The sequence below is a fragment of the Amblyomma americanum genome, chromosome 6 (assembly GCF_052857255.1).
Source record: "Amblyomma americanum isolate KBUSLIRL-KWMA chromosome 6, ASM5285725v1, whole genome shotgun sequence".
In the NCBI taxonomy this organism is placed as follows: Eukaryota; Metazoa; Arthropoda; class Arachnida; order Ixodida; family Ixodidae; genus Amblyomma; species Amblyomma americanum.
The window spans coordinates 185,393,661-185,682,018 of record NC_135502.1 but is presented as its reverse complement, the minus strand read 5'-3'; positions in this window follow the sequence as shown (position 1 = coordinate 185,682,018).

Here is a 288,358-nt window from a genome sequence, read left to right as displayed (position 1 = left end):
CACAGAGGCTGATGCCGTGTTGCTCGATGTTCCTTGTAGCATTGTAACTCTCGGTATTACATCTGTGCAGCGTTTTCAGTTCGCTGTCTGTAATCTAGGCGTTCTCGTGATCAATGCAGCCAGGTAGAACAAAATCAACAATTTGAACCAAAAAAACGAAACAGTTCCTCAACGTCATCTCGTTCACGGGGCCACCACGCCTCGTTCCGATGAACGGAGCGTGACTCTGTTCAACGCAGCTTGACGTCGATGTCGCAGCTGCTCCCGTGTTACTCCGAGGGCCGGGGACAGCGGTGGACTGTTCCCACAGGGGCTGATGCCGTGTTGCTCGATGTTCCTTGTAGCATCGTTACTCTCGGAGTTACGTCTGTTTAGTGCTTTCAGGTCGTGGTCGGGAATCCAGGCGGTCTCATGAGCAATGCAGCAAGGTAGAACAAAACCAACAATCTCAACCAAAAAGACGAAATAGTTCCTGAAAGTCATCTCGCTCACGGCGCCAATATTCCCCGTTTCGATGAACGCAGCGTGATTCTTTTTAAAGCAGTTTGACATCGATGTCGCAGCGGCTCCCATGTTACTCCGATGGCAGTTCAGAACGGTGGACTGTTCCCGACGGGGCTGATGCCGTGTTGCTCGATGTTGCTTGTAGCATCGTAACTCTCGGAGTTACATCTGTTCAGCGTTTTCAGGTAGCTGTGGGTAATCCAGGCGTTCTCGTGAGCAATGCAGCCAGGTGGAACAAAACCAACAATCTGAACGAAAAAGACGAAATAGTTCCTCAACGTCATCTCGCTCAAGTCACCACCATGCCCCGTTCCGATGAACGGAGCGTGACTCTGTTTAAAGCAGTTTGACGTCGATGTCGCAGCGGCTCCCATGTTACTCCGATGGCAGTTCAGAACAGTGGACTGTTCCCACAGGGGCTGATGCCGTGTTGCTCGATGTTCCTTGTAGCATCGTAACTCTCGGAGATACATCTGTTCAGCATTTTCAGGTAGCTGTCGGAAATCCAGGCGGTCTCGTGAGCAACGCTGCAAGGTGGAACAAAACCAACAATCTGAGCCAAAAAGACGAAATAGTTCCTCAAAGTCATCTTGCTCACGGCGCCAATATTCCCCGTTTCGATGAACGCAGCGTGATTCTTTTTAAAGCAGTTTGACCGCGATGTCGCAGCGGCTCCCATGTTGCTCCGATTGCCGTGCAGAGCGGTGGACTGTTCACACAGGGGCTGATGCCGTGTTGCTCGATGTTCCTTGTAGCATCGTAACTCACGGAGTTACATCTGTGCAGGGTTTTCAGGTCGCTGTCGGTAATCCAGGCGTTCTCATGAGCACTGCAGCAAGGTAGAAAAAAACCAACAATCAGAACCAAAAAGACGAAATAGTTCCTCAAAGTCATCTCGCTCACGGCGCCAATATTCCCCGTTTCGATGAACGCAGCGTGATTCTTTTTAAAGCAGTTTGACGTCGACGTCGCAGCGGCTCCCATGTTACTCCGATGGCCGTGCAGAGCGGGGGACTGTTCTCACAGGGGCTGATGCCGTGTTGTTCGATGTACCTTGTAGCATCGTAACTCTCGGAGTTACATCTTTGCAGCGTTTTCAGGTCGCTGTCGGTAATCCAGGCGTTCTCATGAGCAATGCAGCCTGGTATAACAAAACCAACACTCTCAACTAAAAATATGATATATTTCCTCAACGTCATCTCGCTCACGGTGCCACCATGCACTGTTGCGATGAACGGAGCTTAACTCTGTTTAAAGAAGTTTGACTTTGATGTCGCAGCGGCTCCCAGTTACTCCGAGGGCCGGGGACAGCGGTGGACTGTTCCCACTGGGGCTGATGCCGTGTTGCTCGATGTTCCTTGTAGCGTCGTAACTCTCGGAGTTACGTCTGTTTAGTGTTTTCAGGTCGTGGTCGGGAATCCAGGCGTTCTCATGAGCAATGCAGCCTGGTATAACAAAGCCAACAATCTCAACTAAAAATATGATATATTTCCTCAACGTCATCTCGCTCACGGTGCCACCATGCCCCGTTCCGATGAACGGAGCGTGACTGTTCAAAGCAGCTTTACGTCGATGTCGCAGCGGCTCCCATGTTACTCCGAGGTCTGTGGAGGGCGGTGGACTGTTCCCACAGGGGCTGATGCCGTGTTGCTCGATGTTCCTTGTAGCATCGTAACTCTCGGAGTTACATCTGTTCAACGTTTTCAGGTAGCTCTCGGTAATCCAGGCGGTCTCATGAGCAATGCAGCAAGGTAGAACAAAACCAACAATCTGAACCAAAAAGACGAAATAGTTCCTCAAAGTCATCTCGCTCACGGCGAAAATATTCTCCGTTTCGATGAACGCAGCGTGATTCTTTTTAAAGCAGTTTGACGTCGATGTCGCAGCGCCTCCCATGTTACTCCGATGGCCGTGCAGAGCGGTGGACTGTTCCCACAGGGGCTGATGCCGTGTTGCTCGATGTTCCTTGTAGAATTGTAACTCTCGGAGTTACATCTGTGCAGCGTTTTCAGGTTGCTGTCGGTAATCCAGGCGTGCTCACGAGCAATGCAGCCAGGTAGAACAAAACCAACAATCTGAACCAAGAAGACGAAATAGTTCCTCAACGTCATCTCGCTTACGGTGCCACCATTCGCCGTTCCGATGGAGGGAGTGTGACTCTGTTTAAAGCTGTTTGACATCGATGTCGCAGCGGCTCCCGGGTTACTCCGAGGGCCGGGGACAGCGGTGGGCTTTTCCCACAGGGGCTGATGGTGTGTTGCTCGATGTTCCTTGTAGCATCGTATCTCTCGGAGTTGTCTGTTTAGTGTTTTCAGGTCGTGGCCGGGAATCCAGGCGTTCTCATGAGCAATGCAGCCAGGTATTACAAAACCAAGAATCTGAATTAAAAATACAAAATATTTAATCAACGTCATCTCGCTCACGGTGCCACCATGCCCCTTTCCGATGAACGGAGCTGACTCCGTTTAAAGCAGTTTGACGTCGATGTCGCAGCTGCTCCCGTGTTACTCCGAGGGGCTGATGCCGTGTTGCTCGATGTTCCTTGTAGCATCGTAACTCTCGGAGTTACATCTGTTCAGCGTTTTCAGGTAGCTGTCGGTAATCCAGGCGGTCTCATGAGCAATGCAGCAAGGTAGAACAAAACCAACAATCTGAACCAAAAAGACGAAATAGTTCCTGAATGTCATCTCGCTCACGGCGCCAATATTTCCCGTTTCGATGAACGCAGCGTGATTCTTTTTAAAGCAGTTTGACATCGATGTCGCAGCGGCTCCCATGTTACTCCGATGGCAGTGCAGAGCGGTGGACTGTTCCCACATGGGCTGATGCCATGTTGCTCGATGTTCCTTGTAGCATCGTAACACTCGGAGTTACATCTGTTCAGCGTTTTCAGGTCGCTGTCGGTAGTCCAGGCGTTCTCATGAGCACTGCAGCAAGGTAGAACAAAACCAACAATCTGAACCAAAAAGACGAAATAGTTCCTCAAAGTCATCTCGCTCACGGCGCCAATATTCCCCGTTTCGATGAACGCAGCGTGATTCTTTTTAAAGCAGTTTGACGTCGATGTCGCAGCGGCTCCCATGTTACTCCGATGGCCGTGCAGAGCGGTGGACTGTTCCCACAGGGGCTGATGCCGTGTTGTTCGATGTACCTTGTAGCATCGTAACTCTCGGAGTTACATATTTGCAGCGTTTTCAGGTCGCTGTCGGTAATCCAGGCGTTCTCATGAGCAATGCAGCCTGGTATAACAAAACCAACAATTTAAACTGAAATATGATATATTTCCTCAACGTCATCTCGCTCACGGTGCCACCATGCGCTATTGCGATGAACGGAGCTTAACTCTGTTTAAAGAAGTTTGACTTCGATGTCGCAGCGGCTCCCAGTTACTCCGAGGGCCGGGGACAGCGGTGGACTGTTCCCACAGGGGCTGATGCCGTGTTGCTCGATGTTCCTTGTAGCGTCGTAACTCTCGGAGTTACGTCTGTTTAGTGCTTTCACGTCGTGGTCGGGAATCCAGGCGTTCTCATGAGCAAAGCAGCCTGGTATAACAAAACCAACAATCTCAACTAAAAATATGATATATTTCCTGAACGTCATCTCTGTGATAGCGTCAAGTGCATGACGCGTCACTTTGCCATGACGCGCACTGATAGCAGCAGCGGATAAGCAACCGCTGCATATAAAAGAAGCGTCAGACAAATAAACGCTGATTCCTTGTTCTGCACCGGTCTTTGCTGGTTCTTTGGTGCGGCCGCTCGGCTGCCGCACGCTACAACATTACACTGGCGTCGAGGATGGGATCGAGGCGGCTGGCTGCTTTCTTCGGTTGCTGCTGAAGACTACGGCCTGGCGGATGCTGCAATGGCGAAGGTGGGAAAAATTGATACTTTCGACGAAAGAAGCGACAGCTTCGAGTCCTACTTGGAAAGATTTGAGCTTTACGTCTTGGCAAATGATGTGGCTGAAGGCAAGAAGCTAGCCGTATTCCTGACTGTAGTAGGACCTCGAGTGTATGAAGTATTGAAGAACCTGCTAGTTCCGAATTCCCCTGCCAGCAAAACGTATGACGAGGTCACGGCGCTACTGAAAACACACTACAGTCCCCGAAGGGCCGTGATTGCGGAAAGGTGCCGATTTAACCGAAGATTGCAACTTGAGCAAGAGACTGTAGCCGAATTCATTGTGCAGCTGAAGCACCTGGCCAGAACTTGCGAGTTTGGCGACTTTCTCGACGAAGCGCTTAGAGACAGGCTAGTCGCCGGGCTACGCTGCGTCGACACTCAGCGTGAGCTGGTTGCCGCTGAAAAGCTGACGTTCGAAGAGGCGTGCAAAATTGCGTTAAATCGTGAACTAGCCACCACCCAGACTCAACAAGTAAAGCTAGAAGAGCGGAAAAGTATACCACAAAGGCGCTCAGGACTAGAAGTTGATGTTCTGAGTCAAGGCTACCGCGCTAAGGACAATTATCGAAGCAAGACTGAGCCCGTAGAGTGCTTCCGTTGCGGTAAACGCCATGCGGCCAATAATTGCCGATATCGCAAGTACAAGTGTCATAACTGCGGAGAGCAAGGTCACTTGAAATCAAAGTGCAGGCAGCGCACAGGCAACCCGAACGCGCTGAATGCGATCGATAACTCGGCCGATGAGTCTGACGAAGAGCAAGAAATATACAGTATGACAACAAATAAGTCTGCATACTATGTCACAGTTCTGGTGGAAGGACAGGCCTTAAGGATGCAAATCGACACAGGGGCGTCCGTCACCGTCATGCCGAAGTCAGTTTTTCTTCGTAAGTTTCCCCATCTGACAGTAACGACGGCTACGGTTCCTTTACGAACGTACACAGGAGAACTAGTGCCGGTCGTAGGGTCGGCTGATGTGCGTGTTGAGCACGCTAATCAAACTGACGTTCTACCTGTTCTGATAGTAGATGACGGTGGGAAAGTGTTGCCGTGTCTGCTCGGCCGCAACTGGCTGAGGAAGCTGAAATTAAACTGGCAGGAAGTCCATGCTATACAGCAAGACGACGCCGTGGAGGAACTTAAGAAGAAGTTTCAGGCTTTGTTTTCACCGCAGATGGGGCTGATAACGGGCTACAAAGCACAGGTCCTCTTGAAGCCAGACAGCAAGCCAGTATTTTGCAAGGCCCGTCCCGTGCCTTTTGCATTGAAGCAAGCTGTGTCCGAAGAGCTAGACGCCTTGGAACGGGCGGGGGTACTGAAAAGGGTCACCAGAAGCGATTGGGCGACTCCGCTGGTAGTGGTACCGAAAGACGGAGGAGCAAAAGTGCGGTTGTGCGGTGACTACAAGGTCACGGTGAACCCTGTGCTGCTGACTGAGCACTACCCTCTTCCCTTGCCAGAAGATTTGTTCACAACATTGGCAGGCTCAAAAGTATTCTGCGTCCTAGACCTTGCTGCCGCTTACCAGCAAGTAGAACTTGCCGACGATGCAAAGGCGATTTTAACTATAAACACCCACCAAGGCCTTTACCAGTACCAGCGGCTCCCTTACGGCATTGCCAGTGCTCCTGCCATATTCCAGTCGTTCATGGACGGGCTTCTCAAGGGTATCCCTCAAGTAGGGTGTTATATTGATGATGTCATCATTGGAGGTTCAAGTGAGAATGAATGTCGGAAAAGGCTGGAAGAAGTTTTGACACGATTGCAGGAGCACAATGTGACGCTGCGCATGGAAAAATGCAAGCTCTTTTGCAGTGAAGTCCGCTATCTGGGCCACATAATTTCAGCGGATGGAATAAAGCCACTGGAATCGAAAACAAGGGCAATAGAGCGTGCACCGGAGCCTACAAATGGTACTGAACTGAAGTCTTTCCTGGGAATGGTAACATTCTACTCCAAGTTCCTGTCGAACTTGGCGACTGTGGCTGCGCCGCTCTACGAGCTCCTGAAGAAGGGCACGCGTTGGAAATGGACAAGCGAGTGTTCTCGCGCGTTTCGAAAAACAAAGCACTTGCTCACGACCAGTCCGGTACTTGCTTACTACAATCCGAAGCAACCCTTGGCTCTAAGCTGTGATGCGTCGCAGTATGGGCTCGGCGCGGTTCTTTTTCACATACTTCCCAGTGGGCAAGAAAAGCCTGTCGCTTTTGCTTCCAGGACGTTATCGCAAGCTGAGCGCGGCTATGCCCAGATCGAGCGAGAAGCGCTGGCAATAATCTTTGCTCTCAAGAAGTTTCATCGTTACCTATATGGAAGGGCATTCACGTTGTTCACGGATCATTAACCATTACTAGGCATCTTAGGGCCACGGAAGCAGGTCCCATCTTTGGCGGCTGCTCGAATGCAACGGTGGGCGTTAATCCTGGCTTCTTATCGCTACGACTTGAGATATCGGAAAGGATCTCAAATGGAAGTGGCGGACGCGCTGTCCAGACTGCCTGTTGCAACCGAAAACAGCGTTGATGAGACACATACGCTCGCTGTTTTTGAAACTACGCCACTGACGGCTAAAGACGTTGCCAAAGCTAGCAAGTATGACGGCATTCTCAGCAAAGTCTACAGATATACGCTTGAAGGATGGCCAGCACAAATCAAAGATGCTCAACTTGTACCGTACTATAACAGACGTGCGGAGCTGTCGCTGGAAGCGGGATGCGTCACATGGGGCAGTCGTGTTGTTGTGCCAACAAAGATGAGAAATGCAGTGTTGAGTCTGCTGCACACGGAACACCCCGGTGCTTCACGCATGAAAATGCTCGCACGTAGCTTGCTCTGGTGGCCAGGGCTAGACGCAGAGATAGAAAACACGGTAAAAACGTGTAGCATTTGCCAACAAATGCAAAATAGCGCTCCCCGTTCTCCACTCGAGCCATGGCCGGTTCCCGCCCGCTGCTGGCAGCGAGTGCATGTGGACTTTTTTGACTTTGAAAAAACGACATTTCTTTTGTGCGTGGACTCATTTTCAAAGTGGATCGAAGTGTTTCCTATGCGCTCTACTACAGCCGCGAAAACTATCGAGCGCTTGCGAAGTCTGTTTGCTGCTTACGGATACCCTGAACAACTGGTTTCTGATAACGGCCCCCAGTTTTCAGCGCAGGAGTTCCAGGACTTCCTCGATGCCTGTGGCATCCGACGCACGTACAGCCCGCCATACCATCCGCAGTCCAACGGGGCTGCCGAAAGGTCGGTGCAAACTGTAAAAAGGAGTCTTCGTAAGCAGCTTCTGCACGAGAACAAGGGAGGTAACAACAGATCGATGCGGGAGAGACTGGACGACTTCTTGCTGGCGTATAGGACAACCCCTAACACGGCAACTGGCAAGTGTCCGGCTGAACTGTTTCTGAAACGAACTCCACGCACTAAACTGTCATTACTAAGACCATCATTTCGGGATGACATGCAGAGTAGGCAAGAAAGGCTAAAGCAGCAGCATGACCAACGGAGATCAACTTTCCGTTCATTTAAGGAAGGAGACTGGGTGTACGTGAAGACTGTCCGGCAAGAGAAGGTGTCATGGACGGAAGGGCGTATAGTGCGGCTAGTCAGCCCTGTGACCTATCTCGTAGAGACTCAGAACACAGTTCGGTACGTTCATGTTGATCATTTGCGATCGCGCAGCTCTTTCCAGTATGCAGGACTGGACACCGGGGCGGAAGCCCCGAGACGACCCGACACCGACGACCTTGAGCGTCATCAGGAGACGCTCCCCTCCCCACCACAAGAGGCGCAGCATGACGCGGACGCGGCAGTACCCCCTCTTCGCGATGATGCACCAACCTCGACCCCGCCACCACAAGACGGGCAAGAATTGCAGCTCCCAGCTGCTCACAACGCACATCCTGAGGCGCAAGCTGAAGCGCCTTCCGACTCTCCACCAACAACACTGCGCAGAAGCCAGCGCGCCCGGAAACCACCAGACCGATATACCTCCCACGATTTCCGCCACTGCAGCTAATGAGTGGAGGCGAAGATCTTGGAGGGAAGGAATGTGATAGCGTCAAGTGCATGACGCGTCACTTTGCCATGACGCGCACTGATAGCAGCAGCGGATAAGCAACCGCTGCGTATAAAAGAAGCGTCAGACAAATAAACGCTGATTCCTTGTTTTGCACCGGTCTTCGCTGGTTCTTTGGTGCGCCCGCTCGCCTGCCGCACGCTACAACATTACAATCTCGCTCACGGTGCCACCATTCCCCGTTCCGATGAAGGGAGTGTGACTCTGTTTAAAGCTGTTTGACGTCGATGTCGCAGCGGCTCCCGGGTTACTCCGAGCGCCGGGGACAGCGGAGGGCTGTTTCCACAGGGGCTGATGGCGTGTTGCTCGATGTTCCTTGTAGCATCGTATCTCTCGGAGTTACGTCTGTTTAGTTTTTTCAGGTCGTGGTCGGGAATCCAGGCGTTCTCATGAGCAATGCCGCAAGGTAGAACAAAACCAACAATCTGAACCAAAAAGACGAAATAGTTCCTGAAAGTCATCTCGCTCACGGCCCCAATATTCCCCGTTTCGATGAACGCAGCGTGATTCTTTTTAAAGCTGTTTGACATCGATGTCTCAGCGGCTCCCATGTTACTCCGATGGCAGTGCAGAGCGGTGGACTGTTCCCACATGGGCTGATGCCATGTTGCTCGATGTTCCTTGTAGCATCGTAACACTCGGAGTTACTTCTGTTCAGCGTTTTCAGGTCGCTGTCGGTAGTCCAGGCGTTCTCGTGAGTAATGCAGCCAGGTAGAACAAAACCAACAATGTGAACCAAAAAGACGAAATAGTTGCTCAACGTCATTTCACTCACGGCGCCACCATGCCCCGTTCTGATGAACGGAGCGTGACTCTGTTTAAAGCAGTTCGACGTCGATGTCGCAGCGGCTCCCATGTTACTCCTAGAACTGTTCCCACAGAGGCTGATGCCGTGTTGCTCGATGTTCCTTGTAGCATTGTAACTCTCGGTATTACATCTGTTCAGCGTTTTCAGTTCGCTGTCGCTAATCTAGGCGTTCTCATGAGCACTGCAGCAAGGTAGAACAAAACCAACAATCAGAACCAAAAAGACGAAATAGTTCCTCAAAGTCATCTCGCTCACGGCGCCAATATTCCCCGTTTCGATGAACGCAGCGTGATTCTTTTTAAAGCAGTTTGACGTCGATGTCGCAGCGGCTCCCATGTTACTCCGATGGCCGTGCAGAGCGGGGGACTGTTCCCACAGGGGCTGATGCCGTGTTGTTCGATGTACCTTGTAGCATCGTAACTCTCGGAGTTACATCTTTGCAGCGTTTTCAGGTCGCTGTCGGTAATCCAGGCGTTCTCATGGGCAATGCAGCCTGGTATAACAAAACCAACACTCTCAACTAAAAATATGATATATTTCCTCAACGTCATCTCGCTCACGGTGCCACCATGCGCTGTTGCGATGAACAGAGCTTAACTCTGTTTAAAGAAGTTTGACTTTGATGTCGCAGCGGCTCCCAGTTACTCCGAGGGCCGGGGACAGTGGTGGACTGTTCCCACTGGGGCTGATGCCGTGTTGCTCGATGTTCCTTGTAGCGTCGTAACTCTCGGAGTTAAGTCTGTTTAGTGTTTTCAGGTCGTGGTCGGGAATCCAGGCGTATTCATGAGCAATGCAGCCTGGTATAACACGCCACCGGGCACGCCAACGCATCGGAACTCGTCATGCAATCGCCCTTTCTTCACCTACTGCAGGCTAACCTGATATGGCTTCCCGCCACTTCAAGTATCAGCGCCGAAAGCTCAGGCTTTTTCGCGACGCATGACGCTACCGAGTCCTCCTGGCTGCCTGCCGACAACGACTTCTTTGACAACGACCACCCTGACCTGCATCCGCTGCTTGCAGCGCTGGACCAACCCGTCATCTGGCAACCGGGCACGAACACCGGAACCCGCCACCTACATAAGCCGCTGTATTGCTGGGGCCATTTGGGGCACGCCACCGCATCGGAACTCGTCATGCAATCGCCCTTTCTTCACCTACTGCAGGCTATCCTGATATGGCTTCCCGCCACTTCAAGTATCAGCGCCGAAAGCTCAGGCTTTTTCGCGACGCATGACGCTACCGAGTCCTCCTGGCTGCCTGCCGACAACGACTTCGACAACGACCACCCTGACCTGCATCCGCTGCTTGCAGCGGTGGACCAGCCCGTCATCTGGCAACCGGGCACGAACACCGGAACCCGCCACCTACATAAGCCGCTGTATTGCTGGGGCCATTTGGGGCACGCCACCGCATCGGAACTCGTCATGCAATCGCCCTTTCTTCACCTACTGCAGGTTAGTTATCTACCCTGTGCCGCTTCCTGCCGCTCTAGTGACCCGTTCTTGCTAGCGGTGTCGTGCCCCATTGACGCCATTGACTGTTGCAAAAGGTTGCTGTATATTGCTTGCCCCTTCTGCCTAAACGTCCACCTGACTTGTCTTCTGCTCATGTTATCTGGGGAAGTCGAATTGAACCCAGGCCCGACCGAAAGCATAGCTCCGCCGTCTCTAGAATCAATTTCCGAAGCCATATCACGCATTGAATCCTCTCAGAGCACTGTAATTGCAGAGCTTGCCTTGATCCGTTCTGCTCAAACAAACATTGAAGACTCGGTCCACCGTCTTTCAGCGCGGGTCGAAACACTGGAAAAAACAGTCGAATCTAATCCGAAAAATGTTGCTGCATCTGTAAATAACACCGACTTGGCCAGACTTACTTCAAATGTAAAAGCATTAACAAACAAGTGCGACGACGCTGAAAACCGCTTGCGCCGCTCGAACTTATTGTTTCTCGGTCTTCAGGATGAGCCCCGCGAAAGTTGGGCACAGTCTGAAGCACATATTATTTCTTTCTGCTCCGAACACCTAGACATTACTATTGATAGCCAAGACATCGAACGCGCGCATCGACTGGGCCGTTTCCAAACAGACAAAAACCGCCCAATAATTGTTAAACTGGCACACTTTAAAGATAAATCAAGAATTCTTGTTGCAGGGCATAAACTTAAAGATACCTCATTCTCAGTTCGTGAGGACTATTCCGCGAAAGTTCGACAAGCGAGGAAAAAACTTTTTTCTTACGGCCAACAAACCAACGCCTCATTTAAGATCCGCTTCGACAAGTTACTTATCGGCAAAAGGCAGTTCACTTTCAACGCTGAAACGGATTCCATTGTAGAACTTAAACCATAGCGATTAGCCAAGGCGCCATGTGTCCCGTTTTTACAGCAGGTTCAACCATCCAAACGCTTGCGTCCTACCACAACTTATCAGAAAGCTTCTGTCCTGATGACCAACATACGCAGTTACCTGCCAAAAAAAGAAATAGCCGAAACCGTCCTTGAAGATCATAACACTGACATTGCGGTATTTACCGAATCTTGGCTAACACCTGATATTCAAGACGCAGAACTGCTGCAAGACAACCGGTCCTTTCATTTCTACAGGCGAGATAGAATAGGTAGCAGGGGAGGGGGCATTCTTGCTCTTGTCAAATCTAACATTCCATCCGCTCTAGTCGAGATTAATTGCCGCAGCGAAATAATATGTCTTAAAATCTGTCTTCCGTCTCGTACCAACCTAGTAATTGCATGCTATCGAGCACCTGACACAGATCAATCTTTCATTACGGACCTTCACTGTGTGCTTCAAGACCTGCATTCTCGACTTCCCCACGCCAATTTTATACTCTGTGGCGATTTCAACTACCCGGATATCGACTGGGAAGCTTTAACAGCATCGTCTCGCCAATCTAAAGACTTCCTTGAACTCGTCCTTACATTCAACCTCTTCCAAGCAGTTCATGAGCCAACACGGGGCTCAAACATCCTTGACCTCATTCTTGTCTCCAGTCCAGAATTAATCCAATCACTTTCGCAATCTAGTGGACTCAGTGATCACAGTCTCTTGTTTTTCGACCTAACCATTGAAATTTCCGCCCACCAACCATCCGTCAAATACATCCGCGATTATCGTAATGCCGACTTAGCGAGTGTGAACTCCAACCTCGATCAATTTTTCGCTGCTTTCCTCCTATCCATGTCTACGAAATCCGTTAATGAAAACTGGTGCCTTTTTAAGCACAAACTTTTGTCGCTCATTGACGCTTACGTACCACTCATATGCATCCGCGGCGACGCCACAAAGCCTTGGTTTTCGAATGCCTTGCGCAAATTATCGCGGAAGGAAAAACGCCTCTTCCGTAATGCCAAAAATTCTACATCATCTGTCAAATGGAACAAATACTTCGCCAGTCTTCGCGAATACACCCAGTTATTACGGTCGTCTAAAAGAAAATTCTACAATCATGATCTCCTAGACATAATGCGCTCCAACCCAAAGAAATTCTGGAATCTGATAACGCCCAACAAAAACAGCTCATACAACATTTCTTTGAGAAGACAAGATGGCACACACGTTCCGCTTTCAGAACGCTCTGATACTACGAATTCCTACTTCACCTCAGTCTTCACCCACGAACCAGCGGACAACAGGACTACTTTACCGCAACTTAATTTTGATTCAATGCCACCTGTTATTATCACATCTGAGGGAATTTCTAAGCTCATCGAAAATCTCAAGCCGTCTACTTCCCCAGGACCCGACAACATACCTGCCAAAATCCTCAAAGGAACCAAAGAATTGTCTAGCCAAATCCTACAGCTCATTTTCGACCAATCTCGAAAGACCGGCCAAATTCCGGACGATTGGAAAACAAGCAAAGTTGTGCCCGTTTTTAAGACCGGTGACCGCTCTGACCCCTCGAATTATCGTCCTATGTCATTAACATGCATCTCGTGTAAACTCTTTGAGCATATACTGTACTCCAACATTGCAGATCACCTCGATAAAAACTCTTTTTTCTTTCCCAAACAGCTTGGTTTCAGGGCAGGCTTCTCATGTGAAACACAACTCTTCGAATTCACAACTGATCTTCATCTAAGTCTAGATTCTTTATTTCAAACAGACGCCATTTACCTAGATTTCTCTAAAGCATTTGATCGCGTTCCTCACCAACGTCTCATCTTTAAACTCGCATGCCTGTCACTCGACCCTCTAGTCTTTTCCTGGATTCGCTGCTTCTTGACTAATCGCTCGCAGTTCACCGTCATCGCTAATCACGTATCTGCAACTACCGTAGTTATCTCCGGTGTACCCCAGGGTTCCGTCCTTGCTCCGCTGCTCTTCCTAATCTTCATCAACGACCTGCCATCTGGAATCTCGTCATCTGTCCGTCTTTTTGCGGATGATTGCGTCATTTATCGCCGCATATCTCATAACACTGACCAGGAATTATTACAGGACGACCTAAATAAAATACAGAAATGGTGCTCCAACTGGCTCATGCAGCTTAATATTTCGAAATGTAAATGCATGCACATATCACGCAAACGTTCCATTACTAATTTCCAGTACTCCCTGAACTCTGTTCGCTGTCAGTAACAAATTCTTACAGGTACCTTGGCGTCGAAATAACTAACAAATTAACATGGTCAGATCACATTATCAAACTTTGCGCAAGTACTTCCAGAGCTCTTGGCTTTATCCGAAGATCACTATCAATGTCCCCTGCACCAATCAGACAACAAGCATACGAAACATTCATTCGCGCTAAAATGGAATATGCCTCAGCAATATGAAACCCTCACCAGGTCTACTTAATACAACTGCTAGAAGCTATCCAGAATCGGGCAGCGCGCTTCATAACATCGCAGTATTCGTCTCGACACAGCGTTACCAACCTAAAATCGTCTCTCGGCCTTGAACCATTAGCATTCCGCAGAAAAGTATCAATTCTTTGTCTTTTCCACAAACTATACTTTATCTTCCCCGCACTACGCCAGACTTTGTTATCCACTCCCTTACGCTCATCTCGCCGATTATTCAACTCCCTCAGCATTCAGCGGTTGCATGGTTCATCCAACGCTTTCAACAAATCTTTCCTTCCCATCGCCATAGAGGAATGGAACAATCTTCCTGAAACCGTTGTCATCGAAACTAATCCCACCAGATTTAGGCAGCTAATAACAGACCACTTGATCCAACTATAGCTACTTCCCTCGCGATGCTCTGCGTGCAATTTGAACTGCTTGTGTTATTGTGACACCCCCCCCCCCACAAGTGTTTTCCCACTTATTTATTTTCGTACTTTTTTTTACTGCTTTGCCATGTATATTCTGTTCTATTTGAATCACCTGACGCTAATTTCACGTCAAACTTGTTATTCCTGTTTTTTTGCTTTTTTATGCTTACATGCCTTTGTGTGACCGTTTCACATCACTGTCTCCCCCCCCCCTTATGTAATGTCCCAGACGGGATCTTTAAGGGTTCAATAAATGATGATGATGATGATGAACCAACAATCTCAACTAAAAATATGATATATTTCCTCAACGTCATCTCGCTCACGGTGCCACCAGGCTCCGTTCCGATGAACGGAGCGTGACTCTGTTCAAAGCAGCTTTACGTCGATGTCGCAGCGGCTCCCATGTTACTCCGAGGGCTATGGAGGGCGGTGGACTGTTCCCACACGGGCTGATGCCGTGTTGCTCGATGTTCCTTGTAGCATCGTAACTCTCGGAGTTACATCTGTTCAACGTTTTGAGGTAGCTCTCGGTAATCCAGGCGGTCTCATGAGCAATGCAGCAAGGTAAAACAAAACCAACAATCTGAACCAAAAAGACGAAATAGTTCCTCAAAGTCATCGCGCTCACGGCGAAAATATTCTCCGTTTCGATGAACGCAGCGTGATTCTTTTTAAAGCAGTTTGAGGTCGATGTCGCAGCGCCTCCCATGTAACTCCGATGGCCGTGCAGAGCGGTGGACTGTTCCCACAGGGGCTGATGCCGTGTTGCTCGATGTTCCTTGTAGAATCGTAACTCTCGGAGTTACATCTGTGCAGCGTTTTCAGGTTGCTGTCGGTAATCCAGGCGTGCTCACGAGCAATGCAGCCAGGTAGAACAAAACCAACAATCTGAACCAAGAAGACGAAATAGTTCCTCAACGTCATCTCGCTTACGGTGCCACCATTCCCCGTTCCGATGGAGGGAGTGTGACTCTGTTTAAAGCTGTTTGACGTCGATGTCGCAGCGGCTCCCGGGTTACTCCGAGGGCCGGGGACAGCGGTGGGCTGTTCCCACAGGGGCTGATGGCGTGTTGCTCGATGTTCCTTGTAGCATCGTATCTCTCGGAGTTACGTCTGTTTAGTGTTTTCAGGTCGTGGTCGGGAATCCAGGCGTTCTCATGAGCAATGCAGCCAGGTATTACAAAACCAAGAATCTGAATTAAAAATACAAAATATTTAATCAACGTCATCTCGCTCACGGTGCCACCATGCCCCGTTCCAATGAACGGAGCTGACTCCGTTTAAAGCAGTTTGATGTCGATGTCGCAGCTGCTCCCGTGTTACTCCGAGGGCCGTGCACAGCGGTTGACTGTTCCCACAGGGGCTGATGCCGTGTTGCTCGATGTTCCTTGTAGCATCGTAACTCTCGGAGTTACATCTGTTCAGCGTTTTCAGGTAGCTGTCGGTAATCCAGGCGGTCTCATGAGCAATGCAGCAAGGTAGAACAAAACCAACAATCTGAACCAAAAAGACGAAATAGTTCCTGAAAGTCATCTCGCTCACGGCGCCAATATTTCCCGTTTCGATGAACGCAGCGTGATTCTTTCTAAAGCAGTTTGACATCGATGTCGCAGCGGCTCCCATGTTACTCCGATGGCAGTGCAGAGCGGTGGACTGTTCCCACATGGGCTGATGCCGGGTTGCTCGATGTTCCTTGTAGCATCGTAACACTCGTAGTTACATCTGTTCAGCGTTTTCAGGTCGCTGTCGGTAGTCCAGGCGTTCTCGTGAGTAATGCAGCCAGGTAGAACAAAACCAGCAATGTGAACCAAAAAGACGAAATTGTTGCTCAACGTCATTTCGCTCACGGCGCCACCATGCCCCGTTCCGATGAACGGAGCGTGACTCTGTTTAAAGCAGTTCGACGTCGATGTCGCAGCGGCTCCCATGTTACTCCGAGAACTGTTCCCACAGAGGCTGATGCCGTGTTGCTCGATGTTCCTTGTAGCATTGTAACTCTCGGTATTACATCTGTTCAACGTTTTCAGTTCGCTGTCGGTAATCTAGGCGTTCTCGTGATCAATGCAGCCAGGTAGAACAAAATCAACAATTTGAACCAAAAAAACGAAACAGTTCCTCAACGTCATCTCGTTCATGGGGCCACCACGCCTCGTTCCGATGAACGGAGCGTGCCTCTGTTCAAAGCAGCTTGACGTCGATGTCGCAGCTGCTCCCGTGTTACTCCGAGGGCCGTGCACAGCGGTTGACTGTTCCCACAGGGGCTGATGCCGTGTTGCTCGATGTTCCTTGTAGCATCGTAACTCTCGGAGTTACATCTGTTCAGCATTTTCAGGTAGCTGTCGGTAATCCAGGCGGTCTCATGAGCAATGCAGCAAGGTAGAACAAAACCAACAATCTCAACTGAAAATATGATATATTTCCTCAACGTCATCTCGCTCACGGTGCCACCATGCGCTGTTGCGATGAACGGAGCTTAACTCTGTTTAAAAAAGTTTGACTTCGATGTCGCAGCGGCTCCCAGTTTCTCCGAGGGCCGGGGACAGCGGTGGACTGTTCCCACAGGGGCTGATGCCGTGTTGCTCGATGTTCCTTGTAGCATCGTAACTCTCGGAGTTACGTCTGTTTAGTGCTTTCAGGTCGTGGTCAGGAATCCAGGCGTTCTCATGAACAATGCAGCCTGGTATAACAAAACCAAAAATCTCAACTAAAAATGTGATACAGTTCCTCAACGTCATCTCGCTCACGGTGCCACAATGCCCCGTTCCGATGAACGAAGCGTGACTCCGTTTAAAGCAGTTTGACGTCGATGTCGCAGCTGCTCCCGTGTTACTCCGAATGCCGTGCACAGCGGTTGACTGTTCCCACAGGGGCTTATGCCGTGTTGCTCGATGTTCCTAGTAGCATCGTAACTCTCGGAGTTACATCTGTTCAGCGTTTTCAGGTAGCTGTCGGTAATCCAGGCTGTCTCATGAGCAATGCAGTAAGGTAGAACAAAACCAACAATCTGAACCAAAAAGACGAAATAGTTCCTCAAATTCATCCCGCTCACGGCGCCAATATTCACCGTTTCGATGAACGGAGCGTGACTACGTTTAAAGCAGTTTGACGTCGATGTCGCAGCTGCTCCCTTGTTACTCCGAGGGCCTGGGACAGCGGTGGACTGTTCCCACAGGGGCTGATGCCGTGTTGCTCGATGTTCCTTGTAGTATCGTAACTCTCGGAGTTACGTCTGTTTAGTGCTTTCAGGTCGTGGTCGGGAATCCAGGCGTTCTCATGAACAATGCAGCCTGGTATAACAAAACCAAAAATCTCAACTAAAAATATGATACAGTTCCTCAACGTCATCTCGCTCACGGTGCCACCATGCCCCGTTCCGATGAACGGAGCGTGACTCCTTTTAAAGCAGTTTGACGTCGATGTCGCAGCTGCTCCCGTGTTACTCCGAGTGCTGTGCACAGCGGTTGACTGTTCCCACAGGGGCTTATGCCGTGTTGCTCGATGTTCCTTGTAGCATCGTAACTCTCGGAGTTACATCTGTTCAGCGTTTTCAGGTAGCTGTCGGTTATCCAGGCTGTCTCATGAGCAATGCAGCAAGGTAGAACAAAACCAACAATCTGAACCAAAAAGACGAAATAGTTCCTGATAGTCATCTCGCTCACGGCGCCAATATTCCCCGTTTCGATGAACGCAGCGTGATTCTTTTTAAAGCAGTTTGACATCGATCTCGCAGCGGCTCCCATGTTACTCCGATGGCAGTTCAGAACGGTGGACTGTTCCCACAGGGGCTGATGCCGTGTTGCTTGATGTTCCTTGTAGCATCGTAACTCTCGGAGTTACGTCTGTTTAGTGTTTTCAGGTCGTGGTCGGGAATCCAGGCGTTCTCATGAGCAATGCATCAAGGTAGAACAAAACCAACAATCTGAATCAAAAAGACGAAATAGTTCATGAAAGTCATCTCGCTCACGGCGCCGATATTCCCCGTTTCGATGAACGCAGCGTGATTCTTTTTAAAGCAGTTTGACATCGATGTCGCAGCGGCTCCCATGTTACTCCGATGGCAGTGCAGAGCGGTGGACTGTTCCCACATGGGCTGATGCCGTGTTGCTCGATGTTCCTTGTAGCATCGTAACACTCGGAGTTACATCTGTTCAGCGTTTTCAGGTCGCTGTCGGTAGTCCAGGCGTTCTCGTGAGTAATGCAGCCAGGTAGAACAAAACCAACAATGTGAACCAAAAAGACGAAATAGTTGCTCAACGTCATTTCGCTCAGGGCGCCACCATGCCCCGTTCCGAAGAACGGAGCGTGACTCTGTTTAAAGCAGTTCGACGTCGATGTCGCAGCTGCTCCCATGTTACTCCGAGAACTGTTCCCACAGAGGCTGATGCAGTGTTGCTCGATGTTCCTTGTAGCATTGTAACTCTCGGTATTACATCTGTTCAGCGTTTTCAGTTCCCTGTCGGTAATCTAGGCGTTCTCGTGAATAATGCAGCAAGGTAGAACAAAACCAACAATCTGAACCAAAAAGACGAAATAGTTCCTCAAAGTCATCCCGCTCACGGCGCCAATATTCACCGTTTCGATGAACGGAGCGTGACTACGTTTAAAGCAGTTTGACGTCGATGTCGCAGCTGCTCCCGTGTTACTCCGAGGGCCGGGGACAGCGGTGGACTGTTCCCACAGGGGCTGATGCCGTGTTGCTCGATGTTCCTTGTAGCATCGTAACTCTCGGAGTTACATCTGTTCAGCGTTTTCAGGTAGCTGTCGGTAATCCAGGCGGTCTCATGAGCAATGCAGGCAGGTAGAACAAAACCAACAATCTGAACCAAAAAGACGAAATAGTTCCTGAAAGTCATCTCGCTCACGGCGTCAATATTCCCCGTTTCGATGAACGCAGCGTGATTCTTTTTAAAGCAGTTTGACGTTGATGTCGCAACGGCTCCCATGTTACTCCGAGGGCTGTGGAGAGCGGTGGACTGTTCCTGCCGGGGCTGATGCCGTGTTGCTCGATGTTCCTTGTAGCATCGTAACTCTCGGAGTTACATCTGTTCAGCGTTTTCAGGTCGCTGTCGGTAATCCAGGCGTTCTCGTGAGCAATGCAGGCAGGTAGAACAAAACCAACAATCTGAACCAAAAAGACGAAATAGTTCCTGAAAGTCATCTCGCTCACGGCGCCAATATTCCCCGTTTCGATGAACGCAGCGTGATTCTTTTTAAAGCAGTTTGACGTCGATGTCGCAACGGCTCCCATGTTACTCCGAGGGCTGTGGAGAGCGGTGGACTGTTCCTGCCGGGGCTGATGCCGTGTTGCTCGATGTTCCTTGTAGCATCGTAACTCTCGGAGTTACATCTTTGCAGCGTTTTCAGGTCGCTGTCGGTAATCCAGGGGTTCTCATTAGCAATGCAGCCAGGTAGAACAAAACCAAAAATCTGAACCAAAAAGACGAATTAGTTCCTCAACGTCATCTCGCTCAAGTCGCCACCATGCGCCGTTCCGATTAACGGAGCTTAACTCTGTTTAAAGCAGTTTGACTTCGATGTCGCAGCGGCTCCCAGTTACTCCGAGGGCCGGGGACAGCGGTGGACTGTTCCCACAGGGGCTGATGCCGTGTTGCTCGATGTTCCTTGTAGCGTCGTATCTCTCGGAGTTACGTCTGTTTAGTGTTTTCAGTTCGTGGTTGGGAATCCAGGCGTTCTCATGAGCAATGCAGCCTGGTATAACAAAACCAACAATCTCAACTAAAAATATGATATATTTCCTCAACGTCATCTCGCTCACGGTGCCACCATGCCCCGTTCCGATGAACGGAGCGTGACTCTGTTCAAAGCAGCTTTACGTCGATGTCGCAGCGGCTCCCATGTTACTCCGAGGGCTGTGGAGGGTGGTGGACTGTTCCCACAGGGGCTGATGCCGTGCTGCTCGATGTTCCTTGTAGCATCGTAACTCTCGGAGTTACATCTGTTCAGCGTTTTCAGGTAGCTGTCGGTAATCCAGGCGGTCTCATGAGCAATGCAGCAAGGTAGAACAAAACCAACAATCTGAACCGAAAAAAACGAAATAGTTCCTGAAAGTCATCTCGCTCACGGCGCCAATATTCCCCGTTTCGATGAACGCAGCGTGATTGTTTTTAAAGCAGTTCGACATCGATGTCGCAGCGGCTCCCATGTTACTCCGATGGCAGTGCAGAGCGGTGGACTGTTCCCGCATGGGCTGGTGCCGTGTTGCTCGATGTTCCTTGTAGCATCGTAACACTGGGAGTTACATCTGTTCAGCGTTTTCAGGTCGCTGTCGGTAGTCCAGGCGTTCTCAAAGTAATGCAGCCAGGTAGAACAAAACCAACAATGTGAACCAAAAAGACGAAATAGTTGCTCAACGTCATTTCGCCACGGGGCCACCACGCCTCGTTCCGATGAACGGAGCGTGACTCTGTTCAAAGCAGCTTGACGTCGATGTCGCAGCTGCTCCCGTGTTACTCCGAGGGCCGTGCACAGCGGTTGACTGTTCCCACAGGGCTGATGCCGTGTTGCTCGATGTTCCTTGTAGAATCGTAACTCTCGGAGTTACATCTGTTCAGCGTTTTCAGGTAGCAGTGGGTAATCCAGGCGTTCTCGAGAGCAATGCAGCCAGGTAGAACAAAACCAACAATCAGAACGAAAAAGACGAAATAGTTCAACGTCATCTCGCTCAAGTCGCCACCATGCCCCGTTCCGTTGAACGGAGCTTGACTCTGTTTAAAGCAGTTTGACGTCGATGTCGCAGCGGCTCCCATGTTACTCCGATGGCCGTGCAGAGCGGTGGACTGTTCCCACAGGGGCTGATGCCGTGTTGCTCGATGTTCCTTGTAGCATCGTAACTCTCGGAGATACATCTGTTCAGTTTTTCAGGTAGCTGTCGGTAATCCAGGCGGTCTCGTGAGCAACGCAGCAAGGTGGAAGAAAACCAACAATCTGAACCAAAAAGACGAAATAGTTCCTCAAAGTCATCTTGCTCACGGCGCCAATATTCCCTGTTTCGATGAACGCAGCGTGATTCTTTTTAAAGCAGTTTGACCTCGATGTCGCAGCGGCTCCCATGTTGCTCCGATGGCCGTGCAGAGCGGTTGACTGTTCCCACAGGGGCTGATGCCGTGTTGCTCGATGTTCCTTGTAGCATCGTAACTCTCGGAGTTACATCTGTGCAGGGTTTTCAGGTCGCTGTCGGTAATCCAGGCGTTCTCATGAGCAATGCAGCCTGGTATAACAAAACCAACAATCTCAACTAAAAATACGATATATTTCCTCAACGTAATCTCGCTCACGGCGCCAATATTCCCCGTTTCGATGAACTCAGCGTGATTCTTTTTAAAGCAGTTTGACCTCGATGTCGCAGCGGCTGCAATGTTACTCCGATGGCAGTGCAGAGCGGTGGACTGTTCCCACAGGGGCTGAGGCCGTGTTGCTCGATGTTCCTTGTAGCATCGTAACTCTCGGAGTTACATCTGTTCAGCGTTTTCAGGTAGCTGTCGGTAATCCACGCGGTCTCGTGAGCAATGCAGCAAGGTAGAACAAAACCAACAATCTGAACCAAAAAGACGAAATAGTTCCTGAAAGTCATCTCGCTCACGGCGCCAAAATTCCCCGTTTCGATGAACGCAGCGTGATTCTTTTTAAAGCAGTTTGACATCGGTGTCGCAGCGGCTCCCATGTTACTCCGATGACAGTGCAGAGCGGTGGACTGTTCCCACATGGGCTGATGCCGTGTTGCTCGATGTTCCTTGTAGCATCGTAACACTCGGAGTTACATCTGTTCAGCGTTTTCAGGTCGCTGTCGGTAGTCCAGGCGTTCTCGTGAGTAATGCAGCCAGGTAGAACAAAACCAACAATGTGAACCAAAAAGACGAAATAGTTGCTCAACGTCATTTCGCTCACGGCGCCACCATGCCCCGTTCCGATGAACGGAGCGTGACTTTGTTTAAAGCAGTTCGACGTCGATGTCGCAGCGGCTCCCATGTTACTCCGAGAACTGTTCCCACAGAGGCTGATGCCGTGTTGCTCGATGTTCCTTGCAGCATTGTACATCTCGGTATTACATCTGTTCAGCGTTTTCAGTTCGCTGTCGGTAATCTAGGCGTTCTCGTGATCAATGCAGCCAGGTAGAACCAAATCAACAATCTGAACCAAAAAAACGAAACAGTTCCTCAACGTCATCTCGTTCACGGGGCCACCACGCCCCGTTCCGATGAACGGAGCGGTACTCTGTTCAAAGCAGCTTGACGTCGATGTCGCAGCGGCTCCCATGTTACTCCGAGGGCTGTGGAGAGCGGTGGACTGTTCCCGCCGGGGCTGATGCCGTGTTGCTCGATGTTCCTTGTAGCATCGTAACTCTCGGAGTTATATCTGTTCAGCATTTTCAGGTAGCTGTCGGTAATCCAGGCGGTCTCATGAGCAAGGCAGCAAGGTAGAACAAAACCAATAATCTGAACCAAAAAGACGAAATAGTTCCTCAAAGTCATCTCGCTCACGGCGCCAATATTCCCCGTTTCGATGAACGCAGCGTGATTCTTTTTAAAGCAGTTTGACGTCGATGTCTCAGCGGCTCCCATGTTACTCCGACGGCCGTGAAGAGCGGTGGACTGTTCCCACAGGGGCTGATGCCGTGTTGCTCGATGTACCTTGTAGCATCGTAACTCTCGGAGTTACATCTGTGCAGCGTTTTCAGGTCGCTGTCAGTAATCCAGGCGTTCTCATGAGCAATGCAGCCAGGTAGAACAAAACCAACAATCTGAACCAAAAAGACGAAATAGTTAGTAAACGTCATATCGCTCAAGTCGCCACCATGCCCCGTTCCGATGAACGGAGCTTATTTCTGTTTAAAGCAGTTTGACTTCGATGTCGCAGTGGCTCCCATGTTACTCCGAGGGCCGTGGACTGCGGTGGAGTGTTCCCACAGGGGCTGTTGCCGTGTTGCTCGATGTTCCTTGTAGCATCGTAACTTTCGGAGTTACGTCTGTTCAGTGTTTTCAGCTCGCAGTCGGTATTCCAGACGTTCTCATGAGCAATGCAGCCTGGTATAACAAAACCAACTATCTCAACTAAAAATATGATATAGTTCCTCAATGTCATCTCGCTCACGGTGCCACCATGCCCCGTTCCGATGAACGGAGCGTGACTATGTTTAAAGCAGTTTGACGTCGATGTCGCAGCTGCTCCCGTGTTACTCCGAGGGCCGTGCACAGCGGTTGACTGTTCCCACAGGGGCTGATGCCGTGTTGCTCGATGTTATTTGTAGCATCGTAACTCTCGGAGTTACATCTGTTCAGCGTTTTCCGGTAGCTGTCAGTGATCCAGGCGTTCTCGTGAGCAATGCAGCAAGGTGGAACAAAACAAACAATCTGAACCAAAAGGACGAAATATTTCCTCGAAGTCATCTCGCTCACGGCGCCAATATTCCCCGTTTCGATGAACGCAGCGTGATTCTTTTTAAAGCAGTTTGACGTCAATATCTCAGCGGCTCCCATGTTTTTCCGATGGCCGTGCAGAACGGTGGACTGTTCCCACAGTGGCTGAAGCCGTGTTGCTCGATTTACCTTGCAGCATCGTAACTCTCGGAGTTACATCTGTGCAACGTTTCCAGCTCGCTGTCGGTAATCCAGGCGTTCTCATGAGCAATGCAGCCAGGTAGAACAAAACCAACAATCTGAACCAAAAAGACGAAATAGTTCCTCAACGGCATCTCGCTCAAGTTGCCACCATGCCCCGTTCCGATGAACGGAGCTTAACTCTGTTTAAAGCAGTTTGATTTCGATGTCGCAGCGGCTCCCATGTTTCTCCGAGGGCCGGGGACAGCGGTGGACTGTTCCCACAGGGGCTGATGCCGTGTTGCTCGATGTTCCTTGTAGCATCATAACTCTCGGAGTTGCGTCTGTTTAGTTTTTTCAGGTCGTGGTCGGGAATCCAGGCGTTCTCATGAGCAATGCAGCCTGGTATAACAAAACCAACAATCTTAACCAAAAAAACGAAATAGTTGCTCAACGTCATTTCGCCCACGGGGCCACCACGCCTCGTTCCGATGAACGGAGCGTGACTCTGTTCAAAGCAGCTTGACGTCGACGTCGCAGCTGCTCCCGTGTTACTCCGAGGGCCGTGCACAGCGGTTGACTGTTCCCACAGGGGCTGATGCTGTGTTGCTCGATGTTCCTTGTAGCATCGTAACTCTCGGAGTTACATCTGTTCAGCATTTTCAGGTAGCTGTCGGTAATCCAGGCGGTCTCATGAGCAATGCAGCAAGGTAGAACAAAACCAACAATCTGAACCAAAAAGACGAAATAGTTCATCGAAGTCATCCCGCTCACGGCGCCAATATTCACCGTTTCGATGAACGGAGCGTGACTATGTTTAATGCAGCTTGACGTTGATGTCGCAGCTGCTCCCGTGTTACTCCGTGGCCCGGGGACAGCGGTGGACTGTTCCCACAGGGGCTGATGCCGTGTTGCTCGATGTTCCTTGTAGCATCGTAACTCTCGGGGTTACGTCTGTTTAGTGCTTTCAGGTCGTGGTCGTGAATCCAGGCGTTCTCATGAACAATGCAGCCTGGTATAACAAAACCAAAAAACTCAACTAAAAATATGATACAGTCCACTTCACTTCACTTCAATTTATTACCTTAAAGACCCCACTTTGGGGGTGTTACATAAGGGGTGGGAGTACAAATATGGGTTGAATATGATTGCTTACATGATATTTATAAAATGCATATTTAAATTGTTCACAAAACTTGATTGGCAGGTGATGGCATCAACATCGTGGGGAAGGCCATTCCAGTCTTTAGCAGTGCGAAGAAAAAAGGATGCGGAAAAAGTGACGGTGCGGGTGCGTTGGCATGACACTTGCAGTGGATGGCCGGTGCGATGAGATATGCGAGCGGGCGGTGTGATGTAGGGTGGTTGTCCGAGGGAACTGTAAAAAAACTTATGAAACAGACTAAGAGAAGCAATGCGACGACGATGGGCAAGAGTTGATAAACCTGATTGTCGTTTAAGTGACGATACACTGATGTCGTATGAATAGGCAGAATGAATGAACCTCGTGGCGCGATTTTGGACAGATTCTAGTGAACTGATGAGATATGCTTGTTGCAGGCTCCAGATAGCAGATGCGTATTCTAGTTTTGGTCGAATAAGTGATTGGTAGGTGAGAAGTTTAATACTTTGTGGGGCGTGCCGTAGATGACGTTTCAAAAAACCCAATGACCGGTTAGCTGTTGCGACGATGTTCGTTACATGAGAGCGCCAGGAGAGATCCTGGCACAAGGTGACACCTAGGTACTTGTATGAGTATACAGATTCTAGTGGAACGTTAGCAACGGAGTAAGAGAAAATATGGGGGATACGCCGGCGGTGAAAAGATACGAGTTTACATTTATTAGGATTAAGCGACATTAGCCAGTCATCGCACCAGGCATGCACTGTGTCAATGTCGTTTTGCAGCTGTGATTGGTCAAAGGTGTTTTAAATCGTGCGTTAAATAACGCAGTCGTCTGCAAAGAGACGAACATTGCAAACCAGGTTTGAGGGTAAGTCGTTTATGTAGATTAAGAATAGTAGGGGAGCAAGTACAGAACCTTGGGGTACGCCTGATGTTACTGAAAGAGAGTTGGAACTCTGGCTGTTAACGAGAACAAACTGGGAGCGCTTAGAAAGGAATTCTTCGATCCACAATAAGACGTTAGGATGCAGTTTTAGCATGGTTAGTTTTAGCAGTAAACGCCTGTGGGGAACTTTATCAAATGCTTTAGCAAAGTCTAGAAAAATAGCGTCAGTTTGCAAATTTAGGTCGAGGTTAGAGTGAACGTCATGAAGAAAGACGGCCAGTTCAGTTTCACATGACAAACCCTTGCGAAACCCGTGTTGTGAGGGATGAAAGAAGTTGATAGCGTCAAGAAAGTCCATGATTTGAGAATAGATGACGTGTTCCATGATTTTGCAAGGTATGCTGGTTAATGATATCGGACGGTAATTTAAAGAAGAACCTTTGTTACCGGACTTAAAGACGGGAATGACCTTTCCCACTTTCCAGTCATCCGGAATGGAACCTGGAACGTCATCTCGCTCACGGTGCGACCATGCCCCGTTCCGATGAACGGAGCGCGACTCCGTTTAAAGCAGTTTGACGTCGATGTCGCAGCTGCTCCTGTGTTACTCCGAGTGCCGTGCACAGCGGTTGACTGTTCCCACAGGGGATTATGCCGTGTTGCTCGATGTTCATTGTATCATCGTAACTCTCGGAGTTACATCTGTTCAGCGTTTTCAGGTAGCTGTCGGTAATCCAGGCGGTCTCATGAGCAAAGCAGCAAGGTAGAACAAAACCAACAATCTGAACCAAAAAGACGAAATAGTTCTTGAAAGTCATCTCGCTCACGGCGCCAATATTCCCCGTTTCGATGAACGCAGCGTGATTCTTTTTAAAGCAGTTTGACATCGATGTCGGAGCGGCTCCCATGTTACTCCGATAGCAGTTCAGAACGGTGGACTGTTCCCACAGGGGCTGATGCCGTGTTGCTCGATGTTCCTTGTAGCATTGTAACTCTCGGAGTTACATCTGTTCAGCGTTTTCAGGTAGCTGTAGGTAATCCAGGCGTTCTCGAGAGCAATGCAGCCAGGTAGAACAAAACCAACAATCTGAACGAAAAAGACGAAATAGTTCAACGTCATCTTGCTCACGGCGCCAATATTCCTTGTTTCGATGAACGCAGCGTGATTCTTTTTAAAGCAGTTTGACCTCGATGTCGCAGCGGCTCCCATGTTACTCCGACGGCCGTGCAGAGCGGTGGACTGTTCCCACAGGAGCTGATGCCGTGTTGTTCGATATACCTTGAAGCATCGTAACTCTCGGAGTTACATCTTTGCAGCGTTTTCAGGTCGCTGTCGGTAATCCAGGCGTTCTCATGAGCAATGCAGCCTGGTATAACAAAACCAACAATCTCAACTAAAAATACGATATATTTCCTCAACGTAATCTCGCTCACGGCGCCAATATTCCCCGTTTCGATGAACGCAGCGTGATTCTTTTTAAAGCAGTTTGACATCGGTGTCGCAGCGGCTCCCATGTTACTCCGATGGCAGTGCAGAGCAGTGGACTGTTCCCACAGGGGCTGAGGCCGTGTTGCTCGATGTTCCTTGTAGCATCGTAACTCTCGGAGTTATATCTGTTCAGCGTTTTCAGGTAGCTGTCGGTAATCCACGCGGTCTCGTGAGGAATGCAGCAAGGTAGAACAAAACCAACAATCTGAACCAAAAAGACGAAATAGTTCCTGAAAGTCATCTCGCTCACGGCGCCAATATTCCCCGTTTCGACGAACGCAGCGTGATTCTTTTTAAAGCAGTTTGACATCGGTGTCGCAGCGGCTCCCATGTTACTCCGATGACAGTGCAGAGCGGTGGACTGTTCCCACATGGGCTGATGCCGTGTTGCTCGATGTTCCTTGTAGCATCGTAACACTCGGAGTTACATCTGTTCAGCGTTTTCAGGTCGCTGTCGGTAGTCCAGGCGTTCTCGTGAGTAATGCAGCCAGGTAGAACAAAACCAACAATGTGAACCAAAAAGACGAAATAGTTGCTCAACGTCATTTCGCTCACGGCGCCACCATGCCCCGTTCCGATGAACGGAGCGTGACTTTGTTTAAAGCAGTTCGACGTCGATGTCGCAGCGGCTCCCATGTTACTCCGAGAACTGTTCCCACAGAGGCTGATGCCGTGTTGCTCGATGTTCCTTGTAGCATTGTACATCTCGGTATTACATCTGTTCAGCGTTTTCAGTTCGCTGTCGGTAATCTAGGCGTTCTCGTGATCAATGCAGCCAGGTAGAACAAAATCAACAATTTGAACCAAAAAAACGAAACAGTTCCTCAACGTCATCTCGTTCACGGGGACACCACGCATCGTTCCGATGAACGGAGCGTGACTGTGTTCAAAGTAGCTTGACGTCGATGTCGCAGCTGCTCCCGTGTTACTCCGAGGGCCGTGCACAGCGGTTGACTGTTCCCACAGGGGCTGATGCCGTGTTTCTCGATGTTCCTTGTAGCATCGTAACTCTCGAAGTTACGTCTGTTCAGCATTTTCAGGTAGCTGTCGGTAATCCAGGCGGTCTCATGAGCAATGCAGCAAGGTAGAACAAAACCAACAATCTGAACCAAAAAGACGAAATAGTTCCTCAAAGTCATCCCGCTCACGGCGCCAATATTCCCCGTTTCGATGAACGCAGCGTGATTCTTTTTAAAGCAGTTTGACATCGATGTCGCAGCGGCTCCCATGTTACTCCGATGGCAGTTCAGAACGGTGGACTGTTCCCACAGGGGCTGATGCCGTGTTGCCCGATGTTCCTTGTAGCATTGTAACTCTCGGTATTACATTTGTTCAGCGTTTTCAGTTCGCTGTCGGTAATCTAGGCGTTCTAGTGATCAATGCAGCCAGGTAGAACAAAATCAACAATCTGAACCAAAAAAACGAAACAGTTCCTCAACGTCATCTCGTTCACGGGGCCACCACGCCCCGTTCCGATGAACGGAGCGTTACTCTGTTCAAAGCAGCTTGACGTCGATGTCGCAGCGGCTCCCATGTTACTCCGAGGGCCGTCGAGAGCGGTGGACTGTTCCCGCAGGGGCTGATGCCGTGTTGCTCGATGTTCCTTGTAGCATCGTAACTTTCGGAGTTATATCTGTTCAGCATTTTCAGGTAGCTGTCTGTAATCCAGGCATTCTCATGAGCAATGCAGCGAGGTAGAACAAAACCAACAATCTGAACCAAAAAGACGAAATAGTTAGTCAACGTCATATCGCTCAAGTCGCCACCATGCCCCGTTCCGATGAACGGAGCTTATTTCTGTTTAAAGCAGTTTGACTTCGATGTCGCAGTGGCTCCCATGTTACTCCGAGGGCCGGGGACAGCGGTGGAGTGTTCCCACAGGGGCTGATGCTGTGTTGCTCGATGTTCCTTGTAGCATCGTAACTCTCGGAGTTACGTCTGTTCAGTGTTTTCAGCTCGTGGTCGGTAATCCAGGCGTTCTCATGAGCAATGCAGCCTGGTATAACAAAACCCACAATCTCAACTAAAAATATGATATATTTCCTCAACGTCATCTCGCTCACGGTGCCACCATGTCCGGTTCCGATGAACAGAGCGTGACTCCGTTTAAAGCTTTTTGACGTCGATGTCGCAGCGGCTCCCGTGTTACTCCGAGGGCCGTGGACTGCGGTGGAGTGTTCCCACAGGGGCTGTTGCCGTGTTGCTCGATGTTCCTTGTAGCATCGTAACTCTCGGAGTTACGTCTGTTCAGTGTTTTCAGCTCGCAGTCGGTAATCCAGACGTTCTCATGAGCAATGCAGCCTGGTATAACAAAACCAACTATCTCAACTAAAAATATGATATAGTTCCTCAATGTCATATCGCTCACGGTGCCACCATGCCCCGTTCCGATGAACGGAGCGTGACTATGTTTAAAGCAGTTTGACGTCGATGTCGCAGCTGCTCCCGTGTTACTCCGAGGGCCCTGCACAGCGGTTGACTGTTCCCACAGGGGCTGATGCCGTGTTGCTCGATGTTATTTGTAGCATCGTAACTCTCGGAGTTACATCTGTTCAGCGTTTTCCGGTAGCTGTCGGTGATCCAGGCGTTCTCGTGAGCAATGCAGCAAGGTGGAACAAAACCAACAATCTGAACCAAAAGGACGAAATATTTCCTCGAAGTCATCTCGCTCACGGCGCCAATATTCCCCGTTTCGATGAACGCAGCGTGATTCTTTTTAAAGCAGTTTGACGTCAATGTCTCAGCGGCTCCCATGTTTTTCCGATGGCCGTGCAGAACGGTGGACTGTTCCCACAGTGGCTGAAGCCGTGTTGCTCGATTTACCTTGCAGCATCGTAACTCTCGGAGTTACATCTGTGCAGCGTTTCCAGCTCGCTGTCGGTAATCCAGGCGTTCTCATGAGCAATGCAGCCAGGTAGAACAAAACCAACAATCTGAACCAAAAAGACGAAATAGTTTCTCAACGGCATCTCGCTCAAGTTGCCACCATGCCCCGTTCCGATGAACGGAGCTTAACTCTGTTTAAAGCAGTTTGATTTCGATGTCGCAGCGGCTCCCATGTTTCTCCGAGGGCCGGGGACAGCGGTGGACTGTTCCCACAGGGGCTGATGCCGTGTTGCTCGATGTTCCTTGTAGCATCGTAACTCTCGGAGTTGCGTCTGTTTAGTTTTTTTCAGGTCGTGGTCGGGAATCCAGGCGTTCTCATGAGCAATGCAGCCTGGTATAACAAAACCAACAATTCAACTAAAAATATGATATATTTCCTCAACGTCATCTCGCTCACGGTGCCACCATGCCCCGTTCCGATGAACGGAGCGTGACACCGTTTAAAGCTTTATGACGTCGATGTCGCAGCGGCTCCCGTGTTACTCCGAGGGCCGTGGACTGCGGTGGAGTGTTCCCACAGGGGCTGATGCCGTGTCGCTCGATGTTCCTTGTAGCATCGTAACTCTCGGAGTTACGTCTGTTCAGTGTTTTCAGCTCGTGGTCGGTAATCCAGGCGTTCTTATGAGCAATGCAGCCTGGTATAACAAAACCAACAATATCAACTAAAAGTATGATATAGTTCCTCAACGTCATCTCGCTCACGGTGCCACCATGCCCCGTTCCGATGAACGGAGCGTGACTCCGTTTAAAGCAGTTTGACGTCGATGTCGCAGCTGCTCTCGTGTTACTCCGAGGGCCGTGCACAGCGGTTGACTGTTCCCACAGGGGCTGTTGCCGTGTTGCTCGATGTTCCTTGTAGCATCGTAACTCTCGGATTTACATCTGTTCAGCGTTTTTAGTTCGCTGTCGGTAATCTAGGCGTTCTCGTGATCAATGCAGCCAGGTAGAACAAAACTAACAATTTAAACCAAAAAAACGAAACAGTTCCTCAACGTCATCTCGTTCACGGGGCCACCACGCCTCGTTCCGATGAACGGAGCGTGACTGTGTTCAAAGCAGCTTGACGTCGATGTCGCAGCTGCTCCCGTGTTACTCCGAGGGCCGTGCACAGCGGTTGACTGTTCCCACAGGGGCTGATGCCGTGTTGCTTGATGTTCCTTGTAGCATCGTAACTCTCGGAGTTACATCTGTTCAGCATTTTCAGGTAGCTGTCGGTAATCCAGGCGGTCTCATGAGCAATGCAGCAAGGTAGAACAAAACCAACAATCTGAACCAAAAAGACGAAATAGTTCATCGAAGTCATCCCGCTCACGGCGCCAATATTCACCGTTTCGATGAACGGAGCGTGACTATGTTTAAAGCAGCTTGACGTTGATGTCGCAGCTGCTCCCGTGTTACTCCGTGGTCCGGGGACAGCGGTGGACTGTTCCCACAGGGGCTGATGCCGTGTTGCTCGATGTTCCTTGTAGCATCGTAACTCTCGGGGTTACGTCTGTTTAGTGCTTTCAGGTCGTGGTCGTGAATCCAGGCGTTCTCATGAACAATGCAGCCTGGTATAACAAAACCAAAAAACTCAACTAAAAATATGATACAGTCCACTTCACTTCACTTCAATTTATTACCTTAAAGACCCCACTTTGGGGGTGTTACATAAGGGGTGGGAGTACAAATATGGGTTGAATATGATTGCTTACATGATATTTATGAAATGCATATTTAAATTGTTCACAAAACTTGATTGGCAGGTGATGGCATCAACATCGTGGGGAAGGCCATTCCAGTCTTTAGCAGTGCGAAGAAAAAAGGATGCGGAAAAAGTGACGGTGCGGGTGCGTTGGCATGACACTTGCAGTGGATGGCCGGTGCGATGAGATATGCGAGCGGGCGGTGTGATGTAGGGTGGTTGTCCGAGGGAACTGTAAAAAAACTTATGAAACAGACTAAGAGAAGCAATGCGACGACGATGGGCAAGAGTTGATAAACCTGATTGTCGTTTAAGTGACGATACACTGATGTCGTATGAATAGGCAGAATGAATGAACCTCGTGGCGCGATTTTGGACAGATTCTAGTGAACTGATGAGATATGCTTGTTGCGGGCTCCAGATAGCAGATGCGTATTCTAGTTTTGGTCGAATGAGTGATTGGTAGGTGAGAAGTTTAATACTTTGTGGGGCGTGCCGTAGATGACGTTTCAAAAAACCCAATGACCGGTTAGCTGTTGCGACGATGTTCGTTACATGAGAGCGCCAGGAGAGATCCTGGCACAAGGTGACACCTAGGTACTTGTATGAGTATACAGATTCTAGTGGAACGTTAGCAACGGAGTAAGAGAAAATATGGGGGTTACGCCGGCGGTGAAAAGATACGAGTTTACATTTATTAGGATTAAGCGACATTAGCCAGTCATCGCACCAGGCATGCACTGTGTCAATGTCGTTTTGCAGCTGTGATTGGTCAAAGGTGTTGGAAATCGTGTGGTAAATAACGCAGTCGTCTGCAAAGAGACGAACATTGCAAACCAGGTTTGAGGGTAAGTCGTTTATGTAGATTAAGAATAGTAGGGGAGCAAGTACAGAACCTTGGGGTACGCCTGATGTTACTGGAAGAGGGTTGGAACTCTGGCTGTTAACGAGAACAAACTGTGAGCGCTTAGAAAAGAATTCTTCGATCCACAATAAGACGTTAGGATGCAGTTTTAGCATGGTTAGTTTTAGCAGTAAACGCCTGTGGGGAACTTTATCAAATGCTTTAGCAAAGTCTATAAAAATAGCGTCAGTTTGCAAATTTAGGTCGAGGTTAGAGTGAACGTCATGAAGAAAGACGGCCAGTTGAGTTTCACATGACAAACCCTTGCGAAACCCGTGTTGTGAGGGATGAAAGAAGTTGATAGCGTCAAGAAAGTCCATGATTTGAGAATAGATGACGTGTTCCATGATTTTGCAAGGTATGCTGGTTAATGATATCGGACGGTAATTTAAAGGAGAATCTTTGTTACCGGACTTAAAGACGGGAATGACCTTTCCCACTTTCCAGTCATCCGGAATGGAACCTGGAAAGTCATCTCGCTCACGGTGCGACCATGCCCCGTTCCGATGAACGGAGCGCGACTCCGTTTAAAGCAGTTTGACGTCGATGTCGCAGCTGCTCCCGTGTTACTCCGAGGGCCGTGCACAGCGGTTGACTGTTCCCACAGGGGCTGATGCCGTGTTGCTCGATGTTCCTTGTAGCATCGTAAGTCTCGGAGTGACATCTGTTCAGCGTTTTCCGGTAGCTGTCGGTGATCCAGGCGTTCTCGTGAGCAATGCAGCAAGGTGGAACAAAACCAACAATCTGAACCAAAAGGACGAAATATTTCCTCGAAGTCATCTCGCTCACGGCGCCAATATTCCCCGTTTCGATGAACGCAGCGTGATTCTTTTTAAAGCAGTTTGACGTCGATGCCTCAGCGGCTCCCATGTTTTTCCGATGGCCGTGCAGAACGGTGGACTGTTCCCACAGTGGCTGAAGCCGTGTTGCTCGATTTACCTTGCAGCATCGTAACTCTCGGAGTTACATCTGTGCAGCGTTTTCAGGTCGCTGTCGGTAATCCAGGCGTTCTCATGAGCAACGCAGCCAGGTAGAACAAAACCAACAATCTGAACCAAAAAGACGAAATAGTTCCTCAAGGGCATCTCGCTCAAGTTGCCACCATGCCCCGTTCCGATGAACGGAGCTTAACTCTGTTTAAAGCAGTTTGATTTCGATGTCGCAGCGGCTCCCATGTTTCTCCGAGGGCCGGGGAGAACGGTGGACTGTTCCCACAGGGGCTGATGCCGTGTTGCTCGATGTTCCTTGTAGCATCGTAACTCTCGGAGTTGCGTCTGTTTAGTTTTTTCAGGTCGTGGTCGGGAATCCAGGCGTTCTCATGAGCAATGCAGCCTGGTATAACAAAACCAACAATCTCAACTAAAAATATGATATATTTCCTCAACGTCATCTCGCTCACGGTGCCACTATGCCCCGTTCCGATGAACGGAGCGGGACTCCGTTTAAAGCTTTTTGACGTCAATGTCGCAGCGGCTCCCGTGTTACTCCGAGGGCCGTGGACTGCGGTGGAGCGTTCCCACAGGGGCTGATGCCGTGTTGCTCGATGTTCCTTGTAGCATCGTAACTCTCGGAGTTACATCTGTTCAGCGTTTTCCAGTAGCTGTCGGTAATCCAGGAGTTCTCGTGAGCAATGCAGCAAGGTGGAACAAACCCAACAATCAAAACCAAAAAGACGAAATAGTTCCTGAAAGTCATTTCGCTCACGGCGCCAATATTCCCCGTTTCGATGAACGCAGCGTGATTCTTTTTAAAGCAGTTTGACGTGGATGTCGCAGCGGCTCCCATGTTACTCCGATGGCCGTGCGGAGTGGTGGACTGTTCCCACATTGGCTGATGCCGTGTTGCTCGATTTACCTTGTAGCATCGTAACTCTCGGAGTTACATCTGTGCAGCGTTTTCAGGTCGCTGTCGGTAATCCAGGCGTTCTCATGAGCAATGCAGCCAGGTAGAACAAAACCAACAATCTGAACCAAAAAGACGAAATAGTTCCTCAACGGCTTCTCGCTCAAATTGCCACCATGCCCCGTTCCGATGAACGGAGCTTAACTCTGTTTAAAACAGTTTGACTTCGATGTCGCAGCGGCTCCCATGTTACTCCGAGGACCGGAACAGCGGTGGACTGTTCCCACAGGGGCTGATGCCGTGTTGCTCGATGTTCCTTGTAGCATCGTAACTCTCGGTATTACCTCTGTTAAGCGTTTTCAGGTCGCTGTCTGTAGTCCTGGCGTTCTCGTGAGTAATGAAGCCAGGTAGAACAAAACCAACAATCTGAACCAAAAAAACGAAATAGTTCCTCAAAGTCATCTCGTCCACGGGGCCACCTCGCCCCGTTCCGATGAACGGAGCGAGACTCTGTTCAAAGCAGCTTGACGTCGATGTCGCAGCGGCTCCCATGTTACTCCGAGGGCTGTGGAGAGCGGTGGACTGTTCCCGCCGGGGCTGATGCCGTGTTGCTCGATGTTCCTTGTAGCATCGTAACTCTCGGAGTTACATCTGTTCAGCGTTTTCAGGGTGCTATCGGTAATCCAGTAGTCTCATGAGCAATGTAGCCAGGTAGAATAATACCAACAATCTTAACCAAAAAGACGGAGTAGTTCCTCAACGTCTCCTCGTTCACGGGGCCACCACGCCCCGTTCCGATGAACGGTGCGTGACTCTGTTCAAAGCAGCTTGACGTCGATGTCGCAGCGGCTCCCATGTTACTCCGAGGGCTGTGGAGAGCGGTGGACTGTTCCCGCCGGGGCTGATGCCGTGTTTGTCGATGTTCCTTGTAGCATCGTAACTCTCGGAGTTACATCTGTTCAGCGTTTTCAGGTAGCTGTCGGTAATCCAGGCGGTCTCATGAGCAATGCAGCAAGGTAGAACAAAACCAACAATCTGAACGAAAAAGATGAAATAGTGCCTCAACGTCATCTCGCTCAAGTCGCCACCATGCCCCGTTCCGATGAACGCAGCTTGACTCTGTTTAAAGCAGTTTGACCTTGATGTCGCAGCGGCTCCCATTCCCATGTTACTCCGAGGGCTGTGGAGAGTGGTGGACTGTTCCCGCCGGGGCTGATGCCGTGTTGCTCGATGTTCCTTGTAGCATCGTAACTCTCGGATTTACATCTGTTCAGCGTTTTCAGGACGCTATCGGGATTCCAGTAGTTCTCATGAGCAATGTAGCCAGGTAGAACAATACCAACAATCTTAACCAAAAAGACGGAGTAGTTCCTCAACGTCATCTCGTTCACAGTGCAACCATGCCCCGTTCCGATGAACGGAGCGTGACTCCGTTTAAAGCAATTTGACGTCGATGTCGCAGCTGCTCCCGTGTTACTCCGAGGGCCTGGGACAGCGGTGGACTGTTCCCACAGGGGCTGATGCCGTGTTGCTCGATGTTCCTTGTAGCATCGTAACTCTAGGAGTTACATCTGTTCAGCGTTTTCCGGTAGCTGTCGGTAATCCAGGCGTTCTCGTGAGCAATGCAGCAAGGTGGAACAAAACCAACAATCTGAACCAAAAAGACGAAATATTTCCTCCAAGTCATCTCGCTCACGGCGCCAATATTCCCCGTTTCGATGAACGCAGCGCGATTCTTTTTAAAGCAGTTTGACGTCTATGTCTCAGCGGCTCCCATGTTACTCCGATGGCCGTGCAGAGCGGTGGACTGTTCCCACAGTGGCTGATGCCGTGTTGCTCGATTTACCTAGTAGCATCGTAACTCTCGGAGTTTCATCTGTGCAGCGTTTTCAGGTCGCTGTCGGTAATCCAGGCGTTCTCACGAGCAATGCAGCCATGTAGAGCAAATCCAACAATCTGAACCAAAAAGACGAAATATTTCCTCCAAGTCATCTCGCTCACGGCGCCAATATTCCCCGTTTCGATGAACGCAGCGCGATTCTTTTTAAAGCAGTTTGACGTCGATGTCTTAGCGGCTCCCATGTTACTCCGATGGCCGTGCAGAGCGGTGGACTGTTCCCACAGTGGCTGATGCCGTGTTGCTCGATGTTCCTTGTAGCATCGTAACACTCGGAGTTACATCTATGCAGCGTTTTCAGGTCGCTGTCGGTAATCCAGGCGTTCTCACGAGCAATGCAGCCAGGTAGAACAAAACCAACAATCTGAACCAAAAAGACGAAATAGTTCCTCAACGGCATCTCGCTCATGTTGCCACCATGCCCCGTTCCGATGAACGGAGCTTACCTCTGTTTAAAGCAGTTTGACTTCGATGTCGCAGCGGCTCCCATGTTACTCCAAGAACCGGAACAGCGGTGGACTGTTCCCACAGGGGCTGATGCCGTGTTGCTCGATGTTCCTTGTAGCATCGTAACTCTCGGAGTTACGTCTCTTTAGTGTTTTCAGGTCGTGGTCGGGAATCCAGGCGTTCTCATGAACAATGCAGCCTGGTATAACAAAACCAACAATCTCAACTAAAATATGATACAGTTCATCAACGTCATCTCGCTCACGGTGCCACCATGCCCCGTTCCGATGAACGGAGCGTGACTCCGTTTAAAGCAATTTGACGTCGATGTCGCAGCTGCTCCCGTGTTACTCCGAGGGCCTAGGACAGCGGTGGACTGTTCCCACAGGGGCTGATGCCGTGTTGCTCGATGTTCCTTGTAGCATCGTAACTCTAGGAGTTACATCTGTTCAGCGTTTTCCGGTAGCTGTCGGTAATCCAGGCGTTCTCGTGAGCAATGCAGCAAGGTGGAACAAAACCAACAATCTGAACCAAAAAGACGAAATATTTCCTCCAAGTCATCTCGCTCACGGCGCCAATATTCCCCGTTTCGATGAACGCAGCGCGATTCTTTTTAAAGCAGTTTGACGTCGATGTCTCAGCGGCTCCCATGTTACTCCGATGGCCGTGCAGAGCGGTGGACTGTTCCCACAGTGGCTGGTGCCGTGTTGCTCGATTTACCTTGTAGCATCGTAACTCTCGGAGTTTCATCTGTGCAGCGTTTTCAGGTCGCTGTCGGTAATCCAGGCGTTCTCACGAGCAATTATCCAGGTAGAGCAAAACCAACAATCTGAACCAAAAAGACGAAATATTTCCTCCAAGTCATCTCGCTCACGGCGCCAATATTCCCCGTTTCGATGAACGCAGCGCGATTCTTTTTAAAGCAGTTTGACGTCGATGTCTCAGCGGCTCCCATGTTACTCCGAAGGCCGTGCAGAGCGGTGGACTGTTCCCACAGTGGCTGATGCCGTGTTGCTCGATGTTCCTTGTAGCATCGTAACACTCGGAGTTACATCTGTGCAGCGTTTTTAGGTCGCTGTCGGTAATCCAGGCGTTCTCACGAGCAATGCAGCCAGGTAGAACAAAACCAACAATCTGAACCAAAAAGACGAAATAGTTCCTCAACGGCATCTCGCTCATGTTGCCACCATGCCCCGTTCCGATGAACGGAGCTTACCTCTGTTTAAAGCAGTTTGACTTCGATGTCGCAGGGGCTCCCATGTTACTCCGAGGACCGGAACAGCGGTGGACTGTTCCCACAGGGGCTGATGCCGTGTTGCTCGATGTTCCTAGTAGCATCGTACTATCGGTATTACATCTGTTAAGCGTTTTCAGGTCGCTGTCGGTAGTCCAGGCGTTCTCGTGAGTAATACAGCCAGGTAGAACAAAACCAACAATGTGAACCAAAAAGACGAAATAGTTGATCAACGTCATTTCGCTCACGGTGCCACCATGCCCCATTCCGATGAAGGGAGTGTGACTCCGTGTAAAGCAGTTTGACGTCGATGTCGCAGCGGCTCCCATGTTACTCCGAGGGCCGTGGACAGCAGTGTACCGTTCCCACAGGGGCTGATGCCGTGTTGCTAGATGTTCCTTGTAGCATCGCAACTCTCGGAGTTACATCTGTTCAGCGTTTTCAGGTAGCTGTCGGTAATCTAGGCGGTCTCATGACCAATGCAGCAAGGTGGAACAAAACCAACAATCTGAACCAAAAAGACGAAATAGTTCCTCAACGTCACCTCGCTCACGGTGCCACCATGCCCCGTTCCTATGAACGGAGCGTGACTCCGTTTAAAGCAGTTTGACGTTGATGTCGTGCGGCTCCCATGTTACTCCGAGGGCTGTGGAGAGCGCTGGACTGTTCCCGCCGGGGCTGATGCCGTGTTGCTCGATGTTCCTTGTAGCATCGTAACTCTCGGATTTACATCTGTTCAGCGTTTTCAGGACGTTATCGGGAATCCAGTAGTTCTCATGAGCAATGTAGCCAGATAGAACAATACCAACAATCTTAACCAAAAAGACGGGGTAGTTCCACAACGTCATCTCGTTCACACTGCAACCATGCCCCGTTCCGATGAACGGAGCGTGACTACGTTTAAAGCAACTTGACGTCGATGTCGCAGCTGCTCCCGTGTTACTCCGAGGGCCGTGCACAGTGGTTGACTGTTCCCACAGGGGCTGATGCCGTGTTGCTCGATGTTCCTTGTAGCATCGTAACTCTCGGAGTTACATCTGTTCAGCGTTTTCCGGTAGCTGTCGGTGATCCAGGCGTTCTCGTGAGCAATGCAGCATGGTGGAACAAAACACAAACAATCTGAACCAAAAGGACGAAATATTTCCTCCAAGTCATCTCGCTCACGGCGCCAATATTCCCCGTTTCGATGAACGCAGCGTGATTCTTTTTAAAGCAGTTTGACGTCGATGTCTCAGCGGCTCCCATGTTACTCCGATGGCCGTGCAGAACGGTGGACTGTTCCCACAGTGGCTGATGCCGTGTTGCTCGATTTACCTTCCAGCATCGTAACTCTCGGAGTTACATATGTGCAGCGTTTTCAGGTCGCTTTCGGTAATCCAGGCATTCTCATGAGCAATGCCGCCAGGTAGAACAAAACCAACAATCTGAACCAAAAAGACGAAATAGTTCCTCACCGGCATCTCGCTCAAGTAGCCACCATGCCCCGTTCCGATGAACGGAGCTTAACTCTGTTTAAAGCAGTTTGACTTCGATGTCGCAGCGGCTCCCACGTTACTCCGAGGGCCGGGGACAGCGGTGGACTGTTCCCACAGGGGCTGATGCCGTGTTGCTCGATGTTTCTTGTAGCATCGCAACTCTCGGAGTTGCGTCTGTTTAGTGTTTTCAGGTCGTGGTTTGGAATCCAGGCGTTCTCATGAGCAATGCAGCCTGGTATAACAAAACCAACAATCTCAACTAAAAATATGATATATTTCCTCAACGTCATCTCGCTCACGGTGCCACCATGCCCCGTTCCGATGAACGGAGCGTGACTCCGTTTAAAGCTTTTTGACGTCGATGTCGCAGCGGCTCCCGTGTTACTCCGAGGGCCGTGGACTGCGGTGGAGTGTTCCCACAGGGGCTGATGCCGTGTTGCTCGATCTTCCTTGTAGCATCGTAACTCCCGGAGTTACGTCTGTTCAGTGTTTTCAACTCGCGGTCGGTATTCCAGGCGTTCTCATAAGCAATGCAGCCTGGTATAACAAAACCAACAATCTCAAATAAAAATATGATATAGTTCCTCAACGTCATCTCGCTAACGGTGCCACCATGCCCGTTCCGATGAACGGAGCGTGACTCCGTTTAAAGCAGTTTGACGTCGATGTCGCAGCTGCTCCCGTGTTACACCGAGGGCCGTGAACAGTGGTTGACTGTTCCCACAGGACTGATGCCGTGTTGCTCGATGTTCCTTGTAGCATCGTAACTCTCGGAGTTACATCTTTCAGCGTTTTCAGGTAGCTGTCGGTAATCCAGGCGTTCTCGTGAGCAATGCAGCCAGGTAGAACAAAACCAACAATCTGAACCAAAAAAACGAAATAGTTCCTCAACGTCATCTCGTTCACGGGGCCACCATGCCCCGTTCCGATGAACGGAGCGTGACTCTGTTCAAAGTAGCTTGACGACGATGTAGCAGCGGCTCCCATGTTACTCCGAGGGCTGTGGAGAGCGGTGGACTGTTCCCGTCGGGGCTGATGCCGTGTTGCTCGATGTTCCTTGTAGCATCGTAACTCTCGGAGTTACATCTGTTCAGCGGTTTCAGGTAGCTGTCGGTAATCCAGGCGGTCTCAAGAGCAATGCAGCAAGGTAGAACAAAACCAACAATCTGAACCAAAAAGACGAAATAGTTCCTCAAAGTCATCTCGCTCACGGCGCCAATATTCGCCGTTTCGATGAACGCAGCGTGATTCTTTTTAAAACAGTTTGACGTCGATGTCGCAGCGGCTCCGATGTTGCTCCGATGGCCGTGCAGAGCGGTGGACTGTTCCCACCGGGGCTGATGCCGTGTTGCTCGATGTTCCTTGTAGCATCGTAACTCTCGGAGTTACGTCTGTTTAGTGTTTTCAGGTCGTGGTCGGGAATCCATGCGTTCTCATGAACAATGCAGCCTGGTATAACAAAACCAACAATCTCAACCAAAAATATGATACAGTTCCTCAACGTCATCTCGCTCACGGTGCCACCATGCCCCGTTCCGATGAACGGAGCGTGATTCTTTTTAAAACAGTTTGACGTCGATGTCGCAGCTGCTCCCGTGTTACTCCGAGGGCCATGGACTGCGGTGGACTCTTCCCACAGGGGCTGATGCCGTGTTGCTCGATGTTCCTTATAGCATCGTAACTCTTGGAGTTACATCTGTTCAGCGTTTTCAGTAGCTGTCGGTAATCCAGGCGATCTCGTGAGCATTGCAGCAAGGTGGAACAAAACCAACAATCTGAACCAAAAAGACCAAATATTTCCTCCAAGTCATCTCGCTCACAGCGCCAATATTGCCCGTTTCGATGAACGCAGCGTGATACTTTTTAAAGCAGTTTGACGTCGATGTCTCAGCGGCTCCCATGTTACTCCGATGGCCGTGCAGAGCGGTGGACGGTTCCCACATTGGCTGATGCCGTGTTGCTCGATTTACCTTGTAGCATCGTAACTCTCGGAGTTACATCTGTGCAGCGTTTTCAGGTCGCTGTCGGTAATCCAGGCGTTCTCATGAGCAATGCATCAGGAAGAACAAAACCAACAATCTGAACCAAAAAGACGAAATAGTTCCTCAACGGCTTCTCGCTCAAGTTGCCACCATGCCCCGTTCCGATGAACGGCGCTTAACTCTGTTTAAAGCAGTTTGACTTCGATGTCGCAGCGGCTCCCATGTTACTCCGAGGACCGGAACAGCGGTGGACTGTTCCCACAGGGGCTGATGCCGTGTTGCTCGATGTTCCTTGTAGCATCGTAACTCTCGGTATTACATCTGTTAAGCGTTTTCAGGTCGCTGTCGGTAGTCCTGGCGTTCTCGTGAGTACTGCAGCCAGGTAGAACAAAACCAACAATGTGAACCAAAATACTTAATAGTTGATCAACGTCATTTCGCTCACGGCGCCACCATGCTCCGTTCCGTAGAACGGAGCGTGACTCTGTTTAAAGCAGGTTGGCGTCGATGTCGCAGCGTCTCCCATGTTACTCTGAGGGCCGTGGACAGCGGTGGACTCTTCCCACAGGGCTTGATGCCGTGTTGCTCGATGTTCCTTGTAACATCGTAACTATCGGAGTTACATCTGTTCAGCGTTTTCAGGTCGTTGTCGGTAATCCAGGCGTTCACATGAGCAATGCAGCCAGATAGAACAAAACCAACACTCTGAACTAAAAAGACGAAATAGTTCCTCAACGTCATCTGGCTCACGGTGAAAAAGTTTCCCTTTTCCGATGAACGCAGCGTGATTCTTTTAAAGCAGTTCGACGTTAATGTCGCAGCGGCTCCTATGTTTACTTTTTTTAATTGGTTTTGGGCCGAAAGGAAATGGCACAGTATCTGTCTCATATATCGTTGGACACCTGAACCGTGCCGTAAGGGAAGGGATAAAGGAGGGAGTGAAAGACGAAAGGAAGAGAGAGGTGCCGTAGTGGAGGGCTCCGGAATAATTTCGACCACATGGGGATCTTTAACGTGCACTGACATCGCACAGCACACGGGCGCCTTAGCGTTTTGCCTCCATAAAAACGCAGCCGCCGCTGTCGGGTTCGAACCCGGGAACTCCGGATCAGTAGTCGAGCGCCCTAACCACTGAGCCACCGCGGCGGGGCTCCTATGTTACTCCGAGAACTGTTCCCACAGGGGCTGATGCCGTGTTGCTCGATGTTCCTTGTAGCATTGTAACTCTCGGTATTACATCTGTTCAGCGTTTTCAGGTCACTGTCGGTAATCTAGGCGTTCTCGTGAGCAATGCAGCCAGGTAGAACAAAATCAACAATCTTAACCAAAAAGACGGAGTAGTTCCTCAACGTCTTCTCGTTCACGGGGCCACCACGCCCCGTTCCGATGAACGGTGCGTGACTCTGTTCAAAGCAGCTTGACGTCGATGTCGCAACGGCTCCCATGTTACTCCGAGGGCTGTGGAGAGCGGTGGACTGTTCCCGCCGGGGCTGATGCCGTGTTGCTCAATGTTCCTTGTAGCATCGTAACTCTCGGAGTTACATCTGTTCAGCGTTTTCAGGTAGCTGTCGGTAATCCAGGCGGTCTCATGAGCAATGCAGCAAGGTAGAACAAAACCAACAATCTCAACTAAAAATATGATCCAGTTCCTCAACGTCATCTCGCTCACGGTGCCACCATGCCCTGTTCCGATGAACGGAGCGTGACTCCGTTTAAAGCAATTTGACGTCGATGTCGCAGCTGCTCCCGTGTTACTCCGAGGGCCGGGGACAGCGGTGGACTGTTCCCACAGGGGCTGATGCCGTGTTGCTCGATGTTCCTTGTAGCATCGTAACTCTCGGAGTTACATCTGTTCAGCGTTTTCCGGTAGCTGTCGGTAATCCAGGCGTTCTCGTGAGCAATGCAGCAAGGTGGAACAAAACCAACAATCTGAACCAAAAAGACGAAATATTTCCTCCAAGTCATCTCGCTCACGGCGCCAATATTCCCCGTTTCGATGAACACAGCGCGATTCTTTTTAAAGCAATTTGACGTCGATGTCTCAGCGGCTCCCATGTTACTCCGATGGCCGTGCAGAGCGGTGGACTGTTCCCACAGTGGCTGATGCCGTGTTGCTCGATTTACCTTGTAGCATCGTAACTCTCGGAGTTTCATCTGTGCAGCGTTTTCAGGTCGCTGTCGGTAATCCAGGCGTTCTCACGAGCAATGCAGCCAGGTAGAACAAAACCAACAATCTGAACCAAAAAGACGAAATAGTTCCTCATCGGAATCTCGCTCATGTTGCCACCATGCCCCGTTCCGATGAACGGAGCTTACCTCTGTTTAAAGCAGTTTGACTTCGATGTCGCAGCGGCTCCCATGTTACTCCGAGGACCGGAACAGCGGTGGACTGTTCCCACAGGGGCTGATGCCGTGTTGCTCGATGTTCCTTGTAGCATCGTAACTCTCGGTATTACATCTGTTAAGCGTTTTCAGGTCGCTGTCGGTAGTCCAGGCGTTCTCGTGAGTAATGCAGCCAGGTAGAACAAAACCAACAATGTGAACCAAAAAGACGAAATAGTTGATCAACGTCATCTCGTTCACGGTGCCACCATGCCCCGTTCCGATGAACGGAGCGTGACTCTGTTTAAAGCAGGTTGGCGTCGATGTCGCAGCGTCTCCCATATTACTCTGAGGGCCGTGGGCAGCGGTGGACTCTTCCCACAGGGGCTGCTGCCGTGTTGCTCGATGTTACTTGTAGCATTGTAACTCTCGGTATTACATCTGTTCAGCGTTTTCAGGTCACTGTCGGTAATCTAGGCGTTCTCGTGAGCAATGCAGCCAGGTACAACAAAATCAACAATCTGAACCAAAAAAACGAAATAGTTCCTCAACGTCATCTCGTTCACGGGGCCACCTCGCCCCGTTCCGATGAACGGAGCGTGACTCTGTTCAAAACAGATTGACGTCGATGTCGCTGCGGCTCCCATGTTACTCCGAGGGCTGTGGAGACCGGTGGACTGTTCCCGCCGGGGCTGATCCCGTGTTGCTCGATGTTCCTTGTAGCATCGTAACTCTCGGAGTTACATCTGTTCAGCGTTTTCAGGGTGCTATTGGTAATCCAGTAGTTCTCATGAGCAATGTAGCCAGGTAGAATAATACCAACAATCTTAACCAAAAAGACGGAGTAGTTTCTCAACGTCTTCTCGTTCACGGGGCCACCACGCTCCGTTCCGATGAACGGTGCGTGACTCTGTTCAAAGCAGCTTGACGTCGATGTCGCAACGGCTCCCATGTTACTCCGAGGGCTGTGGAGATCGGTGGACTGTTCCCGCCGGGGCTGATGCCGTGTTGCTTGTTGTTCCTTGTAGCATCGTAACTCTCGGAGTTACATCTGTTCAGCGTTTTCAGGTAGCTGTCGGTAATCCAGGCGGTCTCATGAGCAATGTTGAAAGGTAGAACAAAACCAACAATCTGAAACAAAAAGACGAAATAGTTCCTTAACGTCATCTCGGTCAAGTCGCCACCATGCCCCGTTCCGATGAACGGAGCTTGACTCTGTTTAAAGCAGTTTGACGTTGATGTCGCAGCGGCTCCCGTGTTACCCCAAGGGCCGGGGACAGCGGTGGACTGTTCCCACACGGGCTGATGGTGTGTTGCTCGATGTTCCTTGTAGCATCGTAACTCTCGGAGTTACGTCTGTTTAGCGTTTTCAGGTCGTGTTTGCGAATCCAGGCGTTCTCATGAGCAATGCAGCCAGGTATAACAAAACCAACAATCTGAACTAAAAATACAAAATATTTCCTCAACGTCATCTCGATCACGGTGCCACCATGCCCCGTTCCGATGAACGGAGCGTGACTACGTTTAAAGCAGTTTGACGTCGATGTCGCAGCTGCTCCTGTGTTACTCCGAGGGCCGTGCACAGCGGTTGACTGTTCCCACAGGGGCTGATGCCGTGTTGCTCGATGTTCCTTGTAGCATCTTAACTCTCGGAGTTACATCTGTGCAGCGTTTTCAGGTCGCTGCCGGTAATCCAGGCGTTCTCATGAGCAATGCAGCCAGGTAGAACGAAACCAACAATCTGAACCAGAAAGACGAAATAGTTCCTCAACTGCATCTCGCTCAAGTCGCCACCATGCCCCGTTCCGATGAACGGAGCTTAACTCTGTTAAAAGCAGTTTGACTTCGATGTCGCAGCGGCTCCCATGTTACTCCGAGGGCCGGGGACAGCGGTGGACTGTTCCCACTGGGACTGATGCCGTGTTGCTCGATGTTCCTTGTAGCATCGTAACTCTCGGAGTTGCATCTGTTTAGTGTTTTCAGGACGTTTTCGGGAATCCAGGCGTTCTCATGAGCAATGCAGCCTGGTATAACAAAACCAAAAATCTCAACTAAAAATATGATATATTTCCTCAACGTCATCTCGCTCACGGTGCCACCATGCCCAGTTCCGAATAACGGAGCGTGACTCCGTTTAAAGCTTTCTGACGTCGATGTCGCAGCGGCTCAAGTGTTACTCCCAGGGCCGTGGACTGCGGTGGAGTGTTTCCAGAGTTACGTCTCATCAGTGTTTTCTGCTCGTGGTCGGTAATCCAGGCGTTCTCATGAGCAGTGCAGCCTGGTATAACAAAACCAACAATCTCAACTAAAAATATGATATAGTTCCTCAACGTCATCTCGCTCACGGTGCCACCATGCCCCGTTCGATGAACGGAGCGTGACTCCGTTTAAAGCAGTTTGGCGTCGATGTCGCAGCTGCTCCCGTGTTACTCCGAGGGCCGTGCACAGCGGTGGACTCTTCCCGTCAGGGCTGATGCCGTGTTGCTTGATGTTCCTTGTAGCATCGTAACTCTCGGAGTTACATCTGTTCAGTGTTTTCCGGTCGCGGTCGGTAATCCAGGTGGTCTCATGAGCAATGCAGCAAGGTAGAACAAAACCAACAATCTGAACCAAAAAGACGAAATAGTTCCTCAAAGTCATGTCGCTCACGGCGCAAATATTCCCCATTTCGATGAACACTGCGTGCTTCTTTTTAAAGCAGTTTGACGTCGATGTCGCAGCGGCTCCCATGTTACTCCGATGGCTGTGCGGAGCGGTGGACTGTTCCCACAGGGGCTGATGCCGTGTTGCTCGATGTACCTTGTAGCATCGTAACTCTCGGAGTTACATCTGTGCGGCGTTTTCAGGTCGCTGTCGGTAATCCAGCCGTTCTCATGAGCAATGCAGCCAGGTAGAACAAAACCAACAATCTGAACCAAAAAGACGAAATAGTTCCTCAACGTCATCTCGCTCAAGTCGCCACCATGCCCCATTCCGATGAACGGAGCTTGACTCTGTTTAAAGCAGTTTGACTTTGATGTCGCAGCGGCTCCCATGTTACTCGGAGGACCGGAACAGCGATGCACTGTTCCCACAGGGGCTGATGCCGTGTTGCTCGATGTTCCTTGTAGCATCGCAACTCTCGGTATTACATATGTTAAGCGTTTTCAGGTCGCTGTCGGTAGTCCAGGCGTTCTCGTGAGTAATGCAGCAAGGTAGAACAAAACCAACAATGTGAACCAAAAAGACGAAATAGTTGATAAATGTCATTTCGCTCACGGTGCCACCATGCCTCGTTCCGATGAAGGGAGTGTGACTCTATTTAAAGCTGTTTGACGTCGATGTCTGAGCGGCTCCCGTGTTACTTCGATGGCCGTGGACTCTTTTCACAGGGGCTGATGCCGTGTTGCTCGATGTTCCTTGTAGCATCGTAACTCTCGGAGTTACATCTGTGCAGCGTTTTCAGGTCGCTGTCGGTAATCCAGGCGTTCTCATGAGCAATGCAGCCAGGTAGAACTAAACCAACAATCTGAACCAAAAAGACGAAATAGTTCCTCAACGTCATCTCGCTCAAGGCGCCACCATGCCCCGTTCCGATGAACGGAGTGTGACTCTGTTTAAAACTGTTTGACGTCGATGTCGCAGCGGCTCCCATGTTACTCCGATGGCCGTGCAGAGCGGTGGACTGTTCCCACAGGGGCGGATGCCGTGTTGCTCGATGTTCCTTGTAGCATCGTATCTCTCGGAGTTACATCTGTGCAGCGTTTTCTGGTCGCTGTCGGTAATCCAGGCGTTCTCATGAGCAATGCAGCAAGGTAGAAGAAATTCATCAGTTTGAACCAAAAAGACGAAATATTTCCTCAAAGTCATCTCGCTCACGGCGCCAATATTCCCCGTTTCGATGAACGCCGCGTGATTCTTTTTAAAGCAGTTTGACGTCGATGTCGCAGCTGCTCCCGTGTTACTCCTAGGGCCGTGCACAGCGGTTGACTGTTCCCACAGGGGCTGATGTCGTGTTGCTCGATGTTCCTTGTAGCATCGTAACTCTCGGAGTTACATCTGTTCAGCGTTTTCAGGTAGCTGTCGGTAATCCAGGCGGTCTCATGAGCAATGCAGCAAGGTAGAGCAAAACCAACAATCTGAACCAGAAAGACGAAACAGTTCCTCAAAGTCATCTCGCTCACGGCGCCAATATTCCCCGCTTCGATGAACGCAGCGTGATTCTTTTTAAAGCAGTTTGATGTCGATTTCGCAGCGGCTCTCATGTTACTCCGAGGGCCGTGGACAGCAGACTACCGTTCCCACAGGGGCTGATGCCGTGTTGCTAGAGGTTCCTTGTAGCATCGTAACTCTCGGAGTTACATCTGTTCAGCGTTTTCAGGTAGCTGTCGGTAATCCAGGCGGTCTCATGAGCAATGCAGCAAGGTGGAACAAAACCAGCAATCTGAACCAAAAAGACGAAGTAGTTCCTGAAAGTCATGTCGCTCACGGCGCCAATATTCCCCGTTCCTATGAACGGAGCGTGACTCCGTTTAAAGCAGTTTGACGTCGATGTCACAGCGGCTCCCATGTTACTCAGATGGCCGTGCAGAGCGGTGGACTGTTCCCACAGGGGATGATGCCGTGTTGCTCGATGTTCCTTGTAGCATCGTAACTCTCGGAGTTACATCTGTGCAGCGTTTTCAGGTCGCTGTCGGTAATCCAGGCGTTCTCATGAGCAATGCAGCCTGGTATAACAAAACCAACAATCTCAACTAAAAATATGATATAGTTCCTCAACGTCATCTCGCTCACGGTGCCACCATGCCCCGTTCGATGAACGGAGCGTGACTCCGTTTAAAGCAGTTTGACGTCGATGTCGCAGCGGCTCCCATGTTACTCCGATGGCTGTGCGGAGCGGTGGACTGTTCCCACAGGGGCTGATGCCGTGTTGCTCGATGTTCCTTGTAGCATCGTAACTCTCGGAGTTACATCTGTTCAGCGTTTTCAGGTAGCTGTCGGTAATCCAGGCGGTCTCATGAGCAATGCAGCAAGGTAGAACAAAACCAACAATCTCAACTGAAAATATGATATATTTCCTCAACGTCATCTCGCTCACGGTGCCACCATGCGCTGTTGCGATGAACGGAGCTTAACTCCGTTTAAAGCAGTTTGACGTGGATGTCGCAGCGGCTCCCATGTTACTCCGATGGCTGTGCGGAGCGGTGGACTGTTCCCACAGGGGCTGATGCCGTGTTGCTCGATGTACCTTGTAGCATCGTAACACTCGGAGTTACATCTGTGCGGCGTTTTCAGGTCGCTGTCGGTAATCCAGCCGTTCTCATGAGCAATGCAGCCAGGTAGAACAAAACCAACAATCTTAACCAAAAAGACGAAATAGTTCCTCAACGTCATCTTGTTCACGCTGCCACCATGCCCCGTTCCGATGAATGGAGCGTGACTCCGTTTAAAGCAGTTTGACGTCGATGTCGCAGCGGCTCCCATGTTACTGCGATGGCCGTGCAGAGCGGTGGACTGTTCCCAAAGGGGCTGATGCCGTGTTGCTCGATGTTACTTGTAGCATCGTAACTCTCGGAGTTACATCTGTTCAGCGTATTCAGGTCGCTGTCGGTAATCCAGGCGTTCTCATGAGCAATGCAGCCAGGATGAACAAAACAAACAATCTTAAACAAAAATACGAAATAGTTCCTCAACGTCATCTCGCTCAAGGCGCCATCATGCCCCGTTCCGATGAACGGAGCGTGACTCTGTTCAAAGCAGTTTGGCGTCGATGTTGCAGCGGCTCCCATGTTACTCCGAGGGCTGTAGAGAGCGGTGGACTGTTCTCGCTGGGGCTGATGCCGTGTTGCTCGATGTTCCTTGTAGCATCGTAACTCTCGGAGTTACATCTGTTCTGCGTTTTCAGGTCGCTATCGGTAATTCAGTAGTTCTCATGAGCAATGCAGCCATGTAGAACAAAACCAACAATCTTAACCAAAAAGACGAAATAGTTTCTCAACGTCATTTCGTTCACGCTGCCACCATGCCCCGTTCCGATGAACGGAGCGTGACTGCATTTAAACCAGTTTGACGTCGATGTCGCAGCTGCTGCAGTGTTACTCCGAGGGCCGTGCACAGCGGTTGACGGGTCCTACAGGGGCTGATGCCGTGCTGCTCGATGTTCCTTGTAGCATCGTAACTCTCAGAGTTACATCTGTTAAGCGTTTTCAGGTCGCTGTCGGTAATCAAGGCATTCTCATGAGCAATGCAGCCAGGTAGAACAAAACCAACAATCTTAACCAAAAACACGAAATAGTTTCTCAACGTCATCTCGCTCACGGCGCCGATATTCCCCGTTTCGATGAACGCAGCGTGGTTCTTTTTAAAGCAGTTTGACGTCGATGTCGCAGCGGCTCCCATATTACTCCGAGGGCTGTGGAGACCGGTGGACTGTTCCCGCCGGGGCTCATGCCGTGTTGCTCGATGTTCCTTGTAGCATCGTAACTCTCAGAGTTACATCTGTTAAGCGTTTTCAGGTCGCTGTCGGTAATCAAGGCATTCTCATGAGCAATGCAGCCAGGTAGAACAAAACCAACAATCTTAACCAAAAACACGAAATAGTTTCTCAACGTCATCTCGCTCACGGCGCCGATATTCCCCGTTTCGATGAACGCAGCGTGGTTCTTTTTAAAGCAGTTTGACGTCGATGCCGCAGCGGCTCCCGTTTTACTCCGAGGGCCATGGACAGCGGTAGACTGTTCCCACAGAGGCTGATCCCGTGTTGCTCGATGTTACTTGTAGCATCGTAACTCTCGGAGTTACGTCGGTTCAGTGTTTTCAGGTCGTGGTCGATAACCCAGGCGTTCTCATGACCAATGCAGCCTGGTGTAACAAAACCAACAATCTGAACTAAAAATATGAAATAGTTCCTCAATGTCATCTCGCTCACGGTGCCACCATGCCCCGTTCCGATGAACGGAGCGTGACTCTGTTCAAAGCAGTTTGACGTCGATGTCGCAGCGGCTCCCATGTTACTCCGAGGGTCGTGGACAGCAGTGTACCGTTCCCGCAGGGGCTGATGCCTGTTGCTCGATGTTCCTTGTAGCATCGTAACTCTCGGTGTAACATCTGTTCAGCGTTTTCATGTCGCTGTTAGTAATCCAGGCGTTCTCGTGACCGATGCAGCCAGGTAGAACAAAGCCAACAATCTGAACCAAAAAGAAGAAATAGTTCCTCAATGTCATCTCGCTCACGGTGCCACCATGCCCTGTTCAGATGTAGAGAGCCTGACTCGGTTTCAGGCAGCTTGACGTCGACGTCGCAACGGCTCCAATGTTTCTCCGAGAACTCTTCCCACAGGGTCTGATGCCGCGTTGCTCGATGTTCCTTGTAGCATCGTAACTCTCGGAGTTCCATCTGTTCAGCGTTTTCAGGTCGCTGTCGGTAATCCAGGCCTTCTCATGAGCAATGCAGCCAGGTGGAACAAAACCAACAATCTGAACTGAAAAGACGAAATAGTTCCTCAACGTCATCTCGCTCATGGTGCCACCATGCCCCGTTACAATGAACGGAGTGTGACTCTGTTTAAAGCTGTTAGACATCGATGTCGCAGCGGCTCCCGTGTTACTCCGAGGGCCATTGACAGCGGTAGACTGTTCCCACAGAGGCTGATCCCGTGTTGCTCGATGTTACTTGTAGCATCGTAACTCTCGGAGTTACATCTGTTCAGCGTATTCAGGTCGCTGTCGGTAATCCAGGCGTTCTCATGAGCAATGCAGCCAGGATGAACAAAACAAACAATCTTAAACAAAAATACGAAATAGTTCCTCAACGTCATCTCGCTCAAGGCGCCATCATGCCCCGTTCCGATGAACGGAGCGTGACTCTGTTTAAAGCAGTTTGACGTCGATGTCGCAGCGCCTCCTATGTTACTCCGAGGGCCGGGGGCAGCGGTAGACAGTTCGTACAGAGGCTGATCCCGTGTTGCTCGATGTTACTTGTAGCATCGTAACTCTCGGAGTTACGTCGGTTCAGTGTTTTCAGGTCGTGGTCGATAACCCAGGCGTTCTCATGACCAATGCAGCCTGGTATAACAAAACCAACAATCTGAACTAAAAATATGAAATAGTTCCTCAATGTCATCTCGCTCACGGTGCCACCATGCCCTGTTCCGATGTACGCAACGTGACTCTGTTTAATGCAGTTTGACGTCGATGTCGTAGCGGCTCCCATGTTACTCCGAGGGTCGTGGACAGCAGTGTGCCGATCCCGCAGGGGCTGATGCCTGTTGCTCGATGTTCCTTGTAGCATCGTAACTCTCGGAGTTACATCTGCTCAGCGTTTTCAGGTCGCTGTCGGTAATCCAGGCGTTCTCATGAGCAATGCAGCCAGGTAGAACAAAGCCAACAATCTGAACCAAAAAGGCGAAATAGTTCCTCAATGTCATCTCGCTCACGGTCCTACCATGCCCTGTTCAGATGTACAGAGCCTGACTCTTTTTTAAGCAGTTTGACGTAGATGTCGCAGCGGCTGCAATGTTTCTCCGAGAACTGTTCCCGCAGGGGCTCATGACGTGTTGCTCGATGATCCTCGTAGCGTCGTAACTCTCGGTATTACATCTGTTCAGTGTTTTCAGCTCGTGGTCGGTAATCCAGGCGTTCTGATGAGCAATGCAGCCTGGTGTAACAAAACCAACAATCTCAACTGAAAATATGATATAGTTCTTCAACGTCATCTGGCTCACGGTGCCACCATGCCCCGTTCCGATGAACGGAGCGTGAATCCGTTTAGAGCAGTTTGACGTCGATGTCGCAGCTGCTCCCGTGTTACTCCGAGGGCCGTGCACAGCGGTAGACTGTTCCCAAAGGGGCTGATGCCGTGTTGCTCGATGTTCCTTGTAGCATCGTAACTCTCGGAGTTACATCTGTTCAGCGTTTTCAGGTAGCTGTCGGTAATCCAGGCGCTCTCGTGAGAAATGCCGCCAGGTAGAACAAAAGCAACAATCTTAACCAAAAAGACGAAATAGTTCCTCAACGTCATCTCGGTCACGCTGCCACCATGCCCCGTTCCGATGAACGGAGCGTGACTCCGTTTAAAACAGTTTGACGTGGATGTCGCAGCTGCTCCAGTGTTACTCCGAGGGCCGTGCACAGCGGTTGACTGTCCCCACAGGGGCTGATGCCGTGTTGCTCGATGTTCCTTGTAGCATCGTAACTCTCGGAGTTACATCTCCTCAGCGTTTTCAAGTAGCTGTCGGTAATCCAGGCGGTCTCATGAGCATTGCAGCAAGGTAGAACAAAACCAACAACCTGAACCAAAAAGACGAAACAGTTCCTCAAATTCATCTCGCTCACGGCGCCAATATTCCCCGCTTCGACGAACGCAGCTCGATTCTTTTTGAAGCAGTTTGACGTCGATGTCGCTGCGGCTCCCGTGTTACTCCGATGGCTGTGCAGAGCGGTGGACAGTTCCCACAGAGGCTGATGCCGTGTGGCTCGATGTTCCTTTTAGCATCGTAACTCTCGGAGTTATCTGCGCAGCGTTTTCAGGTCGCTGTCGGTAATCCAGGCGTTCTCATCAGCAATGCAGCCAGGTAGAACAAAACCAGCGATCTGAACCAAAAAGACGAAATAGTTCCTCAACGTCATCTCGCTCAAGGCGCCACCATGCCCCGTTCCGATGAACGGAGCGTGACTCTGTTCAAAGCAGTTTGGCGTCGATGTTGCAGCGGCTCCCATGTTACTCCGAGGGCTGTAGAGAGCGGTGGACTGTTCCCGCTGAGGCTGATGCCGTGTTGCTCGATGTTCCATGTAGCATCATAACTCTCGGAGTTACATCTGTTCAGCGTTTTCAGGTCGCTGTCGGTAATCCTGGCGTTCTCACGAGCAATGCAGCCAGGTGGAACAAAACCAACAATCTGAACTGAAAAGACGAAATAGTTCCTCAACATCCTCTCGTTCACGGTTCCACCATGTCCCGTTCCGATGTACGAAGTGTGACTCTGTTTAAAGCTGTTAGACGTCGATGTCGCAGCGGCTCCCGTGTTACTCCGAGGGCCATGGACAGCGGTGGACTGTTCTCGCTGGGGCTGATGCCGTGTTGCTCGATGTTCCTTGTAGCATCGTAACTCTCGGAGTTACATCTGTTCTGCGTTTTCAGGTCGCTATCGGTAATCCAGTAGTTCTCATGAGCAATGCAGCCATGTAGAACAAAACCAACAATCTTAACCAAAAAGACGAAATAGTTTCTCAACGTCATTCCGTTCACGCTGCCACCATGCCCCGTTCCGATGAACGGAGCGTGACTGCATTTAAACCAGTTTGACGTCGATGTCGCAGCTGCTGCAGTGTTACTCCGAGGGCCGTGCACAGCGGTTGACTGGTCATACAGGGGCTGATGCCGTGCTGCTCGATGTTCCTTGTAGCATCGTAACTCTCAGAGTTACATCTGTTAAGCGTTTTCAGGTCACTGTCGGTAATCAAGGCATTCTCATGAGCAATGCAGCCAGGTAGAACAAAACCAACAATCTTAACCAAAAACACGAAATAGTTTCTCAACATCATCTCGCTCACGGCGCCAATATTCCCCGTTTCGATGAACGCAGCGTGGTTCTTTTTAAAGCAGTTTGACGTCGATGTCGCAGCAGCTCCCGTATTACTCCGAGGGCTGTGGAGAGCGGTGGACTGTTCCCGCCGGGGCTCATGCCGTGTTGCTCGATGTTCCTTGTAGCATCGTAACTCTCGGAGTTACATCTGTTCAGCGTTTTCAGGTCGCTGTCGGTAATCCTGGCGTTCTCATGAGCAATGCAGCAAGGTAGAACAAAACCAACTATCTGAACAAAAAGTCGAAATAGTTCATCAACGTCATCTCGCTCACGGCGCCACCATGTCCCGCTCCTATGTACGGAGTGTGACTCTGTTTAAAGCTGTTAGACGTCGATGTCGCAGCGGCTCCCGTGTTACTCCGAGGGCCATGGACAGCGGTAGACTGTTCCCACAGAGGCTGATCCCGTGTTGCTCGATGTTACTTGTAGCATCGTATCTCTCGGAGTTACGTCGGTTCAGTGTTTTCAGGTCGTGGTCGATAACCCAGGCGTTATCATGACCAATGCAGCCTGGTGTAACAAAACCAACAATCTGAACTAAAAATATGAAATAGTTCCTCAATGTCATCTCGCTCACGGTGCCACCATGCCCCGTTCCGATGAACGGAGCGTGACTCTGTTCAAAGCAGTTTGACGTCGATGTCGCAGCGGCTCCCATGTTACTCCGAGGGTCGTGGACAGCAGTGTACCGTTCCCGCAGGGGCTGATGCCTGTTGCTCGATGTTCCTTGTAGCATCGTAACTCTCGGTGTAACATCTGTTCAGCGTTTTCATGTCGCTGTTAGTAATCCAGGCGTTCTCGTGACCGATGCAGCCAGGTAGAACAAAGCCAACAATCTGAACCAAAAAGAAGAAATAGTTCCTCAATGTCATCTCGCTCACGGTGCCACCATGCCCTGTTCAGATGTACAGAGCCTGACTCGGTTTCAGGCAGCTTGACGTCGACGTCGCAACGGCTCCAATGTTTCTCCGAGAACTCTTCCCACAGGGTCTGATGCCGCGTTGCTCGATGTTCCTTGTAGCATCGTAACTCTCGGAGTTCCATCTGTTCAGCGTTTTCAGGTCGCTGTCGGTAATCCAGGCCTTCTCATGAGCAATGCAGCCAGGTGGAACAAAACCAACAATCTGAACTGAAAAGACGAAATAGTTCCTCAACGTCATCTCGCTCATGGTGCCACCATGCCCCGTTACAATGAACGGAGTGTGACTCTGTTTAAAGCTGTTAGACATCGATGTCGCAGCGGCTCCCGTGTAACTCCGAGGGCCATTGACAGCGGTAGACTGTTCCCACAGAGGCTGATCCCGTGTTGCTCGATGTTACTTGTAGCATCGTAACTCTCGGAGTTACATCTGTTCAGCGTATTCAGGTCGCTGTCGGTAATCCAGGCGTTCTCATGAGCAATGCAGCCAGGATGAACAAAACAAACAATCTTAAACAAAAATACGAAATAGTTCCTCAACGTCATCTCGCTCAAGGCGCCATCATGCCCCGTTCCGATGAACGGAGCGTGACTCTGTTCAAAGCAGTTTGGCGTCGATGTTGCAGCGGCTCCCATGTTACTCCGAGGGCTGTAGAGAGCGGTGGACTGTTCTCGCTGGGGCTGATGCCGTGTTGCTCGATGTTCCTTGTAGCATCGTAACTCTCGGAGTTACATCTGTTCTGCGTTTTCAGGTCGCTATCGGTAATTCAGTAGTTCTCATGAGCAATGCAGCCATGTAGAACAAAACCAACAATCTTAACCAAAAAGACGAAATAGTTTCTCAACGTCATTTCGTTCACGCTGCCACCATGCCCCGTTCCGATGAACGGAGCGTGACTGCATTTAAACCAGTTTGACGTCGATGTCGCAGCTGCTGCAGTGTTACTCCGAGGGCCGTGCACAGCGGTTGACGGGCCCTACAGGGGCTGATGCCGTGCTGCTCGATGTTCCTTGTAGCATCGTAACTCTCAGAGTTACATCTGTTAAGCGTTTTCAGGTCGCTGTCGGTAATCAAGGCATTCTCATGAGCAATGCAGCCAGGTAGAACAAAACCAACAATCTTAACCAAAAACACGAAATAGTTTCTCAACGTCATCTCGCTCACGGCGCCGATATTCCCCGTTTCGATGAACGCAGCGTGGTTCTTTTTAAAGCAGTTTGACGTCGATGTCGCAGCGACTCCCATATTACTCCGAGGGCTGTGGAGAGCGGTGGACTGTTCCCGCCGGGGCTCATGCCGTGTTGCTCGATGTTCCTTGTAGCATCGTAACTCTCAGAGTTACATCTGTTAAGCGTTTTCAGGTCGCTGTCGGTAATCAAGGCATTCTCATGAGCAATGCAGCCAGGTAGAACAAAACCAACAATCTTAACCAAAAACACGAAATAGTTTCTCAACGTCATCTCGCTCACGGCGCCGATATTCCCCGTTTCGATGAACGCAGCGTGGTTCTTTTTACAGCAGTTTGACGTCGATGCCGCAGCGGCTCCCGTTTTACTCCGAGGGCCATGGACAGCGGTAGACTGTTCCCACAGAGGCTGATCCCGTGTTGCTCGATGTTACTTGTAGCATCGTAACTCTCGGAGTTACGTCGGTTCAGTGTTTTCAGGTCGTGGTCGATAACCCAGGCGTTCTCATGACCAATGCAGCCCGGTGTAACAAAACCAACAATCTGAACTAAAAATATGAAATAGTTCCTCAATGTCATCTCGCTCACGGTGCCACCATGCCCCGTTCCGATGAACGGAGCGTGACTCTGTTCAAAGCAGTTTGACGTCGATGTCGCAGCGGCTCCCATGTTACTCCGAGGGTCGTGGACAGCAGTGTACCGTTCCCGCAGGGGCTGATGCCTGTTGCTCGATGTTCCTTGTAGCATCGTAACTCTCGGTGTAACATCTGTTCAGCGTTTTCATGTCGCTGTTAGTAATCCAGGCGTTCTCGTGACCGATGCAGCCAGGTAGAACAAAGCCAACAATCTGAACCAAAAAGAAGAAATAGTTCCTCAATGTCATCTCGCTCACGGTGCCACCATGCCCTGTTCAGATGTACAGAGCCTGACTCGGTTTCAGGCAGCTTGACGTCGACGTCGCAACGGCTCCAATGTTTCTCCGAGAACTCTTCCCACAGGGTCTGATGCCGCGTTGCTCGATGTTCCTTGTAGCATCGTAACTCTCGGAGTTCCATCTGTTCAGCGTTTTCAGGTCGCTGTCGGTAATCCAGGCCTTCTCATGAGCAATGCAGCCAGGTGGAACAAAACCAACAATCTGAACTGAAAAGACGAAATAGTTCCTCAACGTCATCTCGCTCATGGTGCCACCATGCCCCGTTACAATGAACGGAGTGTGACTCTGTTTAAAGCTGTTAGACATCGATGTCGCAGCGGCTCCCGTGTTACTCCGAGGGCCATTGACAGCGGTAGACTGTTCCCACAGAGGCTGATCCCGTGTTGCTCGATGTTACTTGTAGCATCGTAACTCTCGGAGTTACATCTGTTCAGCGTATTCAGGTCGCTGTCGGTAATCCAGGCGTTCTCATGAGCAATGCAGCCAGGATGAACAAAACAAACAATCTTAAACAAAAATACGAAATAGTTCCTCAACGTCATCTCGCTCAAGGCGCCATCATGCCCCGTTCCGATGAACGGAGCGTGACTCTGTTTAAAGCAGTTTGACGTCGATGTCGCAGCGCCTCCTATGTTACTCCGAGGGCCGGGGGCAGCGGTAGACAGTTCGTACAGAGGCTGATCCCGTGTTGCTCGATGTTACTTGTAGCATCGTAACTCTCGGAGTTACGTCGGTTCAGTGTTTTCAGGTCGTGGTCGATAACCCAGGCGTTCTCATGACCAATGCAGCCTGGTATAACAAAACCAACAATCTGAACTAAAAATATGAAATAGTTCCTCAATGTCATCTCGCTCACGGTGCCACCATGCCCTGTTCCGATGTACGCAACGTGACTCTGTTTAATGCAGTTTGACGTCGATGTCGTAGCGGCTCCCATGTTACTCCGAGGGTCGTGGACAGCAGTGTGCCGATCCCGCAGGGGCTGATGCCTGTTGCTCGATGTTCCTTGTAGCATCGTAACTCTCGGAGTTACATCTGCTCAGCGTTTTCAGGTCGCTGTCGGTAATCCAGGCGTTCTCATGAGCAATGCAGCCAGGTAGAACAAAGCCAACAATCTGAACCAAAAAGGCGAAATAGTTCCTCAATGTCATCTCGCTCACGGTCCTACCATGCCCTGTTCAGATGTACAGAGCCTGACTCTTTTTTAAGCAGTTTGACGTAGATGTCGCAGCGGCTGCAATGTTTCTCCGAGAACTGTTCCCGCAGGGGCTCATGACGTGTTGCTCGATGATCCTCGTAGCGTCGTAACTCTCGGTATTACATCTGTTCAGTGTTTTCAGCTCGTGGTCGGTAATCCAGGCGTTCTGATGAGCAATGCAGCCTGGTGTAACAAAACCAACAATCTCAACTGAAAATATGATATAGTTCTTCAACGTCATCTGGCTCAAGGTGCCACCATGCCCCGTTCCGATGAACGGAGCGTGAATCCGTTTAGAGCAGTTTGACGTCGATGTCGCAGCTGCTCCCGTGTTACTCCGAGGGCCGTGCACAGCGGTAGACTGTTCCCAAAGGGGCTGATGCCGTGTTGCTCGATGTTCCTTGTAGCATCGTAACTCTCGGAGTTACATCTGTTCAGCGTTTTCAGGTAGCTGTCGGTAATCCAGGCGCTCTCGTGAGAAATGCCGCCAGGTAGAACAAAAGCAACAATCTTAACCAAAAAGACGAAATAGTTCCTCAACGTCATCTCGGTCACGCTGCCACCATGCCCCGTTCCGATGAACGGAGCGTGACTCCGTTTAAAACAGTTTGACGTGGATGTCGCAGCTGCTTCAGTGTTACTCCGAGGGCCGTGCACAGCGGTTGACTGTTCCCACAGGGGCTGATGCCGTGTTGCTCGATGTTCCTTGTAGCATCGTAACTCTCGGAGTTACATCTCCTCAGCGTTTTCAAGTAGCTGTCGGTAATCCAGGCGGTCTCATGAGCATTGCAGCAAGGTAGAACAAAACCAACAACCTGAACCAAAAAGACGAAACAGTTCCTCAAATTCATCTCGCTCACGGCGCCAATATTCCCCGCTTCGACGAACGCAGCTCGATTCTTTTTGAAGCAGTTTGACGTCGATGTCGCTGCGGCTCCCGTGTTACTCCGATGGCTGTGCAGAGCGGTGGACAGTTCCCACAGAGGCTGATGCCGTGTGGCTCGATGTTCCTTTTAGCATCGTAACTCTCGGAGTTATCTGCGCAGCGTTTTCAGGTCGCTGTCGGTAATCCAGGCGTTCTCATCAGCAATGCAGCCAGGTAGAACAAAACCAGCGATCTGAACCAAAAAGACGAAATAGTTCCTCAACGTCATCTCGCTCAAGGCGCCACCATGCCCCGTTCCGATGAACGGAGCGTGACTCTGTTCAAAGCAGTTTGGCGTCGATGTTGCAGCGGCTCCCATGTTACTCCGAGGGCTGTAGAGAGCGGTGGACTGTTCCCGCTGAGGCTGATGCCGTGTTGCTCGATGTTCCATGTAGCATCATAACTCTCGGAGTTACATCTGTTCAGCGTTTTCAGGTCGCTGTCGGTAATCCTGGCGTTCTCACGAGCAATGCAGCCAGGTGGAACAAAACCAACACTCTGAACTGAAAAGACGAAATAGTTCCTCAACATCCTCTCGTTCACGGTTCCACCATGTCCCGTTCCGATGTACGAAGTGTGACTCTGTTTAAAGCTGTTAGACGTCGATGTCGCAGCGGCTCCCGTGTTACTCCGAGGGCCATGGACAGCGGTGGACTGTTCTCGCTGGGGCTGATGCCGTGTTGCTCGATGTTCCTTGTAGCATCGTAACTCTCGGAGTTACATCTGTTCTGCGTTTTCAGGTCGCTATCGGTAATCCAGTAGTTCTCATGAGCAATGCAGCCATGTAGAACAAAACCAACAATCTTAACCAAAAAGACGAAATAGTTTCTCAACGTCATTCCGTTCACGCTGCCACCATGCCCCGTTCCGATGAACGGAGCGTGACTGCATTTAAACCAGTTTGACGTCGATGTCGCAGCTGCTGCAGTGTTACTCCGAGGGCCGTGCACAGCGGTTGACTGGTCATACAGGGGCTGATGCCGTGCTGCTCGATGTTCCTTGTAGCATCGTAACTCTCAGAGTTACATCTGTTAAGCGTTTTCAGGTCGCTGTCGGTAATCAAGGCATTCTCATGAGCAATGCAGCCAGGTAGAACAAAACCAACAATCTTAACCAAAAACACGAAATAGTTTCTCAACATCATCTCGCTCACGGCGCCAATATTCCCCGTTTCGATGAACGCAGCGTGGTTCTTTTTAAAGCAGTTTGACGTCGATGTCGCAGCAGCTCCCGTATTACTCCGAGGGCTGTGGAGAGCGGTGGACTGTTCCCGCCGGGGCTCATGCCGTGTTGCTCGATGTTCCTTGTAGCATCGTAACTCTCGGAGTTACATCTGTTCAGCGTTTTCAGGTCGCTGTCGGTAATCCTGGCGTTCTCATGAGCAATGCAGCAAGGTAGAACAAAACCAACTATCTGAACAAAAAGTCGAAATAGTTCATCAACGTCATCTCGCTCACGGCGCCACCATGTCCCGCTCCTATGTACGGAGTGTGACTCTGTTTAAAGCTGTTAGACGTCGATGTCGCAGCGGCTCCCGTGTTACTCCGAGGGCCATGGACAGCGGTAGACTGTTCCCACAGAGGCTGATCCCGTGTTGCTCGATGTTACTTGTAGCATCGTATCTCTCGGAGTTACGTCGGTTCAGTGTTTTCAGGTCGTGGTCGATAACCCAGGCGTTCTCATGACCAATGCAGCCTGGTATAACAAAACCAACAATCTGAACTAAAAATATGAAATAGTTCCTCAATGTCATCTCGCTCACGGTGCCACCATGCCCTGTTCCGATGTACGCAGCGTGACTCTGTTTAAAGCAGTTTGACGTCGATGTCGCAGCGGCTCCCATGTTACTCCGAGGGTCGTGGACAGCAGTGTACCGTTCCCGCAGGGGCTGATGCCTGTTGCTCGATGTTCCTTGTAGCATCGTAACTCTCGGTGTAACATCTGTTCAGCGTGTTCATGTCGCTGTTAGTAATCCAGGCGTTCTCGTGACCGATGCAGCCAGGTAGAACAAAGCCAACAATCTGAACCAAAAAGAAGAAATAGTTCCTCAATGTCATCTCGCTCACGGTGCCACCATGCCCTGTTCAGATGTACAGAGCCTGACTCGGTTTTAAGCAGCTTGACATCGATGTCGCAACGGCTCCAATGTTTCTCCGAGAACTCTTCCCACAGGGTCTGATGCCGCGTTGCTCGATGTTCCTTGTAGCATCGTAACTCTCGGAGTTACATCTGTCAGCGTTTTCAGGTCACTGTCGGTAATCCTGGCGTTCTCATGAGCAATGCAGAAAGGTAGAACAAAACCAACTATCTGAACCAAAAAGACGAAATAGTTCATCAACGTCATCTCGCTCACGGCGCCACCATGCCCCGTTTCGAGGAACGGAGTGTGACTCTGTTTAAAGCAGTTTGACGTCGATGTCGCAGGGGCTCCCATGTTACTCCGAGGCCCGAGTACAGCGGTGGACCGTTCCCTCAGGGGTTGATGCCGTGTTGCCCGATGTTCCATGTAGCATCGTAACTCTCGGAATTGCATCTGTTCAGCGTATCAGGTCGCTGTCGGTAATCCAGGCCTTCTCATGAGCAATGCAGCCAGGTGGAACAAAACAAACAATCTCAACTGAAAAGACGAAATAGTTCCTCAACGTCATCTCGCTCATGGTGCCACCATGCCCCGTTACAATGAACGGAGTGTGACTCTGTTTAAAGCTGTTAGACATCGATGTCGCAGCGGCTCCCGTGTTACTCCGAGGGCCAAGGACAGCGGTAGACTGTTCCCACAGAGGCTGATCCCGTGTTGCTCGATGTTACTTGTAGCATCGTAACTCTCGGAGTTACATCTGTTCAGCGTATTCAGGTCGCTGTTGGTAATCCAGGCGTTCTCATGAGCAATGCAGCCAGGGTGAACAAAACAAACAATCTTAACCAAAAAGACGAAATAGTTCCTCAACGTCATCTCGCTCAAGGCGCCACCATGCCCACTCCGTTCCGATGAACGGAGCGTGACTGTTTAAAGCAGTTTGACGTCGATGTCGCAGCGCCTCCTATGTTACTCCGAGGGCCGGGGGCAGCGGTAGACAGTTCGCACAGAGGCTGATCCCGTGTTGCTCGATGTTACTTGTAGCATCGTAACTCTCGGAGTTACGTCGGTTCAGTGTTTTCAGGTCGTGGTCGATAACCCAGGCGTTCTCATGACCAATGCAGCCTGGTATAACAAAACCAACAATCTGAACTAAAAACATGAAATAGTTCCTCAATGTCATCTCGCTCACGGAGCCACCATGCCCTGTTCCGATGTACGCAACGTGATTCTGTTTAAAGCAGTTTGACGTCGATGTCGCAGCGGCTCCCATGTTACTCCGAGGGTCGTGGACAGCAGTGTGCCGATCCCGCAGGGGCTGATGCCTGTTGCTCGAAGTTCCTTGTAGCATCGTTACTCTAGGTGTAACATCTGTTCAGCGTTTTCAGGTCGCTGTTAGTAATCCAGCCGTTCTCGTGACCGATGCAGCCAAGTAGAACAAAGCCAACAATCTGAACCAAAAAGACGAAATAGTTCCTCAACGTCATCTCGCTCACGGTGCCTCCATGCCCTGTTCAGATGAACTGAGCGTGAATCTGTTTAAAGCAGTTTGACTTCGATGTCGCAGCGGCTCCCATGTTACTCCGAGAACTTATCCCACAGGGGCTGATGCCGTATTGCTCGATGTTCCTTGTAGCATCGTACCTCTTGCTATTACATCTGTACAGCATTTTCAGGTCGCTGTCAGTAATCCAGGCGTTCTCAAGAGCAATGCAGCCAGGTAGAACAAAACCAACAATCTGAACCAAAAAGACGAAATAGTTCCTATACGTCATCTCGCTCACCATGCCACCATGGCCCGTTCCGATGAACGGAGCGTGATTCTGTTTAAAGCAGTTTGACGTCGATGTCGCAGCGGCTCCCATGTTACTCCGAGGGCTGTGGAGAGCGGTGGACTGTTCCCGCCGGGGCTGATGCCGTGTTGCTCGATGTTCCTAGTAACAACGTAACTCTCGGAGATACATCTGTTCAGCGTTTTCAGGTCGCTATCGGTAATACAGGAGTTCTCATGAGCAATGCAGCCAGGTGGAACAAAACCAAAAATCTGAACCAAAAACACGAAATAGTTCCTCAACGTCTTCTCGCTCACGGTACCACCATGCCCCGTTCCGATGAACAGTGAGTGACTCGGTTTCAAGCAGTTTGACGTCGATGTCGCAGCAGCTCCCATGTTACTCCGAGGCCCGTGCACAGCGGTGGACTGTTCCCTCAGGGGTTGATGCCATGTTTCTCGATGTTCCTTGTAACAACATAACTCTCGGAGATACATCTGTTCAGCGTTTTCAGGTCGCTATCGGTAATCCAGGAGTTCTCATGAGCAATGCAGCCAGGTGGAACAAAACCAACAATCAGAACCAAAAAGACCAAATAGTTCCTAAACGTCATCTCGCTCACGGTGCCACCATGCCCCGTTACAATGAAGCGAGCGTGACTATGTTTAAAGCATTTTGACGTCAATGTCGCAGCGGCTCCTATGTTACTCCGAGGGCTTAGGAGAGCGGTGGACTGTTCCCACAGGGGCTGATGACGCGTTGCTCGATGTTCCTTGTAGTATCGTAACTCTCGGAGTTATGTCTCTTTAGTGTTTTCAGGTCGTGGTCGGGAATCCAGGCGTTCTCATGAGCAATGCAGCCAGGTATAACAAAACCATCAATCGGAACTAAAAATACGAAATTGTTCCTCAACCTCATCTCGTTCACGGGGCCACCATGCCCTGTTCAGATGAACGGGGCGTGAACCTGTTTAAAGCAGTTTGACTTCGATGTCGCAGCGCCTCCCATCTAACTCCGAGGGCCGTGGACAGCACTGTACCGTTCCCAGAGGGGCTGATGCCGTGTTGCTCGATGTTCCTTGTAGCATTGTAACTCTCGGTATTACATCTGTTCAGCGATTTCACGTCGCTGTCAGTAATCCAGGCGTTCTCGTGACCGATGCAGCCAGGTAGCACAAAGTCAACAATCTGAACCAAAAAGGCGAAATAGTTCCTCAACGTGATCTCGCTCACTGTGCCACCATGCCCTGTTCAGATGTACAGAGCGTGACTCTGGTTTAGGCAGTTTGACGTCGATGTCGCAGCGGCTCCCATGTTACTCCGAGAATTGTTCCCATTGGCGCTGATGCCGTGTTGCTCGATGTTCCTTGTAGCATCGTAACTCTCGGAGTTACATCTGTTCAGCGTTTATAGGTCGTTGTCGGTAATTCATGCGTTCACACGAGCAATGCAGCCAGATAGAACAAAACCAACAATGTGAACTAAAAAGAAGAAATTGTTCCTCAACCTCATCTCGTTCACGGGGCCACCATGCTCCGTTCCGATGTACGGAGCGTGACTCTGTTTAGAGCAGTTTGATGTCGCTGTCGCAGCGGCTCCCATGTTACTCCGAGAGCCGAGGACAGCGGTGGACTGATGCCACAGGGGCTGATGCCGCGTTGCTCGAAGTTCCTTGTAGCATCGTAACTCTCGGAGTTACGTCTGTTTAGTGTTTTCAGGTCGCGGTTGATAATCCGGGCGTTTTCATGAGCAATGTAGCCTGGTATAACAAAACCAACAATCTGAACTAAAAATATGAAATAGTTCCTCAACGTGATCTCGCTCACGGTGCCACCATGCCCCGTTACGATGTACGCAGCGTGACTCTGTTTAAAGCAGTTTGACGTCGATGTCGCAGCGGCTCACATGTTACTCCGAGGGCCGTGGACAGCAGTGTACCGTTCCCGCAAGGGCTGACGCCTGTTGTTCGATGTTCCTTGTAGCATCGTAACTCTCGGTGTTACATCTGTTCAGCGTTTTCAGGTCGCTGTTAGTAATCCTAGCGTTCTCGTACCGATGCAGCCAGGTAGAACAAAGCCAACAATCTGAACCAAAAAGACGAAATAGTTCCTCAACGTCATCTCGCTCACGGTGCCACCATGCCCCGTTCCGATGTACAGAGCCTGACTCTGTTTTAAGCAGTTTGACGTCGATGTCGCAGAGGCTCCAATGTTACTACGAGAACTCTTCCTGCAGGGGCTCATGCCGTGTTGGTCGATGTTCCTTGTAGCGTAGTAACTCTCGGTATTACATCTGTTCAGCGTTTACAGGTCGCTGTCGGTGATCCAGGCGTTCTCGTGAGCAATGCAACCAGGTGAAACAAAACCAACAATCTGATCCAAAAAGACGAAATTGTTGCTAGACGTCAACTTGCTCACGGTGAAAAATTTTCCCCGTTCCGATGAACGGAGCGTGACTCTGTTTAAAGAAGTTTGGCGTCGATTTAGAAGTGGCTCCCATGTCACTCCGAGGGCCGTGGACAGCGGTGGACTGTTCTCACAGGGCTTGATGCCGTGTTGCTCGATGTTCCTTGTAGCATCGTAACTCTCGGAGTTACATCTGTTCAGCGTTTTCAGGTCAATCAATCAATCAATCTTTATTTTCATTCTGTCAGTGATACAGAAAGAAGGACTGTGACAAAAAGCTGTTTTTCAGAACAGCTTGACTAGGCCACAACCCCATGAAAAAATTTCGGAGCGGTAACAACCCTACCGTAAAATAAATCAAAGATTGAAACTTAACAGACTATAGGGCACACACTAAGTAAAGGAAATGCTAAGGTAATACAGAAGGCAGTTTTTACAGTCGTCAAAAATGAATACAAAACAGTTTCTTAGAAAAATGAATATCTGAAATGCTATTAAAATACAAAATGTGTAGAATAAATACACTGAATGTACAGGAAAATACAATATAGAAATCAATTTGTTACAGATAATTACATACAACCAGATGAAACAATTCAATACGGTTATGGATTTGATAAACGAGACAAAGTTTGTAGTATAACCAGTGTTAAGTAGTGGAAATATCAGAGTTATACATCACTGTGTATAACTTGCGGATATCCTGATATGAACAATCAAATAAGTCAAAATTGTTAAGGTCATAGTGATTGAGGAGGGACGGAAGAGTGTAAGACAAGCGCTCTTTTCCGAAGTTTAATCGTACTGTGTCTACTTCCCACTTTTCTCCATGACGCGTGGGATAATTTAAATGCCTACTTCTTAAATTGGCCAGAACACTCAAATTTTTTATGTTCTTACAAGTTTCAAATTTGAATTTTCTGCTTAACGTGTAATTTTATGTCTGGTGTATTTTAACTATTCCTGAAATGCAGAATAAAACATTAGTAGATGCTGCAAAAGGTGCATTGAAAATATGCCTAATACATTTTTTCTGAAACAAGTATATTTGATTTAGATTTGTGGCCGTCTTTGTACCCCATACTAGGTGGCAATAATTTAAATGAGAGCTAAAGAGCGAATGATAGAGTAGAAGCTTGATTCCTTTTGGAAGTAAGTATCGAAGGCGACCAATTACACCTGTCACCTGAGCTAATTTTTGCAGAACATGTCTTACGTGGTAATCCCAACTCATATTCGCGGAAAAAAATATGCCCAGGCATTTAAAATGATCAACTGTTTCAATAGTGTTAGTACTCAGTACTATGTTTTCATGAGGTGGAATAATTTTATTTTTTGGTCGGAATATAACAGCTTTTGTTTTATTTTCCTTAATACGCAGAGCATTTGCCGCTGACCATCACTCTAGTGTTTTCATTGTGTGATTACAAGTTCTGATAAGCTCATGAATGTCATGCCCCGGAAAAAGTATGCTGGGATCAACAGCATATATTAAGTATTTCGCCTCGCAATTTATATTTACAATTTCTTTAAGATAGATATTAAATAATAGTGGGCGTAGAATACCGCACTGTGGTACTCCACACAGCAAAGGTTTCACTCCGGAAATAGAGTCGCTTATCTGAACGACCTGCTGTCTGTTCGATAAATAAGAGTCGATAAGCGTTAGGGCTTGTCCACGAATACCATAGCAATGCAATTTCTTCAAGAATATTTTATGGTTTACTAAATCAAAGGTTTTTGAAAAATCAATAATAATACCGAGAACGAGTGTCTTATTTTCAAATTGTTTAAGAATATACTCTTTTTGCTCCACGAGCGCCAGTTCAACTGATTTATTTTTCCGAAAACCAAATTGGTTAGGTGTAAATAAATTATATTTATCAATGAGACTTGAAAATCGAGTGTGCAGAATTTTTTCGAAGGCCTTTGAGAACACAGGCAAGATAGACACGGGTCTGTAATTGCCAAAGTTATTTCTGTCAACTTTTTTGTAAAGTACGGTCACTTTTGCTATTTGCATATTTAAAGAAAAAACAGAGTTAGTTAAACAAATGTTAAAGATAACGGCTAAAATCGGCGCGATAACACCAGACACCTCTTTGACAGGACGTATTTGAATTCCGTCGATATCACAACTGGCGCTATTTTTTATACTTTTTATTGTTGATAAGACTTCGTGGGCGGTGACAGGACACAAGTACAATGACCGAGCGTTGTGAGCACTTACGTATTCGCACGCATCAACCGGGGTTCCGGTCGTTTTCATAACAGTGAAAAAATTATTAAATGCGTCAGCCAAATCTGATCCACCCATATCTATACCGTCTACTTCTAGTTTGGAAACAGGGGCAGTACAATGGCCGCGATGAAGGAGTGTGTTTAATCTAGACCACAGTACACAGAACGATTGCCAGGAACTTCGAGATATGTGGATTGATACTGAGTTCTCGCGGATCGCAGGCGTTTTGTAAGTTTGTTACGATAAGACTTGAAGGCCAGCCAGTCCTCCAGTAAATGAGAATGTAGAAATGTTTGGTAAAGTTTATCTCTTGTTTTCATTTGATGACGCATCTCCGGCGTTATCCATGGTTTTCGTGTTTTGCAATTTAATCTGCGCTCTTTTAACGAAACATTCAAGTGATATAATCGCTTGAAAATTGTAATAAATTTATCGTAAGCATTGTTTGCGTCAAGAAATTTTCTTAGATCGCTCCAATCTGCCTGCAATAGACTGTTACGAAATGCACTGAGCGCCACAGGTGTAATTAACTGAAACTTTATTATTCGAGGCTTTGCTCTACTTTGTGTCAATAGCTCCGCACATAAAAATATTGGAAGATGGTCACTGATTCAACATGACAAAACACCTGACCTAATATCATTCTCAGACAAATTTGTAATAAAAAGATCTAGGACTGACCCGTATTCAAGTGCCACTCTCGTGGGTATGTTAATTGTAATTATGAAACCATTAGACAGTATGATAGTATTAAAGTCACGGCTAACAGAGCCTGTAGAACTGACGTCAATATTAAAGTCTCCCCCAGCAATTAATGTATATTTATTTTCGGCCATATATGAAAGGAATTGATCATAAAAATCAAAAAACTTTGCAATATCGCCATTTGGTGGACAATAACAAACTGAAAACACGTTATTGTTTGCACGTACACAAAGCATTTCATAATGAGGATTTGTCTGGGTAAAATAATCGAACAGCTGACATTCAACGCTTTCGTAAACTAACAAAGCAATACCCCCACCACGGCCGTGCATGCGATTTAAATAAAATTTCCTCTAATTGGACAGTCTAAAGACGTCGCATTTGTTAGTGCTCCATGTTTCAGTCAGCATTATGGCGGAGTATTGGAATGAAAATTCAGTGAAAAACTCTTCTAAGCACGAGACTTTATTTCTAATCGACCTCGCATTTAGGTGCACGCATCTGCATGAATTAGGAGGTAGCCGACATACAATGTCGTCTAGGTCATTTGGCAGATAATAATAGCGATTTGTCATTGAAGTTACTTTCACAAAAGAACATAACGGTGATTAGCTTGTCTAGAGTCGGTTAAGGTCAGCATAGCTCCCAATGTGAACAGCACGTGCTCCTTTCGTCTTCCGCACCAGAACCTTACCGTGGCTATACCAGACGTATTCGTAGCCTTCATCCTTAGCCATTTTCTTTTATTCATGGAGCAGTTCCCGGCAGTGCCGCGTCAGATTCTCTTGAATGAAAACCATCGGGTCAGACTGTTTCAGGTTACTTTTGTTCGTTAACCACGCATCCCTTATTTGTTGCTGAACAAAGCGAACAATTTTTCCTGGTTTTGTCTCTGGTCTTTCTGGTAGCCTATAAACAGATACCACGTCCTGTTCGACTACATGAGGAACTTTAAGTTTGTCAGCGACTGTGTTTAATGATGCAATCAGGTTTTCATGCGGCACTACACGGACCCCATGAATTTCCAAGTTCAGCCTTCTGCTTCTGTATTCCAGCTCATTTGTCTGTCGCTCAAGATCACTTTGTGCGGTTGCGCGAGTAGCATCTTTTGGCTCCAGTTCTGCTACCTTCTTTCTTAGCTCTTTAATTTCATTGTCCTGGCGACTGATTGTTTTTCAAGATCGTCAAATTTGTTTGACATGAACTGTAGACTATGCTCCATCTTTTGAACCTTTTCTGTCAAAATCGGAAGACTTTCAAGCTTCTTGTTAATGGAAGACAGAATTGCTTTCATATCTGAACTATCATGGTTATTACTTTCTACGGAAGCTGGTCCCGGACTACGGCAGGGCGGACACCGCCAAGTTTCCTTCTGTGCAGGATTTTTACCTTCGAAAGATTTTTCTGTGATTCCTGCACACTTTCCTAAATGATACATGCGACGACATTCGCTACACTCTACAACACAGTCGTCAGATATAGACAGATGACATGTTGGACACAATATTGACATTGCAAGGAGCAAAATTTTTCGGCAGCAGAAGCAGCAACAGCACTATGCGAAAAGTGCTTGACTTAATTACTAACCTGTGACAACGTGAAGACAGTGCCGAAAACTAGCGGTGATTGCAGGGTGCTGCCGCCGCTGCCGAAATGACCGCCGCCGCAGGAAGGCACGCTATTTATCTTGATGTGGTCCGCTGAAAATGGCGCCTGCGCAGTAGTCCCGCAGTACGAGGCAGCCCGGTCAGGTTGGTCAAAGCTTCCGAAAATGTCGGCAGATGATCCTTCTTGCAGCTCACCACGATGGCGAAACTCGTCACGGGCCGAAGCGGCAGGCACTACTATGTCCTAAACCAGCGTCTATTCCTGCGACAACGTGGAGACAGTGCCGAAAATTAGCGGTGATTGCAGGGTGCTGCCGCCGCTGCCGAAAATGCAGCGTCGGTCATTGTCGGTAAAAAAAAATAAAAGGTCGTTGTCGGTAATCCAGGCGTTCACACGAGCAATGCAGCCAGATAGAACAAAACCAACAATCTGAACCAAAAAGACGAAATAGTTCCTCAACGTCATCTCGCTCAAAGCGCCACCATGCCCCGTTCCGAGGAACGTAGCTTGATTCTGTTTAAAGCAGTTTGACGTCGATGTCGCAGCGGCTCCCATGTTACTCCTAGGGCCGGGGAAAGCGGTGGACTGTTCCCACAGGGGCTCCTGCCGTGTTGCGCGATGTCCCATCTAGCATCGTAACTTTCGGCATTACATCTGTTCAGCATTTTCAGGTCGCTGTCAGTAATCCAGGCGTTCTCGTGAGCAATACAGCCAGGTAGAACAAAACCAACAATCTGAACCAAAAAGACGAAATAGTTCCTCAACGTCATCTCCCTCACGGTTCCACCATAACCCATTCCGATGAACGGAGCGTGATTCTGTTGAAAGCAATTTGACATCGATGTCGCAGCGGCTACCATTTACTCCGAGGGCTGTGAAGAGAGGTGGACCGTTCCCACAGGGGCTGATGCCGTGTTGCTCGATGTTCCTTGCAGCATCGTAACTTTCGGTATTAAAGCTGTATAGCGTTTTGAGGTCGCTGTCGGTAATCTAGGCGTTCACATGAGCAATTCATCCAGGGGGACAAAAAGCAAGAATCTGATTTAAAAGACGAAATAGTTCCTTAACGTCATCTCGCTCACGTTGCCACCATGTCCCGTTCCGATGTACGGAGCGTGACTCTGTTTAAAGCAGTTTGACGTCGATGTCGCACCGGCTCCCATTTTACTCCGAGGGCCGTGGACAGCAGTGTACCGTTGCCACAGCGGCTGATGCCGTGTTGCTCGATGTTACTTGTAGCATCGTAATTCTCGGTATTACATCTGTTCAGCGTTTTCAGGTCGCTGTCGGTAATCCAGGCGTTCTCGTGAGCAATGCAGCCAGGTAGAACAAAACCAACAATCTGAACCAAAAAGACGAAAGAGTTGGTCATCGTCATGTCGCTCACGCTGCCACAATGTCCCGTTCCGATGAACGGAGCGTGACTCTGTTTTAATCAGTTTGACATCGATGTCGCAGCGGCTCCTATGTTACTCCGAGAACTGTTCCCACAACGGCTGATGCCGTGTTTCTCGATGTCCCTTCTAGCATCGTAACTTTCGGCATTACATCTGTTCAGCATTTTCAGGTCGCTGTCAGTAATCCAGGCGTTCTCGTGAGCAATACAGCCAGGTAGAACAAAACCAACAATCTGAACCAAAAAGACGAAATAGTTCCTCAACGTCATCTCGCTCACGGTTCCACCATGACCCATTCCGAAGAACGGAGCGTGATTCTGTTGAAAGCAGTTTGACGTCGATGTCGCAGCGGCTCCCATGTTACTCCGAGGGCCGGGGACAGCGGTGACCTGTTCCCACAGGGGCTGATGCCGTGTTGCTCGATGATCCTTGTAGCATCGTAACTCTCGGAGTTACGTCTATGTATTGTTTCGAGGCCGTGGTCGGTAATCCAGGCGTTCTCAAGAGCAATGCAGCCAGGTAGAACAAAACCAACAATCTGAACCAAAAAGACGAAATAGTTCCTATACGTCATCTCGCTCACCATGCCACCATGGCCCGTTCCGATGAACGGAGCGTGATTCTGTTTAAAGCAGTTTGACGTCGATGTCGCAGCGGCTCCCATGTTACTCCGAGGGCTGTGGAGAGCGGTGGACTGTTCCCGCCGGGGCTGATGCCGTGTTGCTCGATGTTCCTAGTAACAACGTAACTCTCGGAGATACATCTGTTCAGCGTTTTCAGGTCGCTATCGGTAATACAGGAGTTCTCATGAGCAATGCAGCCAGGTGGAACAAAACCAAAAATCTGAACCAAAAACACGAAATAGTTCCTCAACGTCTTCTCGCTCACGGTACCACCATGCCCCGTTCCGATGAACAGTGAGTGACTCGGTTTCAAGCAGTTTGACGTCGATGTCGCAGCAGCTCCCATGTTACTCCGAGGCCCGTGCACAGCGGTGGACTGTTCCCTCAGGGGTTGATGCCATGTTTCTCGATGTTCCTTGTAACAACATAACTCTCGGAGATACATCTGTTCAGCGTTTTCAGGTCGCTATCGGTAATCCAGGAGTTCTCATGAGCAATGCAGCCAGGTGGAACAAAACCAACAATCAGAACCAAAAAGACCAAATAGTTCCTAAACGTCATCTCGCTCACGGTGCCACCATGCCCCGTTACAATGAAGCGAGCGTGACTATGTTTAAAGCATTTTGACGTCAATGTCGCAGCGGCTCCTATGTTACTCCGAGGGCTTAGGAGAGCGGTGGACTGTTCCCACAGGGGCTGATGACGCGTTGCTCGATGTTCCTTGTAGTATCGTAACTCTCGGAGTTATGTCTCTTTAGTGTTTTCAGGTCGTGGTCGGGAATCCAGGCGTTCTCATGAGCAATGCAGCCAGGTATAACAAAACCATCAATCGGAACTAAAAATACGAAATTGTTCCTCAACCTCATCTCGTTCACGGGGCCACCATGCCCTGTTCAGATGAACGGGGCGTGAACCTGTTTAAAGCAGTTTGACTTCGATGTCGCAGCGCCTCCCATCTAACTCCGAGGGCCGTGGACAGCACTGTACCGTTCCCAGAGGGGCTGATGCCGTGTTGCTCGATGTTCCTTGTAGCATTGTAACTCTCGGTATTACATCTGTTCAGCGATTTCACGTCGCTGTCAGTAATCCAGGCGTTCTCGTGACCGATGCAGCCAGGTAGCACAAAGTCAACAATCTGAACCAAAAAGGCGAAATAGTTCCTCAACGTGATCTCGCTCACTGTGCCACCATGCCCTGTTCAGATGTACAGAGCGTGACTCTGGTTTAGGCAGTTTGACGTCGATGTCGCAGCGGCTCCCATGTTACTCCGAGAATTGTTCCCATTGGCGCTGATGCCGTGTTGCTCGATGTTCCTTGTAGCATCGTAACTCTCGGAGTTACATCTGTTCAGCGTTTATAGGTCGTTGTCGGTAATTCATGCGTTCACACGAGCAATGCAGCCAGATAGAACAAAACCAACAATGTGAACTAAAAAGAAGAAATTGTTCCTCAACCTCATCTCGTTCACGGGGCCACCATGCTCCGTTCCGATGTACGGAGCGTGACTCTGTTTAGAGCAGTTTGATGTCGCTGTCGCAGCGGCTCCCATGTTACTCCGAGAGCCGAGGACAGCGGTGGACTGATGCCACAGGGGCTGATGCCGCGTTGCTCGAAGTTCCTTGTAGCATCGTAACTCTCGGAGTTACGTCTGTTTAGTGTTTTCAGGTCGCGGTTGATAATCCGGGCGTTTTCATGAGCAATGTAGCCTGGTATAACAAAACCAACAATCTGAACTAAAAATATGAAATAGTTCCTCAACGTGATCTCGCTCACAGTGCCACCATGCCCCGTTACGATGTACGCAGCGTGACTCTGTTTAAAGCAGTTTGACGTCGATGTCGCAGCGGCTCACATGTTACTCCGAGGGCCGTGGACAGCAGTGTACCGTTCCCGCAAGGGCTGACGCCTGTTGTTCGATGTTCCTTGTAGCATCGTAACTCTCGGTGTTACATCTGTTCAGCGTTTTCAGGTCGCTGTTAGTAATCCTAGCGTTCTCGTACCGATGCAGCCAGGTAGAACAAAGCCAACAATCTGAACCAAAAAGACGAAATAGTTCCTCAACGTCATCTCGCTCACGGTGCCACCATGCCCCGTTCCGATGTACAGAGCCTGACTCTGTTTTAAGCAGTTTGACGTCGATGTCGCAGAGGCTCCAATGTTACTACGAGAACTCTTCCTGCAGGGGCTCATGCCGTGTTGGTCGATGTTCCTTGTAGCGTAGTAACTCTCGGTATTACATCTGTTCAGCGTTTACAGGTCGCTGTCGGTGATCCAGGCGTTCTCGTGAGCAATGCAACCAGGTGAAACAAAACCAACAATCTGATCCAAAAAGACGAAATTGTTGCTAGACGTCAACTTGCTCACGGTGAAAAATTTTCCCCGTTCCGATGAACGGAGCGTGACTCTGTTTAAAGAAGTTTGGCGTCGATTTAGAAGTGGCTCCCATGTCACTCCGAGGGCCGTGGACAGCGGTGGACTGTTCTCACAGGGCTTGATGCCGTGTTGCTCGATGTTCCTTGTAGCATCGTAACTCTCGGAGTTACATCTGTTCAGCGTTTTCAGGTCAATCAATCAATCAATCTTTATTTTCATTCTGTCAGTGATACAGAAAGAAGGACTGTGACAAAAAGCTGTTTTTCAGAACAGCTTGACTAGGCCACAACCCCATGAAAAAATTTCGGAGCGGTAACAACCCTACCGTAAAATAAATCAAAGATTGAAACTTAACAGACTATAGGGCACACACTAAGTAAAGGAAATGCTAAGGTAATACAGAAGGCAGTTTTTACAGTCGTCAAAAATGAATACAAAACAGTTTCTTAGAAAAATGAATATCTGAAATGCTATTAAAATACAAAATGTGTAGAATAAATACACTGAATGTACAGGAAAATACAATATAGAAATCAATTTGTTACAGATAATTACATACAACCAGATGAAACAATTCAATACGGTTATGGATTTGATAAACGAGACAAAGTTTGTAGTATAACCAGTGTTAAGTAGTGGAAATATCAGAGTTATACATCACTGTGTATAACTTGCGGATATCCTGATATGAACAATCAAATAAGTCAAAATTGTTAAGGTCATAGTGATTGAGGAGGGACGGAAGAGTGTAAGACAAGCGCTCTTTTCCGAAGTTTAATCGTACTGTGTCTACTTCCCACTTTTCTCCATGACGCGTGGGATAATTTAAATGCCTACTTCTTAAATTGGCCAGAACACTCAAATTTTTTATGTTCTTACAAGTTTCAAATTTGAATTTTCTGCTTAACGTGTAATTTTATGTCTGGTGTATTTTAACTATTCCTGAAATGCAGAATAAAACATTAGTAGATGCTGCAAAAGGTGCATTGAAAATATGCCTAATACATTTTTTCTGAAACAAGTATATTTGATTTAGATTTGTGGCCGTCTTTGTACCCCATACTAGGTGGCAATAATTTAAATGAGAGCTAAAGAGCGAATGATAGAGTAGAAGCTTGATTCCTTTTGGAAGTAAGTATCGAAGGCGACCAATTACACCTGTCACCTGAGCTAATTTTTGCAGAACATGTCTTACGTGGTAATCCCAACTCATATTCGCGGAAAAAAATATGCCCAGGCATTTAAAATGGTCAACTGTTTCAATAGTGTTAGTACTCAGTACTATGTTTTCATGAGGTGGAATAATTTTATTTTTTGGTCGGAATATAACAGCTTTTGTTTTATTTTCCTTAATACGCAGAGCATTTGCCGCTGACCATCACTCTAGTGTTTTCATTGTGTGATTACAAGTTCTGATAAGCTCATGAATGTCATGCCCCGGAAAAAGTATGCTGGGATCAACAGCATATATTAAGTATTTCGCCTCGCAATTTATATTTACAATTTCTTTAAGATAGATATTAAATAATAGTGGGCGTAGAATACCGCACTGTGGTACTCCACACAGCAAAGGTTTCACTCCGGAAATAGAGTCGCTTATCTGAACGACCTGCTGTCTGTTCGATAAATAAGAGTCGATAAGCGTTAGGGCTTGTCCACGAATACCATAGCAATGCAATTTCTTCAAGAATATTTTATGGTTTACTAAATCAAAGGTTTTTGAAAAATCAATAATAATACCGAGAACGAGTGTCTTATTTTCAAATTGTTTAAGAATATACTCTTTTTGCTCCACGAGCGCCAGTTCAACTGATTTATTTTTCCGAAAACCAAATTGGTTAGGTGTAAATAAATTATATTTATCAATGAGACTTGAAAATCGAGTGTGCAGAATTTTTTCGAAGGCCTTTGAGAACACAGGCAAGATAGACACGGGTCTGTAATTGCCAAAGTTATTTCTGTCAACTTTTTGTAAAGTACGGTCACTTTTGCTATTTGCATATTTAAAGAAAAAACAGAGTTAGTTAAACAAATGTTAAAGATAACGGCTAAAATCGGCGCGATAACACCAGACACCTCTTTGACAGGACGTATTTGAATTCCGTCGATATCACAACTGGCGCTATTTTTTATACTTTTTATTGTTGATAAGACTTCGTGGGCGGTGACAGGACACAAGTACAATGACCGAGCGTTGTGAGCACTTACGTATTCGCACGCATCAACCGGGGTTCCGGTCGTTTTCATAACAGTGAAAAAATTATTAAATGCGTCAGCCAAATCTGATCCACCCATATCTATACCGTCTACTTCTAGTTTGGAAACAGGGGCAGTACAATGGCCGCGATGAAGGAGTGTGTTTAATCTAGACCACAGTACATCAGAACGATTGCCAGGAACTTCGAGATATGTGGATTGATACTGAGTTCTCGCGGATCGCAGGCGTTTTGTAAGTTTGTTACGATAAGACTTGAAGGCCAGCCAGTCCTCCAGTAAATGAGAATGTAGAAATGTTTGGTAAAGTTTATCTCTTGTTTTCATTTGATGACGCATCTCCGGCGTTATCCATGGTTTTCGTGTTTTGCAATTTAATCTGCGCTCTTTTAACGAAACATTCAAGTGATATAATCGCTTGAAAATTGTAATAAATTTATCGTAAGCATTGTTTGCGTCAAGAAATTTTCTTAGATCGCTCCAATCTGCCTGCAATAGACTGTTACGAAATGCACTGAGCGCCACAGGTGTAATTAACTGAAACTTTATTATTCGAGGCTTTGCTCTACTTTGTGTCAATAGCTCCGCACATAAAAATATTGGAAGATGGTCACTGATTCAACATGACAAAACACCTGACCTAATATCATTCTCAGACAAATTTGTAATAAAAAGATCTAGGACTGACCCGTATTCAAGTGCCACTCTCGTGGGTATGTTAATTGTAATTATGAAACCATTAGACAGTATGATAGTATTAAAGTCACGGCTAACAGAGCCTGTAGAACTGACGTCAATATTAAAGTCTCCCCCAGCAATTAATGTATATTTATTTTCGGCCATATATGAAAGGAATTGATCATAAAAATCAAAAAACTTTGCAATATCGCCATTTGGTGGACAATAACAAACTGAAAACACGTTATTGTTTGCACGTACACAAAGCATTTCATAATGAGGATTTGTCTGGGTAAAATAATCGAACAGCTGACATTCAACGCTTTCGTAAACTAACAAAGCAATACCCCCACCACGGCCGTGCATGCGATTTAAATAAAATTTCCTCTAATTGGACAGTCTAAAGACGTCGCATTTGTTAGTGCTCCATGTTTCAGTCAGCATTATGGCGGAGTATTGGAATGAAAATTCAGTGAAAAACTCTTCTAAGCACGAGACTTTATTTCTAATCGACCTCGCATTTAGGTGCACGCATCTGCATGAATTAGGAGGTAGCCGACATACAATGTCGTCTAGGTCATTTGGCAGATAATAATAGCGATTTGTCATTGAAGTTACTTTCACAAAAGAACATAACGGTGATTAGCTTGTCTAGAGTCGGTTAAGGTCAGCATAGCTCCCAATGTGAACAGCACGTGCTCCTTTCGTCTTCCGCACCAGAACCTTACCGTGGCTATACCAGACGTATTCGTAGCCTTCATCCTTAGCCATTTTCTTTTATTCATGGAGCAGTTCCCGGCAGTGCCGCGTCAGATTCTCTTGAATGAAAACCATCGGGTCAGACTGTTTCAGGTTACTTTTGTTCGTTAACCACGCATCCCTTATTTGTTGCTGAACAAAGCGAACAATTTTTCCTGGTTTTGTCTCTGGTCTTTCTGGTAGCCTATAAACAGATACCACGTCCTGTTCGACTACATGAGGAACTTTAAGTTTGTCAGCGACTGTGTTTAATGATGCAATCAGGTTTTCATGCGGCACTACACGGACCCCATGAATTTCCAAGTTCAGCCTTCTGCTTCTGTATTCCAGCTCATTTGTCTGTCGCTCAAGATCACTTTGTGCGGTTGCGCGAGTAGCATCTTTTGGCTCCAGTTCTGCTACCTTCTTTCTTAGCTCTTTAATTTCATTGTCCTGGCGACTGATTGTTTTTCAAGATCGTCAAATTTGTTTGACATGAACTGTAGACTATGCTCCATCTTTTGAACCTTTTCTGTCAAAATCGGAAGACTTTCAAGCTTCTTGTTAATGGAAGACAGAATTGCTTTCATATCTGAACTATCATGGTTATTACTTTCTACGGAAGCTGGTCCCGGACTACGGCAGGGCGGACACCGCCAAGTTTCCTTCTGTGCAGGATTTTTACCTTCGAAAGATTTTTCTGTGATTCCTGCACACTTTCCTAAATGATACATGCGACGACATTCGCTACACTCTACAACACAGTCGTCAGATATAGACAGATGACATGTTGGACACAATATTGACATTGCAAGGAGCAAAATTTTTCGGCAGCAGAAGCAGCAACAGCACTATGCGAAAAGTGCTTGACTTAATTACTAACCTGTGACAACGTGAAGACAGTGCCGAAAACTAGCGGTGATTGCAGGGTGCTGCCGCCGCTGCCGAAATGACCGCCGCCGCAGGAAGGCACGCTATTTATCTTGATGTGGTCCGCTGAAAATGGCGCCTGCGCAGTAGTCCCGCAGTACGAGGCAGCCCGGTCAGGTTGGTCAAAGCTTCCGAAAATGTCGGCAGATGATCCTTCTTGCAGCTCACCACGATGGCGAAACTCGTCACGGGCCGAAGCGGCAGGCACTACTATGTCCTAAACCAGCGTCTATTCCTGCGACAACGTGGAGACAGTGCCGAAAATTAGCGGTGATTGCAGGGTGCTGCCGCCGCTGCCGAAAATGCAGCGTCGGTCATTGTCGGTAAAAAAAAATAAAAGGTCGTTGTCGGTAATCCAGGCGTTCACACGAGCAATGCAGCCAGATAGAACAAAACCAACAATCTGAACCAAAAAGACGAAATAGTTCCTCAACGTCATCTCGCTCAAAGCGCCACCATGCCCCGTTCCGAGGAACGTAGCTTGATTCTGTTTAAAGCAGTTTGACGTCGATGTCGCAGCGGCTCCCATGTTACTCCTAGGGCCGGGGAAAGCGGTGGACTGTTCCCACAGGGGCTCCTGCCGTGTTGCGCGATGTCCCATCTAGCATCGTAACTTTCGGCATTACATCTGTTCAGCATTTTCAGGTCGCTGTCAGTAATCCAGGCGTTCTCGTGAGCAATACAGCCAGGTAGAACAAAACCAACAATCTGAACCAAAAAGACGAAATAGTTCCTCAACGTCATCTCCCTCACGGTTCCACCATAACCCATTCCGATGAACGGAGCGTGATTCTGTTGAAAGCAATTTGACATCGATGTCGCAGCGGCTACCATTTACTCCGAGGGCTGTGAAGAGAGGTGGACCGTTCCCACAGGGGCTGATGCCGTGTTGCTCGATGTTCCTTGCAGCATCGTAACTTTCGGTATTAAAGCTGTATAGCGTTTTGAGGTCGCTGTCGGTAATCTAGGCGTTCACATGAGCAATTCATCCAGGGGGACAAAAAGCAAGAATCTGATTTAAAAGACGAAATAGTTCCTTAACGTCATCTCGCTCACGTTGCCACCATGTCCCGTTCCGATGTACGGAGCGTGACTCTGTTTAAAGCAGTTTGACGTCGATGTCGCACCGGCTCCCATTTTACTCCGAGGGCCGTGGACAGCAGTGTACCGTTGCCACAGCGGCTGATGCCGTGTTGCTCGATGTTACTTGTAGCATCGTAATTCTCGGTATTACATCTGTTCAGCGTTTTCAGGCCGCTGTCGGTAATCCAGGCGTTCTCGTGAGCAATGCAGCCAGGTAGAACAAAACCAACAATCTGAACCAAAAAGACGAAAGAGTTGGTCATCGTCATGTCGCTCACGCTGCCACAATGTCCCGTTCCGATGAACGGAGCGTGACTCTGTTTTAATCAGTTTGACATCGATGTCGCAGCGGCTCCTATGTTACTCCGAGAACTGTTCCCACAACGGCTGATGCCGTGTTTCTCGATGTCCCTTCTAGCATCGTAACTTTCGGCATTACATCTGTTCAGCATTTTCAGGTCGCTGTCAGTAATCCAGGCGTTCTCGTGAGCAATACAGCCAGGTAGAACAAAACCAACAATCTGAACCAAAAAGACGAAATAGTTCCTCAACGTCATCTCGCTCACGGTTCCACCATGACCCATTCCGAAGAACGGAGCGTGATTCTGTTGAAAGCAGTTTGACGTCGATGTCGCAGCGGCTCCCATGTTACTCCGAGGGCCGGGGACAGCGGTGACCTGTTCCCACAGGGGCTGATGCCGTGTTGCTCGATGATCCTTGTAGCATCGTAACTCTCGGAGTTACGTCTATGTATTGTTTCGAGGCCGTGGTCGGTAATCCAGGCGTTCTCATGAGCAGTGCAGCCAGGTATAACAAAACAAACAATCTGAACTAAAAATACGAAATAGTTAATCAACGTCATCTCTCTCATGGTGCCACCATGCCCCGTTCCGATGAACGGAGCGTCTCTGTTTCAAGCCGTTTGACGTCGCTGTCGCAACGGCTCACGTGTTCTCCGATGGCCGTGGACAACGGTGGACGGTTCGCAGAGGGGCTGATGCCGTGTTGCTCGATGTTCCTTGTAGCATCGTAACTCTCGGAGTTACATCTGTTCAGCGTTTTCAGGTCGCTGTCGGTAATCCAGGGCTTCTTATGAGCAATGCAGCCTGGTGGAACAAAACCAACAATCTGAACTAAAAAGACGAAATACTTCCTTAACGTCATCTCGCTCACGGTGCCACCATGCCCCGCTCCGTTGAACGGAGTGTGACTCTGTTTAAAGCAGTTTGACATCGCTGTCGCAGTGGCTCCCGTGTTACTCCGAGGGCCGTGGACAGCAGTGTACCGTTCTCACAGGGGCTGATGGCGTGTTGGTCGATGTCTCTTGTAGCATCGTAAATCTCGGAGTTACATCTGTTCAGTTTTATAGGTGGCTGTCGGTAATCGAGACGTTTCATGAGCAATGCAGCAAGGTAGAACAAAACCAACAATCGAACCAAAAAGACGAAATAGTTCCTCAACGTCATCTCGCTCACGGTGCCACCATGCCCTATTCCGACGAACGGAGCGTGAGTCTGTTTAAAGCAGTTTGACGTCGCTGTCGCAGAGGCTCCCGTGTTACTCCGATAGCCGTGAACAGCGGTGGACTGTTCCCAGAGGGGATGATGCCGGGTTGCTCGATGTTCCTTGTAGCATCGTAACTCTCAGAGTTACATCTGTTCAGCGTTTTCAGGTCGCTGTTGGTAATCCAGGCCTTCTCATGAGCAATGCAGCCATGCGGAAAAAAAAACAATAATCTGAACTAAAAAGACGAAATAGTTTCTCAACGTCACCTCGCTCACGGTGCCACCATGCCTTGTTCAGATGTACAGAGCGTGACTCTGTTTTAAGCACTTTGACGTCGATGTCGCAGCGGCTTCCATGTTACTCCGAGAACTCTTCCCACAGCGGGTGATGCCGTGTTGCTCGATGTCCCTTGTAGCATCGTAACTCTCGGTATTACATCTGTTCAGCATTTTCAGGTCGGTTTCAGTAATCCAGGCGTTCTCATGAGCAATACAGCCAGGTAGATCAAAACATACAATCTGAATCAAAAAGACGAAATAGTTCCTCAACATCATCTCGCTCACGGTGCCACCATGACCCATTCCGATGAACGGAGCGCGATTCTGTTGAAAGCAGTTTGACGTCGATGTTGCAGCGGCTCCCATTTACTCCGAGGGCAGTGGAGAGCAGTGGACCGTTCCCACAGGGGCTGATGCCGTGATCCTCGATGTTCCTTACAGCATCGTAACTCTCGGTATTAAAGCTGTATAGCGTTTTGAGGTCGCTGTCGGTAATCCAGGCGTTCACATGAGCAATGCATCCAAGGGGATAAAAAGCAACAATCTGAATTAAAAGACTTAATAATTCATTAACGTCATCTCGCCCACGTTGCCACCATGTCCCGTTCCGATGTACGGAGCGTGACTCTTTTTAAGCAGTTTGACGTCGATGTCGCACCGGCTCCCATGTTACTCCGAGGGCCGGGAACAGCTGTGTACCGTTCCCACAGCGGCTGATGCCGTGTTGCTCGATGTCCCTTGTAGCATCGTAACTCTCGGAATAACATCTGTTCAGCGTACCAGGTCGCTGTCGGTAATCCAGGCCTTCTCATGAGCAATGCAGCCAGGTGGAACAAAACCAACAATCTCAACTGAAAAGACGAAATAGTTCCTCAACGTCATTTCGCTCATGGTGCCACCATGCCCCGTTACAATGAACAGAGCGTGACTATGTTTAAAGCATTTTGACGTCAATGTCGCAGCGGCTCCTATGTTGCTCCGAGGGCTTAGGAGAGCGGTGGTCTGTTCCCACCGGGGCTGATGCCGTGTTGCTCGATGTTCCATGTAGCATCATAACTCTCGGAGTTACATCTCTTCAGCCTTTTCAGGTCGCTGTCGGTAATCCTGGCGTTCTCATGAGCAATGCAGCAAGGTAGAACAAAACCAACTATCTGAACCAAAAAGACGAAATAGTTCATCAACGTCATCTCGCTCACGGCGCCACCATGCTCCGTTCCGATGAACGGAGTGTGACTCTGTTTAAAGCAGTTTGACGTCGATGTCGCAGGGGCTCTCATGTTACTCCGAGGCACGTGTACAGCGGTGGACCGTTCCCTCAGGGGTTGATGCCGTGCTGCTCGATGTTCCTTGTAGCATCGTAACTCTCGGAATTGCATCTGTTCAGCGTATCAGGTCGCTGTCGGTAATCCAGGCCTTCTCATGAGCAATGCAGCCAGGTGGAACAAAACCAACAATCTCAACTGAAAAGACGAAATAGTTCCTCAACGTCATCTCGCTCATGGTGCCACCATGCCCCGTTACAATGAACGGAGTGTGACTCTGTTTAAAGCTTTTAGACGTCGATGTCGCAGCGGCTCCCGTGTTACTCCGAGGGCCATGGACAGCGGTAGACTGTTCCCATAGAGGCTGATCCCGTGTTGCTCGATGTTACTTGTAGCATCGTAACTCTCGGAGTTACATCTGTTCAGCGTATTCAGGTCGCTGTCGGTAATCCAGGCGTTCTCATGAGCAATGCAGCCAGGATGACCAAAACAAACAATCTTAACTAAAAAGACGAAATAGTTCCTTAACGTCATCTCGCTCACGGTGCCACCATGTCCCGTTCCAATGTACGGGGCGTGACTCTGTTTAAAGCAGTTTGACGTCGATGTCGCAGCGGCTCCCATGTTACTCCGAGGGCCGTGGACAGCAGTGTATCGATCCTACAAGGGCTGATGCCGTGTTTCTCGATGCTCCTTGTAGCATCTCAACTCTCGGTATTTCTTCTGTTCAGCGTTTTCAGGTCGCTGTTAGTAATCCAGGCGTTTTTGTGACCAATGCAGCCAGGTAGAACAAAGCCAACAATATGAACCAAGAAGACGATATAGTTTCTCAACGTCACCTCGCTCACGGTGCCACCATGCCCTGTTCAGATGTACAGAGCATGACTCTGTGTTAAGCAGTTTACGTCGATGTCGCAGCGGCTCCCATGTTACTCCGAGGGCCGGGGACAGCGGTGACCTGTTCCCACAGGGGCTGATGCCGTGTTGCTCTATGATCCTTGTAGCATCGTAACTCTCGGAGTTACGTCTATGTATTATTTAGAGGCCGTGGTCGGTAATCCAGGCGTTATCATGAGCAATGCAGCCAGGTATAGCAAAACAAACAATCTGAACTAAAAATACGAAATAGTTAATCAACGTCATCTCTCTCACGGTGCCACCATGCCCCGTTCCGATGAACGGAGCGTCTCTGTTTCAAGCCGTTTGACGTCGCTGTCGCAACGGCTCACGTGTTACTCCGATGGCCGTGGACAACGGTGGACGGTTCGCAGAGGGGCTGATGCCGTGTTGCTCGATGTTCCTTGTAGCATCGTAACTCTCGGAGTTACATCTGTTCAGCGTTTTCAGGTCGCTGTCGGTAATCCAGGGCTTCTTATGAGCAATGCAGCCTGGTGGAACAAAACCAACAATCTGAACTAAAAAGACGAAATAGTTCCTTAACGTCATCTCGCTCACGGTGCCACCATGCCCCGCTCCGTTGAACGGAGTGTGACTCTGTTTAAAGCAGTTTGACGTCGCTGTCGCAGTGGCTCCCGTGTTACTCCGAGGGCCGTGGACAGCAGTGTACCGTTCTCACAGGGGCTGATGGCGTGTTGGTCGATGTCTCTTGTAGCATCGTAAATCTCGGAGTTACATCTGTTCAGTTTTATAGGTGGCTGTCGGTAATCCAGACGTTTCATGAGCAATGCAGCAAGGTAGAACAAAACCAACAATCGAACCAAAAAGACGAAATAGTTCCTCAACGTCATCTCGCTCACGGTGCCACCATGCCCTATTCCGACGAACGGAGCGTGACTCTGTTTAAATCAGTTTGACGTCGCTGTCGCAGAGGCTCCCGTGTTACTCCGATAGCCGTGAACAGCGGTGGACTGTTCCCAGAGGGGATGATGCCGGGTTGCTCGATGTTCCTTGTAGCATCGTAACTCTCAGAGTTACATCTGTTCAGCGTTTTCAGGTCGCTGTTGGTCATCCAGGCTTTCTCATGAGCAATGCAGCCATGCGGAAAAAAAACAATAATCTGAACTAAAAAGACGAAATAGTTTCTCAACGTCACCTCGCCCACGGTGCCACCATGCCTTGTTCAGATGTACAGAGCGTGACTCTGTTTTAAGCACTTTGACGTCGATGTCGCAGCGGCTCCCATGTTACTCCGAGGGCCGGGAACAGCTGTGTACCTTTCCCACAGCGGCTGATGCCGTGTTGCTCGATGTCCCTTGTAGCATCTCAACTCTCGGTATTACTTCTGTTTTAGCGTTTTCAGGTCGCTGTTAGTAATCCAGGCGTTCTTGTGACCAATGCAGCCAGGTAGAACAAAGCCAACAATATGAACCAAGAAGACGATATAGTTTCTCAACGTCACCTCGCTCACGGTGCCACCATGCCCTGTTCAGATGTGCAGAGCGTGACTCTGTGTTAAGCAGTTTGACGTCGATGTCGCAGCGGCTTCCATGTTACTCCGAGAACTCTTCCCACAGCGGGTGATGCCGTGTTGCTCATGAGAACGCCTGGATTACTGAAACCGACCTGAAAATGCTGAACAGATGTAATATCGAGAGTTACGATGCTGCAAGGGACATCGAGCAACACGGCATCACCCGCTGTGGGAAGAGTTCTCGGAGTAACATGGAAGCCGCTGCGACATCGACGTCAAACTAAAAAGACGAAATAGTTTCTCAACGTCACCTCGCTCACGGTGCCACCATGCCTTGTTCAGAAGTACAGAGCGTGACTCTGTTTTAAGCACTTTGACGTCGATGTCGCAGCGGCTCCCATGTTACTCCGAGGGCCGGGAACAGCTGTGTACCGTTCCCACAGCGGCTGATGCCGTGTTGCTCGATTTCCCTTGTAGCATCTCAACTCTCGGTATTACTTCTGTTTTAGCGTTTTCAGGTCGCTGTTAGTAATCCAGGCGTTCTTGTGACCAATGCAGCCAGGTAGAACAAAGCCAACAATATGAACCAAGAAGACTATATAGTTTCTCAACGTCACCTCGCTCACGGTGCCACCATGCCCTGTTCAGATGTGCAGAGCGTGACTCTGTGTTAAGCAGTTTGACGTCGATGTCGCAGCGGCTTCCATGTTACTCCGAGAACTCTTCCCACAGCGGGTGATGCCGTGTTGCTCGATGTCCCTTGTAGCATCGTAACTCTCGGTATTACATCTGTTCAGCATTTTCAGGTCGGTTTCAGTAATCCAGGCGTTCTCATGAGCAATACAGCCAGGTAGATCAAAACATACAATCTGAATCAAAAAGACGAAATAATTCCTTAACGTCATCTCGCCCACGTTGCCACCATGTCCCGTTCCGATGTACGGAGCGTGACTCTTTTTAAGCAGTTTGACGTCGATGTCGCACCGGCTCCCATGTTACTCCGAGGGCCGGGAACAGCTGTGTACCGTTCCCACAGCGGCTGATGCCGTGTTGCTCGATGTCCCTTGTAGCATCGTAACTTTCGGTATTACAGCTGTACACCGTTTTCAGATCGCTGTCGGTAATCGAGGCGTTCTCGATAGCAATGCAGCCAGATAGAAACACAAATAACAATCTGAACCAAAAAGACGAAATAGTTCCTCAACGTCATCTCGTTCACGGTGCCACCAAGCCCTATTCCGACGAACGGAGCGTCACTCTGTTTAAAGCAGTTTGACGTCGCTGTCGCAGCGGCTCCCGTGTTACTCCGATAGCCGTGAACAGCGGTGGACTGTTCCCAGAGGGGCTGATGCCGTGTTGCTCGATGTTCCTTGTAGCATCGTAACTCTCGGAGTTACATCTGTTCAGCGTTTTCAAGTCGCTGTTGGTAATCCAGGCCTTCTCATGAGCAATGCAGCCATGTGGAAAAAACCAACAATCTGAACTAAAAAGACGAAATAGTTCCTTAACGTCATCTCGCTCACGGTGCCACCATGTCCCGTTCCAATGTACGGGGCGTGACTCTGTTTAAAGCAGTTTGACGTCGATGTTGCAGCGGCTCCCATGTTACTCCGAGGCCCCTGTACAGCGGTGGACTGTTCCCTCAGGGGTTGATGCCGTGTTGCTCGATGTTCCTTGTAGCATCGTAACTCTCGGAATAACATCTGTTCAGCGTATCAGGTCGCTGTCGGTAATCCAGGCCTTCTCATGAGCAATGCAGCCAGGTGGAACAAAACCAACAATCTCAACTGAAAAGACTAAATAGTTCCTCAACGTCATCTCGCTCATGGTGCCACCATGCCCCGTTACAATGAACGGAGCGTGACTATGTTTAAAGCATTTTGACGTCAATGTCGCAGCGGCTCCTATGTTGCTCCGAGGGCTTAGGAGAGCGGTGGTCTGTTCCCAACGGGGCTGATGCCGTATTGCTCGATGTTCCATGTAGCATCATAACTCTCGGAGTTACATCTCTTCAGCGTTTTCAGGTCGCTGTCGGTAATCCTGGCGTTCTCATGAGCAATGCAGCAAGGTAGAACAAAACCAACTATCTGAACCAAAAAGACGAAATAGTTCATCAACGTCATCTCGCTCACGGCGCCACCATGCTCCGTTCCGATGAACGGAGTGTGACTCTGTTTAAAGCAGTTTGACGTCGATGTCGCAGGGGCTCTCATGTTACTCCGAGGCACGTGTACAGCGGTGGACCGTTCCCTCAGGGGTTGATGCCGTGCTGCTCGATGTTCCTTGTAGCATCGTAACTCTCGGAATTGCATCTGTTCAGCGTATCAGGTCGCTGTCGGTAACCCAGGCCTTCTCATGAGCAATGCAGCCAGGTGGAACAAAACCAACAATCTCAACTGAAAGGACGAAATAGTTCCTCAACGTCATCTCGCTCATGGTGCCACCATGCCCCGTTACAATGAACGGAGTGTGACTCTGTTTAAAGCTGTTAGACGTCGATGTCGCAGCGGCTCCCGTGTTACTCCGAGGGCCATGGACAGCGGTAGACTGTTCCCATAGAGGCTGATCCCGTGTTGCTCGATGTTACTTGTAGCATCGTAACTCTCGGAGTTACATCTGTTCAGCGTATTCAGGTCGCTGTCGGTAATCCAGGCGTTCTCATGAGCAATGCACCCAGGATGACCAAAACAAACAATCTTAACTAAAAAGACGAAATAGTTCCTTAACGTCATCTGGCTCACGGTGCCACCATGTCCCGTTCCAATGTACGGGGCGTGACTCTGTTTAAAGCAGTTTGACGTCGATGTCGCAGCGGCTCCCATGTTACTCCGAGGGCCGTGTGACAGCAGTGTATCGATCCTACAAGGGCTGATGCCGTGTTTCTCGATGCTCCTTGTAGCATCTCAACTCTCGGTATTACTTCTGTTCAGCGTTTTCAGGTCGCTGTTAGTAATCCAGGCGTTCTTGTGACCAATGCAGCCATGTAGAACAAAGCCAACAATATGAACCAAGAAGACGATATAGTTTCACAACGTCACCTCGCTCACGGTGCCACCATGCCCTGTTCAGATGTACAGAGCATGACTCTGTGTTAAGCAGTTTGACGTCGATGTTGAAGCGGCTCCCATGTTACTCCGAGGCCCCTGTACAGCGGTGGACTGTTCCCTCAGGGGCTGATGCCGTGTTGCTCGATGTTCCTTGTAGCATCGTAACTCTCGGAATTACATCTGTTCAGCGTATCAGGTCGCTGTCGGTAATCCAGGCCTTCTCATGAGCAATGCAGCCAGGTGGAACAAAACCAACAATCTCAACTGAAAAGACGAAATAGTTCCTCAACGTCATCTCGCTCATGGTGCCACCATGCCCCGTTACAATGAACGGAGCGTGACTATGTTTAAAGCATTTTGACGTCAATGTCGCAGCGGCTCCTATGTTGCTCCGAGGGCTTAGGAGAGCGGTGGACTGTTCCCACCGGGGCTGATGCCGTGTTGCTAGATGTTCCATGTAGCATCATAACTGTCGGAGTTACATCTCTTCAGCGTTTTCAGGTCTCTGTCGGTAATCCAGGCGTTCTCATGAGCAATGCAGCCAGGATGAACAAAACAAACAATCTTAACCAAAAAGACGAAATAGTTCATCAACGTCATCTCGCTCACGGTGCCACCATGCTCCGTTCCGATGAACGGAGTGTGACTCTGTTTAAAGCAATTTGGCGTCGATGTCGCAGCGGCTCCCATGTTACTCCGAGGGTCGTGGACAGCAGTGTACCGTTCCCGCAGGGGCTGATGCCTGTTGCTCGATGTTCCCTGTAGCATCGTAACTTTCGGTATTGCATCTGTTCAGCATTTTTCAGGTCGCTGTCAGTAATCCTGGCGTTCTCGCGACCGATGCAGCCAGGTAGAAAAAAGGCAACAATCTGAACCAAAAAGACGAAATAGTTCCTCAACGTCATCTCGCTCACGGTGCCTGCATGCCCTGTTCAGATGAACTGAGCGTGAATCTGTTTAAAGCAGTTTGACTTCGATGTCGCAGCGGCTCCCATGTTACTCCGAGAACTTATCCCACAGGGGCTGATGCCGTGTTGCTCGATGTTCCTTGTAGCATCGTAACTCTTGCTATTACATCTGTACAGCATTTTCAGGTCGCTGTCAGTAATCCAGGCGTTCTCAAGAGCAATGCAGCCAGGTAGAACAAAACCAACAATCTGAACCAAAAAGATGAAATAGTTCCTATATGTCATCTCGCTCACCATGCCACCATGGCCCGTTACGATGTACGCAGCGTGACTCTGTTTAAAGCAGTTTGACGTCGATGTCGCAGCGGCTCACATGTTACTCCGAGGGCCGTGGACAGCAGTGTACCGTTCCCGCAGGGGCTGACGCCTGTTGTTCGATGTTCCTTGTAGCATCGTAACTCTCGGTGTTACGTCTGTTCAGCGTTTTCAGGTCGCTGTTAGTAATCCTAGCGTTCTCGTACCGATGCAGCCAGGTAGAACAAAGCCAACAATCTGAACCAAAAAGAAGAAATAGTTCCTCAACGTCATCTCGCTCACGGTGCCACCATGCCCTGTTCAGGTGTACAGAGCCTGACTCTGTTTTAAGCAGTTTGACGTCGATGTCGCAGAGGCTCCAATGTTACTACGAGAACTGTTCCTGCAGGGGCTCATGCCGTGTTGCTCGATGTTCCTTGTAGCGTAGTAACTCTCGTTATCACATCTGTTCAGCGTTTACAGGTCGCTGTCGGTGATCCAGGCGTTCTTGTGAGCAATGCAACCAGGTGAAACAAAACCAACAATCTGAACCAAAAAGACGAAATTGTTGCTAAACGTCAATTTGCTCACGGTGAAAAAGTTTCCCCGTTCCGATGAACGGAGCGTGACTCTGTTTAAAGAAGTTTGGCGTCAATGTAGAAGTGGCTCCCATGTTACTCCGAGGGCCGTGGACAGCGGTGGACTGTTCTCACAGGGCTTGATGCCGTGTTGCTCGATGTTCCTTGTAGCATCGTAACTCTCGGAGTTACATCTGTTCAGCGTTTTCGGGGCAATCAATCAATCAATCTTTATTTTCATTCTGTCAGTGATACAGAAAGAAGGACTGTGACAAAAAGTTGTTTTTCAGAACAGCTTGACTAGGCCACAGCCCCATGAAAAAATTTCGGAGCGGTAACAGCCCTACCGTAAAATAAATCAAAAATTGAAACTTAACAGACTATAGGGCGCACACTAAGTAAAGGAAATGCTAAGGTAATACAGAAGGCAGTTTTTACAGTCGTCAAAAATGAATACAAAACAGTTTCTTAGAAAAATGAATATCTGAAATGCTATCAAATTACAAAATGTGTAGAATAAATACACTGAATGTACAGGAAAATACAATATAGAAATCAATTTGTTACAGATAATTACATACAACCAGATGAAACAATTCAATACGGTTATGGATTTGATAAACGAGACAAAGTTTGTAGTATAACCAGTGTTAAGTAGTGGAAATATCAGAGTTATGCATCACTGTGTATAACTTGCGGATATCATGATATGAACAATCAAATAAGTCAAAATTGTTAAGGTCATAGTGATTGAGGAGGGACGGAAGAGTGTAAGACAAGAGCTCTTTTCCGAAGTTTAATCGTACTGTGTCTACTTCCCACTTTTCTCCATGACGAGTGCAATAATTTAAATGCCTACTTCTTACATTGGCCAGAACACGCAAATTTGTTATGTTCTTACAAGTTTCTAATTTGAATTTTCTGCTTAACGTGTAATTTTATGTCTGGTGTATTTTAACTATTCTTGAAATGCAGAATAAAACATTAGTAGATGCTGCAAAAGGTGCATTGAAAATATGCCTAATACATTTTTTCTGAAACAAGTATATTTGATTTAGATTTGTGGCCGTCGTTGTACCCCATACTAGGTGGCAATAATTTAAATGAGAGCTAAAGAGCGAATGATAGAGTAGAAGCTTGATTCCTTTTGGAAGTAAGTATCGAAGGCGACCAATTACACCTGTCACCTGAGCTAATTTTTGCAGAACATGTCTTACGTGGTAATCCCAACTCATATTCGCGGAAAAAAATATGCCCAGACATTTAAAATGGTCAACTGTTTCAATAGTGTTAGTACTCAGTACTATGTTTTCATGAGGTGGAATAATTTTATTTTTTGGTCGGAATATAACAGCTTCTGTTTTATTTTCCTTAATACGCAGATCATTTGCCGCTGACCATCTCTCTAGTGTTTTCATTGTGTGATTACAATTTCTGATATGCTCATGAATGTCATGCCCTGAAAAGTATGCTGGTATCATCAGCATATATTATGTATTTCGCCTCGCCATTTATATTTACAATTTCTTTAAGATAGATATTAAATAATAGTGGGCCTAGAATACCGCACTGTGGAACTCCACACAGCAAAGGTTTCACTCCGGAAATAGAGTCGCTTATCTGAACGACCTGCTGTCTGTTCGATAAATAAGAGTCGATAAGCGTTAGGGCTTGTCCACGAATACCATAGCAATGCAATTTCTTCAAGAATATTTTATGGTTTACTAAATCAAAGGCCTTTGAAAAATTAATAATAATACCGAGAACGAGTGTCTTATTTTCAAATTGTTTAAGAATATACTCTTTTTGCTCCACGAGCGCCAGTTCAACTGATTTATTTTTCCGAAAACCAAATTGGTTAGGTGTAAATAAATTATATTTATCAATGAGACTTGAAAATCGAGTGTGCAGAATTTTTTCGAAGGCCTTTGAGAACACAGGCAAGATAGACACGGGTCTGTAATTGCCAAAGTTATTTCTGTCAACTTTTTTGTAAAGTACGGTCACTTTTGCTGTTTGCATATTTAAAGGAAAAACAGAGTTAGTTAAACAAATGTTAAAGATAACGGCTAAAATCGGCGCGATAACACCAGACACCTCTTTGACAGGACGTATTTGAATTCCGTCAATATCACAACTGGCGCTATTTTTTATACTTTTTATTGTTGATAAGACTTCGTGGGCGGTGACAGGACACAAGTACAATGACCGAGCGTTGTGAGCACTTACGTATTCGCACGCATCATCCGGGGTTCCGGTCGTTTTCATACCAGTGAAAAAATTATTAAATGCGTCAGCCAAATCTGATCCACCCATATCTATACCGTCTACTTCTAGTTTGGAAACAGGGGCGGTACAATGGCCGCGATGAAGGAGTGTGTTTAATCCTGACCACAGTACATCAGAACGATTGCCAGGAACTTCAAGATATGTGGATTGATACTGAGTTCTCGCGGATCGCAGGCGTTTTGTAAGTTTGTTACGATAAGACTTGAAGGCCAGCCAGTCCTCGAGTAAAAGAGTATGTAGAAATGTTTGGTAAAGTTTATCGCTTGTTTTCATTTGATGACGCATCTCCGGCGTTATCCATGGTTTTCGTGTTTTGCAATTTAATCTGCGCTCTTTTAACGAAAAATTCAAGTGATATAATCGCTTGAAAATTGTAATAAATTTATCGTAAGCATTGTTTGCGTCAAGAGATTTTCTTACATCGCTCCAATCTGCCTGCAATAGACTGTTACGAACTGCACTGAGCGCCACAGGTGTAATTAACTGAAACTTTATTATTCGAGGCTTTGCTCTACTTTGTGTCAATAGCTCCGCACATAAAAATATTGGAAGATGGTCACTGATACAACATGACAAAACACCTGACCTAATATTATTCTCAGAAAAATTTGTAATAAAAAGATCTAGGACTGACCCGTATTCAAGTGCCACTCTCGTGGGTATGTTAATTGTAATTATAAAATCATTAGACAGTATGATAGTATTAAAGTCACGGCTAACAGAGCCTGTAGAACTGACGTCAATATTAAAGTCTCCCCCAGCAATTAATGTATACTTATTTTCGGCCATATATGAAAGGAATTTATCATAAAAATCAAAAAACTTTGCAATATCGCCATTTGGTGGACGATAACAAACTGAAAACACGTTATTGTTTGCACGTACACAAAGCATTTCATAATCAGGATTTGTCTGGGTAAAATAATCGAATAGCTGACATTCAACGCTTTCGTAAACTAACAAAGCAATAACCCCACCACGGCCGTGCATGCGATTTAAATAAAATTTCCTCTAATTGGACAGTCAAAAGACGTCGCATTTGTTAGTGCTCCATGTTTCAGTCAGCATTATGGCGGAGTATTGGAATGAAAATTCAGTGAAAAACACTTCTAGGCACGAGACTTTATTTCTAATCGACCTCGCATTTAGGTGCACGCATCTGCATGAATTAGGAGGTAGCCGACATACAATGTCGTCTAGGTCATTTGGCAGATAATAATAGTGATTTGTCATTGAAGTTACTTTCACAAAAGAACATAACGGTGATTAGCTTGTCTAGAGTCGGTTAAGGTCAGCATAGCACCCAATGTGAACAGCACGTGCTCCTTTCGTCTTCCGCACCAGAACCTTACCGTGGCTATACCAGACGTATTCGTAGCCTTCATCCTTAGCCATTTTCTTTTATTCACGGAGCAGTTCCCGGCAGTGCCGCGTCAGATTCTCTTGAATGAAAACCATCGGGTCAGACTGTTTCAGGTTACTTTTGTTCGTTAACCACGCATCCCTTATTTGTTGCTGAACAAAGCGAACAATTTTTCCTGGTTTTGTCTCTGGTCTTTCTGGTAGCTTATAAACAGATACCACGTCCTGTTCGACTACATGAGGAACTTTAAGTTTGTCAGCGACTGTGTTTAATGATGCAATCAGGTTTTCATGCGGCACTACACGGACCCCATGAATTTCCAAGTTCAGCCTTCTGCTTCTGTATTCCAGCTCATTTGTCTGTCGCTCAAGATCACTTTGTGCGGTTGCGCGAGTAGCATCTTTTGGCTCCAGTTCTGCTACCTTCTTTCTTAGCTCTTTAATTTCATTGTCCTGGCGACTGATTGTTTTTCAAGATCGTCAAATTTGTTTGACATGAACTGTAGACTATGCTCCATCTTTTGAACCTTTTCTGTCAAAATCGGAAGACTTTCAAGCTTCTTGTTAATGGAAGACAGAATTGCTTTCATATCTGAACTATCATGGTTATTACTTTCTACGGAAGCTGGTCCCGGACTACGGCAGGGGGACACCGCCAAGTTTCCTTCTGTGCAGCATTTTTACCTTCGAAATATTTTTCTGTGATTCCTGCACACTTTCCTAAATGATACATGCGACGACATTCGCTACACTCTACAACACAGTCGTCAGATATAGACAGATGGCATGTTGGACACAATATTGACATTGCAAGGAGCAAAATATTTCGGCAGCAGAAGCAGCAACAGCACTATGCGAAAAGTGTTTGACTTAATTACTAACCTGCGACCACGTGAAGACAGTGCCGAAAATTAGCGGTGATTGCAGGGTGCTGCCGCCGCAGCCGAAATGACCGCCGCCGCAGGAAGGCACGCTATTTATCTTGATGCGGTCCGCTGAAAATGGCGCCTGCGCAGTAGTCCCGCACTACGAGGCAGCCCCGTCAGGTTGGTCAAAGCTTCCGAAAATGTCGGCAGATGATCCTTCTTGCAGCTCACCACGATGGCGAAACTCGTCACGGGCCCAAGCGGCAGGCACTACTATGTCCGAAACCAGCGTCTATTCCTGCGACAACGTGGAGACAGTGCCGAAAATTAGCGGTGATTGCAGGGTGCTGCCGCCGCTGCCGAAAATGCAGCGTCGGTCATTGTCGGTAAAAAAAATAAAAGGTCGTTGTCGGTAATCCAGGCGTTCACACGAGCAATGCAGCCAGATAGAACAAAACCAACAATCTGAACCAAAAAGACGAAATAGTTCCTCAACGTCATCTCGCTCAAAGCGCCACCATGCCCCGTTCCGATGAACGTAGCTTGATTCTGTTTAAAGCAGTTTGGCGTCGATGTCGCAGCGGCTCCCATGTTACTCCGAGGCCCGTGTACAGCGGTGGATATTTCCCTCAGGGGCTGATGCCGTGTTGCTCGATGTTCCATGTAGCATCGAAACTCTCGGAGTTACATCTGCTCAGCGTTTTCAGGTCGCTTTCGGTAATCCAGGCGTTCTCATGAGCAATGCAGCAAGGTAGAACAAAACCAACAATCTGAACGAAAAAGACGAAATATTTCCTCAACGTCATCTCGCTCACGGCGCCACCATGTCCCGTTTCGATGTACGGAGCGTGACTCCGTTTAAAGCAGTTTGACGTCGATGTCGCAGCGGCTCCCATGTTACTCCGAGGGCCAAGGACAGCAGTGTACCGTTGCCACAGCGGCTGATGCCGTGTTGCTCGATGTTCCTTGTAGCATCGTAACTCTCGGTATTACATCTGTTCAGCGTTTTCAGGTCGCTGTCGGTAATCCAGGCGTTCTCGTGAGCAATGCAGCCAGGTTGAACAAAACAAACAATCTGAACTAAAAATACGAAATAGTTAATCAACGTCATCTCTCTCACGGTGCCACCATGCCCTATTCCGACGAACGGAGCGTGACTCTGTTTAAAGCAGTTTGACGTCGCTGTCGCAGCGGCTCCCGTGTTACTCCGATAGCCGTGAACAGCGGTGGACTGTTCCCAGAGGGGCTGATGCCGTGTTGCTCGATGTTCCTTGTAGCATCGTAACTCTCGGAGTTACATCTGTTCAGCGTTTTCAAGTCGCTGATGGTAATCCAGGCCTTCTCATGAGCAATGCAGCCATGTGGAAAAAACCAACAATCTGAACTAAAAAGACGAAATAGTTCCTTAACGTCATCTCGCTCACGGTGCAACCATGCCGCGTTCCGATGAACGGAGCGTGACTCCGTTTAAAGCAGTTTGACGTGGATGTCGCAGCTGCTCCCGTGTTACTCCGATGGCCGTGCACAGCGGTTGACTGTTCGCACAGGGGCTGATGCCGTGTTGCTCGATGTTCCTTGTAGCATCGTAACTCTCGGAGTTACGTCTGTTTAGTGTTGTCAGGTCGTGGTCGGGAATCTAGGCGTTCTCATGAGCAATGCAACCTGGTATAACTAAACCAAGAATCTCAACTATAAATATGATATAGTTCCTCAACGTCACCTTGCTCACGGTGACACCATGCCCTGTTCAGATGTACAGAGCGTGACTCTGTTTTAAGCATTTTGACGTCGATGTCGCAGCGGCTCCTATGTTACTCCGAGAACTGTTCCCACAGTGGCTAATGCCGTGTTGCTCGATGTCCCTTGTAGCATCGTAACTCTCGGTATTACATCTGTTCAGCATTTTCAGGTCGCTGTCAGTAATCCAGGCGTTCTCATGAGCAATACAGCCAGGTAGATCAAAACATACAATCTGAATCAAAAAGACGACATAGTTCCTCAACATCATCTCGCTCACGGTGCCACCATGACCCATTCCGATGAACGGAGCGCGATTCTGTTGAAAGCAGTTTGACGTCGATGTTGCAGCGGCTCCCATGTTACTCCGAGGGCCGTGGACAGCAGTGTACCGTTCCCACAGTGGCTGATGCCGTGTTGCTCGATATTCCTTGTAGCATCGTAACTCTCGGTAATAAACCTGTTCAGCGTTTTCAGGTTGCTGTCGGTAATCCAGGCGTTCTCGTGAGCAATGCAGCCAGGTAGAACAAAACCAACAATCTGAACCAAAAAGAAGAAATAGTTGCTCATCGTCATGTCGCTCACGCTGCCACCATGTCCTGTTCCGATGAACGGAGCGTGACTCTGTTTAAAGCAGTTTGACGTCGATGTCCCAGCGGCTCCCAAGTTACTCCTACGGCCTTCGACAGCAGTGTACCGTTCCTACATGGGCTGATGCCGTTTTGCTCGATGTCCCTTGTAGCAACGTTACTCTCGGTATTACATCTGTTCAGCATTTTCAGGTCGCTGTCAGTAATCCAGGCGTTCTCATGAGCAATACAGCCAGGTAGAACAAAACCAACAATCTGAACCAAAAAGACGAAATGGTTCCTCAACGTCATCTCGCTCACGGTGCCACCATGACCCATTTCGATGAACGGAGCGCGATTCTGTTGAAAGCAGTTTGACGTCGATGTTGCAGTGGCTCCCATTTACTCCGAGGGCTGTGGAGAGCAGTGGACCGTTCCCACAGGGGCTGATGCCGTGTTCCTCGATGTTCCTTACAGCATCGTAACTCTCGGTATTAAAGATGTATAGCGTTTTGAGGTCGCTGTCGGTAGTCCAGGCGTTCACATGAGCAATGCATCCAAGGGGATAAAAAGCAAGAATCTGAATTAAAAGACGAAATAGTTCCTTAACGTCATCTCGCTCACGTGGCCATCATGTCCAGTTCCGATGTACGGAGCGTGACTCTGTGTAAAGCAGTTTGACGTCGATGTCGCACCGGCTCCCATGTTACTCCGAGGGCCGTGGACAGCAGTGTACCGTTCCCACAGGCGCTGATGCCGTTTTGCTCGATGTTCCTTGTAGCATCGTAACTCTCGGTATTACATTTGTTCAGCATTTTCAGGGCGCTGAAAGTAATCCAGGCGTTCTCGCGACCGATACAGTCAGGTAGAACAAAGCCAACAATCTGAACCAAAAAGACGAAATAGTTCCTCAACATCATCTTGCTCACGGTGCCACCATGCCCTGTTCAGATGAAAGGAGCGTGAATCTGTTTAAAGCAGTTTGATGTCGATGTCGCAGCGGCTTTCATGTTTCTCCGAGAACTGTTCCCACAGGGGCTGATGCCGTGTTGCTCGATGTTCCATGTAGCATCGAAACTCTCGGTAATAAACCTGTTCAGCGTTTTCAGGTTGCTGTCGGTAATCCAGGCGTTCTCGTGAGCAATGCAGCCAGGTAGAACAAAACCAACAATCTGAACCAAAAAGAAGAAATAGTTGCTCATCGTCATGTCGCTCACGCTGCCACCATGTCCCGTTCCGATGAACGGAGCGTGAGTTTTTTTAAAGCAGTTTGACGTCGATGTCGCATCGGCTCCCAAGTTACTCCTACGGCCTTCGACAGCAGTGTACCGTTCCTACAGGGGCTGATGCCGTGTTGCTCGATGTTGATTGTAGCATCGTAACTCTCGGTAATAAAGCTGTACAGTGTTTTGATGTCGCTGTCGGTAATCGAGGCGTTATCATGATCAATCCAGCCAGGTAGAACAAAACAAAAAAGACGAAATAGTTTAACGTCATGTCGCTCACGGTGCCACCATGCCCCGTTCCGATGAACGGAGTGTGACTCCGTTTAAAGCAGTTTGACGTCGATGTCGCAGCGGCTCCCATGTTACTCCGAGGGCCGTGGACAGCAGTGTACCGTTCCCACAGGCGCTGATGCCGTTTTGCTCGATGTTCCTTGTAGCATCGTAACTCTCGGTATTACATTTGTTCAGCATTTTCAGGGCGCTTAAAGTAATCCAGGCGTTCTCGCGACCGATACAGCCAGGTAGAACAAAGCCAACAATCTGAACCAAAAAACGAAATAGTTCCTCAACGTCATCTTGCTCACGGTGCCACCATGCCCTGTTCAGATGAAAGGAGCGTGAATCTGTTTAAAGCAGTTTGATGTCGATGTCGCAGCGGCTTTCATGTTTCTCCGAGAACTGTTCCCACAGGGGCTGATGCCGTGTTGCTCGATGTTCCATGTAGCATCGAAACTCTCGGAGTTACATCTGCTCAGCGTTTTCAGGTCGCTTTCGGTAATCCAGGCGTTCTCATGAGCAATGCAGCAAGGTAGAACAAAACCAACAATCTGAACGAAAAAGACGAAATATTTCCTCAACGTCATCTCGCTCACGGCGCCACCATGTCCCGTTTCGATGTACGGAGCGTGACTCCGTTTAAAGCAGTTTGACGTCGATGTCGCAGCGGCTCCCATGTTACTCCGAGGGCCAAGGACAGCAGTGTACCGTTGCCACAGCGGCTGATGCCGTGTTGCTCGATGTTCCTTGTAGCATCGTAACTCTCGGTATTACATCTGTTCAGCGTTTTCAGGTCGCTGTCGGTAATCCAGGCGTTCTCCTGAGCAATGCAGCCAGGTTGAACAAAACAAACAATCTGAACTAAAAATACGAAATAGTTAATCAACGTCATCTCTTTCACGGTGCCACCATGCCCTATTCCGACGAACGGAGCGTGACTCTGTTTAAAGCAGTTTGACGTCGCTGTCGCAGCGGCTCCCGTGTTACTCCGATAGCCGTGAACAGCGGTGGACTGTTCCCAGAGGGTCTGATGCCGTGTTGCTCGATGTTCCTTGTAGCATCGTAACTCTCGGAGTTACATCTGTTCAGCGTTTTCAAGTCGCTGATGGTAATCCAGGCCTTCTCATGAGCAATGCAGCCATGTGGAAAAAACCAACAATCTGAACTAAAAAGACGAAATAGTTCCTTAACGTCATCTCGCTCACGGTGCAACCATGCCGCGTTCCGATGAACGGAGCGTGACTCCGTTTAAAGCAGTTTGACGTGGATGTCGCAGCTGCTCCCGTGTTACTCCGATGGCCGTGCACAGCGGTTGACTGTTCGCACAGGGGCTGATGCCGTGTTGCTCGATGTTCCTTGTAGCATCGTAACTCTCGGAGTTACGTCTGTTTAGTGTTGTCAGGTCGTGGTCGGGAATCTAGGCGTTCTCATGAGCAATGCAACCTGGTATAACTAAACCAAGAATCTCAACTATAAATATGATATAGTTCCTCAACGTCACCTTGCTCACGGTGACACCATGCCCTGTTCAGATGTACAGAGCGTGACTCTGTTTTAAGCATTTTGACGTCGATGTCGCAGCGGCTCCTATGTTACTCCGAGAACTGTTCCCACAGTGGCTAATGCCGTGTTGCTCGATGTCCCTTGTAGCATCGTAACTCTCGGTATTACATCTGTTCAGCATTTTCAGGTCGCTGTCAGTAATCCAGGCGTTCTCATGAGCAATACAGCCAGGTAGATCAAAACATACAATCTGAATCAAAAAGACGACATAGTTCCTCAACATCATCTCGCTCACGGTGCCACCATGACCCATTCCGATGAACGGAGCGCGATTCTGTTGAAAGCAGTTTGACGTCGATGTTGCAGCGGCTCCCATGTTACTCCGAGGGCCGTGGACAGCAGTGTACCGTTCCCACAGTGGCTGATGCCGTGTTGCTCGATATTCCTTGTAGCATCGTAACTCTCGGTAATAAACCTGTTCAGCGTTTTCAGGTTGCTGTCGGTAATCCAGGCGTTCTCGTGAGCAATGCAGCCAGGTAGAACAAAACCAACAATCTGAACCAAAAAGAAGAAATAGTTGCTCATCGTCATGTCGCTCACGCTGCCACCATGTCCTGTTCCGATGAACGGAGCGTGACTCTGTTTAAAGCAGTTTGACGTCGATGTCCCAGCGGCTCCCAAGTTACTCCTACGGCCTTCGACAGCAGTGTACCGTTCCTACATGGGCTGATGCCGTTTTGCTCGATGTCCCTTGTAGCAACGTTACTCTCGGTATTACATCTGTTCAGCATTTTCAGGTCGCTGTCAGTAATCCAGGCGTTCTCATGAGCAATACAGCCAGGTAGAACAAAACCAACAATCTGAACCAAAAAGACGAAATGGTTCCTCAACGTCATCTCGCTCACGGTGCCACCATGACCCATTTCGATGAACGGAGCGCGATTCTGTTGAAAGCAGTTTGACGTCGATGTTGCAGTGGCTCCCATTTACTCCGAGGGCTGTGGAGAGCAGTGGACCGTTCCCACAGGGGCTGATGCCGTGTTCCTCGATGTTCCTTACAGCATCGTAACTCTCGGTATTAAAGATGTATAGCGTTTTGAGGTCGCTGTCGGTAGTCCAGGCGTTCACATGAGCAATGCATCCAAGGGGATAAAAAGCAAGAATCTGAATTAAAAGACGAAATAGTTCCTTAACGTCATCTCGCTCACGTGGCCATCATGTCCAGTTCCGATGTACGGAGCGTGACTCTGTGTAAAGCAGTTTGACGTCGATGTCGCACCGGCTCCCATGTTACTCCGAGGGCCGTGGACAGCAGTGTACCGTTCCCACAGGCGCTGATGCCGTTTTGCTCGATGTTCCTTGTAGCATCGTAACTCTCGGTATTACATTTGTTCAGCATTTTCAGGGCGCTGAAAGTAATCCAGGCGTTCTCGCGACCGATACAGTCAGGTAGAACAAAGCCAACAATCTGAACCAAAAAGACGAAATAGTTCCTCAACATCATCTTGCTCACGGTGCCACCATGCCCTGTTCAGATGAAAGGAGCGTGAATCTGTTTAAAGCAGTTTGATGTCGATGTCGCAGCGGCTTTCATGTTTCTCCGAGAACTGTTCCCACAGGGGCTGATGCCGTGTTGCTCGATGTTCCATGTAGCATCGAAACTCTCGGTAATAAACCTGTTCAGCGTTTTCAGGTTGCTGTCGGTAATCCAGGCGTTCTCGTGAGCAATGCAGCCAGGTAGAACAAAACCAACAATCTGAACCAAAAAGAAGAAATAGTTGCTCATCGTCATGTCGCTCACGCTGCCACCATGTCCCGTTCCGATGAACGGAGCGTGAGTTTTTTTAAAGCAGTTTGACGTCGATGTCGCATCGGCTCCCAAGTTACTCCTACGGCCTTCGACAGCAGTGTACCGTTCCTACAGGGGCTGATGCCGTGTTGCTCGATGTTGATTGTAGCATCGTAACTCTCGGTAATAAAGCTGTACAGTGTTTTGATGTCGCTGTCGGTAATCGAGGCGTTATCATGATCAATCCAGCCAGGTAGAACAAAACAAAAAAGACGAAATAGTTTAACGTCATGTCGCTCACGGTGCCACCATGCCCCGTTCCGATGAACGGAGTGTGACTCCGTTTAAAGCAGTTTGACGTCGATGTCGCAGCGGCTCCCATGTTACTCCGAGGGCCGTGGACAGCAGTGTACCGTTCCCACAGGCGCTGATGCCGTTTTGCTCGATGTTCCTTGTAGCATCGTAACTCTCGGTATTACATTTGTTCAGCATTTTCAGGGCGCTTAAAGTAATCCAGGCGTTCTCGCGACCGATACAGCCAGGTAGAACAAAGCCAACAATCTGAACCAAAAAACGAAATAGTTCCTCAACGTCATCTTGCTCACGGTGCCACCATGCCCTGTTCAGATGAAAGGAGCGGGAATCTGTTTAAAGCAGTTTGATGTCGATGTCGCAGCGGCTTTCATGTTTCTCCGAGAACTGTTCCCACAGGGGCTGATGCCGTGTTGCTCGATGTTCCATGTAGCATCGAAACTCTCGGAGTTACATCTGCTCAGCGTTTTCAGGTCGCTTTCGGTAATCCAGGCGTTCTCATGAGCAATGCAGCAAGGTAGAACAAAACCAACAATCTGAACGAAAAAGACGAAATATTTCCTCAACGTCATCTCGCTCACGGCGCCACCATGTCCCGTTTCGATGTACGGAGCGTGACTCCGTTTAAAGCAGTTTGACGTCGATGTCGCAGCGGCTCCCATGTTACTCCGAGGGCCAAGGACAGCAGTGTACCGTTGCCACAGCGGCTGATGCCGTGTTGCTCGATGTTCCTTGTAGCATCGTAACTCTCGGTATTACATCTGTTCAGCGTTTTCAGGTCGCTGTCGGTAATCCAGGCGTTCTCGTGAGCAATGCAGCCAGGTTGAACAAAACAAACAATCTGAACTAAAAATACGAAATAGTTAATCAACGTCATCTCTCTCACGGTGCCACCATGCCCTATTCCGACGAACGGAGCGTGACTCTGTTTAAAGCAGTTTGACGTCGCTGTCGCAGCGGCTCCCGTGTTACTCCGATAGCCGTGAACAGCGGTGGACTGTTCCCAGAGGGTCTGATGCCGTGTTGCTCGATGTTCCTTGTAGCATCGTAACTCTCGGAGTTACATCTGTTCAGCGTTTTCAAGTCGCTGATGGTAATCCAGGCCTTCTCATGAGCAATGCAGCCATGTGGAAAAAACCAACAATCTGAACTAAAAAGACGAAATAGTTCCTTAACGTCATCTCGCTCACGGTGCAACCATGCCGCGTTCCGATGAACGGAGCGTGACTCCGTTTAAAGCAGTTTGACGTGGATGTCGCAGCTGCTCCCGTGTTACTCCGATGGCCGTGCACAGCGGTTGACTGTTCGCACAGGGGCTGATGCCGTGTTGCTCGATGTTCCTTGTAGCATCGTAACTCTCGGAGTTACGTCTGTTTAGTGTTGTCAGGTCGTGGTCGGGAATCTAGGCGTTCTCATGAGCAATGCAACCTGGTATAACTAAACCAAGAATCTCAACTATAAATATGATATAGTTCCTCAACGTCACCTTGCTCACGGTGACACCATGCCCTGTTCAGATGTACAGAGCGTGACTCTGTTTTAAGCATTTTGACGTCGATGTCGCAGCGGCTCCTATGTTACTCCGAGAACTGTTCCCACAGTGGCTAATGCCGTGTTGCTCGATGTCCCTTGTAGCATCGTAACTCTCGGTATTACATCTGTTCAGCATTTTCAGGTCGCTGTCAGTAATCCAGGCGTTCTCATGAGCAATACAGCCAGGTAGATCAAAACATACAATCTGAATCAAAAAGACGACATAGTTCCTCAACATCATCTCGCTCACGGTGCCACCATGACCCATTCCGATGAACGGAGCGCGATTCTGTTGAAAGCAGTTTGACGTCGATGTTGCAGCGGCTCCCATGTTACTCCGAGGGCCGTGGACAGCAGTGTACCGTTCCCACAGTGGCTGATGCCGTGTTGCTCGATATTCCTTGTAGCATCGTAACTCTCGGTAATAAACCTGTTCAGCGTTTTCAGGTTGCTGTCGGTAATCCAGGCGTTCTCGTGAGCAATGCAGCCAGGTAGAACAAAACCAACAATCTGAACCAAAAAGAAGAAATAGTTGCTCATCGTCATGTCGCTCACGCTGCCACCATGTCCTGTTCCGATGAACGGAGCGTGACTCTGTTTAAAGCAGTTTGACGTCGATGTCCCAGCGGCTCCCAAGTTACTCCTACGGCCTTCGACAGCAGTGTACCGTTCCTACATGGGCTGATGCCGTTTTGCTCGATGTCCCTTGTAGCAACGTTACTCTCGGTATTACATCTGTTCAGCATTTTCAGGTCGCTGTCAGTAATCCAGGCGTTCTCATGAGCAATACAGCCAGGTAGAACAAAACCAACAATCTGAACCAAAAAGACGAAATGGTTCCTCAACGTCATCTCGCTCACGGTGCCACCATGACCCATTTCGATGAACGGAGCGCGATTCTGTTGAAAGCAGTTTGACGTCGATGTTGCAGTGGCTCCCATTTACTCCGAGGGCTGTGGAGAGCAGTGGACCGTTCCCACAGGGGCTGATGCCGTGTTCCTCGATGTTCCTTACAGCATCGTAACTCTCGGTATTAAAGATGTATAGCGTTTTGAGGTCGCTGTCGGTAGTCCAGGCGTTCACATGAGCAATGCATCCAAGGGGATAAAAAGCAAGAATCTGAATTAAAAGACGAAATAGTTCCTTAACGTCATCTCGCTCACGTGGCCATCATGTCCAGTTCCGATGTACGGAGCGTGACTCTGTGTAAAGCAGTTTGACGTCGATGTCGCACCGGCTCCCATGTTACTCCGAGGGCCGTGGACAGCAGTGTACCGTTCCCACAGGCGCTGATGCCGTTTTGCTCGATGTTCCTTGTAGCATCGTAACTCTCGGTATTACATTTGTTCAGCATTTTCAGGGCGCTGAAAGTAATCCAGGCGTTCTCGCGACCGATACAGTCAGGTAGAACAAAGCCAACAATCTGAACCAAAAAGACGAAATAGTTCCTCAACATCATCTTGCTCACGGTGCCACCATGCCCTGTTCAGATGAAAGGAGCGTGAATCTGTTTAAAGCAGTTTGATGTCGATGTCGCAGCGGCTTTCATGTTTCTCCGAGAACTGTTCCCACAGGGGCTGATGCCGTGTTGCTCGATGTTCCATGTAGCATCGAAACTCTCGGTAATAAACCTGTTCAGCGTTTTCAGGTTGCTGTCGGTAATCCAGGCGTTCTCGTGAGCAATGCAGCCAGGTAGAACAAAACCAACAATCTGAACCAAAAAGAAGAAATAGTTGCTCATCGTCATGTCGCTCACGCTGCCACCATGTCCCGTTCCGATGAACGGAGCGTGAGTTTTTTTAAAGCAGTTTGACGTCGATGTCGCATCGGCTCCCAAGTTACTCCTACGGCCTTCGACAGCAGTGTACCGTTCCTACAGGGGCTGATGCCGTGTTGCTCGATGTTGATTGTAGCATCGTAACTCTCGGTAATAAAGCTGTACAGTGTTTTGATGTCGCTGTCGGTAATCGAGGCGTTATCATGATCAATCCAGCCAGGTAGAACAAAACAAAAAAGACGAAATAGTTTACCGTCATGTCGCTCACGGTGCCACCATGCCCCGTTCCGATGAACGGAGTGTGACTCCGTTTAAAGCAGTTTGACGTCGATGTCGCAGCGGCTCCCATGTTACTCCGAGGGCCGTGGACAGCAGTGTACCGTTCCCACAGGCGCTGATGCCGTTTTGCTCGATGTTCCTTGTAGCATCGTAACTCTCGGTATTACATTTGTTCAGCATTTTCAGGGCGCTTAAAGTAATCCAGGCGTTCTCGCGACCGATACAGCCAGGTAGAACAAAGCCAACAATCTGAACCAAAAAACGAAATAGTTCCTCAACGTCATCTTGCTCACGGTGCCACCATGCCCTGTTCAGATGAAAGGAGCGTGAATCTGTTTAAAGCAGTTTGATGTCGATGTCGCAGCGGCTTTCATGTTTCTCCGAGAACTGTTCCCACAGGGGCTGATGCCGTGTTGCTCGATGTTCCATGTAGCATCGAAACTCTCGGAGTTACATCTGCTCAGCGTTTTCAGGTCGCTTTCGGTAATCCAGGCGTTCTCATGAGCAATGCAGCAAGGTAGAACAAAACCAACAATCTGAACGAAAAAGACGAAATATTTCCTCAACGTCATCTCGCTCACGGCGCCACCATGTCCCGTTTCGATGTACGGAGCGTGACTCCGTTTAAAGCAGTTTGACGTCGATGTCGCAGCGGCTCCCATGTTACTCCGAGGGCCAAGGACAGCAGTGTACCGTTGCCACAGCGGCTGATGCCGTGTTGCTCGATGTTCCTTGTAGCATCGTAACTCTCGGTATTACATCTGTTCAGCGTTTTCAGGTCGCTGTCGGTAATCCAGGCGTTCTCGTGAGCAATGCAGCCAGGTTGAACAAAACAAACAATCTGAACTAAAAATACGAAATAGTTAATCAACGTCATCTCTCTCACGGTGCCACCATGCCCTATTCCGACGAACGGAGCGTGACTCTGTTTAAAGCAGTTTGACGTCGCTGTCGCAGCGGCTCCCGTGTTACTCCGATAGCCGTGAACAGCGGTGGACTGTTCCCAGAGGGGCTGATGCCGTGTTGCTCGATGTTCCTTGTAGCATCGTAACTCTCGGAGTTACATCTGTTCAGCGTTTTCAAGTCGCTGATGGTAATCCAGGCCTTCTCATGAGCAATGCAGCCATGTGGAAAAAACGAACAATCTGAACTAAAAAGACGAAATAGTTCCTTAACGTCATCTCGCTCACGGTGCAACCATGCCGCGTTCCGATGAACGGAGCGTGACTCCGTTTAAAGCAGTTTGACGTGGATGTCGCAGCTGCTCCCGTGTTACTCCGATGGCCGTGCACAGCGGTTGACTGTTCGCACAGGGGCTGATGCCGTGTTGCTCGATGTTCCTTGTAGCATCGTAACTCTCGGAGTTACGTCTGTTTAGTGTTGTCAGGTCGTGGTCGGGAATCTAGGCGTTCTCATGAGCAATGCAACCTGGTATAACTAAACCAAGAATCTCAACTATAAATATGATATAGTTCCTCAACGTCACCTTGCTCACGGTGACACCATGCCCTGTTCAGATGTACAGAGCGTGACTCTGTTTTAAGCATTTTGACGTCGATGTCGCAGCGGCTCCTATGTTACTCCGAGAACTGTTCCCACAGTGGCTAATGCCGTGTTGCTCGATGTCCCTTGTAGCATCGTAACTCTCGGTATTACATCTGTTCAGCATTTTCAGGTCGCTCTCAGTAATCCAGGCGTTCTCATGAGCAATACAGCCAGGTAGATCAAAACATACAATCTGAATCAAAAAGACGACATAGTTCCTCAACATCATCTCGCTCACGGTGCCACCATGTCCCGTTCCGATGTACGGAGCGTGACTCTGTTTAAAGCAGTTTGACGTCGATGTCGCACCGGCTCCCATGTTATTCCAAGGGCCGGGAACAACAGTGTACCGTTCCCACAGCGGCTGATGTCGTGTTGCTCGATGTCCCTTGTAGCATCGTAACTTTCGGTATTACATCTGTTCAGCGTTTTCAGGTCGCTGTCGGTAATCCAGGCGTTCCCGTGAGCAATGCAGCCAGATAGAACAAAACCAACAATCTGAACCAAAAAGAAGAAATAGTTGCTCATCGTGATGGCGCTCACGCTGCCACCATGCCCTATTCCGAAGAACGGAGCGTGACTCGGTTTAAAGCAGTTTGACGTCGCTGTCGCAGCGGCTCCCATGTTACTCAGATGGCCGTGGACAGCGGTGGACTGTTCCCAGAGGGGCTGATGCCGTGTTGCTCGATGTTCCTTGTAGCTCCGTAACTCTCGGAGTTACATCTGTTCAGCGTTTTCAGGTCGCTGTTGGTAATCCAGGCCTTCTCATGAGCAATGCAGGCAGGTGGAACAAAACCAACAAACCAACTAAAAAGACGAAATAGTTCCTTAACGTCATCTCGCTCACGGTGCCACCATGGGACCCGCATCATATTAACCTCGTAAACGATCTAGAAGCCGTTCAACACCGCGCTACAAGGTTCATTCATTCTTCTTACTCCTACGACGTACCACAAGTTCTTTTACTCATCACTTAACCGTGCCCCTTACATCACGCCAGCATCATACATTTCTCATCGCACTAGCCACACGCTTCAAGTTTTTCGCCCACGTGCCCGAACTGTTACTTTTTCAGCCTCCTTCTTCCCACGTGCAGCTAAAGATTGGAACGGCCTTCCCCAGCATATCGTCGACATCACCTGTCCTTCATCATTTGCAAGCAATCTAAACAACATTTTTTGTTCATGATCACTAGTGGCATTGTTTTGTGCCTTTTCTGCTAATCCCACCCCTTATGTAATACCCCGCGAGGGGTCTTTAAGGTAATAAAATGAAATGAAATGAAATGTCGCAGCGGCTCCCATGTTACTCCGAGAACTGTTCCCACAGCGGCTGATGCCGCGTTGCTCGATGTCCCTTGTAGCATCGTAACTCTCGGTATTACACCTGTTCAGCGTTTCTAGGTCTCTGTCAGTAACCCAGGCGTTCTCGTGACCGATGAAGACAGGTAGAACAAGACCAACAATCAATCAATCAATCATTTTATTCAGACGAACTTGTATGCACAGTACATGCCCACGAGATGAGACAAAAGGAAGAAGCTGCTGGCATTCTTCCTGACGAGGCCTCACCCCGGGTCACACATCAAAGGCAGAAGGGTGGTTACATTCATTAAAACTCAACAAGCTCTTTAGTTCAATTTTCACAGTAGTTGAAAGTAATGAAGGCACATAGGATAACAAAGAGAAAAGAAAAAGACCAGTAACGCTACAGTTCACAACACAATAGAAAATATGACAGGAGTGAGGCTATCACTGTAAACACTACATAGCACAAGTATATGATGGGTCAGTCGTACGCATAAAAAGCATCTTCATTTTCTTTTTGAAATGACAAGTGGTTTTACAAGTTACAGCTTCGTCAATTATGGAGGGATACACATTGCAAACTGCAGAAATTTGGTTATCAGTGTGTTCGATGCCGTAGTTTGTCCGGGCACGACTGGAAATAAAAGAAGTGACTCGCAGACTATAGCGTATGTTTCTGTTCACGTACTTGTTTCTGAAAGATGTGATGTCCTGCTTTATTTTATGATAAATATGAACAGCAACTGAAAGCTTATAGCACAGTGGGAATGGAAGAACATTGAAGGACTGTAATAAGCAGTCACCTAAGGAAGGATTAGGAGAACATGCGCGCAGAGCTCTTTTATGTAATGATAATAATCTGGCTGTGTCAGTTTTGTTGCAAGTACCCCAAATTAAATTGCAATACAACAGTTGTGAATGGATGAGGGCAAAACACAACTGCTTTTTAGCCTGTATGGGCAACAAGTACCTGATGCGATTTATCACACCAATAGATTGAGCTACACGCAAACGGACGTGATTTACATGGTCACCCCAGCCTAGGTCACTACGAAAGAATACGCCCAAGAATTTACAAGAATTTACGGATTCAATCAATGTATTGTTGAACTGGAGTTGGATGGTATAGTCTATAGGCTTATTTTTGGGACGGAAAATGATAAACTTTGTTTTCTTAACATTCAATTCCAATCTGTTCACTGCAAGCCACAACATAAGTTCATGTAGCCAGGAATTAGAACGACGCTCGAGTTCACGAAGATCTGAACAGGAAAAGAAAACGTTAGAGTCATCTGCGTACAGAGCAATGCTAGAATAAGATAAAATGTTTACAATATTATTGATGTATAGTGTAAAAAGAAGGGGCCCCAGTATGGATCCTTGAGGAACGCCAAATTTGATTAATTCTGCGTCGGATATGGCATCATTTAGTCGCGTGAACTGAGTGCGATTTGACAAATAGCTTTGTAGTAACCTGTGAGGTGTTCCGCGGATACCATACGTGTATAACTTATGAAGTAGTATGTCGTGCTTGATGGAATCGAAGGCTTTGGAGAAGTCAAGGAAGACACCGACAGTGTAGAGCTTATGTTTGATATTATGGATCAGACTGTTTTTTATCTCGAGCAGAGCTGCCTGCGTGGATTTTCCGGGCTGAAATCCGTTTTGCTCCTTGCAGATGATATTGTTGGAATGCAGGAATTTGTATACCCTCGTGAAGATCACTCGCTCAGCAACTTTGGAGAACAAAGGCAGTATAGATATCGGACGGTAGTTATTGGGATCATTTTTGTTGCCTCCTTTGAAAATTACTGTAACACGGGCAGACTTCATTTTATCCGGGGACTCTCCTGTAAGAAGCATTTGATTACAAATATGCGCAAGAGGAAGGGCAATAATCTTAGCAGCAGCTTTTATTGCGAGTGCAGTAATGCCGTCTGGGCCAGGAGAGCATGTATTACGAAATGAGTTTATAATGGAAAGAATTTCATATTCAGAAGTGGGGGATAAAAATATTGAATGTTCACAAGCTGGGACCAAAAAGGAATCGACTGATTTTACAGCTAAGGGAAGATTATACGAAGTACAATTTCCTACATTTAAAAAATGGGCATTCAACTTATTGGCGAGAGAGACACCGCTATACATTACTCCATTGATTTGCATTTCCGAAGGAAGAGCGTGCTGCTTCTTTCCAATGAGTTTAATAATGCTTTGCCACAGTGATCTAGTGTTTTGCATTGATGAAAACTTTAGGTGATAAAAAAGCGACTTTGCCTTTTTTAAGTCAAGGTTTAGTTTATTTCGAAACTTTTTAAATTCCTTAAAATCGTCTTGATTGCGAGTGTCAAGAAATCGTGCAAATAAGGCATTTTTTGTTTAATACGCTTCAGAAGGTCACCAGAGATCCACTCTTTTCTTGCTTTCCTACATTTCCTGACTTCTACAACTGGAAAGGCTTTGTCGAACGCATCCAGTGTATTCTCGAGGAAGATGTTATACGCGGCAGAGGGGTTTTCTGTTTTTAATACTTCATCCATGCCAGTTTCAAACAGAAGTAAACAAAATTTATCAATGTTCTTTTGGTCAAATGTCTTGCGTATAAAGACAGAAGTATCTGGTACCTTCGCACATGAAAAAAGTGCAAAAAAGGGAAGGTGATCGCTTATTCCCGAAGAGAAAACACCAGAATTGGTATTGCAGGGTGAAAAGTCTGTGAAACATACATCGAGTAAGGTTTCCGATTGACAACTTATTCGAGTGGGCGCATCAATGATATTGTCACAGCCATAAGATAACATCATTTCCATTAATCTGATTTGTGTTGGATTAACATTCCTGATATCAATATTCAGGTCACCTAGTAATACAACGTGCATTTTTTGTTGACTGGTAAATTCTAAAAAACGTTCAACAAACTGGAAAAACACATCCACATCACTGTGAGGGGGACGATACACCACCATTATAGCTATATTATAATACCGGATGGTAACAACTTCAAAATTGTCAGTCACCAGTGAATAGTTGTTCAGTACGTCAAAATGCAGGCGCCTCTTTATGAACAGGGATACTCCCCCTCCTCGTTTATTTACCCTGAACTGAGATACGTTTTCATACCCTGCCCGGGTTATAACATCCTCCTGACAGCTAAACCAAGTTTCCGTAAACGCTAGGAAATCAAATTTGCGCGATAAAGTTTCTATTTCGCCTTCGATGTGCTCCATTTTTATTTTTCAAACTCTGAGCGTTTAAATGATAGATAGATAAAGACTTATCTACAGAGTAGCTAGCATTAGTGAGCAAGTCTTTAAATGTATTAGTATTGTAGTAGGGCATGGTGACAAAAAGTGGATCTTCGTATAAAGTGCGTATACGAGATCAGACTACACTAGCTTAGCCAAGTCTTCCTCGCACCCAATCCTGATGGCCTTTGCCCCTGCTTCCTTTCGAACGTGTACCTTCCCTTCCTTTGTCCAGACATATTCGTACCTTTTTTCTTTGGCGGCGTATTTTGCAAGCCACAGCAGTTTCTTATTCAAGACAGTCAGGTTGTCAACAAAATAGACACCGTCCTTGAGGCCTGCACGCTTAGCCATCCAGTTTGTTTTTGTCAATCTTTTCGCAAACCTGATCAATACAGGCGGTACAGTGTCTGGTCGAGCGGACAGACGGTGTAATCCCTCAATATCGCTCTCCGTGAGGCAAGGCAAATCGAGCTGATTGGCAAGGTCGTTCACTTTTTCCAGCAAGTTTTCTTTTGCTGAGAGGGACAATCCTCGAATTTCCATATTTTGGCAACGACTGTATCGTTCCATATCATTCAATTCAAGTTTCAGCTTTCCATTGTCTTCTGCGTCCTGTTTCTTTTCAATTTCGTGGACCCTCTTGCGAATATCATCGATTTCTTTCTCATGCCTTTCAGACGTTAGTAGCAGCTGATGATCAAAGACGAAATAGTTCCTCAACGTCATCTCGCTCACGGTGCCACCATGCCCTGTTCAGATGAACGGAGCGTGAATCTGTTTAAAGCAGTTTGATGTCGATGTCGCAGCGGCTCCCATGTTACTCCGAGAACTGTTCCCACAGGGGCTGATGCCGTGTTGCACGATGTCCCTTGTAGCATCGTAACTCTCGGTATTACACCTGTTCAGCGTTTCTAGGTCTCTGTCAGTAACCCAGGCGTTCTCGTGACCGATGCAGACAGGTAGAACAAGACCAACAATCTGAACCAAAAAAAACGAAATAGTTCCTCAAAGTCATCTCGCTCACCATGCCACCATGCCCCGTTCCGATGAACGGAGCGTGATTCTGTTGAAAGCAGTTTGACGTCGATGTCGCAGCGGCTCCCATTTACTCCGAGGGCTGTGGAGAGCGGTGGATCGTTTCCACAGGGGCTGATGCCGTGTTGCTCAATGTTCCTTGCAGCATCGTAACATTCGGTATTAAAGCTGCACAGCGTTTTGAGGTCGCTGTCGGTAATCCAGGCGTTCACATTAGCTATGCAGCCAGATAGAACAAAACCGACAATCTGAACTAAAGAGACGAAATAGTTCCTCAACGTCATCTCGCACACGGTGCCAATATTCCCCGTTCCGATGAACGCAGCGTGATTCTTTTTAAGCAGTTTGACGTCTATGTCGCAGCGGATTCCATGTTACTCCGAGGGCCTTGGGCAGCAGTGTACTATTCCCACAGGGGCTGATGCCGTGTTGCTCGATGTTCTTTGTAGCATCGTAACTCTCGGACTACATCTCTTCAGCGTTTTCAGGTCACTGTCAGTAATCCAGGCGTTCTCGTGACCGATGCAGCCATGTAGAACAAAACCAACAATCTGAACCAAAAAGACGAAATAGTTCCTCAACGTCATCTCGCTCACGGTGCCACCATGCCCTATTCCGACGAACGGAGCGTGACTCTGTTTAAATCAGTTTGACGTCGCTGTCGCAGCGGCACCCGTGTTACTCCGATAGACGTGAACAGTGGTGGACTGTTCCCAGAGGGGCTGATGCCGTGTTGCTCGATGTTCCTTGTAGCATCGTAACTCTCGGTATTACAGCTGTAGAGCGTTTTCAGGTCGCTATCGGTAATCCAGGCGTTCTCATGAGCAATGCAGCCTGGTATAACAATACCAACAATCTGAACTAAAAATACGAAATAGTTCGTGAACGTCATCTCGCACACGGTGCCACCATGCCCCGTTCAGATGAACGGAGCGTGACTCTGTTTGAAGCAGTTTAACATCGATGTCTCTGCGGCTACCATGTTTCTCCGAGGGCCGTGGACAGCAGTGGACTGTTCCCGCAGACGCTGATGCCGTGTTGCTCGATCGCAACAATCGAAGCTACATCTGTTCAGCGTATTCAGGTTGCTGTCGGTAATCTAGGTGTTCTCGTGAGCAATGCAGCCAGGTAGAACAAAGCCAACAATCTGAACCAAAAAGACTAAATAGTTCCTCAACGTCATCTCGTTCACGGTGCCACCATGCCCCGTTTCGAATAATGGAGCGTGACTCCGTTTAAATCATTTTGACGACGATGTCGCAGCGGCTCACATGTTACTCCGAGGGCCGTGTACAACGGTGCACTGTTCTACAGGGGTTGATGCCGTGATGCTCGATGTTCCTTGTAGCATCGTAACTCTCGGTATTACAGCTGTACAGCGTTTTCAGGTCGCTGTTAGTAATCCAGGCGTTCTCGTGACCGATGAAGCCAGGTAGAACAAAGCCAACAATCTGAACCAAAAAGACGAAATAGTACCTCCACGTCATCTCGCTCACGGTGCCACCATGCCCTGTTCAGATGTACAGAGCGTGACTGTTTTAAGCAGTGTGACGTCGATGTCGCAGCGGCTCCCATATTACTCCGAGGACTGTTCCCACAGGGGCTCATGCCGTGTTGCTCGATGTTCCTTGTAGCATCGTAACTATCGGTATTACATCTGCCAGCGTTTTTAGGTCGCTGTCGGTAATCCAGGTGTTCTCGTGAGCAATGCAGCCAGGTAGAACAAAATCAACATTCTGAACCAAAAAGACAAAATAGTTGCTCATCGTCATGTTGCTCACGCTGCCACCATGTCCCGTTCTGATGAACGGGGCGTGACTCTGTTTAAAGCATTTTGACGTCGATGTCCCAGCGGCTCCCAAGTTACTCCTACGGCCTCGGACAGCAGTGTACCGTTCCTACAGGAGCTGATGCCGTGTTGCTCGATGTTGATTGTAGCATCGTAACTCTCGGTATTAAAGCTGAACAGTGTTTTGAGGTCACTGTCGGTAATCCAGGCGTTATCATGACCCATCCAGCCACGTAGAACAAATAAAAAGAATAGTTTAACGTCATGTGGCTCACAGTGCCACCATGCCCCGTTCTCCTGAACGGAGCGTGACTCTTTTTAAAGCAGTTTGACGTCGATGTTGCAGCGGCTGCCATGTTACTCCGAGGGCCATGGACAGCAGTGGGCCTTTCCCACAGGGGCTGATGCCGTGTTGCTCGATGTTCCTTGTAGCATCGTAACTCTCGGTATTACAGCTGTACAGCGTTTTCAAGTCGCTGTCGGTAAGCCAGGCGTTCTCGTGAGTAATGCAGCCAGGTAGAGCAAAACCTGCAATCTGAACCAAAAAGACGAAAGAGTTCCTAAACGTCATCTCGCTCACGGTGCCACCATGCCCTATTCCGAAGAACGGAGTGTGACTCTGTTTAAAGGAGTTTCACGTCGCTGTCGCAGCGGCTCCCGTGTTACTCAGATGGCCGTGGACAGCGGTGGACTGTTCCCAGAGGGGCTGATGCCGTGTTGCTCGATGTTCCTTGAAGCTCCGTAACTCTCGGAGTTACATCTGTTCAGCGTTTTCAGGTCGCTGTTGGTAATCCAGGCCTTCTCATGAGCAATGCAGGCAGGTGGAACAAAACCAACAATCTGAACTAAAAAGACGAAATTGTTCTTTAACGTCATCTCGCGCACGGTGCCACCATGGGACCCGCATCATATTAACCTCGTAAACGATCTAGAAGCCGTTCAAAACCGCGCTACAAGGTTCATTCATTCTTCTTACTCCTATGACGTCAGTGTTTCAGCCTTAAAAACCAAATCAGCACTATCGCCTCTTTCCGTTCGTCGTCGCATAGCCACGCTATCACTGTACCACAAGTTCTTTTACTCATCACTTAACCGTGCCCCTTACATCACGCCAGCATCATACATTTCTCATCGCACTAGCCACACGCTTCAAGTTTTTCGCCCACGTGCCCGAACTGTTACTTTTTCAGCCTCCTTCTTCCCACGTGCAGCTAAAGATTGGAACGGCCTTCCCCAGCATATCGTCGACATCACCTGTCCTTCATCATTTGCAAGCAATCTAAACAACATTTTTGTTCATGATCACTAGTGGCATTGTTTTGTGCCTTTTCTGCTAATCCCACCCCTTATGTAATACCCCGCGAGGGGTCTTTAAGGTAATAAAATGAAATGAAATGAAATGTCGCAGCGGCTCCCATGTTACTCCGAGAACTGTTCCCACAGCGGCTGATGCCGCGTTGCTCGATGTCCCTTGTAGCATCGTAACTCTCGGTATTACACCTGTTCAGCGTTTCTAGGTCTCTGTCAGTAACCCAGGCGTTCTCGTGACCGATGAAGACAGGTAGAACAAGACCAACAATCAATCAATCAATCAATCAATCAATCATTTTATTCAGACGAACTTGTATGCACAGTACATGCCCACGAGATGAGACAAAAGGAAGAAGCTGCTGGCATTCTTCCTGACGAGGCCTCACCCCGGGTCACACATCAAAGGCAGAAGGGTGGTTACATTCATTAAAACTCAACAAGCTCTTTAGTTCAATTTTCACAGTAGTTGAAAGTTAATGAAGGCACATAGGATAACAAAAAGAAAAGAAAAAGACCAGTAACGCTACAGTTCACAACACAATAGAAAATAGGACAGGAGTGAGGCTATCACTGTAAACACTACATAGCACAAGTATATGATGGGTCAGTCGTACGCATAAAAAGCATCTTCATTTTCTTTTTGAAATGACAAGTGGTTTTACAAGTTTACAGCTTCGTCAATTATGGAGGGATACACATTGCAAACTGCAGAAATTTGGTTATCAATGTGTTCGATGCCGTAGTTTGTCCGGGCACGACTGGAAATAAAAGAAGTGACTCGCAGACTATAGCGTATGTTTCTGTTCACGTACTTGTTTCTGAAAGATGTGATGTCCTGCTTTATTTTATGATAAATATGAACAGCAACTGAAAGCTTATAGCACAGTGGGAATGGAAGAACATTGAAGGACTGTAATAAGCAGTCACCTGAGGAAGGATTAGGAGAACATGCGCGCAGAGCTCTTTTATGTAATGATAATAATCTGGCTGTGTCAGTTTTGTTGCAAGTACCCCAAATTAAATTGCAATACAACAGTTGTGAATGGATGAGGGCAAAATACAACTGCTTTTTAGCCTGTATGGGCAACAAGTACCTGATGCGATTTATCACACCAATAGATTGAGCTACACGCAAACGGACGTGATTTACATGGTCACCCCAGCCTGGGTCACTACGAAAGAATACGACCAAGAATTTACAAAAATTTACGGATTCAATCAATGTATTGTTGAACTGGAGTTGGATGGGATAGTCTATAGGCTTATTTTTGGGACGGAAAATGATAAACTTTGTTTTCTTAACATTCAATTCCAATCTGTTCACTGCAAGCCACAACATAAGTTCATGTAGCCAGGAATTTGAACGACGCTCGAGTTCACGAAGATCTGAACCGGAAAAAGAAAACGTTAGAGTCATCTGCGTACAGAGCAATGCTAGAATAAGATAAAATGTTTACAATATCATTGATGTATAGTGTAAAAAGAAGGGGCCCCAGTATGGATCCTTGAGGAACGCCAAATTTGATTAATTCTGCGTCGGATATGGCATCATTTTTCGCGTGAACTGAGTGCGATTTGACAAATAGCTTTGTAGTAACCTGTGAGGTGTTCCGCGGATACCATACGTGTATAACTTATGAAGTAGTATGTCGTGCTTGATGGAATGGAAGGCTTTGGAGAAGTCAAGGAAGACACCGACAGTGTAGATCTTATGTTTGATATTATGGATCAGACTGTTTTTTATCTCGAGCAGAGCTGCCTGCGTGGATTTTCCGGGCTGAAATCCGTTTTGCTCCTTGCAGATGATATTGTTGGAATGCAGGAATTTGTATACCCTCGTGAAGATCACTCGCTCAGCAACTTTGGAGAACAAAGGCAGTATAGATATCGGACGGTAGTTATTGGGATCATTTTTGTTGCCTCCTTTGAAAATTACTGTAACACGGGCAGACTTCATTTTATCCGGGGACTCTTCTGTAAAAAGCATTTGATTACAAATATGCGCAAGAGGAAGGGCAATAATCTTAGCAGCAGCTTTTATTGCGAGTGCAGTAATGCCGTCTGGGCCCGGAGAGCATGTATTACGAAATGAGTTTATAATGGAAAGAATTTCATATTCAGAAGTGGGGGATAAAAATATTGAATGTTCACAAGCTGGGACCAAAAAGGAATCGACTGATTTTACAGCTAAGGGAAGATTATACGAAGTACAATTTCCTACATTTAAAAAATGGGCATTCAGCTTATTGGCGAGAGAGACACCGCTATACATTACTCCATTGATTTGCATTTCCGAAGGAAGAGCGTGCTGCTTCTTTAAATCATCTTGCTCACGGTGCCACCATGTCCCGTTCCAATGTACGGGGCGTGACTCTGTTTAAAGCAGTTAGACGCCGATGTCGCAGCGGCTCCCATGTTACTCCGAGAACTGTTCCCACAGCGGCTGATGCCGTGTTGCTCGATGTCCCTTGTAGCATCGTAACTCTCGGTATTACACCTGTTCAGCGTTTCTAGGTCTCTGTCAGTAACCCAGGCGTTCTCGTGACCGATGCAGACAGGTAGAACAAGACCAACAATCTGAACCAAAAAAGACGAAATAGTTCCTCAAAGTCATCTCGCTCACCATGCCACCATGCCCCGTTCCGATGAACGGAGCGTGATTCTGTTGAAAGCAGTTTGACGTCGATGTCGCAGCGGCTCCCATTTACTCCGAGGGCTGTGGAGAGCGGTGGATCGTTTCCACAGGGGCTGATGCCGTGTGGCTCAATGTTCCTTGCAGCATCGTAACATTCGGTATTAAAGCTGCACGGCGTTTTGAGGTCGCTGTCGGTAATCCAGGCGTTACAATTAGCTATGCAGCCAGATAGAACAAAACCGACAATCTGAACTAAAGAGACGAAATAGTTCCTCAACGTCATCTCGCTCACGGTGCCAATATTCCCCGTTCCGATGAACGCAGCGTGATTCTTTTTAAGCAGTTTGACGTCTATGTCGCAGCGGATTCCATGTTACTCCGAGGGCCTTGGGCAGCAGTGTACTATTCCCACAGGGGCTGATGCCGTGTTGCTCGATGTTCTTTGTAGCATCGTAACTCTCGGACTACATCTCTTCAGCGTTTTCAGGTCACTGTCAGTAATCCAGGCGTTCTCGTGAGCAATGCAGCCAGGTAGAACAAAACCAACAATCTGAACCAAAAAGACGAAATAGTTCCTCATCGTCATCTCGCTCACGGTGCCACCATGCCCTATTCCGGCGAACGGAGCGTGACTCTGTTTAAAGCAGTTTGACGTCGCTGTCGCAGCGGCACCCGTGTTACTCCGATAGCCTTGAACAGCGGTGGACTGTTCCCAGAGGGGCTGATGCCGTGTTGCTCGATGTTCCTTGTAGCATCGTAACTCTCGGTATTACAGATGTACAGCGTTTTCAGGTCGCTATCGGTAATCCAGGCGTTCTCATGAGCAATGCAGCCTGGTATAACAAAACCAACAATCTGAACTAAAAATACGAAATAGTTCGTGAACGTCATCTCGCACACGGTGCCACCATGCCCCGTTCAGATGGACGGAGCGTGACTCTGTTTAAAGCAGTTTAACATCGATGTCTCTGCGGCTTCCATGTTTCTCCGAGGGCCGTGGACAGCAGTGGACTGTTCCCGCAGACGCTGATGCCGTGTTGCTCGATCGCAACAATCGGAGCTACATCTGTTCAGCGTATTCAGGTTGCTGTCGGTAATCTAGGTGTTCTCGTGAGCAATGCAGCCAGGTAGAACAAAACCAACAATCTGAACCAACAACACGAAATAATTCCTCAACGTCATCTCGTTCACGGGGCCAACAAGCCCTGTTCAGATGTAAAGAGCGTGACTGTTTTATACAGTGTGACGTCGATGTCGCAGCGGCTCCCATGTTACTCCGAGAACTGTTCCCACAGGGGCTCATGCCGTGTTGCTCGATGTTCCTTGTAGCATCGTAACTATCGGTATTACATCTGCCCAGCGTTTTCAGGTCGCCGTCGGTAATCCAGGTGTTCTCGTGAGCAATGCAGCCAGGTAGAACATAACCAACATTCTGAACCAAAAAGACAAAATAGTTGCTCATCGTCATGTTGCTCACGCTGCCACCATGTCCCGTTCCGATGAACGGGGCGTGACTCTGTTTAAAGCATTTGGACGTCGATGTCCCAGCGGCTCCCAAGTTACTCCTACGGCCTCGGACAGCAGTGTACCGTTCCTACAGGAGCTGATGCCGTGTTGCTCGATGTTGATTGTAGCATCGTAACTCTCGGTATTAAAGCTGTACAGTGTTTTGAGGTCACTGTCGGTAATCCAGGCGTTATCATGACCAATCCAGCCACGTAGAACAAATAAAAAGACGAAATAGTTTAACGTCTTGTGGCTCACAGTGCCACCATGCCCCGTTCTCCTGAACGGAGCGTGACTCTTTTTAAAGCAGTTTGACGTCGATGTCGCAGCGGCTGCCATGTTACTCCGAGGGCCTTGGACAGCAGTGGATCGTTCCCACCGGAGCTGATACCGTCTGGCTGGATGTTCCTTGTAGCATCGTAGCTCTTGGTATTAGAGCTGTTCAGCGTTTTCAGGTCGCTGTCGGTAATCAAGACGTTCTCATGAGCAATGCAGCCAGGTAGAACAAAACCGACAATCTGAACCAAAAAGACGAAATAGTTCCTCAACGTCATCTCGCACACGGTGCCAATATTCCCCGTTCCGATGAACGCAGCGTGATTCTTTTTAAAGCAGTTTGACGTCGATGTCGCAGCGGCTCCCATGTTACTCCGAGGACTGTTCCCACAGGGGCTGATGCCGTGTTGCTCGATGTTCCTTGTAGCATCGTAACTCTCGGTATTACATCTGTTCAGCGTTTTTAGATCGCTGTCGGTAGTCTAGGTGTTCTCGTGAGTAATGCAGCCAGGTAGAACAAAACCAACAATCTGAACCAAAAAGACGAAATAGTTCCTCAACGTCATCTCGCTCACGGAGGCGTTCTCGTGACCGATGCAGCCATGTAGAACAAAACCAACAATCTGAACCAAAAAGACGAAATAGTTCTTCAACGTCATCTCTCTCACGGTGCCACCATGCCCTGTTCAGATGAACGAAGCGTGACAGTTTAAAGCAATTTGACGTCGATGTCGCATCGGCTTCCATGTTACTCCGAGGGCCATGGACAGCGTTGGACGGTTCCCATAGGGGCTGATGCCGTGTTGCTCGATGTTCCTTGTAGCATCGTAACTCTCGGTATTACAGCTGTACAGCGTTTTCAGGTCGCTGTCGGTAATCCAGGCGTTCTCAAGAGCAATGCAGCCTGGTATAACAAAACCAACAATCAGAACTAAAAATACGAAATAGTTCCTGAACGTCATATCGCTCACGGCGCCACCATGCCCCGTTCAGATGAACGGAGCGTGACTCTTTTTAAAGCAGTTTAACATCGATGTCGCAGCGGTTTCCATGTTGCTCCGAGGGCTGTGGACAGCAGTGGACTGTTCCGACACACGGTGATGCCGTGTTGCTCGATCGCAACTCTCGGAGTTGCATCTGTTCAGCGTTTTCACGTCGCTGTCGGTAATCTAGGTGTTCTCGTGAGCAATGCAGCCAGGTAGAACAAAACCAACTATCTGAACCAAGAACACGAAATAGTTCCTCAACGTCATCTCGTTCACGGGGCCAACACGCCCCTTCCGATGAACCGAGCATGACTCTGTTTAAAGTAGCTTGACATCGACGTCGCAGCGGCTCCAATGTTACTCCGAGGGCCGTGTACAACGGTGGCCTGTTCACACAGGGGTTGATGCCGTGATGCTCGATGTTCCTTGTAGCATCGTAATTCTCGGTATTACTGCTGCACAGCGTTTTCAGGTCGCTGTCGGTAATCCACGCGTTCTCATGAGCGATGTCGCCAGGTATAACAAAACCAACAATCTCCACTAAAAATATCATATAGTTTCTCAACGTCATCTCGCTGACGGAGCCACCATGCCTCGTTCCGATGTACGGAGCGTGACTCCGTTTAAAGCAGTTTGATGTCGATGTCGCAGCTGCTCCCATGTTACTCCGATGGCCGTGGACAGCAGTGTACCGTTCCCACAGGGGCTGATGCCGTTTTGCTCAATGTTCCTTGTAGCATCGTAACTCTGGATATTACATCTGTTCAGCGTTTTCTGGTCAATGTCATAATCCACGCGTTTTCGTGACCGATGCAGCCAGGTAGAACAAAACCAACAACCTGAACCAAAAAGACGAAATAGTTCCTGAACGTCATCTCGCTCACGGTGCCACCATGCCCAGTTTCGATGAACGGAGCGTGACTCGGTTTAAAGCAGTTTGACGCCGATGTCGCAGCGGCGCCCATGTTACTCCGAGGGCCGTGCACAGCGGTGTACTGTTCCCACAGGGGCTGATGCCGTGTTGCTCGATGTTCCTTGTAGCATCTTAACTTTCGGTATTACATCTGTTCAGCGTTTTCAGGTCGTTGTTAGTAATCCAGGCTTTCTTGTGACCGATGCAGTCAGGTAGAACAAAGCCAACAATATGAACCAAAAAGACGATATAGTTCTTCAACGTCACCTCGCTCACGGTGCCACCATGCCCTGTTCAGATGTAAAGAGCGTGACTCTGTTTTAAGCAGTTTGACGGCGATGTCGCAGCGGCTCCCATGTTACTCCGAGGGCTGTGGAGAGCGGTGGACTGTTCCCTCCGGGGCTGATGCCGTGTTGCTCGATGTTCCTTGTAGGATCGTAACTCTCGGAGTTACGTCTGTTTAGTGTTTTCAGGTCGGGGTCGGGAATCCAGTAGTTCTCATGAGCAATGCAGCCAGGTAGAACAAAACCAACAATCTTAACCAAAAAGACGAACTAGTTCCTCAACGTCATCTCGGTCACGCTGCCACCATGCCACGTTCGGATAAACGGAGCGTGACTCCGTTTAAAGCAGTATGACGTCGATGTCGCAGCTGCTCCAGTGTTGCTCCGAGGGCCGTGCACAGCGGTTGACTGTTCCCACAGGGGCTGATGCCGTGTTGCTCGATGTTCCTTGTAGCATCGTAACTCTCGGTATTACGTCTGTTCAGAATTTTCAGGTCGCTGTCAGTAATCCAGGCGTTCTCGGAACTGATGCAGCAAGGTTGAACAAAGCCAACATCATCATCATCATCATCGTCATCATCCGCCTTACTACACCCACTGCAGGGCAAAGGCCTCTCCCATGTCTCTCCAATTAACCCTATCCTTTGCCAGCTGCATCCACACAAAGCCAACAATCTGAACCAAGAACTCGAAATAGTTCCTCAACGTCATCTCGCTCACGGTGAAACCATGCCCTGTTCACATGAACGGAGCGTGACTCTGTTTAAAGCAGTTTAACATCGATGTCTCAGCGGCTTCCATGTTGCTCCGAGGGCCGTTGACAGCAGTGCACTGTTCCCACAGACGCTGATGCCGTGTTGCTCGATCGCAACTCTCGTAGTTACATCTGTTCAGCATTTTCAGGTCGCTATGGGTAATCCAGTAGTTCTCATGAGCAATGCAGCCAGGTAGAACAAAACCAACAATCTGAACCAAAAAGACTAATTAGTTCCTCAACGTCATCTCGCTCACGGTGCCACCATGTCCCGTTCCGATGAACGGAGCGTGACTCCGTTTAAAACATTTTGACGTCGATGTCGCAGCGGCTCGAATGTTACTCGGAGGGCCGTGTACAAAGGTGGCCAGTTCACACAGGGACTGATGCCGTGATGCTCGATGTTCCTTGTAGCATCGTAATTCTCGGTATTACAGCTGTACAGCGTTTTCAGGTCGCTGTATGTAATCTAGGCGTTCTCGTGAGCAATGCAGCCTGTTATAACAAAACGAACAGCCTCAACTAAAAATATGATATAGTTCCTCAACGTCATCTCGCTCACGGTGCCACCATGCCCGGTTCCGATGTACGGAGCGGGACTCTGTTTAAAGCAGTTAGACGTCGATTTCGCAGCGGCTCCCATGTTGCTCCGAGTTCCGTGGACAGCAGTGTACCGTTCCTACAGGGGGTGATGCCGTGTTGCTCAATGTTCCTTGTAGCATCATAACTCTGGATATTACATCTCTTCAGCGTTTTCTGGTCACTGTCATAATCCAGGCGTTTTCGTGACCGATGCAGCCAGGTAGAACAAAACCAACAACCTGAACCAAAAAGACGAAATAGTTCCTGAACGTCATCTCGCTCACGGTGCCACCATGCCCAGTTTCGATGAACGGAGCGTGACTCGGTTTAAAGCAGTTTGACGTCGATGTCGCAGCGGCGCCCATGTTACTCCGAGGGCCGTGCACAGCGGTGGACTGTTCCCGCAGGGGCTGATGCCGTGTTGCTCGATGTTCCTTGTAGCATCGCAACTCTCGGAGTTACGTCTGGTTAGAGTTTTCAGGTCGTGTTCGGTAATGCAGGCGTTCTGATGAGCAATGCAGCCTGGTATAACAAAACCAACAATCTGAGCTAAAAATACGAAATAGTTCCTCAACGTCATCTCGCTCACGGTGCTACTATGCCCTGTTCTGATAAACAGAGTGTGACTCTGTTTTAAGCAGTTTAACGTCGATTTCGCAGCGGCTCCCATGTTACTCCGAGAACTGTTCCCAAAGGCTCTGATGCAGTGTTGCTCGATATTCCTTGTAGCATCGTAACTCTCGGTATTACATCTGTTCAGCGTTTTCATTTCGCTGTCGGTAATCCAGGCGCTCTCGCGAGCAATGCAGCCAGGTAGAACAAAACCAACAATCTGAACTAAAAAGACGAAATAGTTGCTCATCATCATGTCGCTCACGCTGCCACCATGTCCTGTTCCCATGAACGGAGCGTGACTTTGTTTAAAGCAGTTTGACGTCGATGTAGCAGCGGCTCCCAAATTACTCCTAGGGCCTTGGACAGCAGTGTACCGTTCCTACGGTGGCTGACGACATGTTGCTCAATGTTCCTTGTAGCATCGTAACTGTCGGTATTACATCTGTACAGCGTTTTCTGGTCCCTGTCATAATCCATGCGTTCTCGTGGCCGATGCAGCCGGGTAGAACAAAACCAACAATCTGAACCAAAAAGACGAAATTGTTCCTCAATGTCATCTCGCTCAAGGTGCCACCGTGCCCCGTTCAAGTGAACGGAGCGTGACCCTGTTTAAAGCAGTTTGACGTCGATGTCGCAGCGGCTCCCAAGTTACTCCAAGGGCCGTGGACAGCAGTGTACCGTTCCCGCTGGGGCTGAAGCCATGTTGCTCGATGTTCCTTGTAGCATCGTAACTCTCGGAGTTCCGTCTTGTTAGTGTTTTCAGGTCCTGGTCGGTAATGCAGGCGTTCTCATGAGCAATGCAGCCTGGTATAACAAAACCAACAATCTGAGCTAAAAATACGAAATAGTTCCTCAACGTCATCTCGCTCACGGTGCTACTATGCCCTGTTCTGATAAACAGAGTGTGACTATGTTTAAAGCAGTTTGACGTCGATGTCGCAGCGGCTCCCATGTTACTCCGAGGGCCATGAACAGCGGTGGACTGTTCCCGACGGGGCTGATGCCGTGTTGCTCGATGTTCCTTGTAGCATCGTAACTCTCGGTATTACATCTGTTTAGCGTTTTCAGGTCGCTATCGGTAATGCGGTAGTTCTCTTGAGCAATGCAGCCAGGTAGAACAAAACCAACAATCTGAACCAAAAAGTCCAAATAGTTCCTCAACGTCATCACGCTCACGGTGCCACCATGCCCCATTCCGATGAACGGAGCGTGACTCTGTGTAAAGCAGTTTGACGTCAATGTCGCACCGGCTCCCATGTTACTTCGAGGGCCGTGTACAGCAGTGTACCGTTCCTACAGGGGTGATGCTGTGTTGCTCAATGTTCCTTGTATCATCGTAACTGTCGGTATTACATCTGTTCAGCGTTTTCTGGTCACTGTCATAATCCAGACGTCTTCGTGACCGATTGCAACCAGGTAGAACAAAACCAACAATCTGAACCAAAAAGACGAAATAGTTCCTGAACGTCATCTCGCTCACGGTGCCACCATGCGCTGTACATATGAACGGAGCGTGACTGTTTAAAGCAGTTTGACGTCGATGTCGCAGCGGCGCCCATGTTACTCCGAGGGCCCTGCACAACGGTGGATTGTTCCCACAGGGGCTGATGCCGTGTTGCTCGATGTTCCTTGTAGCATCGTAACTCTCGGAGTTACGTCTGGTTAGTGTTTTCAGGTCGTGGTCGGTAATGCAGGCGTTCTCATGAGCAATGCAGCCTGGTATACCAAAACCAACAATCTGAACTAAAAATACGAAATAGTTCCTCAATGTCATCTCGCTCACGGTGCTACCATGCCCTGTTCAGATAAACAGAGCGTGACTCTGTTTTAAGCAGTTTGACGTCGATTTCCCAGCGGTTCCCATGTTACTCCGAGAACTGTTCCCAAAGGGCTGATGGCGTGTTGCTCGATATTCCTTGTAGCATTGTAACTCTCGGTATTACATCTGTTCAGCGTTTTCAGGTCGCTGTCGGTAATCTAGACGTTCTGGTGAGCAATGCAGCCAGGTAGAACAAAACCAACATTCTGATCCAAAATCCGACATTGTTCCTCAACGTCATGTCGCTCACGGTGCCGGCACGCCAAATTCCGATGAACAGATAGTGATTCTGTTGAGAGCAGTTTCACGTCGATGTCGCAGCGGATCCTATTTACTCCGAGGGCCTTGGGCATCGGTGGACCGTTCTCACAGGGGCTGATGCCGTGTTGCTCGATGTTCATTGTAGCATCGTACCTCTCGGTATTAAAGCTGTACAGCGTTTTGAGGTTGCTGTCGGAAAATTAGGCGTTCTCATCACCAATGCAGAAAAGGTAGAACAAAACAAAAAAGACGAAATAGTTTAACGTCATGTCGCTCATGGTGCCACCATGCCCCGTTCCGCTGAACGGTGTGTGACTCTGTTGAAAGCAGCGTTCCGTCGATGTTGCAGCGGCTCCCATGTTACTCCGAGGGCCTTGGATAGCAGTGGACCGTTCCCACAGTAGCTGATGCCGTGTTGCTGGATGTTCCTTGTAGCATCGTAACTGTTGATATTAGAGCTGTTAAGCGTTTTCATGTGTCGGTCGGTAATCCAGACGTTCTCATGAGCAATGCAGCCAGGTATAACAATACCAACAATCTAAACCAAAAAGACGAAATAGTTCCTCAACGTCATCTCGCTCAAACCGCCACCATGCCCCGTTCCGATGAACGGAGCGTGACTCTGTTTAAAGCAGTTTGACGTCGATGTCGCAGCGGCTCCTATCTTCCGATGAGCGGAGCATGACTCTAAAGCAGTTTGACGTCGATGTCGCCGCGGCTCTCATGTTACTCCGAGGGCCGTGGATAGCAGTGGACCGTTCCCACAGGGGGTGATGCCGTGTTGCTGGTTGTTCTTTGTAGCATCGTAACTCTTGGTTTTAGAGCTGTTCAGCGTTTTCAGGTCGCTATCGGTAATCCAGACGTTCTCATGAGAAATGCAGACATTTAGAACAAAACCAACAATCTAAACCAAAAAGACGAAATTGTTCTTCAACGTCATCTCGCTCAAACCGCCACCATGCCCCGTTCCGATGAACGGGGCGTGACTCTGTTTAAAGCAGTTTGACGTCGATGTCGCAGCGGCTCCCAAGTTACTCCTAGAGCCGTGAACAGCAGTGTACCGTTCCTACAGGGGCTGATGCCGTGTTGCTCAATGGTCCTTGTAGCATCGTTACTCTCGGAGTTACATCTGTTCAGCGTTTTCAGGTCGCTGTCGGTAATCCAGGCATTCTCGTGAGCAATGCAGCCAGGTAGAACAAAAAACCAACAATCTGAACCAAAAAGCTGACATTGTTCTTCAACGTCATGTCGCTCACGGTGCCAGCATGCCCCATTCCGATGAACAGAGCGTGATTCTGTGTAAAGCAGTTTGACGTCGATGTCACAGCGGATCCTATTTACTCCGAGGGCCGTGGACATCGGTGGACCTTTCTCACAGGGGCTGATGCCGTGTTGCTCGATGTTCGTTGTAGCATCGTAACTCTCGGTATTAACGCTGTACAGCGTTTTGAGGTCGCTGTCGGAAAACCAGGCGTACTCATCACCAATGCAGCCAGGTATAAGAAAACAAAAAAGATAAAATAGTTTAACGTCATGTCGCTCACGGTGCCACCGTGCCCCGTTCCGCTGAACGGAGCGTGACTCTGTTTAGAGAAATTTGCCGTTGATGTTGCAGCGGCTCCCATGTTACACCGAGGGCCTTGGTCAGCAGTGGACCGTTCCCACAGGAGCTGATGCCGTGTTGCTGGATGTTCCTAGTAGCATCGTAACTCTTGGTATTAGAGCAGTTCAGAGTTTTCAGGTCGCTGTCGGTAATCCAGACGTTCTCATGAGCAATACAGCCAGGTATAACAAAACCAACAATCTGAATTAAAAATACGAAATAATTCCTCAACGTCATCTCGCTCACGGTGCCACCATGCCCCGTTCCGAGTTCCGATGAACGGGGCGTGACTCTGTTTAAAGCAGTTTGACATCTATGTCGCAGCGGCTCCCATTTACTCCGAGGGCTGCAGACAGCGGTGGACCGTTCCCACAGGGGCTGGTGCCGTGTTGCTTGATTTTCATTGTAGCATCGTAACTCTCGGTATTAAAATTGTACAGCGTTTTGAGGTCGCTGTCGCAAAACCAGGCGTTCTCATGACCAATGCAGCCAGGTAGAACAAAACAAAAAAGACGAAATAATTTAACGTCATGTCGCTCACGGTGCCACCATGCCCGTTCCGATTAACGGAGCGTGACTCCGTTTAAATCCATTTGACGGCGCTTTCGCGGTGGCTCCCGTGTTACTCCGAGGGCCGTGGACAGCGTTGGTCTGTTCCCAGCGGGGCTGATGCAGTGTTTCTCGATGATCCTAGCAGCATCATAATTCTCGGAGTTACATCTGTTCAGTGTTTCCAGGTCGCTGTCGGTAATCCAGGCTTCCTCGTGAGCAATGCAGCCAGGTAGAACAAAACCAACAATCTGAAACAAAAGGACGAAATAGTCTCATCGCCATGTCGCGCACGCTGCCACCATGTCCCGTTCCGATGCATGGAGCGTGACTCTGTTTAAGCAGTTTGACGTCGATGTCGCAGCGGCTCCCATGTTACTCCGAGGGCCGTCGACAGCAGTGTACCGGTCCCACAGGGGCTGATGCCGTGTTGCTCGGTGTTTTCTGTAGCATCGTAACTCTCGGTATTACAGCTTTACACCCTTTTCAGGTCGCTTTCGGTAATCCAGGCGTTCTCGTCAGCAATGCTGCCAGATAGAACAAAAACAAACAATCTGAACTAAACAGACGAAATAGTTCCTCAACGTCATGTCGCTCACGGTGCCATCATGCCCTATTCCGACGAACGGAGCGTGACTCTAAAGCAGTTTAACGTCGATGTCGCAGCGGCTCCCATGTTACTTCGAAGGCCGTGCACAGCGGTGGACTGTTCCCACAGGGGCTGATGCAGTGTTTCTCGACGGTCCTTTCAGCATCGTAATTCTCGGAGTTACATCTGTTCAGCGTTTTCAGGTCGCTGTCGGTAATCCAGGCGTTCTCGTGAGCAATGCAGCCAGGTAGAACAAAAAACCAACAATCTGAACCAAAAAGACGACATTGTTCCTCAACGTCATGTCGCTCACGGTGCCAGCGTGACCCATTCTGATGAACAGAGAGTGATTCTGGTGAAAGCAGTTTGACGTCAATGTCGCAGCGGATCCTATTTACTCCGAGGGCCGTGGACAGAGGTGGCCGTTCAAACAGGGGCTGATGCAGTGTTGCTCGATGTTCATTGTAGCATCGTAACTCTCGGTATTAAATGTGTACAGCGTTTTGAGGTCGCTGTAGGAAAACTAGTCGTTCTCATGACCAATGCAGCCAGGTAGAACAAAACAAAAAGACGAAATATTTTAACGTCATGCCGCTCACGGTGCCACCATGCCCCGTTCCGATGAACGGAGCGTGACTCTGTTTAAAGCAGTTCGACGTCGATGTCGCAGCGGCTCCCATGTTACTCCGAGGGCCGTGCACAACGGTGGACTGTTCCCACAGGGGCTGATGCGGTGTTGCTCGATGATCCATGCAGCATCGTAACTCTCGGAGTTCATCTGTTCAGCGTTTTCGGGTCGCTGTCGGTAATCCAGGCGTTCTCATGAGCAATGCAGCCAGGTAGATCAAAACGAACAATCAGAACCAAAAAGACGAAACAGTTCCTCAACGTCATCTCGCTCAAGGTGCCACCACACCCTGTTCCGATCAACGGAGCGTGACTCGGTTTAAGCAGTTTTATGTCGATGCCGCAGCGGCTCTCATGTTACTCCAAGGGCCTTGGGCAGCCGTGGACCGTTCCCACAGGAGCTGATGCCGTGTTGCTGGATGTTCCTTGTAGCATCGTAACTCTTGGTATTAGATCTGTTCAGGGTTTTCAGGTCGCTGTCGGTAAACCAGACGTTCTCATTAGCAATGCAGCCAGTAAGAACAAAACCAAAGAGGCGAAATAGTTCCTCAACGTCACCTCGCTCACGTTGCCACCATGCCCCGTTCCGATGAACGTAGCGTGACTCTGTTTAACGCATTTTCACGTCGATGTCGCAGCGGCTCCCATGTTACTCCGAGGGCCGTGGACAGCAGTGGATCGTTCCCACAGGGGCTGATGCCATGTTGCTCGATGTTCCTTGTAGCATCGTAACTCTCGATATTAGAGCTGTACACCGTTTTCATGTCACTGCCGGTAATCCAGGCGTTCTTGTGAGCAATGCAGCAAGGTAGAACAAAAGCAACAATCTGAACCAAAAAGACGAAATAGTTCCTGAAAGTCATCTCGCTCACGGCGCCAATAATCCCCGTTTCGATGAACGCAGCGTGACTCTGTTCAAAGCAGCTTGACGTCGATGTCGCAGCGGCTCCCATGTTACTCCGAGGGCTGTGGAGAGCGGTGGACTGTTCCCGCCGGGGCTGATGCCGTATTGCTCGATGTTCCTTGTAGCATCGTAACTTTCGGATTTACATCTGTTCAGCGTTTTCAGGACGCTATTGGTAATCCAGTAGTTCTCATGAGCAATGTAGCCAGGTAGAACAATACCAACAATCTTAACCAAAAAGACGGAGTAGTTCCTCAACGTCATCTCGCTCACAATGCCACCATGCCCTGTTCCGATGAAGGGAGTGTGACTCTGTTTAAAGCTGTTTGACGTCAATGTCGCAGCGGCTCCCGTGTTACTCCGAGGGCCGGGGACAGCGGTGGACTGTTCCCACAGGGGCTGATGGCGTGTTGCTCGATGTTCCTTGTAGCATCGTAACTCTCGGAGTTACGTCTGTTTAGCGTTTTCATGTCGTGTTTGCGAATCCAGGCGTTCTCATGAGCAATGCAGCCAGGTATAACAAAACCAACAATCTGAACTAAAAATACAAAATATTTCCTCAACGTCATCTCGCTCACGGTGCCACCATGCCCCGTTCCGATGAACGGAGCGTGACTACGTTTAAAGCAGTTTGACTCGATGTCGCATCGGCTCCCATGTTACTCCGAGGACCGGAACAGCGCTGCACTGTTCCCACAGGGGCTGATGCCGTGTTGCTCGATGTTCCTTGTAGCATCGTAACTCTCGGTATTACATATGTTAAGCGTTTTCAGGTCGCTGTCGGTAGTCCAGGCGTTCTCGTGAGTAATACAGCAAGGTAGAACAAAACCAACAATGTGAACCAAAGAGACGAAATAGTTGATAAACGTCATTTCGCTCACGGTGCCACCATGCCTCGTTCCGATGAAGGGAGTGTGACTCTATTTAGAGCTGTTTGACGTCGATATCTGAGCGGCTCCCGTGTTACTTCGATGGCCGTGGACTGCGGTGGACTCTTTTCACAGGGGCTGATGCCGTGTTGCTCGATGTTCCTTATAGCATCGTAACTCTTGGAGTTACATCTGTTCAGCGTTTTCAGGTCGCTGTCGGTAATCCAGGCGTTCTCATGAGAAATGTAGCCAGGATGATCAAAACCAACAATATGAACCAAAAAGACGAAATAGTTCCTCAACGTCATCTCGCTCAAGGCGCCACCATGCCCCGTTCCGATGAACGGAGTGTGACTCTGTTTAAAACTGTTTGACGTCGATGTCGCAGCGGCTCCCATGTTACTCCGATGGCCGTGCAGAGCGGTGGACGGTTCTCACAGGGGCGAATGCCGTGTTGCTTGATGTTCCTTGTAGCATCGTATCTCTCGGAGTTACATCTGTGCAGCGTTTTCAGGTCGCTGTCGGTAATCCAGGCGTTCTCAAGAGCAATGCAGCAAGGTAGAACAAAACCCATTAATTTGAACCAAAAAGACGAAATAGTTCCTGAAAGTCATCTCGCTCACGGCGCCAATATTCCCCGTTTCGATGAACGCAGCGTGATTCTTTTTAAAGCAGTTTGACGTCGATGTCGCAGCGGCTCCCATGTTACTCCGATGGCCGTGCAGAGCGGTGGACTTCCCACAGGGGCGGATGCCGTGTTGCTCGATGTTCCTTGTAGCATCGTAACTCTCGGAGTTACATCTGTGCAGCGTTTTCTGGTCGCTGTCGGTAATCCAGGCGTTCTCATGAGGAATGCAGCAAGGTAGAAGAAATTCATCAGTTTGAACCAAAAAGACGAAATATTTCCTCAAAGTCATCTCGCTCAAGGCGCCAACATATCCCGTTCCGATGAACGGAGCGTGACTCTGTTTAAGGCTGTTTGACGTCCATGTCGCAGCGGCTGCCGTGTTACTCCGAGGGCCGTGGAAAGCGGTGGACTGTTCCCACAGGGGCTGATGCCGCATTGCTCGATGTTCCTTGTAGCATCGTAACTCTCGGAGTTACATCTGTTCAGCGTTTTCAGGTAGCTGTCGGTAATCCAGTAGTTCTCATGAGCAATGCAGCCAGGTAGAACAAAACCAACAATCTTAACCAAAAAGACGAAATAGTTCCTCAACGTCATCTCGTTCACGCTGCCACCATGCCCCGTTCCGATGAATGGAGCGTGACTCCGTTTAAAGCAGTTTGACGTCGATGTCGCAGCGGCTCCCATGTTACTGCGATGGCCGTGCAGAGCGGTGGACTGTTCCCAAAGGGCTGATGCCGTGTTGCTCGATGTTCCTTGTAGCATCGTAACTCTCGGAGTTACGTCTGTTTAGTGTTTTCAGGTCGTGGTCGGGAATCTAGGCGTTCTCATGAGAAATGCAGCCTGGTATAACTAAACCAAGAATCTCAACTAAAAATATGATATAGTTCCTCAACGTCATCTCGCTCGCGGTGCAACCATGCCGCGTTCCGATGAACGGAGCGTGACTCCGTTTAAAGCAGTTTGACGTGGATGTCGCAGCTGCTCCCGTGTTACTCCGATGGCCGTGCAGAGCGGTGGACTGTTCCCACAGGGGCTGATGCTGTGTTGCTCGATGTTCCTTGTAGCATCGTAACTCTCGGAGTTACATCTGTTTAGTGTTGTCAGGTCGTGGTCGGGAATCTAGGCGTTCTCATGAGCAATGCAACCTGGTATAACTAAACCAAGAATCTCAACTATAAATATGATATAGTTCCTCAACGTCATCTCGCTCGCGGTGCAACCATGCCGCGTTCCGATGAACGGAGCGTGACTCCGTTTAAAGCAGTTTGACGTGGATGTCGCAGCTGCTCCCGTGTTACTCCGAGTGCTGTGCACAGCGGTTGACTGTTCGCACAGGGGCTGATGCCGTGTTGCTCGATGTTCCTTGTAGCATCGTAACTCTCGGAGTTACGTCTGTTTAGTGTTGTCAGGTCGTGGTCGGGAATCTAGGCGTTCTCATGAGCAATGCAACCTCGTATAACTAAACCAAGAATCTCAACTATAAATATGATATAGTTCCTCAACGTCATCTCGCTCACGGTGCAACCATGCCCCGTTCCGATGAACGGAGCGTTGCTCCATTTAAAGCAGTTTGACGTCGATGTCGCAGCGGCTCCCATGTTACGCCGATGGCCGTGCAGAGCGGTGGACTGTTCCCACAGGGGCTGATGCTGTGTTGCTCGATGTTCCTTGTAGCATCGTAACTCTCGGAGTTACATCTGTTGAGCGTTTTCAGGTCGCTGTCGGTAATCCAGGCGTTCCCATGAGCAATGTAGCTATAATGAACAAAACCAACAATCTGAACCAAAAAGACGAAATAGTTCCTCAACGTCATCTCGCTCAAGGCGCCAACATATCCCGTTCCGATGAACGGAGCGTGAATCTGTTTAAAGCAGTTTACGTCGATGTCGCAACTGCTCCCTTGTTACTCCGAGGGCCGTGCACAGCGGTTGACTGTTCGCACAGGGGCTGATGCTGTGTTGCTCGATGTTCCTTGTAGCATCGTAACTCTCGGAGTTACGTCTGTAGTGTTTTCAGGTCGTGGTCGGGAATCTAGGCGTTCTCATGAGCAATGCAGCCTGGTATAACTAAACCAAGAATCTCAACTAAAAATATGTTATAGTTCCTCAACGTCATCTCGCTCACGGTGCAACCATGCCCCGTTCCGATGAACGGAGCGTGACTCCATTTAAAGCAGTTTGACGTCGATGTCGCAGCGGCTGCCATGTTACTCCGAAGGCCGTGCACAACGGTGGACTGTTCCCACAGGGGCTGATGCAGTGTTTCTCGATGATCCTAGCAGCATCATAATTCTCGGAGTTACATCTGTTCAGTGTTTCCAGGTCGCTGTCGGTAATCCAGGCTTCCTCGTGAGCAATGCAGCCAGGTAGAACAAAACCAACAATCTGAAACAAAAGGACGAAATAGAGTCTCATCGTCATGTCGCGCACGCTGCCACCATGTCCCGTTCCGATGCATGGAGCGTGACTCTGTTTAAGCAGTTTGACGTCGATGTCGCAGCGGCTCCCATGTTACTCCGAGGGCCGTCGACAGCAGTGTACCGGTCCCACAGGGGCTGATGCCGTGTTGCTCGGTGTTTTCTGTAGCATCGTAACTCTCGGTATTACAGCTTTACACCCTTTACAGGTCGCTTTCGGTAATCCAGGCGGTCTCATGAGCAATGCAGCAAGGTAGAACAAAACCAACAATCTGAACCAAAAAGACGAAACAGTTCCTCAAAGTCATCTCGCTCACGGCGCCAATATTCCCCGCTTCGATGAACGCAGCGTGATTATTTTTAAGGCAGTTTGACGTCGATGTCGCAGCGGCTCCCATGTTACTCAGATGGCCGTGCAGAGCGGTGGACTGTTCCCGCCGGGGCTGATGCCGTGTTGCTCGATGTTCTTTGTAGCATCGCAACTCTCGGAGTTACAACTGTTCAGCGTTTTCAGGTAGCTGTCGGTAATTCAGGCGGTCTCATGAGCAATGCAGCAAGGTAGAACAAAACCAACAATCTGAAACAAAAAATTCGAAATAGTTCTTCAAAGTCATCTCGCTCACGGCGCCAATATTCCCCGTTTCGATGCACGCAGCGTGATTCTTTTTAAAGCAGTTTGACGTCGATGTCGCAGCGGCTCCCATGTTACTCTGATGGCCGTGAGAGCGGTGGACTGTTCACCCAGGGGCTGATGCCGTGTTGCTCGATGTTCCTTGTAGCATCGTAACTCTCGGAGTTACATCTGTGCTGCGTTTTCAGGTCGCTGTCGGTAATCCAGACGATCTCATGAGCAATGCAGCCAGGTAGAACTAAACCAACAATCTGAACCAAAAAGACGAAATATTTCCTCAACGTCATCTCGCTCACGGTGCCACCATGCCCCGTTACGATGAACGGAGCGTGACTCCGTTTAATGCAGTTTGACGTCGATGTCGCAGCGGCTCCCATGTTACTCCGAGGGCCGTGCACAGCGGTTGACTGTTCCCAAAGGGGCTGATGCCGTGTTGCTCGATGTTCCTTGTAGCATCGTAACTCTCAGAGTTACATCTGTTCAGCGTTTTCAGGTAGCTGTCGCTAATCCAGGCGGTCTCATGAGCAATGCAGCAAGGTAGAACAAAACCAACAATCTGAACCAAAAAACGAAATAGTTCCTCAACGTCATCTCGCTCAAGTCGCCACCATGCCCCATTCCGATGAACGGAGCTTGACTCTGTTTAAAGCAGTTTGACTCGATGTCGCAGCGGCTCCCATGTTACTCCGAGGACCGGAACAGCGGTGCACTGTTCCCACAGGGGCTGATGTTGTGTTGCTCGATGTTCCTTGTAGCATCGTAACTCTCGGTATTACATATGTTAAGCGTTTTCAGGTCGCTGTCGGTAGTCCAGGCGTTCTCGTGAGTAATGCAGCAAGGTAGAACAAAACCAACAATGTGAACCAAAAAGACGAAATAGTTGAAAAACGTCATTTCGCTCACAGTGCCACCATGCCTCGTTCCGATGAAGGGAGTGTGACTCTATTTAAAGCTGTTTGACGTCGATATCTGAGCGGCTCCCGTGTTACTTCGATGGCCGTGGACTGCGGTGGACTCTTTTCACAGGGGCTGATGCCATGTTGCTCGATGTTCCTTATAGCATCGTAACTCTTGGAGTTACATCTGTTCAGCGTTTTCAGGTCGCTGTCGGTAATCCAGGCGTTCTTATGAGAAATGTAGCTAGGATGAACAAACCCAACAATATGAACCAAAAAGACGAAATAGTTCCTCAACGTCATCTCGCTCAAGGCGCCACCATGCCCCGTTCCGATGAACGGAGTGTGACTCTGTTTAAAACTGTTTAACGTCGATGTTGCAGCGGCTCCCATGTTACTCCGATGGCCGTGCAGAGCGGTGGACTGTTCCCACAGGGGCGGATGCCGTGTTGCTCGATGTTCCTTGTAGCATCGTATCTCTCGGAGTTACATCTGTGCAGCGTTTTCAGGTCGCTGTCGGTAATCCAGGCGTTCTCAAGAGCAATGCAGCAAGGTTGAACAAAACCCATTAATTTGAACCATAAAGACGAAATAGTTCCTGAAAGTCATCTCGCTCACGGCGCCAATATTCCCCGTTTCGATGAACGCAGCGTGATTCTTTTTAAAGCAGTTTGACGTCGATGTCGCAGCGGCTCCCATGTTACTCCGATGGCCGTGCAGAGCGGTGGACTTCCCACAAGGGCGGATGCCGTGTTGCTCGATGTTCCTTGTAGCATCGTAACTCTCGGAGTTACATCTGTGCAGCGTTTTCTGGTCGCTGTCGGTAATCCAGGCGTTCTCATGAGCAATGCAGCAAGGTAGAAGAAATTCATCAGTTTGAACCAAAAAGACGAAATATTTCCTCAAAGTCATCTCGCTCACGGCGCCAATATTCCCCGTTTCGATGAACGCCGCGTAAATATTTTTAAAGCAGTTTGACGTCGATGTCGCAGCTGCTCCCGTGTTACTCCTAGGGCCGTGCACAGCGGTTGACTGTTCCCTCAGGGGCTGATGCCGTGTTGCTCGATGTTCCTTGTAGCATCGTAACTCTCGGAGTTACATCTGTTCAGCGTTTTCAGGTAGCTGTCGGTAATCCAGGCGGTCTCATGAGCAATGCAGCAAGGTAGAGCAAAAAAACAATCTGAACCAGAAAGACGAAACAGTTCCTCAAAGTCATCTCGCTCACGGCGCCAATATTCCCCGCTTCGATGAACGCAGCGTGATTCTTTTTAAAGCAGTTTGATGTCGATGTCTCAGCGGCTCCCATGTTACTCCGAGGGCTGTGGAGGGCGGTGGACTGTTCCCGCCGGGGCTGATGCCGTGTTGCTCGATGTTCCTTGTAGCATCGTAACTCTCGGAGTTACATCAGTAGTTCTCATGAGCAATGCAGCCAGGTAGAACAAAAGCAACAATCTTATCCAAAAGGACGAAATAGTTCCTCAACGACATCTCGGTCACGCTGCCACCATGCAGCGTTCCGATGAACGGAGCGTGACTCCGTTTAAAGCAGTTTGACGTGGATGTCGCAGCTGCTCCCGTGTTACTCCGATGGGCGTGCACAGCGGTTGACTGTTCGCACAGGGGCTGATGCCGTGTTGCTCGATGTTCCTTGTAGCATCGTAACTCTCGGAGTTACATCTGTGCAGCGTTTTCAGGTCGCTGTCGGTAATCCAGGCGTTCTCATGAGCAATGCAGCCAGGTAGAACTAAACCAACAATCTGAACCAAAAAGACGAAATAGTTCCTCAACGTCATCTCGCTCAAGGCGCCAACATATCCCGTTCCGATGAACGGAGCGTGACTCTGTTTAAGGCTGTTTGACGTCCATGTCGCAGCGGCTGCCGTGTTACTCCGAGGGCCGGGGAAAGCGGTGGACTGTTCCCACAGGGGCTGATGCCGCGTTGCTCGATGTTCCTTGTAGCATCGTAACTCTCGGAGTTACGTCTGTTCAGCGTTTTCAGGTAGCTGTCGGTAATCCAGGCGGTCTCATGAGCAATGAAGCAAGGTAGAACAAAACCAACAATCTGAACCAAAAAGACGAAATAGTTGCTCAAAGTCATCTCGCTCACGATGCCACCATGCCCCGTTCCGATGAAGGGAGTGTGACTCCGTTTAAAGCAGTTTGACGTCGATGTCGCAGCGGCTCCCATGTTACTCCGAGGGCCGTGGACAGCAGTCTACCGTTCCCACAGGGGCTGATGCCGTGTTGCTAGATGTTCCTTGTAGCATCGTAACTCTCGGAGTTACATCTGTTCAGCGTTTTCAGGTAGCTGTCGGTAATCCAGGCGGTCTCATGAGCAATGCAGCAAGGTGGAACAAAACCAACAATCTGAACCAAAAAGACGAAGTAGTTATTGGAAGTCATGTCGCTCACGGCGCCAATATTCCCCGTTCCTATGAACGGAGCGTGACTCCGTTTAAAGCAGTTTGACGTCGATGTCGCAGCGGCTCGCATGTTACTCCGATTGCCGTGCAGAGCGGTGGACTGTTCCCACAGGGGATGATGCCGTGTTGCTCGATGTTCCTTGTAGCATCGTAACTCTCGGAGTTACATCTGTGCAGCGTTTTCAGGTCGCTGTCGGTAATCCAGGCGTTGTCATGAGCAATGCAGCCAGGTAGAACAAAACCAACAATCTGAACCAAAAAGACGAAATAGTTCCTCAACGTCACCTCGCTCACGGTGCCACCATGCCCCGTTCCGATGAAGGGAGTGTGACTCTGTTTAAAGCTGTTTGACGTCGATGTCGCAGCGGCTCCCATGTTACTGCGATGGCCGTGCAGAGCGGTGGACTGTTCCCAAAGGGGCTGATGCCGTGTTGCTCGATGTTCCTTGTAGCATCGTAACTCTCGGAGTTACGTCTGTTTAGTGTTTTCAGGTCGTGGTCGGGAATCTAGGTGTTCTCATGAGCAATGCAGCCTGGTATAACTAAACCAAGAATCTCAACTAAAAATATGATATAGTTCCTCAACGTCATCTCGCTCACGGTGCATCCATGCCGCGTTCCGATGAACGGAGCGTGACTCCGTTTAAAGCAGTTTGACGTGGATGTCGCAGCTGCTCCCGTGTTACTCCGAGGGCCGGGGACAGCGGTGGACTGTTCCCACAGATGCTGATGCCGTGTTGTTCGATGTTCCTTGTAGCATCGTAACTCTCGGAGTTACGTCTATTTAGTGTTTTCAGGTCCTGGTCGGGAATCCAGGCGTTCTCATGAGCAATGCAGCCAGGTATAGCAAAACCAACAATCTGAACTAAAAATACAAAATATTTCCTCAACGTCACCTCGCTCACGGTGCCACCATGCCCCGTTCCGATGAACGGAGCGTGACTCCGTTTAATGCAGTTTGACGTCGATGTCGCAGCTGCTCCCATGTTACTCCGAGGGCCGTGCACAGCGGTTGACTTTTCCCAAAGGGGCTGATGCCGTGTTGCTCGATGTTCCTTGTAGCATTGTAACTCTCGGAGTTACATCCGTTCAGCGTTTTCAGGTCGCTATCGGTAATCCAGTAGTTCTCATGAGCAATGCAGCCAGGTAGAACAAAACCAACAATCTTAACCAAAAAGACGAAATAGTTCCTCAACGTCATCTCGTTCACGCTGCCACCACGCCCCGTTCCGATGAATGGAGCGTGACTCCGTTTAAAGCAGTTTGACGTCGATGTCGCAGCGGCTCCCATGTTACTGCGATGGCCGTGCAGAGCGGTGGACTGTTCCCAAAGGGGCTGATGCCGTGTTGCTCGATGTTCCTTGTAGCATCGTAACTCTCGGAGTTACGTCTGTTTAGTGTTTTCAGGTCGTGGTCGGGAATCTAGGCGTTCTCATGAGCAATGCAGCCTGGTATAACTAAACCAAGAATCTCAACTAAAAATATGATATAGTTCCTCAACGTCATCTCGCTCACGGTGCAACCATGCCCCGTTCCGATGAACGGAGCGTGACTCCGTTTAAAGCAGTTTGACGTCGATGTCGCAGCGGCTCCCGTGTTACGCCGAGGGCCGTGCACAGCGGTTGACTGTTCGCAAAGGGGCTGATGAGGTGTTGCTCGATGTTCCTTGTAGCATCGTAACTCTCGGAGTTACATCTGTTCAGCGTTTTCAGGTAGCTGTCGGTAATCCAGGCGGTCTCATGAGCAATGCAGCAAGGTAGAACAAAACCAACAATCTGAACCAAAAAGACGAAACAGTTCCTCAAAGTCATCTCGCTCACGGCGCCAATATTCCCCGCTTCGATGAACGCAGCGTGATTCTTTTTAAAGCAGTTTGACGTCGATGTCTCAGCGGCTCCATTGTTACTCCGAGGGCTGTGGAGGGCGGTGGACTGTTCCCGCCGGGGCTGATGCCGTGTTGCTCGATGTTCCTTGTAGCTTCGTAACTCTTGGAGTTACATCTGTTCAGCGTTTTCAGGTTGCTGTCGGTAATCCAGGCGTTCTCATGAGAAATGTAGCTAGGATGAACAAAACCAACAATATGAACCAAAAAGACGAAATAGTTCCTCAACGTCATATCGCTCAAGGCGCCACCATGCCCCGTTCCGATGAACGGAGTGTGACTCTGTTTAAAACTGTTTGACGTCGATGTCGCAGCGGCTCCCATGTTACTCCGATGGCCGTGCAGAGCGGTGGACTGTTCCCACAGGGGCGGATGCCGTGTTGCTCGATGTTCCTTGTAGCATCGTATCTCTCGGTGTTACATCTGTGCAGCGTTTTCTGGTCGCTGTCGGTAATCCAGGCGTTTTCATGAGCAATGCAGCAAGGTAGAAGAAATTCGACAGTTTGAACCAAAAAGACGAAATATTTCCTCAAAGTCATCTCGCTCACGGCGCCAATATTCCCCGTTTCGATGAACGCCGCGTAATTCTTTTTAAAGCAGTTTGACGTCGATGTCGCAGCTGCTCCCGTGTTACTCCTAGGGCCGTGCACAGCGGTTGACTGTTCCCTCAGGGGCTGATGCCGTGTTGCTCGATGTTCCTTGTAGCATCGTAACTCTCGGAGTTACATCTGTTCAGCGTTTTCAGGTAGCTGTCGGTAATCCAGGCGGTCTCATGAGCAATGCAGCAAGGTAGAGCAAAAAAACAACCTGAACCAGAAAGACGAAACAGTTCCTCAAAGTCATCTCGCTCACGGCGCCAATATTCCCCGCTTCGATGAACGCAGCGTGATTCTTTTTAAAGCAGTTTGATGTCGATGTCTCAGCGGCTCCCATGTTACTCCGAGGGCTGTGGAGGGCGGTGGACTGTTCCCGCCGGGGCTGATGCCGTGTTGCTCGATGTTCCTTGTAGCATCGTAACTCTCGGAGTTACATCAGTAGTTCTCATGAGCAATACAGCCAGGTAGAACAAAAGCAACAATCTTATCCAAAAGGACGAAATAGTTCCACAACGACATCTCGGTCACGCTGCCACCATGCAGCGTTCCGATGAACGGAGCGTGACTCCGTTTAAAGCAGTTTGACGTGGAAGTCGCAGCTGCTCCCGTGTTACTCCGATGGGCGTGCACAGCGGTTGACTGTTCGCACAGGGGCTGATGCCGTGTTGCTCGATGTTCCTTGTAGCATCGTAACTCTCGGAGTTACATCTGTGCAGCGTTTTCAGGTCGCTGTCGGTTATCCAGGCGTTCTCATGAGCAATGCAGCCATTTAGAACAAAACCAACAATCTGAACCTAAAAGACGAAATAGTTCCTCAACGTCATCTCGCTCAAGGCGCCAACATATCCCCTTCCGATGAACGGAGCGTGACTCTGTTTAAGGCTGTTTGACGTCCATGTCGCAGCGGCTGCCGTGTTACTCCGAGGGCCGGGGAAAGCGGTGGACTGTTCCCACAGGGGCTGATGCCGCGTTGCTCGATGTTCCTTGTAGCATCGTAACTCTCGGAGTTACGTCTGTTCAGCGTTTTCAGGTAGCTGTCGGTAATCCAGGCGGTCTCATGAGCAATGAAGCAAGGTAGAACAAAACCAACAATCTGAACCAAAAAGACGAAATAGTTGCTCAAAGTCATCTCGCACACGATGCCACCATGCCCCGTTCCGATGAAGGGAGTGTGACTCCGTTTAAAGCAGTTTGACGTCGATGTCGCAGCGGCTCCCATGTTACTCCGAGGGCCGTGGACAGCAGTCTACCGTTCCCACAGGGGCTGATGCCGTGTTGCTAGATGTTCCTTGTAGCATCGTAACTCTCGGAGTTACATCTGTTGAGCGTTTTCAGGTCGCTGTCGGTAATCCAGGCGTTCTCATGAGCAATGTAGCTATAATGAACAAAACCAACAATCTGAACCAAAAAGACGAAATAGTTCCTCAACGTCATCTCACTCAAGGCGACAACATATCCCGTTCCGATGAACGGAGCGTGACTCTGTTTAAAGCAGTTTACGTCGATGTCGCAACTGCTCCCGTGTTACTCCGAGGGCCGTGCACAGCGGTTGGCTGTTCGCAAAGGGGCTGATGAGGTGTTGCTCGATGTTCCTTGTAGCATCGTAACTCTCGGAGTTACATCTGTTCAGCGTTTTCAGGTAGCTGTCGGTAATCCAGGCGGTCTCATGAGCAATGCAGCAAGGTAGAACAAAACCAACAATCTGAACCAAAAAGACGAAACAGTTCCTCAAAGTCATCTCGCTCACGGCGCCAATATTCCCCGCTTCGATGAACGCAGCGTGATTCTTTTTAAAGCAGTTTGACGTCGATGTCTCAGCGGCTCCATTGTTACTCCGAGGGCTGTGGAGGGCGGTGGACTGTTCCCGCCGGGGCTGATGCCGTGTTGCTCGATGTTCCTTGTAGCTTCGTAACTCTCGGAGTTACAACTGTTCAGCGTTTTCAGGTAGCTGTCGGTAATTCAGGCGGTCTCATGAGCAATGCAGCAAGGTAGAACAAAACCAACAATCTGAACCAAAAAGACGAAATAGTTCCTCAAAGTCATCTCGCTCACGGCGCCAATATTCCCCGTTTCAATGAACGCAGCGTGATTATTTTTAAGGCAGTTTGACGTCGATGTCGCAGCGGCTCCCATGTTACTCAGATGGCCGTGCAGAGCGGTGGACTGTTCCCGCCGGGGCTGATGCCGTGTTGCTCGATGTTCTTTGTAGCATCGTAACTCTCGGAGTTACAACTTTTCAGCGTTTTCAGGTAGCTGTCGGTAATTCAGGCGGTCTCATGAGCAATGCAGCAAGGTAGAACAAAACCAACAATCTGAACCAAAAAGACGAAATAGTTCTTCAAAGTCATCTCGCTCACGGCGCCAATATTCCCCGTTTCAATGAACGCAGCGTGATTATTTTTAGGGCAGTTTGACGTCGATGTCGCAGCGGCTCCCATGTTACTCCGATGGCCGTGCAGAGCGGTGGACTGTTCCCACAGGGGCTGATGCCGTGTTGCTCGATGTTCCTTGTAGCATCGTAACTCTCGGAGTTACATCTGTGCAGCGTTTTCAGGTAGCTGTCGGAAATTCCTGGCGGTCTCATGAGCAATGCAGCAAAGTAGAACAAAACCAACAATCTGAACCAAAAAGACGAAATAGCTCCTCAAAGCCATCTCGCTCACGGCGCCAATATTCCCCGTTTCGATGCACGCAGCGTGATTCTTTTTAAAGCAGTTTGACGTCGATGTCGCAGCGGCTCCCATGTTACTCTGATGGCCGTGAGAGCGGTGGACTGTTCACCCAGGGGCTGATGCCGTGTTGCTCGATGTTCCTTGTAGCATCGTAACTCTCGGAGTTACATCTGTGCAGCGTTTTCAGGTCGCTGTCGGTAATCCAGACGTTCTCATGAGCAATGCAGCCAGGTAGAACTAAACCAACAATCTGAACCAAAAAGACGAAATATTTTCTCAACGTCATCTCGCTCACGGTGCCACCATGCCCCGTTACGATGAACGGAGCGTGACTCCGTTTAGTGCAGTTTGACGTCGATGTCGCAGCTGCTCCCGTGTTACTCCGAGGGCCGTGCACAGCGGTTGACTGTTCCAAAAGGAGCTGATGCCGTGTTGCTCGATGTTCCTTGTAGCATCGTAACTCTCGGAGTTACATCTGTTCAGCGTTTTTAGGTAGCTGTCGCTAATCCAGGCGGTCTCATGAGCCATGCAGCAAGGTAGAACAAAACCAACAATCTGAACCAAAAAGACGAAATAGTTCCTCAATGTCATCTCGCTCACGGCGCTAATATTCCCCGTTTCGATGAACGCAGCGTGATTCTTTTTAAAGCAGTTTGACGTCGATGTCGCAGCGGCTCCCATGTTACTCCGATAGCCGTGCAGAGCGGTGGACTGTTCCCACAGGGGCTGATGCCGTGTTGCTCGATGTTCCTTGTAGCATCGTAACTCTCGGAGGTACGTCTGTTTAGTGTTTTCAGTTCGTGGTCGGGAATCCAGGCGTTCTCATGAGCAATGCAGCCTGGTATAACAAAACCAACAATCTCAACTAAAAATATGATATAGTTCCCCAACGTCATCTCGCTCACGGTGCAACCATGCCCTGTTCCGATGAACGGAGCGTGACTCCGTTTAAAGCAGTTTGACGTCGATGTCGCAGCGGCTCCCATGTTATTCCGATGGCCGTGCAGAGCGGTGGACTGTTCCCACAGGGGCTGATGCCGTGTTGCTCGATGTTCTTTGTAGCATCGTAATTCTCGGAGTTACGTCTGTTTAGTGTTTTCAGGTCGGGGTCGGGTATCCAGGCGTTCTCATGAGCAATGCAGCAAGGTATAACAAAACCATCAATCGGAACTAAAAATACGAAATAGTTCCTCAACGTCATCTCGCTCACGTGCCACCATTCGCCGTTCCGATGAACGGAGTGTGACACTGTTTAAAGCTGTTTGACGTCGATGTCGCAGCGGCTCCCGTGTTACTCTGAGGGCCGTGGACAGCGGTAGACTGTTCCTACCGGGGCTGATCACGTGTTGCTCGATGTTACTTGTAGCATCGTAACTCTCGGAGTTACGTCGGTTCAGTGTTTTCAGGTCGTGGTCGATAATCCAGGAGTTCTCATGAGCAATGCAGCCAGGTATATCAAAACCAGCAATCAGAACCAAAAAGCGAAATAGTTCCTCAAAGTCATCTCGCTCACGGCGTCAATATTCCCCGTTTCGATGCACGCACCGTGATTCTTTTTAAAGCAGTTTCACGTCGATGTCGCAGCGGCTCCCATGTTACTCCGATGGCCGTGAGAGCGGTGGACTGTTCACCCAGGGGCGGATGCTGTGTTGCTCGATGTTCCTTGTAGCATCGTAACTCTCGAAGTTACATCTGTGCGGCGTTTTCAGGTCGCTGTCGGTAATCCAGCCGTTCTCATGAGCAATGCAGCCAGGTAGAAAAAAACCAACAATCTGAACCAAAAAACGAAATAGTTCCTCAACGTCATCTCGCTCAAGTCGCCACCATGCCCCATTCCGATGAACGGAGCTTGACTCTGTTTAAAGCAGTTTGACTCGATGTCGCAGCGGCTCCCGTGTTACTCCGAGGACCGGAACAGCGGTGCACTGTTCCCACAGGGGCTGATGCCGTGTTGCTCGATGTTCCTTGTAGCATCGTAACTCTAGGTATTACATATGTTAAGCGTTTGCAGGTCGCTGTCGGTAGTCCAGGCGTTCTCGTGAGTAATGCAGCAAGGTAGAACAAAACCAACAATGTGAACCAAAAAGACGAAATAGTTGATAAACGTCATTTCGCTCACGGTGCCACCATGCCTCGTTCCGATGAAGGGAGTGTGACTCTATTTAAAGCTGTTTGACGTCGCTATCTGAGCGGCTCCCGTGTTACTTTGATGGCCGTGGACTGCGGTGGACTCTTTTCACAGGGGCTGATGCCGTGTTGCTCGATGTTCCTTATAGCATCGTAGCTCTTGGAGTTACATCTGTTCAGCGTTTTCAGGTAGCTGTCGGTAATCCAGGCGTTCTCATGAGAAATGTAGCCGGGATGAACAAAACCAACAATATGAACCAAAAAGACGAAATAGTTCCTCAACGTCATCTCGCTAAAGGCGCCACCATGCCCCGTTCCGATGAACGGAGTGTGACTCTGTTTAAAACTGTTTGACGTCGATGTCGCAGCGGCTCCCATGTTACTCCGATGGCCGTGTAGAGCGGTGGACTGTTCCCACAGGGGCGGATGCCGTGTTGCTCGATGTTCCTTGTAGCATCGTATCTCTCGGAGTTACATCTGTGCAGCGTTTTCAGGTCGCTGTCGGTAATCCAGGCGTTCTCAAGAGCAATGCAGCAAGGTAGAACAAAACCCATTAATTTGAACCAAAAAGACGAAATAGTTCCTGAAAGTCATCTCGCTCACGGCGCCAATATTCCCCGTTTCGATGAACGCAGCGTGATTTTTTTTAAAGCAGTTTGACGTCGATGTCGCAGCGGCTCCCATGTTACTCCGATGGCCGTGCAGAGCGGTGGACTTCCCACAGGGGCGGATGCCGTGTTGCTCGATGTTCCTTGTAGCATCGTAACTCTCGGAGTTACATCTGTGCAGCGTTTTCTGGTCGCTGTCGGCAATCCAGGCGTTCTCATGAGCAATGCAGCAAGGTAGAAGAAATTCATCAGTTTGAACCAAAAGACGAAATATTTCCTTAAAGTCATCTCGCTCACGGCGCCAATATTCCCCGTTTCGATGAACGCCGCGTAATTCTTTTTAAAGCAGTTTGACGTCGATGTCGCAGCTGCTCCCGTGTTACTCCTAGGGCCGTGCACAGCGGTTGACTGTTCCCTCAGGGGCTGATGCCGTGTTGCTCGATGTTCCTTGTAGCATCGTAACTCTCGGAGTTACATCTGTTCAGCGTTTTCAGGTAGCTGTCGGTAATCCAGGCGGTCTCATGAGCAATGCAGCAAGGTAGAGCAAAACCAACAATCTGAACCAGAAAGACGAAACAGTTCCTCAAAGTCATCTCGCTCACGGCGCCAATATTCCCCGCTTCGATGAACGCAGCGTGATTCTTTTTAAAGCAGTTTGATGTCGATGTCTCAGCGGCTCCCATGTTACTCCAAGGGCTGTGGAGGGCGGTGGACTGTTCCCGCCGGGGCTGATGCCGTGTTGCTCGAGGTTCCTTGTAGCATCGTAACTCTCGGAGTTACATCAGTAGTTCTCATGAGCAATGCAGCCAGGTAGAACAAAAGCAACAATCTTATCCAAAAGGACGAAATAGTTCCTCAACGACATCTCGGTCACGCTGCCACCATGCAGCGTTCCGATGAACGGAGCGTGACTCCGTTTAAAGCAGTTTGACGTGATGTCGCAGCTGCCCCCGTGTTACTCCGATGGGCGTGCACAGCGGTTGACTGTTCGCACAGGGGCTGATGCCGTGTTGCTCGATGTTCCTTGTAGCATCGTAACTCTCGGAGTTACATCTGTGCAGCGTTTTCAGGTCGCTGTCGGTAATCCAGGCGTTCTCATGAGCAATGCAGCCAGGTAGAACTAAACCAACGATCTGAACCAAAAGAAGAAATAGTTAATCAACGTCATCTCGCTCACGGTGCCACCATGCTTCGTTCCGATGAAGGGAGTGTGACTCTATTTAAAGCTGTTTGACGTCGATGTCGGAGCGGCTCCCGTGTTACTTCGATGGCCGTGGAATGCGGTGGATTGTTCCCACAGGGGATGATGCCGTGTTGCTCGATGCTCCTTAGAGCATTGTAACTCTCGGAGTTACATCTGTTCAGCGTTTTCGGGTCGCTGTCGGTAATCCAGGCGTTCTCATGAGCAATGCAGCCAGTTAGAACAAAACCAACAATCTGAACCAAAAAGACGAAATAGTTCCTCAACGTCATCTCGCTCAAGGCGCCAACATATCCCGTTCCGATGAACGGAGCGTGACTCTGTTTAAGACTGTTTGACGTCCATGTCGCAGCGGCTGGCGTGTTACTCCGAGGGCCGAGGAAAGCGGTGGACTGTTCCCACAGGGGCTGATGCCGCGTTGCTCGATGTTCCTTGTAGCATCGTAACTCTCGGAGTTACGTCTGTTCAGCGTTTTCAGGTAGCTGTCGGTAATCCAGGCGGTCTCATGAGCAATGAAGCAAGGTAGAACAAAACCAACAATCTGAACCAAAAAGACTAAATAGTTCCTCAAAGTCATCTCGCTCACGATGCCACCATGTCCCGTTCCGATGAAGGGAGTGTGACTCCGTTTAAAGCAGTTTGACGTCGATGTCGCAGCGGCCCCATGTTACTCCGAGGGCCGTGGACAGCAGTCTACCGTTCCCACAGGGGCTGATGCCGTGTTGCTAGATGTTCCTTGTAGCATCGTAACTCTCGGAGTTACATCTGTGCAGCGTTTTCAGGTCGCTGTCGGTAATCCAGGCGTTCTCATGAGCAATGCAGCCAGGTAGAACAAAACCAACAATCTGAACCAAAAGACGAAGTAGTTCCTGAAAGTCATGTCGCTCACGGCGCCAATATTCCCCGTTCCTATGAACGGAGCGTGACTCCGTTTAAAGCAGTTTGACGTCGATGTCGCAGCGGCTCCCATGTTACTCCGATGGCCGTGCAGAGCGGTGGACTGTTCCCACAGGGGATGATGCCGTGTTGCTCGATGTTCCTTGTAGCATCGTAACTCTCGGAGTTACATCTGTGCAGCGTTTTCAGGTCGCTGTCGGTAATCCAGGCGTTCTCATGAGCAATGCAGCCAGGTAGAACAAAACCAACAATCTGAACCAAAAAGACGAAATAGTTCCTCAACGTCACCTCGCTCACGGTGCCACAATGCCCCGTTCCGATGAAGGGAGTGTGACTCTGTTTAAAGCTGTTTGACGTCCATGTCGCAGCGGCTCCCGTGTTACTCCGAGGGCCGGGGACAGCGGTGGACTGTTCCCACAGGGGCTGATGCCGTGTTGTTCGATGTTCCTTGTAGCATCATAACTCTCGGAGTTACGTCTATTTAGTGTTTTCAGGTCCTTGTCGGGAATCCAGGCGTTCTCATGAGCAATGCAGCCAGGTATAGCAAAACCAACAATCTGAACTAAAAATACAAAATATTTCCTCAACGTCACCTCGCTCACGGTGCCACCATGCCCCGTTCCGATGAACGGAGCGTGACTCCGTTTAATGCAGTTTGACGTCGATGTCGCAGCTGCTCCCATGTTACTCCGAGGGCCGTGCACAGCGGTTGACTTTTCCCAAAGGGGCTGATGCCGTGTTGCTCGATGCTCCTTGTAGCATCGTAACTCTCGGAGTTACATCCGTTCAGCGTTTTCAGGTCGCTATCGGTAATCCAGTAGTTCTCATGAGCAATGCAGCCAGGTAGAACAAAACCAACAATCTTAACCAAAAAGACGAAACAGTTCCTCAACGTCATCTCGTTCACGCTGCCACCATGCCCCGTTCCGATGAATGGAGCGTGACTCCGTTTAAAGCAGTTTGACGTCGATGTCGCAGCGGCTCCCATGTTACTGCGATGGCCGTGTAGAGCGGTGGACTGTTCCCAAAGGGGCTGATGCCGTGTTGCTCGATGTTCCTTGTAGCATCGTAACTCTCGGAGTTACGTCTCTTTAGTGTTTTCAGGTCGTGGTCGGGAATCTAGGCGTTCTCATGAGCAATGCAGCCAGGTAGAACTAAACCAACAATCTCAACTAAAAATATGATATAGTTCCCCAACGTCATCTCGCTCACGGTGCAACCATGCCCTGTTCCGACGAACGGAGCGTGACTCCGTTTAAAGCAGTTTGACGTCGATGTCGCAGCGGCTCGCATGTAATTCCGATGGCCGTGCAGAGCGGTGGACTGTTCCCACAGGGGCTGATGCCGTGTTGCTCGATGTTCCTTGTAGCATCGTAACTCTCGGAGTTACAACTGTTCAGCGTTTTCAGGTAGCTGTCGGTAATCCAGGCGGTCTCATGAGCAATGCAGCAAGGTAGAACAAAACCAACAATCTGAACCAAAAAGACGAAACAGTTCCTTAAAGTCATCTCGCTCACGGCGCCAATATTCCCCGCTTCGATGAACGCAGCGTGATTCTTTTTAAAACAGTTTGACGTCGATGTCTCAGCGGCTCCCTTGTTACTCCGAGGGCTGTGGAGGGCGGTGGACTGTTCCCGCCGGAACTGATGCCGTGTTGCTCGATGTTCCTTGTAGCATCGTAACTCTCGGAGTTACAACTGTTCAGCGTTTTCAGGTAGCTGTTGGTAATTCAGGTGGTCTCATGAGCAATGCAGCAAGGTAGAACAAAACCAACAATCTGAACCAAAAAGACGAAATAGTTCCTCAAAGTCATCTCGCTCACGGCGCCAATATTCCCCGTTTCGATGCACGCAGCGTGATTCTTTTTAAAGCAGTTTGACGTCGATGTCGCAGCGGCTCCCATGTTACTCCGATGGCCGTGAGAGCGGTGGACTGTTCACCCAGGGGCTGATAACGTGTTGCTGATGTTCCTTGTAGCATCGTAACTCTCGGAGTTACATCTGTGCAGCGTTTTCAGGTCGCTGTCGGTAATCCAGACGTTCTCATGAGCAATGCAGCCAGGTAGAACAAAACCAACAATCTTAACCAAAAAGACGAAATAGTTCCTCAACGTCATCTCGGTCACGCTGCCACCATGCCACGTTCGAATAAACGGAGCGTGACTCCGTTTAAAGCAGTATGACGTCGATGTCGCAGCTGCTCCTGTGTTACTCCGAGGGCCGTGCACAGCAGTTGACTGTTCCCACAGGGGCTGATGCCGTGTTGCTCGATGTTCCTTGTAGCATCGTAACTCTCGGAGGTACATCCGTTCAGCGTTTTCAGGTCGCTGTCGGTAATCCAGGCGTTCTCATGAGCAATGCAGCCAGGTATATCAAAACCAGCAATCAGAACCAAAAAGCGAAATAGTTCCTCAAAGTCGTCTCGCTCACGGCGTCAATATTCCCCGTTTCGATGCACGCAGCGTGATTCTTTTTAAAGCAGTTTGACGTCGATGTCGCAGCGGCTCCCATGTTACTCCGATGGCCGTGAGAGCGGTGGACTGTTCACCCAGGGGCGGATGCTGTGTTGCTCGATGTTCCTTCTAGCATCGTAACTCTCGGAGTTACATCTGTTCAGAGTTTTAAGGTCGCTGTCGGTAATCCAGGCGTTCTCATGAGCAATGTAGCTAGGATGAACAAAACCAACAATCTGATCCAAAAAGACGAAATAGTTCTTCAACGTCATCTCGCTCAAGGCACCAACATATCCCGTTCCGATGAACGGAGCGTGACTCTGTTTAAAGCAGTTTGACGTCGATGTCGAAGCGCCTCCCATGTTACTCCGAGGGCCGGGGACAGCGGTGGACTGTTCCCACAGGGGCTGATGCCGTGTTGCTCGATGTTCCTTGTAGCATCGTAACTCTCGGAGTTAGGTCTGTAGTGTTTTCAGGTCGTGGTCGGGAATCTAGGCGTTCTCATGAGCAATGCAGCCTGGTATAACTAAACCAAGAATCTCAACTAAAAATATGTTATAGTTCCTCAATATCATCTCGCTCACGGTGCAACCATGCCCCGTTCCGATGAACGGAGCGTGAATCCATTTAAAGCAGTTTGACGTCGATGTCGCAGCGGCTCCCATGTTACTCCGACGGCCGTGCACAGCGGTTGACTGTTCGTAAAGGGGCTGATGAGGTGTTGCTCGATGTTCCTAGTAGGATCGTAACTCTCGGAGTTACATCTGTTCAGCGTTTTCAGGTAGCGGTCGGTAATCCAGGCGTTCTCGTGAGAAATGCAGCCAGGTAGAACAAAACCAACAATCTGAACGAAAAAAACGAAATAGTTCCTCAACGTCATCTCGTTCACGGGGCCACCACGCCCCGTTTCGATGATTGTAGCGTTACTCTGTTCAAATCAGCTTGACGTCGATGTCGCAGCTGCTCCCGTGTTACTCCGAGGGCTGTGGAGGGCGGTGGACTGTCCCGCCGGGGCTGATGCCGTGTTGCTCGATGTTCCTTGTAGCATCGTAACTCTCGGAGTTACAACTGTTCAGCGTTTTCAGGTAGCTGTCGGTAATTCAGGCGGTCTCATGAGCAATGCAGCAAGGTAGAACAAAACCAACAATCTGAACCAAAAAGACGAAATAGTTCCTCAAAGTCATCTCGCTCACGGCGGCAATATTCCCCGTTTCGATGCACGCAGCGTGATTCTTTTTAAAGCAGTTTGACGTCGATGTCGCAGCGGCTCCCATGTTACTCCGATGGCCGTGAGAGCGGTGGACTGTTCACCCAGGGGCTGATAACGTGTTGCTGATGTTCCTTGTAGCATCGTAACTCTCGGAGTTACATCTGTGCAGCGTTTTCAGGTCGCTCTAGGTAATCCAGACGTTCTCATGAGCAATGCAGCTAAGTAGAACAAAACCAACAATCTTAACCAAAAAGACGAAATAGTTCCTCAACGTCATCTCGGTCACGCTGCCACCATGCCCCGTTCCGATGAACGCAGCGTGACTCCGTTTAAAGCAGTTTGACGTGGATGTCGCAGCTGCTCCCGTGTTACTCCGAGGGCCGTGCAGAGCGTTGGACTGTTCCCACAGGCGCTGATATACCGTTTTGCTCGATGTTCCTTGTAGCATCGTAACTCTCGGAGTTACATCTGCGCAGCGTTTTCAGGTCGCTGTCGATAATCCAGGCGTTCTCATGAGCAATGCAGCCAGGTAGAAAAAAACCAACACTCTGAACCAAAAAGACGAAATAGTTCCTCAACGTCATCTCGCTCACGGTGCCACCATGCCCCGTTTCGATGAAGGGAGTGTGACTCTGTTTAAACTGTTTGACGCCGATGTCGCAGCGGCTTCCTTGTTACTCCGAGGGCCGGGGACAGCGGTGGACTGTTCCCACAGGGACTGATGCCGCGTTGCTCGATGTTCCTTGTAGCATCGTAACTCTCTGAGTTACGTCTGTTTAGTGTTTTCAGGTCGTGGTCGGGAATTCTGGCAATCTCATGAGCAATGCAGCCAGGTATAACAAAACCATAAATCGGAACTAAAAATACGAAATAATTCCTCAACGTCATCTCGCTCACGGTGCCACCATGCCCCGTTTCGATGAACGGAGTGTGACTGTATAAAGCTGTTTGACGTCGATGTCGCAGCAGCTCCGTGTTACTCCAAGGGCCGTGGACAGCGGTAGACTGTTCCCACAGGGGCTGATCCCATGTTGCTCGATGTTACATGTAGCATCGTAACTCTCGGAGTTACGTCTTTCAGTGTTTTCAGGTCGTCGTCGATAATCGAGGCGTTCTCGTGAGCAATGCAGCCTGGTATAACAAAACCAACAATCTGAACTAAAAATATGAACTAGTTCCTCAATGTCATCTAACTCACGGTGAAAAATTTTCCATGTTCCGATGAACGCAGCGCGATTCTTTTTAAATCAGTTCGACGTCGATGTTGCAGCGGCTCCCATGTTACTCCGAGGGCCTTGGATAGCAGTGGACCGTTCCCACAGGAGCTGATGCCGTGTTGCTGGATGTTCCTTGTAGCTTCGTAACTGTTGATATTAGAGCTGTTCAGCGTTTTCATGTCGCGGTCGGTAATCCAGACGTTCTCACGAGCAATGCAGCCAGGTATAACAAAACCAACAATCTGAACCAAAAAGACGAAATAGTTCCTCAACGTCATCTCGCTCAAACCACCACCATGCCCCGTTCCGATGAACGGAGCGTGACTCTGTTTAAAGCAGTTTGACGTCGATGTCGCCGCGGCTCCCATGTTACTCCGAGGGCCGTGGACAGCAGTGGACCGTTCCCACAGGGGGTGATGCCGTGTTGCTGGTTGTTCTTTGTAGCATCGTAACTCTTGGTTTTAGAGCTGTTCAACGTTTTCAGGTCGCTGTCGGTAATCCAGACGTTCTCATGAGAAATGCGCCAGGTAGAACAAAACCAACAATCTAAACCAAAAAGACGAAATAGTTCTTCAACGTCATCTCGCTCAAACCGCCACCATGCCCCGTTCCGATGAACGGGGCGTGACTCTGTTTAAAGCAGTTTGACGTCGATGTCGCAGCGGCTCCCAAGTTACTCCTAGAGCCGTGAACAGCAGTGTACCGTTCCTACAGGTGCTGATGCCGTGTTGCTCAATGGTCCTTGTAGCATCGTTACTATCGGAGTTACATCTGTTCAGCGTTTTCAGGTAGCTGTCTTTAATCCAGGCGTTCTCGTGAGCAATGCATCCAGGTAGAACAAAAACTAACAATCTGAACCAAAAAGACGACATTGTCCTCAACGTCATGTCCCCCACGGTGCCAGCATGCCGCATTCCGATCAACAGAGCGTGATTCTGTTGAAAGCAGTTTGACGTCGATGTCGCAGCGGATCCTATTTACTCCGAGGGCTGTGGACATCGGTGGAATGTTCCCACAGGGACTGATGCCGTGTTGCTCGATGTTCGTTGTAGCATCGTAACTCTCGGTATTAACGCTGTAGAGCGTTTTGAGGTCGCTGTCGGAAAACCAGGCGTACTCATCACCAATGCAGCCAGGTATAAGAAAACAAGAAAGATAAAATATTTTAACGTCATGTCGCTCACGGTGCCACCGTGCCCCGTTCCGCCGAACGGAGCGTGACTCTGTTTAGAGCAATTTGCCGTTGATGTTGCAGCGGCTCCCATGTTACACCGAGGGCCTTGGTCAGCAGTGGACCGTTCCCACAGGAGCTGATGCCGTGTTGCTGGATGTTCCTAGTAGCATCGTAACTCTTGGTATTAGAGCAGTTCAAAGTTTTCAGGTCGCTGTCGGTAATCCAGACGTTCTCATGAGCAATACAGCCAGGTATAACAAAACCAACAATCTGAATTAAAAATACGAAATAATTCCTCAACGTCATCTCGCTCACGGTGCCACCATGCCCCGTTCCGAGTTCCGATGAACGGGGCGTGACTCTGTTTAAAGCAGTTTGACATCTATGTCGCAGCGGCTCCCATTTACTCCGAGGGCTGTGGACAGCGGTGGACCGTTCCCACAGGGGCTGGTGCCGTGTTGCTTGATTTTCATTGTAGCATCGTAACTCTCGGTATTAAAATTGTACAGCGTTTTGAGGTCGCTGTCGCAAAACCAGGCGTTCTCATGACCAATGCAGCCAGGTAGAACAAAACAAAAAAGACGAAATAATTTAACGTCATGTCGCTCACGGTGCCACCATGCCCGTTCCGATTAACGGAGCGTGACTCCGTTTAAATCCATTTGACGGCGCTTTCGCGGTGGCTCCTGTGTTACTCCGAGGGCCGTGGACAGCGTTGGATTGTTCCCACCGGGGCTGATGCAGTGTTTCTCGATGATCCTAGCAGCATCATAATTCTCGGAGTTACATCTGTTCAGCGTTTTCAGGTCGCTGTCGGTAATCCAGGCTTCCTCGTGAGCAATGCAGCCAGGTAGAACAAAACCAACAATCTGAAACAAAAGGACGAAATAGAGTCTCATCGTCATGTCGCGCACGCTGCCACCATGTCCCGTTCCGATGCATGGAGCGTGACTCTGTTTAAGCAGTTTGACGTCGATGTCGCAGCGGCTCCCATGTTACTCCGAGGGCCGTCGACAGCAGTGTACCGGTCCCACAGGGGCTGATGCCGTGTTGCTCGGTGTTCCCTGTAGCATCGTAACTCTCGGTATTACAGCTTTACACACTTTTCAGGTCGCTTTCGGTAATCCAGGCGTTCTCATCAGCAATGCTGCCAGATAGAACAAAAACAAACAATCTGAACTAAACAGACGAAATAGTTCCTCAACGTCATGTCGCTCACGGTGCCATCATGCCCTATTCCGACGAACGGAGCGTGACTCTAAAGCAGTTTAACGTCGATGTCGCAGCGGCTCCCATGTTACTTCGAGGGCCGTGCACAGCGGTGGACTGTTCCCACAGGGGCTGAGGCAGTGTTTCTCGACGGTCCTTTCAGCATCGTAATTCTCGGAGTTACATCTGTTCAGCGTTTTCAGGTCGCTGTCGGTAATCCAGGCGTTCTCGTGAGCAATGCAGCCAGGTAGAACAAAAAACCAACAATCTGAACCAAAAAGACGACATTGTTCCTCAACGTCATGTCGCTCACGGTGCCAGCGTGACCCATTCTGATGAACAGAGAGTGATTCTGTTGAAAGCAGTTTGACGTCAATGTCGCAGCGTATCCTATTTACTCCGAGAGCCGTGGACAGCGGTGGCCGTTCAAACAGGGGCTGATGCAGTGTTGCTCGATGTTCATTGTGCATCGTAACTCTCGGTATTAAATGTGTACAGCGTTTTGAGGTCGCTGTAGGAAAACTAGTCGTTCTCATGACCAATGCAGCCAGGTAGAACAAAACAAAAAGACAAAATATTTTAACGTTATGTCGCTCACGGTGCCACCATGCCCCGTTCCGCTGAACGGAGCGTGATTCTGTTTAAAGCAGTTTGACGTCGATGTCGCAGCGGCTCCCATGTTACTCCGAAGGCCGTGCACAACGGTGGACTGTTCCCACAGGGGCTGATGCGGTGTTGCTCGATGATCCATGCAGCATCGTAACTCTCGGAGTTCATCTGTTCAGCGTTTTTGGGTCGCTGTCGGTAATCCAGGCGTTCTCATGAGCAATGCAGCCAGGTAGATCAAAACGAACAATCAGAACCAAAAAGACGAAACAGTTCCTCAACGTCATCTCTCTCAAGGTGCCACCACACCCTGTTCCGATCAACAGAGCGTGACTCGGTTTAAGCAGTTTTATGTCGATGCCGCAGCGGCTCTCATGTTACTCCAAGGGCCTTGGGCAGCCGTGGACCGTTCCCACAGGAGCTGATGCCGTGTTGCTGGATGTTCCTTGTAGCATCTAACTCTTGGTATTAGATCTGTTCAGTGTTTTCAGGTCGCTGTCGGTAAACCAGACATTCTCATTAGCAATGCAGCCAGTAAGAACAAAACCAAAGAGGCGAAATAGTTCCTCAACGTCACCTCGCTCACGTTGCCACCATGCCCCGTTCCGATGAACGTAGCGTGACTCTGTTTAACGCATTTTCACGTCGATGTCGCAGCGGCTCCCATGTTACTCCGAGGGCCGTGGACAGCAGTGGATCGTTCCCACAGGGGCTGATGCCATTTTGCTCGATGTTCCTTGTATCATCGTAACTCTCGATATTAGAGCTGTACACCGTTTTCTTGTCACTGCCGGTAATCCAGGCGTTCTTGTGAGCAATGCAGCAAGGTAGAACAAAACCAACAATCTGAACCAAAAAGACGAAATAGTTCCTGAAAGTCATCTCGCTCACGGCGCCAATAATCCCCGTTTCGATGAACGCAGCGTGACTCTGTTCAAAGCAGCTTGACGTCGATGTCTCAGCGGCTCCCATGTTACTCCGATGGCCGTGCAGAGCGGTGGACTGTTTCCACAGTGGCTGATGCCGTGCTGCTCGATTTACCTTGTAGCATCGTAACTCTCGGAGTTTCATCTGTGCAGCGTTTTCAGGTCGCTGTCGGTAATCCAGGCGTTCTCACGAGCAATGCAGCCAGGTAGAACAAAACCAACAATCTGAACCAAAAAGACGAAATAGTTCCTCAACGGCATCTCGCTCATGTTGCCACCATGCCCCGTTCCGATGAACGGAGCTTACCTCTGTTTAAAGCAGTTTCACTTCGATGTCGCAGCGGCTCCCATGTTACTCCGAGGACCGGAACAGCGGTGGACTGTTCCCACAGGGGCTGATGCCGTGTTGCACGATGTTCCTTGTAGCATCGTAACTCTCGGTATTACATCTGTTAAGTGTTTTCAGGTCGCTGTCGGTAGTCCAGGCGTTCTCGTGAGTAATGCAGCCAGGTAGAACAAAACCAACAATGTGAACCAAAAAAGACGAAATAGTTGATCAACGTCATTTCGCTCACGGTGCCACCATGCCCCGTTCCGATGAACGGAGCGTGACTGTTTAAAGCAGGTTGGCGTCGATGTCGCAGCGTCTCCCATATTACTCTGAGGGTCGTGGGCAGCGGTGGACTCTTCCCACAGGGCTTGATGCCGTGTTACTCGATGTTCCTTGTAACGTCGTAACTATCGGAGTTACATCTGTTCAGCGTTTTCAGGTCGTAGTCGGTAATCCAGGCGTTCACATGAGGAATGCAGCCAGATAGAACAAAACCAACACTGAGCTAAAAATACGAAATAGTTCCTCAACGTCATCTCGCTCACGGTGAAAAATTTTCCCTGTTTCGATGAACGCAGCGTGATTCTTTTTAAAGCAGTTCGACGTGAATGTCGCAGCGGCTCCTATGTTACTCCGGGAACTGTTACCACAAGGGCTGATGCCGTGTTCCTCGATGTTACTTGTAGCATTGTAACTCTCGGTATTACATCTGTTCAGTGTTTTCAGGTCACTGTCGGTAATCTAGGCGTTCTCGTGAGCAATGCAGCCAGGTAGAAGAAAATCAACAATCTGAACCAAAAAACGAAATAGTTCCTCAACGTCATCTCGTTCACGGGGCCACCTCGCCTCGTTTCGATGAACGGAGCGTGACTCTGTTCAAAGCAGATTGACGTCGATGTCGCAGCGGCTCCCATGTTACTCCGAGGGCTGTGGAGACCGGTGGACTGTTCCCACCGGGGCTGATCTCGTGTTGCTCGATGTTCCTTGTAGCATCTTAACTCTCGGAGTTACATCTGTGCAGCGTTTTCAGGTCGCTGTCGGTAATCCAGGCGTTCTCATGAGCAATGCAGCCAGGTAGAACGAAACCAGCAATCTGAACCAAAAAGACGAAATAGTTCCTCAACTGCATCTCGCTCAAGTCGCCACCATGCCCCGTTCCGATGAACGGAGCGTGACTCTGTTTAAAGCAATTTGACGTCGATGTCGCAGCTACTCCCGTGTTACTCCGAGGGCCGGGGACAGCGGTGGACTGTTCCCACAGGGGCTGATGCCGTGTTGCTCGATGTTCCTTGTAGCATCGTAACTCTCGGAGTTACATCTGTTCAGCGTTTTCCGGTAGCTGTCGGTAATCCAGGCGTTCACATGAGCAATGCAGCCAGATAGAACAAAACCAACACTCTGAACTAAAAATACGAAATAGTTCCTCAACGTCATCTCGCTCACGGTGAAAAATTTTCCCTGTTCCGATGAACGCAGCGTGATTCTTTTTAAAGCAGTTCGACGTGAATGTCGCAGCGGCTCCTATGTTACTCCGAGAACTGTTCCCACAGGGGCTGATGCCGTGTTGCTCGATGTTACTTGTAGCATTGTAACTCTCGGTATTACATCTGTTCAGCGTTTTCAGGTCACTGTCGGTAATCTAGGCGTTCTCGTGAGCAATGCAGCCAGGCAGAACAAAATCAACAATCTGAACCAAAAAAAACGAAATAGTTCCTCAACGTCATCTCGTTCACGGGGCCACCTCGCCCCGTTCCGATGAACGGAGCGTGACTCTGTTCAAAGCAGATTGACGTCGATGTCGCAGCGGCTCCCATGTTACTCCGAGGGCTGTGGAGAGCGGTGGACTGTTCCCGCCGGGGCTGATGCCGTGTTGCTCGTTGTTCCTTGTAGCATCGTAACTCTCGGAGTTACATCTGTTCAGCGTTTTCAGGTAGCTGTCGGTAATCCAGGCGGTCTCATGTGCAATGCTGAAAGGTAGAACAAAACCAACAATCTGAACCAAAAAGACGAAATAGTTCCTCAACGTCATCTCGCTCACGATGCCACCATGCCCCGTTCCGATGAAGGGAGTGTGACACTGTTTAAAGCTGTTTGACGTCGATGTCGCAGCGGCTCCCGTGTTACTCCGAGTTCCGGGGACAGCGGTGGACTGTTCCCATAGGGGCTGATGGCGTGTTGCTCGATGTTCCTTGTAGCATCGTAACTCTCGGAGTTACGTCTGTTTAGCGTTTTCAGGTCGTGTTTGCGAATCCAGGCGTTCTCATGAGCAATGCAGCCAGGTATAACAAAACCCACCATCTGAACTAAAAATACAAAATATTTCCTCAACGTCATCTCGCTCACGGTGCCACCATGCCCCGTTCCGATGAACGGAGCGTGACTACGTTTAAAGCAGTTTGACGTCGATGTCGCAGCTGCTCCTGTGTTACTTCGAGGGCCGTGCACAGCGGTTGACTGTTCCCACAGGGGCTGATGCCGTGTTGCTCGATGTTCCTTGTAGCATCTTAACTCTCGGAGTTACATCTGTGCAGCGTTTTCAGGTCGCTGTCGGTAATCCAGGCGTTCTCATGAGCAATGCAGCCAGGTAGAGCGAAACCAACAATCTGAACCAAAAAGACGAAATAGTTCCTCAACTGTATCTCGCTGAAGTCGCCACAATGCCCCGTTCCGATGAACGGAGCGTGACTACGTTTAAAGCAGTTTGACGTCGATGTCGCAGCTGCTCCTGTGTTACTTCGAGGGCCGTGCACAGCGGTTGACTGTTCCCACTGGGGCTGATGCCTTGTTGCTCGATGTTCCTTGTAGCATCGTAACTCTCGGAGTTGCATCTGTTTAGTGTTTTCAGGTCGTTTTCGGGAATCCAGGCGTTCTCATGAGCAATGCAGCCTGGTATAACAAAACCAACAATCTCAACTAAAAATATGATATAGTTCCTCAACGTCATCTCGCTCACGGTGCCACCATGCCCCGTTCGATGAACGGAGCGTGACTCCGTTTAAAGCAGTTTGACGTGGATGTCGCAGCTGCTCCCGTGTTACTCCGATGGGCGTGCACAGCGGTTGACTGTTCGCACAGGGGCTGATGCCGTGTTGCTCGATGTTCCTTGTAGCATCGTAACTCTCGGAGTTACATCTGTGCAGCGTTTTCAGGTCGCTGTCGGTAATCCAGGCGTTCTCATGAGCAATGCAGCCAGTTAGAACTAAACCAACAATCTGAACCAAAAAGAAGAAATAGTTCCTCAACGTCATCTCGCTTCCGGCGCCAATATTCCCCGTTCCTATGAACGGAGCGTGACTCCGTTTAAAGCAGTTTGACGTCGATGTCGCAGCGGCTCTCATGTTGCTCCGATGGCCCTGCAGAGCGGTGGACTGTTCCCACAGGGGCTGATGCCGTGTTGTTCGATGTTCCTTGTACCATCGTAACTCTCGGAGTTACGTCTGTTTAGTGTTTTCAGGTCCTGGTCGGGAATCCAGGCGTTCTCATGAGCAATGCAGCCAGGTATAGCAAAACCAACAATCTGAACTAAAAATACAAAATATTTCCTCAACGTCACCTCGCTCACGGTGCCACCATGGCCCGTTCCGATGAACGGAGTGTGACTCCGTTTAATGCAGTTTGACGTCGATGTCGCAGCTGCTCGCATGTTACTCCGAGGGCCGTGAACAGCGGTTGACTTTTCCCAAAGGGGCTGATGCCGTGTTGCTCGATGTTCCTTGTAGCATCGTAACTCTCGGAGTTACATCCGTTCAGCGTTTTCAGAACGCTATCGGTAATCCAGTATTTCTCATGAGCAATGCAGCCAGGTAGAACAGAACCAGCAATCTTAACCAAAAAGACGAAATAGTTCCTCAACGTCATCTCGTTCACGTTGCCACCATGCCCCGTTCCGATGAATGGAGCGTGACTCCGTTTAAAGCAGTTTGACGTCGATGTCGCAGCGGCTCCCATGTTACTGCGATGGCCGTGCAGAGCGGTGGACTGTTCCCAAAGGGGCTGATGCCGTGTTGGTCGATGTTCCTTGTAGCATCGTAACTCTCGGAGTTACGTCTGTTTAGTGTTGTCAGGTCGTGGTCGGGAATCTAGGCGTTCTCATGAGCAATGCAACCTGGTATAACTAAACCAAGAATCTCAAATATAAATATGATATAGTTCCTCAACGTCATCTCGCTCACGGTGCAACCATGCCCCGTTCCGATGAACGGAGCGTTGCTCCATTTAAAGCAGTTTGACGTCGATGTCGCAGCGGCTCCCATGTTACGCCGATGGCCGTGCAGAGCGGTGGACTGTTCCCACAGGGGCTGATGCTGTGTTGCTCGATGTTCCTTGTAGCATCGTAACTCTCGGAGTTACATCTGTTGAGTGTTTTCAGGTCGCTGTCGGTAATCCAGGCGTTCTCATGAGCAATGTAGCTATAATGAACAAAACCAACAATCTGAACCAAAAAGACGAAACAGTTCCTCATAGTCATCTCGCTCACGGCGCCAATATTCCCCGCCTCGATGAACGCAGCGTGATTCTTTTTAAAGCAGTTTGACGTCGATGTCTCAGCGGCTCCCTTGTTACTCCGAGGGCTGTGGAGGGCGGTGGACTGTTCCCGCCGGGGCTGATGCCGTGTTGCTCGATGTTCCTTGTAGCTTCGTAACTCTCGGAGTTACAACTGTTCAGCGTTTTCAGGTAGCTGTCGGTAATTCAGGCGGTCTCATGAGCAATGCAGCAAGGTAGAACAAAACCAACAATCTGAACCAAAAAGACGAAATAGTTCCTCAAAGTCATCTCGCTCACGGCGCCAATATTCCCCGTTTCAATGAACGCAGCGTGATTATTTTAAGGCAGTTTGACGTCGATGTCCCAGCGGCTCCCATGTTACTCAGATGGCCGTGCAGAGCGGTGGACTGTTCCCGCCGGGGCTGATGCCGTGTTGCTCGATGTTCTTTGTAGCATCGTAACTCTCGGAGTTACAACTGTTCAGCGTTTTCAGGTAGCTGTCGGTAATTCAGGTGGTCTCATGAGCAATGCAGCAAGGTAGAAGAAAACCAACAATCTGAACCAAAAAGACGAAATAGTTCTTCAAAGTCATCTCGCTCACGGCGCCAATATTACCCGTTTCAATGACCGCAGCGTGATTATTTTTAAGGCAGTTTGACGTCGATGTCGCAGCGGCTCCCATGTTACTCCGATGGCCGTGCAGAGCGGTGGACTGTTCCCACAGGGGCTGATGCCGTGTTGCTCGATGTTCCTTGTAGCATCGTAACTCTCGGAGTTACATCTGTGCAGCGTTTTCAGGTAGCTGTCGGAAATCCAGGCGGTCTCATGAGCAATGCAGCAAAGTAGAACAAAACCAACAATCTGAACCAAAAAGACGAAATAGCTCCTCAAAGTCATCTCGCTCACGGCGCCAATATTCCCCGTTTCGATGCACACAGCGTGATTCTTTTTAAAGCATTTTGACGTCGATGTCGCAGCGGCTCCCATGTTACTCTGATGGCCGTGAGAGCGGTGGACTGTTCACCCAGGGGCTGATGCCGTGTTGCTCGATGTTCCTTGTAGCATCGTAACCCTCGGAGTTACATCTGTGCAGCGTTTTCAGGTCGCTGTCGGTAATCCAGACGTTCTCATGAGCAATGCAGCCAGGTAGAACTAAACCAACAATCTGAACCAAAAAGACGAAATATTTCCTCAACGTCATCTCGCTCACGGTGCCACCATGCCCCGTTACGATGAACGGAGCGTGACTCCGTTTAATGGAGTTTGACGTCGATGTCGCAGCTGCTCCCGAGTTAATCCGAGGGCCGTGCACAGCGGTTGACTGTTCCCAAAGCGGCTGATGCCGTGTTGCTCGATGTTCCTTGTAGCATCGTAACTCTCGGAGTTACATCTGTTCAGCGTTTTGAGGTAGCTGTCGCTAATCCAAGCGGTCTCATGAGCAATGCAGCAAGGTAGAACAAAACCAACAATCTGAACCAAAAAGACGAAATAGTTCCTCAATGTCATCTCGCTCACGGCGCTAATATTCCCCGTTCCGATGAAGGGAGTGTGACTCTGTTTAAAGCTGTTTGACGTCCATGTCGCAGAGGCTCCCGTGTTACTCCTAGGGCCGGGGACAGCGGTGGACTGTTCCCACAGGGGCTGATGCCGTGTTGTTCGATGTTCCTTGTACCATCGTAACTCTCGGAGTTACGTCTGTTTAGTGTTTTCAGGTCCTGGTCGGGAATCCAGGCGTTCTCATGAGCAATGCAGCCAGGTATAGCAAAACCAACAATCTGAACTAAAAATACAAAATATTTCCTCTACGTCACCTCGCTCACGGTGCCACCATGGCCCGTTCCGATGAACGGAGCGTGACTCCGTTTAATGCAGTTTGACGTCGATGTCGCAGCTGCTCCCATGTTACTCCGAGGGCCGTGCACAGCGGTTGACTTTTCCCAAAGGGGCTGATGCCGTGTTGCTCGATGTTCCTTGTAGCATCGTAACTCTCGGAGTTACATCTGTGCAGCGTTTTCAAGTCGCTGTCGGTAATCCAGACGTTCTCATGAGCAATGCAGCCAGGTAGAACTAAACCAACAATCTGAACCAAAAAGACGAAATATTTCCTCAACGTCATCTCGCTCACGGTGCCACCATGCCCCGTTACGATGAACGGAGCGTGACTCCGTTTAATGCAGTTTGACGTCGATGTCGCAGCTGCTCCCGTGTTACTCCGAGGGCCGTGCACAGCGGTTGACTGTTCCCAAAGGGGCTGATGCCGTGTTGCTCGATGTTCCTTGTAGCATCGTAACTCTCGGAGTTACATCTGTTCAGCGTTTTCAGGTAGCTGTCGCTAATCCAGGCGGTCTCATGAGCAATGCAGCAAGGTAGAACAAAACCAACAATCTGAACCAAAAAGACGAAATAGTTCCTCAATGTCATCTCGCTCACGGCGCTAATATTCCCTGTTTCGATGAACGCAGCGTGATTCTTTTTAAAGCAGTTTGACGTCGATGTCGCAGCGGCTCCCATGTTACTCCGATAGCCGTGCAGAGCGGTGGACTGTTCCCACAGGGGCTGATGCCGTGTTGCTCGATGTTCCTTGTGGCATCGTAACTCTCGGAGTTACAACTGTTCAGCGTTTTCAGGTAGCTGTCGGTAATACAGGCGGTCTCATGAGCAATGCAGCAAAGTAGAACAAAACCAACAATCTGAACCAAAAAGACGAAATACTTCCTCAAAGTCATCTCGCTCACGGCGCCGATATTCTCCGTTTCGATGCACGCAGCGTGATTCTTTTTAAAGCAGTTTGACGTCGATGTCGCAGCGGCTCCCATGTTACTCCGATGGCCGTGAGAGCGGTGGACTGTTCACCCAGGGGCTGATAACGTGTTGCTGATGTTCCTTGTAGCATCGTAACTCTCGGAGTTACATCTGTGCAGCGTTTTCAGGTCGCTGTCGGTAATCCAGACGTTCTCATGAGCAATGCAGCCAGGAAGAACAAAACCAACAATCTTAACCAAAAAGACGAAATAGTTCCTCAACGTCATCTCGGTCACGCTGCCACCATGCCCCGTTCCGATGAACGCAGCGTGACTCCGTTTAAAGCAGTTTGACGTGGATGTCGCAGCTGCTCCCATGTTACTCCGAGGGCCGTGCACAGCGGTTGACTGTTCCCACAGGGGCTGATGCCGTGTTGCTCGATGTTCCTTGTAGCATCGTAACTCTCGGAGTAACATCTGTTCAGCGTTTTCAGGTAGCTGGCGGTAATCCAGGCGGTCTCATGAGCATTGCAGCAAGGTAGAACAAAACCAACAATCTGAACCAAAAAGACGAAACAGTTCCTCAAAGTCATCTCGCTCACGGCGCCAATATTCCTCGCTTCGATGAACGCAGCGTGATTCTTTTTAAAGCAGTTTGACGTCGATGTCGCTGCGGCTCCCATGTTTCTCCGATGGCTGTGCAGAGCGGTGGACTGTTCCCACAGGGGCTGATATACCGTGTTGCTCGATGTTCCTTGTAGCATCGTAACTCTCGGAGTTACATCTGCGCAGCGTTTTCAGGTCGCTGTCGGTAATCCAGGCGTACTCGTGAGAAATGCAGCCAGGTAGAACAAAACCAACATTCTGAACGAAAAAACGAAATAGTTCCTCAACGTCATCTCGCTTACGGCGCCAATATTCCCCGTTTCAATGAACGCAGCGTGATAATTTTTAAGGCAGTTTGACGTTGATGTCGCAGCGGCTCCCATGTTACTCCGATGGCCGTGCAGAGCGGTGGACTTTTCCCACAGGGGCTGATGCCGTGTTGCTCGATGTTCCTTGTAGCATCGTAACTCTAGAGTTACATCTGTGCAGCGTTTTCAGGTAGCTGTCGGTAATCCAGGCGGTCTCATGAGCAATGCAGCAAGGTAGAACAAAACCAACAATCTGAACCAAAAAGACGAAACAGTTCCTCAAAGTCATCTCGCTCACGGCGCCAATATTCCCGCTTCGATGAACGCAGCGTGATTCTTTTTAAAACAGTTTGACGTCGATGTCTCAGCGGCTCCCTTGTTACTCCGAGGGCTGTGGAGGGCGGTGGACTGTTCCCGCTGGGGCTGATGCCGTGTTGCTCGATGTTCCTTGTAGCATCGTAACTCTCGGAGTTACAACTGTTCAGCGTTTTCAGGTAGCTGTCGGTAATTCAGGCGGTCTCATGAGCAATGCAGCAAGGTAGAACAAAAGCAACAATCTGAACCAAAAAGACGAAATAGTTCCTCAAAGTCATCTCGCTCACGGCGCCAATATTCCCCGTTTCAATGAACGCAGCGTGATTCTTTTTAAAGCAGTTTGACGTCGATGTCGCTGCGGCTCCCATGTTTCTCCGATGGCTGTGCAGAGCGGTGGACTGTTCCCACAGGGGCTGATATACCGTGTTGCTCGATGTTCCTTGTAGCATCGTAACTCTAGAGTTACATCTGTGCAGCGTTTTCAGGTAGCTGTCGGTAATCCAGGCGGTCTCATGAGCAATGCAGCAAAGTAGAACAAAACCAACAATCTGAACCAAAAAGACGAAATAGTTCCTCAAAGTCATCTCGCTCACGGCGCCAATATTCCCCGTTTCGATGCACGCAGCGTGATTCTTTTTAAAGCTGTTTGACGTCGATGTCGCAGCGGCTCCCATGTTACTCCGGTGGCCGTGAGAGCGGTGGACTGTTCACCCAGGGGCTGATAACGTGTTGCTGATGTTCCTTGTAGCATCGTAACTCTAGGAGTTACATCTGTGGAGCGTTTTCAGGTCGCTGTCGGTAATCCAGACGTTCTCATGAGCAATGCAGCCAGGTAGAACAAAACCAACAATCTTAACCAAAAAGACGAATTAGTTCCTCAACGTCATCTCGGTCACGCTGCCACCATGCCCCGTTCCGATGAACGCAGCGTGACTGCGTTTAAAGCAGTTTGACGTGGATGTCGCAGCTGCTCCCGTGTTACTCCGAGGTCCGTGCACAGCGGTTGACTGTTCCCACAGGGGCTGATGCCGTGTTGCTCGATGTTCCTTGTAGCATCGTAACTCTCGGAGTAACATCTGTTCAGCGTTTTCAGGTAGCTGTCGGTAATCCAGGCGGTCTCATGAGCATTGCAGCAAGGTAGAACACAACCAACAATCTGAACCAAAAAGACGAATCAGTTCCTCAAAGTCATCTCGCTCACGGCGCCAATATTCCTCGCTTCGATGAACGCAGCGTGATTCTTTTTAAAGCAGTTTGACGTCGATGTCGCTGCGGCTCCCATGTTTCTCCGATGGCTGTGCAGAGCGGTGGACTGTTCCCACAGGGGCTGATATTCCGTGTTGCTCGATGTTCCTTGTAGCATCGTAACTCTCGGAGTTACATCTGCGCAGCGTTTTCAGGTCGCTGTCGATAATCCAGGCGTTTTCATGAGCAATGCAGCCAGGTAGAAAAAAACCAACACTCTGAACCAAAAAGACGAAATAGTTCCTCAACGTCATATCGCTCACGGTGCCACCATGCCCCGTTTCGATGAATGGAGTGTGACTCTGTTTAAACAAACTGTTTGACGGCGATGTCGCACCGGCTTCCTTGTTACTCCGAGGGCCATGGACTGCGGTGGACTGTTCCCACAGGGGCTGATGCCGTGTTGCTCGATGTTGCTTGTAGCATCGTAACTCTGGTTGTTACATCTCTTCAGCGTTTTCAGGTCGCTGTCGGTAATCCAGGCGTTCTCATGAGCAATGCAGCCAGGATGAACAAAACCAACAATCTGAACCAAAAAGACGAAATAGTTCCTCAACGTCATCTCGCTCAAGGTGCCACCATGCCCCGTTCCGATGAACGGAGCCTGACTGTTTAAAGCAGTTTGACGTTGATGTCGCAGCGCCTCCCATGTTACTCCGAGGGCCGGGGACAGCGGTGGACTGTTCCCACAGGGACTGAGGCCGCGTTGCTCGATGTTCGTTGTAGCATCGTAACTCTCGGAGTTACGTCTGTTTAGTGTTTTCAGGTCGTGGTCGGGAATTCTGGCAATCTCATGAGCAATGCAGCCAGGTGTAACAAAACCAACAATATGAACTAAAAATATGAAATAGTTCCTCAATGTCATCTCGCTCACGGTGCCACCATGCCCTGTTCCGATGTACGCAACGTGACTCTGTTTAAAGCAGTTTGACGTCGATGTCGCAGCGGCTCCCATGTTACTCCGAGGGTCGTGGACAGCAGTGTGCCGATCCCGCAGGGGCTGATGCCTGTTGCTCGATGTTCCTTGTAGCATCGTAACTCTAGGTGTAACATCTGTTCAGCGTTTTCAGGTCGCTGTTAGTAATGCAGCCGTTCTCGTGACCGATGCAGCCAGATAGAACAAAGCCAACAATCTGAACCAAAAAGACGAAATAGCTCATCAATGTCATCTCGCTCACGGTGCCACCATGACCTGTTCAGATGTACATAGCCTGACACGGTTTTAAGCAGTTCGACGTCGATGTCGCAACGGCTCCAATGTTTCTCCGAGAACTCTTCCCGCAGGGGCTGATGCCGCGTTGCTCGATGTTCCTTGTAGCATCGCAACTCTCGGAGTTACATCTGCTCAGCGTTTTCAGGTCGCTGTCGGTAATCCAGGCGTTCTCATGAGCAATGCAGCCTGGTGTAACAAAACCAACAATCTCAACTGAAAATATGATATAGTTATTCAACGTCATCTGGCTCACGGTGCCACCATGCCCCGTTCCGATGAACGGAGAGTGAATCCGTTTAAAGCAGTTTGACGTCGATGTCGCAGCTGCTCCCGTGTTACTCCGAGGGCCGTACACAGCGGTAGACTGTTCCCAAAGGGGCTGATGCCGTGTTGCTCGATGTTCCTTGTAGCATCGTAACTCTCGGAGTTACATCTGTTCAGCGTTTTCAGGTAAGTGTCGGTAATCCAGGCGCTCTCGTGAGAAATGCCGCCAGGTAGAACAAAAGCAACAATCTTAACCAAAAAGACGAAATAGTTCCTCAACGTCATCTCGGTCACGCTGCCACCATGCCCCGTTCCGATGAACGGAGCGTGACTCCGTTTAAAACAGTTTGACGTGGATGTCGCAGCTGCTCCAGTGTTACTCCGAGGGCCGTGCACAGCGGTAGACTGTTCCCACAGGGGCTGATGCCGTGTTGCTCGATGTTCCTTGTAGCATCGTAACTCTCGGAGTTACATCTCCTCAGCGTTTTCAGGTAGCTGTCGGTAATCCAGGTGGTCTCATGAGCATTGCAGCAAGGTAGAACAAAACCAACAACCTGAACCAAAAAGACGAAACAGTTCCTCAAATTCATCTCGCTCACGGCGCCAATATTTCCCGCTTCGATGAACGCAGCTCGATTCTTTTTGGAGCAGTTTGACGTCGATGTCGCTGCGGCTCCCGTGTTACTCCGATGGCTGTGCAGAGCAGTGGACTGTTCCCACAGGGGCTTGTGCCGTGTGGCTCGATGTTCCTTTTAGCATCGTAACTCTCGGAGTTATCTGCGCAGCGTTTTCAGGTCGCTGTGGGTAATCCAGGCGTTCTCATGAGCAATGCAGCCAGGTAGAACAAAACCAGCGATCTGAACCAAAAAGACGAAATAGTTCCTCAACGTCATCTCGCTCAAGGCGCCACCATGCCACGTTCCGATGAACGGAGCGTGACTCTGTTCAAAGCAGTTTGGCGTCGATGTTGCAGCGGCTCCCATGTTACTCCGAGAACTGTAGAGAGCGGTGGACTGTTCCCGCTGAGGCTGATGCCGTGTTGCTCGATGTTCCTTGTAGCATCATAACTCTCAGAGTTACATCTGTTAAGCGTTTTAAGGTCGCTGTCGGTAATCCAGGCGTTCTCATGAGCAATGCAGCCATGTAGAACAAAACCAACAATCTTAACCAAAAACACGAAATAGTTTCTCAACGTCATCTCGCTCACGGCGCCAATATTCCCCGTTTTGATGAACGCAGCGTGGTTCTTTTTAAACCAGTTTGACGTCGATGTCGCAGCGGCTCCCATGTTACTCCGATAGCCGTGCAGAGCGGTGGACTGTTCACCCAGGGGCTGATAACGTGTTGCTGATGTTCCTTGTAGCATCGTAACTCTCGGAGTTACATCTGTGGAGCGTTTTCAGGTCGCTGTCGGTAATCCAGACGTTCTCATGAGCAATGCAGCCAGGTAGAACAAAACCAACAATCTTAACCAAAAAGACGAAATAGTTCCTCAACGTCATCTCGGTCACGCTGCCACCATGCCCCGTTCCGATGAACGCAGCGTGACTGCGTTTAAAGCAGTTTGACGTGGATGTCGCAGCTGCTCCCGTGTTACTCCGAGGTCCGTGCACAGCGGTTGACTGTTCCCACAGGGGCTGATGCCGTGTTGCTCGATGTTCCTTGTAGCATCGTAACTCTCGGAGTAACATCTGTTCAGCGTTTTCAGGTAGCTGTCGGTAATCCAGGCGGTCTCATGAGCATTGCAGCAAGGTAGAACACAACCAACAATCTGAACCAAAAAGACGAATCAGTTCCTCAAAGTCATCTCGCTCACGGCGCCAATATTCCTCGCTTCGATGAACGCAGCGTGATTCTTTTTAAAGCAGTTTGACGTCGATGTCGCTGCGGCTCCCATGTTTCTCCGATGGCTGTGCAGAGCGGTGGACTGTTCCCACAGGGGCTGATATTCCGTGTTGCTCGATGTTCCTTGTAGCATCGTAACTCTCGGAGTTACATCTGCGCAGCGTTTTCAGGTCGCTGTCGATAATCCAGGCGTTCTCATGAGCAATGCAGCCAGGTAGAAAAAAACCAACACTCTGAACCAAAAAGACGAAATAGTTCCTCAACGTCATATCGCTCACGGTGCCACCATGCCCCGTTTCGATGAATGGAGTGTGACTCTGTTTAAACAAACTGTTTGACGGCGATGTCGCACCGGCTTCCTTGTTACTCCGAGGGCCATGGACTGCGGTGGACTGTTCCCACAGGGGCTGATGCCGTGTTGCTCGATGTTGCTTGTAGCATCGTAACTCTGGTTGTTACATCTCTTCAGCGTTTTCAGGTCGCTGTCGGTAATCCAGGCGTTCTCATGAGCAATGCAGCCAGGATGAACAAAACCAACAATCTGAACCAAAAAGACGAAATAGTTCCTCAACGTCATCTCGCTCAAGGTGCCACCATGCCCCGTTCCGATGAACGGAGCCTGACTGTTTAAAGCAGTTTGACGTTGATGTCGCAGCGCCTCCCATGTTACTCCGAGGGCCGGGGACAGCGGTGGACTGTTCCCACAGGGACTGAGGCCGCGTTGCTCGATGTTCGTTGTAGCATCGTAACTCTCGGAGTTACGTCTGTTTAGTGTTTTCAGGTCGTGGTCGGGAATTCTGGCAATCTCATGAGCAATGCAGCCAGGTGTAACAAAACCAACAATATGAACTAAAAATATGAAATAGTTCCTCAATGTCATCTCGCTCACGGTGCCACCATGCCCTGTTCCGATGTACGCAACGTGACTCTGTTTAAAGCAGTTTGACGTCGATGTCGCAGCGGCTCCCATGTTACTCCGAGGGTCGTGGACAGCAGTGTGCCGATCCCGCAGGGGCTGATGCCTGTTGCTCGATGTTCCTTGTAGCATCGTTACTCTATGTGTAACATCTGTTCAGCGTTTTCAGGTCGCTGTTAGTAATGCAGCCGTTCTCGTGACCGATGCAGCCAGATAGAACAAAGCCAACAATCTGAACCAAAAAGACGAAATAGCTCATCAATGTCATCTCGCTCACGGTGCCACCATGACCTGTTCAGATGTACATAGCCTGACACGGTTTTAAACAGTTCGACGTCGATGTCGCAACGGCTCCAATGTTTCTCCGAGAACTCTTCCCGCAGGGGCTGATGCCGCGTTGCTCGATGTTCCTTGTAGCATCGCAACTCTCGGAGTTACATCTGCTCAGCGTTTTCAGGTCGCTGTCGGTAATCCAGGCGTTCTCATGAGCAATGCAGCCTGGTGTAACAAAACCAACAATCTCAACTGAAAATATGATATAGTTATTCAACGTCATCTGGCTCACGGTGCCACCATGCCCCGTTCCGATGAACGGAGAGTGAATCCGTTTAAAGCAGTTTGACGTCGATGTCGCAGCTGCTCCCGTGTTACTCCGAGGGCCGTACACAGCGGTAGACTGTTCCCAAAGGGGCTGATGCCGTGTTGCTCGATGTTCCTTGTAGCATCGTAACTCTCGGAGTTACATCTGTTCAGCGTTTTCAGGTAAGTGTCGGTAATCCAGGCGCTCTCGTGAGAAATGCCGCCAGGTAGAACAAAAGCAACAATCTTAACCAAAAAGACGAAATAGTTCCTCAACGTCATCTCGGTCACGCTGCCACCATGCCCCGTTCCGATGAACGGAGCGTGACTCTGTTTAAAACAGTTTGACGTGGATGTCGCAGCTGCTCCAGTGTTACTCCGAGGGCCGTGCACAGCGGTAGACTGTTCCCACAGGGGCTGATGCCGTGTTGCTCGATGTTCCTTGTAGCATCGTAACTCTCGGAGTTACATCTCCTCGGCGTTTTCAGGTAGCTGTCGGTAATCCAGGTGGTCTCATGAGCATTGCAGCAAGGTAGAACAAAACCAACAACCTGAACCAAAAAGACGAAACAGTTCCTCAAATTCATCTCGCTCACGGCGCCAATATTTCCCGCTTCGATGAACGCAGCTCGATTCTTTTTGGAGCAGTTTGACGTCGATGTCGCTGCGGCTCCCGTGTTACTCCGATGGCTGTTCCCACAGGGGCTTGTGCCGTGTGGCTCGATGTTCCTTTTAGCATCGTAACTCTCGGAGTTATCTGCGCAGCGTTTTCAGGTCGCTGTCGGTAATCCAGGCGTTCTCATGAGCAATGCAGCCAGGTAGAACAAAACCAGCGATCTGAACCAAAAAGACGAAATAGTTCCTCAACGTCATCTCGCTCAAGGCGCCACCATGCCCCGTTCCGATGAACGGAGCGTGACTCTGTTCAAAGCAGTTTGGCGTCGATGTTGCAGCGGCTCCCATGTTACTCCGAGGACTGTAGAGAGCGGTGGACTGTTCCCGCTGAGGCTGATGCCGTGTTGCTCGATGTTCCTTGTAGCATCATAACTCTCAGAGTTACATCTGTTAAGCGTTTTAAGGTCGCTGTCGGTAATCCAGGCGTTCTCATGAGCAATGCAGCCATGTAGAACAAAACCAACAATCTTAACCAAAAACACGAAATAGTTTCTCAACGTCATCTCGCTCACGGCGCCAATATTCCCCGTTTTGATGAACGCAGCGTGGTTCTTTTTAAACCAGTTTGACGTCGATGTCGGAGCGGCTCCCATATTACTCCGAGGGCTGTGGAGAGCGGTGGACTGTTCCCGCCGGGGCTCACGCCGTGTTGCTCGATGTTCCTTGTAGCATCGTAACTCTCGGAGTTACATCTATCCAGCGTTTTCAGGTCGCTATCGGTACTCCAGTAGTTCTCATGAGCTATGAAGCCAGGTAGAACAAAACCAACAATAAGAACCAAAAAGAACAAATAGTTCCTCAACGTCATCTCGCTCATGGTGCCACCATGCCCCATTACAATGAACGGAGCGTGACTATGTTTAAAGCATTTTGACGTCAATGTCGCAGCGGCTCCTATGTTGCTCCGAGGGCTTAGGAGAGCGGTGGACTGTTCCCACCGGGGCTGATGCCGTGTTGCTCAATGTTCCATGTAGCATCATAACTCTCGGAGTTACATCTGTTCAGCGTTTTCAGGTCGCTGTCGGTAATCCTGGCGTTCTCACGAGCAATGCAGCCAGGTGGAACAAAACCAACAATCTGAACTGAAAAGACGAAATAGTTCCTCAACATCCTCTCGTTCACGGTTCCACCATGTCCCGTTCCGATGTACGGAGTGTGACTCTGTTTAAAGCTATTAGACGTCGATGTCGCAGCGGCTCCCGTGTTACTCCGAGGGCCATGGACAGCGGTAGACTGTTCCCACAGAGGCTGATCCCGTGTTGCTCGATGTTACTTGTAGCATCGTAACTCTCGGAGTTACATCTGTTCAGCGTTTTCAGGTAGCGGTCGGTAATCCAGGCGGTCTCATGAGCATTGCAGCAAGGTAGAACACAACCAACAATCTGAACCAAAAAGACGAATCAGTTCCTCAAAGTCATCTCGCTCACGGTGCCACCATGCCCCGTTACGATGAACGGAGCGTGACTCCGTTTAATGCAGTTTGACGTCGATGTCGCAGCTGCTCCCGTGTTACTCCGAGGGCCGTGCACAGCGGTTGACTGTTCCCAAAGGGGCTGATGCCGTGTTGCTCGATGTTCCTTGTAGCATCGTAACTCTCGGAGTTACATCTGTTCAGCGTTTTCAGGTAGCTGTCGCTAATCCAGGCGGTCTCATGAGCAATGCAGCAAGGTAGAACAAAACCAACAATCTGAACCAAAAAGACGAAATAGTTCCTCAATGTCATCTCGCTCACGGCGCTAATATTCCCTGTTTCGATGAACGCAGCGTGATTCTTTTTAAAGCAGTTTGACGTCGATGTCGCAGCGGCTCCCATGTTACTCCGATAGCCGTGCAGAGCGGTGGACTGTTCCCACAGGGGCTGATGCCGTGTTGCTCGATGTTCCTTGTGGCATCGTAACTCTCGGAGTTACAACTGTTCAGCGTTTTCAGGTAGCTGTCGGTATTACAGGCGGTCTCATGAGCAATGCAGCAAAGTAGAACAAAACCAACAATCTGAACCAAAAAGACGAAATACTTCCTCAAAGTCATCTCGCTCACGGCGCCGATATTCCCCGTTTCGATGCACGCAGCGTGATTCTTTTTAAAGCAGTTTGACGTCGATGTCGCAGCGGCTCCCATGTTACTCCGATGGCCGTGAGAGCGGTGGACTGTTCACCCAGGGGCTGATAACGTGTTGCTGATGTTCCTTGTAGCATCGTAACTCTCGGAGTTACATCTGTGCAGCGTTTTCAGGTCGCTGTCGGTAATCCAGACGTTCTCATGAGCAATGCAGCCAGGAAGAACAAAACCAACAATCTTAACCAAAAAGACGAAATAGTTCCTCAACGTCATCTCGGTCACGCTGCCACCATGCCCCGTTCCGATGAACGCAGCGTGACTCCGTTTAAAGCAGTTTGACGTGGATGTCGCAGCTGCTCCCATGTTACTCCGAGGGCCGTGCACAGCGGTTGACTGTTCCCACAGGGGCTGATGCCGTGTTGCTCGATGTTCCTTGTAGCATCGGAACTCTCGGAGTAACATCTGTTCAGCGTTTTCAGGTAGCTGGCGGTAATCCAGGCGGTCTCATGAGCATTGCAGCAAGGTAGAACAAAACCAACAATCTGAACCAAAAAGACGAAACAGTTCCTCAAAGTCATCTCGCTCACGGCGCCAATATTCCTCGCTTCGATGAACGCAGCGTGATTCTTTTTAAAGCAGTTTGACGTCGATGTCGCTGCGGCTCCCATGTTTCTCCGATGGCTGTGCAGAGCGGTGGACTGTTCCCACAGGGGCTGATATACCGTGTTGCTCGATGTTCCTTGTAGCATCGTAACTCTCGGAGTTACATCTGCGCAGCGTTTTCAGGTCGCTGTCGGTAATCCAGGCGTTCTCGTGAGAAATGCAGCCAGGTAGAACAAAACCAACATTCTGAACGAAAAAACGAAATAGTTCCTCAACGTCATCTCGCTTACGGCGCCAATATTCCCCGTTTCAATGAACGCAGCGTGATAATTTTTAAGGCAGTTTGACGTTGATGTCGCAGCGGCTCCCATGTTACTCCGATGGCCGTGCAGAGCGGTGGACTGTTCCCACAGGGGCTGATGCCGTGTTGCTCGATGTTCCTTGTAGCATCGTAACTCTAGAGTTACATCTGTGCAGCGTTTTCAGGTAGCTGTCGGTAATCCAGGCGGTCTCATGAGCAATGCAGCAAGGTAGAACAAAACCAACAATCTGAACCAAAAAGACGAAACAGTTCCTCAAAGTCATCTCGCTCACGGCGCCAATATTCCCCGCTTCGATGAACGCAGCGTGATTCTTTTTAAAACAGTTTGACGTCGATGTCTCAGCGGCTCCCTTGTTACTCCGAGGGCTGTGGAGGGCGGTGGACTGTTCCCGCTGGGGCTGATGCCGTGTTGCTCGATGTTCCTTGTAGCATCGTAACTCTCGGAGTTACAACTGTTCAGCGTTTTCAGGTAGCTGTCGGTAATTCAGGCGGTCTCATGAGCAATGCAGCAAGGTAGAACAAAAGCAACAATCTGAACCAAAAAGACGAAATAGTTCCTCAAAGTCATCTCGCTCACGGCGCCAATATTCCCCGTTTCAATGAACGCAGCGTGATAATTTTTAAGGCAGTTTGACGTTGATGTCGCAGCGGCTCCCATGTTACTCCGATGGCCGTGCAGAGCGGTGGACTGTTCCCACAGGGGCTGATGCCGTGTTGCTCGATGTTCCTTGTAGCATCGTAACTCTAGAGTTACATCTGTGCAGCGTTTTCAGGTAGCTGTCGGTAATCCAGGCGGTCTCATGAGCAATGCAGCAAAGTAGAACAAAACCAACAATCTGAACCAAAAAGACGAAATAGTTCCTCAAAGTCATCTCGCTCACGGCGCCAATATTCCCCGTTTCGATGCACGCAGCGTGATTCTTTTTAAAGCTGTTTGACGTCGATGTCGCAGCGGCTCCCATGTTACTCCGGTGGCCGTGAGAGCGGTGGACTGTTCACCCAGGGGCTGATAACGTGTTGCTGATGTTCCTTGTAGCATCGTAACTCTCGGAGTTACATCTGTGGAGCGTTTTCAGGTCGCTGTCGGTAATCCAGACGTTCTCATGAGCAATGCAGCCAGGTAGAACAAAACCAACAATCTTAACCAAAAAGACGAAATAGTTCCTCAACGTCATCTCGGTCACGCTGCCACCATGCCCCGTTCCGATGAACGCAGCGTGACTGCGTTTAAAGCAGTTTGACGTGGATGTCGCAGCTGCTCCCGTGTTACTCCGAGGTCCGTGCACAGCGGTTGACTGTTCCCACAGGGGCTGATGCCGTGTTGCTCGATGTTCCTTGTAGCATCGTAACTCTCGGAGTAACATCTGTTCAGCGTTTTCAGGTAGCTGTCGGTAATCCAGGCGGTCTCATGAGCATTGCAGCAAGGTAGAACACAACCAACAATCTGAACCAAAAAGACGAATCAGTTCCTCAAAGTCATCTCGCTCACGGCGCCAATATTCCTCGCTTCGATGAACGCAGCGTGATTCTTTTTAAAGCAGTTTGACGTCGATGTCGCTGCGGCTCCCATGTTTCTCCGATGGCTGTGCAGAGCGGTGGACTGTTCCCACAGGGGCTGATATTCCGTGTTGCTCGATGTTCCTTGTAGCATCGTAACTCTCGGAGTTACATCTGCGCAGCGTTTTCAGGTCGCTGTCGATAATCCAGGCGTTCTCATGAGCAATGCAGCCAGGTAGAAAAAAACCAACACTCTGAACCAAAAAGACGAAATAGTTCCTCAACGTCATATCGCTCACGGTGCCACCATGCCCCGTTTCGATGAATGGAGTGTGACTCTGTTTAAACAAACTGTTTGACGGCGATGTCGCACCGGCTTCCTTGTTACTCCGAGGGCCATGGACTGCGGTGGACTGTTCCCACAGGGGCTGATGCCGTGTTGCTCGATGTTGCTTGTAGCATCGTAACTCTGGTTGTTACATCTCTTCAGCGTTTTCAGGTCGCTGTCGGTAATCCAGGCGTTCTCATGAGCAATGCAGCCAGGATGAACAAAACCAACAATCTGAACCAAAAAGACGAAATAGTTCCTCAACGTCATCTCGCTCAAGGTGCCACCATGCCCCGTTCCGATGAACGGAGCCTGACTGTTTAAAGCAGTTTGACGTTGATGTCGCAGCGCCTCCCATGTTACTCCGAGGGCCGGGGACAGCGGTGGACTGTTCCCACAGGGACTGAGGCCGCGTTGCTCGATGTTCGTTGTAGCATCGTAACTCTCGGAGTTACGTCTGTTTAGTGTTTTCAGGTCGTGGTCGGGAATTCTGGCAATCTCATGAGCAATGCAGCCAGGTGTAACAAAACCAACAATATGAACTAAAAATATGAAATAGTTCCTCAATGTCATCTCGCTCACGGTGCCACCATGCCCTGTTCCGATGTACGCAACGTGACTCTGTTTAAAGCAGTTTGACGTCGATGTCGCAGCGGCTCCCATGTTACTCCGAGGGTCGTGGACAGCAGTGTGCCGATCCCGCAGGGGCTGATGCCTGTTGCTCGATGTTCCTTGTAGCATCGTAACTCTAGGTGTAACATCTGTTCAGCGTTTTCAGGTCGCTGTTAGTAATGCAGCCGTTCTCGTGACCGATGCAGCCAGATAGAACAAAGCCAACAATCTGAACCAAAAAGACGAAATAGCTCATCAATGTCATCTCGCTCACGGTGCCACCATGACCTGTTCAGATGTACATAGCCTGACACGGTTTTAAGCAGTTCGACGTCGATGTCGCAACGGCTCCAATGTTTCTCCGAGAACTCTTCCCGCAGGGGCTGATGCCGCGTTGCTCGATGTTCCTTGTAGCATCGCAACTCTCGGAGTTACATCTGCTCAGCGTTTTCAGGTCGCTGTCGGTAATCCAGGCGTTCTCATGAGCAATGCAGCCTGGTGTAACAAAACCAACAATCTCAACTGAAAATATGATATAGTTATTCAACGTCATCTGGCTCACGGTGCCACCATGCCCCGTTCCGATGAACGGAGAGTGAATCCGTTTAAAGCAGTTTGACGTCGATGTCGCAGCTGCTCTCGTGTTACTCCGAGGGCCGTACACAGCGGTAGACTGTTCCCAAAGGGGCTGATGCCGTGTTGCTCGATGTTCCTTGTAGCATCGTAACTCTCGGAGTTACATCTGTTCAGCGTTTTCAGGTAAGTGTCGGTAATCCAGGCGCTCTCGTGAGAAATGCCGCCAGGTAGAACAAAAGCAACAATCTTAACCAAAAAGACGAAATAGTTCCTCAACGTCATCTCGGTCACGCTGCCACCATGCCCCGTTCCGATGAACGGAGCGTGACTCCGTTTAAAACAGTTTGACGTGGATCTCGCAGCTGCTCCAGTGTTACTCCGAGGGCCGTGCACAGCGGTAGACTGTTCCCACAGGGGCTGATGCCGTGTTGCTCGATGTTCCTTGTAGCATCGTAACTCTCGGAGTTACATCTCCTCAGCGTTTTCAGGTAGCTGTCGGTAATCCAGGTGGTCTCATGAGCATTGCAGCAAGGTAGAACAAAACCAACAACCTGAACCAAAAAGACGAAACAGTTCCTCAAATTCATCTCGCTCACGGCGCCAATATTTCCCGCTTCGATGAACGCAGCTCGATTCTTTTTGGAGCAGTTTGACGTCGATGTCGCTGCGGCTCCCGTGTTACTCCGATGGCTGTGCAGAGCAGTGGACTGTTCCCACAGGGGCTTGTGCCGTGTGGCTCGATGTTCCTTTTAGCATCGTAACTCTCGGAGTTATCTGCGCAGCGTTTTCAGGTCGCTGTCGGTAATCCAGGCGTTCTCATGAGCAATGCAGCCAGGTAGAACAAAACCAGCGATCTGAACCAAAAAGACGAAATAGGTCCTCAACGTCATCTCGCTCAAGGCGCCACCATGCCCCGTTCCGATGAACGAAGCGTGACTCTGTTCAAAGCAGTTTGGCGTCGATGTTGCAGCGGCTCCCATGTTACTCCGAGAACTGTAGAGAGCGGTGGACTGTTCCCGCTGAGGCTGATGCCGTGTTGCTCGATGTTCCTTGTAGCATCATAACTCTCAGAGTTACATCTGTTAAGCGTTTTAAGGTCGCTGTCGGTAATCCAGGCGTTCTCATGAGCAATGCAGCCATGTAGAACAAAACCAACAATCTTAACCAAAAACACGAAATAGTTTCTCAACGTCATCTCGCTCACGGCGCCAATATTCCCCGTTTTGATGAACGCAGCGTGGTTCTTTTTAAACCAGTTTGACGTCGATGTCGCAGCGGCTCCCATGTTACTCCGATAGCCGTGCAGAGCGGTGGACTGTTCACCCAGGGGCTGATAACGTGTTGCTGATGTTCCTTGTAGCATCGTAACTCTCGGAGTTACATCTGTGGAGCGTTTTCAGGTCGCTGTCGGTAATCCAGACGTTCTCATGAGCAATGCAGCCAGGTAGAACAAAACCAACAATCTTAACCAAAAAGACGAAATAGTTCCTCAACGTCATCTCGGTCACGCTGCCACCATGCCCCGTTCCGATGAACGCAGCGTGACTGCGTTTAAAGCAGTTTGACGTGGATGTCGCAGCTGCTCCCGTGTTACTCCGAGGTCCGTGCACAGCGGTTGACTGTTCCCACAGGGGCTGATGCCGTGTTGCTCGATGTTCCTTGTAGCATCGTAACTCTCGGAGTAACATCTGTTCAGCGTTTTCAGGTAGCTGTCGGTAATCCAGGCGGTCTCATGAGCATTGCAGCAAGGTAGAACACAACCAACAATCTGAACCAAAAAGACGAATCAGTTCCTCAAAGTCATCTCGCTCACGGCGCCAATATTCCTCGCTTCGATGAACGCAGCGTGATTCTTTTTAAAGCAGTTTGACGTCGATGTCGCTGCGGCTCCCATGTTTCTCCGATGGCTGTGCAGAGCGGTGGACTGTTCCCACAGGGGCTGATATTCCGTGTTGCTCGATGTTCCTTGTAGCATCGTAACTCTCGGAGTTACATCTGCGCAGCGTTTTCAGGTCGCTGTTGATAATCCAGGCGTTCTCATGAGCAATGCAGCCAGGTAGAAAAAAACCAACACTCTGAACCAAAAAGACGAAATAGTTCCTCAACGTCATATCGCTCACGGTGCCACCATGCCCCGTTTCGATGAATGGAGTGTGACTCTGTTTAAACAAACTGTTTGACGGCGATGTCGCACCGGCTTCCTTGTTACTCCGAGGGCCATGGACTGCGGTGGACTGTTCCCACAGGGGCTGATGCCGTGTTGCTCGATGTTGCTTGTAGCATCGTAACTCTGGTTGTTACATCTCTTCAGCGTTTTCAGGTCGCTGTCGGTAATCCAGGCGTTCTCATGAGCAATGCAGCCAGGATGAACAAAACCAACAATCTGAACCAAAAAGACGAAATAGTTCCTCAACGTCATCTCGCTCAAGGTGCCACCATGCCCCGTTCCAATGAACGGAGCCTGACTGTTTAAAGCAGTTTGACGTTGATGTCGCAGCGCCTCCCATGTTACTCCGAGGGCCGGGGACAGCGGTGGACTGTTCCCACAGGGACTGAGGCCGCGTTGCTCGATGTTCGTTGTAGCATCGTAACTCTCGGAGTTACGTCTGTTTAGTGTTTTCAGGTCGTGGTCGGGAATTCTGGCAATCTCATGAGCAATGCAGCCAGGTGTAACAAAACCAACAATATGAACTAAAAATATGAAATAGTTCCTCAATGTCATCTCGCTCACGGTGCCACCATGCCCTGTTCCGATGTACGCAACGTGACTCTGTTTAAAGCAGTTTGACGTCGATGTCGCAGCGGCTCCCATGTTACTCCGAGGGTCGTGGACAGCAGTGTGCCGATCCCGCAGGGGCTGATGCCTGTTGCTCGATGTTCCTTGTAGCATCGTAACTCTAGGTGTAACATCTGTTCAGCGTTTTCAGGTCGCTGTTAGTAATGCAGCCGTTCTCGTGACCGATGCAGCCAGATAGAACAAAGCCAACAATCTGAACCAAAAAGACGAAATAGCTCATCAATGTCATCTCGCTCACGGTGCCACCATGACCTGTTCAGATGTACATAGCCTGACACGGTTTTAAGCAGTTCGACGTCGATGTCGCAACGGCTCCAATGTTTCTCCGAGAACTCTTCCCGCAGGGGCTGATGCCGCGTTGCTCGATGTTCCTTGTAGCATCGCAACTCTCGGAGTTACATCTGCTCAGCGTTTTCAGGTCGCTGTCGGTAATCCAGGCGTTCTCATGAGCAATGCAGCCTGGTGTAACAAAACCAACAATCTCAACTGAAAATATGATATAGTTATTCAACGTCATCTGGCTCACGGTGCCACCATGCCCCGTTCCGATGAACGGAGAGTGAATCCGTTTAAAGCAGTTTGACGTCGATGTCGCAGCTGCTCCCGTGTTACTCCGAGGGCCGTACACAGCGGTAGACTGTTCCCAAAGGGGCTGATGCCGTGTTGCTCGATGTTCCTTGTAGCATCGTAACTCTCGGAGTTACATCTGTTCAGCGTTTTCAGGTAAGTGTCGGTAATCCAGGCGCTCTCGTGAGAAATGCCGCCAGGTAGAACAAAAGCAACAATCTTAACCAAAAAGACGAAATAGTTCCTCAACGTCATCTCGGTCACGCTGCCACCATGCCCCGTTCCGATGAACGGAGCGTGACTCCGTTTAAAACAGTTTGACGTGGATGTCGCAGCTGCTCCAGTGTTACTCCGAGGGCCGTGCACAGCGGTAGACTGTTCCCACAGGGGCTGATGCCGTGTTGCTCGATGTTCCTTGTAGCATCGTAACTCTCGGAGTTACATCTCCTCGGCGTTTTCAGGTAGCTGTCGGTAATCCAGGTGGTCTCATGAGCATTGCAGCAAGGTAGAACAAAACCAACAACCTGAACCAAAAAGACGAAACAGTTCCTCAAATTCATCTCGCTCACGGCGCCAATATTTCCCGCTTCGATGAACGCAGCTCGATTCTTTTTGGAGCAGTTTGACGTCGATGTCGCTGCGGCTCCCGTGTTACTCCGATGGCTGTGCAGAGCAATGGACTGTTCCCACAGGGGCTTGTGCCGTGTGGCTCGATGTTCCTTTTAGCATCGTAACTCTCGGAGTTATCTGCGCAGCGTTTTCAGGTCGCTGTCGGTAATCCAGGCGTTCTCATGAGCAATGCAGCCAGGTAGAACAAAACCAGCGATCTGAACCAAAAAGACGAAATAGTTCCTCAACGTCATCTCGCTCAAGGCGCCACCATGCCCCGTTCCGATGAACGGAGCGTGACTCTGTTCAAAGCAGTTTGGCGTCGATGTTGCAGCGGCTCCCATGTTATTCCGAGGACTGTAGAGAGCGGTGGACTGTTCCCGCTGAGGCTGATGCCGTGTTGCTCGATGTTCCTTGTAGCATCATAACTCTCAGAGTTACATCTGTTAAGCGTTTTAAGGTCGCTGTCGGTAATCCAGGCGTTCTCATGAGCAATGCAGCTATGTAGAACAAAACCAACAATCTTAACCAAAAACACGAAATAGTTTCTCAACGTCATCTCGCTCACGGCGCCAATATTCCCCGTTTTGATGAACGCAGCGTGGTTCTTTTTAAACCAGTTTGACGTCGATGTCGGAGCGGCTCCCATATTACTCCGAGGGCTGTGGAGAGCGGTGGACTGTTCCCGCCGGGGCTCACGCCGTGTTGCTCGATGTTCCTTGTAGCATCGTAACTCTCGGAGTTACATCTATCCAGCGTTTTCAGGTCGCTATCGGTACTCCAGTAGTTCTCATGAGCTATGAAGCCAGGTAGAACAAAACCAACAATAAGAACCAAAAAGAACAAATAGTTCCTCAACGTCATCTCGCTCATGGTGCCACCATGCCCCATTACAATGAACGGAGCGTGACTATGTTTAAAGCATTTTGACGTCAATGTCGCAGCGGCTCCTATGTTGCTCCGAGGGCTTAGGAAAGCGGTGGACTGTTCCCACCGGGGCTGATGCCGTGTTGCTCGATGTTCCATGTAGCATCATAACTCTCGGAGTTACATCTGTTCAGCGTTTTCAGGTCGCTGTCGGTAATCCTGGCGTTCTCACGAGCAATGCAGCCAGGTGGAACAAAACCAACAATCTGAACTGAAAAGACGAAATAGTTCCTCAACATCCTCTCGTTCACGGTTCCACCATGTCCCGTTCCGATGTACGGAGTGTGACTCTGTTTAAAGCTATTAGACGTCGATGTCGCAGCGGCTCCCGTGTTACTCCGAGGGCCATGGACAGCGGTAGACTGTTCCCACAGAGGCTGATCCCGTGTTGCTCGATGTTACTTGTAGCATCGTAACTCTCGGAGTTACATCTGTTCAGCGTTTTCAGGTAGCGGTCGGTAATCCAGGCGGTCTCATGAGCATTGCAGCAAGGTAGAACACAACCAACAATCTGAACCAAAAAGACGAATCAGTTCCTCAAAGTCATCTCGCTCACGGCGCCAATATTCCTCGCTTCGATGAACGCAGCGTGATTCTTTTTAAAGCAGTTTGACGTCGATGTCGCTGCGGCTCCCATGTTTCTCCGATGGCTGTGCAGAGCGGTGGACTGTTCCCACAGGGGCTGATATACCGTGTTGCTCGATGTTCCTTGTAGCATCGTAACTCTCGGAGTTACATCTGCGCAGCGTTTTCAGGTCGCTGTCGATAATCCAGGCGTTCTCATGAGCAATGCAGCCAGGTAGAAAAAAACCGACACTCTGAACCAAAAAGACGAAATAGTTCCTCAACGTCATCTCGCTCACAGTGCCACCATGCCCCGTTTCGATGAATGGAGTGTGACTCTGTTTAAACAAACTGTTTGACGGCGATGTCGCACCGGCTTCCTTGTTACTCCGAGGGCCGTGGACTGCGGTGGACTGTTCCCACAGGGGCTGATGCCGTGTTGCTCGATGTTCCTTGTAGCATCGTAACTCTGGTTGTTACATCTCTTCAGCGTTTTCAGGTCGCTGTCGGTAATCCAGGCGTTCTCATGAGCAATGCAGCCAGGATGAACAAAACCAACAATCTGAACCAAAAAGACGAAATAGTTCCTCAACGTCATCTCGCTCAAGGTGCCACCATGCCCCGTTCCGATGAACGGAGCCTGACTGTTTAAAGCAGTTTGACGTTGATGTCGCAGCGCCTCCCATGTTACTCCGAGGGCCGGGGACAGCGGTGGACTGTTCCCACAGGGACTGATGCCGCGTTGCTCGATGTTCGTTGTAGCATCGTAACTCTCGGAGTTACGCCTGTTTAGTGTTTTCAGGTCGTGGTCGGGAATTCTGGCAATCTCATGAGCAATGCAGCCAGGTGTAACAAAACCAACAATCTGAACTAAAAATATGAAATAGTTTCTCAATGTCATCTCGCTCACGGTGCCACCATGCCCTGTTCCGATGTACGCAACGTGACTCTGTTTAAAGCAGTTTGACGTCGATGTCGCAGCGGCTCCCATGTTACTCCGAGGGTCGTGGACAGCAGTGTGCCGATCCCGCAGGGGCTGATGCCTGTTGCTCGATGTTCCTTGTAGCATCGTAACTCTAGGTGTAACATCTGTTCAGCGTTTTCAGGTCGCTGTTAGTAATGCAGCCGTTCTCGTGACCGATGCAGCCAGATAGAACAAAGCCAACAATCTGAACCAAAAAGACGAAATAGCTCATCAATGTCATCTCGCTCACGGTGCCACCATGACCTGCTCAGATGTACATAGCCTGACACGGTTTTAAGCAGTTTGACGTCGATGTCGCAAAGGCTCCAATGTTTCACCGAGAACTCTTCCCGCAGGGGCTGATGCCGCGTTGCTCGATGTTCCTTGTAGCATCGTAACTCTCGGAGTTACATCTGCTCAGCGTTTTCAGGTCGCTGTTAGTAATGCAGCCGTTCTCGTGACCGATGCAGCCAGATAGAACAAAGCCAACAATCTGAACCAAAAAGACGAAATAGCTCATCAATGTCATCTCGCTCACGGTGCCACCATGACCTGTTCAGATGTACATAGCCTGACACGGTTTTAAGCAGTTTGACGTCGATGTCGCAACGGCTCCAATGTTTCTCCGAGAACTCTTCCCGCAGGGGCTGATGCCGCGTTGCTCGATGTTCCTTGTAGCATCGTAACTCTCGGAGTTACATCTGCTCAGCGTTTTCAGGTCGCTGTCGGTAATCCAGGCGTTCTCATGAGCAATGCAGCCTGGTGAACAAAACCAACAATCTCAACTGAAAATATGATATAGTTATTCAACATCATCTGGCTCACGGTGCCACCATGCCCCGTTCCGATGAACGGAGCGTGACTCTGTTCAAAGCAGTTTGGCGTCGATGTTGCAGCGGCTCCCATGTTACTCCGAGGACTGTAGAGAGCGGTGGACTGTTCCCGCTGAGGCTGATGCCGTGTTGCTCGATGTTCCTTGTAGCATCATAACTCTCAGAGTTACATCTGTTAAGCGTTTTAAGGTCGCTGTCGGTAATCCAGGCGCTCTCATGAGCAATGCAGCCATGTAGAACAAAACCAACAATCTTAACCAAAAACACGAAATAGTTTCTCAACGTCATCTCGCTCACGGCGCCAATATTCCCCGTTTTGATGAACGCAGCGTGGTTCTTTTTAAACCAGTTTGACGTCGATGTCGGAGCGGCTCCCATTTTACTCCGAGGGCTGTGGAGAGCGGTGGACTGTTCCCGCCGGGGCTCACGCCGTGTTGCTCGATGTTCCTTGTAGCATCGTAACTCTCGGAGTTACATCTATCCAGCGTCTTCAGGTCGCTATCGGTACTCCAGTAGTTCTCATGAGCTATGAAGCCAGGTAGAACAAAACCAACAATAAGAACCAAAAAGAACAAATAGTTCCTCAACGTCATCTCGCTCATGGTGCCACCATGCCCCATTACAATGAACGGAGCGTGACTATGTTTAAAGCATTTTGACGTCAATGTCGCTGCGGCTCCTATGTTGCTCCGAGGGCTTAGGAGAGCGGTGGACTGTTCCCACCGGGGCTGATGCCGTGTTGCTCGATGTTCCATGTAGCATCATAACTCTCGGAGTTACATCTGTTCAGCGTTTTCAGGTCGCTGTCGGTAATCCTGGCGTTCTCACGAGCAATGCAGCCAGGTGGAACAAAACCAACAATCTGAACTGAAAAAACGAAATAGTTCCTCAACATCCTCTCGTTCACGGTTCCACCATGTCCCGTTCCGATGTACGGAGTGTGACTCTGTTTAAAGCTATTAGACGTCGATGTCGCAGCGGCTCCCGTGTTACTCCGAGGGCCATGGACAGCGGTAGACTGTTCCCACAGAGGCTGATCCCGTGTTGCTCGATGTTACTTGTAGCATCGTAACTCTCGGAGTTACATCTGTTCAGCGTTTTCAGGTAGCGGTCGGTAATCCAGGCGTTCTCGTGAGAAATGCAGCCAGGTAGAACAAAACCAACAATCTGAACGAAAAAAACGAAATAGTTCCTCAACGTCATCTCGTTCACGGGGCCACCACGCCCCGTTTCGATGATTGTAGCGTTACTCTGTTCAAATCAGCTTGACGTCGATGTCGCAGCTGCTCCAGTGTTACTCCGAGGGCCGTGCACAGCGGCTGACTGTTCCCACAGGGGCTGATGCCGTGTTGCTCGATGTTCCTTGTAGCATCGTAACTCTCGGAGTTACAACTGTTCAGCGTTTTCAGGTAGCTGTCGGTAATCCAGGCGGTCTCATGAGCAATGCAGCAAGGTAGAACAAAACCAACAATCTGAACCAAAAAGACGAAACAGTTCCTCAAAGTCATCTCGCTCACGGCGCCAATATTCCCCGCTTCGATGAACGCAGCGTGATTCTTTTTAAAACAGTTTGACGTCAATGTCGCAGCGGCTCCCATGTTACTCCGATGGCCGTGCAGAGCGGTGGACTGTTCCCACAGGGGCTGATGCCGTGTTGCTCGATGTTCCTTGTAGCATCGTAACTCTCGAGTTACATCTGTGCAGCGTTTTCAGGTAGCTGTCGGTAATTCAGGCGGTCTCATGAGCAATGCAGCAAAGTAGAACAATACCAACAATCTGAACCAAAAAGACGAAATAGTTCCTCAAAGTCATCTCGCTCACGGCGCCAATATTCCCCGTTTCGATGCACGCAGCGTGATTCTTTTTAAAGCAGTTTGACGTCGATGTCGCAGCGGCTCCCATGTTACTCCGATGGCCGTGAGAGCGGTGCACTGTTCACCCAGGGGCTGATAACGTGTTGCTGATGTTCCTTGTAGCATCGTAACTCTCGGAGTTACATCTGTGCAGCGTTTTCAGGTCGCTGTCGGTAATCCAGACGTTCTCATGAGCAATCCAGCCAGGTATAACAAAACCAACAATCTTAACCAAAAAGACGAAATAGTTCCTCAACGTCATCTCGGTCACGCTGCCACCATGCCCCGTTCCGATGAACGCAGCGTGACTGCGTTTAAAGCAGTTTGACGTGGATGTCGCAGCTGCTCCCGTGTTACTCCGAGGGCCGTGCACAGCGGTTGACTGTTCCCACAGGGGCTGATGCCGTGTTGCTCGATGTTCCTTGTAGCATCGTAACTCTCGGAGTAACATCTGTTCAGCGTTTTCAGGTAGCTGTCGGTAATCCAGGCGGTCTCATGAGCATTGCAGCAAGGTAGAACAAAATCAACAATCTGAACCAAAAAGACGAATCAGTTCCTCAAAGTCATCTCGCTCACGGCGCCAATATTCCTCGCTTCGATGAACGCAGCGTGATTCTTTTTAAAGCAGTTTGACGTCGATGTCGCTGCGGCTCCCATGTTTCTCCGATGGCTGTGCAGAGCGGTGGACTGTTCCCACAGGGGCTGATATACCGTGTTGCTCGATGTTCCTTGTAGCATCGTAACTCTCGGAGTTACATCTGCGCAGCGTTTTCAGGTCGCTGTCGATAATCCAGGCGTTCTCATGAGCAATGCAGCCAGGTAGAAAAAAACCAACACTCTGAACCAAAAAGACCAAATAGTTCCTAAACGTCATTTCGCTCTCGGTGCCACCATGCCCCGTTTCGATGAAGGGAGTGTGACTCTGTTTAAACTGTTTGACGGCGATGTCGCACCGGCTTCCTTGTTACTCCGAGGGCCGTGGACTGCGGTGGACTGTTCCCACAGGGGCTGATACCGTGTTGCTCGATGTTCCTTGTAGCATCGTAACTCTGATTGTTACATCTCTTCAGCGTTTCCAGGTCGCTGTCGGTAATACAGGTGTTCTCATGAGCAATGCAGCCAGGATGAACAAAACCAACAATCTGAACCAAAAAGACGAAATAGTTCCTCAACGTCATCTCGCTCAATGCGCCACCATGCCCCGTTCCGATGAACGGAGCGTGACTCTGTTCAAAGCAGTTTGGCGTCGATGTTGCAGCGGCTCCTATGTTACTCCGAGGGCTGTAGAGAGCGGTGGACTGTTCCCGCTGAGGCTGATGCCGTGTTGCTCGATGTTCCTTGTAGCATCATAACTCTCAGAGTTACATCTGTTAAGCGTTTTCAGGTCGCTGTCGGTAATCCAGGCGTTCTCATGAGCAATGCAGCCAGGTAGAACAAAACCAACAATCTTAACCAAAAACACGAAATAGTTTCTCAACGTCATCTCGCTCACGGCGCCAATATTCCCCGTTTCGATGAACGCAGCGTGGTTCTTTTTAAACCAGTTTGACGTCGATGTCGCAGCGGCTCCCATGTTACTCCGAGGGTCGTGGACAGCAGTGTGCCGATCCCGCAGGGGCTGATGCCTGTTGCTCGATGTTCCTTGTAGCATCGTAACTCTAGGTGTAACATCTGTTCAGCGTTTTCAGGTCGCTGTTAGTAATCCAGCCGTTCTCGTGACCGATGCAGCCAGGTAGAACAAAACCAACAATCTGAACCAAAAAGACGAAATAGCTCATCAATGTCATCTCGCTCACGGTGCCACCATGACCTGTTCAGATGTACAGAGCCTGACACGGTTTTAAGCAGTATGACGTCGATGTCGCAACGGCTCCAATGTTTCTCCGAGAACTCTTCCCGCAGGGGCTGATGCCGCGTTGCTCGATGTTCCTTGTAGCATCGTAACTCTCGGAGTTACATCTGCTCGGCGTTTTCAGGTCGCTGTCAGTAATCCAGGCGTTCTCATGAGCAATGCAGCCAGGTAGAACAAAGCCAACAATCTCAACCAAAAAGGCAAAATAGTTCCTCAATGTCATCTCGCTCACGGTCCTACCATGCCCTGTTCAGATGTACAGAGCCTGACTCTGTTTTAAGCAGTTTGACGTAGATGTCGCAGCGGCTCCAATGCTTCTCCGAGAACTGTTCCCGCAGGGGCTCATGACGTGTTGCTCGATGTTCCTCGTAGCGTCGTAACTCTCGGTATTACATCTGTTCAGTGTTCTCGTGGTCGGTAATCCAGGCGTTCTGATGAGCAATGCAGCCTGGTGTAACAAAACCAACAATCTCAACTGAAAATATGATATAGTTCTTCAACGTCATCTGGCTCACGGTGCCACCATGCCCCGTTCTGATGAACGGAGCGTGAATACGTTTAAAGCAGTTTGAAGTCGTTCGCAGCTGCTCCAGTGTTACTCCGAGGGCCGTGCACAGCGGTTGACTGTTCCCACAGGGGCTGATGCCGTGTTGCTCGATGTTCCTTGTAGCATCGTAACTCTCGGAGTTACATCTCCTCAGCGTTTTCAGGTAGCTGTCGGTAATCCAGGCGGTCTCATGAGCATTGCAACAAGGTAGAACAAAACCAACAACCTGAACCAAAAAGACGAAACAGATCCTCAAATTCAACTCGCTCACGGCGCCAATATTCCCCGCTTCGATGAACGCAGCGCGATTCTTTTTGAAGCAGTTTGACGTCGATGTCGCTGCGGCTCCCATGTTACTCCGATGGCTGTGCAGAGCGGTGGACTGTTCCCACAGGGGCTGATGCCGTGTGGCTCGATGTTCCTTGTAGCATCGTAACTCTCGGAGTTATCTGCGCAGCGTTTTCAGGTCGCTGTCGGTAATCCAGGCGTTCTCATGAGCAATGCAGCCAGGTAGAACAAAACCAGCGATCTGAACCAAAAAGACGAAATAGCTCCTCAACGTCGTCTCGCTCACGGTGCCACCACGCCCCATTTCGATGAAGGGAGTGTGACTCTCTTTAAACTGTTTGACGTTGATGTCGCAGCGGCTCCCGTGTTACTCCGAGGGCCCTGGACTGCGGTGGACTGTTCCCACCGGGGCTGATGCCGTGTTGCTCGATGTTCCTTGCAGCATCGTAACTCTGCTTGTTACATCTCTTCAGCGTTTTCAGGTCGCTGTTAGTAATCCAGGCGTTCTCGTGACCGATGCAGCCAGGTAGAACAAAGCCAACAATCTGAACCAAAAAGAAGAAATAGTTCCTCAATGTCATCTCGCTCACGGTGCCACCATGCCCTGTTCAGATGTACAGAGCCTGACTCGGTTTTAAGCATCTTGACATCGATGTCGCAACGGCTCCAATGATTCTCCGAGAACTCTTCCCACAGGGTCTGATGCCGCGTTGCTCGATGTTCCTTGTAGCATCGTAACTCTCGGAGTTACATCTGTTCAGCGTTTTCAGGTCGCTGTCGGTAATCCTGGCGTTCTCATGAGCAATGCAGAAAGGTAGAACAAAACCAACTATCTGAACCAAAAAGACGAAATAGTTCATCAACGTCATCTCGCTCACGGCGCCACCATGCCCCGTTCCGAGGAACGGAGTGTGACTCTGTTTAAAGCAGTTTGACGTCGATGTCGCAGGGGCTCCCATGTTACTACGAGGCCCGTGTACAGCGTTGGACCGTTCCCTCAGGGGTTGATGCCGTGTTGCTCGATGTTCCTTGTAGCATCGTAACTCTCGGAGTTACATCTGTTCAGCGTATCAGGTCGCTGTCGGTAATCAAGGCCTTCTCATGAGCAATGCAGCCAGGTGGAACAAAACCAACAATCTCAACTGAAAAGACGAAATAGTTCCTAAACGTCATCTCGCTCATGGTGCCACCATGCCCCGTTCCGATGAACGGAGCGTGACTGCATTTAAACCAGTTTGACGTCGATGTCGCAGCTGCTCCAGTGTTACTCCGAGGGCCGTGCACAGCGGTTGACTGGTCCTACAGGGGCTGATGCCGTGCTGCTCGATGTTCCTTGTAGCATCGTAACTCTCAGAGTTACATCTGTTAAGCGTTTTCAGGTCGCTGTCGGTAATCCAGGCATTCTCATGAGTAATGCAGCCAGGTAGAACTAAACCAACAATCTTAACCAAAAACACGAAATAGTTTCTCAACGTCATCTCGCTCACGGCGCCAATATTCCCCGTTTCGATGAACGCAGCGTGGTTCTTTTTAAAGCAGTTTGACGTCGATGTCGCAGCGGCTCCCATATTACTCCGAGGGCTGTGGAGAGCGGTGGACTGTTCCCGCCGGGGCTCATGCCGTGTTGCTCGATGTTCCTTGTAGCATCGTAACTCTCGGAGTTACATCTATCCAGCGTTTTCAGGTCGCTATCGGTACTCCAGTAGTTCTCATGAGCTATGCAGCCAATTAGAACAAAACCAACAATAAGAACCAAAAAGACCAAATAGTTCATCAACGTCATTTCGCTCACGGCGCCACCATGTCCCGTTCCGATGTACGGAGTGTGACTCTGTTTAAAGCTGTTAGACGTCGATGTCGCAGCGACTCCCGTGTTACTCCGAGGGCCATGGACAGCGGTAGACTGTTCCCACAGAAGCTGATCCCGTGTTGCTCGATGTTACTTGTAGCATCGTAACTCTCGGAGTTACGTCGGTTCAGTGTTTTCAGGTCGTGGTCGATAACCCAGGCGTTCTCATGACCAATGCAGCCTGGTATAACAAAACCAACAATCTGAACTAAAAATATGAAATATTTCCTCAATGTCATCTCGCTCACGGTGCCACCATGCCCTGTTCCGATGTACGCAGCGTGACTCTGTTTAAAGCAGTTTGACGTCGATGTCGCAGCGGCTCCCATGTTACTCCAAGGGTCGTGGACAGCAGTGTACCTTTGCCGCAGGGGCTGATGCCTGTTGCTCGATGTTCCTTGTAGCATCGTAACTCTCGGTGTAACATCTGTTCAGCGTTTTCATGTCGCTGTTAGTAATCCAGGCGTTCTCGTGACCGATGCAGCCAGGTAGAACAAAGTCAACAATCTGAACCAAAAAGAAGAAATAGTTCCTCAATGTCATCTCGCTCACGGTGCCACCATGCCCTGTTCAGATGTACAGAGCCTGACTCGGTTTTAAGCAGCTTGACATCGATGTCGCAACGGCTCAAATGATTCTCCGAGAACTCTTCCCACAGGGGCTGATGCCGCGTTGCTCGATGTTCCTTGTAGCATCGTAACTCTCGGAGTTACATCTGTTCAGCGTTTTCAGGTCGCTGTCGGTAATCCTGGCGTTCTCATGAGCAATGCAGAAAGGTAGAACAAAACCAACTATCTGAACCAAAAAGACGAAATAGTTCATCAACGTCATCTCGCTCACGGCGCCACCATGCCCCGTTCCGAGGAACGGAGTGTGACTCTGTTTAAAGCAGTTTGACGTCGATGTCGCAGGGGCTCTCATGTTACTCCGAGGCCCGTGTACAGCGTTGGACCGTTCCCTCAGGGGTTGATGCCGTGTTGCTCGATGTTCCTTGTAGCATCGTAACTCTCGGAATTGCATCTGTTCAGCGTATCAGGTCGCTGTCGGTAATCCAGGCCTTCTCATGAGCAATGCAGCCAGGTGGAACAAAACCAACAATCTCAACTGAAAAGACGAAATAGTTCCTAAACGTCATCTCGCTCATGGTGCCACCATGCCCCGTTCCGATGAACGGAGCGTGACTCTGTTTAAAGCTGTTTGACGTCGATGTCGCAGCGCCTCCTATGTTTCTCCGAGGGCCGGGGACAGCGGTAGACAGTTCCCACAGAGGCTGATCCCGTGTTGCTTGATGTTACTTGTAGCATCGTAACTCTCGGAGTTACGTCGGATCAGTGTTTTCAGGTCGTGGTCGATAATCCAGGCGTTCTCATGACCAATGCAGCATGGTATAACAAAACCAACAATCTGAACTAAAAATATGAAATAGTTCCTCAATGTCATCTCGCTCACGGTGCCACCATGGCCTGTTCCGATGTACGCAGCGTGACACTGTTTAAAGCAGTTTGACGTCGATGTCGCAGCGGCTCCCATGTTACTCCGAGGGTCGTGGACAGCAGTGTACCGTTCCCGCAGGGGCTGATGCTGTTGCTCGATGTTCGTTGTAGCATCGTAACTCTCGGTGTAACATCTGTTCAGCGTTTTCATGTCGCTGTTAGTAATCCAGGCGTTCTCGTGACCGATGCAGCCAGGTAGAACAAAGCCAACAATCTGAACCAAAAAGAAGAAATAGTTCCTCAATGTCATCTCGCTCACGGTGCCACCATGCCCTGTTCAGATGTACAGAGCCTGACTCGGTTTTAAGCAGTTTGACATCGATGTCGCAACGGCTCCAATATTCCTCCGAGTACTCTTCCCACAGGGGCTGATGCCGCGTTGCTCGATGTTCCTTGTAGCATTGTAACTCTCGGAGTTATATCTGTTCAGCGTTTTCAGGTCGCTATCGGTAATCCAGTAGTTCTCATGAGCAATGCAGCCAGGTAGAACAAACCCAACAATCTGAACCAAAAAGACGAAATAGTTTCTATACGTCATCTCGCTCACCATGCCACCATGGCCCGTTCCGATGAACGGAGCGTGATTCTGTTAAAAGCAGTTTGAGGTCGATGTCTCAGCGGCTCCCATGTTACTCCGAGGGCTGTGGAGAGCGGTGGACTGCTCCCGCCGAGGCTGATGCCGTGTTGCTCGATGTTCCTTGTAACAACGTAACTCTCGGAGATACATCTGTTCAGCGTTTTCAGGTCGCTATCGGTAATCCAGGAGTTCTCATGAGCAATGCAGCCAGGTGGAACAAAACCAACCATCTGAACCAAAAAGACGAAATAGTTCCTCAACGTCATCTCGCTTACGGTGCCACCATGCCCCGTTCCAATGTACGGAGCGTGACTCCGTTTAAAGCAGTTTGACGTCGATGTCGCAGCGGCTCCCATGTTACTCCGACGGCCGTGGACAGCAGTGTACCGTTCCCACAAGGGCTGATGCCGTGTTGCTCGATGTTCCCTGTAGCATTTATTTATTTATTTATACAAATACCTCACAGGTTCCACACTTGGAACATTGTGTGAGGGGAGGGGTTACAATATTTAGCAGACAAAAGATGGTACAAAGTGGAAAGAACAAAAAATAAACAATATTAAATACATTGGACTGCAAACAATGATTACACCGTACATGAAAAAAAAACCGTAATATACTGACACAGAGGAAAAACAGCAAACAAATAGTGGCACTGCATGGATTTGACAACACATACGAAAACAATTTATGTACAATATCATGGATGCATGAAGGTGGTCAATTCGTTTTTGAAGATTAATGGGTCACGTATGGTAGCAATGCAATCCGGAAGGCCATTCCAACACTTGATAGCACGTGGCAAAGCAGAAGAATTAAACGCGAGTGTTCGGCCGAATAGACGTTGGAAGCTAAGATTATTATGTAGGCGACGTGAAGTGCGCATTGGACGTGTAAGGGGCAGTGTGGACGCGTGACGACTGTATATTAGTTTCTGTAGTAAGCAAAGAAGTGCGATATCCCTACGTGTCTGTAAACTTATTAGCGATAAAGATAACTTGATGCTTGTTACGCTGGAATGACGGTTGTAGTCGTGAGAAATAAAACGCGCTGCACGGTTCTGAATTGCTTCGAGTGAATGAATTAAATAAGCCTGATGTGGTGACCAGATGGCTGATGCATATTCGAGTTGGGGACGGACAAATGTTAAGTATGCTAGCTTGCGGGTAGAAACAGGTGCGCTATGAAGATTTCTTATCAGGTAGCCAAGCGTGCGCGATGCTTTAGCAGTTATGCATTGAATATGTTCCGCCCAAGAAAGATTTGAAGTCCGATAAACGCCAAGGTATTTATAGGAAGACGTGCGGGATAGTGTGACACTGTTAAGGGAATAAGTGAATAGCGAGTTTGAATGCTTCCGGCTAACTGTCATGATTTTACATTTGTCAGTATTAAGTGTCATTTGCCATGATGTGCACCAGTTAGTTACACATTCAAGGTCCTGCTGAAGAATTGCATGGTCAGTGGTTGAGCGGATTTGGCGATAAATTATGCAGTCATCGGCGAACAGTCGGACCGATGATGTAAGATGCGATGGCAGGTCATTTATGAAAATTGAAAATAATAAGGGACCGAGAACACTTCCCTGAGGGACGCCAGAAGTGACGTCACTAAGGGGTGATGAAAAGTTGTTTGTTACCGTGAACTGCTTACGAAAAGATATGACGTTCCGGATCCAGGAGACAGTTAGCGAGTCTAAATTAAGCGACGATATTTTAGCTATAAGGCGACAATGGGCAACACGGTCAAACGCTCTGGAAAAGTCAATGAATATGCAGTCAGTCTGGTAGTTTTCATCCATGTTCTTGAATAAATCACTGGTAAGTTCAATTAGTTGTGTATCACAGGAAAACCCTTTTCTGAATCCGTGCTGGCGTGGGAAAAAGAAATCATTGTTCTCAAGATGGCTCGCGACGTTAGATGCAACGATGTGTTCAAGTAACTTACATGGAATACTCGTTAGTGATATGGGGCGGTAGTTACTAACTGTGTTTTTGTCGCCAGATTTGTAAACAGGGATTATTTTGCCAATCTTCCAGTCATAAGGAATTTCGCCGGTTGCTAAAGATTGCCTGAAAATATGACACAGAATGATACTAGAGGGATGTATGGTGTGTTTGAGAATTTTTGTATTTATTCCGTCTACCCCTGAGGAAGTTGATACCTTAAGACTGTTAATTAGAGACGCTACGCCTTCTGCTGTTATATCTATTGTAGTCATGAATGGGTAATTGAGTTCTTGGGGTTGAGGTAGGTTGGAATAGTCTTCGGTAGTGAATACTGATGTGAAGTAGTCATTAAACGTGACTGGACAGTTCTCTTGGGGTATTGGACATTTGTTTTCATCAAGCAATGAAATGGTGTCCGACGTGCGTGACGGGGAAATTGTTTTCCAAAATTTTGCGGGGTTATTTTTTATGAGCGATTGAAGGTCCTGTGATAAAAATTTATGTTTGGCCTTCCGGATGGCATGGCAGTATGATGCTTCACACAGTCTGTGCTCAGCATGCGCAGAATCAGTGCGCATTCGTTTCGAGGCTCTGAAAAGACGTTTTTTCTTGTTTTTCAATGCTCGTAAGGAATTGTTATACCAAGGTTTAGATATGTTGACCCGTAATGTTATTCTCGGTATGTGTTTACGCACCAGTTTCGCTATTTTTTCTTTGAACAAAGTCCAGTTTTCGTTAACAGACCGGGATGAAAAATCACGCACAAGAATTTCGGAGAAATGCTCGAGACAACGATTAATAGCGTCAAAGTCAGCCTTCCTGTAATTTAGAATCTGTTTTGGTTGGGTGCGGCGTGAGTAATAAGGGGCATTAATCGATAACTGAAGAAGCTGATGATCACTGAACCCGTCATTATAAGATATATCACTAACCCTCTCGGGAGCAGATGATAAAATAAGGTCTAAAATATTAGCATCGCGTGTTGGAGCATTGACTAGTTGAACAAAAGAAAAGTCGAGTGTTAGCTGCATGAACTCATTAGAGGCAGATGAATGTGAACATAGGTTCAGCCAATCAATGTCTGGGTAATTAAAATCCCCGAACAAGAAAATGTCAGATTTAGGAAATCTGGTTCGAATAGCCGTGATATTGTCATGTAGGTCAGCGACAAACGTGGCAGGGGAGTCCGGGGGCCTGTAGCAGATGCCTAAGACAGTGTTACCGAGGCGGGATGCTATTGCTACCCATATGATTTCCAGTTCACATGGAATACCTACAAGGAAAGACAAAATGTTATTATTAACTGCAATTAATACTCGCCGCCCCTTTTGCTTATTCTATCTTTTCGGTAAATTTGAAATCCGTTGCTATCAGGCAGAAGTTCCTCGTCAGCGATATCTGGACGCAACCACGTTTCCGTTAGAAGTAGTATATTACAGTTGCTATTATCAAGATATGAGCAGAGTTCGGTGCGTTTAGGAAGAAGGCTGCGTATGTTAGTGAATGTCAAATGGAGAGGTGGGCTTGGAATGCTATCTATAGGCGACTGGATCGGGTTTTTGGTAACACGTGCATTGCTTCGGCATCTTAGCTATCGTGAGACTTCTATTACTTGGTCAGTGTCAGAGTCGTACATGTATACTGAATCACCCATGCGCAGCTTGTCTACGCTGAGCTTGTAGGCCGTTTTTTTAGATTTGGCAAATTCCAAGAGCTTTTTCCTGGCGAGCCGCGTTTGTAGTGAAAAGTCCTCACGCACTGCATAATCGGTGTCTTTAAACTTCTTTCCGTTTTCGAGAATAAGTTGTTTATCCTTAAAATATGTAAGTTTTACTATGATTGGCCTGCATTTCTCAGTCTGAAACTGCCCTAGACGATGCGATCTTTCAATTTGTGTACATTGAAGATTAACCCCTAGTTTCTCGGAACAGAGATTTATAACTTTATTTTCTGCTGTCGACCATGTTTCAGACATCTCGTCCGGAATGCCAAAAAACAGCAGATTGGATCGCCTAAGTCTGTTTTCCGCGTCTTCACATCTCGATTCAATTTTTCGAAGCTGTGCGCCAATAGTACCTGACATATTCGGTCCGGACTCGGATGCTGCCGAAACCTGCTCAATCTTACGTTCCGCCATATCAACTTCGACTGTGCGAATCCTTTCAGATAGTTGCTTCAGCTCGACGTCAACACAGGCACGCCAGTGCTTAAGCGCAGTCAATTCGCTCCGAATGTCGTTTTGACCTAATTCTATTCTTTGTACCGTAGCGAGCACAGTTGACAGTACATCCTCGTTTCCGGGGTTGGGACCAGGGTTTGTCTCCACGTCGCCGCAGAGCATCAAGAGCAGGTTACTAACGCCGTGAGCGGCTTTGCCGTCAAGCAATCCTAACACATCACACAACAGCTCAGGGCACGACACCGCAAAGAAACAACGATTGCTGGATCTAACGCAACGGCAAGCGTTTAGGTAACTGACCTGGAAGAAGAGGCGAGGTGAGTGCACCATTCTGAATGCGGTGTCGTGCCCCGCAGGGGCGGCTGCTGGAGGCTGCTTATATTCCCGGTGGTCATCGCTGATAGTGGTGGAATGCGCTCGTTGTTGCCAGATTAGCCGCTGGTGATCTGTCGTAACTGGTTGCTGCGTCCAATCCTCGGGCCATTGCGTCGAAGTCAAGGCACAGGCTCGCAGGGAGGCCGTGTCAGGCGTCGCAGCAAGTATTCCGAGTACAAGGCCAGCCTGGAAGAAGAGGCGAGGTGAGTGCACCATTCTGAATGCGGTGTCGTGCCCCCTCGTAACTTTCGGTATTGCATCTGTTCAGCATTTTCAGGTCGCTGTCAGTAATCCAGGCGTTCTCGCGACCGATGCAGCCAGGTAGAAAAAAGCCAACAATCTGAACCAAAAAGACGAAATAGTTCCTCAACGTCATCTCGCTCACGGTGCCACCATGCCCCGTTCCGATGAACGGTGAGTGACTGGGTTTAATGCATTTTGACGTCGCTGTCGCAGCGGCTCCCATGTTACTCCGAGGGCCGAGGACAGCGGTGGACTGTTGCCACAGCGGCTGATGCCACGTTGCTCGATGTTCCTTGTAGCATCGTAGCTCTCGGTGTTACATCTGTTCAGCGTTTTCAGGTCGCTGTTAGTAATCCAGGCGTTCTCGTGAACGATGCAGCCAGGTAGAACAAAGCCAACAATCTGAACCAAAAAGACGAAATATTTCCTCAACGTCATCTCGCTCACGGTACCACCATGCCCCGTTCCAATGAACAGTGAGTGACTCGGTTTCAAGCAGTTTGACGTCGATGTCGCAGCAGCTCCCATGCTACTCCGAGGCCCGTGCACAGCGGTAGACTGTTGCCACAGGGGCTGATGCCGCATTGCTCGAAGTTCCTTGTAGCATCGTAACTCTCGGCGTTACGTCTGTTTAGTGTTTTCAGGTCGCTTTTGGTAATCCAGTAGTTCTCATGAGCAATGCAGCCAGGTAGAACAAAACCAACAATCAGAACCAAAAAGACCAAATAGTTCCTAAACGTCATCTCGCTCACGGTGCCACCATGCCCCGTTACAATGAAGCGAGCGTGACTATGTTTAAGGCATTTTGACGTCAATGTCACAGCGGCTCCTATGTTACTCCGAGGGCTTAGGAGAGCGGTGGACTGTTCCCACAGGGGCTGATGACGCGTTGCTCGATGTTCCTTGTAGTATCGTAACTCTCGGAGTTATGTCTCTTTAGTGTTTTCAGGTCGTGGTCGGGAATCCAGGCGTTCTCATGAGCAATGCAGCCAGGTATAACAAAGCAATCAATCTGAACTAAAAATACGAAATAGTTCCTCAAACTCATCTCGTTCACGGGGCCACCATGACCTGTTCAGATGAACGGGGCGTGAACCTGTTTAAAGCAGTTTGATTTCGATGTCGCCGCGGCTCCCATGTTACTCCGAGATCTGTTCCCACAGGGGCTGATGCCGTGTTGCTCGATGTTTTTGTAGCACCGTAACTCTCGCTATTACATCTGTACAGCATTTTCAGGTCGCTGTCAGTAATCATGGCGTTCTCATGAGCAATGCAGCCAGGTAGAACAAAACCAACAATCTGAACCAAAAAGATGAAATAGTTCCTTAACGTCATCTCGCTCACGGTGCCACCATGCGCCGTTCCGATCAACCGAGTGTGAATCTGTTTAAAGCTGTTTGACGTCGATGTCGCAGCGGCTCCCGTGTTACTCCGAGGGCCGTGGACAGCGGTAGACTGTTCCCACAGAGGCTGATCCCGTGTTGCTCGATGTTACTAGTAGCATCGTAACTTACGGAGTTACATCTTTTCAGCGTTTTCATGTCGCTGTCGGTTATCCAGGCGTTCTCATGAGCAATGCAGCCAGGATGAAAACAAACAATCTGAACCAAAACGACGAAATAGTTCCTCAACGTCATCTCGCTCAAGGCGCCACCATGCCCCGTTCCTATGAACGGAGCGTGACTTTGTTTAAAGCAATTTGACCTCGATGTCGCAGCGCCTCCCATGTTACTCCGACGGCCGTGGACAGCACTGTACCGTTCCCAGAGGGGCTGATGCCGTGTTGCTCGATGTTCCTTGTAGCATCGTAACTCTCGGTATTACATCTGTTCAGCGATTTCAAGTCGCTGTCAGTAATCCAGGCGTTCTCGTGACCGATGCAGCCAGGTAGAACAAAGTCAACAATCTGAACCAAAAAGACGAAATAGTTCCTCAACGTGATCTCGTTCACGGTGCCACCATGCCCTGTTCAGATGTACAGAGCGTGACTCTGTTTTAGGCAGTTTGACGTCGATGTCGCAGCGGCTCCCATGTTACTCCGAGAATTGTTCCCATTGGCGCTGATGCCGTGTTGCTCGATGTTCCTTGTAGCATCGTAACTCTCGGAGTTACATCTGTTCAGCGTTTATAGGTCGTTGTCGGTAATTCATGCGTTCACACGAGCAATGCAGCCAGATAGAACAAAACCAACAATCTGAACTAAAAAGAAGAAATAGTTCCTCAACCTCATTTCGTTCACGGGGCCACCATGCTCCGTTCCGATGTACGGAGCGTGACTCTGTTTAGAGCAGTTTGATGTCGCTGTCGCAGCGGCTCCCATGTTACTCCGAGAGCCGAGGACAGCGGTGGACTGTTGCCACAGGGGCTGATGCCGCGTTGCTCGAAGTTGCTTGTAGCATCGTAACTCTCGGAGTTACGTCTGTTTAGTGTTTTCAGGTCGCGGTTGATAATCCAGGCGTTTTCATGAGCAATGCAGCCTGGTATAACAAAACCAACAATCTGAACTAAAAATATGAAATTGTTCCTCAACGTGATCTCGCTCACGGTGCCACCATGCCCCGTTACGATGTACGCAGCGTGACTCTGTTTAAAGCAGTTTGACGTCGATGTCGCAGCGGCTCACATGTTACTCCGAGGGCCGTGGACAGCAGTGTACCGTTCCCGCAGGGGCTGACGCCTTTTGTTCGATGTTCCTTGTAGCATCGTAACTCTCGGTGTTACATCTGTTCAGCGTTTTCAGGTCGCTGTTATTAATCCTAGCGTTCTCGTACCGATGCAGCCAGGTAGAACAAAGCCAACAATCTGAACCAAAAAGACGAAATAGTTCCTCAACGTCATCTCGCTCACGGTGCCACCATGCCCCGTTCCGATGAACAGTGAGTGACTCGGTTTCAAGCAGTTTGGCGTCGATGTCGCAGCAGCTCCCATGTTACTCCGAGGCCCGTGTACAGCGGTGGACTGTTCCCTCAGGGGTTGATGCCATGTTTCTCGGTGTTCCTTGTAACAACGTAACTCTCGGAGATACATCTGTTCAGCGTTTTCAGGTCGCTATCGGTAATCCAGGAGTTCTCATGAGCAATGCAGCCAGGTGGAACAAAACCAACAATCTGAACCAAAATGACGAAATAGTTCCTCAACGTCATCTCGCTCACGGTGCCACCATGCCCCGTTCTGATGAACGGTGAGTGACTTGGTTTAAAACAGTTTGACGTCGCTGTCGCAGCGGCTCCCATGTTACTCCGAGGGCCGAGGACAGCGGTGGACTGTTGCCACAGGGGCTGATGCCGCGTTGCTCGAAGTTCCTTGTAGCATCGTAACTCTCGGAGTTACGTCTGTATACTGTTTTCAGGTCGCTTTTGGTAATCCAGTAGTTCTCATGAGCAATGCAGCCAGGTAGAAAAAACCAACAATCAGAACCAAAAAGACCAAATAGTTCCTAAACGTCATCTCGCTCACGGTGCCACCATGCCCAGTTACAATGAAGCGAGCGTGACTATGTTTAAAGCATTTTGACGTCAATGTCGCAGCGCCTCCTATGTTACTCCGAGGGCTGAGGAGAGCGGTGGACTGTTCCCACAGGGGCTGATGACGCGTTGCTCGATGTTCCTTGTAGTATCGTAACTCTCGGAGTTATGTCTCTTTAGTGTTTTCAGGTCGTGGTCGGGAATCCAGGCGTTCTCATGAGCAATGCAGCCAAGTATAACAAAACCATCAATCGGAACTAAAAATACGAAATAGTTCCTCAACCTCATCTCGTTCACGGGGCCACCATGCCCTGTTCAGATGAACGGGGCGTGAACCTGTTTAAAGCAGTTTGACTTCGATGTCGCCGCGGCTCCCATGTTACTCCGAGAACTGTTCCCACAGGGGCTGATGCCGTGTTGCTCGATGTTTTTGTAGCATCGTAACTCTCGCTATTACATCGTTACAGCATTTTCAGGTCGCTGTCAGTAATCCAGGCGTTCTCATGAGCAATGCAGCCAGGTTGAACAAAACCAACAATCTGAACCAAAAAGATGAAATAGTTCCTTAACGTCATCTCGCTCACGGTGACACCATGCGCCGTTCCGATCAACGGAGTGTGACTCTGTTTAAAGCTGTTTGACGTCGATGTCGCAGCGGCTCCCGTGTTACTCCGAGGGCCGTGGACAGCGGTAGACTGTTCCCACAGAGGCTGATCCCGTGTTGCTCGATGTTACTTGTAGCATCGTAACTCGCGGAGTTACATCTGTTCAGCGTTTTCAGGTCGCTGTCGGTAATCCAGGCGTTCTCATGAGCAATGCAGCCAGGATGAACAAAACAAACAATCTGAACCAAAACGACGAAATAGTTCCTCAACGTCATCTCGTTCAAGGCGCCACCATGCCCCGTTCCTATGAACGGAGCGTGACTTTGTTTAAAGCAATTTGACCACGATGTCGCAGCGCCTCCCATGTAACTCCGAGGGCCGTGGACAGCACTGTACCGTTCCCAGAGGGGCTGATGCCGTGTTGCTCGATGTTCCTTGTAGCATCGTAACTCTCGGTATTACATCTGTTCAGCGATTTCACGTCGCTGTCAGTATCCAGGCGTTCTCGTGACCGATGTAGCCAGGTAGCACAATGTCAACAATCTGAACCAAAAAGATGAAATAGTTCCTCAACGTGATCTCGCTCACTGTGCCACCATGCCCTGTTCAGATGTACAGAGCGTGACTCTGGTTTAGGCAGTTTGACGTCGATGTCGCAGCGGCTCCCATGTTACTCCGATAATTGTTCCCATTGGCGCTGATGCCGTGTTGCTCGATGTTCCTTGTAGCATCGTAACTCTCGGAGTTACATCTGTTCAGCGTTTATAGGTCGTTGTCGGTAATTCATGCGTTCACACGAGCAATGCAGCCAGATAGAACAAAACCAACAATCTGAACTAAAAAGAAGAAACTGTTCCTCAACCTTATCTCGTTCACGGGGCCACCATGCTCCGTTCCGATGTACGGAGCGTGACTCTGTTTAGAGCAGTTTGATGTCGCTGTCGCAGCGGCTCCCATGTTACTCCGAGAGCCGAGGACAGCGGTGGACTGATGCCACAGGGGCTGATGCCGCGTTGCTCGAAGTTCCTTGTAGCATCGTAACTCTCGGAGTTACGTCTGTTTAGTGTTTTCAGGTCGCGGTTCATAATCCGGGCGTTTTCATGAGCAATGCAGCCTGGTATAACAAAAGCAACAATCTGAACTAAAAATATGAAATAGTTCCTCAACGTGATCTCGCTCACGGTGCTACCATGCCCCGTTACGATGTACGCAGCATGACTCTGTTTAAAGCAGTTTGACGTCGATGTCGCAGCGGCTCACATGTTGCTCCGAGGGCCGTGGACAGCAGTGTACCGTTCCCGCAGGGGCTGACGCCTGTTGTTCGATGTTCCTTGTAGCATCGTAACTCTCGGTGTTACATCTGTTCAGCGTTTTCAGGTCGCTGTTAGTAATCCTAGCGTTCTCGTACCGATGCATCCAGGTAGAACAAAGCCAACAATCTGAATCAAAAAGACGAAATAGTTCCTCAACGTCATCTCGTTCACGGTGCCACCAGGCCCTGTTCAGATGTACAGAGCCTGACTTTGTTTTAAGCAGTTTGACGTCGATGTCGCAGAGGCTCCAATGTTACTACGAGAACTCTTCCTGCAGGGGCTCATGCCGTGTTGCTCGATGTTCCTTGTAGCGTAGTAACTCTCGGTATTACATCTGTTCAACGTTTACAGGTCGCTGTCGGTGATCCAGGCGTTCTCGTGAGCAATGCAACCAGGTGAAACAAAACCAACAATGTGAACCAAAAAGACGAAATTGTTGCTAAACGTCAATTTGCTCACGGTGAAAAATTTTCCCCGTTCCGATGAACGGAGCGTGACTCTGTTTAAAGAAGTTTGGCGTCGATGTAGAAGAGGCTCCCATGTTACTCCGAGGGCCGTGGACAGCGGTGGACTGTTCTCACAGGGCTTGATGCCGTGTTGCTCGATGTTCCTTGTAGCATCGTAACTCTCGGAGTTACATCTGTTCAGCGTTTTCAGGTCAATCAATCAATCAATCTTTATTTTCATTCTGTCAGTGATACAGAAAGAAGAACTGTGACAAAAAGCTGTTTTTCAGAACAGCTTGACTAGGCCACAGCCCCATGAAAAAATTTCGGAGCGGTAACAACCCTACCGTAAAATAAATCAAAAATTGAAACTTAACAGACTATAGGGCACACACTAAGTAAAGGAAATGCTAAGGTAATACAGAAGGCAGTTTTTACAGTCGTCAAAAATGAATACAAAACAGTTTCTTAGAAAAATGAATATCTGAAATGCTATCAAATTACAAAATGTGTAGAATAAATACACTGAATGTACAGGAAAATACAATATAGAAATCAATTTGTTACAGATAATTACATACAACCAGATGAAACAATTCAATACGGTTATGGATTTGATAAACGAGACAAAGTTTGTAGTATAACCAGTGTTAAGTAGTGGAAATATCAGAGTTATACATCACTGTGTATAACTTGCGGATATCCTGATATGAACAATCAAATAAGTCAAAATTGTTAAGGTCATAGTGATTGACGAGGGACGGAAGAGTGTAAGACAAGCGCTCTTTTCTGAAGTTTAATCGTACTGTGTCTACTTCCCACTGTTCTCCATGACGCGTGGGATAATTTAAATGCCTACTTCTTAAATTGGCCAGAACACTCAAATTTGTTATGTTCTTACAAGTTTGAAATTTGAATTTTCTGCTTAACGTGTAATTTTATGTCTGGTGTATTTTAACTATTCCTGAAATGCAGAATAAAACATTAGTAGATGCTGCAAAAGGTGCATTGAAAATATGCCTAATACATTTTTTCTGAAACAAGTATATTTGATTTAGATTTGTGGCCGTCGTTGTACCCCATACTAGGTGGCAATAATTTAAATGAGAGCTAAAGAGCGAATGATAGAGTAGAAGCTTGATTCCTTTTGGAAGTAAGTATCGAAGGCGACCAATTACACCTGTCACCTGAGCTAATTTTTGCAGAACATGTCTTACGTGGTAATCCCAACTCATATTCGCGGAAAAAAATATGCCCAGACATTTAAACTGGTCAACTGTTTCAATAGTGTTAGTACTCAGTACTATGTTTTCATGAGGTGGAATAATTTTATTTTTTGGTCGGAATATAACAGCTTTTGTTTTATTTTTCTTAATACGCAGAGCATTTGCCGCTGACCATCACTCTAGTGTTTTCATTGTGTGATTACAAGTTCTGATAAGCTCATGAATGTCATGCCCTGAAAAAAGTATGCTGGTATCCTCAGCATATATTATGTATTTCGCCTCGCAATTTATATTTACAATTTCTTTAAGATAGATATTAAATAATAGTGGGCCTAGAATACCGCACTGTGGTGCTCCACACTGAAAAGGTTTCACTCCGGAAATAGAGTCGCTTATCTGAACGACCTGCTGTCTGTTCGATAAATAAGAGTCGATAAGCGTTAGGGCTTGTCCACGAATACCATAGCAATGCAATTTCTTCAACAATATTTTATGGTTTACTAAATCAAAGGCCTTTGAAAAATCAATAATAATACCGAGAACGAGTGTCTTATTTTCAAATTGTTTAGGAATATACTCTTTTTGCTCCACGAGCGCCAGTTGAACTGATTTATTTTTCCGAAAACTAAATTGGTTAGGTGTAACTAAATTATATTTATCAATGAGACTTGAAAATCGAGTGTGCAGAATTTTTTCGAAGGCCTTTGAGAACACAGGCAAGATAGACACGGGTCTGTAATTGCCAAAGTTATTTCTGTCAACTTTTTTGTAAAGTACGGTCACTTTTGCTATTTGCATATTTAAAGGAAAAACAGAGTTAGTTAAACAAATGTTAAGGATAACGGCTAAAATCGGCGCGATAACACCAGACACCTCTTTGACAGGACGTATTTGAATTCCGTCGATATCACAACTGGCGCTATTTTTTATACTTTTATTGTTGATAAGACTTCGTGGGCGGTGACAGGACACAAGTACAATGACCGAGCGTTGTGAGCACTTACGTATTCGCACGCATCATCCGGGGTTCCGGTCGTTTTCATACCAGTGAAAAAATTATTAAATGCGTCAGCCAAATCTGATCCACCCATATCTATACCGTCTACTTCTAGTTTGGAAACAGGGGCGGTACAATGGCCGCGATGAAGGAGTGTGTTTAATCTAGACCACAGTACATCAGAACGATTGCCAGGAACTTCAAGATATGTGGATTGATACTGACTTCTCGCGAATCGCAGGCGTTTTGTAAGTTTGTTACGATAAGACTTGAAGGCCAGCCAGTCCTCCAGTAAATGAGTATGTAGAAATGTTTGGTAATGTTTACCTCTTGTTTTCATTTGATGACGCATCTCCGGCGTTATCCATGGTTTCCGTGTTTTGCAATTTAATCTGCGCTCTTTTAACGAAAAATTCAAGTGATATAATCGCTTGAAAATTGTAATAAATTTATCGAAAGCATTGTTTGCGTCAAGAGAATTTCTTACATCGCTCCAATCTGCCTGCAATAGACTGTTACGAAATGCACTGAGCGCCACAGGTGTAATTAACTGAAACTTTATTATTCGAGGCTTTGCTCTACTTTGTGTCAATAGCTCCGCACATAAATATATTGGAAGATGGTCACTGATACAACATGACAAAACACCTGACCTAATATTATTCTCAGACAAATTTGTAATAAAAAGATCTAGGACTGACCCGTATTCAAGTGCCACTCTCGTGGGTATGTTAATTGTAATTATGAAACCATTAGACAGTATGATAGTATTAAAGTCACGGCTAACAGAGCCTGTAGAACTGACGTCAATATTAAAGTCTCCATCAGCAATTATTGTATACTTATTTTCGGCCATATATGAAGGGAATTGATCATAAAAATCAAGAAACTTTGCAATATCGCCGTTTGGTGGACGATAACAAACTGAAAACACGTTATTGTTTGCACGTACAGAAAGCATTTCATAATCAGGATTTGTCTGGGTAAAATAATCGAATAGCTGACATTCAACGCTTTCGTAAACTAACAAAGCAATACCCCCACCACGGCCGTGCATGCGATTTAAATAAAATTTCCTCTAATTGGACAGTCTAAAGACGTCGCATTTGTTAGTGCTCCATTTTTCAGTCAGCATTATGGCGGAGTATTGGAATGAAAATTCAGTGAAAAACTCTTCTAGGCACGAGACTTTATTTCTATTCGACCTCGCATTTAGGTGCACGCATCTGCATGAATTAGGAGGTAGCCGACATACAATGTCGTCTAGGTCATTTGGCAGATAATAATAGCGATTTGTCATTGAAGTTACTTTCACAAAAGAACATAACGGTGATTACCTTGTCTAGAGTCGGTTAAGGTCAGCATAGCTCCCAATGTGAACAGCACGTGCTCCTTTCGTCTTCCGCACCAGAACCTTACCGTGGCTATACCAGACGTATTCGTAGCCTTCATCCTTAGCCATTTTCTTTTATTCACGGAGCAGTTCCCGGCAGTGCCACGTCAGATTCTCTTGAATGAAAACCATCGGGTCAGACTGTTTCAGGTTACTTTTGTTCGTTAACCACGCATCCCTTATTTGTTGCTGAACAAAGCGAACAATTTTTCCTGGTTTTGTCTCTGGTCTTTGTGGTAGCCTATAAACAGATACCACGTCCTGTTCGACTGCATGAGGAACTTTAAGTTTGTCAGCGACTGTGTTTAATGATGCAATCAGGTTTTCATGCGGCACTACACGGACCCCATGAATTTCCAAGTTCAGCCTTCTGCTTCTGTATTCCAGCTCATTTGTCTGTCGCTCAAGATCACTTTGTGCGGTTGCGCGAGTAGCATATTTTGGCTCCAGTTCTGCTACCTTGTTTCTTAGCTCTTTAATTTCATTGTCCTGGCGACTGATTGTTTTTCAAGATCGTCAAATTTGTTTGACATGAACTGTAGACTATGCTCCATGTTTTGAACCTTTTCTGTCAAAATCGGAAGACTTTCAAGCTTCTTTTTAATGGAAGACAGAATTGCTTTCATATCTGAACTATCATGGTTATTACTTTCTACGGAAGCTGGTCCCGGACTACGGCAGGGCGGACACCGCCAGGTTTCCTTCTGTGCAGCATTTTTACCTTCGAAAGATTTTTCTGTGATTCCTGCACACTTTCCTAAATGATACATGCGACGACATTCGCTACACTCTACAACACAGTCGTCAGATATAGACAGATGACATGTTGGACACAATATTGACATTGGAAGGAGCAAAATTTTTCGGCAGCAGAAGCAGCAACAGCACTATGCGAAAATTGTTTGACTTAATTACTAACCTGCGACAACGTGAAGACAGTGCCGAAAATTAGCGGTGATTGCAGGGTGCTGCCGCCGCTGCCGAAATAACCGCCGCCGCAGGAAGGCACGCTATTTATCTTGATGTGGTCCGCTGAAAATGGCGCCTGCGCAGTAGTCCCGCAGTACGAGGCAGCCCGGTCAGGTTGGTCAAAGCTTCCGAAAATGTCGGCAGATGATCCTTCTTGCAGCTCACCACGATGGCGAAACTCGTCACGGGCCCAAGCGGCAGGCACTACTATGTCCGAAACCAGCGTCTATTCATGCGACAACGTGGAGACAGTGCCGAAAATTAGCGGTGATTGCAGGGTGCTGCCGCCGCTGCCGAAAATGCAGCGTCGGTCATTGTCGGTAAAAAAAAATAAAAGGTCGTTGTCGGTAATCCAGGCGTTCACACGAGCAATGCAGCCAGATAGAACAAAACCAACAATCTGAACCAAAAAGACGAAATAGTTCCTCAACGTCATCTCCCTCAAAGCGCCACCATGCCCCGTTCCGAGGAACGTAGCTTGATTCTGTTTAAAGCAGTTTGACGTCGATGTCGCAGCGGCTCCCATGTTACTCCGAGTGCCGGAGAAAGCGGTGGACTGTTCCCACAGGGGCTCATGCCGTGTTGCTCAATGTCCCATCTAGCATCGTAACTTTCGGCATTACATCTGTTCAGCATTTTCAGGTCGCTGTCAGTAATCCAGGCGTTCTCGAGAGCAATACAGCCAGGTAGAACAAAACCAACAATCTGAACCAAAAAGACGAAATAGTTCCTCAACGTCATCTCGCTCACGGTTCCACCATAACCCATTCCGATGAACGGAGCGCGATTCTGTTCAAAGCAGTTTGACGCCGATGTTGCAGCGGCTCCCATTTACTCCGAGGGCAGTGGAGAGCAGTGGACCGTTCCCACAGGGGCTGATGCCGTGATCCTCGATGTTCCTTACAGCATCGTAACTCTCGGTATTAAAGCTGTATAGCGTTTTGAGGTCGCTGTCGGTAATCCAGGCGTTCACATGAGCAATGCATCCAAGGGGATAAAAAGCAAAAATCTGAATTAAAAGACGAAATAGTTCCTTAACGTCATCTCGCCCACGTTGCCACCATGTCCCGTTCCGATGTACGGAGCGTGACTCTGTTTAAAGCAGTTTGACGTCGATGTCGCACCGGCTCCCATGTTACTCCGAGGGCCGGGAACAGCAGTGTACCGTTCCCACAGCGGCTGATGCCGTGTTGCTCGATGTCCCTTGTAGCATCGTAACTTTCGGTATTACAGCTGTACACCGTTTTCAGGTCGCTGTCGGTAATCGAGGCGTTCTCGTCAGCAATGCAGCCAGATAGAAACACAAATAACAATCTGAACCAAAAAGACGAAATAGTTCCTCAACGTCATCTCGTTCACGGTGCCACCATGCCCTATTCCGACGAACGGAGGGTGACTCTGTTTAAAGCAGTTTGACGTCGCTGTCGCAGCGGCTCCCGTGTTACTCCGATAGCCGTGAACAGCGGTGGACTGTTCCCAGAGGGGCTGATGCCGTGTTGCTCGATGTTCCTTGTAGCATCGTAACTCTCGGAGTTACATCTGTTCAGCGTTTTCAAGTCGCTGTTGGTAATCCAGGCCTTCTCATGAGCAATGCAGCCATGTGGAAAAAACCAACAATCTGAACTAAAAAGACGAAATAGTTCCTTAACGTCATCTCGCTCACGGTGCCACCATGTCCCGTTCAAATGTACGGGGCATGACTCTGTTTAAAGCAGTTTGACGTCGATGTTGCAGCGGCTCCCATGTTACTCCGAGGCCCCTGTACAGCGGTGGACTGTTCCCTCAGGGGTTGATGCCGTGTTGCTCGATGTTCCTTGTAGCGTCGTAACTCTCGGAATTACATCTGTTCAGCGTATCAGGTCGCTGTCGGTAATCCAGGCCTTCTCATGAGCAATGCAGCCAGGTGGAACAAAACCAACAATCTCAACTGAAAAGACGAAATAGTTCCTCAACGTCATCTCGCTCATGGTGCCACCATGCCCCGTTACAATGAACGGAGCGTGACTATGTTTAAAGCATTTTGACGTCAATGTCGCAGCGGCTCCTATGTTGCTCCGAGGGCTTAGTAGAGCGGTGGACTGTTCCCACCGGGGCTGATGCCGTGTTGCTCGATGTTCCATGTAGCATCATAACTCTCGGAGTTACATCTCTTCAGCGTTTTCAGGTTGCTGTCGGTAATCCTGGCGTTCTCATGAGCAATGCAGCAAGGTAGAACAAAACCAACTATCTGAACCAAAAAGACGAAATAGTTCATCAACGTCATCTCGCTCACGGCGCCACCATGCTCCGTTCCGATGAACGGAGTGTGACTCTGTTTAAAGCAGTTTGACGTCGATGTCGCAGGGGCTCCCATGTTACTCCGAGGCCCGTGTACAGCGGTGGACCGTTCCCTCAGGGGTTGATGCCGTGCTGCTCGATGTTCCTTGTAGCATCGTAAATTTCGGTATTTACGCTGTATAGCGTTTTGAGGTCGCTGTCGGTAATCCAGGCGTTCACATGAGCAATGCATCCAGTGGGACAAAAAACAAGAATCTGATTTAAAAGACGAAATAGTTCCTTAACGTCATCTCGCTCACGTTGCCACCATGTCCCGTTCCCATGTACGGAGCGTGACTCTGTTTAAAGCAGTTTGACGTCGATGTCGCACCTGCTCCCATGTTACTCCGAGGGCCGTGGACAGCAGTGTACCGTTGCCACAGCGGCTGATGCCGTGTTGCTCGATGTTCGTTGTAGCATCGTAATTCTCGGTATTACATCTGTTCAGCGTTTTCGGGTCGCTGTCGGTAATCCAGGCGTTCTCGTGAGCAATGCAGCCAGGTAGAACAAAACCAACAATCTGAACCAAAAACACAAAAGAGTTGGTCATCGTCATGTCGCTCACGCTGCCACAATGTCCCGTTCCGATGAACGGAGCGTGACTCTGTTTTAATCAGTTTGACATCATGTCGCAGCGGCTCCTATGTTACTCCGAGAACTGTTCCCACAGCGGCTGATGCCGTGTTGCTCGATGTCCCTTCTAGCATCGTAACTTTCGGCATTACATCTGTTCAGCATTTTCAGGTCGCTGTCAGTAATCCAGGCGTTCTCGTGAGCAATACAGCCAGGTAGAACAAAACCAACAATCTGAACCAAAAAGACGAAATAGTTCCGCAACGTCATCTCGCTCACGGTTCCACCATGATCCATTCCGATGAACGGAGCGTGATTCTGTTGAAAGCAGTTTGACGTCGATGTCGCAGCGGCTACCATTTACTCCGAGGGCTGTGGAGAGCGGTGGACCGTTCCCACAGGGGCTGATGCCGTGTTGCTCGATGTTCCTTGCAGCATCGTAACTCTCGGTATTAAAGCTGTATAGCGTTTAGAGGTCGCTGTCGGTAATCCAGGCGTTCACATGAGCAATGCATCCAGGTGGACAAAAAGCAACAATCTGAATTAAAAGACGAAATAGTTCCTTAACGTTATCTCGCTCACGTGGCCATCATGTCCAGTTCCGATGTACCGAGCGTGACTCTGTTTAAAGCAGTTTGACGTCGATGTCGCACCAGCTCCCATGTTACTCCGAGGGCCGTGGACAGCAGTGTACCGTTCCCACAGTGGCTGATGCCGTGTTGCTCGATATTCCTTGTAGCATCGTAACTCTCGGTAATAAACCTGTTCAGCGTTTTCAGGTCGCTGTCGGTAATCCTGGCGTTCTCGTGAGCAATACAGCCAGGTAGAACAAAACCAACAATCTGAACCAAAAAGAAGAAATAGTTGCTCATTGTCATGTCGCTCACGCTGCCACCATGTCCCGTTCCGATGAACGGAGCGTGAGTTTTTTTAAAGCAGTTTGACGTCGATGTCGCATCGGCTCCCATGTCACTCCGAGGGCCGAGGACAGCAGTGGGCCTTTCCCATAGGGGCTGATGCCGTTTTCATAATGTTCCTTGTAGCATCGTAACTCTCGGTATTACAGCTGTACAGCGTTTTCAAGTCGCTGTCGGTAATCCAGGCGTTCTCGTGAGCAATGCAGCCAGGTAGAACAAAACCAACAATCTGAACCAAAAAGAAGAAATAGTTGCTCATCGCCATGTCGCTCACGCTGCCACCATGTCCTGTTCCGATGAACGGAGCGTGACTCTGTTTAAAGCAGTTTGACGTCGATGTCCCAGCGGCTTCCAAGTTACTCCTACGGCCTTCGACAGCAGTGTACCGTTCCTACAGGGGCTGATGCCGTGTTGCTCGATGTTGATTGTAGCATCGTAACTCTCGGTAATAAAGCTGTACAGTGTTTTGATGTCGCTGTCGGTAATCGAGGCGTTATCATGATCAATCCAGCCAGGTAGAACAAAACAAAAAAGACGAAATAGTTTAACGTCATGTCGCTCAGGGTGCCACCATGCCCCGTTCTGATGAACGGAGTGTGACTCCGTTTAAAGCAGTTTGACGTCGATGTCGCAGCGGCTCCCATGTTACTCCGAGGGCCGTGGACAGCAGTGTACCGTTCCCACAGGCGCTGATGCCGTTTTGCTCGATGGTCCTTGTAGCATCGTAACTCTCGGTATTACATTTGTTCAGCATTTTCAGGGCGCTTAAAGTAATCCAGGCGTTCTCGCGACCGATACAGCCAGGTAGAACAAAGCCAACAATCTGAACCAAAAAGACGAAATAGTTCCTCAACGTCATCTTGCTCACGATGCCACCATGCCCTGTTCAGATGAAAGGAGCGTGAATCTGTTTAAAGCAGTTTGATGTCGATGTCGCAGCGGCTTCCATGTTTCTCCGAGAACTGTTCCCACAGGGGCTGATGCCGAGTTGCTCGATGTTCCATGTAGCATCGAAACTCTCGGAGTTACATCTGTTCAGCGTTTTCAGGTCGCTTTCGGTAATCCAGGCGTTCTCATGAGCAATGCAGCAAGGTAGAACAAAACCAACAATCTCAACAAAAAAGACGAAATATTTCCTCAACGTCATCTCGCTCACGGCGCCACCATGTCCCGTTTCGATGTACGGAGCGTGACTCCGTTTAAAGCAGTTTGACGTCGATGTCGCACCGGCTCCCATGTTACTCCGAGGGCAGGGAACAGCAGTGTACCGTTCCCACAGCGGCTGATGCCGTGTTGCTCGATGTCCCTTGTAGCATCGTAACTTTCGGTATTACAGCTGTACACCGTTTTCAGGTCGCTGTCGGTAATCCAGGCCTTCTCATGAGCAATGCAGCCAGGTGGAACAAAAACAACAATCTCAACTGAAAAGACGAAATAGTTCCTCAACGTCATCTCGCTCATGGTGCCACCATGCCCCGTTACAATGAACGGAGCGTGACTATGTTTAAAGCATTTTGACGTCAATGTCGCAGCGGCTCCTATGTTGCTCCGAGGGCTTAGGAGAGCGGTGGACTGTTCCCACCGGGGCTGATGCCGTGTTGCTCGATGTTCCATGTAGCATCATAACTCTCGGAGTTACATCTCTTCAGCGTTTTCAGGTCGCTGTCGGTAATCCAGGCGTTCTCATGAGCAATGCAGCCAGGATGAACAAAACAAACAATCTTAACCAAAAAGACGAAATAGTTCATCAACGTCATCTCGCTCACGGCGCCACCATACTCCGTTCCGATGAACGGAGTGTGACTCTGTTTAAAGCAGTTTGACGTCGATGTCCCAGGGGCTCTTATGTTACTCCGAGGCCCGTGTACAGCGGTGGACCGTTCCCTCAGGGGTTGATGCCGCGCTGCTCGATGTTCCTTGTAGCATCGTAACTCTCGGAATTGCATCTGTTCAGCGTATCAGGTCGCTGTCGGTAATCCAGGCCTTCTCATGAGCAATGCAGCCAGGTGGAACAAAACCAACAATCTCAACTGAAAAGACGAAATAGTTCCTCAACGTCATCTCGCTCATGGTGCCACCATGCCCCGTTACAATGAACGGAGTGTGACTCTGTTTAAAGCTGTTGGACGTCGATGTCGCAGCGGCTCCCATGTTACTCCGAGGGCCATAGACAGCGGTAGACTGTTCCCATAGAGGCTGATCCCGTGTTGCTCGATGTTACTTGTAGCATCGTAACTCTCGGAGTTACATCTGTTCAGCGTATTCAGGTCGCTGTCGGTAATCCAGGCGTTCTCATGAGCAATGCAGCCAGGATGAACAAAACAAACAATCTTAACCAAAAAGACGAAATAGATCCTCAACGTCATCTCGCTCAAGGCGCCACCATGCCCCGTTCCGATGAACGGAGCGTGACTCTGTTTAAAGCTGTTTGACGTTGATGTCGCAGCGCCTCCTATGTTACTCCGAGGGCCGGGGACAGCGGTAGACAGTTCCCACAGAGACTGATCCCGTGTTGCTCGATGTTACTTGTAGCATCGTAACTCTCGGAGTTACATCGGATCAGTGTTTTCAGGTCGTGGTCGATAATCCAGGCGTTCTCATGACCAATGCAGCCTGGTATAACAAAACCAACAATCTGAACTAAAAATATGAAATAGTTCCTCAATGTCATCTCGCTCACGGTGCCACCATGCCCTGTTCCGATGTACGCAGCGTGACACTGTTTAAAGCAGTTTGACGTCGATGTCGCAGCGGCTCCCATGTTACTCCGAGGGTCGTGGACAGCAGTGTACCGTTCCCGCAGGGGCTGATGCCTGTTGCTCGATGTTCCTTGTAGCATCGTAACTCTCAGTGTAACATCTGTTCAGCGTTTTCATATCGCTGTTAGTAATCCAGGCGTTCTCGTGACCGATGCAGCCAGGTAGAACAAAGCCAACAATCTCAACCAAAAAAGAAGAAATAGTTCCTCAATGTCATCTCGCTCACGGTGCCCCCATGCCCTGTTCAGATGTACAGAGCCTGACTCGGTTTTAAGCAGCTTGACATCGATGTCGCAACGGCTCCAATGTTTCTCCGAGAACTGTTCCCACAGGGGCTGATGCCGCGTTGCTCGATGTTCCTTGTAGCATCGTAACTCTCGGAGTTACATCTGTTCAGCGTTTTCAGGTCGCTATCGGTAATGCAGTAGTTCTCATGAGCAATGCAGCCAGGTAGAACAAAACCAACAATCTGAACCAAAAAGACGAAATAGTTTCTATACGTCATCTCGCTCACCATGCCACCATGGCCCGTTCCGATGAACGGAGCGTGATTCTGTTAAAAGCAGATTGACGTCGATGTCTCAGCGGCTCCCATCTTACTCCGAGGTCCGTGGACAGCAGTGTACCGTTCCCACAAGGGTTGATGCCGTAGTGCTCGATGTTCCCTGTAGCATCGTAACTTTCGGTATTGCATCTGTTCAGCGTTTTCAGGTCGCTGTTAGTAATCCAGGCGTTCTCGTGAACGATGCAGCCAGGTAGAACAAAGCCAACAATCTGAACCAAAAAGACGAAATAGTTCCTATACGTCATCTCGCTCACCATGCCACCATGGCCCGTTCCGATGAACGGAGCGTGATTCTGTTGAAAGCAGTTTGACGTCGATGTCGCAGCGGCTCCCATGTTACTCCGAGGGCTGTGGAGAGCGGTGGACTGTTCCCGCCGGGGCTGATGCCGTGTTGCTCGATGTTCCTAGTAACAACGTAACTCTCGGAGATACATCTGTTCAGCGTTTTCAGGTCGCTATCGGTAATACAGGAGTTCTCACGAGCAATGCAGCCAGGTGGAACAAAACCAACAATCTGAACCAAAAAGACGAAATAGTTCCTCAACGTCATCTCGCTCACGGTGCCACCATGCCCCGTTCCGATGAACAGTGAGTGACTCGGTTTCAAGCAGTTTGACGTCGATGTCGCAGCAGCTCCCATGTTACTCCGAGGCCCATGTACAGCGGTGGACTGTTCCCTCAGGGGTTGATGCCATGTTTCTCGATGTTCCTTGTAACAACGTAACTCTCGGAGATACATCTGTTCAGCGTTTTCAGGTCGCTATTGGTAATCCAGGAGTTCTCATGAGCAATGCAGCCAGGTGGAACAAAACCAACAATCTGAACCAAAAAGACGAAATAGTTCCTCAACGTCATCTCGCTCACGGTGCCACCATGCCCCGTTCTGATAAACGGTGAGTGACTCGGTTTAAAACAGTTTGACGTCGCTGTCGCAGCGGCTCCCATGTTACTCCGAGGGCCGAGGACAGCGGTGGACTGTTGCCACAGGGGCTGATGCCGCGTTGCTCGAAGTTCCTTGTAGCATCGTAACTCTCGGTATTACATCTGTTCAGCGATTTCACGTCGCTGTCAGTATCCAGGCGTTCTCCTGACCGATGCAGCCAGGTAGCACAAAGTCAACAATCTGAACCAAAAAGACGAAATAGTTCCACAACGTGATCTCGCTCACTGTGCCACCATGCCCTGTTCAGATGTACAGAGCGTGACTCTGGTTTAGGCAGTTTGACGTCGATGTCGCAGCGGCTCCCATGTTACTCCGAGAATTGTTCCCATTGGCGCTGATGCCGTGTTGCTCGATGTTCCTTGTAGCATCGTAACTCTCGGAGTTACATCTGTTCAGCGTTTATAGGTCGTTGTCGGTAATTCATGCGTTCACACGAGCAATGCAGCCAGATTGAACAAAACCAACAATCTGAACTAAAAAGAAGAAACTGTTCCTCAACCTCATCTCGTTCACGGGGCCACCATGCTCCGTTCCGATGTACGGAGCGTGACTCTGTTTAGAGCAGTTTGATGTCGCTGTCGCAGCGGCTCCCATGTTACTCCGAGAGCCGAGGACAGCGGTGGACTGATGCCACAGGGGCTGATGCCGCGTTGCTCGAAGTTCCTTGTAGCATCGTAACTCTCGGAGTTACGTCTGTTTAGTGTTTTCAGGTCGCGGTTCATAATCCGGGCGTTTTCATGAGCAATGCAGCCTGGTATAACAAAACCAACAATCGAACTAAAATATGAAATAGTTCCTCAACGTGATCTCGCTCACGGTGCCACCATGCCCTGTTCAGATGTACAGAGCCTGACTCTGTTTTAAGCAGTTTGACGTCGATGTCGCAGAGGCTCCAATGTTACTACGAGAACTCTTCCTGCAGGGGCTCATGCCGTGTTGCTCGATGTTCCTTGTAGCGTAGTAACTCTCGGTATTACATCTGTTCAGCGTTTACAGGTCGCTGTCGGTGATCCAGGCGTTCTCGTGAGCAATGCAACCAGGTGAAACAAAACCAACAATCTGAACCAAAAAGACGAAATTGTTGCTAAACGTCAATTTGCTCACGGTGAAAAATTTTCCCCGTTCCGATGAACGGAGCGTGACTATGTTTAAAGAAGTTTGACCTCGATGTAGAAGTGGCTCCCATGTTACTCCGAGGGCCGTGGACAGCGGTGGACTGTTCTCACAGGGCTTGATGCCGTGTTGCTCGATGTTCCTTGTAGCATCGTAACTCTCGGAGTTACATCTGTTCAGCGTTTTCAGGTCAATCAATCAATCAATCTTTATTTTCATTCTGTCAGTGATACAGAAAGAAGAGCTGCGACAAAAAGCTGTTTTTCAGAACAGCTTGACTAGGCCACAGTCCCATGAAAACATTTCGGAGCGGTAACAGCCCTACCGTAAAATAAATCAAAAATTGAAACTTGACAGACTATAGGGCACACACTAAGTAAAGGAAATGCTAAGGTAATACAGAAGGCAGTTTTTACAGTCGTCAAAAATGAATACAAAACAGTTTCTTAGAAAAATGAATATCTGAAATGCTATCAAATTACAAAATGTGTAGAATAAATACACTGAATGTACAGGAAAATACAATATAGAAATCAATTTGTTACAGATAATTACATACAACCAGATGAAACAATTCAATACGGTTATGGATTTGATAAACGAGACAAAGTTTGTAGTATAACCAGTGTTAAGTAGTGGAAATATCAGAGTTATACATCACTGTGTATAACTTGCGGATATCCTGATATGAACAATCAAATAAGTCAAAATTGTTAAGGTCATAGTGATTGAGGAGGGACGGAAGAGTGTAAGACAAGCGCTCTTTTCCGAAGTTTAATCGTACTGTGTCTACTTCCCACTTTTCTCCATGACGCGTGGGATAATTTAAATGCCTACTTCTTAAATTGGCCAGAACACTCAAATTTATGTTCTTACAAGTTTCAAATTTGAATTTTCTGCTTAACGTGTAATTTTATGTCTGGTGTATTTTAACTTTTCCTGAAATGCAGAATAAAACATTAGTAGATGCTGCAAAAGGTGCATTGAAAATATGCCTAATACATTTTTTCTGAAACAAGTATATTTGATTTAGATTTGTGGCCGTCGTTGTACCCCATACTAGGTGGCAATAATTTAAATGAGAGCTAAAAAGCGAATGATAGAGTAGAAGCTTGATTCCTTTCGGAAGTAAGTATCGAAGGCGACCAATTACACCTGTCACCTGAGCTAATTTTTGCAGAACATGTCTTACGTGGTAATCCCAACTCATATTCGCGGAAAAAAATATGCCCAGACATTTAAACTGGTCAACTGTTTCAATAGTGTTAGTACTCAGTACTATGTTTTCATGAGGTGGAATAATTTTATTTTTTGGTCGGAATATACCAGCTTTTGTTTTATTTTCCTTAATACGCAGAGCATTTGCCGCTGACCATCACTCTAGTGTTTTCATTGTGTGATTACAAGTTCTGATAAGCTCATGAATGTCATGCCCTGAAAAAAGTATGCTGGTATCATCAGCATATATTATGTATTTCGCCTCGCAATTTATATTTACAATTTCTTTAAGATAGATATTAAATAATAGTTGGCCTAGAATACCGCACTGTGGTACTCCACACAGCAAAGGTTTCACTCCGGAAATAGAGTCGCTTATCTGAACGAGCTGCTGTCTGTTCGATAAATAAGAGTCGATAAGCGTTAGGGCTTGTCCACGAATACCATAGCAATGCAATTTCTTCAACAATATTTTATGGCTTACTAAATCAAAGGCCTTTGAAAAATCAATAATAATACCGAGAACGAGTGTCTTATTTTCAAATTGTTTAAGAATATACTCTTTTTGCTCCACGAGCGCCAGTTCAACTGATTTATTTTTCCGAAAACCAAATTGGTTAAGTGTGAATAAATTATATTTATCAATGAGACTTGAAAATCGAGTGTGCAGAATTTTTTCGAAGGCCTTTGAGAACACAGGCAAGATAGACACGGGTCTGTAATTGCCAAAGTTATTTCTGTCAACTTTTTTGTAAAGTACGGTCACTTTTGCTATTTGCATATTTAAATGAAAAACAGAGTTAGTTAAACAAATGTTAAGGATTACGGCTAAAATCGGCGCGATAACACCAGACACCTCTTTGACAGGACGTATTTGAATTCCGTCGATATCACAACTGGCGCTATTTTTTATACTTTTTATTGTTGATAAGACTTCGTGGGCGGTGACAGGACACAAGTACAATGACCGAGCGTTGTGAGCACTTACGTATTCGCACGCATCATCCGGGGTTCCGGTCGTTTTCATACCAGTGAAAAAATTATTAAATGCGTCAGCCAAATCTGATCCACCCATATCTATACCGTCTACTTCTAGTTTGGAAACAGGGGCGGTACAATGGCCGCGATGAAGAAGTGTGTTTAATCTAGACCACAGTACATCAGAACGATTGCCAGGAACTTCAAGATATGTGGATTGATACTGAGTTCTCGCGAATCGCAGGCGTTTTGTAAGTTTGTTACGATAAGACTTGAAGGCCAGCCAGTCCTCCAGTAAATGAGTATGTAGAAATGTTTGGTAAAGTTTATCTCTTGTTTTCATTTGATGACGCATCTCCGGCGTTATCCATGGTTTTCGTGTTTTGCAATTTAATCTGCGCTCTTTTAACGAAAAATTCAAGTGATATAATCGCTTGAATATTGTAATAAATTTATCGTAAGCATTGTTTGCGTCAAGAGATTTTCTTACATCGCTCCAATCTGCCTGCAATAGACTGTTACGAAATGCACTGAGCGCCACAGGTGCAATTAACTGAAACTTTATTATTCGAGGCTTTGCTCTACTTTGTGTCAATAGCTCCGCACATAAAAATATTGGAAGATGGTCACTGATACAACATGACAAAACACCTGACCTAATATTATTCTCAGACAAATTTGTAATAAAAAGATCTAGGACTGACCCGTATTCAAGTGCCACTCTCGTGGGTATGTTAATTGTAATTATGAAACCATTAGACAGTATGATAGTATTAAAGTCACGGCTAACAGAGCCTGTAGAACTGACGTCAATATTAAAGTCTCCATCAGCAATTAATGTATACTTATTTTCGGCCATATATGAAGGGAATTGATCATAAAAATCAAGAAACTTTGCAATATCGCCATTTGGTGGACGATAACAAACTGAAAACACGTTATTGTTTGCACGTACAGAAAGCATTTCATAATCAGGATTTGTCTGGGTAAAATAATCGGATGGCTGACATTCAACGCTTTCGTAAACTAACAAAGCAATACCCCCACCACGGCCGTGCATGCGATTTAAATAAAATTTCCTCTAATTGGACAGTCTAAAGACGTCGCATTTGTTAGTGCTCCATGTTTCAGTCAGCATTATGGCGGAGTATTGGAATGAAAATTCAGTGAAAAACTCTTCTAGGCACGAGACTTTATTTCTATTCGACCTCGCATTTAGGTGCACGCATCTGCATGAATTAGGAGGTAGCCGACATACAATGTCGTCTAGGTCATTTGGCAGATAATAATAGCGATTTGTCATTGAAGTTACTTTCACAAAAGAACATAACGGTGATTAGCTTGTCTAGAGTCGGTTAAGGTCAGCATAGCTCCCAATGTGAACAGCACGTGCTCCTTTCGTCTTCCGCACCAGAACCTTACCGTGGCTATACCAGACGTATTCGTAGCCTTCAGCCTTAGCCATCTTCTTTTATTCACGGAGCAGTTCCCGGCAGTGCCGCGTCAGATTCTCTTGAATGAAAACCATCGGGTCAGACTGTTTCAGGTTACTTTTGTTCGTTAACCACGCATCCCTTATTTGTTGCTGAACAAAGTGAACAATTTTTCCTGGTTTTGTCTCTGGTCTTTCTGGTAGCCTATAAACAGATACCACGTCCTGTTCGACTACATAAGGAACTTTAAGTTTGTCAGCGACTGTGTTTAATGATGCAATCAGGTTTTTATGCGGCACTACACGGACCCCATGAATTTCCAAGTTCAGCCTTCTGCTTCTGTATTCCAGCTCATTTGTCTGTCGCTCAAGATCACTTTGTGCGGTTGCGCGAGTAGCATCTTTTGGCTCCAGTTCTGCTACCTTCTTTCTTAGCTCTTTATTTCATTGTCCTGGCGACTGATTGTTTTTCAAGATCGTCAAATTTGTTTGACATGCTCCATCTTTTGAACCTTTTCTGTCAAAATCAGAAGACTATCAAGCTTCTTGTTAATGGAAGACAGAATTGCTTTCATATCTGAACTATCATGGTTATTACTTTCTACGGAAGCTGGTCCCGGACTACGGCAGGGCGGACACCGCCAGGTTTCCTTCTGTGCAGCATTTTTACCTTCGAAAGATTTTTCTGTGATTCCTGCACACTTTCCTAAATGATACATGCGACGACATTCGCTACACTCTACAACACAGTCGTCAGATATAGACAGATGACATGTTGGACACAATATTGACATTGCAAGGAGCAAAATTTTTCGGCAGCAGAAGCAGCAACAGCACTATGCGAAAAGTGTTTGACTTAATTACTAACCTGCGACAACGTGAAGACAGTGCCGAAAATTAGCGGTGATTGCAGGGTGCTGCCGCCGCTGCCGAAATGACCGCCGCCGCAGGAAGGCACGCTATTTATCTTGATGTGGTCCGCTGAAAATGGCGCCTGCGCAGTAGTCCCGCAGTACGAGGCAGCCCGGTCAGGTTGGTCAAAGCTTCCGAAAATGTCGGCAGATGATCCTTCTTGCAGCTCACCACGATGGCGAAACTCGTCACGGGCCCAAGCGGCAGGCACTACTATGTCCGAAACCAGCGTCTATTCCTGCGACAACGTGGAGACAGTGCCGAAAATTAGCGGTGATTGCAGGGTGCTGCCGCCGCTGCCGAAAATGCAGCGTCGGTCATTGTCGGTAAAAAAAAATAAAAGGTCTATGTCGGTAATCCAGGCGTTCACACGAGCAATGCAGCCAGATAGAACAAAACCAACAATCTGAACCAAAAAGACGAAATAGTTCCTCAACGTCATCTCCCTCAAAGCGCCACCATGCCCCGTTCCGAGGAACGTAGCTTGATTCTGTTTAAAGCAGTTTGATGTCGATGTCGCAGCGGCTCCCATGTTACTCCGAGGGCCGGGGAAAGCGGTGGACTGTTCCCACAGGGGCTCATGCCGTGTTGCTCAATGTCCCATCTAGCATCGTAACTTTCGGCATTACATCTGTTCAGCATTTTCAGGTCGCTGTCAGTAATCCAGGCGTTCTCGTGAGCAATACAGCCAGGTAGAACAAAACCAACAATCTGAACCAAAAAGACGAAATAGTTCCTCAACGTCATCTCGCTCACGGTTCCACCATGACCCATTCCGATCAACGGAGCGCGATTCTGTTGAAAGCAGTTTGACGCCGATGTTGCAGCGGCTCCCATTTACTCCGAGGGCAGTGGAGAGCAGTGGACCGTTCCCACAGGGGCTGATGCCGTGATCCTCGATGTTCCTTACAGCATCGTAACTCTCGGTATTAAAGCTGTATAGCGTTTTGAGGTCGCTGTCGGTAATCCAGGCGTTCACATGAGCAATGCATCCAAGGGGATAAAAAGCAACAATCTGAACCAAAAAGACGATATAGTTCCTTAACGTCATCTCGCCCACGTTGCCACCATGTCCCGTTCCGATGTACGGAGCGTGACTCTGTTTAAAGCAGTTTGACGTCGATGTCGCACCGGCTCCCATGTTACTCCGAGGGCCGGGAACAGCAGTGTACCGTTCCCACAGCGGCTGAACCGTGTTGCTCGATGTCCCTTGTAGCATCGTAACTTTCGGTATTACAGCTGTACACCGTTTTCAGGTCGCTGTCGGTAATCGAGGCGTTCTCGTCAGCAATGCAGCCAGATAGAAACACAAATAACAATCTGAACCAAAAAGACGAAATAGTTCCTCAACGTCATCTCGTTCACGGTGCCACCATGCCCTATTCCGACGAACGGAGCGTGACTCTGTTTAAAGCAGTTTGACGTCGCTGTCGCAGCGGCTCCCGTGTTACTCCGAGGCCCCTGTACAGCGGTGGACTGTTCCCTCAGGGGTTGATGCCGTGTTGCTCGATGTTCCTTGTAGCATCGTAACTCTCGGAATTACATCTGTTCAGCGTATCAGGTCGCTGTCGGTAATCCAGGCCTTCTCATGAGCAATGCAGCCAGGTGGAACAAAACCAACAATCTCAACTGAAAAGACGAAATAGTTCCTCAACGTCATCTCGCTCATGGTGCCACCATGCCCCGTTACAATGAACGGAGCGTGACTATGTTTAAAGCGTTTTGACGTCAATGTCGCAGCGGCTCCTATGTTGCTCCGAGGGCTTAGCAGAGCGGTGGACTGTTCCCACCGGGGCTGATGCCGTGTTGCTCGATGTTCCATGTAGCTTCATAACTCTCGGAGTTACATCTCTTCAGCGTTTTCAGGTCGCTGTCGGTAATCCTGGCGTTCTCATGAGCAATGCAGCAAGGTAGAACAAAACCAACTATCTGAACCAAAAAGACGAAATAGTTCATCAACGTCATCTCGCTCACGTTGCCACCATGTCCCGTTCCGATGTACGGAGCGTGACTCTGTTTAAAGCAGTTTGACGTCGATGTCGCAGGGGCTCCCATGTTACTCCGAGGCCCGTGTACAGCGGTGGACCGTTGCCACAGCGGCTGATGCCGTGTTGCTCGATGTTCGTTGTAGCATCGTAATTCTCGGTATTACATCTGTTCAGCGTTTTCAGGTCGCTGTCGGTAATCCAGGCGTTCTTGTGAGCAATGCAGCCAGGTAGAAAAAAACCAACAATCTGAACCAAAAACACGAAAGAGTTTCAATCAATCAATCAATCAATCAATCATTTTTTTATTCAAGACAATAATACAAGACTATTGTCTTGGGGGACGTGACAAAAGGCGGAAAAGTGCCTGACGAGGTCACGCCACCCTGTGGCAAGCAGCGGTTTGACACTCATGCAGAGTTTCAACAGAGTTTACATGCAGAGAAATGTCTTAGATGAAACTGTATCCCCCAACCCCCTTATTATATATATATATATATATTTTTTACAGTGCAAGAATATGTACAGGAAACAGAGTACAAGAATAAGTGCAGCAACTTCTGCTAGCAATACATGTTAACAAAACACTTCCAAACATAAAATATATGTAAACTATCGAACTTGAAGCACATGGAACATAAAATTGAAAACAAGAAGAAAAACATGAAAACATAACACACTAGTCTTCCGTTAAGAATAATCCCTTGAGTGTTTTCTTAAACCTGCTTAATGAAAGATTTTCAGTTAATAGGTCGTGAATGACGGGATAGTTGTTTAGTAAATCTGCTATCTGACAGCTTAATCTTTGATGTCCATAGTTTGTTCGAGCTCGGGGCTTGACTATGATGCTTTTTCTTAAATCGTACACACTTCTTTTTTCTTGGTATTTTGTTTCAAAGGTAGATTTATCCAACCGGTATTGGCGGTAAACTTCCAGGCTTAGTCTGTATTTGTAGAACTGAGGCATTTGGAGTATTCTATGTGATCTATAGTAGGGCGCACAACTAGAGGACAGCTCTAAGTTACTGATAGCGCGTATTGCTCTTTTTTGTATTGATAGTAAGGAATCTAAATTTGTTTTCGTTGTGGTTTGCCACACAAGAGAACAATAGCTAAAACGTGAATGTATAAGGGAGTAGTACACTAGTCGTTTGATAGAAGCTGGCAGGTAACACCTCAGTCTGTTTAAGATGCCTAAGGCACGAGAGAGATCAGTTCTAAGTGTGTGGATGTGAGCATTCCATAAGAGATTTTCGTGGAATGTCACACCTAGAAATCTGGTAGTAGAAGACTGTTGTATGTCCAGGCCATTAAATTTTAAACACGGAATTGTATACATTTCTGTACCTTTGGAACGAAAGAGTACATACTTTGTTTTGTTTATGTTTAATGCGAGCCGGTTACTTCCCAGCCATGAGGTTAAGCCCAACATCCAATTGTTCGCCTTTCTGAACAGCGCATCTAAATCCCTACCCGAAAAGAACACATTGGTGTCGTCCGCATATAAAACCAAATTCGAGGCACCCGGTATATTTACAATATCATTAATATAGATGAGAAATAAGACTGGCCCTAGGATGGACCCTTGTGGTACACCATACAACAGAGTGTTTGTCTCTGAACATTCACCATTGATGACAGTATACTGCTCACGTGAAGTTAAATAACTCATGAGGAGAGTACCAGCTATACCCCTGACACCGTAATGCTGAAGCTTTTTTATAAGTATATCATGTTGGACACTGTCGAACGCTTTTCTAAAATCGAGGAATATACCCAGAGTTAATGCCTTGTTTTCGATATTGTGCAGAATTTCATCTTTTATTCCAAGTAGTGCTGTTTCTGGAGATTTGTTTTTCTGGAAGCCGAACTGTTGCCTTACGATAATATTTTGCGAGGTTAGAAATCCAACAAGCCTTTTGTTTATAATATGCTCAGCTATTTTCGAAAATACAGAAAGCACAGAGATCGGCCTGTAATTGTTCACGTCATCGAAAGAGCCTCCCTTGTGTATAGCCGTCACACGAGCAAGTTTCATTTTGGCTGGGAAAACTCCCTTTTCCATTATAAGATTGCAGATGTGTGCAATAGGAGTACTAACTATTTGACTCACAGCCTTCAGTGGTTTTGGTCTGATCTCATCAGTGCCAGATGCACAACCGTCTTTTAGAGACATAATTATATCTTGCACCTCGCTGAAATCAGTGGGGGACAAAAATATTGTATTCGGATTACTTGCAGTGACATAATTTTCCCAAGGTGTAGAAGAAGGGACATTTGTTGCGTCGGCTAAAGGAGCACCAGCAGCGAGAAAATGCTCATTAAACAGGTTTGAAACCTCTGCTTCAGACAGATCGGCATTCCGAAATTTCACTTTTTTTGTTTCTGCATTCTTATAGATTAACTCTCTCATGGTTTGCCATACCAGTCGTGTATTACCGTTCACCTGTGTAAATTTATGTGTGTAGTATTTGAGCTTTGCTTTTTTTAAGTCTGAATTTAGCAGATTTCGTACTTTCTTGAATGCATGAAAGTCACTTTCATCTTTTGTTTGCAAGAATGTTTGGAAAAGTCGGTTTTTCTGTTTGATTCTTTGAAACAATTCACGAGAAATCCAGGGCTTTCGTACTTTTTTGTTCTTTTTTCGGGGCTTGAGGGGAAAACATGTGTTATAAGCAGATACAAAGCATGAAAGGAAAGCGTCGTAAGCGGCATCGGGGTTCGAGAGCTCCAAAATTATGTTCCAGTCAACATTTGTCAGCATGTCCCTAAACTTGTTAACATTGTACTCGGAGTAATCTCTAATTAATACTTTGTGTTCGGGGGCGACTGTGTGTTTGCAGGGTAACACACAATATATTGGCAAATGATCGCTTAAACTGCAGACCAGGGTGCCTGATTTTACATTCTCACGAGGGAAACTTGTAACGCACAGATCAAGAATACTTTGGGAACTTGGTGTAATTCTTGTCGGTGTGGTGATTACGTTGGAGCAACCATAAGACTCGTATAACTCTTTGAATTGTAAGTAGGCTTGATTGTCAAGGGAAGCATTCAGGTTGAAATCACCCACAAGAACGCTTTCAGACTTCAGCTGAACACTGAGTTCAAGTATCTTTTCAGTAAACTGCATAAAGTCACGGAGAACGCCTGATGGAGGACGGTACATGACAGAGAAAATCATACCACGACACTGTATAACTATGCATTCATAATTATCGCCAATTATCTTGAACTCCGGAAGTACCTTATAATTAAGCTTTGATCGGATGTATACAGCGATACCACCACCACGCCTCCTACAGCGACATGCAGATACAACATCATATCCGGAAAGTGAAAAACACTCGTCATCACATGAGAACCAAGTCTCTGTAAAACAAATGATGTCATAGGAATGATTAGGTTCCGACAAAAAAGAAATTACTTCATCATACTTGTTGCGTAAACTCCTGGCATTAAGATGAAAAACAAAGTGTGGGCAGGTTTTTCATTGTGGAAGAAAATTTCAAAGAAAAACAAACTTGCCAAGAATAATCACTGCAGATCATCAAGATCCTGAACCGTGCGAATCACCACAGCATTATCTCCGCTCTTCTTCCGGACTAGCACTTTTCCGTTCGTGTGCCATACGAAAGCGTAGCCTGCGTTCTTCGCCCACTCCTTCGTTTTTGTCAGAAGACTACGGGAAAGCCTTGTCATGTTTTCGCACATAAACATCTCACCAGGTTCATTCCTTAGTGTCTGTCGCTTTGCCAGCCAGGCGTCACGATGTTCATGACTGACGAAGCGAGCAATGATGCCCCGTGTTTTGCCTTGTTTCGCAGGAAGCCGATGTAGTGCGGTGATATCTTGCTTAGTTAGTGGCTGAATATCCAGTCTAGGGGCTAATTCATTTATTTTTTCGAGCAAGTTCTCGTTTTCAGTTTCAGGAATGCCGTGAAATTCAATGTTGTTGCGACGGCTACGCCACTCCAGGTTATCTACATCTTGCATTATCTGTTGCAGTTCACTGGAAGAGTCGGCCTTTTCTATCTGATCCATGCGTTCGGCTAGTTTTTTTGTCGCTTGCTCTTGAATTTGAAGACGATCCTGAAATTCATCGAACTTGTCTGACAGGAACTTCACGCTGGAGTCAAGTGCGTCTACCAGTTTAGGGAGAGCTAGAAGAGTATCGAGTTTGGTCTGAATTGCTAGCAAGTGCGCTGCTAAGTCGCTGTCTAAGTTGGGGCTCTCCGAGTCATCGCTTCGTGAACCCTTGCTACACCGGTCACACTTCCAAGATTTCTTGAAAGAACCGCGTTTGGAATTCCATATTTCGTCACTTATACCAGAACATGCACCCAGATGAAAAGTAAATTGGCATTCTGAACAGGTCATATGCGGCCCATTGTCGGGAACCCGCGATCGGCACGCACAACAACGCGACATGGTTAAAACCGTGGCAAAGCAGAAAAAAATAACAAGAGGTCTTTGGCAGCAGCGGCATAGGCGGTGATAAAACAACAAAAAGAAAAAAGCAGTACAGAATAATATCAACCAACCTGTAAATACACAGAGGAGAGGCTCAGATGCCGTGCACGAGGGTTGATGCCGCCGCTGCCAAATGACGAACGACGCCCCTCGCGGGACTTGTTGCCGGTTGTCGCTGTCGGCGCTGGTGCAATGGCGATGGGTATTCCCGGGTTTGCCGAGCCGTCTCGAATATGTCCACAGCAATTTCAGGCCGATGTGGCCGCGTGTGAAAGTGTGAAGTCGGTGGAATCAGTGCGTTGCCGCAAATTGCTGTCCTTCAGGTTCCAGAACACCGGGTCGGGGAAAACTGTAAATACACAGAGGAGAGGCTCAGATGCCGTGCACGAGGGTTGATGCCGCCGCTGCCAAATGACGAACGACGCCCCTCGCGGGACTTGTTGCCGGTTGTCGCTGTCGGCGCTGGTGCAATGGCGATGGGTATTCCCGGGTTTGCCGAGCCGTCTCGAATATGTCCACAGCAATTTCAGGCCGATGTGGCCGCGTGTGAAAGTGTGAAGTCGGTGGAATCAGTGCGTTGCCGCAAATTGCTGTCCTTCAGGTTCCAGAACACCGGGTCGGGGAAAACTGTAAATACACAGAGGAGAGGCTCAGATGCCGTGCACGAGGGTTGATGCCGCCGCTGCCAAAATGTCGCTCACGCTGCCACAATGTCCCGTTCCGATGAACGGAGCGTGACTCTGTTTTAATCAGTTTGACATCGATGTCGCAGCGGCTCCTATGTTACTCCGAGAACTGTTCCCACAGCGGCTGATGCCGTGTTGCTCGATGTCCCTTCTAGCATCGTAACTTTCGGCATTACATCTGTTCAGCATTTTCAGGTCGCTGTCAGTAATCCAGGCGTTCTCGTGAGCAATACAGCCAGGTAGAACAAAACCAACAATCTGAACCAAAAAGACGAAATAGTTCCTCAACGTCATCTCGCTCACGGTTCCACCATGACCCATTCCGATGAACGGAGCGCGATTCTGTTGAAAGCAGTTTGACGCCGATGTTGCAGCGGCTCCCATTTACTCCGAGGGCAGTGGAGAGCAGTGGACCGTTCCCACAGGGGCTGATGCCGTGATCCTCGATGTTCCTTACAGCATCGTAACTCTCGGTAATAAAGCTGTATAGCGTTTTGAGGTCGCTGTCGGTAATCCAGGCGTTCACATGAGCAATGCATCCAAGGGGATAAAAAGCAACAATCTGAATTAAAAGTCGAAATAGTTCCTTAACGTCATCTCGCCCACGTTGCCACCATGTCCCGTTCCGATGTACGGAGCGTGACTCTGTTTAAAGCAGTTTGACGTCGATGTCGCACCGGCTCCCATGTTACTCCGAGGGCCGTGGACAGCAGTGTACCGTTCCCACAGTGGCTGATTCCGTGTTGCTCGATATTCCTTGTAGCATCGTAACTCTCGGTAATAAACCTGTTCAGCGTTTTCAGGTCGCTGTCGGTAATCCAGGCGTTCTCGTGAGCAATGCAGCCAGGTAGAACAAAACCAACAATCTGAACCAAAAAGAAGAAATAGTTGCTCATCGTCATGTCGCTCACGCTGCCACCATGTCCTGTTCCGATGAACGGAGCGTGACTCTGTTTAAAGCAGTTTGACGTCGATGTCCCAGCGGCTTCCAAGTTACTCCTACGGCCTTCGACAGCAGTGTACCGTTCCTACAGGGGCTGATGCCGTGTTGCTCGATGTGGATTGTAGCATCGTAACTCTCGGTATTAAAGCTGTACATTGTTTTGATGTCGCTGTCGGTAATCGAGGCGTTATCATGATCAATCCAGCCAGGTAGAACAAAACAAAAAAGACGAAATAGTTTAACGTCATGTCGCTCACGGTGCCACCATGCCCCGTTCCGATGAACGGAGTGTGACTCCGTTTAAAGCAGTTTGATGTCGATGTCGCAGCGGCTCCCATGTTACTCCGAGGGCCGTGGACAGCAGTGTACCGTTCCCACAGGCGCTGATGCCGTTTTGCGCGATATTCCTTGTAGCACCGTAACTCTCGGTATTACACTTGTTCAGCATTTTCAGGGCGCTTAAAGTAATCCAGGCGTTCTCGCCACCGATACAGCCAGGTAGAACAAAGCCAACAATCTGAACCAAAAAGACGAAATAGTTCATCAACGTCATCTTGCTCACGATGCCACCATGCTCTGTTTAGATGAAAGGAGCGTGAATCTGTTTAAAGCAGTTTGATTTCGATGTCGCAGCGGCTTCCATGTTTCTCCGAGAACTGTTCCCGCAGGGGCTGATGCCGTGTTGCTCGATGTTCCATGTAGCATCGAAACTCTTGGAGTTACATCTGTTCAGCGTTTTCAGGTCGCTTTCGGTAATCCAGGCGTTCTCATGAGCAATGCAGCAAGGTAGAACAAAACCAACAATCTCAACGAAAAAGACAAAATATTTCCTCAACGTCATCTCGCTCACGGCGCCACCATGTCCCGTTTCGATGTACGGAGCGTGACTCCGTTTAAAGCAGTTTGACGTCGATGTCGCAGCGGCTCCCATGTTACTCCGAGGGCCGGGGACAGCGGTGACCTGTTCCCACAGGGGCTGATGCCGTGTTGTGCTCGATGATCCTTGTAGCATCGTAACTCTCGGAGTTACGTCTATGTATTGTTTAGAGGCCGTGGTCGGTAATCCAGGCGTTCTCATGAGCAATGCAGCCAGGTATAACAAAACAAACAATCTGAACTAAAAATACGAAATAGTTAATCAACGTCATCTCTCTCACGTTGCCACCATGCCCCGTTCCGCTGAACGGAGTCTCTGTTTCAAGCAGTTTGACGTCGCTGTCGCAACGGCTCACGTGTTACTCCGATGGCCGTGGACAACGGTGGACGGTTCGCAGAAGGGCTGATGCCGTGTTTCTCGATGTTCCTTGTAGCATCGTAACTCTCGGAGTTACATCTGTTCAGCGTTTTCAGGTCGCTGTCGGTGATCCAGGGCTTCTTATGAGCAATGCAGCCTGGAGGAACAAAACCAACAATCTGAACTAAAAAGACGAAATAGTTCCTTAACGTCATCTTGCTCACGGTGCCACCATGCGCCGCTCCGATGAACGGAGTGTGACTCTGTTTAAAGCAGTTTGACGTCGCTGTCGCAGTGGCTCCCGTGTTACTCCGAGGGCCGTGGACAGCAGTGTACCGTTCTCACAGGGGCTGATGGCGTGTTGGTCGATGTCTCTTGTAGCATCGTAAATCTCGGAGTTACATCTGTTCAGTTTTATAGGTGGCTGTCGGTAATCCAGACGTTTCATGAGCAATGCAGCAAGGTAGAACAAAACCAACAATCGAACCAAAAAGACGAAATAGTTCCTCAACGTCATCTCGCTCACGGTGCCACCATGACCCATTCCGATGAACGGAGCGCGATTCTGTTGAAAGCAGTTTGACGTCGATGTTGCAGCGCCTCCCATTTACTCCGAGGGCAGTGGAGAGCAGTGGACCGTTCCCACAGGGGCCGATGCCGTGATCCTCGATGTTCCTTACAGCATCGTAACTCTCGGTATTAAAGCTGTATAGCGTCTTGAGGTCGCTGTCGGTAATCCAGGCGTTCGCATGAGCAATGCATCCAAGGGGATAAAAAGCAACAATCTGAATTAAAAGACGAAATAGTTCCTTAACATCATCTCGCCCACGTTGCCACCATGTCCCGTTTCGATGTACGGAGCGTGACTCTGTTTAAAGCAGTTTGACGTCGATGTCGCAGCGGCTCCCATGTTACTCCGAGGGCAGGGAACAGCAGTGTAGCGTTCCCACAGTGGCTGATGCCGTGTTGCTCGATGTCCCTTGTAGCATCGTAACTTTCGGTATTACAGCTGTACACCGTTTTCAGGTCGCTGTCGGTAACCGAGGCGTTCTCGTCAGCAATGCAGCCAGATAGAAACACAAATAACGATCTGAACCAAAAAGACGAAATAGTTCCTCAACGTCATCTCGTAAACGGTGCCACCATGCCCTATTCTGACGAACGGAGCGTGACTCTGTTTAAAGCAGTTTGACGTCGCTGTCGCAGCGGCTCCCGTGTTACTCCGATAGCCGTGAACAGCGGTGCCACCATGTCCCGTTCCAATGTACGGGGCGTGACTCTGTTTAAAGCAGTTTGACGTCGATGTTGCAGCGGCTCCCATGTTACTCCGAGGCCCCTGTACAGCGGTGGACTTTTCCCTCAGGGGTTGATGCCGTGTTGCTCGATGTTCCTTGTAGCATCGTAACTCTCGGAATTACATCTGTTCAGCGTATCAGGTCGCTGTCGGTAATCCAGGCCTTCTCATGAGCAATGCAGCCAGGTGGAACAAAACCAACAATCTCAACTGAAAAGACGAAATAGTTCCTCAACGTCATCTCGCTCATGGTGCCACCATGCCCCGTTACAATGAACGGAGCGTGACTGTGTTTAAATCATTTTGACGTCAATGTCGCAGCGGCTCCTATGTTGCTCCGAGGGCTTAGGAGAGCGGTGGACTGTTCCCACCGGGGCTGATGCCGTGTTGCTCGATGTTCCATGTAGCATCATAACTCTCGGAGTTACATCTCTTCAGCGTTTTCAGGTCGCTGTCGGTAATCCTGGCGTTCTCATGAGCAATGCAGCAAGGTAGAACAAAACCAACTATCTGAACCAAAAAGACGAAATAGTTCATCAACGTCATCTCGCTCACGGCGCCACCATGCTCCGTTCCGATGAACGGAGTGTGACTCTGTTTAAAGCAGTTTGACGTCGATGTCGCAGGGGCTCTCATGTTACTCCGAGGCCCGAGTACAGCGGTGGACCGTTCCCTCAGGGGTTGATGCCGTGCTGCTCGATGTTCCTTGTAGCATCGTAACTCTCGGAATTGCATCTGTTCAGCGTATCAGGTCGCTGTCGGTAATCCAGGCCTTCTCATGAGCAATGCAGCCAGGTGGAACAAAACCAACAATCTCAACTGAAAAGACGAAATATTTCCTCAACGTCATCTCGCTCATGGTGCCACCATGCCCCGTTACAATGAACGGAGTGTGACTCTGTTTAAAGCTGTTAGACGTCGATGTCGCAGCGGCTCCCGTGTTACTCCGAGGGCCATGGACAGCGGTAGACTGTTCCCATAGAGGCTGATCCCGTGTTGCTCGATGTTACTTGTAGCATCGTAACTCTCGGAGTTACATCTGTTCAGCGTATTCAGGTCGCTGTCGGTAATCCAGGCGTTCTCATGAGCAATGCAGCCAGGATGAACAAAACAAACAATCTTAACCAAAAAGACGAAATAGTTCCTCAACGCCATCTCCCTCAAGGCGCCACCATGCCCCGTTCCGATGAACGGAGCGTGACTCTGTTTAAAGCAGTTTGACGTCGCTGTCGCAGCGGCTCCCGTGTTACTCCGATAGCCGTGAACAGCGGTGAACTGTTCCCAGAGGGGCTGATGCCGTGTTGCTCGATGTTCCTTGTAGCATCGTAACTCTCGGAGTTACATCTGTTCAGCGTTTTCAAGTCGCTGTTGGCAATCCAGGCCTTCTCATGAGCAATGCAGCCATGTGGAAAAAACCAACAATCTGAGCTAAAAAGACGAAATAGTTCCTTAACGTCATCTCGCTCACGGTGCCACCATGTCCCGTTCCAATGTACGGGGCGTGACTCTGTTTAAAGCAGTTTGACGTCGATGTTGCAGCGGCTCCCATGTTACTCCGAGGCCCCTGTACAGCGGTGGACTGTTCCCTCAGGGGTTGATGCCGTGTTGCTCGATGTTCCTTGTAGCATCGTAACTCTCGGAATTACATCTGTTCAGCGTATCAGGTCGCTGTCGGTAATCCAGGCCTTCTCATGAGCAATGCAGCCAGGTGGAACAAAACCAACAATCTCAACTGAAAAGACGAAATTCTTCCTCAACGTCATCTCGCTCATGGTGCCACCATGCCCCGTTACAATGAACGGAGCGTGACTATGTTTAAAGCATTTTGACGTCAATGTCACAGCGGCTCCTATGTTGCTCCGAGGGCTTAGGAGAGCGGTGGACTGTTCCCACCGGGGCTGATGCCGTGTTGCTCGATGTTCCATGTAGCATCATAACTCTCGGAGTTACATCTCTTCAGCGTTTTCAGGTCGCTGTCGGTAATCCAGGCGTTCTCATGAGCAATGCAGCCAGGATGAACAAAACAAACAATCTTAACCAAAAAGACGAAATAGTTCATCAACGTTATCTCGCTCACGGCGCCACCATACTCCGTTCCATGAACGGAGTGTGACTCTGTTTAAAGCAGTTTGACGTCGATGTCCCAGGGGCTCTTATGTTACTCCGAGGCCCGTGTACAGCGGTGGACCGTTCCCTCAGGGGTTGATGCCGTGCTGCTCGATGTTCCTTGTAGCATCGTAACTCTCGGAATTGCATCTGTTCAGCGTATCAGGTCGCTGTCGGTAATCCAGGCCTTCTCATGAGCAATGCAGCCAGGTGGAACAAAACCAACAATCTCAACTGAAAAGACGAAATAGTTCCTCAACGTCATCTCGCTCATGGTGCCACCATGCCCCGTTACAATGAACGGAGTGTGACTCTGTTTAAAGCTGTTAGACGTCGATGTCGCAGCGGCTCCCTTGTTACTCCGAGGGCCATGGACAGCGGTAGACTGTTTCTATAGAGGCTGATCCCGTGTTGCTCGATGTTACTTGTAGCATCGTAACTCTCGGAGTTACATCGGATCAGTGTTTTCAGGTCGTGGTCGATAATCCAGGCGTTCTCATGACCAATGCAGCCTGGTATAACAAAACCAACAATCTGAACTAAAAATATGAAATAGTTCCTCAATGTCATCTCGCTCACGGTGCCACCATGCCCTGTTCCGATGTACGCAGCGTGACACTGTTTAAAGCAGTTTGACGTCGATGTCGCAGCGGCTCCCATGTTACTCCGAGGGTCGTGGACAGCAGTGTACCGTTCCCGCGGGGGCTGATGCCTGTTGCTCGATGTTCCTTGTAGCATCGTAACTCTCAGTGTAACATCTGTTCAGCGTTTTCATGTCGCTGTTAGTAATCCAGGCGTTCTCGTGACCGATGCAGCCAGGTAGAACAAAGCCAACAATCTGAACCAAAAAAGAAGAAATAGTTCCTCAATGTCATCTCGCTCATGGTGCCACCATGCCCTGTTCAGATGTACAGAGCCTGACTCGGTTTTAAGCAGCTTGACATCGATGTCGCAACGGCTCCAATGTTTCTCCGAGAACTGTTCCCACAGGGGCTGATGCCGCGTTGCTCGATGTTCCTTGTAGCATCGTAACTCTCGGAGTTACATCTGTTCAGCGTTTTCAGGTCGCTATCGGTAATGCAGTAGTTCTCATGAGCAATGCAGCCAGGTAGAACAAAACCAACAATCTGAACCAAAAAGACGAAATAGTTTCTATACGTCATCTCGCTCACCATGCCACCATGGCCCGTTCCGATGAACGGAGAGTGATTCTGTTAAAAGCAGTTTGACGTCGATGTCTCAGCGGCTCCCATCTTACTCCGAGGGCCGTGGACAGCAGTGTACCGTTCCCACAAGGGTTGATGCCGTGTTGCTCGAAGTTCCTTGTAGCATCGTAACTCTCGGAGTTACGTCTGTTTAGTGTTTTTAGGCCGCTTTTGGTAATCCAGTAGTTCTCATGAGCAATGCAGCCAGGTAGAACAAAACCAACAATCAGAACCAAAAAGACCAAATAGTTCCTAAACGTCATCTCGCTCACGGTGCCACCATGCCCCGTTCTGATGAACGGTGAGTGACTCGGTTTAAAACAGTTTGACGTCGCTATCGCAGCGGCTCCCATGTTACTCCGAGGGCCGAGGACAGCGGTGGACTGTTGCCACAGAGGCTGATGCCGCGTTGCTCGAAGTTCCTTGTAGCATCGTAACTCTCGGAGTTACGTCTGTTTAGTGTTTTCAGGTCGCTTTTGGTAATCCAGTAGTTCTCATGAGCAATGCAGCCAGGTAGAACAAAACAAACAATCTGAACCAAAACGACGAAATAGTTCCTCAACGCCATCTCGCTCAAGGCGCCACCATGCCCCGTTCCTATCAACGGAGCGTGCCTTTGTTTAAAGCAATTTGACCTCGATGTCGCAGCGCCTCCCATGTAACTCCGAGGGCGGTGGACAGCACTGTACCGTTCCCAGAGGGGCTGATGACGTGTTGCTCGATGTTCCTTGTAGCATCGTAACTCTCGGTATTACATCTGTTCAGCGATTTCACGTCGCTGTCAGTATCCAGGCGTTCTCGTGACCGATGCAGCCAGGTAGCACAAAGTCAACAATCTGAACCAAAAAGACGAAATAGTTCCTCAACGTGATCTCGCTCACTGTGCCACCATGCCCTGTTCAGATGTACAGAGCGTGACTCTGGTTTAGGCAGTTTGACGTCGATGTCGCAGCGGCTACCATGTTACTCCGAGAATTGTTCCCATTGGCGCTGATGCCGTGTTGCTCGATGTTCCTTGTAGCATCGTAACTCTCGGAGTTACATCTGTTCAGCGTTTATAGGTCGTTGTCGGTAATTGATGCGTTCACACGAGCAATGCAGCCAGATTGAACAAAACCAACAATCTGAACTAAAAAGAAGAAACTGTTCCTCAACCTCATCTCGTTCACGGGGCCACCATGCTCCGTTCCGATGTACGGAGCGTGACTCTGTTTAGAGCAGTTTGATGTCGCTGTCGCTGCGGCTCCCATGTTACTCCGAGAGCCGAGGAGAACGGTGGACTGATGCCAAAGGGGCTGATGCCGCGTTGCTCGAAGTTCCTTGTAGCATCGTAACTCTCGGAGTTACGTCTGTTTAGTGTTTTCAGGTCGCGGTTCATAATCCGGGCGTTTTCATGAGCAATGCAGCCTGGTATAACAAAACCAACAATCTGAACTAAAAATATGAAATAGTTCCTCAACGTGATCTCGCTCACGGTGCCACCATGCCCCGTTACGATGTACGCAGCATGACTCTGTTTAAAGCAGTTTGACGTCGATGTCGCAGCGGCTCACATGTTACTCCGAGGGCCGTGGACAGCAGTGTACCGTTCCCGCAGGGGCTGACGCCTGTTGTTCGATGTTCCTTGTAGCATCGTAACTCTCTGTGTTCCATCTGTTCAGCGTTTTCAGGTCGCTGTTAGTAATCCTAGCGTTCTCGTACCGATGCAGCCAGGTAGAACAAAGCCAACAATCTGAACCAAAAAGACGAAATAGTTCCTCAACGTCATCTCGTTCACGGTGCCACCATGCCCTGTTCAGATGTACAGAGCCTGACTCTGTTTTAAGCAGTTTGACGTCGATGTCGCAGAGGCTCCAATGTTACTACGAGAACTCTTCCTGCAGGGGCTCATGCCGTGTTGCTCGATGTTCCTTGTAGCGTAGTAACTCTCGGTATTACATCTGTTCAGCGTTTACAGGTCGCTGTCGGTGATCCAGGCGTTCTCGTGAGCAATGCAACCAGGTGAAACAAAACCAACAATCTGAACCAAAAAGACGAAATTGTTGCTAAACGTCAATTTGCTCACGGTGAAAAATTTTCCCCGTTCCGATGAACGCAGCGTGACTATGTTTAAAGAAGTTTGGCGTCGATGTAGAAGTGGCTCCCATGTTACTCCGAGGGCCGTGGACAGCGGTGGACTGTTCTCACAGGGCTTGATGCCGTGTTGCTCGATGTTCCTTGTAGCATCGTAACTCTCGGAGTTACATCTGTTCAGCGTTTTCAGGTCAATCAATCAATCAATCTTTATTTTCATTCTGTCAGTGATACAGAAAGAAGAACTGTGACAAAAAGCTGTTTTTCAGAACAGCTTGACTAGGCCACAGCCCCATGAAAAAATTTTGGAGAGGTTACAGCCCTACCGTAAAATAAATCAAAAATTGAAACTTAACAGACTATAGGGCACACACTAAGTAAAGGAAATGCTAAGGTAATACAGAAGGCAGTTTTTACAGTCGTCAAAAATGAATACAAAACAGTTTCTTAGAAAAATGAATATCTGAAATGCTATCAAATTACAAAATGTGTAGAATAAATACACTGAATGTACAGGAAAATACAATATAGAAATCAATTTGTTACAGATAATTACATACAACCAGATGAAACAATTCAATACGGTTATGGATTTGATAAACGAGACAAAGTTTGTAGTATAACCAGTGTTAAGTAGTGGAAATACCAGAGTTATACATCACTGTGTATAACTTGCGGATATCCTGATATGAACAATCAAATAAGTCAAAATTGTTAAGGTCATAGTGATTGAGGAGGGACGGAAGAGTGTAAGACAAGCGCTCTTTTCCGAAGTTTAATCGTACTGTGTCTACTTCCCACTTTTCTCCATGACGCGTGGGATAATTTAAATGCCTACTTCTTAAATTGGCCAGAACACTCAAATTTGTTATGTTCTTACAAGTTTCAAATTTGAATTTTCTGCTTAACGTGTAATTTTATGTCTGGTGTATTTTAACTATTCCTGAAATGCAGAATAAAACAATAGTAGATGCTGCAAAAGGTGCATTGAAAATATGCCTAATACATTTTTTCTGAAACAAGTATATTTGATTTAGATTTGTGGCCGTCGTTGTACCCCATACTAGGTGGCAATAATTTAAATGAGAGCTAAAGAGCGAATGATAGAGTAGAAGCTTGATTCCTTTCGGAAGTAAGTATCGAAGGCGACCAATTACACCTGTCACCTGAGCTAATTTTTGCAGAACATGTCTTACGTGGTAATCCCAACTCATATTCGCGGAAAAAAATATGCCCAGACATTTAAAATGGTCAACTGTTTCAATAGTGTTAGTACTCAGTGCTATGTTTTCATGAGGTGGAATAATTTTATTTTTTGGTCGGAATATAACAGCTTTTGTTTTATTTTCGTTAATACGCAGAGCATTTGCCGCTGACCATCACTCTAGTGTTTTCATTGTGTGATTACAAGTTCTGATAAGCTCATGAATGTCATGCCCTGAAAAAAGTATGCTGGTATCATCAGCATATATTATGTATTTCGCCTCGCAATTTATATTTACAATTTCTTTAAGAAAGATATATAAATAATAGTGGGCCTAGAATACCGCACTGTGGTACTCCACACAGCAAAGGTTTCACTCCGGAAATAGAGTCGCTAATCTGAACGAGCTGCTGTCTGTTCGATAAATAAGAGTCGATAAGCGTTAGGGCTTGTCCACGAATACCATAGCAATGCAATTTCTTCAACAATATTTTATGGTTTACTAAATCAAAGGCCTTTGAAAAATCAATAATAATACCGAGAACGAGTGTCTTATTTTCAAATTGTTTAAGAATATACTCTTTTTGCTCCACGAGCGCCAGTTCAACTGATTTATTTTTCCGAAAACCAAATTGGTTAGGTGTAAATAAATTATATTTATCAATGAGACTTGAAAATCGAGTGTGCAGAATTTTTTCGAAGGCCTTTGAGAACACAGGCAAGATAGACACGGGTCTGTAATTGCCAAAGTTATTTCTGTCAACTTTTTTGTAAAGTACGGTCACTTTTGCTATTTGCATATTTAAAGGAAAAACAGAGTTAGTTAAACAAGTGTTAAAGATAACGGCTAAAATCGGCGCGATAACACCAGACACCTCTTTGACAGGACGTATTTGAATTCCGTCGATATCACAACTGGCGCTATTTTTTATACTTTTTATTGTTGACAAGACTTCGTGGGCGGTGACAGGACACAAGTACAATGACCGAGCGTTGTGAGCACTTACGTATTCGCACGCATCATCCGGGGTTCCGGTCGTTTTCATACCAGTGAAAAAATTATTAAATGCGTCAGCCAAATTTGATCCACCCATATCTATACCGTCTACTTCTAGTTTGGAAACAGGGGCGGTACAATGGCCGCGATGAAGGAGTGCGTTTAATCTAGACCACAGTACATCAGAACGATTGCCAGGAACTTCAAGATATGTGGATTGATACTGAGTTCTCGCGAATCGCAGGCGTTTTGTAAGTTTGTTACGATAAGACTTGAAGGCCAGCCATTCCTCCAGTAAATGAGTATGTAGAAATGTTTGGTAAAGTTTATCTCTTGTTTTCATTTGATGACGCATCTCCGGCGTTATCCATGGTTTTCGTGTTTTGCAATTTAATCTGCGCTCTTTTAACGAAAAATTCAAGTGATATAATCGCTTGAAAATTGTAATAAATTTATTGTAAGCATTGTTTGCGTCAAGAGATTTTCTTACATCGCTCCAATCTGCCTGCAATAGACTGTTACGAAATGCACTGAGCGCCACAGGTGTAATTAACTGAAACTTTATTATTCGAGGCTTTGCTCTACTTTGTGTCAATAGCTCCGCACATAAAAATATTGGAAGATGGTCACTGATACAACATGACAAAACACCTGACCTAATATTATTCTCAGACAAATTTGTAATAAAAAGATCTAGGACTCACCCGTATTCAAGTGCCACTCTCGTAGGTATGTTAATTGTAATTATGAAACCATTAGACAGTATGATAGTATTAAAGTCACGGCTAACAGAGCCTGTAGAACTGACGTCAATATTAAAGTCTCCATCAGCAATAATGTATACTTATTTTCGGCCATATATGAAGGGAATTGATCATAAAAATCAAGAAACTTTGCAATATCGCCATTTGGTGGACGATAACAAACTGAAAACACGTTATTGTTTGCACGTACAGAAAGCATTTCATAATCAGGATTTGTCTGGGTAAAATAATCGAATAGCTGACATTCAACGCTTTCGTAAACTAACAAAGCAATACCCCCACCACGGCCGTGCATGCGATTTAAATAAAATTTCCTCTAATTGGACAGTCTAAAGACGTCGCATTTGTTAGTGCTCCATGTTTCAGTCAGCAATATGGCGGAGTATTGGAATGAAAATTCAGTGAAAAACTCTTCTAGGCACGAGACTTTATTTCTATTCGACCTCGCATTTAGGTGCACGCATCTGCATGAATTAGGAGGTAGCCGACATACAATGTCGTCTAGGTCATTTGGCAGATAATAATAGCGATTTGTCATTGAAGTTACTTTCACAAAAGAACATAACGGTGATTAGCTTGTCTAGAGTCGGTTAAGGTCAGCATAGCTCCCAATGTGAACAGCACGTGCTCCTTTCGTCTTCCGCACCAGAGCCTTACCGTGGCTATACCAGACGTATTCGTAGCCTTCATCCTTAGCCATTTTCTTTTATTCACGGAGCAGTTCCCGGCAGTGCCGCGTCAGATTCTCTTGAATGAAAACCATCGGGTCAGACTGTTTCAGGTTACTTTTGTTCGTTAACCACGCATCCCTTATTTGTTGCTGAACAAAGTGAACAATTTTTCCTGGTTTTGTCTCTGGTCTTTCTGGTAGCCTATAAACAGATACCACGTCCTGTTCGACTACATAAGGAACTTTAAGTTTGTCAGCGACTGTGTTTAATGATGCAATCAGGTTTTTATGCGGCACTACACGAACCCCATGAATTTCCAAGTTCAGCCTTCTGCTTCTGTATTCCAGCTCATTTGTCTGTCGCTCAAGGTCACTTTGTGCGGTTGCGCGAGTAGCATCTTTTGGCTCCAGTTCTGCTACCTTCTTTCTTAGCTCTTTAATTTCATTGTCCTGGTCACTGATTGTTTTTCAAGATCGTCAAATTTGTTTGACATGAACTGTAGACTATGCTCCATCTTTTCAACCTTTTCTGTCAAAATCGGAAGACTATCAAGCTTCTTGTTAATGGAAGACAGAATTGCTTTCATATCTGAACTATCATGGTTATTACTTTCTACGGAAGCTGGTCCCGGACTACGGCAGGGCGGACACCGCCAGATTTCCTTCTGTGCAGCATTTTTACCTTCGAAAGATTTTTCTGTGATTCCTGCACACTTTCCTAAATGATACATGCGACGACATGCGACGACATTCGCTACACTCTACAACACAGTCGTCAGATATAGACAGATGACATGTTGGACACAATATTGACATTGCAAGGAGCAAAATTTTTCGGCAGCAGAAGCAGCAACAGCACTATGCGAAAAGTGTTTGACTTAATTACTAACCTGCGACAACGTGAAGACAGTGCCGAAAATTAGCGGTGATTGCAGGGTGCTGCCGCCGCTGCCGAAATGACCGCCGCCGAAGGAAGGCACGCTATTTATCTTGATGTGGTCCGCTGAAAATGGCGCCTGCGCAGTAGTCCCGCAGTACGAGGCAGCCCGGTCAGGTTGGTCAAAGCTTCCGAAAATGTCGGCAGATGATCCTTCTTGCAGCTCACCACGATGGCGAAACTCGTCACGGGCCCAAGCGGAAGGCACTACTATGTCCGAAACCAGCGTCTATTCCTGCGACAACGTGGAGACAGTGCCGAAAATTAGCGGTGATTGCAGGGTGCTGCCGCCGCTGCCGAAAATGCAGCGTCGGTCATTGTCGGTAAAAAAAAATAAAAGGTCGTTGTCGGTAATCCAGGCGTTCACACGAGCAATGCAGCCAGATAGAACAAAACCAACAATCTGAACCAAAAAGACGAAATAGTTCTTCAACGTCATCTCGCTCAAAGCGCCACCATGCCCCGTTCCGAGGAACGTAGCTTGATTCTGTTTAAAGCAGTTTGACGTCGATGTCGCAGCGGCTCCCATGTTACTCCGAGGGCCGGGGAAAGCGGTGGACTGTTCCCACAGGGGCTCATGCCGTGTTGCTCAATGTCCCATCTAGCATCGTAACTTTCGGCATTACATCTGTTCAGCATTTTCAGGTCGCTGTCAGTAATCCAGGCGTTCTCGTGAGCAATACAGCCAGGTAGAACAAAACCAACAATCTGAACCAAAAAGACGAAATAGTTCCTCAACGTCATCTCGCTCACGGTTCCACCATGACCCATTCCGATGAACGGAGCGCGATTCTGTTGAAAGCAGTTTTACGCCGATGTTGCAGCGGCTCCCATTTACTCCGAGGGCTGTGGAGAGCAGTGGACCGTTCCCACAGGGGCTGAGGCCGTGATCCTCGATGTTCCTTACAGCATCGTAACTCTCGGTATTAAAGCTGTATAGCGTTTTGAGGTCGCTGTCGGTAATCCAAGCGTTCACATGAGCAATGCATCCAAGGGGATAAAAAGCAACAATCTGAATTAAAAGAAGAAATAATTCCTTAACGTCATCTCGCCCACGTTGCCACCATGTCCCGTTCCGATGTACGGAGCGTGACTCTGTTTAAAGCAGTTTGACGTCGATGTCGCACCGGCTCCCATGTTACTCCGAGGGCCGGGAACAGCAGTGTACCGTTCCCACAGCGGCTGATGCCGTGTTGCTCGATGTCCCTTGTAGCATCGTAACTTTCGGTATTACAGCTGTACACCGTTTTCAGGTCGCTGTCGGTAATCGAGGCGTTCTCGTCAGCAATACAGCCAGATAGAAACACACATAACAATCTGAACCAAAAAGACGAAATAGTTCCTCAACGTCATCTCGTTCACGGTGCCACCATGCCCTATTCCGACGAACGGAGCGTGACTCTGTTTAAAGCAGTTTGACGTCGCTGTCGCAGCGGCTCCCGTGTTACTCCGATAGCCGTGAACAGCGGTGGACTGTTCCCAGAGGGGCTGATGCCGTGTTGCTCGATGTTCCTTGTAGCATCGTAACTCTCGGAGTTACATCTGTTCAGCATTTTCAAGTCGCTGTTGGTAATCCAGGCCTTCTCATGAGCAATGCAGCCATGTGGAAAAAACCAACAATCTGAACTAAAAAGACGAAATAGTTCCTTAACGTCATCTCGCTCACGGTGCCACCATGTCCCATTCTAATGTACGGGGCGTGACTATGTTTAAAGCATTTTGACGTCAATGTCGCAGCGGCTCCTATGTTGCTCCGAGGGCTTAGGAGCGCGGTGGACTGTTCCCACCGGGGCTGATGCCGTGTTGCTCGATGTTCCATGTAGCATCATAACTCTCGGTATTACATCTGTTCAGCGATTTCACGTCGCTGTCAGTATCCAGGCGTTCTCGTGACCGATGCAGCCAGGTAGCACAAAGTCAACAATCTGAACCAAAAAGACGAAATAGTTCCTCAACGTGATCTCGCTCACTGTGCCACCATGCCCTGTTCAGATGTACAGAGCGTGACTCTGGTTTAGGCAGTTTGACGTCGATGTCGCAGCGGCTACCATGTTACTCCGAGAATTGTTCCCATTGGCGCTGATGCCGTGTTGCTCGATGTTCCTTGTAGCATCGTAACTCTCGGAGTTACATCTGTTCAGCGTTTATAGGTCGTTGTCGGTAATTGATGCGTTCACACGAGCAATGCAGCCAGATTGAACAAAACCAACAATCTGAACTAAAAAGAAGAAACTGTTCCTCAACCTCATCTCGTTCACGGGGCCACCATGCTCCGTTCCGATGTACGGAGCGTGACTCTGTTTAGAGCAGTTTGATGTCGCTGTCGCTGCGGCTCCCATGTTACTCCGAGAGCCGAGGAGAACGGTGGACTGATGCCAAAGGGGCTGATGCCGCGTTGCTCGAAGTTCCTTGTAGCATCGTAACTCTCGGAGTTACGTCTGTTTAGTGTTTTCAGGTCGCGGTTCATAATCCGGGCGTTTTCATGAGCAATGCAGCCTGGTATAACAAAACCAACAATCTGAACTAAAAATATGAAATAGTTCCTCAACGTGATCTCGCTCACGGTGCCACCATGCCCCGTTACGATGTACGCAGCATGACTCTGTTTAAAGCAGTTTGACGTCGATGTCGCAGCGGCTCACATGTTACTCCGAGGGCCGTGGACAGCAGTGTACCGTTCCCGCAGGGGCTGACGCCTGTTGTTCGATGTTCCTTGTAGCATCGTAACTCTCTGTGTTCCATCTGTTCAGCGTTTTCAGGTCGCTGTTAGTAATCCTAGCGTTCTCGTACCGATGCAGCCAGGTAGAACAAAGCCAACAATCTGAACCAAAAAGACGAAATAGTTCCTCAACGTCATCTCGTTCACGGTGCCACCATGCCCTGTTCAGATGTACAGAGCCTGACTCTGTTTTAAGCAGTTTGACGTCGATGTCGCAGAGGCTCCAATGTTACTACGAGAACTCTTCCTGCAGGGGCTCATGCCGTGTTGCTCGATGTTCCTTGTAGCGTAGTAACTCTCGGTATTACATCTCTTCAGCGTTTACAGGTCGCTGTCGGTGATCCAGGCGTTCTCGTGAGCAATGCAACCAGGTGAAACAAAACCAACAATCTGAACCAAAAAGACGAAATTGTTGCTAAACGTCAATTTGCTCACGGTGAAAAATTTTCCCCGTTCCGATGAACGCAGCGTGACTATGTTTAAAGAAGTTTGGCGTCGATGTAGAAGTGGCTCCCATGTTACTCCGAGGGCCGTGGACAGCGGTGGACTGTTCTCACAGGGCTTGATGCCGTGTTGCTCGATGTTCCTTGTAGCATCGTAACTCTCGGAGTTACATCTGTTCAGCGTTTTCAGGTCAATCAATCAATCAATCTTTATTTTCATTCTGTCAGTGATACAGAAAGAAGAACTGTGACAAAAAGCTGTTTTTCAGAACAGCTTGACTAGGCCACAGCCCCATGAAAAAATTTTGGAGAGGTAACAGCCCTACCGTAAAATAAATCAAAAATTGAAACTTAACAGACTATAGGGCACACACTAAGTAAAGGAAATGCTAAGGTAATACAGAAGGCAGTTTTTACAGTCGTCAAAAATGAATACAAAACAGTTTCTTAGAAAAATGAATATCTGAAATGCTATCAAATTACAAAATGTGTAGAATAAATACACTGAATGTACAGGAAAATACAATATAGAAATCAATTTGTTACAGATAATTACATACAACCAGATGAAACAATTCAATACGGTTATGGATTTGATAAACGAGACAAAGTTTGTAGTATAACCAGTGTTAAGTAGTGGAAATACCAGAGTTATACATCACTGTGTATAACTTGCGGATATCCTGATATGAACAATCAAATAAGTCAAAATTGTTAAGGTCATAGTGATTGAGGAGGGACGGAAGAGTGTAAGACAAGCGCTCTTTTCCGAAGTTTAATCGTACTGTGTCTACTTCCCACTTTTCTCCATGACGCGTGGGATAATTTAAATGCCTACTTCTTAAATTGGCCAGAACACTCAAATTTGTTATGTTCTTACAAGTTTCAAATTTGAATTTTCTGCTTAACGTGTAATTTTATGTCTGGTGTATTTTAACTATTCCTGAAATGCAGAATAAAACAATAGTAGATGCTGCAAAAGGTGCATTGAAAATATGCCTAATACATTTTTTCTGAAACAAGTATATTTGATTTAGATTTGTGGCCGTCGTTGTACCCCATACTAGGTGGCAATAATTTAAATGAGAGCTAAAGAGCGAATGATAGAGTAGAAGCTTGATTCCTTTCGGAAGTAAGTATCGAAGGCGACCAATTACACCTGTCACCTGAGCTAATTTTTGCAGAACATGTCTTACGTGGTAATCCCAACTCATATTCGCGGAAAAAAATATGCCCAGACATTTAAAATGGTCAACTGTTTCAATAGTGTTAGTACTCAGTGCTATGTTTTCATGAGGTGGAATAATTTTATTTTTTGGTCGGAATATAACAGCTTTTGTTTTATTTTCGTTAATACGCAGAGCATTTGCCGCTGACCATCACTCTAGTGTTTTCATTGTGTGATTACAAGTTCTGATAAGCTCATGAATGTCATGCCCTGAAAAAAGTATGCTGGTATCATCAGCATATATTATGTATTTCGCCTCGCAATTTATATTTACAATTTCTTTAAGAAAGATATATAAATAATAGTGGGCCTAGAATACCGCACTGTGGTACTCCACACAGCAAAGGTTTCACTCCGGAAATAGAGTCGCTAATCTGAACGAGCTGCTGTCTGTTCGATAAATAAGAGTCGATAAGCGTTAGGGCTTGTCCACGAATACCATAGCAATGCAATTTCTTCAACAATATTTTATGGTTTACTAAATCAAAGGCCTTTGAAAAATCAATAATAATACCGAGAACGAGTGTCTTATTTTCAAATTGTTTAAGAATATACTCTTTTTGCTCCACGAGCGCCAGTTCAACTGATTTATTTTTCCGAAAACCAAATTGGTTAGGTGTAAATAAATTATATTTATCAATGAGACTTGAAAATCGAGTGTGCAGAATTTTTTCGAAGGCCTTTGAGAACACAGGCAAGATAGACACGGGTCTGTAATTGCCAAAGTTATTTCTGTCAACTTTTTTGTAAAGTACGGTCACTTTTGCTATTTGCATATTTAAAGGAAAAACAGAGTTAGTTAAACAAATGTTAAGGATAACGGCTAAAATCGGCGCGATAACACCAGACACCTCTTTGACAGGACGTATTTGAATTCCGTCGATATCACAACTGGCGCTATTTTTTATACTTTTTATTGTTGACAAGACTTCGTGGGCGGTGACAGGACACAAGTACAATGACCGAGCGTTGTGAGCACTTACGTATTCGCACGCATCATCCGGGGTTCCGGTCGTTTTCATACCAGTGAAAAAATTATTAAATGCGTCAGCCAAATTTGATCCACCCATATCTATACCGTCTACTTCTAGTTTGGAAACAGGGGCGGTACAATGGCCGCGATGAAGGAGTGCGTTTAATCTAGACCACAGTACATCAGAACGATTGCCAGGAACTTCAAGATATGTGGATTGATACTGAGTTCTCGCGAATCGCAGGCGTTTTGTAAGTTTGTTACGATAAGACTTGAAGGCCAGCCATTCCTCCAGTAAATGAGTATGTAGAAATGTTTGGTAAAGTTTATCTCTTGTTTTCATTTGATGACGCATCTCCGGCGTTATCCATGGTTTTCGTGTTTTGCAATTTAATCTGCGCTCTTTTAACGAAAAATTCAAGTGATATAATCGCTTGAAAATTGTAATAAATTTATTGTAAGCATTGTTTGCGTCAAGAGATTTTCTTACATCGCTCCAATCTGCCTGCAATAGACTGTTACGAAATGCACTGAGCGCCACAGGTGTAATTAACTGAAACTTTATTATTCGAGGCTTTGCTCTACTTTGTGTCAATAGCTCCGCACATAAAAATATTGGAAGATGGTCACTGATACAACATGACAAAACACCTGACCTAATATTATTCTCAGACAAATTTGTAATAAAAAGATCTAGGACTCACCCGTATTCAAGTGCCACTCTCGTAGGTATGTTAATTGTAATTATGAAACCATTAGACAGTATGATAGTATTAAAGTCACGGCTAACAGAGCCTGTAGAACTGACGTCAATATTAAAGTCTCCATCAGCAATAATGTATACTTATTTTCGGCCATATATGAAGGGAATTGATCATAAAAATCAAGAAACTTTGCAATATCGCCATTTGGTGGACGATAACAAACTGAAAACACGTTATTGTTTGCACGTACAGAAAGCATTTCATAATCAGGATTTGTCTGGGTAAAATAATCGAATAGCTGACATTCAACGCTTTCGTAAACTAACAAAGCAATACCCCCACCACGGCCGTGCATGCGATTTAAATAAAATTTCCTCTAATTGGACAGTCTAAAGACGTCGCATTTGTTAGTGCTCCATGTTTCAGTCAGCAATATGGCGGAGTATTGGAATGAAAATTCAGTGAAAAACTCTTCTAGGCACGAGACTTTATTTCTATTCGACCTCGCATTTAGGTGCACGCATCTGCATGAATTAGGAGGTAGCCGACATACAATGTCGTCTAGGTCATTTGGCAGATAATAATAGCGATTTGTCATTGAAGTTACTTTCACAAAAGAACATAACGGTGATTAGCTTGTCTAGAGTCGGTTAAGGTCAGCATAGCTCCCAATGTGAACAGCACGTGCTCCTTTCGTCTTCCGCACCAGAGCCTTACCGTGGCTATACCAGACGTATTCGTAGCCTTCATCCTTAGCCATTTTCTTTTATTCACGGAGCAGTTCCCGGCAGTGCCGCGTCAGATTCTCTTGAATGAAAACCATCGGGTCAGACTGTTTCAGGTTACTTTTGTTCGTTAACCACGCATCCCTTATTTGTTGCTGAACAAAGTGAACAATTTTTCCTGGTTTTGTCTCTGGTCTTTCTGGTAGCCTATAAACAGATACCACGTCCTGTTCGACTACATAAGGAACTTTAAGTTTGTCAGCGACTGTGTTTAATGATGCAATCAGGTTTTTATGCGGCACTACACGGACCCCATGAATTTCCAAGTTCAGCCTTCTGCTTCTGTATTCCAGCTCATTTGTCTGTCGCTCAAGGTCACTTTGTGCGGTTGCGCGAGTAGCATCTTTTGGCTCCAGTTCTGCTACCTTCTTTCTTAGCTCTTTAATTTCATTGTCCTGGTCACTGATTGTTTTTCAAGATCGTCAAATTTGTTTGACATGAACTGTAGACTATGCTCCATCTTTTCAACCTTTTCTGTCAAAATCGGAAGACTATCAAGCTTCTTGTTAATGGAAGACAGAATTGCTTTCATATCTGAACTATCATGGTTATTACTTTCTACGGAAGCTGGTCCCGGACTACGGCAGGGCGGACACCGCCAGATTTCCTTCTGTGCAGCATTTTTACCTTCGAAAGATTTTTCTGTGATTCCTGCACACTTTCCTAAATGATACATGCGACGACATGCGACGACATTCGCTACACTCTACAACACAGTCGTCAGATATAGACAGTTGACATGTTGGACACAATATTGACATTGCAAGGAGCAAAATTTTTCGGCAGCAGAAGCAGCAACAGCACTATGCGAAAAGTGTTTGACTTAATTACTAACCTGCGACAACGTGAAAACAGTGCCGAAAATTAGCGGTGATTGCAGGGTGCTGCCGCCGCTGCCGAAATGACCGCCGCCGAAGGAAGGCACGCTATTTATCTTGATGTGGTCCGCTGAAAATGGCGCCTGCGCAGTAGTCCCGCAGTACGAGGCAGCCCGGTCAGGTTGGTCAAATCTTCCGAAAATGTCGGCAGATGATCCTTCTTGCAGCTCACCACGATGGCGAAACTCGTCACGGGCCCAAGCGGAAGGCACTACTATGTCCGAAACCAGCGTCTATTCCTGCGACAACGTGGAGACAGTGCCGAAAATTAGCGGTGATTGCAGGGTGCTGCCGCCGCTGCCGAAAATGCAGCGTCGGTCATTGTCGGTAAAAAAAAATAAAAGGTCGTTGTCGGTAATCCAGGCGTTCACACGAGCAATGCAGCCAGATAGAACAAAACCAACAATCTGAACCAAAAAGACGAAATAGTTCTTCAACGTCATCTCGCTCAAAGCGCCACCATGCCCCGTTCCGAGGAACGTAGCTTGATTCTGTTTAAAGCAGTTTGACGTCGATGTCGCAGCGGCTCCCATGTTACTCCGAGGGCCGGGGAAAGCGGTGGACTGTTCCCACAGGGGCTCATGCCGTGTTGCTCAATGTCCCATCTAGCATCGTAACTTTCGGCATTACATCTGTTCAGCATTTTCAGGTCGCTGTCAGTAATCCAGGCGTTCTCGTGAGCAATACAGCCAGGTAGAACAAAACCAACAATCTGAACCAAAAAGACGAAATAGTTCCTCAACGTCATCTCGCTCACGGTTCCACCATGACCCATTCCGATGAACGGAGCGCGATTCTGTTGAAAGCAGTTTGACGCCGATGTTGCAGCGGCTCCCATTTACTCCGAGGGCTGTGGAGAGCAGTGGACCGTTCCCACAGGGGCTGAGGCCGTGATCCTCGATGTTCCTTACAGCATCGTAACTCTCGGTATTAAAGCTGTATAGCGTTTTGAGGTCGCTGTCGGTAATCCAGGCGTTCACATGAGCAATGCATCCAAGGGGATAAAAAGCAACAATCTGAATTAAAAGACGAAATAATTCCTTAACGTCATCTCGCCCACGTTGCCACCATGTCCCGTTCCGATGTACGGAGCGTGACTCTGTTTAAAGCAGTTTGACGTCGATGTCGCACCGGCTCCCATGTTACTCCGAGGGCCGGGAACAGCAGTGTACCGTTCCCACAGCGGCTGATGCCGTGTTGCTCGATGTCCCTTGTAGCATCGTAACTTTCGGTATTACAGCTGTACACCGTTTTCAGGTCGCTGTCGGTAATCGAGGCGTTCTCGTCAGCAATACAGCCAGATAGAAACACACATAACAATCTGAACCAAAAAGACGAAATAGTTCCTCAACGTCATCTCGTTCACGGTGCCACCATGCCCTATTCCGACGAACGGAGCGTGACTCTGTTTAAAGCAGTTTGACGTCGCTGTCGCAGCGGCTCCCGTGTTACTCCGATAGCCGTGAACAGCGGTGGACTGTTCCCAGAGGGGCTGATGCCGTGTTGCTCGATGTTCCTTGTAGCATCGTAACTCTCGGAGTTACATCTGTTCAGCATTTTCAAGTCGCTGTTGGTAATCCAGGCCTTCTCATGAGCAATGCAGCCATGTGGAAAAAACCAACAATCTGAACTAAAAAGACGAAATAGTTCCTTAACGTCATCTCGCTCACGGTGCCACCATGTCCCATTCTAATGTACGGGGCGTGACTATGTTTAAAGCATTTTGACGTCAATGTCGCAGCGGCTCCTATGTTGCTCCGAGGGCTTAGGAGCGCGGTGGACTGTTCCCACCGGGGCTGATGCCGTGTTGCTCGATGTTCCATGTAGCATCATAACTCTCGGAGTTACATCTCTTCAGCGTTTTCAGGTCGCTGTCGGTAATCCTGGCGTTCTCATGAGCAATGCAGCAAGGTAGAACAAAACCAACTATCTGAACCAAAAAGACGAAATAGTTCATCAACGTCATCTCGCTCACGGCGCCACCATGCTCCGTTCCGATGAACGTGGTGTGACTCTGTTTAAAGCAGTTTGACGTCGATGTCGCAGGGGCTCCCATGTTACTCCGAGGCCCGTGTACAGCGGTGGACCGTTCTCTCAGGGGTTGATGCCGTGCTGCTCGATGTTCCTTGTAGCATCGTAACTTTCGGTATTAAAGCTGTATAGCGTTTTGAGGTCGCTGTCGGTAATCCAGGCGTTCACATGAGCAATACATCCAGAGGGACAAAAAAGAAGAATCTGATTTAAAAGACGAAATAGTTCCTTAACGTCATCTCGCTCACGTTGCCACCATGTCCCGTTCCGATGTACGGAGCTTGACTATGTTTAAAGCAGTTTGACGTCGATGTCACACCGGCTCCCATGTTACTCCGAGGGCCGTGGACAGCAGTGTACCGTAGCCACAGCGGCTGATGCCGTGTTGCTCGATGTTCGTTGTAGCATCGTAATTCTCGGTATTACATCTGTTCAGCGTTTTCAGGTCGCTGTCGGTAATCCAGGCGTTCTCGTGAGCAATGCAGCCAGGTAGAACAAAACCAACAATCTGAACCAAAAACAAGAAAGAGTTTGTCATCGTCATGTCGCTCACGCTGCCACAATGTCCCGTTCCGATGAACGGGGCGTGACTCTGTTTTAATCATTTTGACATCGATGTCGCAGCGGCTCCTATGTTACTCCGAGAACTGTTCCCACAGCGGCTGATGCCGTGTTGCTCGATGTCCCTTCTAGCATCGTAACTTTCGGCATTACATCTGTTCAGCATTTTCAGGTCGCTGTCAGTAATCCAGGCGTTCTCGTGAGCAATACAGCCAGGTAGAACAAAACCAACAATCTGAACCAAAAAGACGAAATAGTTCCTCAACGTCATCTCGCTCACGGTTCCACCATGACCCATTCCGATGAACGGAGCGTGATTCTATTGAAAGCAGTTTGACGTCGATGTCGCAGCGGCTACCATTTACTCCGAGGGCTGTGGAGAGCGGTGGACCGTTCCCACAGGGGCTGATCCCGTGTTGCTCGATGTTCGTTGCTGCATCGTAACTCTCGGTATTAAAGCTGTATAGCGTTTTGAGGTCGCGGTCGGTAATCCAGGCGTTCACATGAGCAATGCATCCAGGGGGACAAAAAGCAACAATCTGAATTAAAAGACGAAATAGTTCCTTAACGTCATCTCGCTCACGTGGCCATCATGTCCAGTTCCGATGTACGGAGCGTGACTCTGTTTAAAGCAGTTTGACGTCGATGTCGCACCGGCTCCCATGTTAGTCCGAGGGCCGTGGACAGCAGTGTACCGTTCCCACAGTGGCTGATGCCGTGTTGCTCGATATTCCTTGTAGCATCGTAACTCTCGGTAATAAACCTGTTCAGCGTTTTCAGGTCGCTGTCGGTAATCCAGGCGTTCTCGTGAGCAATGCAGCCAGGTAGAACAAAACCAACAATCTGAACCAAAAAGAAGAAATAGTTGCTCATCGTCATGTCGCTCACGCTGCCACCATGTCCTGTTCCGATGAACGGAGCGTGACTCTGTTTAAAGCAGTTTGACGTCGATGTTGCATCGGCTCCCATGTTACTCCGAGGGCCGAGGACAGCAGTGTACCGTTCCTACAGGGGCTTATGCCGTGTTGCTCGATGTTGATTGTAGCATCGTAACTCTTTGTATTAAAGCTGTACAGTGTTTTGATGTCGCTGTCGGTAATCGAGGCGTTATCATGATCAATCCAGCCAGGTAGAACAAAACAAAAAAGACGAAATAGTTTAACGTCATGTCGCTCACGGTGCCACCATGCCCCGTTCCGATGAACGGAGTGTGACTCCGTTTAAAGCAGTTTGACGTCGATGTCGCAGCGGCTCCCATGTTACCCCGAGGGCCGTGGACAGCAGTGTACCGTTCCCACAGGCGCTGATGCCGTTTTGCGCGATGTTCCTTGTAGCATCGTAACTCTCGGTATTACATTTGTTCAGCATTTTCAGGGCGCTTAAAGTAATCCAAGCGTTCTCGCGACCGATACAGCCAGGTAGAACAAAGCCAACAGTCTGAACCAAAAAGACGAAATAGTTCCTCAACGTCATCTTCTCACGATGCCACCATGCCCTGTTCAGATGAAAGGAGCGTGAATCTGTTTAAAGCAGTTTGATGTCGATGTCGCAGCGGCTTCCATGTTTCTCCGAGAACTGTTCCCACAGGGGCTGATGCCGTGTTGCTCGATGTTCCATGTAGCATCGAAACTCTCGGAGTTACATCTGTTCAGCGTTTTCAGGTCGCTTTCGGTAATCCAGGCGTTCTCATGAGCAATGCAGCAAGGTAGAACAAAACCAACAATCTCAACGAAAAAGACGAAATATTTCCTCAACATCATCTCGCTCACGGCGCCACCATGTCCCGTTTCGATGTACGGAGCGTGACTCCGTTTAAAGCAGTTTGACGTCGACGTCGCAGCGGCTCCCATGTTACACCGAGGGCCGGGGACAGCGGTGACCTGTTCCCACAGGGGCTGATGCCGTGTTGCTCGATGATCCTTGTAGCATCGTAACTCTCGGAGTTACGTCTATGTATTGTTTAGAGGCCGTGGTCGGTAATCCAGGCGTTCTCATGAGCAATGCAGCCAGGTATAACAAAACAAACAATCTGAACTAAAAATACGAAAGAGTTAATCAACGTCATCTCTCTCACGGTGCCACCATGCCCCGCTCCGATGAACGGAGTGTGACTCTGTTTAAAACAGTTTGACGTCGCTGTCGCAGTGGCTCCCGTGTTACTCCGAGGGCCGTGGACAGCAGTGTACCGTTCTCACAGGGGCTGATGGCGTGTTGGTGGATGTCTCTTGTAGCATCGTAAATCTCGGAGTTACATCTGTTCACTTTTATAGGTGGCTGTCGGTAATCCAGACGTTTTATGAGCAATGCAGCAAGGTAGAACAAAACCAACAATCGAACCAAAAAGACGAAATAGTTCCTCAACGTCATCTCGCTCACGGTGCCACCATGACCCATTTCGATGAACGGAGCGCGATTCTGTTGAAAGCAGTTTGACGTCGATGTTGCAGCGGCTCCCATGTTACTCCGAGGGCCGTGGAGAGCAGTGTATCGATCCCACAAGGTCTGATGCCGTGTTTCTCGATGCTCCTTGTAGCATCTCAACTCTCGGTATAACTTCTGTTCAGCGTTTTCAGGTCGCTGTTAGTAATCCAGGCGTTCTCATGAGCAATGCAGCCAGGATGAACAAAACAAACAATCTTAACCAAAAAGACGAAATATTTCCTCAACGCCATCTCCCTCAAGGCGCCACCATGCCCCGTTCCGATGAACGGAGCGTGACTCTGTTTAAAGCAGTTTGACGTCGCTGTCGCAGCGGCTCCCGTGTTACTCCGATAGCCGTGAACAGCGGTGAACTGTTCCCAGAGGGGCTGATGCCGTGTTGCTCGATGTTCCTTGTAGCATCGTAACTCTCGGAGTTACATCTGTTCAGCGTTTTCAAGTCGCTGTTGGTAATCCAGGCCTTCTCATGAGCAATGCAGCCATGTGGAAAAAAATAACAATCTGAGCTAAAAAGACGAAATAGTTCCTTAACGTCATCTCGCTCACGGTGCCACCATGTCCCGTTCCAATGTACGGGGCGTGACTCTGTTTAAAGCAGTTTGACGTCGATGTTGCAGCGGCTCCCATGTTACTCCGAGGCCCCTGTACAGCGGTGGACTGTTCCCTCAGGGGTTGATGCTGTGTTGATCGATGTTCCTTGTAGCATCGTAACTCTCGGAATTACATCAGTTCAGCGTATCAGGTCGCTGTCGGTAATCCAGGCCTTCTCATGAGCAATGCAGCCAGGTGGAACAAAACCAACAATCTCAACTGAAAAGACGAAATAGTTCCTCAACGTCATCTCGCTCATGGTGCCACCATGCCCCGTTACAATGAACGGAGCGTGACTATGTTTAAAGCATTTTGACGTCAATGTCGCAGCGGCTCCTATGTTGCTCCGAGGGCTTAGGAGAGCGGTGGACTGTTCCCACCGGGGCTGATGCCGTGTTGCTCGATGTTCCATGTAGCATCATAACTCTCGGAGTTACATCTCTTCAGCGTTTTCAGGTCGCTGTCGGTAATCCAGGCGTTCTCATGAGCAATACAGCCAGGATGAACAAAACAAACAATCTTAACCAAAAAGACGAAATAGTTCATCAACGTTATCTCGCTCACGGCGCCACCATACTCCGTTCCGATGAACGGAGTGTGACTCTGTTTAAAGCAGTTTGACGTCGATGTCCCAGGGGCTCTTATGTTACTCCGAGGCCCGTGTACAGCGGTGGACCGTTCCCTCAGGGGTTGATGCCGTGCTGCTCGATGTTCCTTGTAGCATCGTAACTCTCGGAATTGCATCTGTTCAGCGTATCAGGTCGCTGTCGGTAATCCAGGCCTTCTCATGAGCAATGCAGCCAGGTGGAACAAAACCAAAAATCTCAACTGAAAAGACGAAATAGTTCCTCAACGTCATCTCGCTCATGGTGCCACCATGCCCCGTTACAATGAACGGAGTGTGACTCTGTTTAAAGCTGTTAGACGTCGATGTCGCAGCGGCTCCCTTGTTACTCCGAGGGCCATGGACAGCGGTAGACTGTTCCCATAGAGGCTGATCCCGTGTTGCTCGATGTTACTTGTAGCATCGTAACTCTCGGAGTTACATCGGATCAGTGTTTTCAGGTCGTGGTCGATAATCCAGGCGTTCTCATGACCAATGCAGCCTGGTATAACAAAACCAACAATCTGAACTAAAAATATGAAATAGTTCCTCAATGTCATCTCGCTCACGGTGCCACCATGCCCTGTTCCGATGTACGCAGCGTGACACTGTTTAAAGCAGTTAGACGTCGATGTCGCAGCGGCTCCCATGTTACTCCGAGGGTCGTGGACAGCAGTGTACCGTTCCCGCGGGGGCTGATGCCTGTTGCTCGATGTTCCTTGTAGCATCGTAACTCTCAGTGTAACATCTGTTCAGCGTTTTCATGTCGCTGTTAGTAATCCAGGCGTTCTCGTGACTGATGCAGCCAGGTAGAACAAAGCCAACAATCTGAACCAAAAAAGAAGAAATAGTTCCTCAATGTCATCTCGCTCACGGTGCCACCATGCCCTGTTCAGATGTACAGAGCCTGACTCGGTTTTAAGCAGCTTGACATCGGTGTCGCAACGGCTCCAATGTTTCTCCGAGAACTGTTCCCACAGGGGCTGATGCCGCGTTGCTCGATGTTCCTTGTAGCATCGTAACTCTCGGAGTTACATCTGTTCAGCGTTTTCAGGTCGCTATCGGTAATGCAGTAGTTCTCATGAGCAATGCAGCCAGGTGGAACAAAACCAACAATCTGAACCAAAAAGACGAATTAGTACCTCAACGTCATCTCTCTCACGGTGCCACCATGCCCCGTTCCGATGAACAGTGAGTGACTCGGTTTCAAGCAGTTTAACGTCGATGTCGCAGCGGCTCCCATGTTACTCTGAGGCCCGTGTACAGCGGTGGACTGTTCCCGCCGGGGCTGATGCCGTGTTGCTCGATGTTCCTTGTAAAAACGTAACTCTCGGAGATACATCTGTTCAGCGTTTTCAGGTCGCTATCGGTAATCCAGGAGTTCTCATGAGCAATGCAGCCAGGTGGAACAAAACCAACAATCTGAACCAAAATGACGACATAGTTCCTCAACGTCATCTCGCTCACGGTGCCACCATGCCCCGTTCCGATGAACGGTGAGTGACTGGGTTTAATGCGGTTTGACGTCGCTGTCGCAGCGGCTCCCATGTTACTCCGAGGGCCGAGGACAGCGGTGGACTGTTGCCACAGGGGCTGATGCCAGGTTGCTCGATGTTCCTTGTAGCATCGTAGCTCTCGGTGTTACATCTGTTCAGCGTTTTCAGGTCGCTGTTAGTAATCCAGGCGTTCTCGTGAACGATGCAGCCAGGTAGAACAAAGCCAACAATCTGAACCAAAAAGACGAAATAGTTCCTATACGTCATCTCGCTCACCATGCCACCATGGCCCGTTCCGATGAACGGAGCGTGATTCTGTTGAAAGCAGTTTGACGTCGATGTCGCAGCGGCTCCCATGTTACTCCGAGAGATGTGGAGAGCGGTGGACTGTTCCCGCCGGGGCTGATGCCGTATTGCTCGATGTTCCTAGTAACAACGTAACTCTCGGAGATACATCTGTTCAGCGTTTTCAGGTCGCTATCGGTAATACAGGAGTTCTCATGAGCAATGCAGCCAGGTGGAACAAAACCAACAATCTGAGCCAAAAAGACGAAATAGTTCCTCAACGTCATCTCGCTCACTGTGCCACCATGCCCCGTTCCGATGAACAGTGAGTGACTCGGTTTCAAGCAGTTTGACGTCGATGTCGCAGCAGCTCCCATGTTACTCCGAGGCCCATGTACAGCGGTGGACTGTTCCCTCAGGGGTTGATGCCATGTTTCTCGATGTTCCTTGTAACAACGTAACTCTCGGAGATACATCTGTTCAGCGTTTTCAGGTCGCTATTGGTAATCCAGGAGTTCTCATGAGCAATGCAGCCAGGTGGAACAAAACCAACAATCTGAACCAAAAAGACGAAATAGTTCCTCAACGTCATCTCGCTCACGGTGCCACCATGCCCCGTTCTGATGAACGGTGAGTGACTCGGTTTAAAACAGTTTGACGTCGCTGTCGCAGCGGCTCCCATGTTACTCCGAGGGCCGAGGACAGCGGTGGACTGTTGCCACAGGGGCTGATGCCGCGTTGCTCGAAGTTCCTTGTAGCATCGTAACTCTCGGAGTTACGTCTGTTTAGTGTTTTCAGGCCGCTTTTGGTAATCCAGTAGTTCTCATGAGCAATGCAGCCAGGTAGAACAAAACCAACAATCAGAACCAAAAAGACCAAATAGTTCCTAAACGTCATCTCGCTCACGGTGCCACCATGCCCCGTTCTGATGAACGGTGAGTGACTCGGTTTAAAACAGTTTGACGTCGCTGTCGCAGCGGCTCCCATGTTACTCCGAGAGCCGAGGACAGCGGTGGACTGATGCCAAAGGGGCTGATGCCGCCTTGCTCGAAGTTCCTTGTAGCATCGTAACTCTCGGAGTTACGTCTGTTTAGTGTTTTCAGGTCGCGGTTCATAATCCGGGCGTTTTCATGAGCAATGCAGCCTGGTATAACAAAACCAACAATCTGAACTAAAAATATGAAATAGTTCCTCAACGTGATCTCGCTCACGGTGCCACCATGCCCCGTTACGATGTACGCAGCATGACTCTGTTTAAAGCAGTTTGACGTCGATGTCGCAGCGGCTCATATGTTACTCCGAGGGCCGTGGACAGCAGTGTACCGTTCCCGCAGGGGCTGACGCCTGTTGTTCGATGTTCCTTGTAGCATCGTAACTCTCTGTGTTCCATCTGTTCAGCGTTTTCAGGTCGCTGTTAGTAATCCTAGCGTTCTCGTACCGATGCAGCCAGGTAGAACAAAGCCAACAATCTGAACCAAAAAGACGAAATAGTTCCTCAACGTCATCTCGTTCACGGTTCCACCATGCCCTGTTCAGATGTACAGAGCCTGACTCTGTTTTAAGCAGTTTGACGTCGATGTCGCAGAGGCTCCAATGTTACTACGAGAACTCTTCCTGCAGGGGCTCATGCCGTGTTGCTCGATGTTCCTTGTAGCGTAGTAACTCTCGGTATTACATCTGTTCAGCGTTTACAGGTCGCTGTCGGTGATCCAGGCGTTCTCGTGAGCAATGCAACCAGGTGAAACAAAACCAACAATCTGAACCAAAAAGACGAAATTGTTGCTAAACGTCAATTTGCTCACGGTGAAAAATTTTCCCCGTTCCGATGAACGGAGCGTGACTATGTTTAAAGAAGTTTGGCGTCGATGTAGAAGTGGCTCCCATGTTACTCCGAGGGCCGTGGACAGCGGTGGACTGTTCTCACAGGGCTTGATGCCGTGTTGCTCGATGTTCCTTGTAGCATCGTAACTCTCGGAATTACATCTGTTCAGCGTTTTCAGGTAAATCAATCAATCAATCTTTATTTTCATTCTGTCAGTGATACAGAAAGAAGAACTGTGACAAAAAGCTGTTTTTCAGAACAGCTTGACTAGGCCACAGCCCCATGAAAAAATTTTGGAGAGGTAACAGCCCTACCGTAAAATAAATCAAAAATTGAAACTTAACAGACTATAGGGCACACACTAAGTAAAGGAAATGCTAAGGTAATACAGAAGGCAGTTTTTACACTCGTCAAAAATGAATACAAAACAGTTTCTTAGAAAAATGAATATCTGAAATGCTATCAAATTACAAAATGTGTAGAATAAATACACTGAATGTACAGGAAAATACAATATAGAAATCAATTTGTTACAGATAATTACATACAACCAGATGAAACAATTCAATACGGTTATGGATTTGATAAACGAGACAAAGTTTGTAGTATAACCAGTGTTAAGTAGTGGAAATACCAGAGTTATACATCACTGTGTATAACTTGCGGATATCCTGATATGAACAATCAAATAAGTCAAAATTGTTAAGGTCATAGTGATTGAGGAGGGACGGAAGAGTGTAAGACAAGCGCTCTTTTCCGAAGTTTAATCGTACTGTGTCTACTTCCCACTTTTCTCCATGACGCGTGGGATAATTTAAATGCCTACTTCTTAAATTGGCCAGAACACTCAAATTTGTTATGTTCTTACAAGTTTCAAATTTGAATTTTCTGCTTAACGTGTAATTTTATGTCTGGTGTATTTTAACTATTCCTGAAATGCAAAATAAAACAATAGTAGATGCTGCAAAAGGTGCATTGAAAATATGCCTAATACATTTTTTCTGAAACAAGTATATTTGATTTAAATTTGTGGCCGTCGTTGTACCCCATACTAGGTGGCAATAATTTAAATGAGAGCTAAAGAGCGAATGATAGAGTAGAAGCTTGATTCCTTTCGGAAGTAAGTATCGAAGGCGACCAATTACACCTGTCACCTGAGCTAATTTTTGCAGAACATGTCTTACGTGGTAATCCCAACTCATATTCGCGGAAAAAAATATGCCCAGACATTTAAAATGGTCAACTGTTTCAATAGTGTTAGTACTCAGTGCTATGTTTTCATGAGGTGGAATAATTTTATTTTTTGGTCGGAATATAACAGCTTTTGTTTTATTTTCCTTAATACGCAGAGCATTTGCCGCTGACCATCACTCTAGTGTTTTCATTGTGTGATTACAAGTTCTGATAAGCTCATGAATGTCATGCCCTGAAAAAAGTATGCTGGTATCATCAGCATATATTATGTATTTCGCCTCGCAATTTATATTTACAATTTCTTTAAGAAAGATATATAAATAATAGTGGGCCTAGAATACCGCACTGTGGTACTCCACACAGCAAAGGTTTCACTCCGGAAATAGAGTCGCTAATCTGAACGAGCTGCTGTCTGTTCGATAAATAAGAGTCGATAAGCGTTAGGGCTTGTCCACGAATACCATAGCAATGCAATTTCTTCAACAATATTTTATGGTTTACTAAATCAAAGGCCTTTGAAAAATCAATAATAATACCGAGAACGAGTGTCTTATTTTCAAATTGTTTAAGAATATACTCTTTTTGCTCCACGAGCGCCAGTTCAACTGATTTATTTTTCCGAAAACCAAATTTGTTAGGTGTAAATAAATTATATTTATCAATGAGACTTGAAAATCGAGTGTGCAGAATTTTTTCGAAGGCCTTTGAGAACACAGGCAAGATAGACACGGGTCTGTTTTGCCAAAGTTATTTCTGTCAACCTTTTTGTAAAGTACGGTCACTTTTGCTATTTGCATATTTAAAGGAAAAACAGAGTTAGTTAAACAAATGTTAAGGATAACGGCTAAAATCGGCGCGATAACACCAGACACCTCTTTGACAGGACGTATTTGAATTCCGTCGATATCACAACTGGCGCTATTTTTTATACTTTTTATTGTTGACAAGACTTCGTGGGCGGTGACAGGACACAAGTACAATGACCGAGCGTTGTGAGCACTTACGTATTCGCACGCATCATCCGGGGTTCCGGTCGTTTTCATACCAGTGAAAAAATTATTAAATGCGTCAGCCAAATTTGATCCACCCATATCTATACCGTCTACTTCTAGTTTGGAAACAGGGGCGGTACAATGGCCGCGATGAAGGAGTGCGTTTAATCTAGACCACAGTACATCAGAACGATTGCCAGGAACTTCAAGATATGTGGATTGATACTGAGTTCTCGCGAATCGCAGGCGTTTTGTAAGTTTGTTACGATAAGACTTGAAGGCCAGCCATTCCTCCAATAAATGAGTATGTAGAAATGTTTGGTAAAGTTTATCTCTTGTTTTCATTTGATGACGCATCTCCGGCGTTATCCATGGTTTTCGTGTTTTGCAATTTAATCTGCGCTCTTTTAACGAAAAATTCAAGTGATATAATCGCTTGAAAATTGTAATAAATTTATCGTAAGCATTGTTTGCGTCAAGAGATTTTCTTACATCGCTCCAATCTGCCTGCAATAGACTGTTACGAAATGCACTGAGCGCCACAGGTGTAATTAAATGAAACTTTATTATTCGAGGCTTTGCTCTACTTTGTGTCAATAGCTCCGCACATAAAAATATTGGAAGATGGTCACTGATACAACATGACAAAACACCTGACCTAATATTATTCTCAGACAAATTTGTAATAAAAAGATCTAGGACTCACCCGTATTCAAGTGCCACTCTCGTAGGTATGTTAATTGTAATTATGAAACCATTAGACAGTATGATAGTATTAAAGTCACGGCTAACAGAGCCTGTAGAACTGACGTCAATATTAAAGTCTCCATCAGCAATAATGTATACTTATTTTCGGCCATATATGAAGGGAATTGATCATAAAAATCAAGAAACTTTGCAATATCGCCATTTGGTGGACGATAACAAACTGAAAACACGTTATTGTTTGCACGTACAGAAAGCATTTCATAATCAGGATTTGTCTGGGTAAAATAATCGAATAGCTGACATTCAACGCTTTCGTAAACTAACAAAGCAATACCCCCACCACGGCCGTGCATGCGATTTAAATAAAATTTCCTCTAATTGGACAGTCTAAAGACGTCGCATTTGTTAGTGCTCCATGTTTCAGTCAGCATTATGGCGGAGTATTGGAATGAAAATTCAGTGAAAAACTCTTCTAGGCACGAGACTTTATTTCTATTCGACCTCGCATTTAGGTGCACGCATCTGCATGAATTAGGAGGTAGCCGACATACAATGTCGTCTAGGTCATTTGGCAGATAATAATAGCGATTTGTCATTGAAGTTACTTTCACAAAAGAACATAACGGTGATTAGCTTGTCTAGAGTCGGTTAAGGTCAGCATAGCTCCCAATGTGAACAGCACGTGCTCCTTTCGTCTTCCGCACCAGAGCCTTACCGTGGCTATACCAGACGTATTCTTAGCCTTCATCCTTAGCCATTTTCTTTTATTCACGGAGCAGTTCCCGGCAGTGCCGCGTCAGATTCTCTTGAATGAAAACCATCGGGTCAGACTGTTTCAGGTTACTTTTGTTCGTTAACCACGCATCCCTTATTTGTTGCTGAACAAAGTGAACAATTTTTCCTGGTTTTGTCTCTGGTCTTTCTGGTAGCCTATAAACAGATACCACGTCCTGTTCGACTACATAAGGAACTTTAAGTTTGTCAGCGACTGTGTTTAATGATGCAATCAGGTTTTTATGCGGCACTACACGGACCCCATGAATTTCCAAGTTCAGCCTTCTGCTTCTGTATTCCAGCTCATTTGTCTGTCGCTCAAGGTCACTTTGTGCGGTTGCGCGAGTAGCATCTTTTGGCTCCAGTTCTGCTACCTTCTTTCTTAGCTCTTTAATTTCATTGTCCTGGCCACTGATTGTTTTTCAAGATCGTCAAATTTGTTTGACATGAACTGTAGACTATGCTCCATCTTTTGAACCTTTTCTGTCAAAATCGGAAGACTATCAAGCTTCTTGTTAATGGAAGACAGAATTGCTTTCATATCTGAACTATCATGGTTATTACTTTCTACGGAAGCTGGTCCCGGACTACGGCAGGGCGGACACCGCCAGATTTCCTTCTGTGCAGCATTTTTACATTCGAAAGATTTTTCTGTGATTCCTGCACACTTTCCTAAATGATACATGCGACGACATGCGACGACATTCGCTACACTCTACAACACAGTCGTCAGATATAGACAGATGACATGTTGGACACAATATTGACATTGCAAGGAGCAAAATTTTTCGGCAGCAGAAGCAGCAACAGCACTATGCGAAAAGTGTTTGACTTAATTACTAACCTGCGACAACGTGAAGACAGTGCCGAAAATTAGCGGTGATTGCAGGGTGCTGCCGCCGCTGCCGAAATGACCGCCGCCGCAGGAAGGCACGCTATTTATCTTGATGTGGTCCGCTGAAAATGGCGCCTGCGCAGTAGTCCCGCAGTACGAGGCAGCCCGGTCAGGTTGGTCAAAGCTTCCGAAAATGTCGGCAGATGATCCTTCTTGCATCTCACCACGATGGCGAAACTCGTCACGGGCCCAAGCGGCAGGCACTACTATGTCCGAAACCAGCGTCTATTCCTGCGACAACGTGGAGACAGTGCCGAAAATTAGCGGTGATTGCAGGGTGCTGCCGCCGCTGCCGAAAATGCAGCGTCGGTCATTGTCGGTAAAAAAAAATAAAAGGTCGTTGTCGGTAATCCAGGCGTTCACACGAGCAATGCAGCCAGATAGAACAAAACCAACAATCTGAACCAAAAAGACGAAATAGTTCTTCAACGTCATCTCGCTCAAAGCGCCACCATGCCCCGTTCCGAGGAACGTAGCTTGATTCTGTTTAAAGCAGTTTGACGTCGATATCGCAGCGGCTCCCATGTTACTCCGAGGGCCGGGGAAAGCGGTGGACTGTTCCCACAGGGGCTCATCCCGTGTTGCTCAATGTCCCATCTAGCATCGTAACTTTCGGCATTACATCTGTTCAGCATTTTCAGGTCGCTGTCAGTAATCCAGGCGTTCTCGTGAGCAATACAGCCAGGTAGAACAAAACCAACAATCTGAACCAAAAAGACGAAATAGTTCCTCAACGTCATCTCGCTCACGGTTCCACCATGACCCATTCCGATGAACGGAGCGCGATTCTGTTGAAAGCAGTTTGACGCCGATGTTGCAGCGGCTCCCATTTACTCCGAGGGCAGTGGAGAGCAGTGGACCGTTCCCACAGGGGCTGATGCCGTGATCCTCGATGTTCCTTACAGCATCGTAACTCTCGGTATTAAAGCTGTATAGCGTTTTGAGGTTGCTGTCGGTAATCCAGGCGTTCACATGAGCAATGCATCCAAGGGGATAAAAAGCAACAATCTGAAATAAAAGACGAAATAATTCCTTAACGTCATCTCGCCCACGTTGCCACCATGTCCCGTTCCGATGTACGGAGCGTGACTCTGTTTAAAGCAGTTTGACGTCGATGTCGCACCGGCTCCCATGTTACTCCGAGGGCCGGGAACAGCAGTGTACCGTTCCCACAGCGTCTGATGCCGTGTTGCTCGATGTCCCTTGTAGCATCGTAACTTTCGGTATTACAGCTGTACACAGTTTTCAGGTCGCTGTCGGTAATCGAGGCGTTCTCGTCAGCAATGCAGCCAGATAGAAACACACATAACAATCTGAACCAAAAAGACGAAATAGTTCCTCAACGTCATCTCGTTCACGTTGCCACCATGCCCTATTCCGACGAACGGAGCGTGACTCTGTTTAAAGCAGTTTGACTTCGCTGTCGCAGCGGCTCCCGTGTTACTCCGATAGCCGTGAACAGCGGTGGACTGTTCCCAGAGGGGCTGATGCCGTGTTGCTCGATGTTCCTTGTAGCATCGTAACTCTCGGAGTTACATCTGTTCAGCGTTTTCAAGTCGCTGTTGGTAATCCAGGCCTTCTCATGAGCAATGCAGCCATGTGGAAAAAACCAACAATCTGAACTAAAAAGACGAAATAGTTCCTTAACGTCATCTCGCTCACGGTGCCACCATGGCCCATTCTAATGTACGGGGCGTGACTCTGTTTAAAGCAGTTTGACGTCGATGTTGCAGCGGCTCCCATGTTACTCCGAGGCCCCTGTACAGCGGTGGACTGTTCCCTCAGGGGTTGATGCCGTGTTGCTCGATGTTCCTTGTAGCATCGTAACTCTCGGAATTACATCTGTTCAGCGTATCAGGTTGCTGTCGGTAATCCAGGCCTTCTCATGAGCAATGCAGCCAGGTGGAACAAAACCAACAATCTCAACTGAAAAGAAGAAATAGTTCCTCAACGTCATCTCGCTCATGGTGCCACCATGCCCCGTTACAATGAACGGAGCGTGACTATGTTTAAAGCATTTTGACGTCAATGTCGCAGCGGCTCCTATGTTGCTCCGAGGGCTTAGGAGAGCGGTGGACTGTTCCCACCGGGGCTGATGCCGTGTTGCTCGATGTTCCATGTAGCATCATAACTCTCGGAGTTACATCTCTTCAGCGTTTTCAGGTCGCTGTCGGTAATCCTGGCGTTCTCATGAGCAATGCAGCAAGGTAGAACAAAACCAACTATCTGAACCAAAAAGACGAAATAGTTCATCAACGTCATCTCGCTCACGGCGCCACCATGCTCCGTTCCGATGAACGGAGTGTGACTCTGTTTAAAGCAGTTTGACGTCGATGTCGCAGGGGCTCCCATGTTACTCCGAGGCCCGTGTACAGCGGTGGACCGTTCCCTCAGGGGTTGATGCCGTGCTGCTCGATGTTCCTTGTAGCATCGTAACTTTCGGTATTAAAGCTGTATAGCGTTTTGAGATCGCTGTCGGTAATCCAGGCGTTCACATGAGCAATACATCCATGGGGACAAAAAAGAAGAATCTGATTTAAAAGACGAAATAGTTCCTTAACGTCATCTCGCTCACGTTGCCACCATGTCCCGTTCCGATGTACGGAGCTGGACTATGTTTAAAGCAGTTTGACGTCGATGTCACACCGGCTCCCATGTTACTCCGAGGGCCGTGGACAGCAGTGTACCGTAGCCACAGCGGCTGATGCCGTGTTGCTCGATGTTCGTTGTAGCATCGTAATTCTCGGTATTACATCTGTTCAGCGTTTTCAGGTCGCTGTCGGTAATCCAGGCGTTCTCGTGAGCAATGCAGCCAGGTAGAACAAAACCAACAATCTGAACCAAAAACAAGAAAGAGTTTGTCATCGTCATGTCGCTCACGCTGCCACAATGTCCCGTTCCGATGAACGGGGCGTGACTCTGTTTTAATCAGTTTGACATCGATGTCGCAGCGGCTCCTATGTTACTCCGAGAACTGTTCCCACAGCGGCTGATGCCGTGTTGCTCGATGTCCCTTCTAGCATCGTAACTTTCGGCATTACATCTGTTCAGCATTTTCAGGTCGCTGTCAGTAATCCAGGCGTTCTCGTGAGCAATACAGCCAGGTAGAACAAAACCAACAATCTGAACCAAAAAGACGAAATAGTTCCTCAACGCCATCTCGCTCACGGTTCCACCATGACCCATTCCGATGAACGGAGCGTGATTCTGTTGAAAGCAGTTTGACGTCGATGTCGCAGCGGCTACCATTTACTCCGAGGGCTGTGGAGAGCGGTGGACCGTTCCCACAGGGGCTGATGCCGTGTTGCTCGATGTTCCTTGCTGCATCGTAACTCTCGGTATTAAAGCTGTATAGCGTTTTGAGGTCGCTGTCGGTAATCCAGGCGTTCACATGAGCAATGCATCCAGGGGGACAAAAAGCAACAATCTGAATTAAAAGACGAAATAGTTCCTTAACGTCATCTCGCTCACGTTGCCACCATGTCCCGTTCCGATGTACGGAGCGTGACTATGTTTATAGCAGTTTGACGTCGATGTCACACCGGCTCCCATGTTACTCCGAGGGCCGTGGACCAGTGTACCGTAGCCACAGCGGCTGATGCCGTGTTGCTCGATGTTCGTTGTAGCATCGTAATTCTCGGTATTACATCTGTTCAGCGTTTTCAGGTCGCTGTCGGTAATCCAGGCGTTCTCGTGAGCAATGCAGCCAGGTAGAACAAAACCAACAATCTGAACCAAAAACAAGAAAGAGTTCCTCAACGTCATCTCGCTCACGGTTCCACCATGACCCATTCCGATGAACGGAGCGTGATTCTGTTGAAAGCAGTTTGACGTCGATGTCGCAGCGGCTACCATTTACTCCGAGGGCTGTGGAGAGCGGTGGACCGTTCCCACAGGGGCTGATGCCGTGTTGCTCGATGTTCCTTGCTGCATCGTAACTCTCGGTATTAAAGCTGTATAGCGTTTTGAGGTCGCTGTCGGTAATCCAGGCGTTCACATGAGCAATGCATCCAGGGGGACAAAAAGCAACAATCTGAATTAAAAGACGAAATAGTTCCTTAACGTCATCTCGCTCACGTGGCCATCATGTCTAGTTCCGATGTACGGAGCGTGACTCTGTTTAAAGCAGTTTGACGTCGATGTCGCAACGGCTCCCATGTTACTCCGAGGGCCGTGGACAGCAGTGTACCGTTCCCACAGTGGCTGATGCCGTGTTGCTCGATATTCCTTGTAGCATCGTAACTCTCGGTAATAAACCTGTTCAGCGTTTTCAGGTCGCTGTCGGTAATCTAGGCGTTCTCGTGAGCAATGCAGCCAGGTAGAACAAAACCAACAATCTGAACCAAAAAGAAGAAATAGTTGCTCATCGTCATGTCGCTCACGCTGCCACCATGTCCCGTTCCGATGAACGGAGCGTGAGTTTTTTTAAAGCAGTTTGACGTCGATGTTGCATCGGCTCCCATGTTACTCCGAGGGCCGAGGACAGCAGTGGGCCTTTCCCATAGGGGCTGATGCCGTGTTGCACGATGTTGCTTGTACCATCGTAACTCTCGGTATTACAGCTGTACAGCGTTTTCAAGTCGCTGTCGGTAATCCAGGCGTTCTCGTGAGCAATGCAGCCAGGTAGAACAAAACCAACAATCTGAACCAAAAAGAAGAAATAGTTGCTCATCGTCATGTCGCTCACGCTGCCACCATGTCCTGTTCCGATGAACGGAGCGTGACTCTGTTTAAAGCAGTTTGACGTCGATGTCCCAGCGGCTTCCAAGTTACTCCTACGGCCTTCGACAGCAGTGTACCGTTCCTACAGGGGCTGATGCCGTGTTGCTCGATGTTGATTGTAGCATCGTAACTATCGGTATTAAAGCTGTACAGTGTTTTGATGTCGCTGTCGGTAATCGAGGCGTTATCATGATCAATCCAGCCAGGTAGAACAAAACAAAAAAGACGAAATAGTTTAACGTCATGTCGCTCACGGTGCCACCATGCCCCGTTCCGATGAACGGAGTGTGACTCCGTTTAAAGCAGTTTGACGTCGATGTCGCAGCGGCTCCCATGTTACCCCGAGGGCCGTGGACAGCAGTGTACCGTTCCCACAGGCGCTGATGCCGTTTTGCGCGATGTTCCTTGTAGCATCGTAACTCTCGGTATTACACTTTTTCAGCATTTTCAGGGCGCTTAAAGTAATCCAGGCGTTCTCGCGACCGATACAGCCAGGTAGAACAAAGCCAACAATCTGAACCAAAAAGACGAAATAGTTCCTCAACGTCATCTTCTCACGATGCCACCATGCCCAGTTCAGATGAAAGGAGCGTGAATCTGTTTAAAGCAGTTTGATGTCGATGTCGCAGCGGCTTCCATGTTTCTCCGAGAACTGTTCCCACAGGGGCTGATGCCGTGTTGCTCGATGTTCCATGTAGCATCGAAACTCTCGGAGTTACATCTGTTCAGCGTTTTCAGGTCGCTTTCGGTAATCCAGGCGTTCTCATGAGCAATGCAGCAAGGTAGAACAAAACCAACAATCTTAACGAAAAAGACGAAATATTTCCTCAACATCATCTCGCTCACGGCGCCACCATGTCCCGTTTCGATGTACGGAGCGTGACTCTGTTTAAAGCAGTTTGACGTCGATGTCGCAGCGGCTCCCATGTTACACCGAGGGCCGGGGACAGCGGTGACCTGTTCCCACAGGGGCTGATGCCGTGTTGCTCGATGATCCTTGTAGCATCGTAACTCTCGGAGTTACGTCTATGTATTGTTTAGAGGCCGTGGTCGGTAATCCAGGCGTTCTCATTAGCAATGCAGCCAGGTATAACAAAACAAACAATCTGAACTAAAAATACGAAATAGTTAATCAACGTCATCTCTCTCACGGTGCCACCATGCCCCGCTCCGATGAACGGAGTGTGACTCTGTTTAAAACAGTTTGACGTCTCTGTCGCAGTGGCTCCCGTGTTACTCCGAGGGCCGTGGACAGCAGTGTACCGTTCTCACAGGGGCTGATGGCGTGTTGGTCGATGTCTCTTGTAGCATCGTAAATCTCGGAGTTACATCTGTTCAGTTTTATAGGTGGCTGTCGGTAATCCAGACGTTTTATGAGCAATGCAGCAAGGTAGAACAAAACCAACAATCGAACCAAAAAGACGAAATAGTTCCTCAACGTCATCTCGCTCACGGTGCCACCATGACCCATTTCGATGAACGGAGCGCGATTCTGTTGAAAGCAGTTTGACGTCGATGTTGCAGCGGCTCCCATGTTACTCCGAGGGCCGTGTACAGCAGTGTATCGATCCCACAAGGGCTGATGCCGTGTTTCTCTATGCTCCTTGTAGCATCTCAACTCTCGGTATAACTTCTGTTCAGCGTTTTCAGGTCGCTGTTAGTAATCCAGGCGTTCTTGTGACCAATGCAGCCAGGTAGAACAAAGCCAACAATATGAACCAAGAAGACGATATAGTTTCTCAACGTCACCTCGCTCACGGTGCCACCATGCCCTGTTCAGACGAACAGAGCGTGACTCTGTGTTAAGCAGTTTGACGTCGATGTCGCAGCGGCTCCCATGTTACTCCGAGAACTGTTCCCACAGCGGGTGATGCCGTGTTGCTCGATGTCCCTTGTAGCATCGTAACTCTCGGTATTACATCTGTTCAGCATTTTCAGGTCGGTGTCAGTAATCCAGGCGTTCTCATGAGCTATACAGCCAGGTAGATCAAAACATACAATCTGAATCAAAAAGACGAAATAGTTCCTCAACATCATCTCGCTCACGGTGCCACCATGACCCATTCCGATGAACGGAGCGCGATTCTGTTGAAAGCAGTTTGACGTCGATGTTGCAGCGGCTCCCATTTACTCCGAGGGCAGTGGAGAGCAGTGGACCGTTCCCACAGGGGCCGATGGCTGATCCTCGATGTTCCTTACAGCATCGTAACTCTCGGTAATAAAGCTGTATAGCGTTTTGAGGTCGCTGTCGGTAATCCAGGCGTTCACATGAGCAATGCATCCAAGGGGATAAAAAGCAACAATTTGAATTAAAAGACGAAATAGTTCCTTAACGTCATCTCGCCCACGTTGCCACCGTGTCCCGTTCCGATGTACGGAGCGTGACTCTGTTTAAAGCAGTTTGACGTCGATGTCGCAGCGGCTCCCATGTTACTCCGAGGGCAGGGAACAGCAGTGTACCGTTCCCACAGCGGCTGATGCCGTGTTGCTCGATGTCCCTTGTAGCATCGTAACTTTCGGTATTACAGCTGTACACCGTTTTCAGGTCGCTGTCGGTAACCGAGGCGTTCTCGTCAGGAATGCAGCCAGATAGAAACACAAATAACAATCTGAACCAAAAAGACGAAATAGTTCCTCAACGTCATCTCGTTCACGGTGCCACCATGCCCTATTCCGACGAACGGAGCGTGACTCTGTTTAAAGCAGTTTTACGTCGCTGTCGAAGCGGCTCCCGTGTTACTCCGATAGCCGTGAACAGCGGTGGACTGTTCCCAGAGTGGCTGATGCCGTGTTGCTCGATGTTCCTTGTAGCATCGTAACTCTCGGAGTTACATCTGTTCAGCGTTTTCAAGTCGCTGTTGGTAATCCAGGCCTTCTCATGAGCAATGCAGCCATGTGGAAAAAACCAACAATCTGAACTAAAAAGACGAAATAGTTCCTTAACGTCATCTCGCTCACGGTGCCACAATGTCCCGTTCCAATGTACGGGGCGTGACTCTGTTTAAAGCAGTTTGACGTCGATGTTGCAGCGGCTCCCATGTTACTCCGAGGCCCCTGTACAGCGGTGGACTGTTCCCTCAGGGGTTGATGCCGTGTTGCTCGATGTTCCTTGTAGCATCGTAACTCTGGAATTACATCTGTTCAGCGTATCAGGTCGCTGTCGGTAATCCAGGCCTTCTCATGAGCAATGCAGCCAGGTGGAACAAAACCAACAATCTCAACTGAAAAGACGAAATAGTTCCTCAACGTCATCTCGCTCATGGTGCCACCATGCCCCGTTACAATGAACGGAGCGTGACTGTGTTTAAAGCATTTTGACGTCAATGTCGCAGCGGCTCCTATGTTGCTCCGAGGGCTTAGGAGAGCGGTGGACTGTTCCCACCGGGGATGATGCCGTGTTGCTCGATGTTCCATGTAGCATCATAACACTCGGAGTTACATCTCTTCAGCGTTTTCAGGTCGCTGTCGGTAATCCTGGCGTTCTCATGAGTAATGCAGCAAGGTAGAACAAAACCAACTATCTGAACCAAAAAGACGAAATAGTTCATCAACGTCATCTCGCTCACGGCGCCACCATGCTCCGTGCCGATGAACGGAGTGTGACTCTGTTTAAAGCAGTTTGACGTCGATGTCGCAGGGGCTCTCATGTTACTCCGAGGCCCGAGTACAGCGGTGGACCGTTCCCTCAGGGGTTGATGCCGTGCTGCTCGATGTTCCTTGTAGCATCGTAACTCTCGGAATTGCATCTGTTCAGCGTATCAGGTCGCTGTCGGTAATCCAGGCCTTCTCATGAGCAATGCAGCCAGGTGGAACAAAACCAACAATCTCAACTGAAAAGACGAAATAGTTCCTCAACGTCATCTCGCTCATGGTGCCACCATGCCCCGTTACAATGAACGGAGTGTTACTCTGTTTAAAGCTGTTAGACGTCGATGTCGCAGCGGCTCCCGTGTTACTCCGAGGGCCATGGACAGCGGTAGACTGTTCCCATAGAGGCTGATCCCGTGTTGCTCGATGTTACTTGTAGCATCGTAACTCTCGGAGTTACATCTGTTCAGCGTATTCAGGTCGCTGTCGGTAATCCAGGCGTTCTCATGAGCAATGCAGCCATGTGGAAAAAACCAACAATCTGAACTAAAAAGACGAAATAGTTCCTTAACGTCATCTCGCTCACGGTGCCACCATGTCCCGTTCCAATGTACGGGGCGTTACTCTGTTTAAAGCAGTTTGACGTCGATGTTGCAGCGGCTCCCATGTTACTCCGAGGCCCCTGTACAGCGGTGGACTGTTCCCTCAGGGGTTGATGCAGTGTTGCTCGATGTTCCTTGAGCATCGTAACTCTCGGAATTACATCTGTTCAGTGTATCAGGTCGCTGTCGGTAATCCAGGCCTTCTCATGAGCAATGCAGCCAGGTGGAACAAAACCAACAATCTCAACTGAAAAGACGAAATAGTTCCTCAACGTCATCTCGCTCATGGTGCCACCATGCCCCGTTACAATGAACGGAGCGTGACTATGTTTAAAGCATTTTGACGTCAATGTCGCAGCGGGTCCTATGTTGCTCCGAGGGCTTAGAAGAGCGGTGGACTGTTCCCACCGGGGCTGATGCCGTGTTGCTCGATGTTCCATGTAGCATCATAACTCTCGGAGTTACATCTCTTCAGCGTTTTCAGGTCGCTGTCGGTAATCCTGGCGTTCTCATGAGCAATGCAGCAAGGTAGAACAAAACCAACTATCTGAACCAAAAAGACGAAATAGTTCATCAACGTCATCTCGCTCACGGCGCCACCATGCTCCGTTCCGATGAACGGAGTGTGACTCTGTTTAAAGCAGTTTGACGTCGATGTCGCAGGGGCTCTCATGTTACTCCGAGGCCCGAGTACAGCGGTGGACCGTTCCCTCAGGGGTTGATGCCGTGCTGCTCGATGTTCGTTGTAGCATCGTAACTCTCGGAATTGCATCTGTTCAGCGTATCGGGTCGCTGTCGGTAATCCAGGCCTTCTCATGAGCAATGCAGCCAGGTGGAACAAAACCAAGAATCTGAACTAAAAATATGAAATAGTTCCTCAACGTGATCTCGCTCACGGTGCCACCATACCCCGTTCCGATGAACAGTGAGTGACTCGGTTTCAAGCAGTTTGACGTCGATGTCGCAGCAGCTCCCATGTTACTTCGAGGCCCATGTACAGCGGTGGACTGTTCCCTCAGGGGTTGATGCCATGTTTCTCGATGTTCTTTGTAACAACGTAACTCTCGGAGATACATCTGTTCAGCGTTTTCAGGTCGCTATCGGTAATCCAGGAGTTCTCATGAGCAATGCAGCCAGGTAGAACAAAGCCAACAATCTGAACCAAAAAGACGAAATAGTTCCTCAACGTCATCTCGCTCACGGTGCCACCATGCCCTGTTCAGATGTACAGAGCCTGACTCTTTTTTAAGCAGTTTGACGTCGATGTCGCAGAGGCTCCAATGTTACTACGAGAACTGTTCCTGCAGGGGCTCATGCCGTGTTGCTCGATGTTCCTTGTAGCGTAGTAACTCTCGGTATTACATCTGTTCAGCGTTTACAGGTCGCTGTCGGTGATCCAGGCGTTCTTGTGAGCAATGCAACCAGGTGAAACAAAACCAACAATCTGAACCAAAAAGACGAAATTGCTGCTAAACGTCAATTTGCTCACGGTGAAAAATTTTCCCCGTTCCGATGAACGGAGCGTGACTCTGTTTAAAGAAGTTTGGCGTCGATGTAGAAGTGGCTCCCATGTTACTCCGAGGGCCGTGGACAGCGGTGGACTGTTCTCACAGGGCTTGATGCCGTGTTGCTCGATGTTCCTTGTAGCATCGTAACTCTCGGAGTTACATCTGTTCAGCGTTTTCAGGTCAATCAATCAATCAATCTTTATATTCATTCTGTCAGTGATACAGAAAGAAGGACTGTGACAAAAAGTTGTTTTTCAGAACAGCTTGACTAGGCCACAGCCCCATGAAAAAATTTCGGAGCGGTAACAGCCCTACCGTAAAATAAATCAAAAATTGAAACTTAACAGACTATAGGGCACACACTAAGTAAAGGAAATGCTAAGGTAATACAGAAGGCAGTTTTTACAGTCGTCAAAATTGAATACAAAACAGTTTCTTAGAAAAATGAATATCTGAAATGCTATCAAATTACAAAATGTGTAGAATAAATACACTGAATGTGCAGGAAAATACAATATAGAAATCAATTTGTTACAGATAATTACATACAACCAGATGAAACAATTCAATACGGTTATGGATTTCATAAACGAGACAAAGTTTGTAGTATAACCAGTGTTAAGTAGTGGAAATATCAGAGTTATACATCACTGTGTATAACTTGCGGATATCCTGATATGAACAATCAAATAAGTCAAAATTGTTAAGGTCATAGTGATTGAGGAGAGACGGAAGAGTGTAAGACAAGCGCTCTTTTCCGAAGTTTAATCGTACTGTGTCTACTTCCCACTTTTCTCCATGACGCGTGGGATAATTTAAATGCCTACTTCTTAAATTGGCCAGAACACGCAAATTTGTAATGTTCTTACAAGTTTCTAATTTGAATTTTCTGCTTAACGTGTAATTTTATGTCTGGTGTATTTTAACTATTCCTGAAATGCAGAATAAAACATTAGTAGATGCTGCAAAAGGTGCATTGAAAATATGCCTAATACATTTTTTCTGAAACAAGTATATTTGATTTAGATTTGTGGCCGTCGTTGTACCCCATACTAGGTGGCAATAATTTAAATGAGAGCTAAAGAGCGAATGATAGAGTAGAAGCTTGATTCCTTTTGGAAGTAAGTATCGAAGGCGACCAATTACACCTGTCACCTGAGCTAATTTTTGCAGAACATGTCTTACGTGGTAATCCCAACTCATATTCGCGGAAACAAATATGCCCAGACATTTAAAATGGTCAACTGTTTCAATAGTGTTAGTACTCAGTACTATGTTTTCATGAGGTGGAATAATTTTATTTTTTGGTCGGAATATAACAGCTTTTGTTTTATTTTCCTTAATACGCAGAGCATTTGCCGCTGACCATCTCTCTAGTGTTTTCATTGTGTGATTACAAGTTCTGATATGCTCATGAATGTCATGCCCTGAAAAAAGTATGCTGGTATCATCAGCGTATATTATGTATTTCGCCTCGCAATTTATATTTACAATTTCTTTGAGATAGATATTAAATAATAGTGAGCCTAGAATACCGCACTCTGGTACTCCACACAGCAAAGGTTTCACTCCGGAAATAGAGTCGCTTATCTGAACGACCTGCTGTCAGTTCGATAAATAAGAGTCGATAAGCGTTAGGGCTTGTCCACGAATACCATAGCAATGCAATTTCTTCAACAATATTTTATGGTTTACTAAATCAAAGGCCTTTGAAAAATCAATAATATTACCGAGAACGAGTGTCTTATATTCAAATTGTTTAAGAATATACTCTTTTTGCTCCACGAGCGCCAGTTCAACTGATTTATTTTTCCGAAAACCAAATTGGTTAGGTGTAAATAAATTATATTTATCAATGAGACTTGAAAATCGAGTGTGCAGAATTTTTTCGAAGGCCTTTGAGAACACAGGCAAGATAGACACGGGTCTGTAATTGCCAAAGTTATTTCTGTCAACTTTTTTGTAAAGTACGGTCACTTTTGCTATTTGCATATTTAAAGGAAAAACAGAGTTAGTTAAACAAATGTTAAGGATAACGGCTAAAATCGGCGCGATAACACCAGACACCTCTTTGACAGGACGTATTTGAATTCCGTCGATATCACAACTGGCGCTATTTTTTATACTTTTTATTGTTGATAAGACTTCGTGGGCGGTGACAGGACACAAGTACAATGACCGAGCGTTGTGAGCACTTACGTATTCGCACGCATAAACCGGGGTTCCGGTCGTTTTCATACCAGTGAAAAAATTATTAAATGCGTCAGCCAAATCTGAACCACCCATATCTATACCGTCTACTTCTAGTTTGGAAACAGGGGCAGTACAATGGCCGCGATGAAGGAGTGTGTTTAATCTAGACCACAGTACATCAGAACGATTGCCAGGTACTTCAAGATATGTGGATTGATACTGAGTTCTCGCGGATCGCAGGCGTTTTGTAAGTTTGTTACGATAAGACTTGAAGGCCAGCCAGTCCTCCAGTAAATGAGTATGTAGAAATGTTTGGTAAAGTTTATCTCTTGTTTTCATTTGATGACGCATCTCCGGCGTTATCCATGGTTTTCGTGTTTTGCAATTTAATCTGCGCTCTTTTAACGAAAAATTCAAGTGATATAATCGCTTGAAAATTGTAATAAATTTATCGTAAGCATTGTTTGCGTCAAGAGATTTTCTTACATCGCTCCAATCTGCCTGCAATAGACTGTTACGAAATGCACTGAGCGCCACAGGTGCAATTAACTGAAACTTTATTATTCGAGGCTTTGCTCTACTTTGTGTCAATAGCTCCGCACATAAAAATATTGGAAGATGGTCACTGATACAACATGACAAAACACCTGACCTAATATTATTCTCAGACAAATTTGTAATAAAAAGATCTAGGACTCACCCGTATTCAAGTGCCACTCTCGTAGGTATGTTAATTGTAATTATGAAACCATTAGACAGTATGATAGTATTAAAGTCACGGCTAACAGAGCCTGTAGAACTGACGTCAATATTAAAGTCTCCATCAGCAATAATGTATACTTATTTTCGGCCATATATGAAGGGAATTGATCATAAAAATCAAGAAACTTTGCAATATCGCCATTTGGTGGACGATAACAAACTGAAAACACGTTATTGTTTGCACGTACAGAAAGCATTTCATAATCAGGATTTGTCTGGGTAAAATAATCGAATAGCTGACATTCAACGCTTTCGTAAACTAACAAAGCAATACCCCCACCACGGCCGTGCAGCGATTTAAATAAAATTTCCTCTAATTGGACAGTCTAAAGACGTAGCATTTGTTGGTGCTCCATGTTTCAGTCAGCATTATGGCGGAGTATTGGAATGAAAATTCAGTGAAAAACACTTCTAGGCACGAGACTTTATTTCTAATCGACCTCGCATTTAGGTGCACGCATCTGCATGAATTTGGAGGTAGCCGACATACAATGTCGTCTAGGTCATTTGGCAGATAATAATAGTGATTTGTCATTGAAGTTACTTTCACAAAAGGACATAACGGTGATTAGCTTGTCTAGAGTCGGTTAAGGTCTGCATAGCTCCCAATGTGAACAGCACGTGCTCCTTTCGTCTTCCGCACCAGAACCTTACCGTGGCTATACCAGACGTATTCGTAGCCTTCAGCCTTAGCCATTTTCTTTTATTCACGGAGCAGTTCCCGGCAGTGCCGCGCCAGATTCTCTTGAATGAAAACCATCGGGTCAGACTGTTTCAGGTTACTTTTGTTCGTTAACCACGCATCCCTTATTTGTTGCTGAACAAAGCGAACAATTTTTCCTGGTTTTGTCTCTGGTCTTTCTGGTAGCCTATAAACAGATACCACGTCCTGTTCGACTACATGAGGAACTTTAAGTTTGTCAGCGACTATGTTTAATGATGCAATCAGGTTTTCATGCGGCACTACACGGACCCCATGAATTTCCAAGTTCAGCCTTCTGCTTCTGTATTCCAGCTCATTTGTCTGTCGCTCAAGATCACTTCGTGCGGTTGCGCGAGTAGCATCTTTTGGCTCCAGTTCTGCTACCTTCTTTCTTAGCTCTTTAATTTCATTGTCCTGGCGACTGATTGTTTTTCAAGATCGTCAAATTTGTTTGACATGAACTGTAGACTATGCTCCATCTTTTGAACCTTTTCTGTCAAAATCGGAAGACTTTCAAGCTTCTTGTTAATGGAAGACAGAATTGCTTTCATATCTGAACTATCATGGTTATTACTTTCTACGGAAGCTGGTCCCGGACTACGGCAGGGCGGACACCGCCAAATTTCCTTCTGTGCAGCATTTTTACTTTCGAAAGATTTTTCTGTGATTCCTGCACACTTTCCTAAAAGATACATGCGACGACATTCGCTACACTCTACAACACAGTCGTCAGATATAGACAGATGACATGTTGGACACAATATTGACATTGCAAGGAGCAAAATTTTTCGGCAGCAGAAGCAGCAACAGCACTATGCGAAAAGTGTTTGAATTAATTACTAACCTGCGACAACGTGAAGACAGTGCCGAAAATTAGCGGTGATTGCAGGGTGCTGCCGCCGCTGCCGAAATGACCGCCGCCGCAGGAAGGCACGCTATTTATCTTGATGTGGTCCGCTGAAAATGGCGCCTGCGCAGTAGTCCCGCAGTACGAGGCAGCCCGGTCAGGTTGGTCAAAGCTTCCGAAAATGTCGGCAGATGATCCTTCTTGCAGCTCACCACGATGGCGAAACTCGTCACGGGCCGAAGCGGCAGGCACTACTATGTCCGAAACCAGCGTCTATTCCTGCGACAACGTGGAGACAGTGCCGAAAATTAGCGGTGATTGCAGGGTGCTGCCGCCGCTGCCGAATATGCAGCGTCGGTCATTGTCGGTAAAAAAAAAATAAAAGGTCGTTGTCGGTAATCCAGGCGTTCACACGAGCAATGCAGCCAGATAGAACAAAACCAACAATCTGAACCAAAAAGACGAAATAGTTCCTCAACGTCATCTCGCTCAAAGCGCCACCATGCCCCGTTCCGATGAACGTAGCTTGATTCTGTTTAAAGCAGTTTGACGTCGATGTCGCAGCGGCTCCCATGTTACTCCGTGGGCCGGGGAAAGCGGTGGACTGTTCCCCCAAGGGCTCATGCCGTGTTGCTCGATGTCCCATCTAGCATCGTAACTTTCGGCATTACATCTGTTCAGCATTTTCAGGTCGCTGTCAGTAATCCAGGCGTTCTCGTGAGCAATACAGCCAGGTAGAACAAAACCAACAATCTGAACCAAAAAGACGAAATAGTTCCTCAACGTCATCTCGCTCACGGTTCCACCATGACCCATTCCGATGAACGGAGCGTGATTCTGTTGAAAGCAATTTGACATCGATGTCGCAGCGGCTACCATTTACTCCGAGGGCTGTGAAGAGAGGTGGACCGTTCCCACAGGGGCTGATGCCGTGTTGCTCGATGTTCCTTGCAGCATCGTAACTCTCGGTATTAAAGCTGTATAGCGTTTTGAGGTCGCTGTCGGTAATCCAGGCGTTCACATGAGCAATGCATCCAGGGGGACAAAAATTAAGAATCTGATTTAAAAGACGAAATAGTTCCTTAACGTCATCTCGCTCACGTTGCCACCATGTCCCGTTCCGATGTACGGAGCGTGACTCTGTTTAAAGCAGTTTGACGTCGATGTCGCACCGGCTCTCATTTTACTCCGAGGGCCGTGGACAGCAGTGTACCGTTGCCACAGCGGCTGATGCCGTGTTGCTCGATGTTCCTTGTAGCATCGTAACTCTCGGTATTACATCTGTTGAGCGTTTTCAGGTCGCTGTCGGTAATCCAGGCGTTCTCGTGAGCAATGCAGCCAGGTAGAACAAAACCAACAATCTGAACCAAAAAGACGAAAGAGTTGGTCATCGTCATGTCGCTCACGCTGCCACAATGTCCCGTTCTGATGAACGGAGCGTGACTCTGTTTTAATCAGTTTGACATCGATGTCGCAGTGGCTCCTATGTTACTCCGAGAACTGTTCCCACAGCGGCTGATGCCGTGTTGCTCGATGTCCCTTCTAGCATCGTAACTTTCGGCATTACATCTGTTCAGCATTTTCAGGTCGCTGTCAGTAATCCAGGCGTTCTCGCGAGCAATACAGCCAGGTAGAACAAAACCAACAATCTGAACCAAAAGGACGAAATAGTTCCTCAATGTCATCTCGCTCACGGTTCCACCATGACCCATTCCGATGAACGGAGCGTGATTCTGTTGAAAGCAGTTGGACATCGATGTCGCAGCGGCTACCATTTACTCCGAGGGCTGTGGAGAGCGGTGGACCGTTCTCACAGGGGCTGATGCCGTGTTGCTCGATGTTCCTAGTAGCATCGTAACTCTCGGTATTACAGCTGCAGCGTTTTCAAGTCGCTGTCGGTAATCCAGGCGTTCTCGTGAGCAATGCAGCCAGGTAGAACAAAACCAACAATCTGAACCAAAAAGAAGAAATTGTTGCTCATCGTCATGTCGCTCACGCTGCCACCATGTCTTGTTCCGATGAACGGAGCGTGACTCTGTTTAAAGCAGTTTGACGTCGATGTCCCAGCGGCTCCCAAGTTACTCCTACGGCCTTCGACAGCAGTGTACCGTTCCTACAGGGGCTGATGCCGTGTTGCTCGATGTTGATTGTAGCATCGTAACTCTCTGTATTAAAGCTGTACAGTGTTTTGATGCCGCTGTCGGTAATCGAGGCGTTATCATGATCAATCCAGCCAGGTAGAACAAAACAAAAAAGACGAAATAGTTTAACGTCATGTCGCTCACGGTGCCACCATGCCCCTTTCCGATGAACGGAATGTGACTCCGTTTAAAGCAGTTTGACGTCGATGTCGCAGCGGCTCCCATGTTACCCCGAGGGCCGTGGACAGCAGTGTACCGTTCTCACAGGCGCTGATGCCGTTTTGCTCGATGTTCCTTGTAGCATCGTAACTCTCGGTATTACATTTGTTCAGCATTTTCAGGGCGCTTAAAGTAATCCAGGCGTTCTCGCGACCAATACAGCCAGGTAGAACAAAGCCAACAATCTGAACCAAAAAGACGAAATAGTTCCTCAACGTCATCTTGCTCACGGTGCCACCATGCCCTGTTCAGATGAAAGGAGCGTGAATCTGTTTAAAGCAGTTTGATGTCGATGTCGCAGCGGCTTCCATGTTTCTCCGAGAACTGTTCCCACAGTGGCTGATGCCGTGTTGCTCGATGTTCGATATAGCATCGAAACTCTCGGGGTTACATCTGTTCAGCGTTTTCAGGTCGCTTTCGGCAATCCAGGCGTTCTCATGAGCAATGCAGCAAGGTAGAACAAAACCAACAATCTGAACGAAAAAGACGAAATATTTCCTCAACGTCATCTCGCTCACGGCGCCACCATGTCCCGTTTCGATGTACGGAGCGTGACTCCGTTTAAAGCAGTTTGACGTCGATGTCGCAGCGGCTCCCATGTTACTCCGAGGGCCGGGGACAGCGGTGGACTGTTCCCTCAGGGGCTGATGTCGTGTTGCTCGATGATCCTTGTAGCATCGTAACTCTCGGAGTTACGTCTATGTATTGTTTAGAGGACGTGGTCGGTAGTCCAGGCGTTCTCATGAGCAATGCATCCAAGGGGATAAAAAGCAACAATATGAATTAAAAGACGAAATAGTTCCTTAACGTCATCTCGCCCACGTTGCCACCATGTCCCGTTCCGATGTACGGAGCGTGACTCTGTTTAAAGCAGTTTGACGTCGATGTCGCACCGGCTCCCATGTTACTCCGAGGGCCGGGAACAGCAGTGTACCGTTCCCACAGCGGCTGATGCCGTGTTGCTCGATGTCCCTTGTAGCATCCTAACTCTCGATATTACAGCTGTACACCCTTTTCAGGTCGCTGTCGGTATTCGAGGCGTTCTCGTCAGCAATACAGCCAGATAGAAACACAAATAACAATCTGAACCAAAAAGACGAAATAGTTCCTCAACGTCATCTCGCTCACGGTGCCACCCTGCCCTATTCCGACGAACGGAGCGTGACTCTGTTTAAACAGTTTGACGTCGCTGTCGCAGCGGCTCCCGTGTTACTCCGATAGCCGTGAACAGCGGTGGACTGTTCCCAGAGGGGCTGATGCCGTGTTGCTCGATGTTCCTTATAGCATCGTAACTCTCGGAGTTACATCTCTTCAGCGTTTTCAAGTCGCTGTTGGTAATCCAGGCCTTCTCATGAGCAATGCAGCCATGTGGAAAAAACCAACAATCTGAACTAAAAAGACGAAATAGTTCCTTAACGTCATCTCGCTCACGGTGCCACCATGTCCCATTCCAATGTACGGGGCGTGACTCTGTTTAAAGCAGTTTGACGTCGATGTCGCAGCGGCTCCCATGTTACTCCGAGGGCCGTGGACAGCAGTGTATCGATCCCACAAGGGCTGATGCCGTGTTTCTCGATGCTCCTTGTAGCATCTCAACTCTCGGTATTACTTCTGTTCAGCGTTTTCAGGTCGCTGTTAGTAATCCAGGCGTTCTTGTGACCAATGCAGCCAGGTAGAACAAAGCCAACAATATGAACCAAGAAGACGATATAGTTTCTCAACGTCACCTTGCTCACGGTGCCACCATGCCCTGTTCAGATGTACAGAGCGTGACTCTGTGTTAAGCAGTTTGACGTCGATGTCGCAGCGGCTCCCATGTTACTCCGGGAACTGTTCCCACAGCGGGTGATGCCGTGTTGCTTGATGTCCCTTGTAGCATCGTAACTCTCGGTATTACATCTGTTCAGCATTTTCAGGTCGCTGTCAGTAATCCAGGCGTTCTCATGAGCCATACAGCCAGGTAGATCAAAACATACAATCTGAATCAAAAAGACGAAATAGTTCCTCAACATCATCTCGCTCACGGTGCCACCATGACCCATTCCGATGAACGGAGCGCGATTCAGTTGAAAGCAGTTTGACGTCGATGTTGCAGCGGCTCCCATTTACTCCAAGGGCAGTGGAGAGCAGTGGACCGTTCCCACAGGGGCTGATGCCATGATCCTCGATGTTCCTTACAGCATCGTAACTCTCGGTATTAAAGCTGTATAGCGTTTTGAGGTCGCTGTCGGTTATCCAGGCGTTCACATGAGCAATGCATCCAAGGGGATAAAAAGCAACAATCTGAATTAAAAGACGAAATAGTTCCTTAACGTCATCTCGCCCACGTTGCCACCATGTCCCGTTCCGATGTACGGAGCGTGACTCTGTTTAAAGCAGTTTGACGTCGATGTCGCACCGACTCCCATGTTACTCCGAGGGCCGGAACAGCAGTGTACCGTTCCCACAGCGGCTGATGCCGTGTTGCTCGATGTCCCTTGTAGCATCGTAACTTTCGGTATTACATCTGTTCAGCGTTTTCAGGTCGCTGTCGGTAATCCAGGCGTTCTCGTGAGCAATGCAGCCAGATAGAACAAAACCAACAATCTGAACCAAAAAGAAGGAATAGTTGCTCATCGTTGTGGCGCTCACGCTGCCACCATGTCCCGTTCCGATGAACGGAGCGTGAGTTTTTTTAAAACAGTTTGACGTCGATGTCGGATCGGCTCCCATGTTACTCTGAGGGCCATGGACAGCAGTGGGCCTTTCCCACAGGGGCTGATGCCGTGTTGCTCGATGTTCCTTGTAGCATCGAAACTCTCGGTATTACAGCTGTACAGCGTTTTCAAGTCGCTGTCGGTAATCCAGGCGTTCTCGTGAGTAATGCAGCCAGGTAGAACAAAACCTGCAATCTGAACCAAAAAGACGAAAGAGTTCCTAAACGTCATCTCGCACACGGTGCCACCATGCCCTATTCTGAAGAACGGAGCGTGACTCTGTTTAAAGCAGTTTGACGTCGCTGTCGCAGCGGCTCCCGTGTTACTCAGATGGCCGTGGACAGCGGTGGACTGTTCCCAGAGGGGCTGATGCCGTGTTGCTCGATGTTCCTTGTAGCTCCGTAACTCTCGGAGTTACATCTGTTCAGCGTTTTCAGGTCGCTGTTGGTAATCCAGGCCTTCTCATGAGCAATGCAGGCAGGTGGAACAAAACCAACAATCTGAACTAAAAAGACGAAATTGTTCCTTAACGTCATCTCGCTCACGGTGCCACCATGGGACCCGCATTATATTAACCTCGTAAACGATCTAGTAGCCGTTCAAAACCGCGCTACAAGGTTCATTCATTCTTCTTACTCCTACGACGTCAGTGTTTCAGCCTTAAAACCAAATCAGCACTATCGCCTCTTTCCGTTCGTCGTCGCATAGCCACGCTATCACTGTACCACAAGTTCTTTTACTCATCACTTAACCGTGCCCCTTACATCACGCCAGCATCATACATTTCTCATCGCACTAGCCACACGCTTCAAGTTTTTCGCCCACGTGCCCGAACTGTTACTTTTTCAGCCTCCTTCTTCCCACGTTCAGCTAAAGATTGGAACGGCCTTCCCCAGCATATCGTCGACATCACCTGTCCTTCATCATTTGCAAGCAATCTAAACAACATTTTTTGTTCATGATCACTAGTGGCATTGTTTTGTGCCTTTTCTGCTAATCCCACCCCTTATGTAATACCCCGCGAGGGGTCTTTAAGGTAATAAAATGAAATGAAATGTCGCAGCGGCTCCCATGTTACTCTGAGAACTGTTCCCACAGCGGCTGATGCCGCGTTGCTCGATGTCCCTTGTAGCATCGTAACTCTCGGTATTACACCTGTTCAGCGTTTCTAGGTCTCTGTCAGTAA